We start from the raw sequence: 288,358 nt of genomic DNA on the forward strand, positions 1-288,358 counted from the left end.
GCCACCGAAGCGGTCGATTAAGAAAAAGAAAAAGATCACACAGAATGTAAAAGTGGAACACTATTATAGATATTATAAAGGCTCTGGTGTATCCTATCCTAGCGTAGTGTGGTGCTAACCCAGTGTAGTGGGTGTGGTGCTAACCCAGGGTAGTGGGTATGGTGCCACCCAGGGTAATGGGTGTGATCGTAACCTTGCCTAGTGTGTGTGGTGCTGTCCCAGCGTAGTGTGGTGCTAACCCAGCGTAGCGAGTGTGACGTTAACCCAGCGTAGTGGGTGTGGTGGTAACCCAGGGTAGTGGGTATGGTGCCACCCAGGGTAATGGGTGTGATCGTAATCTTGCCTAGTGGGTGTCGTGCTGTCCCAGCGTAGCGGTGTGGTGTTAACTCAGCGTAGCAAGTGTGGTGCTAACCCAGCGTAGCGGGTGTGGTGCTAACCCAGCGTAGTGGTTGCGGTGCTAACTCAGCATAGCAAGTGTGACGTTAACCCAGCGTAGTGGGTGTGGTGCTAGCCCAGCGTAGCGGGTGTGGTGCTAGCCCAGTGTAGTGGGTGTGGTGCTAGCCCAGCGCAGTGGGTGTGGTACTAACCCGGCCTAGTGGGTGTGGTGCTAGCCCAGCGTAGCGGGTGTGGTGCTAGCCCAGTGTAGTGGGTGTGGTGCTAGACCAGCGCAGTGGGTGTGGTTATAATCTAGCGTAGTGGGTGTGGTGCTAACCGAGGGCAGCGGGTGTGGTGCCAGCCCAGTGTAGTGGGTGTGGTGCTAACCCAACGCAGTGGGTGTGGTTCTAATCTAGCGTAGTGAGTGTGGTGCTAACCCAGGGCAGCGGGTGTGGTGCTAGCCCAGTCTAGCGGGTGTGGTTCTAATCTAGCGTAATGGGTGTGGTGGTAACCCAGCGTAGCGGGTGTGGTGCTAGCCCAATGTAGTGGGTGTGGTGCTAACCCAACGCAGTGGGTGTGGTTCTAATCTAGCGTAGTGAGTGTGGTGCTAACCCAGGGCAGCGGGTGTGGTACTAGCCCAGTCTAGCGGGTGTGGTTCTAATCTAGCGTAATGGGTGTGGTGGTAACCCAGCGTAGCGGGTGTGGTGCTAGCCCAATGTAGTGGGTGTGGTGCTAACCCAGCGCAGTGGGTGTGGTTCTAATCTAGCGTAGTGAGTGTGGTGCTAACCGAGGGCAGCGGGTATGGTGCTAGCCCAGTCTAGCGGGTGTGGTTCTAATCTAGCGTAATGGGTGTGGTGGTAACCCAGCGTAGCGGGTGTGGTGCTAGCCCAATGTAGTGGGTGTGGTGCTAACCCAGCGCAGTGGGTGTGGTTCTAATCTAGCGTAGTGGGTGTGGTGTTAACCCAGCGTAGTGCGTGTGGTGCTAACCCAGGGCAGTGGGTGTGATGCTAACCCTAACCCCAAACCTTTTTGACACAAGCTTAACATATCCATTTTCTGTTCTCTTGAGAGCGAACTATGGAGTTAACGGAAACAGGAATGAACAGCAATCAACCCAATAGTGAAGTAACCTTAATGTGTGTTTTTTTTACTTTTTGGAATTGTGTTCAACTTTTGCATGATTCTATGATGTTCAACTAGTTCTACGATGAAAAAAAAAGAAAACGTAAGCGCGAGCTCAAGTAAGACTATAGGCGCTTTTGAGAAACATTTGGAGAATTTTGGGGAATTTGAGTTGTGTATTATCTGCTAATTTCTGGAGAACGGTTCCTCCCAAACACAGTTATTAAGTTATGTCCTCCTCATCGATTGACAGGCGGTCGATACCAGATTCAATTGACGACAGCAAATCTTCCGATTCCAAGTTGTTTCACTCTGAATTGGTTATTCGGTGAAGTCTTTGATCCGGAAGTGTAAAGTCGTTACTAAGTCTTTCTGTGGAGGAAGCACAATTCACGAGCAATGACTCTGTGATGCTGAATTACGCGGGTAAAGCTCAATCAGTTGTCCGAGGTCATCGGAGCACTGCTGTGATGCCCGAACGCAGAGACAACAAAGTTGTAATTAAGTTTCAATAAATTAATATTTAGACGTAGTCTGAACGTATCGTTGGCCGAATCTGTTCCTGTCTTCGGGTATGATAATCGTTTTACAGTTCAAGTGTTTACCACGCTGAAAGTAGGTGAACGAACTTCTAACGACTGCTGTAAACGGAAAGGTCATATGTAAAAAACTTCCACCTGGAGCGACTGAAGCTAACACAAGTAGGGATGAAGTCATGAGGTTTGCCCTGTAATCTTATTATAACTGCTATCAGTAAGAATGGTCTAAAAATTCTGTTCCTCCTGAAGTAACCACGAATAAACTTAATCGCCTTTGATGTATGTGATTTAATGAGGATGACAAAAAACTTTAATTCTAACAATTGTAATGATGAGTGGCTTTTTGAACGCTTGATTTCATATAATTAAAGACGTACAGCGTAGAGAGTAAGATAGCAAATGGCCTCACGTAGCCACTAAAATACAGACTCTTGTCACTTTACCTCAGTCAGGGATGTAGTAACGATAATCGCTGTCTAAATTTCATGTTAATAAATATATATCTTTATAGAACCTAGGACATGACGTTTTGACGACCTTATATCGTGATAATGATTGTTAATGATCGTGATAGCTAATGCGTGCATCATTATGCTTATGTAAGAGGTGAGGAATGGCGTCATGACAGCAACAGTTGTATTGGATGCCATATGTCATTTTGACGTCGCGATTACGTATACAGAGAGGATGTATTGTGGTACTGATAAGTTGGTTGGCGATATGATAAGGTAGTTAATCGTAAGTATTAGATAACAGGTAGGTTCGAAGGGGTAATTACAGATGTGACCGGTTGCAGCATGAGACCAGGCGTCATTTCGCAAGATCAATTTTTGGGTCAGCAAGAACATCTGCTTGCCTTATAAATTTCATTATTTACCAATATGCCAAGAATTTAATGATAATCCCGAGGCTCAGTTCAGAGACCCATTAGTAGAGTTTTCTTTTTAAAAATGTTTACTGCATATACTTGTACATCTTTTTGTGGGCAACGTAAATTGGACGAGGTAGTTCAGGAAATAAATTGCAAAAATGCAATTTGCCCAAAGGAAGTTAATACTAGCAGAATTATAAACTGTTTAAAGCACTCACAGGCTATATATATGTCAATAGGTTCTTTAAGAGGTCAGCTGGCAGTAAGGCTAAAACATAACGAGAGTTTGGTTTCTATCACAGCACTACAGCTGGTTACTGAAGAACATATTGCTAGCTGTCACGGGGAGCTCGCTCATACAGGTAATATCAGTCGAGGGGAGCGGACTGTGGTCTAGTGGTTAAAGGCGCATGACATGAGGTGCAGATTCGAACCCGACATTGGACAGGGAATTTCTAATCTTCCCTGCTCTCACTACTTGTGGGTCCCTGGTGACATTAAACAGTCCAGTAAGCTCATGTAGCCGTGGCACTATCTAATGTTCTCTGAAGATCAGAAATATCGTGTGCATCTCTACATATGTAATGTGTGGGAATATTTATCAGTAAGCTGACAGATATCAACAGTCTACCCCGACCACTCCGGTTTCCTCTACACATAAAACTGACCGCATTGTACCAGTGAAAAAAAATTGGCATTAAATAACGGTCAAACAAATAAATAATTACCAATGGATGGACTAGCAAATGCACATTTACAAATTATTACTCAAAAACCATATATATATTATATTTATTTATGTTGTATTTTATTATAATAGTTAATATTCTCTACTTCACGCTACACAAACAATCCGGTCCTTATTTGTTAATATAAATGAAAAACGTTCTTCAAGTCCTTAACTTTACAATTTAATTCTCTGGACACTCTAAACACAATTGGCTTCGGGGCGGTAGATCCAGGGTCAATCCTTGGTCAGGTCACACCTAAGACCTTAAAAGAGGAAGTTGTAGCCTCCTCACTTAGCGTTCAGCGTTAAGGGGATGGTGCAACGGCTGGTTGACCCGTATCAGTATAATGACTCGGACGCGGTGGCTTACTTGCCTTCGGTAAGTCGTTTCTGTGAAGCAGTAGATAAAAGAGCGTTGGAAACCCGTCCTATAACAAGGAGGCACATTACACGTGCATGCACTCTAAGGACTCCTTCCTCGTCATATGACTAAAAACTTGTTCAGTACGACGTTAAACCATAAGTACTCACTTACTCACTCTGAACACAATTTCTTATCGAAGGTGAATTATAACGACGACCTTTTCCACGAGACTATCAGGGATGTATCTAAAACAAGGACATCGTATGGGAAGAGCATTAAGCATTAACTTCGTCTTCAATATATTTCTTGAAGGAACCAAACAACTGATCGTTGATAACACAATGTCGGCATAAAAACGGTATACTCCACTGAAGTTCTAGTTGTCTGAACTATCGTATGGCTATACAAATTCGTCAAAAAGAGACCTAGTCTTTATGACGACCTTTGTTTGCTTATTTGTTTTTTGAGGTGGGGGGATGTTATTGATAAGGTGCCATCTCCTAAGGTACAATCTCCTAAGATACAATCTCCTAAGGTGCCATCTCCTTAGGTACAATCTCCTAGGATACAATCTCCTAAGGAACCATCTCCTAAGGTACAATCTCCTAAGGTGCCATCTAATAAGGTACCATCTCCTAAGGTACAATCTCCTAGGATACAATCTCCTAAGAGCATCTCCTAAGGTACAACCTCCTAAGGTACCATCTCCTAAGGTACAACCTCCTAAGGTGCTATCTTCTAGGGTACCATCTCCTAAGGTACAATCTCCTAACGTGCTATCTCCTAAGGTACCATCTCCTAAGGTACAATCTCCTAAGGTACAACCTCCTAAGGTGCCATCTTCTAGGGTACACTCTCCTTAGATACAATCTCCTAAGGTGCCATCTCCTAAGGTACCATCTTCTACGGTACCATCTCCTAACGTGTCATCTCCTAAGTTCCAATCTCCTAAGCTACAATCTCCTAAGGTACAATCTCCTAAGGTATCATCTCCTAAGGTACCATCTCCGTTTTTCATCCATTACCGTATATAAGGAAGGGTCTACAGTCTATGCGTCTTGACCCCTTGGGGCGAGATTAAATAGCACCCTGAGCTGGACCTGGCCTTGCTTATTACATATACATATAGTAGACCAGCCTTCCTTTCGTTCAGATAGTATTAAACTTTTCATGGCCTTAGACAGGATAATTACTAGAAATGGCTATAGAAGAACTAGCTATATATCTAACGCCCAGAGGTTATTGGAAAATAGAAAAAAAAAAAATTCCACTTCGACTGTCTGCCACCATATATACCTATCTTCACTTATTTACATATGTGTTTTCCCTTTTTGTCATTATTTTTGCACTACTTTTTCTTTGGATTGGTATATCCCAGCCCTTATTTTTATGCTATTTCCATATTGTTTGTTCGGAGGACTTGACTGTCTCTATTCCGATATTGTTCGCACATACATGTATATTCTGCATGGTTATTGTGTTTGACAATGGGTAACGATTTTGTGCTTTATCGAGTGACAATTGGTCTTTTTGAGCAAATATTTTTGCGAAGTTTTCATCCAGTTTTGGCATGGAATTCCTGTATGCTTTCCTTAACTATATTAAAGTTAAAGCAGTCAACAGAGCCTATATACTTAGTCTGATACAACGTGAAATAACTGATTCTCTCCACTGTGTCTTGTTGATTTCAGTTATACCATTCATTTGTGGAGATGTGGAACCGAACGTTGGTGCGTCACAATCAACAGAAGAACTATTTATTGTCTTACATATTCACATTTCTGCAATCTAAGTATTGTACATTTGTTTTTCTTTTTATATATCCACCAAACTATGTCTATAAAGCTGCATGCTACACCCTATAGGCCACCAACTTACTATATAGCTTTTTAATAAACCTACGTTTAAAACAAAATAAAAGCGTATTTGCCGTGATGGATATGTGAGGATCTCGGTGTCCATGCAGGTAAAACAACAAATTCCGCCCTCTTGTCTTTATTTTGGACACTCATCATCACATCTGTTGGCAATCATAATGATAACAACCTTACTAGGAAACAACCCTACTGTAATTACATTCAATGGTAATCTCCACAGCAGAAGTGACAAATAACTTGATTGGCAAGGTAAAACTGCAGAACGGCATTTATAATAATAGACACCGTTATGGTGATACAACCATAATTACCTGATTTGTCAAACCTAGATTAAAGACAACTGCAGGCATCACCCTGCAATTCTGCTAAATTCGATACAAGATTGGCTATTACAAAAGACTGAATTTCTCGTATAATTGGCACTTTTTAACTGGGGTATGGCTAGCAATGTTACATTGTATGGAAGTCTTAGGTTTGTCAGGAGGCAACAGGAAACTATTAAACGTTAAACACTTGATGTCCAGGCGAAGAACTGTACACTTTTGTGGATATTGCACTGTTGGGATGAAGATTGCTTAGGTCCCAAGTCAGGAGTGGTTCTCAATTAAACACCTAACTGCCAGCAGCACATTGCCAGCAGCACATTGCCAGCAGCACATTGCCAGCAGCACATTGCCAGCAGCACCAGACCATTAGCCGCTCAACATGAGGACCTTAACCTAAGGGTATAGACGTCCAGTATGTTTCAGATATGACTGAAAACAAATTGTTGTCCTTTTTTAAAAAAGTAATATGCTACATGCTGTATCCCCTACAACCTTTTTATATCAAATAACCACAATACTGTAAATTAATCACAGTCAGAGGTTTGGACTGAAAGGTGAAATTCATGGATATATTACCAAAGTATGCCGTTAATGACGTCACAGCGACATTTCCCTGGCTCTAAAAGAGGTTTTTAATGTCAGATTTGCATTTTCGTGCAAGGGCGCACGTGGCATAAGAGTAGTTGTTTCATAAGGTTATTATTCAGCCTGGTATCAATGATATAGAAAGCTGTGTGTCACCGTTGGTAGCATACTTTGTCAGTATGGCGTTACACTCCACATACTTGACTGTACTTCATTTGTTGACAAAAGCAATACGTAAAAAAGGAGGTAAAGATATTTTCACATACAGTTTATAATGGTTCCTTCTGATGCTTTCTCCCCCATTAAGACAACTACCAGTACTGGCTTATTCAACAAACGCGCGAGACTATTTTGAGCCTATTAGCTCAATATTTGTAGAACACTACAGCTTGTGACAGTATGGCCTTACCAGGCTGACGAAACCTTGACATATCTATCCAAAACTGAGCCTCAAACGAAGACATGAACATGTGCAAGTGAGCGGCACCCTTTCATTGACAATTTTGGTAAAACAGTTGCATAAAAACAGTAACAAAGCAATACAGTAACTTATAGTATATTTTTAGTTTTGTGGGTCAAAAATGATTTCCTTTTGTCGTTCAACCATAAACATGTCGTTTCAATACGTCTGTCTTTGCTAGAGCAGGGAATATGCGTTGAGTGTGATTTTGAGGCATATTTGAGGCAAAATCACCATCGGATGTCATGAGGTTGTTCTTTCTCACGGCCGATATGTTAAGCTTGGCCAGGTAATTTGTAAGACAGCTACAACATCTTAAATCTAATGATCCCTTTTCCAAACAAGTATGTACAAGAAATGTCATTCTAACGCCATTACTCCGGCCCTTGTTGTCAGGTTGTTCCAATTTGTGGTTCAAGCAATGTCTATATTTTTGCCAATGGCTATTATCTAAGGCTTAACCTTTGTTTGTGCATACACTGGCATAGACGTATTAATTCACGTAGAAGTTGCCTCCCTTTTACTATTGCTTTCGAGTGAACCAATGGATCAAATCAGTGTCCAATAACACTGCATATGCCTACCCATGTTATTATGTTCTTTATCCATATCTGGCTACACCTTGAGAGACATTGTGTGTAGTACATCCTGGCGGAAGATGTTTGTAAAGTGACAAGAAATAAGCTAAAGCTGGCATACGCAGATATCAAAAATAAATAAAGCCCAATCTACAAGGCCATTTTTTAAATTGTGACCACATCAAGTTAATTTGTTACAAGAAGCTCCAGTGCTACATAAGTAGAATAGGTTTATTACATATCTGCTAAAGCAGCGAAGGAAGGGGATCAATCTCGTGTTTCCATCCTAAGCAATTGCACTTCCGGTTAATTCAATAGTGTATTTATGCACTGGGAGAAACTTAATTAGAAAGTATACATTTTTCCTGTCCACCAATGTACATGTAGATATTTTGCACAATATGAACTTGCAAATATGCCTAACAGAGTAAATTGGTCGTTAAACATTTTTGAAGTCCTGTATTTATTGATACAGTTTAATGATTTTAGACACACACAAAAGACACATGGTTTTTTCAACGAAGCCAGTTTCAACTAAAACAGTTCGTCGTCACGTAACCTACAAATATGGGAAAATTTGATTTTTTGATCGCACTTTACAACAAAGCCGTAAAGCACAGAAAAGAAATATAACCCCATTTGTGATCAGCATGTCAAACTCCGTCAGGTAGAATATGCATGATATTCAAAATAAAACATTTTTGGCCACGTGACAATATCGGTGACCACTGCATTTCCAAATGTTTCAAGATATAACAGTGGTTTTAGCAAAGTTAATGTGCGGATACAGAACGGACAATTTAAATATCAGCTCATTCAATTGAACTGTTCTGGGGAAAAGCGCTCTGAACGCTTTTTATCTGTGCCAATATGGTGGCAAAAATAGATAATGCATCTTTGCCTTGGCATAATGAATGCTGCTCTTTTTTTGCTCTAGGGTCATATATAAAGGGTATACCATTTCTTCGGTTTCGATGACGTCATTATTGAGTTTCATAACACATTACATTTCCCACACACGTTTCTCACACGTCTCCAAGATTATTTGTAACGGAGATATGAAAAGTTCAGATTTGTTAGAATGGCAGATGAGTTTATATGCGATTATTTAATAATCCATAACGTGTGTAAATTTTTGTGAAATTATCTACTGCTATACCCTTCGATTTTGTTCATTTAAAACTCAAATTCCTTACGAGCCACGTCCGGGCACATTTGCACTGCAGTTTCAATCCAATTAAAATTACGATGCAAATCAAGCCGTCCAATAGATTAAATACTTTTATTTGTCACCCCCATGATCTTCACAAACAATTTGTATGTTATAGTTTTAGTTGTGCTTGCGTATTTTACTAATTTTGGCCTTATATTACATGGCCCCTTATATATTTGTATTCACTACTGGTGTGAAAATTAACGGCGAGTGGATCTGAACCTCCACATATTTATAATAAAACAAAATTTCGGGGTCCAGCAATTCAGCTCTGTAGGCCCTGTATAAATTGCATTGGTAATAGTAATAACAAATACGAAGAAACTAAGAAAAGAACGCAGCAAACAAGAAAAGGAATATATTTGTGACACCCAAAATTTTCACGTGTCATATACAATGGGTCTACAACCAAAGGCCATCACAGAGATAACAAGTCACTGATCCTCTGCTCAAAGCCAAATACAGAAGACAGAAACAATGTATTGTTGAAAGGTTGATCCCGTATCCATGGCGAACTGCTGTAAATAGTTTTATGAAGTCTTACAAGAAGCCCACATATAAAGTAGATTTTGAAATATTTTATTGTTATTTGCATAAACACGACACGTTAGGGCCAAAAACTAAGTGCAGCTTCGTGATCCTGATTTCAAACTTTACCAGACAACGCTTTATTCTGGTTATTTTACTACGGTTATTAAACGGACTTACTTTTGCGCAATTTTCAAAAATTTGAACAAGTGCAAATGTTGCATCAGATTAATTCGTTTAAAGAGCTTTCATTAAAATCCGCGGAGTTGAACACTATGAATTAGAAAAAGCATTCTAACAGCGTTTTCCTTGCAATAATATTGACCTACAACATATCAATGTGTTGAGCTTGTGGTGTTACGTCTCACTAACGAAAGGCAATCTTGGCAGCGAGTATGACTGATTTTACAGACATCTGGAAATAGGCGACTGGCTAAACGAAATAGTAAATGGTTTACTTAAGGCACTCCAGCATCTCCATCCATAAACTTAACCGCCACCATAAAGATCAAAAAGTGGTGAGCACAGCGTTCAATACTAATGAACCAATCAGTCATCATTGATCCCTCGGGCGTATAAGTGAAATATTCTAGAGCAAAACACCAATGAAATCAAATAAATTAAGTCATCATTGAGAACTCTGGACTGATTCTTTTACACGAATCCGACGAAGTTTCGTGTTAATTTAGTATGCTTTGTTAGTCATTTGATGGTTTATCTTGCATGTTGTTTCGGAGATTGATCTTACGATTGTTGGCATAGAATCTCCATTTCTATTGATAATTGCTACGTATACATGTTCACCGATGTCTGTTTCGATGCCTAGATTCAACGTGAAAATAAACCAGAAATTTACTAACATGCGTGGGGTTTTTTCTTGTTCATTTGTCTAAGTATACGAGAGTAGACAGGCGGCTTACCTCTCTTTTATCTACACTCATAATATCAGTGGCCTATTCTTTTCTCGATCACCCACTGATAAATATAGATGCCTTCTCCGTCACAGATCCTTTGCTTCGTGACCTACTTATCAGAGAGCCAAACAAATTGCAGAAATGCCTTGGAGACTGCGAAAATCCATACACAAAATATCATTGGACGGTTTACGTCACGTGATCCAATTGAACGCTGACTGACTTCACGTGAGTCCCGGACAACTAAATAAATTATCAAGGATATTAATAAAGACATGTCAACATTAAAATACTGAACTGAAACGTAAGTTTTTCAGATGGGTGGTCAGGCAAATACCGCAATTTGAAAAAAGATAGGCTTGTATGTTCGCCGGCAGGTTGTAGTGGAAGGTCACTGTGCTTCTGCGTTGTCGATCGACTCCAAGTCAAGACGACACCAACAACAGCCATTCGACCGGTTCGTCCACAAGTGTTAGAAGACTATAATAGTGTTGTTATAATATTCCTATTAGTTAACAAGTGGATAAACTTACTGCCAGTGGGTTTGTAGCAGTTAGTGTGGTGAGTAGTCAGGGACATAATTGCCGCAATCTGGGTAAACATTCTTCGTGCGACAGCTGATGTGTAGCGGCGCTTCAGTGGTTGACGTAACGTTTAAGGATTCATGTCGGGGAAATCCTGAAGTTGACCTGTTCATCAGTGGGTGATAGAGTAAAGAATGACGAGATAGGCCACTGATATTATGATTATATCTTTTAACAGCCTTTGATAATCAACAAACCGTTTTAATACATGTTCCAATGATTTGAAAACGATTCGGATACAGTTAGTACTCTATTCTTGCATTTCCGCTGCGCTGACAACAATTTGAACACAATTAAGAGTAATGTGTGAGAGTTGACCTATCTGAGTAGTTTTATTTAACAGCGGATTTGTATATCTCACCAACACATCTAAAGGTATTTCTTTTCAAACAAGTTTCGTAAGCTTCAGCCTGCAAACATGACGAAAAGTACCACGTATATACACGCTGTAGCCACGATACCGCGATGTTGCTTTTGATTTTCTTTTTTAGATTCTTGAGCACGGTTGGTTTTTTGGGGGGAGCGGGGTATACTTTCCATAATGCCTTCAATATACGTGTGGCACTGTTAGCTGATGATGTTCCCCAGGTGAAGGGTTACCACAAGGGTGTGATCCGACCTACACACATGTAGCTGCATCTCGGGAATGTCAGCCAGTATGGTCAATCCTCATACAATTATCCATAGCCACACATGCATTTTTAACGAAATGTGTATGGTTAATACTACGCCCGAACTTGTTATACCACGAATATTTAGAAGTTTAGTAGGCCCACATGTACTGGATATCGTATGAGGAAGAAACGTAATCTCCCCTTACCCACTCTCTTGGATCGGTTATCTCCCCTTGATACTAATGGTACACCAGCGCCGCCATCCGCCTCCGTTGCGCATGCGTAACGCGTCATCGTGGAAATAGCGCGAAATGGCGACCAAAAGGAGAACGTCAAATGAATCTCCAGTTCTTGCCTCTAAAAAGCCAAGAGAAATGGTCAGAAATACTTGGAGCCCTATTCATCTTATCCTAACATTAGACCGTCGAAGAAGGGACCACAGTTTGCTCACTGCTCGTACTGTAATTATTACATTTCGATAACGCATTCCGGGAAATCTGACCTCACTAGACACGTCCGCAAAAAAAGTCATCTGGCTAACAAACAAACTTCGAAGGTAGACACATCTATAACAGCATTCATGCCTAAACAGAATTTAGGCGCAGAGCGGTCAGTGATAAAAGCAGACACTCTGATGACTGAGTTTATTATTCAAATGAACTTGCCACTTACAACACAGGTACATTAAACCGGGTGGTAAAACAAGCCTTCCCAGATTCTAAAATCGAAAACAAATACAAATGTGGTAGAAGTCCCTTTGGGTTTATTCATGAAATGTGCCCAAATAATGACAAAACAGGCTCTCCCAAAAGTGCCTGGATATGTTCCTGCCTTGTCATCTCCAGTCTTAGTATATGGATTGCGCAGCGTGTTTACCAAAGATTGATCCCGATAAAGTTGTCTGGGGATCCAGGATCAAGAAGGATAAAACTGTGAGGGCAAATACATTTACCGGTGAGTGGCAAGGTCACCAGGGACGTGTGTAAATTCTTGGTTTTCCTCCCACCGACTCTGGAAAAGCCGTCACCAATGAAATAATCATGAGGAGGACGTTAACAACAAATCAGTAAAAAATAAATCCAGCATGGTTGGCTTGATCTGACCAAAAAGCCTTTAGGCTCATTCTGGTGTATGCTTATCCAAGTGTGAAAAGGGGTGTTTATATATTGTAAAAAGAAATACACTCAAACGGTGAATTTTTTACACATAAAAATCAGATTTCATTACACATTTGATTCATCAGAGGTAGGCAGCTCTGCCTTTCCTCCTCTCGTCGTAAATACGTGGACTGCTCTTTGTTGTTACACAACAGGCTACTACAAAAGACTGCCCAATGACATTCCTTTCAGACGGCCATGATAGCCCTAAGATTATACGCTGGGGGTTGCCGGGTAATGCCTATAACAGCCTTTTCAGACAAGGACGTCACACCCTCCGGGGCTTTGAAGACAAACCTCTGCAGCATGGAAGTCAGGAATAGGAACAACTCCATCCTGGCCAAGCTCTCTCCCAAGCACACTCGCTTACCTGTTAAAATAGTACCAATATTCTGTAAAATAATACCCCTTTTCCCACATTTGCGGAGAGATGTTCATCCTTTTTCGTTGGTTCGAAATAAATATTGTTTAAATCAAAAGCCACGCTCTCTTATCCGAAAAGTTAGCTACAGGATAACGCGTTATTTTGGATGAATATAAAGAGAGACAAATTCTTTAAAAGCACATGCACACCTCCAGCAATATTTACCAACTCACCATATTCGCCACCACTCCCATGTCGGGGTACTTCATATGCAAAATACATGATCTTCACATTTCACTTCCATTAATGCCTAAACGTGCCGTCCTCAATCTCACAGAAGACTGTCATTACCACTACATCATCTACATATTTCACTTCCATTAATGTCTAAACGTGCTATCATCATTCTCACAGAGGACTTTCATTATCACTACATCATCTACATATTTCACTTCCATTAATGTCTAAACGTGCCATCCTCATTCTCACAGAAGACTGTCATTATCACTACATCATCTACATATTTCACTTCCATTAATGTCTAAACGTGCCATCCTCATTCTCACAGAAGACTGTCATTACCACTACATCACCTACATATTTCACTTCCATTAATGTCCAAACGTGCCATCCTCATTCTCACAGAAGACTGTCATTACCACTACATCACCTACATATTTCACTTCCATTAATGTCCAAACGTGCCATCCTCATTCTCACAGAAGACTTTCATTATCACTACATCATTTACATATTTCACTTCCATTAATGTCTAAACGTGCCATCCTCATTCTCACAGAAGACTGTCATTACCACTACATCATCTACATATTTCACTTCCATTAATGTCTAAACGTGCCATCCTCATTCTCAGAAGACTGTCATTACCACTACATCATCTACACATTTCACATCCATTAAGAAACAATAAGAAACTTGGAGCGAAGATGTATGCTCGTCATTTTTTGACGTATCAAATCGACATTGTTCTCACACAACCTGTTCCCTATAATCGTATCCACCCCTTTATATCATAGAGCACATGAGAATGATAAATTACATGAGATTCATATACATAAAAATTAATCTGTTAATTTTAACAGAACGTCTGTTGTATGAGTGATGCTAGAATGTATTCTGTTATAACTGTGTCATATTATACAATACTGTGTCATATTCAACATGTTATCTTGTTATTCTATTAGAATCTCTATCTTGAATAAAAAGAATAATTGTGTTCCAGTTAACAGAATAATCTGTAGCTATAGCAGAATACACTCTTGTATTACACAGACAACAGACTTTCTGTAAAATTAACGGATTGATTTTTTTAGTGTAGAGCACGAGAAAATCATCGAGCACATGAGAATCATCAAATGAATTACCTGCGGAAAATGGCAACAAGTTATCAGACTTGACAATATTTCCATCAGAATCCAGGAATCGGCTGGGATCAAAGACTTCGGGATCTTTCCACACCTGTGGGTCCTTGTGTAAGCTGATTAAGGGGGTCATGATGATGGTGCCTTTGGGGATTGCATACCCCGCTAAAGAGGTGTCCTGTGACGCTGCGTGTGGTACGCTTAATGGCGTGATATCTGCACATCGCTGTACCTCCATCAGAGTGGCTTCCATGTAAGGCATGTGTTTGCGGTCGGCCATAGTCGGAAACCTGCCTCTTCCGATAACAGAATGAATCTCCGCCCGAACTTTGGTCTGAACAGCCGGGTAGTTTATCATGTACAACAACGCCCACTGGAGAGTTGTCGATGTAGTTTCAGTGCCAGCAACAAACAAATCACCAATGACCTTGAGAAGTTGTTCATCTGAGATATAAAAAGACGGAAAATGTATCATTATTACATCGTCATAGCCTGGGTCTCTTTCTGAGATGACAGGCACAAACGAAATTTTAAGAATCTTTTATCAAGCTTTATTTATTGACTAATGCGTTTGAAGTATTTCATTCTTCCGGACTAAAAGGACATATGAAACTGTAAGGAATAAAACGAAGACTAGGGTTTTATGGGAAATGAAGAAAGGTATGCCAACCCAATTAAAAATACAACCCTCTATTTTATCCTAAGTCGGGAATGCATGGTCTTCCCGTGAACTTCCTCTGAATGTGTGATCAGTTTACAATACTAGTGTATGTTACAAAATAAAAACCAAATGTTTCATGTATCTTTTAACAATACTCGACAGAGGCATTCTGATATTCGAAGAGTCACAAACGACAAAGTTGACAGAAATTAAACCGGTTTGTAGACACTAGAATGAAAAGATAATCCACTCACCCTCAAATGTCGTGTGTGGGTTTTTTTCTTGAGCTTTATACATCTCAGACAAGTAGGCGTCGATGAAATCCCGAGGCTCATCCGGATTAAATGTGTCTTTGTGGTGTTGGATCTGATCGCTTGTAAAACTTTCCAACACCTCTACGTTATTCATAACCTTTTTAAAATTAAAGAAGTCTCCGGGCAAGTATTTCAACCATGGAATAAAGTTTAGTGGACCTGCAAATCCAACGTCCTCGAAGTTTTTTTCGATTGAGCTCATGTAGGCCACAAACTTGGGGTCATCATGTTGGAAACGATCTCCGAACACCAGAGAGCAGATTACATTTCCCACAGACGTGTGAATCAGTTTACCGATGGGAAATGTGGACTCCTTCGTGCTTGTCAGACATTCCACAAGGACTTCGATTTCCTCAATCACTCTACCCTCCAAACTCACTTTGCCGAAGCCGAAATCCCTTAAAGTTTGCAGGGCGAACCGTCTTTGCTCTTTCCAAGGTTCACCTGACGCACAGCCCACACCTGTGGCAAGAGAGATTTCACGTATGCCTATATATATATATATATATATATATATATTCTTACCAGACATTTTATATACTAGTATAATTATAACCTTATACACATAAAAGGTTTTACTGCTGATCCATCAATGGAGGAACATTAGGCGAACGCTCAATCCACTTAGTGTGGCTAGCATTTCCTATTCGCAAAATGACCCCCTTTTTATTGGAACTTTGATCATTGCTGTTAATCCATACTGACCGATGACTACATACAGAACGGGTATAATAAAGATGAGCGATCAAACACTGTAGGCTTCAGCAGTTCGTTTATATTGACAAAAGGTGGCATGGCTGAGAATAAGGCTTCATTTTATTTTTAAAAATTCAGGTAAGCAAGAAAAAAGTCCACTGACCGCTAAACTTTACTTGTTATGACAAAGCCGTATTCCACATACCCTTTCCTTTAGATAGAGTCTCAGAGAACAGCAGTTTGGGCCGATCTGCAAACTCGTCCCCCCTGGTCACTAGCACCTCCTGCAGGTTTTCGCGGCCATGAACGAAGACTGCCGGCTTACTGCCCATGTACAGGAGGTAGATGTCCCCATACTGAGAACGGAGCTTCTGTAGGGCGGTGAACAGGTCTCCCCGTAGGCTGGGGAAGTTACCGATGACGGGCCAGGGCGTGGGTCCTGGGGGTTGGTGGGCAGGACGGGAAGTGGATCGGAGGAAGAAGACCAGTAGGACGAGCACGACGACGGCCACCGCCGCCACGTTCGTGCACAGGACGTCGTACCACATCACTGCTGTGAACAACAATGACTGAGACTCACATTGAGGTATTGAGGTATATGTAGGCCTTGCAGCGTGTGTACAACGCACAGTGTTTAGTATATAAACACTGTGCATGGGTGCCCTGCAAACAACTTCCATTCTCTGCAGTTAGATGTCCATTACACTATACGATAACAAGGGCATAAGATCAGTAGACCATGACACACTTGCATATTCATAACAATCAGCTTGACATTTATGTATGTTACATGTGATGTAATTGACCGATTGACCTAGTAGCAGGATACTCGATCGATTGTATAGTAATTTGCCTTCGATACACTATTGATTTGTCTATTTGATTTGGGGTTTACGTTGTACTCACCATTAATACAGAAAATCATTTAGTCCTACCTACAACCGGCCGTATATCTCTGGTAATCCTGACACCTGGTTTCAAATTTATCCAGCAAGTAGAACACGATGTGTCCTTCAATAAGGTAATATTAAATATTCAATAAGGTAAATGCACTCTCGATCAAAAATGAAAATTTTGGACTGAAATGGGAGCTGCTTTTTTTTCAAAGTTTATCCAACCTGTGAAGGTTAGAATCAAGGCGTACCTGAGATAAATGTTTTGTTTGTCGACAGCTTGTAAACTAGGCATGATACGTGATGTGAGTACTGATTTCAGTCATTCGCTTAGAGCATTCCTTGCGTCTTTTAAAGGCTGCTGACTGCATCTGTTTGCATGAATCCGTCTTAATTTAATAGTTTTATACTATCTTACAGTTCGTTTGGTAGTTTGTGTGGAACATTGTTTTCTTGGAATTGACCCAGCGATTATTAACCTGAAACCTTCATCTTGGTCGACGGCTGATGTACAGATGGTTATTATCAGCCCTCATAGTATAGTGGGTTAGCTAAGTCATTGTGAAGAACAAGCAGGGCTTTGAGGAAGAGTTCGAATCCTAATGGTACTTTTTCGCATTAGAAGCATACCTTTGTTTGAGTAAAGGTGTGGGCTTACATGTATTAAATAAATCTTACCAGGAATTGTTCAGGTAGTTGTTAGAGCATATGCTAATACGCATTTAACATGCGGCAAACCATATAGGGATCCTACTTGAGAGCAAACGTGGCCATCTATATCATCACTAACTCGCGACGCTAAATGTAATATGTAGTGGACTTATAAGGCTAAAGGTTTTATTTGTTATTTATTTATTTCTGTATTATTACATAGGTTATGTCCATATTTACTTACAAGAGAATTGTACTCAATGTAAAACTTAAGGTGAAGGCGTTTGATGGAATATCTTTGACACGCCAGTTCTTGCAATAATAACTTGTGACGTTGATTGAAATCGTCATATACAACACAGGAGTTAATAAATGCTAGATATGTAAGGTGAGAGACGTTCTTGTCATATATATGATCATGGGGTATATTGCTATCCAAGTAAGGATAATTACATTGTCAAAATTGAAACTACTGCCGTAAAGTCTGCAAGACACGGAATCGCTTTGGTCTTCGTACAAGTGCAGGTCGCGGTAAGATACACAATCTGGAGAGTGTGTGGATTAATCCAGCGGAGGTGGTCATAGGCCTACATCATATATGTAAGGATTGTTTAAAGCCAGTCGATCATCAGTGCATCGTACATCCGATGTGAGAATTAATCATTACAACTATAATATTAATCAAAGATTACACCGGTAAATAAAACCATAAATTCAATTATCATACACCATCCATGGTTGTCTATGTTTTAAAGCTGTGGCGATCTTGCCGCATAGTTCATACTGAGCGCCTTGATAATGGCACGTCGGCGTTAGCAACTTGACGTTATGATACGTCACGCGAGAACTACTTTCTGTTTACAAACAACAGCACGTGCCCTGTAGCAAAACGACTGATGATGCTTTAGTTTTACAGTTAAATTAGCTAACAGGCCCAGATTTTGATCAGCTTTTTGTTAAAGATGAAGAAGAAATTGCAGGAAACTTTTTACTGACAATCACAGGCGTAACCATCCACATCGACGAGAGATACGTAAGTCGACAGGATTTTACTGGCGGTTAAAAGAAGAAAAACATTGCAAGTTCCACAAACTGAGACATTAAGAATATTCAGCGATGATGTGGGAAAACAAGTGGGAGCCACGTCTCATAGAATTTCTGCCTCCAAATCAACTAAATGACTGCCCCGCAGCATTGCTTATTACAGTACGTAAGGCGGGTGGATCGTACTATGGAGCGTCATCACGATAAGGCCTGAACAATTCTGCTGAATTTCTCGTAATTAACGTCTTACGAACAACCGTATTTATTGGTAGTATTTAGTTCAAGTATTTCGTCGCTGCATTTCCAGAAAAGCAGCGTGACACCTTCATTTATAATGCGAAAAAATGCCGGCGCACGAAGTGAGGGTTCAAACCCTGTCTTGAACAGGGAGTTTATAGATTTCCCGCTCTCATTAGTTGTGGGGCCAACAAATGGCGTCTGTACAGTTTAACGTTTGCGAAGGACCACATGAAAAAGTTTTCCAGCCCTCTACGAAGGGGAACAAATCTTACATATTGTAAAACATGCCCTCTACTTACTTGAATAAGTAAGTCTTTCAGCAACCTGCGGATGGGCTTGAGTTGTCCCCATGTACTGCTCGAGCTCCTCCAGCCATAATGCTGGCCGCTGTCGTATGAGTGAAATATTGTTGAGTACGGCGTAAAACACTAATGAAATAAATAAATAAATAGCAGTGCCAGGTATGATTATTCAAGATACTGTCTAGTGCTATCACTGTTTTTTTTTAATTCATGTAGGTAGAAAACACTGCTGTTTGATGAATTAAAAAATTTACTTCCCTCTATTGAAGAGACCCCAAGAAATAGGTCGAGCATGTTCCGACTGACCTCGAAGACGTGACCAATCAAATGCTTAAAAGCTGTTGTGACCTTGACCTGGTGCTAGTTCTTGACAGTGCAGAAGATTTCTTTTGAGCTTGTAAATGGCCAAAAAATCCGTGGAATTCTTCTAGCAGTATATCCCGAAACCGAAGGTACAAGTATGTACATTTGATCTCGTTTCCCACTGCGATTCAATTTGCGGTACAAGCCGAATCGAGATATATGTAGATATTCGCAAGTATTTGTCAGACAGAATGTATGTATGTATATATGCTTGGGGTTTTACGTCGTCCTTAACAATTTTTTAGTCACATGACGACAAGGAGTCATTAGTTGTGTGTACATACACTTTGTCTTCCTGTGCCAGTGCGAATCCATGCAGCCAAAGTGCTGCCGCCACTGTAGTATCATGCCGAAGACACCAGACATTAGTTACACCCCAACCTAGTTACATCATACCAGCTCCGGGCGGCCACAGCGGTCGATAGTACATAGGCTGGCCATGGCTGGGTCATTTTTCTGTGCACTTCTAGGTAGGCTAAAGGTAATTTGGAGCTGTGGCTATTCAATGGTCAATACGTCCCTTTCATTTTTTCAGTTCAGTTTCAATGCGAATTTCAGTTCTGATTTTTTATTATTGTGGTCTTCGTTGTCTAGTTGTCAGCGTGCTAGCGCAACATAATGACCAAGGAGCTTCTCAACACCATGGTGGCGTCCTCTCCGGTCGTACATGGGAGGGTTTGTCCGTAATCTGGTAGTGGGGGTGGGTTTCCCACTAGCTCTGTTCGGTTTCCTCTCACCGCAATACTGGCCGCCGTCGTATACGTGAATTATTCTTGAGTACGAGTAAAACTCTAATCGATGAATACAATAAAATGGCCTTCAAAATGCACTGTGTATGATCGATACATCCGGTAATGTAATCTGACGAACATATTGTATATGTAATATTGTAGTATAAATCATGTGTTGTACAGCAGATATGTTGGAATTAATAAAGAAATCAATGCAAATTCTCAATTTTCTTTAAACAATATTTATTAAATGCAGTACTCTATTTACCACACCTATACTGCCTAATGGGGATACAAATGAGCCATATCACATGACTTGTGTTCCCTTTAGAGACTATCACCATGGTGTCTCCGAAGTTGATTTCTATATTTTGCGGCAAATGAGGTAAGTTTTTAGTTGATTTTATTGAAAAAATTTCAAATGTCTTTCACGCCGAATGTTCCACTTCTTCGACAGTAGTAAGGTTTATAGACATGGGCGTAGAAACTAGTTAACTATATTGGACGTCTCGAGCAATAATCGCAAGATCAATTTCCAAAACAATGTTTCACACAAACCACCCAAGAAATAAGAAAGCATATAAAGTAAAAAATACCGATACATTCATGCAAAGCATTTTATTGCAAGGAAAATACACTTTGAACATTTTTTCTAATACATAATGTTAAACTTCATAAGCATGTTTTCGACACAAAGAACTCCTTTGAGTTCTTATTCAAGGCAAATGTCATCCGATCATGTATAAAAGTGTTATGAAAGACTACTAAAACTCGTCAACATAAATGCATACATTTACACGCACTCACGCACGCAACCACCAACGCATATACACATAATAGTGTTTGTTCAATGCAGTACAGAAATGTTAATATGGAGGAAAACAAAAAATAAAGTCAGTGACGGACACCGAGTTCATTTTTTGTTTTCCTCCACATGTTTTCTTCCACTGTGTTTGAAAAGCTCGTTTTTCTGCACCGGTAATTAAAGACGACTTGGGTGACCTTATCGTTACAGCCTCCGTCTCGCAGTCGGAGTTATTTATAGTATAATGTCCTCGGGTGGGGCACAGTGTGATACAATGTGACTGAGTGGGGTACAATGTGACTAGGTGGGGGTACAATGTGACTGGGTGGGGTACAGCGTGACTGGGTGGGGTATAAGGTGACTGGGTGGGGTATCGTGTTTGGTGTCTTCAGTGGCGGCAGCACTTTGATGGCATGGACTTGCTCTGTGACACGAGGACACAGTATATGTGCACCTCCTCATCATGCGACTGAAAAATTGTCAAGTGCCCCGTAAAACCCAATGCATACATACATACCAGTAATTAACCTAATAATTAAGAATTCCCTCTAACGGAGAAAATGAAAGTATAAATAGTAAAGGATTAGCGCCCTTACATTATCAATATCGTTATCATTATCACTAAAGCCCACAGGTAAGTTCAAGTATTTAGCAAATGTAGTCTTATGATATAGTTATCAACCAGACTGATATGATTTTCACCTTTCACAAAAATCTTTCCATCTATGCTTACGTACTTGTTTGTATCCTTACATTGTATCAAACGACTTCTTTGAAGGTGATAACATTGTGGCTATTTACAGAATACCTACCCGATGGCGTCACTTTCAGGAGGCTGTGACAGCCCTTAGACTATACTTTGGGGGTCGTCGGGTAAGGCCGATAATAGCCTTTTCAGACAATGACGTCACACCTTCCGGGGCTTTGAAGATAAACCTTTGCAGCATGGAAGACAGGTAGAGGAACAACTCCATCCTGGCCAAGCTCTCTCCCAAGCACACTCGCTTACCTGTTAACATAGTACCAATAATCTGTTGAATAACCTCAAAAGCCATGCTCTACTGGACGTCATTCCTTCCAGAAGGTGAGCATGGGAGACGGAGTCCAGATATAAAAGGACTACAGAATGGTTAGAAAAAACATAGTTTAGCAAGCCATAGCACACGTGACCACAACAGATTTTCAAAACATTGACATCCAACTTGACTTGTAATGTAACAAGCTGTTTTAATATTGAATAAATGATGGCTTAACACTGACGACAGTATACAGTTGTATCAAACTTTTATTTATTTATTTACCTATTTGGTGCGTGACGCCAGATAACTGACTTACAGGAGAGAAGCTATCTTTATGGATACGCCTAAAGCGAAAGCAGAATAAATGTGTTATAAAAGGCGAGAGATATAAAAGGACTACAGAATGAGAAAAACCAAATAAGTGAGCTATAGTTGGCAAATGGTCACACGTAACCAGTGAACGCAGAACAGATTTTCTTGTAATGCAGTTAGCGCGCACTACTAAAATGGTCCATTGTAAAGTACCTGCTGACAGAATGTCGCATAACGCTATACCACCACCACCCCCAATGTCACAAATTCCCCAATAATGCTTCCGATTCAGCGTCCATTGTAGACGAATTCCTCGCTTCATCCTGACCATGTTATTCTCACAACAGTTCCATTATCACATTACGTCATCATGGAAACATTTGACGCCAGTAACATCACGTCAACGTTCTGCTGCCGGGCGTTTGACATGTGCCCATTGGTTGAAATATAGTGTATCAGAAGTGAACGGGACTGGCGATCCCAGTTTTCCAGTTGAATGTCAAAGCGTACCTATTATCTGGTGCCAGTGAAGTTACAAGCTACTTTCTTTGTGATATATCCGGTCGAGGTAGACAGCTGTGGATTGACCCAGCGTTTACATATGAAGAAGGGCCTTGTTCAGCTGTCTCCATCACACTAAACAGTATAGTAGTAAAACGATACAGGCCTATTTGTCCAAAGTATTATTTTTGATTTTCCTACATTTTCCTTCATTTGTGTATGGCCGGTATTCCGTGTAACTGCATTTCAATTATTGAATCCAGTGCATAAACGTAACCACTTCGTGGCATAATTTTATTTAACCAGCTGTTCTCCAACTCACTGTATTGTTACGGTATTGAAAACAGCAACAGAAAACAGACTCAGTTACTCAATATTACAATGTAAACAATGCTTTATATATAAAATGAGACCTACAGTTAAATAAACAGAGCATTGAACAAGGTGCTTTCCGTCAGGTCCGCGCTGTACATATATAACAGGGCCTGTTATGCTTTCACAAATGGCACTGGCACTACAATGGATTCTTGAGAACAAACCAAACCGAGTAGCCATACTAAGCGACTCCCTCAGCGGAATAATTTCCATCCAAAACTCCAAATCTGAGAGTAGACCAGACCTCCTACAAGAAATAATCTCGCTAACTGACAAAATACAGAAACAAAAAACCGACCTGACTCTAGCATGGGTTCCAGCGCACGTTAATATTCGAGGAAATGAAATTGCAGATCAGGCAGCAAAATCGAGCCTACGAAAATATGAACAAGATATAGACGTCCCCCTGAGCCAAAATGAAATATATACATTGATCAATACCCAAATTAACAATCAGTGGAAAGAGGAATGGGATAAAGAATCCCGCGGACGGTGGCACTATAAAATATTAAACGGAACGATTACAAAATTAAATTCGTTCCAATTATTGAATAACCAAGATGACAAAAACATATCACGCCTGAGACTAGGGAAAACAGGGCTCAAAGCACATCTAGCAACTATAATCCAAAATTCTTCACCAACTTGCCCAGCCTGTCAAGAGCATGATGAAACCATAGAGCACTATTTGCTACAATGTATTAAACACAGTAAAGAACGAAGACGATTGGCAGAATGCCTGCAAATCTACAAATGTGAACTTGACCTTCAGACTATCCTTAACCCCAAACCACACCTGAGAGCACAAATATTCTCCTTACTAAAAGAATACATCAAATCGACGGGTTACGAAAGCCGAATCTGATAAAACACAATTGACCAACAACGGCGATACCTTGATTCTGAGGGCCGTTTCTGCTCTAGTCAACAATACGTCACCTTCTCTGATTAAAAACGGTGCATTCTCCGTAATTACCAAACACATATACTAACAACGGCGATACCTTGATTTTGAGGGCCGTTTATTCCACAGATACATAATTCCTCCCTACAACTTTATCCCCAACTATATCGGCGATACCTTGATCTTGAGGGCCGATAAAACGTCCATGAAACCAATCTGCAAAAACATAGCACACGAAAACAATGTAACCACAAAAGTTGATAACTGTAGTAATTAATAATATTTCTCCATTAACTAATCTGCCCTCTTATTTGTTGTTATTTATCTATTCTTATTAGTTGATATTTATTTTCTATTTATTTACAAATGTGTATATATCATACGAGGGCAGACCCTCTATCAATTTCTGATTGGTAGGTATACCACTAATTTGCTCCTAAATATCTGTTTTATCAAATATCTTCTTGCTTAAGATATACATTATCTCATAAACAAAACCCCTTCGCAAATCAAAAATACAACTATCTTGTATATTTGTTTTCTCTATTTGTTTTCACAGGGAAAAAAAAAAAAATAAAAAGGATGAAAATCTTTATTATCGGCAGCAGTTACGTTCATAGACTGGAGAATAGTATCCTTCGAAATTCGATCCCAAACTCTAGAATCGACTTTGGAACAGGCCAGGACATTCGGTTTTTTGGCATTGGGGGAGCTAGAGTTGGGACACTTAGATGCTCTGGAAGATTGGAAAGTCTCCTTCAGGAGACAAAACCTGACCTAGTTATCCTTCACATTGGGGGAAACGATGCGGACTCTCACAAATCAGCAGCAGCAATTTGCGCTGATATTTTAGACTATGTTGGTGCACTTAAAACGAAATTCCAAATTCCAAGGATCTACATCAGCCAGCTTCTTTACCGTCAGGTAACTCGGCGAATTTCGGTCCACATTTATAATACAAAAATCCATGAAATTAACAAGAAGCTGACAAACAACCAATTGGCCACCTTCTGGAGACACCGGGGACTGATCCGACCACAAAAACAAATTCTAACCAACGACGGAGTGCACCTAAACACTCTAGGCCAGGAACTGTTCTACCGGTCTATGAAACGTGCTGTCTGCGCCGCCATGGGAGGCCAAAAATAAAAATTGGAAATAGAGAAGGAAATCAATTAAAGAAGAAGACAGGGAAAACAATAAGAAGACCCATGGGACCAAAGAAACTTAACAACCAGGAAACGAAGACCAGAAACATGAAAGACATTATGACAATAGGACTATCTCTTGCTTCAACTAAGTGGATGAGGCCTGACATCCTTGCTCCTCATTTATACTTGTCGCACCTGTTACAGGCACAGGTTTCCAGTACGCTGGTTTTTCCTGGACGGCGTCCGGTATAAGTGGCGGGAGCTCCTTAACTCCACGCCACAGAGGAGGAAGCAAGAGAACAAAACTGTTAACCAATAAATAAAGGCACTAATGTTGTTTTCTCTCTGTGTAAATTTCTGTATAGGCAACTCATTGTAATTTTTTAATGCAGATCTATGTATTTCTAATGTAAAGATAACGTTAATCCCTGTAAATAGCTTACTATTTATCCCCTTTCTGTTAAATGACCATGGCAGCATTTGAACCTATAGAATAAGATGTAACATGCTACCACAAAGAGGTTAATCCCACTAATTGACTCATGTACATATGTAAATAGTATACCAACGCACTGCTGTTATGTAACCAAAATATTCATGTGTTAAAAAAAAAAAATAAAACACTGATTTGATGGGCCACGATATCCGCCAGGAAAGTGGCCCTAAAACCAGTAAATAAACAAACTTTCACAAAGGTACTTACCCTGGGTATTTTATAGGTAGAATGGATAGGAATACAGATGGCCTATCCTTTTCAGAACTAAAGTTACCTCCCTTTAACAGTATTGAAGCACAATGTTTTAATATTGCTACGAGGTCTGGTGCACCCACAAGTGTTGTTAATATATACAATCCTTCTAGTCGTATTGATAGAAAAGATTTTGATACTCTTATGTCTTATATTAATAGCACTTATATATTGTGTGGGGATTTTAACGCTTACGGACCCTTATGGGGTAGCATTACAACGAATTTCAATGGAAGGGTAATGACTGCTCTAGTTAATGATTATGAAATGTGTGTTTTAAATGATGGGACGGGCACTCGTGTAGATCCTCATTCTGGTAATCTGTCTCACTTAGACCTTACCCTTTGCTCAGCAGATATAGGTCTGTCTTTTAATTGGTTCGTTGATACCATAAGCCCTTGTCCTAGCGACCACTTACCAGTTCTAGTCACCTGTAATATAGACCACCATGTGAATCCTGTAGGCCAGCCTCCCAAATGGTGTGTGAAAAGGGCAAACTGGGATATATACAAAGAAGAATGTTTGAGGTCTTTTTCTCAGGATGTGTATAATAATGATGTTGATATTTTTGCAGATAATGTACTTAATGCCATTGATGTGGCTGCACAAAAATGCATTCCAAAATCCTCAGGTAAGGTGTCTAGTAAAATACCTGTTCCTTGGTGGAACGACGATTGTTCTAATGCTATAAAAAATCGGAAACGTTTAAAAAATCGTGCAAAACGCACTCGCCTATACCAAGACATTGTTTTATTTAAACGAGCTAAAGCTGTAGCACAGCGGGTGATTAAAACAGCTGAGAGAGATCACTGGCGACAATACTGTTCGAATTTATCTGAAAATACAAATACCAAAGAAGTCTGGAATAAAATAAACTCGATTAAAGGTAAAAGAAAATCAAATAACACCCCAACTATTGTTCATAATAATAGTAATTATGTTACTAATATTGACAAAGCCAATATTTTGGCAGACAGTTTCTTTTTCGTTTCCAGTTCAAACAATTATTCTCCTGAGTTTATATCCCATAAGGAAAATATTGAAGAAATGCATCCTTTTAATAATATTCTTTTTGATGACATGCCAATTAACAATGATTTTTCTTTACTAGAATTAAAGCAGGCCTTATCCTCATGTTCGGATTCGTCACCGGGTGAGGATACTACTACGTACTCCATGTTGTACAATTTGCCATATCACTGTATGACTATATTACTATTGCCCTACAATGCCGTTTGGTCTAGTATGAAACTCCCTGCTAAATGGAAAACGGCAATTGTTGTGCCCGTTGCTAAACCAGGTAAGGATCCCTCGTTCACATCTTCGCACAGGCCTATAGCCCTCACGTCCTGTCTCTGCAAGGTCATGGAGCGTATGATAAATTCTAGATTGATGTGGTTTTTGGAGAAACACAATATACTTAGTCCAGTACAGAGCGGTTTTAGAAACAAACGTTGTACTACTGACCATGTGGTTAATTTAGAAACCTCCATCAGACACTCTTTTAAATATAAAGATTATCTACTTGCCGTGTTTCTCGATATAGAAAAAGCGTACGATATGGTTTGGAGGACTGGGGTGTTAATTAAGCTGCGTAATATTGGCATTGGTGGGAAAATGTTGGGTTTTTTAAAAGATTTCCTGTCCGGACGTTTTATTAAAGTTCGAGTGGGACAGAGTTATTCTCGCATGGTTCCGGTGGAGAATGGGGTTCCCCAGGGAAGTGTCTTATCTCCCACTTTATTTAATGTAGCCATAAATGACTTACCCAATGCTATATCCCCTAAATTAAATTGCACGCTTTTCGCTGATGATAAGTCCATGTGGTTTTGCTCTAGGTCCCTTGCCTCTTGTGTCAAGCATATTCAGCAAGGTCTAGATGATATAATGAAATGGAGCCGGGACTGGGGGTTTAAGTTTTCTTCTGTTAAAACAGAAGCTGTTGTGTTTACACGGCGCCATACTGGTAATGTTTGTCTAACCCTTAATAACTCGACGATCAAAATCTCCTCTTCTTTTAAGTATCTCGGGGTTATATTCGATAATAGGCTTACTTGGGGTAGACATATTGACTATTTGATAGCAAGATGTGATAAAGTTCTAAATTTAATGAGGTGTGTATCGGGAAAATCTTGGGGGGCTGAGAAAAAATCATTACTACTGCTATATCGCTCTCTCATCCGTACCAAACTTGATTATTGTTGTGAAGCCTATGATTCTGCTTGCATTATGCTTAAAGAAAAATTAGATTCTGTTCAGTGCGCAGCGGTGCGGATATGTACAGGAGGCATGCGCACCACACCACTTAACGTTCTACAGGTATTCTGTAACGAGTGGCCATTGTCTATCCGTCGGCGCCTGCGCACCCTCAAGTTCTTTTTCAGGCTCAAATGTTCGGTTAATAATGCTTCGTCTCGTTTGCTCGAACCTTTCTTTTTTGACAACTTGCATGACTTAAATAGTTATGCTGGGTTACCATTTAGTTTGAGATCAAAGAACATATCTTCGTCTTTAGATTGTGATAATGTTGCTTTGCAGTCATCCCGTGTTCCTGATTTCCCCACATGGAATCTAGAACCTTCCTATATTTCGACTACTCTGAACGATGATAAAAAAAAATCTGATAATCCGAATGTTTCCTTACTATGTGCTACGGAATATATACATACAAGCCTATCCCAGTACTTGCAGGTATACACTGATGCCTCCAAGTGTCCAGGCAGCAACAGAGTTGGTGCAGCTTTTTGTGTTCCAGAGTTAAAATATTCCAAATCCTTTAGATTATCCAATTTTGTCTCAGTATTTACAGCAGAACTTACAGCTATCATCTGTGCTCTTCAGTTTCTCCTCGACCTAAAACCTTCCAGGGCTGTTATACTTACCGATTCTTTATCTTCCTTGCAGGCCATGTCAAATTATGTCTGGTATAATTCTTCATCACTTGTGTTTGAAATACTACATTTATGCACCACTCTTCGTTACCAGGGCGTCTCTGTGAGTTTTGACTGGGTACCAGCTCATGTCGGTATTGTGGGGAACGAAATGGCAGACTCCCTGGCGAAGAGAGCTTTATCCTTTTTAGATATATCCATACACGTGCCCTTAAACATTAATGAAATTATGAGTCATGTCGCACCTAAATTTGTGGATATTTGGCAGCGGCAGTGGGATGAAGCTAATAAGGGGAGGTTTTTTCACGAGTATAATCGTTCTGTCTTGTTAAATTCGCCAATATCATTACGTTCCCGACGAGATGAAACGCTAGTTTTCCGCCTTATTTCTGGACATGTACCTACAAATACCTATTTATTCAGAATGAATCTGCACCCATCTGGGTTATGTGACACATGCCTAGTTAACGATGATATCGCTCATCTCTTATTTACGTGTACCCGGCACTCTAACGCTCGCCGTGTTCTTTACCGGGACTTACACTCCATTGGCCTTCGGCATTTTACGTTAGCATCTGTTTTAAATCCTAAAGCGAACCGAGATAAGACTTTCCAGGCCCTGGCCAATTTTCTTAGCAGATGTCGTCGTTTTTAATAATCCGTTTTTTTTTTAATATTAACATGGTTGGATCGTCCTATCTGTTGCTTTTAAATTGGTTGTTGTCGTTTTTTTACCCGAATAGAACTGATATGAGCTGACGCTTCTACTGTTTTTTTTTCGTCCAGGTATTGTGTATGTATACTGTTCAGCTCTTCCTGTACTATACTCTGTGTCCCGTATATGTTATAACATCTTGAGTGTTCTAACGCCCACCTTTCCCAAAATCTCTCTTTAACCCATGTACCTGCCCATCTTGTACTGTAAATATGGATTGTATGACTACATTAAGAAACGGTCATCATAGTGAATAATGACCCTCTGCAAACAATTTTTTTTCTTTTAGTCATCAAGCCCAAAATTCGTCGGCTATAATGCTACAATGTCCATAGCACTAGTATTCAAACTTCTTCTTCTTGTCCTAAATAATATACTCTCCCTTTATATACTATCCAGCTTAAAAGCATTTTCAATGACGCGCATCGGCCCTTTGGGCCGGAAAAGCGCCAGTGCAAATCAACCCCCCCCCCCCCCCCCCCTTCACAAAGGTCCGCAGACTAACAGTACATGAAGACGTTAAATAGTCATACATAACACCCCCACCCTTCAGGGAAAGAAAGTTTTGCATAAAACTTTCTTTAACATATTCATAATTATGAATAATAATAACGTTTACCACAGTCTATAAAAACAAAGCTGCAGAAAACCAACTAGACACGTGACAAACAATCACCAATCACATTATCTTTCCCTTTTATGTGTCTAATCTCTAGATTAAATTCTTGCAAAAGCAAACTCCACCGTAACAAACTTCGGTTTTTACCTTTTAGTTTGTGCAAGAAGGTCAAGGGATTGTGATCTGTATACACAACAATGTGGTAACTTGACGAAGTCACATATACTTCAAAATGCTGTAATGCTAGAATCAAGGACAGACACTCCTTTTCTATTGTCGAATAATTTCTCTGGCACTTGTCAAATTTGCGAGAGAAAAAGCATACAGGGTGATCAACGTGATCTGTTTCATTTTCTTGTAACAAAACTGCCCCAGCAGATATATCACTAGCATCAACAGCTAGCTTAAATGGTAAATTAAAATCAGGTGCTACAAGTATGGGGCCGCTGCTTAGCATGGCCTTTAATCTATCAAAAGATCTCTGACACTCAATGGACCACAAGAATTTAGCACCTTTCTTTAACAGCCGAGTTAATGGCTCACTAACAAATGAAAAGTTCCTACAGAACTTACGATAATAACCTGCCATGCCCAAAAAAAACGCTTTAATTTCCTCTTACAACTTGGCACTGGAAAACAAGAGATAGCAACTCCACTAGGATGTACAACATTAAGATCAGTGCTATCTCTGTCTACATATGGCTTTAACATGTTAATGTGACAAAGTTGTCTAGATTTGCGCCGATCAGGAGTGAAAATAATATAATTAAGATCACTTAGCCTCTTGTCTACTACATAAGGTCCAAAATAACGAGCTTCAAGTGGCTTACCACTAACTGGAAGTAAGGCCAATACCTTCTGACCAACTTCAAATCTGCGTCTTACTGTCTCTTGTCAATACTTAGTTTTCATAACTCTTCTGAGAAGCTGTAAGATTCTCTCTGGCTAACTCACATACTCTGTTGAGCTTAGTACGAAATCTTGACACATACTGTAATAGGTTAACATTGTCACTATCACCAGACACAAACTTTTCCTTGAACAACTGTAGTGGACCACGCACAGTATCGCCAAACACAAGCTCAAATGGACTAAATCTAAGTGACTCTTGTACAGACTCTCTTACAGCAAACATTAACAAAGGTACACCCTCGTCCCAATCTTTCCTGTCTCAAAGCAGTAAGTTCTTATCATACTTTTCAGTGTCTGATGGAATCTCTCTAGTGCTCCTTGACTTTGTGGGTGATAAGCTGAGGATTTATACTGGCTAATACCTAGCTCATGCATAACTTGTTGGAACACACCAGACATGAAATTTGAACCCTGGTCTGACTGTACTGACTTAGGCAGACCAAACATGGTGAAGAACTTAACTAAAGCCTTAATTACAGTCTTGCAGTAATATTCCTTAATGGAATTGCCTCAGGGAAACGAGTTGAAGTACACATTATAGTTAACATATACTGATTTCCAGACTTTGTCTTAGGTAGCGGACCAACACAATCTATTAAGATTCTACTGAATGGCTCACCAATTGCAGGAATAGGCCTCAAGGCTGCCTTGGGGATTGTCTGGTTAGGTTTCCCCACTAACTGACATTCATGACAAGACCTGCAAAATTCAGTAACATCTTTCCTTATTCCTGGCCAATAAAAATGACTGAGAGTCTTATGATAGGTCTTATTAACACCTAAATGACCTGCTAACGGCGTTTCATGCGCTATGGTCAGTATGTCTTTACGATAAGACTTGGGCACAGCTACCTGATGCTTAATTGCCCATTCATCCTCCAACGAAACATCGGGAGGCCTCCACTGCCGCATCAATATGCCAGACTTGACATAGTAGTAGCATGGGTCAGGTAAAGATTCACCATCTTTAGCTGCATCATTAAACAAGCAAGAAATACTTGGATCACTGTGTTGTTCAGCAATCAACTCAGTCCTACAAAATGACTGATCACCACTAACAGAATTAGTATCTACTTCCTGCTGGCTGTCTAATTTGGAAGAATCTCCACCCAACATGTTGTTGAGAAAAGTCTCACTCAAATCAACAGTACTACCCTGGTCTGTACTGACTTCTCTAGACATAGCTCTTGTAACAACACAGGACGGATATAAACCCGCTATCTCGCTTTCAACTGGCTCTGTGACTGAATTCAGAGAAGGCTTGTCAACCATTAAGGAATCAACAGTAACTTTATCATGTGCTAAGTCATTTCCCAACAACAAATGAATACCCTCAAAAGGTAATGAAGGCTTAATGCCTACCCTGACAGGTCCAGATATCAAATCTGAAGACAAATAAATATCATGAAGGGGAACACTGACAAAGTCACTAGACTCTACTCCTCTAATAAGGGCACGAACCCCAGAGTACGACTCTTCAGAAAAGGGCAGAGTATTCATCAACAACAGAGACTGAGATGCCCCAGTATCCCTTAATATCTTTATAGGGGTAGCACCAGACATGTCGCTTCTAAGCGACACTGAACCAGAATTGATAAACGGAGCAAAGCTATCCATAGAGCATTTGGGAATCTTATCCAATCCCATATCAGCTAACTCAGATCTGCTTTTAACTGCTGATGTAACTTCCGGCAATGTTTTGTGCATAGTAACACAAAGACCTGTGGGCTTAGACTCATTCTGAGCTTCCCGTATCCTTTTCAACTTGTAACATTCACTCATCACGTGACCTACCCGCTTGCAAAAATTACAAGTGACCCTATTTCGAGGACTACCATTCCAATCTGAACTACGTGAACCATGAGCTGTAGAACCACTGGAGCCTGGTGTAGAACTCTTCTGTGCAGAGCTACCTCTACCCATGACTGGGTATTTCTACGTGTAAATGAATTAAATGGCTTACCCGTGTATGTAACCTTATGTGTCAAGGAATAATCATCAGCTAAACTGGCTGCCTCTTCAAGTTTACTCGCCTTCTGCTCATCAACGAACACCTTTACATCACTATGAATACAACGCTTGAACTCTTCTACCAGCACAAGCTGACGCAAACTTTCAAAATCCTTGCCTATTTTCTTGGCTATACACCAGCAATCAAACAACTGCTCCTTAGCTCGACCAAACTCAACGTATGTCTGATCTCTACCTTTTTCACAGTTACGAAATTTCTGGCGGTAAGCTTCAGGCACCAATTCATAACCCTTCAAAATTACCTCTTTCACATAGTCATAATTGGAAGCATTCTCTACACTTAACTGAGTGTAAATTTCCCTGGCCTTTCCAATTAGCACACTCTGTAATAACATAGTCCAGAACTCTTTAGGCCACTTCAAGCTATTTGCAATTTTCTCAAAATGCAGAAAGTACTTCTCCACCTCTTTTTCCTGAAAGGATGGAACTAACCGAATGTATTTGGTCACATCAAATCCTGAATCCTGTCTACCGGAAGGACCCGGTTTCTCATCTCTCTCTACCTCTAACTTTTTCATTTGGAACTCCAATTCTCTTTCCCTCTCTCTTTCTTGCCTCTCCTCTCTCTGCACTTCCCTCTCCCTCTCTCTTTCCTCTCTCTGCATTTTCAACTTTTCTAACTCAAATTACTTAAACTTAAGCTCGGCATCAGACTGACCCTCGAACTCATAATCAGATAATGCAGAACTATCAAACTTACCTATCTCCACTAAATGCTTCAACAAGGTATACTGCATATCTCTTTTCCTCCATGAAGACTTTACGGACAAACCTAAAAATGTCCCTAACTTAACCAAGTCTTCCTTCTTTAAACTCTCAAAAACATCCTGATCGGGCGCATTAACAAACTGTTTAGGATCAAAATCTCCCATTGTAAATATTTAGCCACTGGCTCCCAGTGGATGCAGCAAAAATACCTCCCCTCTGCACAGAAAACACGGCTTATGTACGGTCCAGGTGGATTCAACTATTCTTAGACACAGAATTAACAGCCAATGAACAGCCAGTTAAATAAACAGAGCATTGAACAAGGTGCTTTCCGTCAGGTCCGCGCTGTACTTATATAACAAGGCCTGTTACGCTTTCACAAAGGTCCGCAGACTAACAGTACATGAAGACGTTAAATAGTCATATATAACAGTATAATAATGAAATAATGATTTCATTCGCCTCGTAGGGGCCTCCGTGCCTCTGTCGGTTAGGGCCCTAGCGCAGCGTAATGACACAGGAGTCTCTCACCAATGCGGTCGCTGTGAGTTCAAGTACAGCTCATGCTGGCTTCCTCTCCGGCCATATGTGGGAAGGTCTTCCAGCAACGTGCGGATGGTCGTGGGTTTCCCCCGGGCTGTGCCCGATTTCCACCCACCATAATGCTGGCCGCCGTCGTATAAGTGAAATATCCTTAAGTCCGGCGTAAAACACCGATCAAATAAATCAATCAATCAACATTCGCCACGTGTAGCCTACGATGTGCTAAGTGCAGTAAAGCAGGAAGTGTCCATGCTTTTGGACAAGGCCGCGGGCTAAGCTAAGAGTGAAGCGTTTCACAGAACATCCTTGTAACACGGGTAATAGTACGCCAGTCATTAGGCTCTCATCCTTCTTATTTTCACCAAAGCCTTTGATTATCATTATATCATGCTCAGTTCATTTTCACAATACATTTCCATTATCATCTGACCGTCTCCCTATTCTCCCAAAATCTTTTGATTATCTCTGCTATATGCCCGACTCACATTCCCATAAGCCTTCCGTTATCATCTTACTATGTTCTCGTCGTTCTCACAAAAGCCTAACGTTATGACTTTTTCATACCCGATACATCGGCACATTATAACTCCCACACTATACCTTATTGTCATATTTCCATCATCAGCCATCTATCTTCTCTTGATTGCCATCAAAACATCATCCTTCTAAAACAGCACTATTTCTATCACCCCCACGCCCTTACACCGGAAAATACAAGTGAATCATCAAATGAATTACCTGCGGAAAATGGCAACAAGTTATCAGACTTGACAATATTTCCATCAGAATCCAGGAATCGGCAGGGATCAAAGACTTCGGGATCTTTCCACACCTGTGGGTCCTTGTGTAAGCTGATTAAGGGGGTCATGATGATGGTACCTTTGGGGATTGCATACCCCGCTAAAGAGGTGTCCTGTGACGCTGCGTGAGGTACACTCAATGGTGAAATATCTCCACATCGCAACACCTCCATCAGAGTGGCTTCCATGTAAGGCATGTGTTTGCGGTCGGCCATAGTCGGAAACCTGCCTCTTCCGATAACAGAACGAATCTCCGCCCGAACTTTGGTCTGGACATCCGGGTAGTTTATCATGTAGACCAGCGCCCACTGGAGAGTTGTCGCTGTAGTTTCAGTCCCAGCAACAAACAAATCCTCAATTACTTTTAGAAGTTGTTCATCTGAGATGAAAAAAAAAAAGACGGAAGCAGTGACAGAAAAAAACCATCATAGTAACAAGGGTCTCTTTGAAAAGCAGTTTGAAATATAATTTGTTAATATTAATTCATCAATCCACCCTTCTCCACATGGTGCCTGACAAACGTTTCGACCTTAAGTCAGAGCTGATTCAGAGAGGACGGGATTTTAACACTGGTAACAACCTGACTACTAAGCCGGTGTGACCATTTGCGCTGTCAATCGTTCATTGAAGACCAATATGGTGTGCGCATCTGTATCTCACATGTAGGGATGTTCGCAGGTAACTTACACCTGGCTCCCCGACTCCTCCTCCTTTGAAACTAACCGTCATCTTATAAGTTTAAAATGCTTGATTATGACGTTTCACAACAATAAATATATCGTACGTCCAATTAAACCTGAAATAGCTGTATTTGAGACCCTTCCACAATCGACTGAAACGAATACAGAGATCACTTGAGACCAAAACTTAATTTTGCATGCAGCGAGAACTCGTTATTATCGAACATCATGGCTCCGCAGTGGCCTGTAGGAGTTTAAAAAATGCTGTTTTGTCCCAAATTCTTGGACGTTTGCAAAGGCTAGAAATGAAAAGATAATCCACTCACCTTCAAATGTCGTGTGTGGGTCTTTTTCTTGAGCTTTATACATCTCAGACAAATAAGCGTCGATAAAATCCCGGGGCTCGTCGGGATTAAGCGTCTCCTTGTGCTGTTGTATCTGATCTATCAGAAAACTCTCCACCAGGTCCTTGTTTTTCATAATATTTTTGAACCCGAAGAAATCCCCGGGCAAGTATTTCAACCATGGAACAAAGTTCACTGCACCTGAACCTCCAATTTTATCTAAGGTTTCCTCAATTGACCTCGTGCAGGTCACCATCTTAGGGTCGTCATGCTGGAAGCGATCTCCGAACACCAGAGAATTAATTACATTCCCGACAGATGTGTGGAACAGTTTACCTATGGAAAATGTCGACCCCTTCGTGGCTGTCAGACACCGCAAGAGGATTTTGATTTCCTCAATGACTCTGACCTCAGAACTCATTTTGCCGAACCCGAAATCCCTCAAGGTGTGCAGTGCGAACCGTCTTTGCTCTTTCCACGGTTGACCCGACGCACTGGCCACACCTGTGGCAAGAAAGAACATGACATTATAGACGGTCTACTATCACTAGCTCAGTTATATAAAGCTTCGCTCTCCTTGACTGCCTGTTGAAAAATAAGGTCGAATGTTCCAGTCCAGGTCAGACTGGTTCGGTTGCTACGCCAAGAGCTTTTTGTGGTACCTATGTATTTTGTGCAGAATTGAAAAAGCATATCCATTGTTTTCGTGACTGTCGGTCAGCACAAAGACAAAGCAAGTGCCAGTGAACCATAATATAAGGCTGCAAGAGTGACAATTCAAATACTTAACTACGTATTTTCCTAGTAACAAGTGTACTTTTTGCCGTTATCCGCTATCGCTGAGCAAAAAATCGCAGTGCACAGATTTCTCTGTATCTTTGGCACCACCTTTACTACACGCATGCAGCTAATTCCTTGAATGTGCTCTGATTTCGAAAGGTCGGCTGACTGTAGCAGCCTGGAAATATTTCGTATTTTCGTCGTGCATACGTTACTTCCCTTTATTAACAGTGTGTATCAAGGTAATTATCCAATGCTGTCAGCATTTGGTAGTACTAGGGTGACGGAATTTACTCACGGAATTCCATATTGTCGTAATAAATAGGTTACTTGCCTTTTCAAATATTTATATCATTTGACGGCAGGTATCTGTCCTTTGTTTCAGCATCAAAGCATATGGGTTATTGAAAATATTGCAATATATTTTTGTCAGTTTCTCAATGCACGGAAGCAAATTACAATGATTCAAAAGCAGTTAGCCTTACAAGACATTACACAGGTGGATAAGTCACAGTTAACCACTGTGGTTAATTAAATTCCATCACACGAGTACTCCCAAATGCAAACAGTATTGCATAATTCCTCTCATACCTTCCGTCAAGGGAAGTAACCTATACATTATGAAAATAGGTATCTACCTCTCTCAGCTGTATGGTATGTCAAAACTATCTAACCGCTGGCGTATGCCAATTCGGCATACCGTACAAGAAGATTCGGTAGATTGTGTCCCAGCAGGATTATAACTGTTTGCTTTCCCAGTATTACAATTTTCACACAAGGTAGAAAGAGCTGGCTTCTATTTTTGTTTCATTTTTGATGTTCTCACTACCGTATCGAAAACCTCAACCGCCTCGTGTATTTATCTTGTTCTCGATATGTCTGAAATACTGCCGATGTGGCGTTAAGCCAAATCATTCATACGTTCATTCATTCATGCATTCATTCTAACATTGGTCAAAGGACTCTACACTGAGACTCCTCATTTATTATTCCAAGTAAATTTAATTTTTTCATTCCTAAATTTAATTTTCATTCATTCATTCATTCATTCATTCATTCTAACATTGGTCAAAGGACTCTACACTGAGACTCCTCATTTATTATTACGAGTAAATTTAATTTTTTCACTACTAAATTTAATTTTTCTCATTTATACATTTAGTTTTTCTCATTTATAAATTTAAATTTAATTTTTCTCCTTTATAAATTTAAATTTAATTTTTCTCATTTATACATTTAATTTTTCTTACTCTACATTTAATTTTTCTTATTCCTAACATTAATGTTTCTTATTCCTATATTTTCAGCTGCATATGCTCTTCAGTCTTAAAATTATTATATTTTTGTAAAAGAATACGTTTTTACTAAAAGTGTCAACAGTTTTTGTGTACTCATGTTCCCCCTTTCCTGGACACAAGTTTCGGCACTGTAGCAACTAAAGCCGGGCGTAGATTGACCTTGCGCCAAGGAAATTTACAAAAACCTTAAATTTCGAAGAAAAAAAAACACACAACTTAAAAGTATATTAGACATTATACTAATTACATCCACGCATCGCGGGCCCCGTCATCATGAACAGATCACATAACGTTACAGTCGCCAGTACCTGATCACAGTAGCTACCAGTATACCACGTACCTTTGCCTTTAGACAGGATCTCAGAGAACAGCAGTTTGGGTCGGTCTGCAAACTCGTCACCTCTGGTTACTAGCACCTCCTGCAAGTTTTCGCGGCCATGAACGAAGACTGCCGGCGTACTGCCCATGTACAGGAGGTAGATGTCCCCGTACTGAGACCGAAGCTTATGTAAGGCGGTAAACAGATCTCCCCGGAGGCTAAGGAAGTTACCGATGAGGGGCCAGGGTGTGGGCCCTGGGGGTTGGTGGGCAGGACGGGAGGTGGATCGAAGGAAGAAGAGCAGTAGGACCAGCCCGAAGACGGCCACCGCCGCCACGTTCGTGAACAAGACGCTGTACCACATTGCTGCCCTCAACGGCTTTGGGTTGGAAACTTTCCTATCTGAGCAAAACAAAGGTAGGTCAACGAAGCGTGTTATGTGGCTTAAAGTGTGACACGTATAGCACAGTGCTTGTTGAAGAGGGTTGTAAACAAAGGGAGGCAACTTTGACATGCTGCTGAAGAGTCCCCATTACACGGAGGCCTATATGTAGTAATCCGGAAAAAACTGTTTGCTGCAGCAGATGCATGTATCCCACGAGTGAAGTTGAAACCAGATTTAATAATTTATCTTACCAATCAGATCAGTAGTGACTATACCAATGGGAGCGGAACCAATCAAAGTGAGCGCTGGTGTGGGTTGGGGCTGCATCACTTTAGAGGATTTGTGTTCATATTTGGCTACTGGTTCTAATTATAAAGATCATAACATGTTTAAACATTATGTTACAGGAAGGGCTTCCGAGAAACGTAATAATGACTTTAAATCCACCAAAATCAATAAATTTACTGCCGTAGCCTTTCGCAGTCGGCCGCCCGGTACGACTCAGTGGGTGGCGTCATAGATAACCAATCCAAGTCTAACTAGCCTAAATAACCTAGAAATTCGTATCAAAACGATGTCATTTTCCAGATGAATTTTAGATAAGAAAGTATACTGCCATATCAATTTGAATCCATACTGGACGACGTTAAAGGTCCGTTTTATGAAACTGACATCTCTGGCGAGATTTTAGATTCTGAGTTTTCGGACGTTGAATTTGATCTTAATTTGTCCAGGCATTTCACACTACACTGACAACACGGACTGGTATACTGTAGCTTTATCCTGTGTTACACTGTGTATTTTGGGTGTTTACATTATTTACTATTTATTTACTATTCTCTCCCTCTGCCCGCTTCACAATAAATATCATTCTATTCCCCCAGGGGATTCTAAACCCATACCTAGATGTGATGACTACTGGTACATGTTATGTCAACATTCCAAATTGCCCATCCCACAAGAGGCATATTACAGTCGTGCACAATACAAATAAATGTGCGATGTGGACGACGGCGTTAGTGTACAGATATTTACTATTAGAAGTCGATTACCTAGAAGTATGTAACTGCCCTATAGCTAGTCTCCACGGCACTTTACTCCTTTCTTGAATTTTATCGTAATTAACACATTATATGACGTATCTGCGCAACGATGTATTTTTTTCTCTTTATTGCGCACCAAACATTTGAGAAACGGCTGATGCATGGTGGGAAAAAGGGTCCAAACGCGGTTGTGTTGAAACAGATTTAAGAAATATTACGACAACGGATAGTTTTGTAAAAGGACAACTGTGTCTTTGATAGTCATTGTTTTAGAGTTGCTTGGAAATATAAAAATAGTCAGTGGATTCTTAACTTCATAGCCACAATGATTAGCGAGATCATATTTTGTAAATACGGAATTTCAGTTTCATGGTGTTTCCAGTTCTTGTCGCAACCGTTTGCAAAATTGCTTCGGACACATCAGATTTCCCATGATTCATTTCACAATTTCCATGCAAGAGGTTGGCATATTTCTCCACTGGGTTGCGCGGGCTTCTACAGGTGACGTAACATCCACGCGCAATGTGCCATGGAGACTAGCTATAGCGAAGTTGCATACTTTTAGTTAACAGAATTTTCATACTATCAGTTTTCAGTTCAGTTAATAGTATTTTAACAACTACTGCGCACAGTGCCATTTTGGAATTTCAGCTGTATTCCTCTCATAGCTTTCCGACTTGCGCTGTAAATCCATGCCTTCCTGATGCTCAAATCGTCTGGAAACTTGAAAAAAACTGACTCCTGGGCTCTTCGACGACCTGTTTATACAACGCTGCGCAGAACAGCAAACTCTTCCGAGGAGAAATTCGAAGTGTTTGTTGTCATCCTTGTAGTTTTTTTAACACTGAACTATATGGCGAAGCTCTGACAGCTCGTATATGTATACTTCTCAACAGCACAAGCGCCGCTCTCCTATCTTTCGCTTTACATCATTGTCATTAGTATTTATTTTCTTATGTTGTTGCGTTTTACGCCGTACTCAAGAATATTTCACTTATACGACGGCGGCCAGCATTATGGTGGGTGGGAACCGGGCACAGCCCGGGGGAAAAAACCACGACCATCCGTGGGTTGCTGGCAGACCTTCCCACGTACGGCCGGAGAGGAAGCCAGCATGAGCTGGACTCGAGCTCACAGCGAGCGCATTGGTGAGAGACTCTTGGGTTATTACGCTGCGCTAGCGCGCTAACCAACTGAGCCATGAAGCCCCTCCCCCCCCCCCCCCCCCACCCTTCCATTAGTAGACAAGCTTGATATTCACAGCCTGTTCGACGCATGTAGACATGGTCTCATCACTTGTGTCCTCTCGTGGAACTACTTAATCAGCATCCGTCAATAAAATTGTTTTAGGTTTTGATTAGAATTATATTGCACATACTTTAGATAAAGAGAACGCATAGGTATAAAGTATTGTTAGAGACAAAGGTTGAGACGGAGTGCTTGTGTTTTCTGAAATCACTTCCTGCCTCATCAGGGTGACTTCAGTGACCTCGGCGTTGTTCAAGATTTTTGTACTAGATTTGCTATAGGTGGAAATGATGTAAAACGACAGGTACCGGTATAGAAAGCGGCGCATGCGGTCGAGGAGTATGTCGTAAATGTTGGACCCGTATGACGTAATCCCGCGGAGACTACCGAGTTTTGACGGGAAAAAGCCATAAAATCAGCCTCATTATCTAGTGATTTTAAGTGCCATATTACTGAGACTAATGTACCTTTTTTCAATATTTTTTATACTCTTTTAAACATTATGTGCAGGGGTATCTAATTATGAATAAGCAGTAAATCTGGGCACTAAACCTTTAAGCAGAAATAAGGAAAATGACTGAAGAAGATAAAATTATGACTATTTATATATCTGTTTGGAGTTTAACTTACGTCGTCGGGAATAGGAAAGTTTCAAGTTCGAACTCTTGTATCGCTAAAGGTAAAGTAAATCCAAGTTTACCATGTGACCTGTCAGAAATGTTGAGCAACTATTTTGATTATACTTATAATAACATGGGAGTATGAAAAAACTTTTACAGTAAGGTGTTAGAGTGGATGAACGATGGAGAGAATCAAGGAGGTGAGAGTTAAAGTTAACATTAAAGAACTTAAAGTGTCACTAGTTGGACAGGTGATGGGTCAATTAAATATCTACTGTATCGTTACCGGGTCATCTTCACGTTTCGTTAGTATCCTTGAGCGCATTATTTATTCGCTTACGTAACGCCGTGCTCAAGAATTTTTCACTCATATGACGGTGACTTGGCTTCTGGGCGCAGGAAACCAGAGTAAACCGCTCACGTTCACCAGGCATATGACAAACCTCCTGACTTAAAGCAGCAGCCGAAAAAGCGAGAGTTGGGTTCGAGCACAATCATTTGTGCATAACCTGAGTGAGATAATGTTTAAACCAACTGATCCATCGAGGTCCGTCAATATGAATTGATGTTGGTACTTGTTGCAGTATATTTTATTTAAACGCCAATGCATAAATTTAGTAAGCAGAATGCCTCATCATGTGACGCTAACTTTCTCTCCGTGCTCCTCAGGTAATGAAAGTGATTTGAAAGGGTTGTGGTGAGCAATACGTTTGCCGCCTAGAAGATTTTGTCAAATTTCGGATTTGTGACTTTCTAGCTATTCGTCGGCAATAGCACGTAGTTCGTAAGGCACGGGTCTTTGGGTGACCCCAATGATTCTTTCTTCAGTAAGCGATGTCACACCCTCTGGAGCTTTGAAAACAAACCTCTGCAGCATGGAGGTCAGAAAGAGGAAAAGTTCCATTCTGGCCAAGCTCTCTCCTAGGCACACCCGCTTACCTGTAACAAGATACGCAAATCTTCTGTATTGAAGGGGCCTCCGCGGCCCAGTTGGTTAGCGCGCTCGCGCAGCGTAATGACCCAGGAGTCTCTCACCAATGCGGTCGCTGTGAGTTCGTCCAGCTCTTGCTGGCTTGCTCTCCGGCCGTACGTGGGAAGGTCTGTCAGCAACCTACGGATGGTCGTGGGTTTTCCCCGGGCTCTGCCCGGTTTCCACCCCTTATAATGCTGGCCGCCGTTGTATACGTGAAATATTCTTGAGTACGGCGTAAAACAGCAATCAAATAAATAAATCTATATTGAAACTTATTTAATTTAAACCAACCTATCCGTGCAACCAAAAATCAGTCCATGTAGAAACTGGATCCCTCATATTTTGGTACCTGTTAGGATGGGTTGGTTTCATCTTGGTTTTGTTTTCACTCTTTCCAATAACCAGACTACGGAAGCCCATTAGAGTCACGGTGAAAAAAAAAAATTAAGGAGTAAAAAAGTCGAAATCTTTCCTCGAAATTTCGACATTTTCTCAAAATTTCGACTTTCTTGTATCATGCAACGACCGCGAGTAGGATCACAATTAAGAGCAAACCATGCATACGCACTTTGCGTATTACTGTCTACGATATATCCGTGTGTCATCAGAGTGTGTGACTGACCCATCAGGAAATCAAAATTTCGAGTGAGTGAGTGAGTGCTTGGTGTTTAACGTCGTACTTAAAGCGCTACTTTAGTCCTAAGAGAAGCTACGCGGAAATATTAAGATGATAGGAAGGATACTCTTGGGAACAGACCTAACATCAGGGTTTAAAAAGATTTACGACAAATACAACTTTAACTCGTATAAGTGGAGAGTCCTCAAAAACAAAATCTACGGCAGTTTCCGTAAAAATTTTCCTGATGTGACGTGATAATGTTCCTTATGTGACTATGAGTCAAGTAGATGTGAGGTTGAGTAAGGCAGGTATGCTGGAATGACGTCATGCACGTTTGAAAGTGGGACATCATTTGTTGCTATACGTCAGGGATTGGTGACGTGAAGTGTTCTTGTATGACGTTAGACCAGGCAAAAGGACAGAAAACTTTTGTTTCCATACTATCCTTCGAAACTAGTGACGGCGGTTTTAATACATTGTTGCTTTTAAACGGCTTAGGAAAGGATTTCATACTGTCTCAATCCTTACCATCCTAACCCTCCTTTTAAGACATTCAGATCTTCACACTGCAGTAGCTCTTTAACAATCTTTCAGTTATATGACGACGAAAGAGTCCACAGAGTGCTTGTAATGTGCCTCCTTGTTGCGGGACGGATTTCCAATGCTCTTTTATCTAGTGCTGCTTCACTGAGACGACTACCGAAGGCAAGTAAGCCTCCCCACCCCAGTCATTATAATGATACGGGTCAACCAGTCGTTGCATTATCCCCTTAATGCTGAACGCCAAGCGAAGAAGCTACAAATTCCTCTTTTAAGGCTTAGGTGTGACTCGACCCAGGATTGAATTTCTTAATTTCGAGAAAAAAGTCTAAATTTCGAGAAAAAAGTCGAAATTATGAGAAAAAAGTCGAAATTTAAAGTTTCTTGTGCCATTGTGCTGGTATTGCGATTAGAATCATGCACATATACCTTGCGTATTACTGCTTTGTCATTGGCACCATGTCGAAATTTGGAGACAAGAAAGAAAAAGAGATAAAAGTCGTTATTTCGACCTTTTTACTCCCAATTTTGTTTCACTGTGACACTAATGGGCTTCCGTACCATCATATAAGTGACGTATACTAAGTAAATTACACACTTGAGGCTTAATAGTTTAACTTTGGAATGTGAATATCATATGGGTATGTTTATGAAACTAGATGTTTATCATGCAGCTATCATATGGGTAACTACGTACATATGCAGGGAGGAACATGAAATGGCCTTCTCCGCACTAACCAGATTGAACACATTTGGGATGAGTTCTGAAGACTAGTGGGACACAAAATGAATCCACCCACAGATCTTTCGTGATCATGCGCACCAATGGCCACAAATTCTAGTAGAGTACCTCCAGAATTTTCCCACTCTATTGGGAGACGTCGTGTTGCTGGCAAAATCACTCTATGTGATATCAAACTCGTTACTGACTTCTTGTTTCTAGTCTTACCAGTTGTATACGTTGTTTTGAGGGGTTATTAAACGTCATGTATTTTGTCACAATAAATTGATGTCGTATAATTATTTTTTTTCTCTTTATTTTTACCAGGATAACATGATGATAAACACCTATTTTCATAATTATGAACACAATGCCATTATTTTGTTGAATATAGTAATCAAGTCAAAACGTTCGCCAAACAAATTCTATAAACAACTGTATCGCCAAACCAATTATATAAGAACAAATAGTTTAACAAACCTATAATATAAAGCTAGATCAACAGAGATATCAGGATGGACAACAATTTCCATCTACTGTAATTTCATGGAGGTGATTAAGATTTACCTGCAGAAAATTGTAGTAAATTCTCAGACTTGACCACATTTCCGTCTGAATCCAAAAATCTACTGAGATTGAATACTTTCGGGTTCTTCCAAATGTTAGCGTCGGAATACAAACTGGAGAAAACAGTGGTGACCGTGGTACCTTTAGGGATCACATATCCCGCTAAGGTGGTATTCCTGGTAGCCGCGTGAGGAACACCCAAAGGTACGACATCGCCACACCGTTGTACTTCCATCAGCGTGGCTTCCATGTAAGGCATCTGTTTGCGGTCGGCCATAGTCGGGAACCTTCCTCTTCTGATAACAGCGTGAATCTCCGCCCGAACTTTGGTCTGGACATTTGGGTAGTTTATCATGTACAGCAGAGCCCACTGAAGTGTCGTCTCTGTAGTTTCAGATCTGGCGACAAACAAATCTGCAATAACCATGAGAAGTTGTTCATCTAAGATAACACAATCTGCAAATTGTCACACAGGAAAAATGAAAAACAGCTTTAATAGTACATGTACTCATTGCCTGGAATGAAAAAAAAAAAACATTTGCTGTTTAGGGATATTACTGCTTTATATGAAAAACATTTTTCTAATGTTTTACTCATGTTTAGTTATCTTCTAGCGTGTAGGACCTGGACGGTAGTGTGAAACATACTGCCTCAGTCGTGGGACTGGTTTAGTTTAGGAACTGTTTTCGGAAATGACGTCTAGATGTCACAAGGTGATTTACAAAGCCAAAAGTTTTACACATTAGTCAAGAATATTTATGTAAGTCCAACATCGAATTCAACTCCTGTAATAATTTCGCAGCGGTCTAAAATCAGGAAATTTATCAGGTATATCTGGGGCTGTGCATATAGTTTTCCACCCATAATATAAACTGCAGTCATATACGTGCACTGAGTACGAAAAAAAAAACCCATCTACCGAATAGGGACATTAAAGGAATCAGCTGAATCAATTATATTTGCTTAATATTAACAGTCTGGTTATTTGTGTAATGAAACATTTATTAACAAGTAACAAGAAACAAGTAACGGAAACCTATTACCTCGTAGCCAGGGCAATATCATCAAAAAGACGTTCAGAAACAATGCTTTTAGGACCTTGTCGATGATCTCACCTTCAAACGTTGACTTCCCGTCATCCTGACATCTGGCAATTTCACACAAGTAGGCATCGATGAAATCCGTAGGTTCATCGGGGTCAAGTGTCACTTTGTGCACATATATTTCATCCAACATGAAAGCGTGGCTCAGTTGCTTAGCGCGCTATCGCAGCGTAATGGCCCAAGAGCCTCTCACCAACACGGTCACTGTGAGTTCAGGTCCAGCTTATGCTGGCTTCCTCTCTGGCCCTACGTGGGAAGGTCGTGACTGCAGGCCGCCGTCGTATAAGTGAAATATTCTTGAGTAAGGAGTAAAACATCAGTCAATCAAATCAAATCCAATATGAAAGCCACAGGCGTCTACGTTGATATTAGAAGAAGTCTCCGGGAATACACTAGGTCCGGAAAACCCTGCAACTTTAAAGTTTTCATCTACAGCCTCCATGTACTTGACAAACTTGGGATCTTCGTGTTCAAACCGATTACCAGATAGCGATAGAGCAGATGACATTGGAGACGGACGTATGGAGAAGTTTTCCCATAGGGAAAGTATCCCTGCCACTGTATTAACACCTCCACTTCTTCCATCACCTTCTGCTCAAGACTGGATTTCCCGACGCCAAAGTCTCTCAAAGTGTGCAGGGTGTAGCGTCTCTGCTGCTTCCATACTTCACCGGATGTATTAGCAACTCCTGTACAACGTAAGCAGAAAGATTTTAATTTGAATCTAAATAATGAATATAATAAATAATTCATAAATAATTTTAGTAGTAAAACTGGTTTTAGGGATTTTGACTTTGGATGTACCGGTTGACAGCCTAGACAGTGATATGAATATACTTCGTTTATAATACTATCAAACATTGTTCAGTCAGATTTTCTCTGGACAACAAGCAGTTATGATCATTGTAACGGCCATATGTGGCAGTGGGTTGTTCGCCTATTATTTGCCTGTATATCCCTGATTACAGAAGATGAACATATACATTCTTGGAGTTTGGAGGAGATCATATCATCCATGTAGGAGAGAGTACAACGTTTGTATGAGATAATATCATCCACGTAGGAGAGGGTATAACGTTTGGAGGAGATAATATCATCCAAGCAGCAGAGATTATAACGTTTGTATGAGATGATATCAACCACGTAGGAAACAGTTTAACTTTTGTAAGAGATGATTTAATCCACGTAGGAAACAGTTTAACTTTTGTATGAGATAATATCATTCACGTAGGAGAGAGTATAACGTTTGTAGGAGATAATACCATCTATGTAGGAGAGCGTATAACGTTTGTAGGAGATAATAACAACCATGCTTGATATAACTATCCCCAGTGAGAAAAAATATTTACAACTGGACGAGCCAAACGAAAGAAAAGGAAAGTTGACTCCAAGATTTCGGCAGATTTGCACATATTACGTCCGACTTTCGTCAGCAAGAAGAGATTATAGTTAATCTCAGTACACTCTGGGACACAGTTTGGAGATCGAGGGATTATTGGTATTCATGTGCAGATATCATTCATCTTTTATATACTTTAGTACATGAGCTACGCGTTTGTCTCCCAAAACGCTGAGGGTAATAAATATCATCGATCTACATTTATTTCCTGATGCCAGAAAGGCAGCCAAAAGTAAGAGTGTTCATCATTCAGTATTAGAGCATCAAAGATGGTTTTGTTTCATTTTGGATAAAGATTTTTGCGCAGCGGTCAATATATCAAATGAAAGGATTATGAATCACGCCTGTTGCATGTATGCGTTGTCAATGCAGTGAAGGTAGGGACGATGAACTACAATTTATTTTAACCCAACCATGTGCCTTCTTACCTACAGAAAAGCCATGTAAAGTATCAACAAAGTGGACAATGTATTGCTTTCCAGTAAAGCATAAGATAAATATTTATAATATGTTCAGAGCAACGTTACCCTTCCCTTTAGATATTTTCTCAGCGATCATCAGATTGGGTCGGTCCGCAAACTCGTCACCTCTGGTCACCAGCACCTCCCGCATGTTGTCGAGATCGTGAACGAACACTGTCGGCATACTGCCCATGTAAAGGAGGTAGACGTCTCCGTTCATAGGCCGAAGCCTCTGTAAGGCAGTGAACAAATCTCCCGAGGCTGGGGAAGTTACCGATGAGGGGCCAGGGTGTGGGCCCCGAGGGTAAGTGGGCAGGACGGGAAGTGGACCGCAGGAAAAAGAGCAGCAGGACCAGCACGAAGACGGCCAACGGTGCCACGTTAGTCAACAACACGTCGTACCACATGATAACTGAAATTTCGGGAGCAGTCTGCGTGATCTCCGGTCACATCAATGTAGTTTACTTACAACAGCTGTGTAAAATACAGCCCTTGGTTTCAAACTGAGTCTGTCGACCTTACAAAATAAGTAAGGTCATGATGTACCTTAAGCAAACAGGTTGGTGATTTCTGACCAAATTGTGTTGACACAGGCAGCTGCTGGCTCCTCTCACGACGATCAGTACTTATATCTGAAGAAGTGAAGATGATGACACCGTGTACAAAATTGCATGTCTATATCCACGTATATGCATAGTTCAGTGGAGGCGATAATGAACCAGTCAAACACAGACACTATGCATTACCTGTCAGGTCAATATGTGGGACATCTTCCAGATAACCAAGAAGACATGTGTATAGACGGACATATATTGGGCCTAACCCAGAAATACTTTCTTATACTAGTCTAGCCTCGTTGGAGTCTCAACGCTCACAATGTTACAGTCTCGTGCAAATAAAAGACACCAACCTAAAGATCTGCTTTCCCCACCCACCACACCGCCACCAAACGTCCCTACTCCATCTAGAATATATGTGTTAATACCATGAAGGCTTTTACGTTATACACTTCTGGGCGAATGCCGCCGTCTTCCCACAGCTTCATTAAGAAACAGGATATATGTGTAGCTGCTCAACATGGAGGCAGTCGACGAGGAGCGTATACCGCAGGAGCCTTCATGGCTATCATAAATCTATTCTAAATCGAGTAGGGATGTATGGTGACGGTGCGGGGAGTGGAGAAAGCAGGTCTTTAGGTTTGGCGTCTTTTAGTTGCTTGAGATTTGTTCGATAACAAAGACAATCGCCCTGCACCTTCGTTGAGTATGAAATTAATATTGTGAGTGTGGAGACTCCACCGACGCTAGGCCAGTACAAGAAAAGGAGCTGGAGTTTTTCGGTGCTATACTGGCTACGACAACCCTGGAAACCACATTTTTGAATGTCATTTGAAAGAAACGTGTGAGATCAATTTATACACAATAACGTTCTGCTTTACTACGATGATTACGATTTGTTCACAGAAACGATTTCCTCCGCTGTTGAACAGTTTTGTCATAGTATGGAAAAGTGTATGTAGATTACTACAGACAAACGTTAAAATCACGCCACGCATTATTAAAGTCTTTAAAAATATTCCTTTGGTTATAGACTTTGAAACACTTTGCTATATGTTAGTGTGTAATAGGTTTGTATATGTTTAAAATAAAGTGCTTTATTGTGGTATAAAGTAACGGGCTTACAGAAGTTTTTTTTACAATATTAGAACAAGTATGCGTGGTTAATGGTAAGATTTAAGGTTTTACTAACAATATATTTTTGGCAAGTGTATTTGTGCAGCTTCCGCGCGGGAAGGTCTACCAGCCACCTGAAGAGAGACCTGGATTTCCCTCGGGCCATGTGCGGTTTTCTCCCACCATTATGCCCACCGCCGTCATGTAATTGAAATATTCTTTCCTTCTAGGTAATACACAAATCCAATAAAATAAATAAATAATAAATAAATATATATATATATATATATATATATATATATATATATATATATATATATATATATATAATAAAATTATTTCTTCAAGAAAAGTCAAGAAAACAGCCACAGTGCTTATACAGAAACTTGTCCATCCGCAACAAAATAGCAACAGAAGAGGTTTTAAGAAATTTTACATATCTTCTAACTGTGGAAGGCCTTGGTCTTCTCCAGGCGTGTCCAGTTGTGCATCACACATACACATATGATGGCTCTGGACAAGGGAATATCTGTGATAAAACCACGCCGTTCATGTGCATGGGTCTAAACGACAGCAAAACATGACGATGGTAATCGACTGTTTTAAGGTTGTCGAAAGGAAGGAGTTATCTATAAAACATTGTCTATAAAACATTACACAATGTATTTTAGTCAGATTTCACGTTCTTGTAGCAAATGCCGTCACGTTTACGATATATACGCTTCCCTACTACATGCCTGGACACGACTTGGTATACGCGGTACCATATAATTCCTTAGGCGTAGTTCCGGTTTAAGAAGGGTGAGCGAGTTGTTAATAATGCTATAAGTGTTTGCACATGTAGGTGTGTTTCTGTTCAACACACGCACGAGTGCACACACAAGTCAGTATACAGGACGTTCCCTTATTTCTTCTCATACACAAACATACACGCGCATACACACACTGACTTGAGTTTAATGGTTCATTAGAATAACTTACAGCACAAGTTACTATTTAGGCTATTTATTTCTATAGTTTTTATTATTTTTTTTGTGAGTTTTTTTTTGTATCGGAAGACAAAGGTAAGGTCAAAATCAGATTTCGGCTGTTTATGGAAGGATTTTCCATAATAACAAATATATCATTACGTGAGCCAAAATTATTTGTGTTTAAATGATATCAACTTAGAATATTGTAAATTATTCCAAAGTATCGTTATTGGTTCACGCAATCATACATTCATTAATCAGGGGAGAGAATGACATATTTGCTCGGAACATTACAGCTGCACGGTCACCATAACATTTCACCACGCATTTCAATGCGCTATTTCACATGGCCTCGAAAGGAGCCTACAATCCAGCTGTCATGCCGAAGACATAAGACAGGACATCCCACCCAGTCACATTATACTGACACCTGGCCAGCCAGGCATTTTTCTTGGCTCTAACATCTAAGTGCTGAGAGCAAAGCGAGAGAGCAGCTACAGTTCTATAAGCGAAATATTCTTGAGTGCAACATTAAACCCCAATCAAAACAATCAAAAAGTAAGTAAATAATTGCCCTTTATAGTATACCGCCAACCTAATTTTATCTTCATTCATTAATTCATTCATTGATTCGCCGCTGCCCATCAGGCTACTGAGGACGCTTGCTGTTGTCTGGAGCTTGGTGGTCCCCTTCAGGCTATTCTCGGTTTCCTCCAACCATGAACTAGGCTGCTTTCGTAAAGGTGAAACATTCTTAAAGGATTAGTGACCCGCTTTAGCTACTGGTCGTAATTACAAAGCTTGTAACCTGTTTAAGCAATATATAACTGTTAGTGCATCTGAGAAACGCTGCCGTCAGCCGAAAACGCAGCGGCGCCGTCAGAGCGCTGGCTGAGCTATAGAACTTATTAAGACGATGTCATTTTCGATCTGAGGGATTCTCGGTATACAGAAGGAAATATTCTTCCGAGTCATTTTGAGCAAATAGTGAAAGATGATGCATTTCCGATTTATGGCACTGACATCTCTGACCAGACGTCAGGTTCTGAGTCTTCTTCAGACGATAAAACGACATTTGTTCACGCATTACCATCCCTAGTGGTAATACAGACTGGTATATCAGTTATATGTATATAGCTTTATGGTGTGTTAAAGTTCGCCCGTTTATCATCAAATTTTATATTTTTAAAAATATATTTTGCCTCTGGTCGCTTCACAGATAAATATCATTCATTTTCCTGAGGGATTCTAAACTTAAATCTAAATGTGATGACAACTGTTGCATTGTAAAGAAAAAAAAACAAACACAAGCGCCATTTTGGGTCCAGTGCAACTGTTATCCTGGTACTAGACTTTATGACGGAATAAGGCTCTGCGGTGGACATTCTCCAATCAGGAACCGTATCCATGATGCCAAGTTGTTACAACACTGCATCGTTAAATTGGATAAAAAAATAAAAAGCAGCAAGCTGGTTCGAGTTGGCCTAATCAAGTGGGCTTCTCATTAACATTCGTCAATAAAATTGTTTCCGGTTTTGGTTGGAATCATGTTATACATGCTTTAGACAAAGGGAACGCATGTGTATAAAGTATTATTAGATACAAATGTTGACTGTTTTAGTTTTCTGCCATCACTTCCTGCCTCACCACCGTGACCCCTGTGACCTCGGCGTATTTTAAGATTTCTGTACAATATTTGATGTTCGTGGCAGCGATGTAAAGCAAACGTCAATAGCGACGCATGGGCTGTAAGGAGTATGATCTATCTATTCGTCAAAAAGGGCACGCAGTTCGTAAGGCACGGGTGATTGAGTGAGCCCAAGGAGTCTTTCTTCAGGAAGCGATGTCATGCCTTTCGGAGCTTTGAAGACAAACCTCTGTAGCATGGAGGTCAGGAACAGAAACAACTCCATCCTGGCCAAGCTCTCTCCCAGGCAAACCCGCTTACCTGTAACAAAACAAATGTTCCACAATTAAACTTGTTTCTGCAAGTTAAATAAACTTACTGTGTTCAATTGTCAGTCTATGTTGAAAATAGGTCCTACATATTTAGTTAACTGTCTTCAAAACATTGACTGCTATAGCATCAGCCAACTATACTGCTCGGCACAATATGAAAGACTGTAGCCTAGGGATTAAAACCAGGGCAGCGACAATGGTGTGACAGCTGAAAACTGAGCTCTTTAGCTAAGTCAGGATTTCATTCCACAACTGTTCTCGTAAATGATTAAATAATAACAACTTGAATACCCCTGAGCACCATGGCGTAGACAGAATTAGTCTAACAAAGAACGCATTCAGCTGAATTGCAGTTTAATAGACGTCACTTCTCTGGACTTACTGAAAGTGCTATTTAGCATGTCACATTTAAAGGGGACCACTTCAAATGATATAAAAAAGCCAAATTATTGATGGATTCACAAAAGCACTATGATAAACCACATCTAGGATTAAATCTATTGAAGAGTTTCGTGGAAATAATATTTACCTGCAGAAAACGGTAGTAAACTCTCGCACTTGATTACATTTCCATCTGAGTCCAAAAATCTGCTGGGATCGAACATTTTCGGGTTCTTCCAAATGTTGGGGTCAGAATGCAAACTGGAGAAAACAGTGATGACCGTGGTACCTTTAGGGATCACATATCCCGCTAAAGAGGTATTCCTGGAAGCCGCGTGAGGAACACCTAAAGGCGCGACATCGCCACACCGTTGTACCTCCATCAGAGTGGCTTCCATGTAAGGCATTTGTTTGCGGTCGGCCATAGTCGGGAACCTGCCTCTGCCGATAACAGAATGAATCTCCGCCCGAACTTTGGTCTGGACATCCGGGTAGTTTATCATGTAGAACAGAGCCCACCGGAGTGTCGTCGCTGAAGTTTCAGTGCCAGCAACAAACAAATCTCCAATGACCTTGAGAAGTTGTTCATCTGAGATACAAAAAGACGGAATGCCTCAAAGAAAAGGAATCAATACAACATCGTCATAGCTGGGGTCGTCTTTCCGAGATGACAGGCACAAACGAATTTTTAAGGCACAAACAACAAGAAACCAAAAATAAAACCACATAAAAACTAATACAATGTGAAACGACAGAGAAAAACAAACAAATTTTCATACAGGGTGCAAAGCGGATCTCATGTATCCACTTTCTTGCATCTATTTCCGGAGAGGATCCTGAGTTAATTGAGAAGCCATGAGACGATTCTATTTAAGATAAAAGTGGCCGAGATTTCACAATATTAAACCGCCTTTATACATGTGAACTATTCTTAAGTATTACAAAAACATTAATAAATCACAAGAAACGAATACATTCAATCCTCTTAAATTTAGTCAGTTTTAACCAGTCTGTTACCTGTACAAAGAAACTTTCATTCACGGTTGACAGAAACCGTGTTGTAAACAGACATACATGACTGCATCGTTAAAACGTTATCCAGGTGTTAACGTTCTTGTTGTTCTCACCTTCAAACGTTGAGTTCTCATCATCCTGACATCTTGCAATTTCAGACAAGTAGGCGTCGATAAAATCTCGAGGTTCATCGGGGTCAAGTGTCTCTTTGTGCGATTTTATTTCATCGAGTATGAATGCCTCCACCATATCTACGTTTCTGAGCGTCCTGTGATATTTGAAGAAGTCTCCAGGAATATACTTCAACCAGGGCAAAAAGTTTATAGGTCCGGCAAACCCAACACTTTCTATATTCTCATCTATAGCCTTCATGTACTTGACAAACTTGGGATCTTCGTGTTCAAACCGATTGCCAAAGACGATAGAGCAGATGACATTGGAGACGGACGTATGGAGAAGTTTTCCCATAGGGAAAGTATCCCCGCCTGTGTCTCGGAGACACTGTATTAACACCTCCACTTCTTCCATCACCTTCTGCTCAAGACTGGATTTCCCGACGCCAAAGTCTCTCAAAGTGTGCAGGGTGTAGCGTCTCTGCTGCTTCCATACTTCACCGGATGTATTAGCAACTCCTGTACAACGTAAGCAGAAAGATTTTAATTTGTATCTAATTAACGAATATAATAAATAATTCATGAAGTAATTTTAGTAATAAAACTGGTTTTAGGAATTTTGATTTTGGATGTACCGGTTGACAGCCTAGACAGTGATATGAATATACTTCGTTTATAATACTATCAAACATTGTTCAGTCAGATTTTCTCTGGACAACAAGCACTAACGGGCATTGCAACGGCAATGTGTGGCAGTGGGTTGTTCGCCTATTACTTGCCTGTATATCCCCGGGGACAGAAGATGTAGTGATGAAGATATACATCCTTGGGTTAGCAAATCGTGTTGACATACGAATGTACATTTCCCTCCCGGTTACCGGTTTAAATTAAGATGTATTTGGAGAAGAGTGGTGGATTTCTTCATGTGAAAAAAAGAACAGTTTCCACGACGCATAAATCTGGCTGCTGTCGAAAAAATAAGCTATAGTGAGGAGGAATGATATCATCCATGTAGGAGAGAGTATAACGTTTGGAGTAAATAATATCATCCATGTAGCAGAGAGTATAACGTTTGGAGGAGATAATATCACCCATGTAGCAGAGAGTATAACGTTTGGAGGAGATAATATCATCCATGAAGCAGAGAGTATAACGTTTGTATGAGATAATACCATCCATGCAGGAGAGAGTATAACATTTGCAGGAGATAATATCATCCATGTAGGAGAAAGTATAACGTTTGGATGAGATAATATCTTCCATGTAAGAGAGAGTATAACGTTTGTATGAGAGGATATCATCCACGTAGGAAACAGTATAACGTTCGTATGAGATGATATCATTCACTTAGGAGAGAGTATAACGTTCGTATGAGAGGATATCATCCATGTAAGAGAGAGTATAACGTTTGGAGGAGATAATATCATCCATGTAGGAGTCAGTATAACGTTTGGAGGAGATAATATCATCTATGTAGGAGAGAGTATAACGTTTGTAGGAGATAATATCAACCATGCTTGATATAACTATCCCCAGTGAGAAAAAATATTTACAACTCGACGAGCCAAACGAAAGAAAACGAAAGTTGCTCCAAGAAGACGGCAGATTTGCACATATTACGTCCGACTTTTGTAAGCAAGACGATATTACAGGTCATCTCTTTACGCTCCGGGGCACCATTTTGAGAACGCTGGATTATTGGTATTCATGTGCAGGTATCGTTCATCTTGTGTATACTTCAGTACCTGAGCTACGCGTTTGTCTTCTAACACGCTGAGAGTAATAAATAATAATGAGCAGATGTATCATCGATCTACATTTATTTCTTGATGCGACAAAGGTAACCAAAAGTAAGATTTCTTCATTGTTAAAGCATCAAAGATGGTTTTGTTTCATTTTGTATACAGACTTTTGCAGAGCGGGAAATAAATCAAATTAAAGAATTAACGATCGCGCCTGTTGTCACTGCAGTGAAGGCATGTACGGTGAACTACAATTTAATTTAATCATGAACCTTCTTACCTACAGAAAAGCCATGTAAAGTGTCAACAAAGTGGACAATGTATAGCTTTCCAGTAAAGCAGAAGGCAAAAAATTATAATCTGCTCAGAGCAACGTTACCTTTTCCTTTAGATATTTTCTCAGCGATCATCAGATTGGGTCGGTCCGCAAACTCGTCACCTCTGGTCACCAGCACCTCTCGAATGTTGTCGAGATCGTGAACGAACACTGTCGGCATACTGCCCATGTAGAGGAGGTAGACGTCTCCGTACATAGACCGAAGCTTCTGTAAGGCAGTGAACAGGTCTCCCCGTAGGCTGGGGAAGTTACCGATGAGGGGCCAGGGTGTGGGTCCCGGGGGTAGGTGGGCAGGACGGGATGTGGATCGGAGGACAAAGAGCAGTAGGACGAGCACGAAGACGGCCAACGCCGCCACGTTCGTGAACAACTCGTCGTACGACATTATACCTTTGGGGCTACAAGCTACACACAACAAACAGGGTCTTGGGTTCTTCTAGGAATTTCGCTGCAGTGATACGTGCTGGCGTTGATTATAAGCCTTGTCTCCACTCCCAAATATCTGTACCGTTACCCCCTCAGTATGTGACTGTGGCCGATTAAGCCGACATTAACACTTAGCTCACTTGGCTGAGTTCTCCGTAAAATCATACAGACAAGATTAGTCTCTCTTAAACAGACCGTCCAAAACTACCGGTTGAGTAGGCTTACGGGTACGGTCCTCTGCAGGGAGAGTGAGGCCAACATGTACGCTAATCTGACCTGACCTACACGTTCATACACAGCAGAGTTAAAACGTGTAGGCTATAGCACGAACTGGGTTAAAAGCACCGGCAGAACTGTTGACTAGCCAATGGTACATTGTAACGTGTGGAAGTAGCGTGGATCTGATGAAATAGTTTCTGACATTACATGACTGTTTATGTGCACGGCTCAGTGGAAATGTAGCAAACTATACATACATGTAGTTAATAGAGAAGTTAATAAATAAGACACACTTTGGAGTCGCATTTAAAAAATAAATGAAATAAATAATAATAAAAAAAACATGACAGAGCAATATACATCTATGAGGATTACCCCTACCACGATTCTATATTCTGTGTCTGCTTCACTGTTTATAAAAAACCAATTTGAGTTTTTCTGTGGAGATGTAGACATGTGTAAAGGAATATGTTTAATATATCAGATTACAACATGGAAGGTAAAATCAGAACAGCAGTGACAGTGTGATAGTTAGGAACAGTTCACTGGAAAACGGTTAAATCCGGGCCCTAGTCGGTTTACCGCTTTGTTTTATTCTAGCTGTTCACATAAGCTTATACTTCTGCAGTAGCAACGTATGCCCTACATACACGCTCCTCATAGCACGATGGTGAAATCGAGTCAGGTAAAAAAATGAACTGATGTTAACAGCAATCATTAGACGTTTTCTTCCCGTTTATGGAGTAATACGATGTAAAATTAAGACTACCCTAATTGAGAGTCTGTTATGCAAACGATAAATTAAAGCTGAAACAGAAATTCGTACAAGGACATGTGGATACTAGCTAATCGTCAAACAGCCTAACTAAACGCTCTAGCAATCACAAGACTAGTTATCAAAACAATTTTCAGCACAAACCACCTTCCAAATAATTACAAGAATGTAAATATGAAATTACGACGGGTGTCAGACAAAGATCTAGAGAAGCAGTTTCAGTTAACAGTTTTAAGCATACCGCCGGGGAACTAGATCGACACAAGTTGTGTAAATTTAATCGGTATCCACATCCAATGAAATGTGGTACATATAAAATGACGTTGGTCAAAATTATGTGTCTCGTCTGCCAGCGACGGTAGCATTTTAGAATAGCCCAAATAATTCCTTTTGATAAAATGTCAGCTTCGCATGGGAACGTGTTACCATTCGAAATCGATAGCGGCACTCAAGTTCCTAAAATTTATCAAACTATCCGTATTTAAACTTATTCAAACATTTGAATCATTCCAACACTATAAATAGTACTGGTACGAGTGGGATATTTAGTGAAACGCAATAATTTGAGTTGTTCTAGTTACTTTTTAATAAAGAATTTTTGTTTAATTAGCGGATATGGATTTTTAGACAAAAATCCTTATGTCCAAGCCTGGGATTGAACCATGGCCTCGTGTATCCTAGGGAATGAACCCTTAATATTTAATCAAGCGTTCACTCCACTATGTATACACAAATGTATAAAATATATACCGGTATACGCTGTACAATGGTAAAAACGTCATGACACTGCAGAAGCATTGCTACGGTGTGACAAAATGTTATAAAATATAAAAAAATAAACTTTGACCATGAAGGAACCTGAATTGGCTTATTATTAAATTTAGGAAAATTATCGAAGTTTAAAATTAAATCATCTTTTTAAATTAGACATTTTTTCGAAAACAGCATTAAATCAGGTGAATCTTTTATATAGGAGAGGTAAAAACCAGGACTACAGGCAATCATCAACTGGCCGTCTGCTACTGTAGGCCTATTCATTGATTATATGAATGTACCGGTATTTTAAGTTAAACTCACCAAGAGTGGGCCTCTTGTGATGTGGTCTTGAGACTACGCTATCATCATCTTCAGTTATCTCCCCTTGTCAGACTCGCCTGTCAAATAGACTGACAGCTCGGTGCCCACCGCTGACTTTGTCATTTCACCCTTATGCTGAGCTGTGCGTCTGACATTATCCGGCTCAGCTGAAAGGAACAGGTAAAACAAACAAAGTCTTATACTTGGGTAGATTTATGCAACATCTCGCCAACTGCTTGGTAGGCTCGCACTACACCGTTGTTGTTGTTACCAGTCAGCATCTCTAGTGACAATGTTGTCAGTGTGAAGTCCTGTATTATTTTAATTGTTATTTTCTTCTCTTGAACTTTTAAATTACCTAGTAAGTTAGTTAGCCGTCTCGTGCTACAGCTGTACGAAATATACCAACAGTAAAGTTGAAGAGGATTAATATTACGTGCACGGTACATGTATATATAGATGTATATATACTGAAATAGCAGAGAGGACTTAATTGCATACAGCACTGCATGGGTGACTACGTTCGCTATTTCATGTTTGGAACGGCACTTGTCAAAACATAAAACGCGAAAATAGCGATTATCTGGGGCCACATACGATTCAGGCTCACTTATTCATAAAATTTTACCCACATTGCATGAATATTAAAACATTAAATCAGTGTATTAAAAGTAATAAATCATTTTATGCAAAGTGGACATTGTTCATACCGGTACATGTATACTTGGTGCATGTATACTAGAACTGTATAACTAGAATTGTATGTGACAATACAATGTTAAGTAATTTTGACAACTGTAAGACTTTGTAAGACTATGTAATACAGCAATATAATTTGTGAAAAAAAAAAAAAGCAAGCTCATTATATATAAGTTAACTGTGTACCAGATTTTGTATGGAGGTAGTCAATATAATACAAGTATTTAAATTATGTCCTATCTGGTGACATCTAAAAAGTTGCTATGTGAAAGTTTGAGAAAATTGCACATACAGATATCGTCTGGTGGCTAGAATACTATAACTACTTGTACATGCATACTGTTATGGGTGTGTCTGGCTAGTAGTGCATGACCTTTACATTTCGTCTTTTGCGTGGTTTCGTAATTAAATCAGCAAACTATTATGACCTAGCACATGCATACCAGACTACCCAGTAAGCAAATAGTAGATACATTTGAGGACCATCCTGAATGAAGTGACTAAGTGGCTTAAATGAAGATTGTTTTATATATACAGTACTAAGGTACGGTATAGCAGTGTGTGTAGACCTTCACATAGGCTGACATGTTCCAGTAGTTTAGATCCAAGAATTTCCCAGTTCCTTTTTATCATTCATTCTTTAACAAAAGATCTGTTAATTTCAGTTCACAAGGTACCCTCAGATTTTTTTTATAAAATTGTGCTTTATTGTGCTGTGTGTCATAAACCAGAGGCTTGAGTTCAACCCCACATCAGGTGAAGAGATTTTAAACTGTGTCCATCTAGTGTAGTAATTCCTAACTCAACATGCTTTTATCTCTGTACACTCTTGATCTTCTCCAGGTGTGCATCAGGCTCTACACTGACAATGGCCCAAGCCCCAGTAGTACCTGGGGCATTACTACTTGATGCACAAGGCTTAAACCAGCAGCCGGCTCTTCAGCCAGTTCCCGTTGCCAGTCGAGAGGGAGGGGAGGGCCATGTGGGATCCCGCTTAGCAGCCTCTCCATCTGGCCCCACCCCCTCCCCAACCACACCAGAAGGAATCGATTGTTATGGTAATGAGCGACAGGCCCTGGGCAACATGGCAAAATTCTTCAACACAGCCAAGCTGAGTGACATCATCTTGAAAGTAGGCTCCAGCAGGTTCTTTGCTCATAAACTTGTGCTTGTGCGGGCTAGTGATGTCTTTGAGAGAATGCTCAGTGTTGATTGGTCAGATCCCACTAAAAAGGTAAGCGTGTGTAGATTTGTTTCTTGGGGTATATTAAAGGAAAAGTGACTGATTCTGTTTTATTAATGGAATCGAGGGCATCACAGAATTATTGTCATTAGTGTAACAAATGTATTCAATTGTGGTATTGAGAGCATCTTTTCATTGCCATTAAATTGTATGGCTTACAACCTAGGACAAGTTAGTTTTGATGTGTAAACAACAAATTAAAGCTTTATTTACAGTCAGAGGTTCCACTGAAATATCCAGTTATATGACCATGAATAACTCAGAAATGCATCTATTCTCAGATTCTCCTGTAAGTTTCAGATTAACATGTTTTTCTCCAAAGTAAATGTTTTTCTTCTGTGTCAGGAGTTGGAGTTGGTGGAGGAAGCTGTGTGTGTGGAGGTGTTCCCACGATTCCTGCGCTTCCTTTACAGCTGTCACATCAACCTGACCTTGGACAACACCTTACCCATCCTAATCCTTGCAGACAAGTACAACGTGGAAGACCTCCGACTTGTGTGTATCAACTTTGCTTGTACTTACATCATTCCTAAGCTGCAGCTTAAAGACGTCTTCCACACCTGGTTTCAGTATGCCACCAAGGGCACCTGTCACCAGAAGCTGGTGGTGTCATCGGTTAAGGCACTGTCGGAGCGTATGGACGACATCATGTTGTCTGCGGAATGGGACCAGGAGTGGGTAAGTCTGGACAAGGACCAGCTGATTGAGATTCTCCGTAGCTCAGACCTTATGGTGAAAGACGAGTACGAACTTTGGAAGGCCGTCCTGAAATGGCTCCATTCTCCCTCTCATCACTCCCGCACTGTCCAGCAGATGGCGCTGCTCACTGAACTCATGGTACACATACGCTTTCCTATGATGAGCCCAGACCAGCTGACTGCTATTGAGACAAGCTCACTCGCGCAGCAGTTCCCTGAGCTTTTCCAGCCATACTGTCTCATGGCATACAAGTACCATGCTCTACCGCTCACATCACGCTCTGCTATCCGTGAGTTCTACTCTGCCAGTTTCCTGATGAGGAACTACACGGACCTGCGCTGGGACAAGAGGCTAGCTATTGCTAGTCTGTCAGAGGTGCAGAAGGGCACGGAGGTGAGTCTGCGCTTCTCCACGCGCGCCTCTACATTCCCAGCACAGACCTGGGAGTGGGAACTAAAAGTCCACCCCAAGGGCTTCTCCTCAACAGCAGAAGACTTCCGTGTGAGTCTGTGCTCCAACCTCATCCTTGATCAACCCCGACCTGTAGAGTACTGGCTCTCTGTGGTGGGTCGGGACCGCATCATCCACACAGTCAGTGGTAAGAAGAACTTCTCTAAAACCCGCTACACCATGGACACAGAGATGGACAAGAAGATCTCAGTCTCTGACTTATCTTGCCCAAACAGCACCCTGCTTGTTGATGACGCACTTATCTTCCAGATCGTGATTAAACCTGTGGAGTGAATTTAAGAAAGAGTGATACTTTATCATACAGGTGCTGACTGACTGTTGACATGTTGACATCTTTTCCAGATTCTCACAATCAAGATTTTGTCTTTTTTGCTGGAAAGAGAATATTTCCTGTGTGCATCTGTTAACATGCATGAGAAACCTCTGGCACTGAAGTCACAAATTTGTGTTCTTGTTACCTGCACAAGGGGATTGTGTTGAAATTTGCACACAAGCAACAAAGTATGTTTACATCGACAAAAAAGGCTTATATGGTCTGGGTTTTATTCCAATATATTTATATTATGCTAAACAGTGTACAGTCAGTATAAATTTACATGTTTATCAACTTTGCTTATATTGCCTAAATACCACTTGTCTCATACCAAAGAAAATATGCCAAGTTCTCCTTTAAATGTCCAGGTACCAGTTGCTGTTGTTATGTTCCTCATATTCAGCAACTCGTCAGTGACATGAGCTTCAGCTTTGATCATGGAGAATACAGTGAGGATACAGGTTTATACGGGGTTATTTATGTCAGTCTCCTAATTTTGCGTTGTGCTTCCTGGACACATACACATATGTATGTTTGACAGTTTGTCCATAATTTATCCAACACAGATTTAATAGTCAACTTATAATGTGATATAATGTACTGGTTGAAATTGTTTATTTATTGTGAATTTAGTGTATTCCCAGTAAGGCTAATACTTATGTGATTTTCACATTTCCTGTTTGTTTTACCTATATGTTAATTGCTTTCTTCTGTTTATGGGAGACTTGAGGACAAGGTACACAGAAGGTCCAAATGACATAAAACGCATCGTTTCTTTTCTGTGACGTTGCAGCACGAATGTACTTCATATATGTGTATGTTTTGTGAGCACACATACACCAATAATTGTGACGTAATCAAGGAAAGAACAAATGAGGTCACAGCTTTGGACCATCTTGACACAGGCGGGAAGCAGTTTTGACGAGTTCTCCATTGAGAGCTCATGTTTCATCCAAGTGTACATGTACCAATAAGATAATTTATTACTTGCTTTGTTTTTCTGCTTGCAGATTAAGTACAAATATTTTTGTGATGGATGTTTTTCCATGGTTTTTACCATAACAAGACAAAAACCAATTTAATTTCAGTTTATACACTGTCATTGTGATAAAGAAAATAACATATCACCCTGATATATATGCTTATTCAGATGTGGATTTCAGAGTGTGCATTCCAAATTTTGGAGGAAAAAATGCTTAATATTGTTCTAGTCCTTGACCATACATTGGTACTGTGCATATGGATACATATTGCTGGTTTAAATTATTGTGATATTGATAGGTGTTATAAAAAGATGTGAATTGATTGGTTGTAAGTAAAGTGGTGTTACATGTACAAGGTGTTAGCTTTACATATGTTGATAATTGCCAAACTGCTTTGGTGCTTTCAGTAGATATATAAATTTACACATCTTAGGCATAAGTTTATATTATACTATTTTCCAGACCATTTTCCTGGGTTCCATTGCATGATCATACATAGTACGCTTACACATAGCATGGTGCATTGACATTAGCATAGTGCATGTGACAGTATTATAAATAGAAACATAAAGCAATTCAAAAGCCATGTACAAAAATGTAAATTTTTCAGCCCTGGATTTCTACATGTATCCAGTACATCAGGTGTAGTTTTCCCCTTTTTTTTAGAAAATTCACGTCAGCTATCACATCTGTTGAGTATCTTCTGCTGACCTTATAGTTAGGTTACTATAGTGTGGGTTCAAGGATATGTTTGCTAGAGTTTAGATTTGAGGGCATATTTGCAGGAGTGGATTCCTGGGCATGCCTGGTAGGCAGTGGAAGCATATCAGGTTACAGACTGCAGCACCCATATTCCTGTATGCCTTGTAAATGTAGTTAAATTTTGACATATGCACCATACACACTTAAAAGAAAAGGAAAGAAATCTCCTGAATTGTTGTGCAATTTTGTTTTTTTGATGTACATTTTATTCATCAGGTCTGTTTATAATTAAGAAATTGTTGAAAACATTGTTATAGTGTGATGTATATGTTGCCATTGAGTTCTTATTTTAATTGATGACTTAACTTTGTACGCTACAAGCTGGAAATTACACCAGGCACATGTGACCGCTGCTTCAACAGGCCTCTAGAGTGCGACCTTGTTCTAAACTTGTGTGATGCTTTTCACCATGTAAGTGATGAATCTTTATTATTAGAATTTCATATCAGTGTCTTAAATGAAAGTTTGCATTCCTTAGACATTTAACTCCACAAAGATGTTCCATCTCAATTAAAGTAAAGAAAATAGATAAAAAATACAAAACCTAATTGTCTTTAGGAGCAAAGCATATTTGATGCAAGTCAGTATTTTCTTCCATTTGTCAAGATGCTTGGATATGTTTGTGATTATGTGCTGTGATAGTCAATACAAACTATTCGTACCACCCACAATATGTTTGTTTTTTCATGCGTCTTTCAACAGGCACATTCTTATATGCACTGCTCGTACAGTATATTTAAGGAGGGAAATTTGGAGTCCGCTTGTATCCATCCATCCAAAGTTTTACCTGAGCATAATTTCAACAGTTCTGGATTGTCGGCCCTAGTTTTTAGTTGGCACACACATGTAGGTGTGTAGTGACATAATTGTCCAATTGTGACAAGATGGCCGTTAACCAGATTGTTACAGTTTGATGTGTTTGTTGACGACATTATGTCACTGTGTAGAAATCCCTCTTCCATGACTGTCACTGTGTATACAGTATACAAGTCAAGTGTCTTCTGGACTTCTTATGTTCCCTGAAAATGTCATGAGGCATCATATTTCCTTTGCTTTGTCCATCCATGCCCCAGTGGGTCTATTGCCATCTTATTTTGTGTCTGGCTGAATATTTTCTCAGCCAGTCTCAAGGAGGCAACATGAGTACATGAGTATATAACCTGTTTGTTCTAAATGATAAGAATTTCTGTCCTGTATATATGGGCCATCATTAAATGATTTTCCTAGAAGTTTTCTTGTTTAATTTAGCTCTCAATTTAATTTCTTCAAACTTTCCAAAGTGCAACATGCAAATTCCCTGTCCATGGCAAGGTTTGACAACCCACTTCTTTATTGAGTATATTTTTATGACAGGCTTAAGTTCTATCATGACACTTATTCTTTCTTTATTTGACTGGTGTTTTACTCTGTACTCAAGAATATTTCATTTATACGATGTCGGCCAGCATTATGGTGGAAGGAAAACCGGGCAGAGCCTGGGGAAACCCATGACCATCCACAGGTTGTTGACATGTAAGGCCGGAGAGGAAGCCAGCATGAGCTGGACCTATTGAAATTTATACATCTGCACAAATATATATATATACAACAATTACATTAATCTTCGGAATCATGTTCTCTAGTGACTTTGGATGTATTAATAGGTCAAAATAATGAAGTGGAAGCAACAGCTTCCTAAATCCAAACACAACAGTGTTAAAGTGTAAGGACAAGCAAATCTAAATCGACCATAAAATGTCAACATCACTTCACAAGAGAAATTCTCAAAACACCATACCATAAGAGGTATTCCAAAGCAATGCTCACGGGGTGTTTTAACACAAGAAAGCAATCAGATTGCAAAGATATGTGTCTCCCCTCCCACCCACTAATCTCTTTGACGGAAACCATGCTCCGCAGCAAGCTTCACTGACACAGGCTTACCCAGGAAAGATCAACAGACGAGTACCTTAGATCACTGGGCCACAGAGAGTTCTGTGTAAGTTTGAGACTCCTTCACATACGCCATATCATACTCAAGATAGACAAGTCAACTGCAGGTTGTGGAGGCATCCCACTGCACAGCAGGCAAGGGGCATCACAACATCTGCAGCTTGGGGTCATCTCATTCCTGTAGATGCATTTGTGCATACAAAAACAATCCCAATGATAACCTATCATTTCTCCTTCCACTGCCCTGAAGTCCCATATTCATTACAGCATATTCAATATAACATATTCTGCAGAAAGTAACTTGGTTATTGTAAGGAGTTTTGACAAAACCAACAATTACCAAGTTAATACAGAAATTTTTTTATTAAAACAAACTTAGCAATTACATGTGTCGAGTTACTAGGCAAAAAAGATACAACCCAAACCTTACTTAGAAAACATATTATCTTTATATTAGTATGTATAATAGAGTTCAGTGAAACAACGTGTAAAATTTTCGAGGCTGACAAATGTATGTTTATCAGCTGAGAGGGCGTAAAAGAAACATCAAACTTTTTATCACTTTATCCAATGAAAGCATTCCACAGATATACAGAGTGTACATGTATTTCCAAAATAACTACTCCTGTAAAAACATACCGTCACAAAAAACCACACTTACTTTCATACTAATTACAGCACCAGGACCAATATGACAACAGATTAATGGGTTCATGTACATGTTGTAGCCTAATCAATTTCTTCCTTTACATTTATTACAGTTTTTTGATGTACCAATTAAAAATGCTTGCAGGACTATGACTTAACTTCAGAATTACATATGAGGATATATGATCAAACTATTCACATGGAGCACTAATGAGCTTGGATGTTCTCACAGAAAATCAAATAAAACAATAAGCCATAACACAGACTCAACTGTAGTATTACACACGTATATACAGACTCGTATTTATTTATTACATAAACGTTCATGTACAGGCACGTAGGCCTATAAATTCATATGTACAACTTACAAGCTCTTAACCGTTCTTGTTTTCTATTATCTTCACGATTATTTCATTGAAAATGTATAAAAGAACTGATTTCAACAGAAGTTGCAAAATACAGAATGGGGCCTGATCTACATAAAAAATTTAAGTTCTATCAAAATTTCTGATTACGGTGAAATTTCCAACACAAATTTCACAGGCATAAAACAAATGGCAAAACACTGCTATGCAAAAAAGAAAAACAAACCAAGAAAAAAGTTGACAATACACTGGTAAACTTTAAAAATATAAAGGTGAAATACAATATATAACTGCTAAGGGTGACTAATCACACTTGCTCAGGTTTGACAGCTGTGTGCACTCCCTACACTCCTTGAACGTTACAGAACATTTAGGCATCCACAATAGCTGAAGTACAGGCAGTGTTCAGACCACACACTCCAGCCCCACGGTACACGTAATAGTAACCCTGTCAAACAGAAACACAAGGATGAAACACCTGGCAACTACATGTATACAATGTTCTTAAGATCCGGTCAAATAGGGTCTCTACAACTGGTTACCTCCCTTCTTTCCCCTTGGAATGGGGCAGTAGTATATTTCTTAATCTTTTGAAATGGTGCTGGTGTGATGAAGGACCTTAAGCCATTATTAGGTAAACAATAGTTTGTAATTTAACAATATATCAGTTTCCACTAAACACTGTACTGTCCATGATGTGCTGTCTATCATTACAATGAGAAAAGAAAGGAATGAGGCATAAAAAGAATGAAGAGAAATAAAATGGCATCAAGAGATTCCTGCCACCCATGCGGGTTTAATCATTCTTCTTTCTTCCTTACCTTTTCTCCCCAGTGTGGTCCCCAGCTGTTCTTGATGATCCAATATGGCTTATTTCCCTCTACAAACAAACATATTTATGATGGAACACTTGAACTCTTCTGGACAAATCAAATCCGTTTGGTATTCCACAAGTGAGTAAAACGGTACATGTATAACATGAATGTACAGTATAAGCTGCAGGTAGAGAAGAAATGCTAACAGTTCCGTCTCACACATGTACAAATATTTTCAGAGGCCAGAACTGGGTAGCTTTCTTTCCTCCATATCCTACCAACATTTGAAGTTAAGTGTTTGAAAAAGATGTTTATTAACTTTACACTTTCAACTCCTAAATGTTCTAAAAATTTACACTAAAAACATTTATCTGTTGACAAAAATAATGGTTACTAACAGTAGTTCAGTTCATTTGTTTTAGATTTTTTTTAAAATAGAAGGTAAAAGCTGTTTATTATACAATGTACTTACTCTGGCCATATCCAACAATGAGAACTCCATGGTCTAGTTTAGAGGGATTACACAGGAACTTCCACGGATGAGATATTCCTCCCATGTAAAACTGAAGTGGAGGACAAAAATAGTGTGTTTATGCATTCACACATTCTATGCCAGCCAGGAAACGCATTCTGTAATATACACTGCCCTCTTACATTGTCTTAATTATGCATTCAACGGTAACTTACAGAAAGATTCCAACAAGAAAAGTGTAATGTAACAAAACTACCTAAGATGTGAGTCACTACTTAAGCTGCTTGTGTCTTATGCTAAAAATATGTACTTTGATCTACAAATAATATAACCCTTCAATGACTAAGGTTCAGCAAGCTTATAAAAGAAAACAAATTTTCCCGGAATTAATCTTTGTACAGGAGAACATGTGGTGTGACCAGTTTACCTGCATGGCAAAGGCATTGATGCCAATAGATATCGGTCCATTCTGAGACAACCAGGCTGCCATCTCTGTGAGCAAACAGATATAAAAACCACACATATAAATGTACACATGGGATAATATAAATGTAACATCAGGCATCAACATTCAACTATAATTAGGTCGCTTCAGTGTTCTGGCAGTAACAATTCTCATCACTGTGGATGGTTACAGAGTTGTTGATATGAACTGTTCTTATGGTATAAGTACTTGGGGTTCTTATCACTGGAGAAGGTTCCAGATTTGTTATGAACTGTTCTACTTACAATTCTCATCACTGTGGAGAGCAACTCATATAAACTGTTCTTATGGTACAAGTACTTACGATTAGTTGTTGATATTAACAATCCTTACAGTACATGTACCTACAATTCTCATCACTGGAGATGGCTATAGAGTTTTTGATATGAACTGTTCTACTTACGATTCTCATCACTGGAGATGGCTATAGAGCTGTTGATGTAAACCTTGGCTAGGGATTTGGAGAAATGGCAGGAGCCATCATGGCCAGTGTACTTATACTTAGTCTCAGTCTCCAGACCACCTGACAAAAAGAGCAACAGCAACACAGGTAAATGAGATACACAGAATCAAAAGTATCCTACAGCAGCTGGCATGGCTGTATGGTGTGTATTGCAAAGTCTCAAGAATAGAGTTTACCCAGCATTCCTCTATCGTAAAAGAACAAAGGTCTTAATATTAAGTTCAGAATCCTTGTACCAGTAATAAAAGTGTCAGCAATGTAAATTTTAACATGTGAGACTTGAAAGAGGTCATATTTCGCAGAGTTTTGGTAAAAATCGTTCAGCACTAATCCAAATGAATTTTCACTATTTACATGTAAGAGCAGCCCAAATAAAAATTACCTTTCACAAAACATCAGCCATGTTTGTGCATGTGCATGTTACCTTTCAAAATCGATATTTAAGTCCCTAAAATTTATAAGGCAGGTCTCATTATAGCTCTTTCAAACTTTTGAATCATTTTAACACTAAAAGTACTCTGATACATGTTCCTACTGAAAGGCAATGGTTTGAGCTGTTCTTTGTGAAGAGTGAAACTTTGATAATATTGATTTTGATATAAAAAAAAATATTGATTTTTCTACTATAAATCTCCGAAATAGCCTCTTTAACAAACAAAAGGCATGATAACAAGGAGTAATTTACTAATTAACCATTGCAGGCACCTTTTTGTTGAGCCTCAAGGTAAGTTATGCCAGGTCAGGTTTTGTGTTATGAACACATAATATAAAGGCAGTGTTGATTACAGAAGTTTAGTGTGTGCCTGTTTCATTCAATGTGATGCAATGTGGAATGTAGTGTGAATATAAATCATAGGTTGTTGACAGACAAATTAATCTGAAGAAACTTGCCACCAGGGATTTGCGGCACAACACTACAGTTTAGTCCAGCAAAATGAGCTGCATGTACATGCAGCTTTACTTAGTTTGATGATCTGTTTTCAGATTCTAATTTTAACTCACCTAATATTTGATCTACTCATGGACTAGACTTAGCTTTCAAAGGAGCTTAATAACGAATTGCTTGCTCAATGTATGACATTATACTGTTCACTCACCCAACTTGATTATCTGCTTGTAGGCATTAGCTGGCAGTCCCCCCTCACATCCTTGGTCCACTTTGTCACAGTCCACGAGCTCTGTAGGCACAGTTACGGAATCATGAACAGTACTGTACAGCATTAAGGGAAAAATGGAACATGAAGCATAAAAGTTGTAAACATGAAACTTGCTAATGCTAATCAACTTTCAGTTTTTCTGCCCACTACTGACTATTTTGGCTTTGCAAATAGATTTTTAACTCGAACGGTTTTAAGACTTATGGTGAAAAGTTTAAAGAATAAGATAAGATAATTTGTATTGAAAATACTAGAATACCTTGTTCAGACAAAGAAATCAGATTCCCTTTCTTATTGTGCCACATCCCTTCCACATTGCCAGTCACAGAGAATGCCCAGCAAGAGCCACAAGCTCCCTGTAAAAACCAACATGCATACAGGTATGTGGACAGGAAGAGCTAATTGAGCTCAGTAATTTTAAACTGTCTGATACTTTTGCTTAGGCATATAACCTTGATTCACACAACTTTTGGGTTGTACTGCAGTGTATACTGTACCTTTAATAACCGCATTTAGTCACTGTATACATGATAATTCATCTTAATAAAAACAGGTAACCAAATTAACTTAATTACTGATGTGCATGTATCCAATTTACCTGGTTTTTGACAGGCGTGACAGCTCCATGGTCTCTCCAGTCAAAGCTCTTGGGGAAGCTTCCCTGTAGCGGGGCAGCCATCTTCATGTCAGCCATGGGGGTAAGGTCCCAGGGTTTACTACGATAAGCTTTGAATTCCTCCTCTGTAAAACAAAATCAGTCCTGTGTGCGTGTTGGAGGGTTTTTGTTATCACATACAATGTACAACAATGTCCAATTATTTCTGTGCATTTGTTCATTTGCATAAACTAAAAACTACCATGAAATTCCACAGCAAATCTTGCATGGGAGCATTTCAAAGATCTGCTTTTTTCTTCCTACCAATGTGCCTCAACAGTACTCAGTGAATTTGTGAGTGAAGAACTACCTGTGAGATCTGAGAACTGTGTCACGCCGTAGCGGGCTGTGCCTTGGTCCTGGGCCTGGTACTCTGCTGCTTTTTTCACGTTTGCACAGAAAATCTTATATCTCTGGTCTTCCTCTGCAAGAAAAAATATTTATCAATCAGTATCTGTTAGTGGAATGGTATCACAGATTGTATAACTGACCAAGCAGGTTGTATATCTCAACATCCATGTATTTTTATCCCTGCATGCTATCCATCATCAGAAAAGGACAACATAACTCTTTGCTGAGCATTGTTGCTTCTCAACACTCTCATTTTAAGTCTCATCGCTCTGTTATGAAAGCATTGTTTTCACTGGAGAAGCTTTGATGTGATGGCGGTGCTCAAAAGCGATGAGGCTCAGCAAGGAGATTTGTCATTCTATTCCAATAACGGACAGCCAACAGTGACAAAACATGGATCCTATGCAGAAACGGACCTGGAATGGGGCAGACACATTATTTTGCCATCAGCATTAATATATTGAGGACAACACAGGAATCATAGGTGTTTATGTTAAGTTTATGGAACAAGACAGAGTTGTGATAATATACATGTATGTATCACAGCCCCACAGAGCCACATGTATAACTGAACATGTTTGAGACATGTCCTTGTTCCGCTGCTAAAGATTTCTTAATGCAGCTATATGCATAACTGCACGCGTCATTTTTTCCCTCTTTAAACTTATACGCTTGTGTATCCATACGTGTGTACAGAACCACAACTCAGGATTATTTCCTTGCCACTGACAGATGTCTGCTAAAATTATTTACATTTAAACACATACAACTGTGCTACAACTCATATCCTTTTTCCTATATGATGTACACTAATTTCCTTACCCTGTGGAGAGTCATAGAACTTCCCATGCTTCATCTGAAACTCCTTGAACATGCCCATGTGACAAAGGTCATGGCCATCTCCTCCCAATAGGGGTTTCTTCTGTCCAGCAGCCTGGAGGCAGAACCGGATGAATAATAGAGTACTATGATGGTGCTGGAACCAGTCTAGAGCCAGAACCCAGAACCACACAACCACACAGGCATAGTGTCAGCATTAGCTGGATTTCATAAAGCAATTACACGTATGAACAGAATAATGGTGTCCACACTAGTTGAGTAAAGAATTATCAGTCACATGAACAAAATGACAATGTCCCCACTAGTCAAATACAGAATTATCAGTCAAATGAACAAAATGATGGTTGCACACTAGTTAACAACAGAATAATCAGTCAGATGAACAGAATAATGGTGTCCATACTAGTTGACTAAAGAATTATTAGTCAAATGAACAGAATAATGGTGTCCACACTAGCTGACAACAGAATAATCAGTCAGATGAAAAGAATAATGGTGTCCATACTAGTTGAGTAAAGAATTATCAGTCAACCGAACATAATGATGGCATCCATACTAGTTCACTACAGAACAATCAATCAAAAGAACAGAATGATGGTGTCCACACTAGTTGACTAAAAAATAATCAGTCAGATAAACAGAATGATGGTGCCTACACTAGTTGACCTAAGAATTATCAGTCAAATGAACGGGATGGTGTCCACACTAGTTGACTACAGAATAATCAGTCAGAAGAACAGAATGATAGTGTCCACACTAGTTGACTACAGAGTAATTAGTCAGATGAACAGAATGATGGTGTCCACACTAGTTGAGTAAAGAATTATCAGTCAAAATGAAGAGAATGATGGTGCCCACACTAGTTGATTACAGAATAATGAGTCAAATGAACAGAATGATGGTGTTTAAAATAGTTGATGATGTACCATGTGTTGCAGAGATATGAAAAGTACTCACAGTGTGCATGTACTTAACATTTTAGTGACTTAAACAAAACCAATGAGCAGAATGATGGTGTCACCAGTAGCTGGCTATGTAACCTGTCCAGTAAACAGCTGTGACAAAAACTACATCCAGACTGATGTAATGAATTGATGAAAAAAAAAACCCCAAAAAACAGTAAGTAATAAGATCCATGTAGATTTAATGTTGATATTATGTAAATGACCATGACTTTAGAAAGTGATTTATTTATTTATTTTGACTGGTGTTTTACGCTGTACTCAAGAATATTTCACTTATATGACGGCGCCCAGCATTGTAGTGAGAGGAAACCGGGGGGAGCCCGGTGGAAACCCACCACCATTCGTAGGTTGCTGTAAGACCGTCCCATGAGCGGCTGAAGAGGAAGCCAGCATGAGTTCTTTACAAAGTGAAACCTAAGTATGCCTACATCCAGCATATACTTGTTAGCTTTCTGTTGATGAGATGCAGTGTTGAATAACAACCATCTGACAAAACTAACCATGTTAATCAAGCTCTCTGGTCTGATAGTGTATACAGGTATCTTAAATGACATAAAATTTCACCAACAAAAGTCCATTTTTAGAGGCAAACAAATGTCACATTCTTGGTGCTGAAACGTATAATTTTCAAGTAGAATATCATCACATGTTCCAACCCCAACCCTCAAAACACCTTTCTAAAATCAACAGAACTCTCAAATCAGGAAAAATGGGCAAGTTAGTCATGGATGAAATTTATGGTCATTCAGGGTATTTGTTTCAAAGGAACTATGCCACAGGTATTACACATCATCATACATATAAGTAGGTACATTGTACATGTACATTCAGCAGTAGGCCTATACTGACTACATCATTCACAGAACTGTGGACAAGATGCAGAACTGTGGACAAGATGCAGAAAGAAACAGACCTATAATGTTTACAAAATCAGGAAAGTGGAATATGGACTGAATAGTAGGATATACACAAATATAAAGCTGTGCCTGTTTCTTGTCCATTCCCTGTCAACTTGTATGTCATAATAATGGACATCTTGTGATTACATCTGAATTAGTTCAGCATTATTTCATGCCAACATCGAAACTGGGGCTTCATATAATGCACATGAGACTTCTTGCCAAAGCCAAAACTGCTCTTATAAACAGCTGTATTGTGGGAACACTTTGCAGTGAATTTAATTTGGGGAAATGTGTATAGTATTATAATCACCATTTACCTCTGGGCTGGTGGGACTTTCCCTTTAGCCTAGTGGCAGAAGGTTCAACCCCAGCAGGGTCACCCATGTGACAACTAGCGCTGTCAGCAGGGTGAGATGGGGTAGCTAAAGAGCAGTCTTTGATACTTTGGATAGTATTTGAGAGCTGCCCACTTCCATCATCATGAGGACATGACAGGCTCAAGGAGCATGAAGGGGTGAATGTAACAGAACATAAGAGCTATCTATATCCAAACTGGTGGGAATTTTCCTTTAGTCAAGCAGTAGAACCTACAGGTCTCCGGTTCAAACCCCAACAGAGTCGCCAGGTCACAAACAAGTGGAAATGTGGATTTTTATGAATACAGTATCACGTGTCACACACTGTACACTGCAGCATTGGGCTGAATATACTGTGACCACCCTATCTTATGTCTAGATCTTTGAAACTACAAAAATTACTGATCAAGGATTTTGTTTCGTCTCAGTCACAATGAATCATCTTCATGAATAAATCCAATGATACCAGGGCTTTCGGTTTTTAAATTCCATTATGATCAACAACATCGTTGATGTGCAGGTACATCAATGTAAGTTCACATTTTCTTGAAAATTTACCGTGTTTCCTGTGGTTGTTATTTTTGGAGCTCTTCAAAAAGCTGGCCATATTAATGCACACTTTACCATTGCTATTTCACCATCAAGCCACATGTGTGTTTGGAGAAATTGTTTGCACAAAAAATACCCGCCCACTTTAATACCTGTAACTATTTACATACTACCAGTATCACCAAAGGCTAACAATTACTAGTAATTCATCAAACAAAACAACTGTTAGAACATAAATGAAGCAAATTTTATTACTTTTGAACTGAAATCCATACAAGTTTAATACAGAAGCTGAATGAAGTGTTAAAAGCACACCAAGCATGAGTTAAGCTTTAACCATACACCATGACATCTCCTTTTGATCAGGTTATATCATTCTCAAATGTAAATGTACATGTAATTATATATACAAATATACTGATACTGATACAGACTCATCACTCTTCCTATGTGACCTTGACCCTTGCTCCTCTAACCCATATATCACTGTTTAGACTAGACCTGCTGTCCAGTAAGTACACGTACATGTTAGTATGTGTTTATATTTTGTTATTTAAACATGTGAGGCCATATCTAAATTTCCTATAAAGACTAAAGCAGATAAACACAAGCCGACAACCAACACACATGCGGGGTCAAACTCAACTCACAGGCTCCTAAAGAAAAGAAAACAAATGGGAAAAGTGTGAGAGATAGAAACAGCTACCGTTCATGAGTGATTCCGGTTAATGTTCATATATACATGTAAGTTGGGAATCCATGCTTTTGTTTATGAAGAGCGAGTTGCTACTTAAGAAAAGTTAAACTACAAGCAAATTAGACACCAATCAGCTGTTGCCTTTCTACCATTTTTTTCATTTACTTGGTAGTGTCATACATGTACATGTACACATAGCTGATAGACAAACCCACACCAAACTGCTTGATATGTTTGCAGTTTACAGAACACTAGTGGCAAAACAGCAGGGACAAACAGCAAGACACATGTACCGTAATGCTTCTAATTTTTGGGACAGATATTAGTAGTGCTGAAAGCAGAATATTATGTTGTTCATTAGATGGACTAACCATGTGCGAAAAAAAAAAAAAAATATTCTTTCTACAATTAAATGTATACTGGCTAAAATGAGCAGAGCCAAAAATTAGAAGAAATAGTGTAAGTTTTGGAGAAGACATTAAAGCCATATGATCAGCAGATTTAGCAGGTCAAAGGTGAACAAAATGGACTTTTCCGTCACTAAACACGATATGAAAGGCTTTGCAGTAAATGACAAAGTTTCGCACGTGAGTTAATGTCGTTTTACATTTGCATGATCTGAGTTCGCAGAAAGATGACAGAAGAGAGTGATTAACCCCCACTCCTGTACCTTGCATGGCACTTAGCCCCTCTGGTTGCTAATCCTCACCACATGGGGTCAAGTCACTGACAGTCAGGTGTGAAGGCCTCTCGACTAGCAGGCCTACATGTACATCTCTAAATATACCCATGAATGAAGTCGAAGAAAGTATTAAGACAGGCGATATCTATTACAAACCTTTAAATTCCAAACACTGTCTGAAAGCATGGCTACATCAAAACAAGAAATGTATGTGCACAATGTTCACTGCAGACGAACCTATTATGCGGGTTAGGCCTACGTGGAAGTCACCTCACACCGTTGTCTGATGAATTGTTGTCTGCTCAGTGCTCTCATTAATAAACGAATATGCGTGGGAATGTATTTTAGCTAAAATTGAATTTCACTGAGAAAAATCTGTCATTAGCTTCCTGTGTCCACGTAATTCCAATTTAGTATGTTAATCTATATGCACACTTTGTTTCTTTACAATCAGAACTGTCCTCCTATGGCAGAAGTGTTTTAAACTCATACCGCACACAAGGTTTCCAAAAACTACCACGATTCACTCTCACCACTTTTTAGGGAGAATTGTGCGCGGGCCCGGCCTATCGGGAGACAGGATTTGTTTGAGTTGTTATCATATTAGGAGTTCGCACAACACCATCAATGGCTTTATAAAGAAAAAGTTTTATGATTTCCGGTGTATAGTTTTGCCCAGGCGTGATTTATGCCAGACACTGATCAGATTATTGTTTTACTTCGCCAGAAAAATCACTTGATCGGTGGGTAGACAAATTGAAATTTCGAGTCATGTGATTGTAAGTGGCTTGCATGTACATGTAGATAAAACCAATCTGTATGACTAAAATTTCATTTGAGGCAACTCCATTAAACAGTAAGTAAATTAAGTATTCATGTTTACAAAATTCATGTTTAAAAGCAGATATTTCACATGACACTCCACAAGGTACTGGGTGGTCACCCTTAATCTCCACAGAGTTTTCTCCCATTTATTACAAAATAGCGATAAAACGATTGACCTGTTGCAAAGTCCATGTACTGAAATTATTGTGATTAAAACTGAGGAAAACATGAACAGTTGGTGGTAGGAGCATAGACTAACTGCTCAGTGATACTTTGTTTATTACATTCTTAAAGTGTCAGCATAATCCCCTGACCACATGCGATGCTTTCCCTTGGCGCTCAGTCAGTAACAACCTCAAACAACGCAATAAATCCTGGTTTACACTTTAGGAAACCCAGGGCGAATCTTTAGGTCATGTACTGTATGTTGTAGACTTTATTTTTGCATGTAGCTCTACGTTATGTCTGTAAGCCCACACACAAGTCTGTACAACAATTACTTCCAACAATGAATGACTCACAGAACCCAAGTATGCTACTTATATGGCAGGTACATGTACATTAGCAATTTGGCATTTACAGTTTAGTTAATTTAAGATGATTCTGTTTGGAATTATGCAGCTTTCATATGACTTGGTTTACACTACAGTTTGATCCTGTAGATCTCAGTAGGTTAGTGTGCGCAACTGGAGAACAACATAAAAACCTTCAGAACCTTCAGACTTTAAAATGTCCTCCTTACCTGTTTCAGTTCACACTTAGAATCCAGTAGTTTGTACTGTGGAGTTTCCCAGGCCTTGTACCACACTGTGGCATGGCACACTTGAGTCTGAAAACACATGAACACAATAATATCAAATCTTGACAAATGCCATTAGATTTAAACAAATCTATTGGGGTTTTGTAAATTGTACAACTATCTAGGACTTCAATATATACATGTAAAAATGGTCATACATACATGTGTGTAAGTACAAATCAACACAATGCTTTAGATACATATTCAGAGTCATATCAAGACAAAACTGAAGGTTTTGGTCCAAAATTTTTCAGGTTCCATTGTGACCGTGCAAGAAGAAATATGAATTACAAAATGCAACTTGAAATGATGCAATCTGAAGGATTTTAGATGTGTAGGAAAACTAAACTTTTTAGTTAGTTTTAATACAGGTTGTTTAGTTTAAGCTCTCAACAGTATGGAAGTTCAAACATTATTTGGAACTAGAATGGCTCTGGACATGGACCTGATAATTACATTTGTTACTGTTGTACAATACATTAGTTGTCTTATTGTAATAGAGCCAGAGTTTCGAGACTCCCAATATAGGTCCATGATGGCAAAGTGAATAGAAGAAAATGACACAATACTTGATGTTGATGACTGAAACACTCACTCTATGTGGATCTGAAAGGGGACAAGCCTGGAGATCTGTCCCAGACTTGGATGGGTTATTCCTACATACAGTGTCTCCCAGCAGGAAAGTCAACCTGTACTTCAAACCTGCCACAACCTATAACAAGTACCATACACAAACGTTTCCACATATAGATTACAACAGCATCAACATTTAAAACTTTACAGTATTCATGAAATACCCGGTTTTGAATACTGCATGTGAGATAGTTTCATAATAATTATTACTGGATCCCTTATGTATATCAATATTTTTAAGCATGTACAAATTACTTTACATACATGTATGTCTCCAATAAACATGTGCTTGTTTTAACTGAATATACAATATAATTCTATTTTTGAGGGCATTGAGATATTACTGTTGGTGTAGGAAATGTCAATACACCAACAGGTCACATTTTTATACACGTGTATATGCACGGTTAACAAAGCTCATAACCCAGGGCCACCTCACCTGTTTTTTGGCATGTTGAAGTTCAATCAAATTGGCCCGAAACAAGGAGTTGGACTTCTTGTTCAGCTCTTCCACAGCAAAGTTGACAGCATTTTTCACATCTTCATCCTCGAGATTCTCACTTTCTGAGCCAAGCGGAACAGCTGGATGTGGTGATGGACTCACTGTTTTACACGAGGAATTGACAACTTTCCGTGTCTGAGTCCATTCCTGGTCAAATATGGACACCTCACACTCTTCATACTACCAGAAGAACACAAAAATAACAGGAGTGTTAGACGGTTTTATTAATTTTATCAACAGAACTGTATGTACAATGTACTAAAGAATACAACTAATGCTTCAGATGTGGATAACTTATGTGCTCATGTATGTATTATAAAAAAATCTGAGATCATAACCCTGAGATATCAAATTGTCTTCTGATATCATCAAAATGTGATGTACATGTACGTACAGAATAAAACCAGTACATTAATGACATGTACTTGCATTTATGGTTACAATACCTTGCAGTCAACAGTACACCCAGCAGGTTGAATCTGTATTGTAATGAAATAATTCACACCAGCAACAACCTGAAAGGACAAGAGTGAATACATGAAAATTATAAAAATACCAGGAAATTGATCAGCACATTATGAAACAATCAATGTAATTTTATGTTCTCATAAAATCCAGAGGAGAAACTGGAGTGCATATTTAAGACATCTTTACAGTGGAAAGCCATTCATTTTTTCCCCTCTACAAAAGAACATGCCAAAAGCAAGTTTCAGTCTTGCGACATGCAACATGTGCATTTATTACAACAAGATGGCTGACAAGGCTTATAAATACATGTATCAAATGCTGAAAACTGACCTATCTCACTGTTTACCTTAAATGAAAGTACATGAGCAGTGTGGGCTCGTCACATGAGTCACATATATATATAATTATGATGATTACCAGTAATAATGCAAGCAGTGTACTCCAGTTGTCAGAAACAAAGCTTTAACTTCCTGTTATGAGCTCATCCTGCAAGTAATGCATAGCTATCAACCATCAGACTATTTTACCAGCAGCTAGGGTAATTGTGTCATAGTTATGTTTCACTCTGGGTAAAGTTATTTTCTAACCAATGCCTTGACCTAAAATTAATTTAAAATGTAACACAATGACTCCTCTTATTCTCATCTGCCTGTTATATTAATCAAAGGAGGCTAATACATGGAGTCAACAAGGATCAGAATGGAAAAATGTAAGACATAAATTTGTTAAAATGGAAGACTGCACTTGACTAATGTTGATGTCAACTGAAAGAAAACCCCTCAAAGTATCTTAAACTGGCACTAAATCTTTTTTTAGATTTTATTCAACCCAGATAAAGTTTAGTGAAACTCCGTATCTTCATAGCTTCAGCACGTCTCCATTATCAACAGCACAGTGACGTCACCTTTACTCAAGCTCTCTAAAGTGAAAGGTACTGCCCGTACAACAGCCTAAGCAGTAGCCTATGGCAGATGAAAGCTGTTGACTTTCGCAATGAAGGACCAAGTCATAAATAGCTTTCTCAGAAATTAGACATACTGGAGGGATATTTCTTCCACTGCTTGAACTGTTCATACAGAAGGCCTACCATATCACTTATACAGTTTACAAGTAGCCTGCAAAGGCACGGATGAGGTATTCCTGGTTCAAGTTGTAGCCTACGAAGGGGCAATTCTAGCCCCTATTAAATGTTTACAAACAGACAACAGGACTGTTATACAACTGGATTCGTGCTCAATTCTGACACAAATGGAAATAAATCTAAGCACCACTGAAAAGAAAGAAAAACAATTAAGCCAAGACCACAGGCGCACTAAACTTTTAACAAACCTGCGTTTGGGCCTTGACTACTTTCACCAAGCTAATGGCTGAGTTTTTCTCCATTGACAGGAATGAGGTAGCGAAATCCGCGATTTCTTTCACATCTTTTCTGTTGACATCTGCGTCCATCTTTCCGCCGACCACTTGATCACCTAGTGACAGTTGAACTGGCTCGCCTTGAATCAGTATCTGGGCAGAGCAAGTGGTCAAAACCACTGCCAGTGATACTGGCAAAAGGAGATTCATTTTCGGACAAAATATTAGCCCTCTTTCATGAAGGAATATGGCTTACACTTGTCCCGTGATAAGCGAAAAAAAAAAACCACAACTTCCTTCTAAATGAATGACGTTGTTGATATTTCGAAGCGCCACCTGTCTACGGTTGACAAACGCATACTAAGAGAAGTAACTATGTAAAGTAACCAATCTTTTACTCCCTTGGTTCACAATGCTGATAAATATGTTTCACGATATAAGGACGGTACAGACCTATCTTTAGTGAGGGTGGTAATGGGAAAGGATTTATTGGCTTGAATTTTCTCCAGTCGATATTGTTATTTATTAAGATTTCAACTAGGGCCAACGGAAACGAACTGTAAAGTTTATTCTACTTCTAAAAAGTGTTCGTTCATAACTTTATCAATATTAAGCCCTACCGTATCGGTATTTAAAACACAGCTTCGTTAGTATGGTCTCTACGACTTCTCACTCAAACAAACAATACTTCTGCATGCTTTCCAAAACTTTCTATCATGCCTTTAAATATAATTGCTTTGCAACCGTCCGTTGAGAATAAAATGTATTGGCCTAGTCCAAGATGACGTCAAAGCAGTCTTAGATATGAGCAAGGCGTTGAAAAGAATGACTGTATTTAGGCCTATTCTCTTCATGAGATATTAACAAACTGGTATTAAACAGAATCAGTCATTTCATGATTTAATCCAGAACAGAAATTTCTAGAAATTTGTAGGGAACATAGTCACATAAACAGAAATGTTCAGATTTGGAGCCAATTAGCAGTACCGTACCGGTATATGAAATCTCTAGAAAGTGGAATGTGAAGGCACTAAGTGTTGGCCTATAAATGGTAAAGTGTTAACACTATGCAATCGATGATGTTGACAAATGAATTTCATATTGAAAAAAAAATCCTCTTTTTCCAAAACCATAGATATTGAGGGCTTGTCCGTAGGTCGTACTCTGTTAATCTTTTGCAGCAGCAGTGAAGGCAACTTGAGCTAGCCCAAGACCAGAGCTAGATTAATTAACTGTAATTATGTTAACTTTCTGAAATCGCAATGTACCACACACAAGGTCACATTTCCCATACAGTCTTAATGTTTGAGATGGTAGCCCGTTGGCACAGGAGATAATGAAGGAGCACATACTGCCATTGATGGTAATCTGGCTGAATTCTCATTTTGCCAGGGAAAAGTATGTGTGAATGTTGTGATTTAGAGAAATATGCTGACTTCCTCTCAGGCTGTACGTAGGAAGATCTGGCAGCAACCTGCAGATGGTCGTGGGTTCCCTCGGGTCTCTGTCTGGTTTCTCCCACTATTATGCTGGCTGCCACTGTATAAGTAAAATATTCCAGAGTACGGTGCAAAAACCAATTAAATAAATAAATACAATTCTGTTAGCCACAGAATGGGCACATTTGTTGATGTTGATGGTTGATGTGAGCAACCTGTCCAGGGAAACTGAATGATAAGAGCAAAATACATACACACGGAGATGTGACCTCATAACTGTTGACAGGTTCTGGATGAATATAGACTGTACATATACTGCCTACAATCTAAGTGCTAAAAACAAACTAACCCAAATCCTCATTCATTTTACCAAGTTTTGTTTATTAAAATGGTTAACATCAACACAATATAGCATTTAACTCATCCAAAAATTGTGCTTTCCAGACAAAGTTCAAAGCATGTATCAAAAATCGCTAGTGTAAGGTTCAGAACTTTTTTCATTAAAAGGCAACTTGTTAAGATCTTTTCCTAAAACTACACAATGCAAGAGTCCCATTCTGCAAATTTCTGGTCTAGTTCAGGGTGCTCCAGGATGGCTTCCTCTGTACAAAAGGAATTATTACACATATACATGAAGTTGTGAACTCACTGGGTCATTAGCTGTGTAGTAGCTGTAAATACCAGCAACCCCTATACATGCAGGTGATAAAAGATTTCCACATACTGTTTCTTTCTTTATATCTTATCACAAAACAGTTCACAATATCACAGAAATGTTTTTTGATGAAATGCACCAAGGTTACACAACTATATCCTCTTTACAATCTTGAGGAAGGCACCAGTATGGAGTATATACACATAAAGGTCATCAGCTAACAACTGAGGGTTTTTGGCTGATAATTTACCTACACCAGTTATTAGATTGAGTGATCTTCATCTTATAACTACTCCAGTGAATACTCCAATATAAGGCTGCAAGCCAACCTGAGATGGCCTTCGGTCACCCCCTCCCCACCCTGAGACAATCGCCTTTATTTCACAGGTATGTTGAACATAGCACCATATGTAGATCTCACATCACAAAACATTTTTTTGATATAAAATACATTCAGTCACTCACTTCACATTATTATGATTATTATTATGACCGGTATTATGAAGCACTGGTGATTTAAACTTTCATGTAAAAACATCCAATCCTGATGTTAACTTAGAGGCACTATCTACAAACGCTGATGTCCAATAGCAATGGCATTGACAATGAGAGCAATAATGTAATGTTTCATACAAATCCTTTTACCGTCTTTTGGAAATATTCTCAGGCTGACATTTCACCCGCGTGGTTACCTTATTTATTCACACGTGTATATTAAACTCATATACATTTTATGTCCTAGCCTCTTTCTGTCCAATAACGCGGACAACACCCTGGATAATGGTGAAAATATGACAGGTCAGGAAAGAAACTATGCAGGACCGATCCGAAACTAAGACAGGGTTGAAATCAAATGAAACCCCTGCACCCCAGGAGGTATGAACATTATTGCTCAATGTTACGACAAGGATGGAGTTAAACCTCAGAGGAGGCCTCAGAGGTAACAACAAAAAGAAATAAGTCTGGTCTTGGGTAAATCATGTAATCATATAACAAGTCAGGAAAACTGAAGCCTATCAATCTATTACACTAGAGTATTACAGTGAACCTCACAAGGCTAGGGGAGCCAATATGTATTGTCTCAGTGTTTTTGTAGACTATTTAATGCAGTTATCTTGACATGTGGTATTGTATAAGTTACATAGTCTGGAAAATATATAATAAAAACACAACAATCTAGTTTAAAACAATACATGCTTGAATGTATAGGATCCTTGAGTGTATAGACATGAATCCTTTACATGGAGATTCCTAAAAGTCTATATACAGAGTACCTACAATCTTGATCTTTACACAGTTTTGTACTAGCGTGCATTCTTAACTGTACAGTTGATTGACACTTGCAACGTGGAAACAGTGAATCTGAACTGTTTTCTTTAGATAAAATACTCATGCACACACTTATCTGCCATACATGTTTTCAATACAATGTATATTAACACACCGTAAACACATGGTAAATATACCATTGACACACTTTTGATTGAAGTACATAAAAAACAAAAAACAAATGTATGTTTTATCTACTTTATAACATAGTGTTTATCTATTATAGTGTATTGATCCAGTACATGTCAACAAAGTAATGTTGTTGTTTTACCTCACAATTTCAAAATTTTATTTTTATGAAATCCAAAATTTTCATTTCAGAACCACAACAGAAACTGCTGGTCTGTTTTGATATTAAATGGATATATCCTTTGATACATGCAACAACATACATAAAACATTATATAAAATTTGTTTTATCTGAATATCATACACAGCATTGTACTTGAGCAAGACAGAGTGCAAACATCACTGCAAACATCACTGCAAACATCACTGCAACCTTTTAAATACCACGGTTTCTAGACAAGTTAAACCCACTGGGCTGAACTTTACTGAATGCACATATAAAAGTAATAGTTTGCAATCAGAGATGAACAAAAGAGTAAAGTACATGATCAGTGATTCAGAACAACATGTGTAAAAAGACAAATACATGAACTAGGCAAAACACAACATAAGACAAGATGAATGCAACAAACAAGAATTACAAAATAAATATCAACATGTTTCTTCAATAAATACTTCTGTGTACAAAATGTAAATCACACAATCAGGGAAACAGGTTTATGGCTAAAGCCACTGAAGTAATTTCTACCATAAAGATATCCATGTACAACTGTATTAAAAATGTTTCAAAAAGTTGGCAAATGATGAACACAAAATATAAAAAAGAAACAGGGATGTTAACTTTTCATACTTTCACACACAATCATGATACTGTAAATCTCTGAAGTGAGCTTCCATAGTTGTTTTGTCATAATCTATAACACATAAGCAGTACCATTGGTCTTTCCCACTTTCAAAGAGAATGTCTTTAAGTATGTAAAAAATATAATTCTTACACAAAATATATGAAAACATATAATCATGTTATGTCTCTCTCAGAAACTATTTAGGTGTCTTTAATATGCAATTGGAAATAAATCACAACAACCTACATGTAGGAATGTTGTTTGTATGCATTTAAACGAGGCACTGTGAATTACTGGACATATCTTTCATATTTCAGGCAATAGCTGACGCTGATGATGCTGAGGAAAATCCTATTCATACGCTTCAGTTGAATATGACAGATCCAAAATCACAGGTAGATACAATACGCCTGCGGTGTCTTAACTCTCAGTGAAAGTTCAGACTACACACAATACTTTCATGTATGTAAGGGTTGTATGCATACCTTTAATACATGCTACTTCAGATCAACAACCACACAGTAATTCTAACATGTATATATGTATGTGACACTTAGTGGACGGTTGCATGTATCGCCTTAATACAGTAAGCTTCTTCAGATCAACAACCACACAGTAATTCTAACATGTATACATGTATGTGACACTTAGTGGACGGTTGCATGTATCACCTTAATACATGTAAGCTTCTTCAGATCAACAACCACACAGTAATTCTTACATGTATACATGTATGTGACACTTAGTGGATGGTTGCATGTATCGCCTTAATACATGTAAGCTTCTTCAGATCAATGACCACACATTATGTTACATGTACATGTGGCACTTACTAGGGGGTTGTATGTACCCTTTCCATTATGCTTTCTTGGTATCCACAACAATACTGGTCATGTGGCACATATTGGACAGCTATTTGTATCCCCTCATTTTGCTTTCCCATGTCATTGACCACAGAATATTTCCTGTATGTGGCACGTACTGGAGAGCTATTTGTATCACCTGAGTATACCTCCAAAGTCATCCACGAGAGAACACATGACATGGTGTTGATCTGGACATCCTCGTCCCCTCAAGAGCACCACTTAACATCAGCCTGACACTTGCCTATAAACCACATGACCATCAGTCTATTCCGCGGACTCAACTTGGTCATGTGCTCGTTAAGCCAGGATTTGTGCCACTTAAGCGCCTCAGCCTGACTCTGAAAGTAAAGAACAGGACGTGTCTCAGTCTCAGAACTCGATTCACACTGATATCAAACAATGAATGAATACCAGTCATAAGTTTATATCTTGATACAATGCTCAACTACATGTACAACATCAAACTCATATTTTAAAGTACCTGCCTCTGGCAGCACCAGTAATCAAAGCTGTCTATTTAACAGCTTCTGCATGAAAGCCACAAACCCACACTGTCTGTGTTTCATCAATCTTACCATAGGAAAGGAGTACCCACTCACAGCCTCCTTTATCTGTTTACCTACAGAATCATCATGTGCATTACCAGAAGCACTGGAAATAACTGTTCACAGCATTCCCGACTAACATAAGTGCTCAAAACAACATGCTATAGTTGTCCCTGTTCAGGTATACACATATACTTGTGCACCACAGCCTCCAGATTTCTGCTGATGTACAGAGCCACTGATTCTATTACCATAAGCATGGGCAACACCTGTCTACAGCTTTCCTCAACTGTCTACATATAAACCCACAGTATATCCCCATTGCATATAGTACCATAGCTCTGGGACCATTGTGCATTTTACCATATGCTCTGGGAATGCCCATCCACATCTTCCAATGTTCACATATGAACACATCATGCATTTTACCATATACTCTGGGAACATCAACCCACATCTTCCAATTTTCACATATGATCACATTGTGCATTTTTACCATATGCTCTGGGAACACCCACACACCGTCATCTTCCAATGTTCACATATAAACCTCTTTGTGTATATTACCACGGGCTCTGGGAACACCCACCCACCCACATCTTCCAATGTTCCCATGTAAACCCATTGTGCATTTTTACCATATGCTCTGGGAGCACCAACCCTCATCTTTCAATGTTCACATATAAACACATCGTGCATTTTACCATATGGTCTGGGAACATCCACCCACCCACATCTTCCAATGCTCACATATAAACCTCTTTGTGTATATTACCACAGGCTCTGGAAACACCCACCCACCCACATCTTCCAATGTTCATATATAAACCAATTGTGCATTATTACCGTATGCTCTGGGAACACCCACCTATATCTTCCAATGTTCACGTATAAACCTTACTGTGTATATTACAAAAGGTTCTGGGAACACCCACCCACAAATTCCAATGTTCACATATAAACCCATTGTGTATATTACCACAGGCTCTGGGAACACCCACCTACAAATTCCAATGTTCACATATAAACCCATTGTGTATATTACCACAGGCTCTGGGAACACCCACCTACAAATTCCAATGTTCACATATAAACCCCTTGTGCACATCGCCACAGACTCTGGAAACGCCCGCTCACAGTTTCCAATGTTTACATATTGACCTCCCTCTGTATATTACCATAGGCTCTGGTAACACCCACTGACAGTGTCCAGCATTTTACATGTAAACTTCACCCACCCATAGTTTCCAATGTTCATAGATAAACCCACTGTATACCATATGTTCTGGGAACACCCGGCCACAGCTTCCAATGTTCACATATAAACCCACTGTGTATATTACCATGGGTTCTGGGAAGACGCGCTCACAACTTCCTCTATTCAGGTGCTCCAGATAGGCATCCTTCAGGGTTAGGCGCTCCTCTTCCCCCATACAGTGGCTACACAGCTTGCACACCTGAGAAATCACATGAGCAAACAGGGTTATATCACTTCAGACACAAGGTCAGTTACGTAGAGAATGTGTTAATACTCTCAGATATATAACCTAAATCACGTTCATAACAGTACCACTTGGTAAAAACACCAATGACCAAACAGAGGTAATGGTTTCTTTTAAGTAACTGTGTAACAATTTGCTGGTGACTGAGGAAAATGCTGAGGTAATACCAGGTGTATCAAAGTGATAACTGAAATATTTCTAGGGCCGGCAAGAAATCTTGGCTCCTGGACTGACTCATGATAAACCTTGAGAAGCAAAGATGTATTTGAACACACTGGTTATTTTTATGAAAAAAGTTACAGGTAAACGCTAGTTTTTGTACCTCACTGTTACACTGCTCACACTTGTCACCTGCACAGAGCTCAGGGAATGTCATGATGTCCTTGTCAGCTGCCAGCATGTCAGCCTCATTGTCAGAACTGAAAGGAAAGTGGCAAGAACAGGTAACCACAAGTAAAAAACTAGGCAATGTGACAAGCTAATAAGAGAAAGGTATGTCCACGTTTACATGTATATGTAACAAAGATTTACTGAGAACAGCTCAGAAGTCAGTCTTACCACCATCTTCAGTTTACCAAGACAGCAAAGCCTTAATTAAAATAAAAAACCTCTCAAATTGGTATATCACACTAATTTAACTCAAATCACAAATATACAATCACATATATTTGAAGATACTTTGATGCTGCAGGATGATAGTATTACTACTGTAATAGTTCAGTGTATCTTACTGTCTTTCTCCGTGACAAGTTAATCCCATACTAACCTCTGGTCCAGATTACTGGTGGTTTTCCTGCCAATGCCCACCAGACCTAACATGTTGTATATCACATGCTCGTACAGGATCCTGTTTGGAGGAAAATGACCCGAGGACAAGTTTGGCGACATGTTCACCTGTTATCCAAAACAACAACAACATAGTCTTAGTACTCTCTGCACAACTGTGTATGGACAACCCTGTCTTAATGAGAGTATTAAACAAAACTGCAGGCTTCAAAGGGCCCTGAAAGACACCTTAGTTGTACAGTGAAGATTAGTTCACACTTCAGAAGTCTGGAGTCTTATAATAATCTCTCATTATAACTCATTACATAAAATGCCCTCAGTGTTATGTCAACAGTGAATGTTACATGTTCCAAGAATGGCAGCAAGTCAACTAATATCCAGTCTAACAAAGGTCAGTGGATTACTCCAGGACACATCGTTTCCCTCAACCCATAACCTGAGATTTGTCATATACTTCAGTCAAAAAAAAACAAAAAACACTGATCAAATAAACACATTTAGAGCCAATAAATTTCTATATCACAGCACACATCATTGCAGACTATATATTTCTTCACATTAGAAAGAATCCTCAATCAGCTTTCTTAGTTTTAACAGTGCTTAACCCTCAAGAAAATAGGAACAGAAAATTTGGAATGACACAATTTCCACATTCTTCACTACATGTATGTTTACACTGCTATCATATGAAGGCAGGCATAAATGTCAGAACAAGCTAATAAATCAGGAGTATATAGCCAAATGTTATGTGTAGGTGTATAAGCTTACCTCCATCAAGTACACATTCAGCTCTTCATCCAACACAAAGTCAAACCTCACCATTTCAAAGAAATATCTACAACAACAACGTACCGCTTTGATCAGACGCACACTTACACTTGGGACACTATTGAATGAATGATAATGGCTGTACGCCACATTGGCAATATTTCAGCCATATTGTGGCGAAGGACACTATTTTTTTTTTTTTTTTTTGATTGGTGTTTTACGCCGTACTCAAGAATATTTCACTTATACAACGGCGGCCAGCATTATGGTGGGTGGAAACCGGGCAGAGCCCGGGGGAAACCCACGACCATCCGCAGGTTGCTGGCAGACCTTCCCACGTACGGCCGGAGAGGAAGCCAGCATAAGCTGGTCTTGAACTCACAGCGACCGCATTGGTGAGAGGCTTCTGGGTCACTACGCTGCGCTAGTGCGCTAACCGACTGAGCCACGGAGGCCCCAAGGACACTATTGAACATGTACATGTATGTATACAGACCCTAAAGTACACACATGTAATCATGACATGAATCAAAGCATTGGCATTATCAGCCTACAACGGGAGCTAATGCACCATTACACAGGCAAGTGATTGGGCTGTTGCTCATTTAAATGGTATAAATCTCTATAACAATGCCTTGCCAATAAAACTAAATGTGTGAGAGTTAATATATAGCATTACCCTGTTTCTTCTAAAATTTGGGACACCTAATCTGCTCATTTTAGCCAATATACATGTAATTCTAGCAGGGATATTTAGTTTCTTTTTCTCACATGTTTAGACCATCAAATGAACGACATAATCATGCATGTATCTTTACTTTTTCAAAAGGCTGGTACAAAAATGTGACATTTTACTTTCAACGCTACTAACACCTGTCCCAAATTTTAGAAGAATTACGATATGTGCGCAACACGTCAAAAACAGATCTTCAAATCAGATTGTTTTCAAATTATGAGTCTATGAGTTTGGATAGCATTAAAGTTCATTACTCGGGACCGTGAATTTAAAGAAATGATGTAAAAGTGCTTAAAAAATGAAGATATCATACAAAAACTGATGCATATATTTACTATCACCTGTACTCATGTCTCAAAACAAACTGACCTGCTTGACCTAAATTTTGACTTCATGGAGTTCGCCATCAGTTGCTCCTTCTCCAGGTAGACTTGACGAATACAGCTCTTCAGGTCACTCCACAGCTTGTCCACATCTTTGCCTATCGCATGAAAATATTCAACATTCAATCACGGATTGTCCTCAAATCTTTACATCTGCATTCATGGCATTGGGGGGAAAAATGTCATCATGTGGTATGGGAAAATCAAGTCTGCTGCCACAATGTAATAAGTCAAAAACTGTGTCTCACTGTCACTAAGGCTCATATTTTTTTAAAAATTATGAAATTTCAAAATACAATTTTATTTTTATAACAAAATGCTCCGAAAAAGAAAACTTACCTTGGGAGCGAAGATAAGCATTGAAAGATTCCTTAAACCTGAAGTTTCTTTCATCAAAGAACTTTTTCAATGACGGCATCTGGAATGTAATAAGAGTAAAATACTAGTCATCGGGAGTTATGGAAGTCAATCATCTGTAACTACTTTTAGCTTGCAGTGCGTACAGAAAAACAAATGAACCCTACACTACGTATCGTACAGTCGCATATGTACATCCCTATTGACTGCATAAAGACAAGTATATGAAAAGGTATATTATATGAAATGCATGTAGATTTTTTCAGATAAACTCAAGTGGTATTATTGACTACAATATCATGTACTGGGACACTTCTGGCATGTTTCACTGTTCACTAGAAGATACATGTATTTATTTATTACCTTATACCTGATTGGTGTTTTGCGCCAGACTCTAGAATATTTAACGCATACAAGAGCGGCCAGCATTATGGTAGGAGGAAACCGAGCAGAGCCCTGGGAGAAACCCACGACCATCCTCAGGTTGCTCACAGCCTTAACTAGAATATAGTGTTAGAAATAACTGAAATGTATCATATGCAAAAAAGAGCAGTTTCCAGGGTGTGTGTGTGTGACCCTGAGCATGGTTACCCTCTGCTGTCACACACAATTCCTCAAGTTTCATGTCATTTATGCGACACATGGACTCATGCACAGGTTCCAGTCAATGACAGAAAAACAAACCCACAAACTGAGAACTGAGTTGAATCCTGGGAAATGATCAAAGTCTGCAAAGCCGTGAAGGCAGAAATTGCCATGTGCTGCTGTTGGTAAGTGTGACATGTTTGGTGCATGCGTACTGATGAACACAAGAATAAATCATCTGGCTTATTAAAAAAACAGGTTTATGCTGGGTGTAGTTTTAGTGCTTACCTGCCACATGGGAGTGTAATCATCGCCCACCACGTACTTATCCACATCTTTCGGGTCAAATGGGTAGTAGTCATGTGGACAAAACCTGCAATATTCACAGCACATCCTAATTCTTCAACCTTTTCAATCATCACCAGGACCAATATTTTGAAACATTCTGAGAGAACTACATGTATGGTGTGCAGACAAATAATATGCACAGTTTTATGAGGCTGACATCTTTAGTGACACAAACAAATCAGTTATGGTGTCATTTTCATACAAAAATTGTATGCATAATTTCCAATCAAAAAGTGCCTTACAGGTTGAAAGGGTTGAAAATTTACAGTAAGTATACTTTTATATTTAATATAAATATTACTAACTACTGAAAATGAAAACAGGTACCTAATGATTTCAAAGACTTTCTACTGAATTATTATGTGTTTATTTCACATTTCAAGAACATCAATTTTGAAACATAGTGAGAATTTCCACCTATAAGCATATTAAAAAAGTAAGCAGAGAGACCAATGAGAAAGTGCAAACACAGACGTGACAGCCAAGTGGAGTTCATTCTTTTTAAATAAGCAAAACATACCTGAAGAGAGCATCTCCATCAACGATATAGACCCTAAGAGGGTTTAGCGATGTCATGATGGTATAGATACCTATGTCAAACTTCCTGTAACATCAAATGATTAACATCTAAAACAGTTATGACCGCATAGATATTCTCTAACCTGAATGATCTACTAAATGAGCTTTTAAACCAGGTGGGATCTGGCCCTTTGTAAAGTGTCAAGATGAGTTACCTGCATCAAATGGTTTTTAAAACATATAATCATGTTTATTTAGGATATAGGTTCATTTATAAGGTAAACATGTGACAAGGTCATTCTTAAAATATAAAATCCTTCGATGGCAGCAACCTGACTCAGCACAAGTAAAGTCAGTTCAATGGAAATTTTTAACAATTACCAGTTTGAGAGCTACATGGCATAGTAGGTACAGATGAGGAATTAAACATACCTGTTTATGAGATAATCTCACTCAAATCAGTACATTCAATAACCACAGTCTCATTTTGACTAGGAAACCACACAAATTTTACCTATTCCCCCAAGAAGGTTGTACAGGATTAACATGTTGGGTAAATGTACAGCCACACTTACCTGCCATCAATAAGGAAAGGCTTAGACACATATTCCTGCACAAAGGTGTCTGTAGCCTCAAGGTCTAGTTCTGGTGAAAGATAGAAAACAGGGCAAAGATTAACACACTTACACAAATATATTACTCACACTACGAACAAAATGATTGCCTATGAAAACTAGGAAATGTAAGTTTCTTTTTTCTACTCACCACACATATACATATAGCTGCATTTGTGTAAGAAAAGCAATATTATGGACAGGAAAAAATGTACAGGAAATGTAAGCAGAAAACAATAGACACATTCTGTTAACTTATGGATGACTGGTCAGTTGAACATTTAAGGTAGATTTACATTCTTCCTAATATCGTTCAACTGTACATTTAATATAATGATGTTATACATGTACCTTTGGTGGTCTTGATGCGAATTCCTCTATGATTATTGCTTTTCTGAACCCACATTTTGTCGGGGTGCTTCTTTATCTATTTATAAGAATGGCAACATCTCATATAAAAGTAGTTCTTTATCACACCTATCAATTCTTAACAATTTGGAAAAAAAAGACACAACTCAGTTTATAATTTTCAAGAATGTGTTAAAAAAAAAATACCAACAGTAATTATGAGTGTATGAATCTTCTTAACAGGGATGAAACAAAGGTAAGTACCCAAATTCCCCAAACATTTCGCATATGAAAGAGCAACTTTCAGTGCAATTTATGTACATTTTAAATTTGATATTGGAGACAAAACTACATTGACCGGATTGGTAAGTTTCATGGCTTCACAAAAAGTATAGTTTTGACAGAATAATGCCTTCAGAATATGATGGCTGAATAAAAGCCTTGCAAACATGCGAAAAGGTTGAAGAATGACAGTAAGTTAAGTTTGAACAGCAGCTTCAATGTAAGATACACAAACACTACATAACTCCAAACTTTATCACATGGACCTTCTGCTGAATTCACAAAACAAAGGAATCCTACACACGTATATTAATGGTGAGTGCTATGCTTACATATGTTAGCAGCTTGTTTTTATCTGAAGGCATCTTGAATGCTGTAGGGATGAAGTCTATTTGGGACACGGCTAAGCTCGCCTTCATAGTGATGAAACCTGAGCCAGGGAAATGGTTCACCTGTAAACACAGTAATCAATAATATTTGCTTACTTAATACTAGATTAGCGCTCCATTGAGACTGTCAAGAATGTTTTAGCTATATGAAGGCATACGGTTTTATATCTTTGTTTAGTTGGCCAGTATTATGGCCGTATTGCGAAGACACCATACACTATGTCCCACCCAGTCATATTATACTGACCAGCACTTACATTAAATGACAGAAGTGCAATGAAACTTTTCCTGTTCAAGTTATATGCACTGTACATTTCACACATAAGAATAGAATTCCAATAATGTTTCAAACTGGCGAAAAAAAATAGAATTTCTGTGACAATCAAATTTATTATAGCACTCGAGCCACTCTTGAAAATTAATCCAGAAAGTCAGTAAACATCCAAAATCTGTCAGATCTCATAGACAGTAGAACGCTTATAGAAAAATTAAACCTAAATTATGCAGTATATTCAAACTCTGACCCAAATCATCCAGTACCATTGCATAAGTATTGAAAGTTTTCATATCACAGGTGCAAACTGACACAGGTGTCACTGTTTCACACCCTCAAAAATACTGTTACGGCACACTAAACTTAACTGGAATCAGCCTGCAGAGCTTGAAAGATTACTGACAGGTTGTCTGAAGAATTAGTGTTTAAGCTTTCCTGGCTCTCACAACTACATATGTCTTAGGCTGAAAACCCATCACTATCATGCAGCCACCATGCTGCCTGCAGAACAGATCAAGTACAATTTACCTTCTGATGAGCTCGCAAATTGTTGAGACGTGAGGCCAGCTTGGTGAAGGGATAATCATGTGACCAGAGCACGTCCCAGTCAGACGCAGACCTTCCGCGACGAATCACATAGCCGAGTCTCTCAAACACATTGTACACATGCTGGAGGTAACCAGAGTTCAGCTGCAGTCAAGCAAACAGAATTATAAGTCCTATAGTCATGTTGGCACCAGAGTGATGAAATGTGACAGCCTGATTAAAACAAACAAGTAATAAACACGAAAAGTGAAACTGAGATGAATAAATGTTACTTGATGATCATAAATATGTTCAATATACAAAAAATGAAGAACAAATTATGTTTAATCTGATGAAAAATGACAGGTGAAGTGTACACATATTTTCCAGCATGTTCATGTATACATGTATGTAAAATGTAGACTGGAACATGTCAAGTGAAACTCCTGCACATCAGAGTAATATATAATACATAAAACATACATGTACAGGATGTATTAATAGTCACTGCACTACCTGATTCTTCCAAGTTTTGGGACACCATGTTCCAGGATCACAAAGCGATCTAAGACTAAAAATTTCAAATCACTTTAAATTTTTTATTTCTTATGTAACCAGGTCAAAATTTTGCTTGACAACAGTAAATATAGGGTAAGTTACAGTAAAATAAACCTCACCTAAAATAGCAGAAAGAAACATACCAACTTTAATGATTGAAATGTTGACTTAAGTCTAAGATTTGTTTATGATCCTGGGCCCTGGTCTGCTCTTTTTAGCCTACGTACATGTAATTGTAGTAGGAATATTTAATTCTTTTCGCATAGTTAGTCCATCTAAGGAACAAAATATGCATATCTTTACTTTTCTAAAGTAATGGGAGAAAAATGTACATATAATTCTTTCCTTTCAGCACTACTAATATCTGTCCTGAAAATTAGAAACATTAGGGTACTCAATACAGGTAAATAAGATTATCTTATCTTTACTTTATAGATTTATCTCATTGCTTCTGTACACCATACTCAAGGTTTGATCACTTACATGTACATGTATGTAATGGCTGTCTGATGGGGAAACCAGATCTCATATTTACATATTTACATAATGTGCACAACCCATTAGAATATTTAAACAACAATGCCTTTATTTACCTCTACTCCAACAAAAAGTTTCAGACATAATTTATTCAAATACTTGATGGATTACTTTTTATACAGTGCTTACAAGTACACACAATAACCAGGCTTGTAATACAACAAAAGTATGCAGTGGCAATAACACTGCATAGATCATGGTATAATCCTATAAAACTCAATGAATCACTTTTCTCGTAACATTCAGTGGAAATTGTGCTATCTAACATGTACATGTAAGTACAACACTATAAGATGATCCATAATGTTTCAATAAAAGTTTCCCTAAAATTTCAACAAACAAATTTTAATTTCGATCAACCTGTATACAGACCTTATTACCTAGCTTCATTAGATGAGCATGAATAGTCCACAGGAAAAAACACATATTTATATACAAACAGATAATGACGTGTTCAAATTTCTTAACATGCCTTTATTTTACAAACAGGTTTGACAGCATGCTTATTGAATTTATTTTCTCAAAACCATATTAATCAAGATTCAACTTTTAATCAATTATCCTTAATTTAGAATCATAGACATCGACAGGCCAATGAAATATATCAATCATAAATCAAATTTAAATTCATGTAAAAGTGAACACTTAAAGGCATATTGACTTTACAACATACTTTTTAACAAAATGAGAGCTAATCTAGTGGTTAAACAGCTCAACAACCAAATATACATGAAATGTGTACTGTACAGGTACATACAGTAATGATGGACTGGGACCACAGAGTAATTTTAGCGCTTTGTTCATCTCAAATAACAAGATATATAAATTATGCTGTTCACTACCTACAACAAAGAAATGTAATAAAATTGAAGAGTGCAAATCATCTTAAATATAAAATTTCTTTAGTGTACATGTCTCTTACCTTGTTCCCACTAACCCAGACAACAGGTTGCCTCACCCCTGATACGCCCTTCCCGGACACACCCTCCACAACCGCGATGTCCGCAGTATAGCGTCCACTGTGGATCTCCTGTATCTTCCTCATCTCATAGATATTGACCAGAGTGACCAGTACTCCCACCACTAATATGGCCATCACCACATACACCAGGTTGGTGGGAGCGCGCACGCGCCGTGCCCGCTTAGTCGACTCATTAAACTTGGATAGCAACATTTCCTGGAAAAATCAAAACACATATAGCAAAATTGGCTTCGTTTTTCCCTGCCCACTGAAGACTTATAATATTACCACTACATACGTATAATCCAGATCAAAGTGTTCTTATCATTTAGAAAGTGGTTTAATATCTTATTTAGGAAATACACCATCTAGCTACTATAGAGAATATAGTTTTACAATCTACATGTAGATGTACAGAGAAGACTGAAATTTGGCAAGAACATCATTTACACCCGTCACCCTTCAAGAACGATGGTCTTGAATATATGAGTGTCTCACAATACATGTACATGTAGACCTGCCAACCATTCTAGTCCTAGAAGTGCACAGCCGGAAGAGGACTGATCGAGTAGGCCTCAGTTTGATGGCTTTAACTAACTGGTTACTAGAATGTGTCTAATTATTTAAACACTTGCTGGTCAGTGGTAATGAGCTTTAATTACTCTTGACCATATGTCAATATCAAACTTGTGCAAGTCTTCAGCACATAACAACAGACTGACTCAGCAAGCATTATACATGCAACTGTAACCAATAACTATTGATTTTCCTTACAGACTAACAAGGCAGCCTACCTGACTGCGAGTCCCTTTGCACATAACCTAATCAGCCAAGGTAAATTAAAATGTAAAAAAATCATCCACTAAACCCTAAAATATTTATAATACATGTATAAGACATCCTCCAGAGTGTAGTGCATTTTATCATTGAATAGGCTTTGATATTCAACATGCATCTATGCCTGGGTACCCCCACATGTATACACCTTAACTACCTTTTAGTCTTTACAAGTTATAATTCAACTAACACTGTACATGTAAATATATCCATAATAATATATAATAATCTGCAACATTTATTAGTTTGTTTTAACAAGCTCTATATTTTAGCCTTTACAAGTTAAAATTCAACTAATACTGAACATACAGATATATCCATAATAATATATAGTAATGTGCAACATTTATTTGTTTGTATTAACAAGGTCTGTGAGAAGTCAGAACTATAATACAATATAAGCCATATCGTATAGGTCTACCTTGTTAAAATCCTCAGCTTATAATGTTAAATTCGTACTCAACCCAGATTCAAATATCAATGTTTTCAATAAACTATAAGATACCAACATAATAAGTTAAACCCAAAACATACATACATGTAACAAAGGCAATCAGCCTTACCCCTAGTTCATGATCACAAAGGCCTGTGTACAAAAGGGCACTGGAGTCTGTCGGGGCTACCTGCAACCCTACCTGGATGGTAGTCCCATGCAATATGACAGTCACTGTGAGTGAGTGAGTGCTTGGGGTTTATCGTCGTACTTAACAATTTTCCAGTCATATGACGACGAAGGAGTCCTTATGGTGTATGTAGGTGTAATGTGCCTCCTTGTTGCAGGATGGCTTTCCAACGCTCTTTTATCTAGTGCTGCTTCACTGAGACGATTTACCGAAGGCAAGTAAGCCGCCCCGCCCGGGCCATTATACTGATACGGGTCAACCAGTCGCTGTACTATCCCCTTAATGCTGAATGCCAAGCAAGGAAGCTACAACTTCCCCTTTTTAAGGCCTAGGTGTGACCCGACCGAGGATTGACCCTGGATCTACCGGACAGTCACCGTGTGTTATAGTTCTAACTTGTCATGTTCTATAGGGCTACCTGCAAGGCTGCTAAACAGTCCAGATAAAGGTTTGTTTGCATAGAAATGCAGTTCACTACAAACCACTGTGTATTGATTTTAGAAACATATAAATACATAAAATGATAATGGAATTAATTGTCAATGACGTCTTATATGAATAATATTTTGATCAATCTAGTTTTAAGCTAAATCTGTATATCTGGTATTTCACCTGGTAACAATTAAGGACGGCAAGGAGAATACATCTGCAGTTGTATTTTGCAACTGTTTTAGTGGATATGCTTATAATTAAATTATAAACCATACCACATGTATGTGCGGTACTATGTGGCACATGCTGACACTGCTGTTTTGCTGATGTATTTTGCTTTCCTGTGAATCACATGTAGGTCTACTCAGACAGTCACAGAGTCAGACTACTTATGCTGCAGTCCATCTAGATGGAAAAACTAAAAAGTAACCACTTTTCATGTCAAACGATCCACTGCTATTCGTCGGCCATAGGCATATAGGCCGGCAGTAACATATAGTGCAACCAGCAGTCTGTAAGTAACAGTGCTAACACAGCTAGTATAAGTATATATCTCTCTCAGGAAGTTATGAATCAACAATCTTACCATCCTGGACACACGCTGTCATCAGTTATTACCTTAGTCTGACTTTCCTGATGAATCATGCAAGTTCGTACTCCAACGTCTTCACGGACTGTCACTACATTACATGACACGTGTACGTGCTCGCTTCATGTTTTCATGAGACTTCTTTTCCACAGAACTACAGATCATGATGACTTGGCAAAGCTCATAAGACAACACCTCCCTGTGAACTCGTCATGCCTCACGGATCCTCATCAAAGATGTTATAAAGTTGACACCTTTCAGTCACTTGCCCAACAGCGCCCTCTGCGAGTTGGCCGGATTGTCTTCCCTTAATCGCATTCGCTCACAAATACCGAACTGCAACCACTGATACGCCATAGAACAGTGTTAAGTTTTCTATTAAAATCATTTTAGGAAAACTTAATTAGCCCACGGATTGATATGAATGTGTGAATTCTCTTTCTTTTAATAACATGTCATCTATATTGAGCTCGTGGTCTCAGCCAGAATGGATTTCATTGAAGTCACCATCTCTACACATGAATATTGTGAACATCCATGTATATCTATTATTACAACAAAAATGGTAGGAGACAAAGGAATGCAAAAAGCATGAAGTCGTGAATTTGGTAATTTACAGTAGTTAAGTGCACGCTGCAAATCAGCGATGGAACTCCCCGATGTGACTGAGCTCTAAATCTGTGATCATTAGACGATTGTGAGGGTCTGTTAATCCCAGGGTCAGTACATGCACGGTAGGCCTACTCTTTAAGATACCGCCCCCTACATTTTCTTTAACGTTGATTCTAATACACAGAACATCAAGTGAAGAATTTTCTAAGTTTACAGTACCGGTGTTTAAAATGCACACAGCGAATCAACAATGGAACACGTCTGTGTGCTCTACATGTATAATATCATGCCAAATCTGAAGTCAATAGCCAACATGAATCAGTTTTTAAAAAGGCACGGATAACATTTTGTTTGGCATTGCTTTCCCCGTTATACAACGCCGACGCTCGGGAATGACATACACGAGCCTAAGCCTACCCCAGTAATTAAACTTTACTGGATCAGTTTTCTCTGAATTCAGTACAAAGTACAGAGAGCTAAAAAGGCTGTTGGAATACTTTTTCTAATTTATATAAAAAGTCAAGCGAAGGATTATGTCATAAGGTTGTTCATTTTCAAGACATCATTGCCACAGACTACGTCATAATTGATACATGTTTTCGAAGCAATGCCTTTTGTAGTAGCGAGTTCATCCCAAGCTATGGACTGTATATTTGTTGATTCCACTTTCAGGCAGTAATAACACATTTTAAAAATGACTGGTTTTCCACCAATATTGTGTGCATATCTATTTGTTGGTCATGTGTGGGAAAATTTTGCTATAACTTGCCAAAGGTGAGTGATGCACTTTGCATTCCTCAAATAAAATTGACAGCCATTTTAAAAAAAGGTGAAAATATCTTGAGTATGGCATTAAGCAACAATCAAATACATGTGTAAGATTTTGGATCAACTTACTGGGAATATATTCATGCAGCGGCACTGATGAGTGTTTATTGACATACAGGACAAAAGTAAGCCCTACTGCTGTATTCCACCGAGATAAAACCACCATTCTACTACTCACAGGTACCTCAGATAAACCATCTGATTTAAAGCCAGAGTCTTGCCGCCAAAAGGAGATCAAAGGTCATTTTATTTGGTCATACCCAGTGTTACTTGTAGAAGTATGCAAAGATTTTTTTTCAACAGGAGACAGGAGGGTAATACATACTTTCTCTTTTTTCCATGGCTTGATGATCATTACCCATGTTAAGTACGTTGGTTCTGCAGGTCACTAAGTCACACAGGATAGGTAACAAGCAATTACATGCAGCCTGCTAGTCCATAGAGATATAAAACACACTTTTATATTTTAAACTGCAGTTGCTCAAAAGCTAGTAAAGAGGTGCAACAGTTGATTCATTTATTTGATTGGTGTATTACGTCATATTCAAGAATATTTCATTTCTGCGATGGCCGCCAACAATATGGTGGAAGAAAACCTGGCAGAGCCCTGGAGAAACTCACAAACCATCCGCGGGTTGCTGGCAGGCCTTCCTTCATAAAACAGGAGACTTTGAAGTTAATTCTTATCCATACATGTATATGAGTGGCACGAAATAACACAAACAGTTTCAAAATTTGGTTTATTTCAACCGTAATATTTACAATATACATATGACATCCACGTAGAATCTAAGTTCACAACTAAATTATAACTTCCCAAACAATGTAAGTTACCCATTTTCAAACTGAAACTTGCCATTGCTGTCTAAAATGGCTTTGTAAAATTTAGTAAATATATACAATATAATATTTTAAGGCACAAATTAAAGGTCAGAACACTTATATTAAAGAAAAACCTTTTAAACCATCAAGCCTTTTTCTTTGAGAATGCACACATAATATTTCGAGAAAAAATCATCAATTTCACTGAACATTTCAGCTGGAAACATGATGTTAGATGAATCCTGCAACAAGGTCCCATATTTCTGTTTTACAACCGTGTACATTAATGCATCTCTATACCCATTCCATAAACAAGCTGTATGAAAATGTGTTGGAGAACTAAGTCAATACATGGGGAAAAGACAGCCTGTGCTTCATTTTGAATTATGAAACATTTTCCATGACAAAAACAATTTAACATTAATACTAAGAGCAATTAAGGTATGTGAATGCCTCTCTTCACTGAATACAAACTTGATTCCCTAACCAATTTAATGCCCGACACAAACAACGACTGACACAAAAAAAAAAGTTAACATATGATAATTTTTGAGATGAGAATAAACATTTTCATGAAAAAAATGTGAAAAAAGAAATATACCCTGGCCTGCAAGCTAGATACTTGTTCTTTCTCAAAATAAAGAAGTGAAAATACTGAAAAAGCATACTTTACCCAGTGCTAGTAATTTTTCAATTTGACGTTTACTGAACTAAGTGTATAATCCATTCACACATAACACTGTGTAGAGGTGAAGATGAAAATTTAGGGCAAAGCATATGTGGTAAAAATATAAGTTGTAAAAATATACTAACCTTACACACCCACAGTCCATTGCGTTTACTCTGTTAATTATCAACAGTTTATCAAAAATACTTTAATGGTTAATAAGTTGGTCTGTCAAGGTCTAGGCATCATTCAAGCCTACATAAAGTTGGGGGGGGGGGTTGACACAGGTTGTCTCAAATGTAGGTTGTTACACACGTAAATTGCAGAAAATTTAATATTAAATGAATAAGGTGTTTTTAACAATTGTGGTGCACCAAATCATGTAAATGAACATTAATATCACAGTCTGTAAAGTCCTTTGCAGGTTTAAGCCTTCATAGGGCAGCATTTTATCAAGCAGTTTATCACCTTCTGAGGCAATGCTCCATCTCTGGAGTGATTTTTACAACCAATTTGGTTTGAATTACATGTAAGATGCCATTAAATTGTCCTCTAGCATTTATCATGTCCAAAAGTAAACATATAAGAACATCTTTACTGGATTCATCAGTGTGCCATCAGGCCTATATGGATAGCCCATTTAATGTCTTTGCTTTATTGTAAATCTCAAGGAACAAAGTTCACAAAACTACCACAGAAAACACCCAATTTATGAAAAGAAAAACACTACAGTTTAACCCAATGTCATGTTTTCAAAGAGATAGATGAAAGCCTTTGAAAGGAATCTGTAACATAAATCCAGTCTTTTCAAAGCATTTTCCTCAGCAAATTGTTTACATATTGATAAACAGGGATGCTATTGATTTACCCGAATTTACGACGTCCATATTTAATAAGCATTACAGATTGACATGTTTTAATGTATTTTGCCCAACATATTAAATATGGATGATAATATAATGTCAGAGATCAAAATTTTCTTAAGGAATTGTGCATGTAGATTCTATGGACATAAAAGTTTGTATTATGGGTAATCCCACAAAAGTTTGACATTATTTAAATGGGAATGACGGTCTTGTGCCAAATCGGTCAGAAATGTGGATCACTTCTGGTCCCTTGTAAACGCATTATCATTTGAGCAAACCTTCATTTTTCCTATATTTGGTTACGAATGACGATCACCATAAGAAAATTTCTCCTGATGTTTTGTTTTTTGCCTAAATTGACAACTTTGACCTCTGCACGTAAATATGTAACATAATTCTTGCTCATAAATATTAATGTAAATTAGCCAGATTACAAAAAACATGATCAAGAATCCTCCAGCTCCTTACCATAATATATGACAATTACACAAAAGGTAAATAAGCGCCATATTTCAAGAGCATCAATATTACCTGAACAAACAAACAAATAAAACTGTTTTAGGGGGGAGGGGGATAGACATCATGTAAAGCAAATATTGACTAGTAGGTTCTGTGACAGTGGCCAGAGAGCAAGGACTTCTGAAAGAACAACTGAAGCATGAACTAGTGTTTTCTCAGTAAAATGGGACAGCCATATCAGAGTTTGAATTGTAAGGTAATGCATATTGTTGTACTCTTGTGCATCCAAGATTGCGCATTCATATTTCAATGTGTCCAGATAACCAAAAAATACTTTCATATCTTTTGACAGCTCTAACCCATAAGTTTTCGTCAAAATTTTGCACACAATACGTAAATGCATCCAAGAATGCTTTCTACTGGAGGGAAAAAAAAAATGCACAAGGTACATGAAGCAGCATTTGGTTATCTCTAAACCTTTAACAACCAAAGGAAGGTATGGTCGGAGTCACACAAGTAATCACAGGATAGCACTGGCAACTTTTGCAGTATAAGCATAATGAACCCAAAGTTTGGTCGGAGATTGTAGCCAACTGAAGGCTTTTGCTGGACCTTTTACTCTTTGTTTTCAATATAAAGTTCTATATACAAATGGACAGACAGAAAAGCAACCAGTTCTCATCAGCAACCAAACATTTCCTGTGAAGCATATGTCATGTAGAGAAATCCATCCTCATCCTTTTCGTCTCTGTATATCTCGGCCAGTGTGGTGGACATGCTTGCTATGCTCTTGTTCGCCACCAGTAAATAAAAGGCTTGGTTTGCATTCAGGGACATCCGATTCCTAAGAAACAACAACAGGATTAAATTTATTTTTTTATTTATCTGATTGGTGTTTTACGCCATACTCAAGAACATTTAACTGATACGACGGCCAGCAGTATGGTGGGAGGAAACCGGGCAGAGCCCAGGGGAAACCCACGACCATCTGCAGGTTGCCGGTAGACCTTCCCACTTATGGCCTGAGAGGAAGCCAGCGTATGCTGGAATTGAACTCACAGCATTGGTGAGAGGCTCCTGGGTCATTACGCTGCGCTAGCGCACTAACCAATTGAGCCACTGAGGCCCCCCAGGGTTAAATACACACATGAAAATGCATACATGTACAGGTACATCAAAATCAACATTGTTTGCAAATTAAGAGACTAATATATATATATATATATATATATATATATATATATTTTTTTTTTTCCTTTTATTATGTCTGGTTGTTGGTATATTCCAATCTAGAGTTTTACAGCAGCACCCATACTGCTGACACAACAATGCCCGCCAAAATCACCATGGCAACTTGAGAACATGATACATTCATCTGGTTGGCAAGAGGTTATTAAAACTACATGTTGGTTTAATTTAATGGTCCCCTTTGGGATCCACCCCTCCAGGAGTAATGACTAGGCTCATGTAAGCAAGATGCAGTGTCTTGGTAGCTTAGTATGGGACATCACAAAGGGTTATGGTTTAATTCCATCTCGGTAGTGTTTCAGCCATAATGGATGTTTAGTAAAAAGGATCTCTAAATCCTTACCCTTGGGTACATAATTTACTATACAAGTTACTATATGATTATCAAGAATATTCTTTTGTATACGTGTGTCTTATGTAGCCGCCTTTATTTCACAAGAAATCTCTCACAGGTACTTGAAGGATCCTGCATGTATTTAAATATATGAAAAAAGTTAACCTTAAAAATGTACTATGTTAAACAAGTATTCAGTTCAAAACATGCTCTTCATTCTATATCAAGACCTGATGTTTTCTGACATGTCTGAAAGGTCACCTGGTATTTCCATGGCCTTTGGGATTCTCATGACCCTTAACCCCCTTTCAAGATACACACTCCAGGGCCCCCTCTTGTACTAACCAATGATAAACAAACAATGACCTAAATCCTCACTAACATGTGACCTTGTCAGTGCAGTGATGTGCAAAAGTCTGACCTCCACAGTCCTTTCACTATCTTTCTGTATGTATGAACAAAGTGCCATTATAATTCTACAGCCAGTAATGACTGTCACAATCTATCATGTCTATACAAGGAGTAATATCTTACAAAAGCTAAGGTTTGACACATCGGCATTGTACCTAATGATGGTTCTACATCATCCAGAGGTTAAGCAGCCAAAACAATCCTGAATGTAAACCTTTTAATAATAAGCTGGCTACACGGTACATATCGCCACAAACCGTGTACGCTGGAAAGCTGCCACCTAATAAAGCTGCACATACAATATACCAATAATCTGTGGTCATTTTACATGGTCAGCTGATTATTAAAAGGTCATGTAGCAGACAAATCCCCTTTTTAAGGCCTAGCTCTCAGTTGTGACCCAGATGACCAGATGATCCACTGAACCCTAGGGTTGACCCCTACCAGGAAAGCTACAGTAAACAACTACTACTGCCCTAAGGTATAAATCTACCTTGTGTGCAGTGAAGGATGTTGAGTCAAGGACAACCCAACATTACTCTGATGCAATAGTCTGAGGCCTGTTCTGCAATGCCTGCATGAATATGCGTTGTGCAACATAACTGTATTAGTAACATATGCTCAAGAGATACACTGCCATAACAGTTGTGCCTATCGCAACATTAAGCACGCTTTGTTGAATGGATACCATACACATGTAAATGTACATTCATGTAAAAACCTAGTGTAGCTGACCCATTAACGAAAAATGGCCATGGAACCCAAACTTATAACAAACAGTGATATGATTTTTTCTTGTGCCAAAATTTCCATAATGCGTATCAAACAAGAGTTTAATTATTACAGCAAATGTAACATTATACTATATAGTAATTTCCACAAGGAGCTGAATACAATATCCAGAGTTCTTAGTCCACACAAACCTAGTTCACTGTAGAGGGCTGACCAGACAAAACCAACCAGTGATACCATTTCACATTTCATTGAAGTCAACACTAAATTTATAGGTGAGAAAGTCTACAACATGTACATGTATAATGTACATAACATCATTAATATAAATTAAATTAATCTGTATGTTTTCAAGTCCTGCATTCATACAAGCATGTTCACAACGATATGGCTGAAATATTGCCGATGTGGCGCTCATCCATTCATTCATAAGAATGTGACATTACATATACAGTTTTGAACAGGCCAGACAAGCAAATGCATTTACATTTTCTGATCACATCCACCAGGTCTGGAGTTAAATTTCCTTCATACATGTAATGTCTTTCTTTATATAGTTACTACAAGGAATGTGTTCTAACATTTTGTTACATGTACATGACTAACAGCACATACGTGCAGGTCAGCTATAATTTTGGACAAGTGCATGAATTAAGTACATGTACTGTGCACAGCACCGTAAGTATGTATCTATCTAGGTTTGAACAGTTTTCTCAGATTTTAGGCTGAAATTGGGGAAATCTGTGTTTCTATTTAGCATGTGCGTGTGGAATATTTTTTTGCTTATTTCATGACTTGGAAATGCCAATTATACTTCACATATTTACATCACATGCAAGAAACTCTGACTCAAAACTGCTGTATCATCTGAGATATGACTGCACAGAAGACACCATATGATCACAGTGTTATCTGTGCAGACTGACAGGATTGGGTTCTGACCTGATCTAGTGACCTACTGTGGATCTTGACATATGTACAGATCATGTATATATATAACATGACCTGCTAGGTAAATGGACCTACTAGGCCTTTGCCAAGAACAAGAGGTATTAAGTTTCAAAATTCAATCTCTCATCAGTCTAAAGTTTAATAGATAAGGTAACTTGCATCATGAAAAAGCAGAAGACTCCCCTTTCCTTTCCACATCTTAGGCTGGTCTCAGCCTTACGATCAAGTATGAACAGTTTAATAACAAGGGTTTTTTCAAAAGTTTCTGCAAAGTATTTGTAAACTGCATTAAAAGTAAGTGGAATTGTAAAGAATAAAGAGGTAACAATTGACATTCAATCCCTTTTTTTCAGATCAAAACAAATGTTTTTCCTGTTACAGTCATTAAAAAATTGACATACCTGATAATTGTGACAAACTGTGACATGGAAAGTTCTTGAGGTACCAAAAACTTGGTTTTGTCCAAAATGGGCAACTGCTTTTCTTTGTGATAGCGCTCCACAATCACCTGTAAACAAAACAATCAGATTTTTTAGATGACCTCTAAAATGAAACACACTGTTAGATATGACAGAAAAAATTGAGAACACAACCTCTTCATTAATTAGCAAGAAAAACCTCCTGACTTAATAGATCCAGCTGAAGCAGCGTCCTAGATTTGATCAAGCAATCTCACCTATCAAGGACCGTACAGTTGCAGCTAACAAGCACTTTAACTGTCTGATCTAGCTTCAGCCCTACATATAATTTACCTAACTTGTTGTTTTTACATTGGTGATATCTGCTATGTCCAAACCATTATTCTTCTAAGTGTATCAATCTTTATGAAAACTGTGGCCATTTCTCCTGATGTGTTCACAAAATGACTGTGCTTATGAAATATCCTGAATTTCATTGTTAATAAAATCTAGAATCAAAAAAGATTTAAAAAACTACATGTGACTTCATACATGCTGCATTTTGTAAAATACACTTCTGCTCATATATACTGATATTCTCAGAGTCTCACGATGATATGAACAATTATATAGTATATTACTTGAAAAGAGAATGCTAAAGGGAAGAAACCACATACTGTAAATCTTCAACCTTTTCAACCTCTAAAGTACTTTTTCAGTGAAATTTATGCACCCAATTACAATGAAAATTATGCTAAAATGATTTGTTTGTATCCCTAGAGATGCAAGCTGTATTAAGCTGCCTAAACTATTTGGCTACACCATAGTTTTCTCAGAATGATTCAAAAATAGTGTTTGCTGAGGTGGTTGAAAAAGTTGAAGAATTAAGGTACATGTAGACACATATAAAACTATAGTCCAGAAATTGCAACATATGTGTACATGTATGGAGTTCATAGTTTTTTTCTCAGCGTTTCTCACCACTCTGTTAAATAAAGGCCATTTTAAAGTAAGTCAAATGTGAATCTCATGACCTTTGCAACATGTTGAAATAATGCCAACAACTCATCCAGCACTTGGATGACAGCTTGACCGAAGTCCTAGCAGATTTTAATATCTGTCTGCATGACACATCTACGTGGCTAAATAACAAGACAGATCTCATCTATCAGATAAACTCTCCAGAATCACTGACCTACAGCGCATAGGTACATATTCTATAGGCTCAGCCAGGGAGATGTGCATCTGTTAATATGAGCTCAGCACAGGGATATGTGACCTTAAAGCTGTAGCTTTGTAGCTGCGTTAAGTTATAGAATTGATTTTGTTCGGAAATGCATGCCAATGATTTTTATGCTAATATTTTATATGTACATTGCATATGTGGAGGTGTAAATCTATTTGCTTTACTGGGGAATCCTCACGAATGTAGTCTAAATCTATTAAAACTGCAGTTGTTAAATGAAGGACAAGGTTTTAAAGCATATAGAAGTGAACAGATTTTGTTGATTTCATGTTTGTTACTATTATGATCTGAAACAATGTGTATTTGAGTCTTTTTTTAGTCCAAGAAGATTCGTTAAGTTTTAGGTTAAAGAAGTCATTTCTGGATTCTCATTTAACATGTTTAAAGCAAAGCCCTGTCTATCGCTGCGACGAATTTCAGGAGTGCTGAAACTACATGTACATCAGTAATCCCTGACATCTTAGTTCAGCTTAAAGCATGGCTCCACTCATTATTTTCCAGTGTATGAAATAATTATTTGAAGGTGATCCCCAACAACTTTTATTTTTACACTTAATGTTCCTGGACACAATATTTACAAGTACATGTATGCTATGTTAGTCTGTAAACTGCATTTATAAAAATCTTACATCAACTAGTTACATTTAAAAAAAAAAACATCAAAGCTGGACCATCTGTCCATCTTGTTCACCAGGGTGCCCTGGCCGGATGACGTGTACACCTCTTAATTAGCACCCTGGAAATCACATAAGTAAAACAGTTTTGCAACGTATATTTTGAAAGATAGGCTACCAGCAGATTGTGAGTTACAATGACAACAACAGTCTGTTTCTAAAACTGCGACTGGTAACACAGAAATGCCAGTTTAAATTTTGTCTAGGTTCTTGGTTTTATGGGCTTCAAGGTACGGCATGCACAGCAGCGTGTGGGTTAGATGTGAACTGAGCTGGCAGGCTGCCCTGTAGCCTCGTGGCTGTTGTAGAGCAAAGGCTGGCTAGCTGTAAAAATATAGCAACTGTCTCCTGTTCTCCTGTTATACACATAGCGAAGACTCAGATGCCTGCAGCGAATGTACCGCTGTGACATCATAAGGTCAATCACAGTCGAATAGATTTTCTGATGTGAATAGAAATTTTTCACTGCAATGATAGAGGTCAGGATTATTAATGGCTGAACGGTTTAATTCAACTGAGTGTAGTCCAGTAGAAACCAGTGCCACTGATGGCCCAGCAGGGACCGGATTCAAGCAGGTGACTGAACTAGTATGCAGCTATGTCACACACACCTTTATCTTCTTACTCAATTCTTATGCAACAGCTTTATATAAAACTATGATACACGCACATCTACTGCACTCAAAATGACTAAGTGACCACCAACTGCTGAGGTCAAACTTCTGGGCTAGATCATCATATTGCAACCGAGCCTCTGGATATTAGTCTCTCATAAAAAGACACTACCTGTACTTCACTCTTTGCTGCCCAGGTACAACAGCAAAAGCACACATATATTCTGAGCACTGTAATGGCAGTATATTATTTAAATTCCAAATGATTAAGGTCAAGAAAGGCGAGGAGCTATGTTGCCATTTTGTAATTATGTATGTATTGTTGAATTACACACATACATGTAAATACAAACACTGAATCATAAGAACAAATGTGCCTTCATTTAAACCAATACTGATTCCAGTATGCCCCTAATAGAAACTAACTGCGTAAATATATTCACATGATATCAAATGATAAATACTTTTCTGTCACACTGACAGTGAAAAGTAGGCTGATATACGAGCCAATTGCTACTAACATGTCTTGACAATGACCTACATGCTTTACCACTGGTCATCAAAACATACATCAGTTAACATGAACTAACCAAGGTCAGCCAGATACATGTGCATGTACAAAGAAGAAGCAATGTATATCTGATGGTACAATGTACAAGTTAGCTGTGGGGTTTATGGTAAATTTATCATGATGTGAATAAGCAGGCTAAATGATTGTCTTTCATGCAGCTACATGTACCTGTAAATACTTGTAGAACTAGAAGATTCTGAGAAATGGTGAATCTTGCAGCCTCAAGGGAACGTATACATATTTGTAGGAGATTTTTTATATACGTGAACATACATGTATTTAAGAACTTGAAACAAGATGTGTTCATATCAACAAATATGTATTTATATTTATTTGATCATTTCTTAGAAAGCCATGATCAAGAAATTTTCACCGATACATTCATGGCTTAACTCATACATGTACATCCGATGTTACTTACTGGAACTTTTGTGGGAAATTTGGTTCGAATGCCTGCCACCTCTTCCTTCCGTGTGGCTGAAAAACAGAGCAGAACATGTATCATTCTTATTCATTTAAACAAAATAAGACAAACCCACAAAGTTGCGCTGATACAGGTCAATTAATTTATGTACAGGTCCAATTTAACAGGTGTATCTCATACATGAACAACATGGTTATGTTCTTGCTGAACAGCTCAAATGATTACACATTCATAAGCATGCTACATGAATGATGGGATTCAAAATGGAGATGACTTACATGTATCTTTATTACATGAACACGTATGAAGAGGTTTCTTAATCATAAAACATGTACCATTGGTATATTACAGTTGATTATGTGCATGTAAATTTACACTAGAAACAGTTCTGTTCATGAAGCGCATCATATATTCATCATTTACCACTGCTTATATAACTGGTGTTATAAGATTTGCTACCAAATTTTCCACTCTTATTTTGGCAGTCGGGTTTATGGGCAGAAGAAACCAAAGTGCCTGGAATGAACCATCAATCTTTGGCAGGTACCTGACAAACCTAATCATCAGATGAAAAAAGATGGGTACAGTACATGCACATTTAAAGTATAGCGCATGACAATTTCAAGCATTAAATCAGTCTCAGATTTTCCAGATAAGCAGTAATTACCTGATGATGTACCACTTCAGTTTATTAAAAGACAATTACATGGACAGGAGTTTATTAGAGGATTGTTACTAGCTACCTGCAGCCTTCATTTAATTCTCTGCAAAGGTAGCTGGCTATTTTACCAGGGTACCCCTACTATAAAGATAATGAATACCCCGGTATATCTTCTGTAAAGTCGGCAATCTGGGTGAAGTAACTGAGTTATTTACATTCCTCACTATTAACATTATTCATGTGTTCCTTTTTTGTACTGACAACTATGCACTGAACAACCCAAAGGTATATACACATGTGCATACCATCAGCTGCATCAGCCCATGTAAATGTATATTGTTACAGGTGTTTGTGATGATGAAAACCCTTAACACTGTACACACAACTGACATCAGCAAAGTATAAACATGTACCTGTAATAACCAAAACAGAGCTGACAAGTTTCATTTACATATTATGACTATTAAACAGAATATCCAGACATCTAATAGATGTACAGCATTACAACTGCATCTATATTGTGTTTATCCTCTGTTATTCAGTCCATGTACATGTTTTTGACTTTTATACTCAACAATTCCTTAGGGTCTGTTTCCTGCCATGCCGTCACCACAAGACAACTTGAACATCTGTACCTCCCTTGCTGGCTTCAATACACTACTGTCAAAGAATGTGTCTGTCCATACTCATAGTCGTCTCAGCTATCGATTCCTGTTAGTTGTCCCAATGTATCATCCCTAGTATATCCTCACAAGCATGAAACTTTTGGAAGCTGGATAAAGTGATAAAGCGGGGAAGCAGTGATTCCCTTCACTGTGAGGAGTATGCATTCCAAGACGGCAGTTGGGAGTTTGAGTTTATTCAGTTTCCACCAGTTTCGTACTTGTCACGATTTATGATGGATGACACACTGGGACACCTATCTGGAATTGTTACGATTTGGAGTCTTTCGGGTCTGACGTAATCATAGCCAGAGACCTTGATCTAAGGGTGGCTTATATATATATTAATACGCAGAGACTGCTGGCCACAATTAGCCCTCGTCGTCATATGACTGAAATATTGTTGAGTACGACGTTAAACCCCAAGCACTCACTCACTCACTCACAATTAGCCCAAGAACTATGTGAACCCGATTCCAGGATAATGCTTACAAAGAGCTATGCCTTTGTTGAATTCTGATGCATGCGCATTACATATGTTCTGAACACACATAAAGTATGGCAATTCTGAAAGATAAAATAACATGACTTTCTGTTTGTAAAAACTGACAGCCAGCTGATCCAAACATAGTGACATCGTCAAAGGTCAACAACGCAAGCGCAGGGGGGCAACAACCCGATTTCTTAGGCCATGATGTTCATAAGGCATGTGAGCATTACAAAGTCATCACAAGGCTACAGAATGTAGAAAAAATTGGCAGAGAATGTCTTGGTGAACATAATTTATTGGAGTTTTGCCCAGTAAAGGCATGTATTGGTTCATTTTTCACATACTTTTGTCCCGCGCAACACTGTTCTTAAATACCATTAATTTAATCTGGAAGACTCCTCGGCTGTGATCTACACCTGACCCCATATTAAAAGTTAAGATATGATCAGAGCCGAGAGCCGAGAACCGAGAGCTGAGATCCTTGGCTAACGTAATCACAGCCCCACAGGGCTAACTTTACATGTACCGGTACCATGATATAGCTGGAAAAACCTATTAGCTCACTATCACATCTGAACCATCAACAGCTTGATTTTTTAACAGCTGGTATTGACAAGGTAAGTGCGTCACAGTATAACTCGTTATTTTTTTTTTTTTTCTAACATAAAAATTGCCTAAGTCGTAAATAAGCCACTTAAACTCCAGGTTAGGCTGACCTAGTGATATGGAGAACAACAACAACAGCCAAAGGAATAACAGTTCCCTGCTGGAGTGATGAACTAATCAAGAAGTGCGTGTTGTGATTCGTACACCTACCAAAGCTTTTTCTCTGTTTAAATGTTTTCCCCATATTGTGGTTCTTGTCGGGCATGGTAAGGCTATAAAGCTGTCTCAAGCTAGTCCTGGACGAAGCGGGTAAACAAGCACACTGCAGAGCTTTCAATCTCTGTGCACTTCGTCTCCTCACTGAATCAGGAGGCGATGACGTAGCGAGAAGTTAATGTCATCTCCGTGTCAAAGTTCATAATCCGGTCCTGTCATTGGCTGACGAGTGTGACGTGCCTTAAGGGGTCATAAGGAAATTTGTGTTTCGAAATTAGTTTACCAAACTTTTATCACCTCATAAAAGGCTGTGTAGTTTTATATATTCTTTGTATGGCTAAACGAGAGTGTGTGCACGGTACACGTCGGGGTTATGCATATAGAAATAAGTGAACCATCGGAACGAATTCGCTACCTAACACAAAAACTAGCTCGTTATTTAATTGGACAATGCTTAAAAATGTAAGAGCCTGCCTATCGGACGTCACTGCTTTCGAAGTTAACTTAACATGACAGTACTTAATTGTCCAAAGGGGTCATTGAAACAGATTCACGTGATTTGACCTATATATGGGCGTCATTTTTGCCATATATGGTGAAAATGTATGTCGACGTCACATGTACCCTAGCTTTTAGTCATGATGATGTGGGCTTGTCTTTTGCTTTGTCTTATTAAATTAAGCAGTTGAGAGAACAGCTGTATATGTACATGTACAAAAAAAGATAGTTTCAAAGATTTTAGAATACTTTCAAAGGAATACCCAAACACGTACACGTGGTACGACTCATAGGACTCACCTGGGTTCACTTTTTGAAAATTTAATTTCTCCAGTTGAATTAAACTTTATCAGAATACATGTATTGGATTTTCTGAACCATATTTGTAATTTAGGGTCTAGTGTTGCAGGCTTTCATGTTTTGCCTTTGTGTTCAGTCAGAATAAATATTTAGGCCATACTTTAAAAAAATCTGTGTTGGGTTGCACAACCTGGTCGAATGATGAAACGCATGGAGGCAGTCGGGTCAGGCCCAATGAATAAATTTTAATAATGGCCTAGATAGTGTTAGGGCACATTACAAACCCACCTAAAGACCACCTTATAATTCAAATATTTTAGTTTCTTCTTTTCAAGAAAGTTATGAAAATAAATGAAGTTATTTTAAGATATGACACTCAGCTGGAGTGGTATAGTTTCCAGAGGTGTGTCATATAATGTATAATATTCTTGTATATTAATTACTGTCAGTTTTTAAGTCCAACTTAACATAGATGAAATTCATGTAAATATAATAATATCAGACAAACAGGTCTTAACATATCAATCATATCATTTTTAAGAAAATTCATGTTTAGATGCATGATTTTGCATGACTTGAATTGTATTCCACATTCATGTGAATTTGGAACATCTGAAAACCATCACCTCTTTAAATTGCTTGTAATGTAGTACAATGAACAATCAAAGTTAAATTATGAAATATTAATACATGCTTTATCTACCGTACTCGAAATTTGACCGTAATAATCTCTAATATACTTGCGCTTGCAGTTGTGTTACTGCGCTATGTCAGTTGTCATGAGGAAGGCTATACATTGTACCAAGATCCAAATTCCAGGACAATTCAGCCACAACGCAGAAAGCTGATTCTTAGACAGAAAGATAATTTGGCAGACAAGAGTTTCAATGTTTGACAAGTTGATTTGATTTTCATTTCTAATGCCACATTCAATAACTTTTTACTTGTATACAATGGTGATCATTTCCATGGATGGAAGAAACTAGAGTGCCTGGGGTAAATCAGTTAATCCCAGGTACAAGATACTGGTGAGGACAAGTAATCTTGAACGGACTAAAGCCTGTGCAAATGGGCACACAAGTGAGCTTTACCGCTTATTGACGCCTTATGTACATCAAATGATTTTGGCGAGATTGGCGAAATCTACAAATTCCCTGTTCAAGGCTAGCTTTGAACTCCCACCTCAGGTGTCCTATTAACTCAAAGTAGTTTGCTTTGGCCTGCTCCCTTCCAGTTATTTATCCGCAAATCACAAGAATGTAGCATAATTTGTAGTCTTCTGGTAATTCAAATCATGAATTAGCTAAGCTGGATATTTAATGGCAAAACGTACAAAGAGCTTGCGTCTAGCCTTCAATACATTTGTCTTCTTTATTGCAACATTTTATTTATTTTGGCAAAACACAGCTTAATTTCTGAGTGGAAGATAAAACCTTACTTGTGTATGTTTCAGAGTTGAGTCAAACATAGTTTATTTGCATTCTCATGGCAGTTTATGAGGATATAACTGGCCATCACATCAACTTGAATATAAGCACATGCACATACGAACATGTACTGCTGGAGTGTGCAAAAATTGTAAACGACATAAATTTGCAAATGTCAGTCTTTTGGAAAGTCTTATATACATGTATTTATGTTTTATTCTTGACAGAAGGAATGATTTAATTAAAATGACTGATTTCCTACAGTGGCTCGAATCGTTAGCTCATACAATGTAGATCCCTAGGGCCGCTTTCACCAAAGTTTGTAAGTCTCACATTTCTCGCAACTTTTTTCGTAAAAAAATGTTGTCTGGGATACAGTGCCATAAAGTGACATCATTCGTGAGAAAAGTTACGAAAACATCGATTTACAAAGTTTTGTGGAAGTGGCCCATAGTTTTTCACTCATGTTATGCACGTTAATTTATTTATTTGATTGTTGTGTTATGCCACATTCACTTTCACGATCATTCCTATGGAGGAGGAAAACAGCGCGCCCGAGTAAAACCACAGACCTTTCGTAGGTTACTGACAAGTTATCCTATGTGTGACATACAGATATCCACACCATATTAGTGGAAGACCAGCACTACATTGGGCAAATGGCAACACATGATGTCGACCAGTCAACTCACCATGGCCCCATGTACAGCCAGAGCAGAGGTTTCTACAGACTCATTACAAATCTGCAGTTATGCACTTTAACAGAAAACGTACAACATAGTTTATGATTTTGAGCCTTTATTTACAGAATGTGACAATGTCTTTGGAGCAAAGTGGTAATCTTCAATGTGAATTTCAACAAGGAAGTTCCTCTCACAACTTTTAAATACCTTGATGATTATAAGAGACATTGAGATGACAATAATTTATAACAAAAGGGTTACGATGGAAAGCAGAATAATGACTTTTGAGTTATTTTTATTCATATTAGCACTTTCATTCAACCATTCACTACATTCCCTAAATCGGCTGTAACCTGAACACCCAAAGTCTTTCATGGTTTAAACAGCTTCTCAATGCAGCATCTCAATCAGTTCATTCACAGAAAAGACTGATATTATATGTATGTACATTCACAGAACTGCAATTTTTGTTCCCTTCGAACAAAATCCTTGAAGTCAGAATTTATGATACATCACTCACTATGAGTAATACATGTACTTTTTTTTGCTTCCAAAGATAATCTTGGACTATGGATGAGGTGATCAGTCTTACATAACTAAACTATCATTTCTAATTCTCTGGCATATTCTATCGTTTGTTCAGCAAGTAATTTGGCGGGAATAACATCATCTGCTTCCTTTTCCTCTTGGCGAAAGTGAAAGAAATTGTCTGGTCCAACAGTCCAGCCCTTCTGCAGTAAAAAAGTAAAATCAATCAATGCTGTGCAGTGAAGATTCATGGAATGGTGTAACAATTAATTTGGTTTCTTTGATATCTATTTATTTACTTGATAAGAATTTCATGCTACACTTCATATAAAATATAAACATGTACTCAAGTTGGAATGTCATTTTCAATAATACTGCTACTATAAATCGATGTAGTCAACATGACATGGAAGTTTATCACAACACTCCGATAGCAGGTCAGCTTTTCCTTTGCTAAGGCCTTTTAGCTTCAGAGGCCTGTTTCATAATGGCATTTTAGGTTCAGTCTTTTGGTTTTACAAAAGCAAAAGAAAAAAAATATTTAATTTATTTATTTACTTATTTAGTGCATGGCCCAGGGGAAACCCACAACCATCTGCAGGCTGCTGTCAGACCTTTACGCATACAGCCTGAGAGGAAGCCAGCATGAGCAGATTTGATTTCACAGCGGCAACATTGGTGACAGGCTCCTGGGTCACTACGCTAACCATCTGAGCCACAGAGGCCCCCCAATTTTAGGCAATAGCCTGAAATTGTTTGTGAAATGAGCCCTACACAGCCGCATTCAGCACTGTTATTGTTGATTGGCTTCTTGCTCCACGCTAACCACCCAAAATATTTGAAGCTAGATGCTTAAAATTTGATCAAATTGAACTACTACACTTTACAGCACAAAATCAAAATTTTATTGATTTGATGAATAATTTTAGTTTGGATAAGAATTTTAGGCCATTTTTATTTTATTTATCTGATTGGTGTTTTACGCCTTACTCAAGAATGTTTCACTTATACGGCAGCGGCCAGCATTATGGGGGAGGAAACCAGGCACACCCCAGGGAAAACCCACAGCCATCTGCAGGTTGCTGACAGATCACGTACGACCAGGGTCATTACGCTAACAAACTGAGCCACAGAAGCTCCCCAATTTTAGGCAATAGCCTGAAACTGTTTTGTGAAATGAGCCTTACACAGCCGCATTCAGCATTGTTATTGTTGATCACCTAAAACTAAATGAGAATTCAATAAGGGTGTTTTGACTTTGAAGTCTTACGTTGTTAAAGGTAAAAACAGTCCTACTGTATTGTGGGACTGTAAAAAATGCTACGCAACCTTTGCAGACATTATTTTAATGATCGCCTGTCTCACCATGTTGCAGATGCACAAATGACACCTCTTTCCTTCTGAAACTTCTCAAGTCCACAGATGCTCAGCTTCCAAACTTTCTTCATTGTTCATCCCCTCTAAATTAATTTTTCATGAAACCTTTCCTAAGAGGCCCATGTTACAGTAAATGTGAACAAAAAGAGTTGCCTAACTTTTAAAAACTTTTTAATCTTTAGCAATAATAGAGTTCAAAGCTGAAACCCTATTCAGGCTCTGTTGTTCATAAGGCATGCTTTTGAGTATATAAGTGATAAATCAAAATCATAAAGCTGTAATTTCCATGATTTGCACTTACCTGTAATGCATATTCTTTCATTGGTTTTTGAGATTCAAAAAACAGCATCCTTGCTGCTTCATTAAAAGCTATCTTCTCGTAAGCCTTTTCTATACAACCTGCAATTTCATCTCTGCAAAGAAAAATGCATTAAAATTAGATATATGTTGGAAAGCTAAATTTGTTAACTTTGACTTATTTATGTGTAATGGATAACCCTGCATTTGACACTGCATTTCATAGGTTTATTCATCTTTCAAAAATGTTTGGGAACATATGCACCTGTTCAGTAGGTTAATATGACATGAGAAGCCTGTACACTCAATTCCTGTATGCAGATGGCCTTTTTATAAAAATATTAATGATATACAATACCTAGATGTATTTAAAAACTCTAAACCTTAGTTCATATAACGAAAACCCATTTGTTCTGGGTCTCATTACAATTTAATACCCATCAGTTTTGGCTATGGTGTGTTCACAATAGCTGATGAGATATATATAAATACCACCTAAGGCAAACACACCAGTGGATTACAATCTCATTAAGCACAGATGTGTGTGAGTGCCTGTGGTTTAACATCATACTTAACAATTTTTCAGTCATAGAACGATGAAGGGGTGTATGTAATGTGCCTCCATGTTGCAGGACGCATTTCCACCGCTCTTTTATCTAATGCTGCTTCACTGAGACCACTTCCCGAAGGCAAGTATGACGCCCCACCCAAGCCAATATACTGATACAAGTCAACCAGTCGTTGCACTATCCCTTTAATGCTGAACGTTAAGGGAGGAAGTTACAACTTCCTCTTTTTGTAAGGTCTTAGATGTGACCCGACCCAGGATTGACCCTGGATCTAATGACAAGGACTCTCCAAATGTGTATGAAGAATAATCTTGAAAGACCTGAGTTCACCACAAGGTACATAAAGTGGGCATATTAAGTGTTCAAGACTTTTGGTAAGAAACAGACAGACTGGGAAAATACCCTCTGATTATACCTGGCAGACAGGTAAAACCATCATTGAGTAATACCTGATTGTGTTTAATAATATGTCAATGAAGAAGTTGTAATCTTCTGCTGGCACATTTCCTCTTGCCAGAAAAACCTGAAACACAAAAGAGAAGTAAAATTCTATCTGCTATCCTAATCTAAGATTAAAACTTTTTTTGTTGATACATTTCACTTCATTCAATTTAGGTAATTTATGATACAGCAGTGGGAAGGGTAAGACCATAAGAAAGCTAAACAGAGTGACCTCCCTCTTGAATTAATGCATGCTGTCACACTACACCTGGGTACCGCACTAAGCAATACAAATGCCTCATGAGCTGATTGTCAATGATAGTGGTGAATGTGTGACATAACATTTTAAGGAGTTTTTAGACAGGAGATTGTCCAGTTTTTGATGATGTTTTACAATAGTCCAAATAATTACCAAACATCAGCCTCGTATATGAATGTGTTATTCAAAATCAGTAATAAATTTTGTCACATTTATAGCGCTTCATAACTTTTACAAATTTGAGGATCATTTTAACACTATAAATATTACAGATTGTGACTGATGGTTTCCGAGTCATGCAAACAGTTACCATAAAATAAGCAGCGGGCAACTCACTTTGTTGTAGCTCCCTTCCATTAAATACTGTTCCATTGATACTGGGTGTTTGATATAAATGTTACTTTGCAATTCCTTCACAGGTAACAACTCCAGCTCCTAAAACACAAAATACCAATGATTACCAAAAGTGGATCAATATTCTGATATGCTGTAAGATTGTAGACATTTTCCTGAAATTTTTTTTGCATTTAAGTCGTTACCATTTCTATTTGTTTGGTTAATGTGAGCATGAAAATCTTCCTTATTTGTACCACTGCCGTATGTGGCAACAGATCAAAGCAACATGTCGTAATACAATATATATTTTGGTCCTTACATTGTATGGTTGTATCTCCACAATACAAATATGGCAAGGACACATAAATATACATGTACAGTCTGTCAACCTTTTTTTTTCAATCTTTTCAGGATTATATCCAAGTGTTCATCACATATAGCAAACATAATTAACAGCTCATTCCACAATTCAACAGATAACTTCTTCACAGAGCATGGAAAATTTTGTAAAATAAGTTTGTTGGCATTCACGCAATTAGGAAGATCAACTGTTCTGCAGTAAACCACGGAGTCAAGCAGTGCTACAGATCACAGACAGTGCCATACTCCCTACTTTTCCAAAAGAGGGAAGCCTACCACAGTACACATTTTTTGAAAATACTCAACACTGCACTATTTTGGGTTCCCAGCAATACACCTGGAAAGCGTGAGGTTGATTGAGTCAAGAGGGTTGAGAAAATTGAAAGACATACATGCCCATACATGTACAGGCCCACATAGACCTACCGCTACAAAGTTTCTTGTAGTTACATACGGGACTACAAGTATATGTATGTGCATGTCGATTGCCCAGAATTACGACTTGTCACAACATTCTGAAATAAATTAATTATTTCAGCTCGTCCTCACGCGGAATGAATCTGAATGACACTCACAGGCCTGCATTTATTCATTGCACCTCAACCTGTAGGCCTACTGGGTTTGATTCCAATAACTCGCTCACTGACAACTTTACTCTTTCATTTTGTTTTGATACCAGAGGTTGCACTATTATTTAATGCTATGGTGATTCTCACCAACAGACCCATAAAAAATGTGCTTGCTAAACAGGCTACTTGATGTAGTACTTCTCAGGTTGACAGGCTAAATTTGCAAATTACACTTGTTGATTTCAATTAAATGGAGTGAATGCTTAATTGTTCAGGGTACGTGCAGGTCGACCAATGATAGCATTAGCATTGTGTTGTCTGTTCACAGCCCCATAAATAAATTCCACAAATTGGCATACAAAGGTATGTCAGCAATATAGGTCTGATTGGTAAGTATCAGTTGTCAAGCTCTCATAAAATAGCAGTGGAGTTTGCGACGTCTCACGCACATGCTACTTCGCTACAATCGAAACACTCCTCCCATTTCCCCGCCTTATCAAATAGGGTACATATCAGTTCAACACAGGAAACTCATTTCAGCAAACCTTTTGAAACCAAATGTAACATGTGTTCTAACGTCGTTCTCGCATAGTTGTGACAGTCGATTGCCATGCACTGGACACAGAACTCAGAGTCACGTGCGCATACAGTTAACTGACAGCTTACCTATTTTAACAATGTCCAATTATATGCATTTTATTTCATTAACCCGCTCCTTGGAATAGCCACCATTCTATTAGGTCTATTAATTTACATACAGCCACATGCTCAGTGAAATGCATGTACAGTAACTTTCTTGAGACTGCTTTTGACTTGACCACTAAACCATTTTGGTAAAGCCATGATAAAAGTCATTGATTTACACAACACATGTTTACAATGAGTAGAATTAAAAACAATTGCCAAAACATCAGGTGGTTGAATCAGGTCTATGCTCTGATTGAAAGGTCTCCTAAACTATGATGAAACTTCAAAGACTATAGCCAGAGCAAAGGGTTGGTGTTAGCCATGATATCAATACAACTCACCCGTTTATACCTGAATGCTCAATAGGTTATAGTTTGGACGTCCTTGATCCCCCAAATTTGCATATAATGAATTTTGCTATTGTTAGATCATCAAGGCATACACTGGTAAGGTGTGATCACGAGTTCTGATAAATACCCACTATCCCGTGTTCACACTCCCACTACCCCACTGCCACCCTACTGTGTCCCATTACCAACAATCACAACCAAGACACAAGGAATCATAAAATACACTTTGCAGAAAAATCAGCTAAACCAATTAATAGAGTACTGTTGAGAGCTCTGAAAAACAGTCACTGGAAACGGTCCAGAAGTTTCACATGCACAATCAAATCCAGGTTCACATGTATGTATAAGCTTCGTCAATCAAGAGTTGAGAATAACTTACTGTATGAAACTCAGCCAATCTGTTTTGGGCTAACAAACACAAGAGATTTAACCCTAGCAGCTGGTACTTGTAGGTGGATTCTGGAAGATTGTCTCTGAAATCATAATATAAAAAAAATGATGAGTAAACTGAAACACTTAAATGTACACATGAGTATCACATTACATTTTTGTTGTGATTATGTTACTTCTTATGTAGAGAACACTTAGCACATCTGAAAGCAGTACTCAAGACTGTACATGTACACGTCGGCTTATCACACTGCTCTTCACATAAAAAACTAATAAAACCAAATAGGTCATACATGGTGTAGAGAACACTATCAGATATCTACTGTAACTGGTGTACCTGATCAAATTTACATATAGTGTACCACTATTCACAATTTATTCTTACTTGTAGTCCATGTAGTAGCATTTTAACTGTGCTATATATCTTTCAAAGGCAGGAATATCCTTCTTCGCAATGGCCCACTGAGCTCCAATTTCAAGAATATCTCCTGGAAGAAACAAATGAAAGATGCTGCACGACACTGAAATGGGATACATTTTAGCAATAAAACATATCTAAAAAAGAGAAATTCCAATGACTTTATACATTGCATAAGAAGTTAATACCAGTTGCCATCAGGACGACAAAAAATCCAACAAGTTCAAAGCTGCACAAAACGTCCACTTACTTGCCACTAGCAATTCTTGCTTTGAAGGAGCACTATCTTCTGTTGGTAAAAATGACACGGCCGTCAAAGCAATCTAAAACAATATAAGGTAATATTAAAACCTCTTGTCCATAGAAAACATTACCAGCCTGTGGCATACTGGTAAAAAGACAGAATTCACACCCTGTAAAATAGGCAACATATAACCAATAACTTGATTTCATCACCACTGTCAAATTGCCCTTGTTAGAAAAACCAAGTGATAAAGGGGTATCTTTTCTTCTGCAATGGCAACTAGAGTGCAAGCTGAATTCACCATTGGTCTCTTGCAATGAAAACTTCTTGATTTCACCGTAACCTACAAAGTCATTCATGTCTGTACAAGACGTTTCATCCAATAATTGTCTACTTTGATGATAAATTAATAAAGGGGTGAAAACTTGGTGTCATTTGGTATGTTATTCTTTCCGATTCCAGAATGTATTAAACATGATAGAGAAGAGACGCTACCAAAAATGCTTACAGCCTGTGAAGACAGTTCATTGTTGCTTAGATGCTGTTCTTAAAATTTAAAATTTACAGGGCCAGCCTAAAGACTGGACTGATAAACCAGACAGGTGTAAAGACTGAATATGAAAGGGGCTGGTGACACATAATTAACACTAACAAAGCAACTACCACCTAGATATTTATCAAGGCATACTATAAACAAACATGGACTCAGATTATTGACAGACATATTATTCGGTGGAGTGAAGAGTGAAAAGTACAAAGGTTTTCAAGGTAAGCTTATGGCACAAGACTGGGCTGTGATATTGTACATAAGGCGCTTACAATTATGCGGAAATATGCGGAAAAATCATGTGACGTTACTCGCCATTATTGGTGCTTTTAGACTGGCAACACGGGTGTTTCTGCATATCCGTGAGCGCTCTATATTACAGCCCTGCTAGGCTGCAGTCAAACTAAATCAACTGTTTTGATACTGACAGGCATCATTTGGCAAATGATCAAATGTTAGATGAATATGAACAGCTCAGTGTGGTTACTTCTCGCAACAAAATGGAAGAATAGAAGTGATCTCGTAGTGTTACGACTGATGTTGTTGTTGTTCATCATTTCGTGACTCAGCAATAGATGAACAATTTGATTTTGAAACCTGCACATCTCGATCGCAAACGTCTGTCTTCACTATCTCTAGTTTTACCTTTAAGCGACCCAGTAGCTCCCCACACTTGTCCAGATTTGAAGGTTTCTTGTCCCATTCTCTTTTCAAATTTTGGTACATAGACACGATTTCCTTCAAGCTTGCCATGTTTTTGATACTTCGCTCCGAAGCATCGAAATTGCTCCTCACTGATTGGTTAACAGGTTAGTTCCTCTCATGTACGCATGCCGACAGGAAGTTGGTGGAATTTCGTCTGCACATGGGATTTCGCTGCACCGTTGTAATTTTCTTCGTACATCTGTCCTGCCAACATGGAGAGTGATATTCTGGATTCACTTGAGGATCTCGGGTATGCGGTTTGTTAGAATTCAAGACAGTTGTCACTAACCTGAAAAAGGACATGTCTGAATGTGGTGGTTGACTTTCTAAACACACTTTGTCCATGTGTCACCATGCATGCTGTCAATGTGAATGATTTTGTTGATAACTGAATAGCCTATAGAATAGAGAAATTGATGTGCTCCATCAGCATAGTAAATATAGCAACCATTTAACATAATAACTACGACAGCCATAAAGGCAGTGGGACCATGAGTGAGTTAGTTCTTTGAATTATATACCCTGTCGTGTTGTCTTTTATTTTTGGAGGGGGGTGGGGGGGGGGGGGGGGTGGCATTTGAAGATGCAAACCTAGCACCTTCTCCTCCCAAAACCATTCTGTCAGAGAAGCAAGGGTGGCATGAAGTCAACGTAAGCAAAGAGCAGAGATACAGATTTAACAGATATGGTTAGAAGTAGCTAGGGCACCATGTGAATTTGTGATTTTAAGCCAATTTTTTTTGACATTATTTCCACCGTGACATTTATTAAAATGCCAACAGAGGTTTTGAAGTTGCTTTTTTAAACATTGATGTGAAAGTCAATCATCAGATGGTCAAATATTTCCACAATCTACATTTAATCTAACTGAATCAGTGTAAACCCAATTCAGAATTGCTGTTTGCTCTTATTTTAGGATACTCATGTACTCACTTCTGTTTTGTAGCTATGCGGGTCCATTATTAGAAGCAGAAAACCTATCAAAGGCTGTAGAAGAGGGACCAAAAAGTGTTGATTACACAAATCTTGTAGAATGGCTGACTAAGGCACTACAAGAACTCTGTGGTTTGGAGGAACATGTAAATGCCATATCAAGTAAATACACATATTAAATTTTGTTCAGACATTATCGAAATGTATTGCTGTGTGGTAGTATGAGCAGTTATCTCTCAGTAGATGTGTGGATGGGTTTATGTATCATAATATAATTTAAAATACATATGCCAGTAACCAGCGTGGATGGTCGTGGATTTCACACGGCTCTACCCGGTTTCCTCCCAATATAATGCTGGCCGACATCATAGAAATGAAATATTGTTGAGTACAGAGTAAAACAGTAATCAAATAAATAAGTAAATAGAATTTAAACTACTGAGAGTATAGGCCTTTGTTGATTTCAGAATATGCACGTGTAGCCAGATACAACTTTGTTTTTTGACTGATAAATCAGTCATTTGTAATTTTGCATTCTAATTTCTCCTACATATGCTGATGTAGCAAACTCTTATGCAGGATATTAGTGCAAACCTCTTGGTGTATTATTCACGCATGAGCAAGATGTAACTTATCTTCTTGGAATGCCTCTTGGATTAAATGATAGAAGAATTTTATTTAATGATAGAAGAATTTTGAAATGCTTGATCTGACCTTTATCTTAACAATGATTGAATTTATATACATATGATATATATATATATATATATATATATATATATATATATATATATATATATATATATATATATATGTATATTATTATATATATGACATATTGCTTCAAAGACAGCTGTATTTCTTTTCCTTACAGGTGCAGACGACTCCAGTAATTTTATGCTTGAGCTAAGTGGTTTTCTGAGGGAATTTGGTAAGTCTTGAATTTAAACTGTATATTTTGAAAATTAATGATGTGCATAACTGCAGAACGCATGATAAGCTCTCTTCAAGTGTGTAAACCTCATATTATGGTATTCCTAAAGGTCAAGTTTCAAGTACGTCATGATATTACATGTCTCAGTAACTGTCACCCTTCTAAAAGTTACTAACATTTTGAAGTATATCAGAGATTGCTTTTTCACATGTTTAATTTAATTAGGAGATATACATGTAATTTGCTTGTGATTTTATGGAAGGTAAAATAAGTGTGCTGGCCCTGTCAAAGCAAGGAAATTCTGATCAGCAAATGCAAGAGTTATTTCCCCTTTTATCGTTTAGGTACTGTATTTTTCAAACCACATATTTCGCCTGATTCTAATTTCTTGTCAAAAAGACTTGTATAGCCATCAAAACTGTCATTTTATCCTTTATTGTGCTGCTGAAAGTGCATTTTCACACACCAAACATAAGGTGAAACACAGTAGTTTATTAAGATGCCTTTCATTTCTTCAGGTTGCCCTTACAAAGCTTTGTCAGATGGCCCAATAAGCCAAAGACTGTCGTCTAAAGAAAGCCGTCTTCAACTTTTAGGTTGGTAAAGAAGAGTACTGATAAACAGTAATACATCCGTATGATCAAGGCTGGATACTACACCTCAAATTAGCTTTGGCACTTAGATTGAACACTTGATTACTGGTTTTTATTTTATTTGCATGATGAAGTTAAGGGCTATGATTGGAGGTGGAGGTAACTGCTTGGCTCATGACAAATCTCCAGACATAAAGCTTCAGCTCATCCATGAGGTTTAAGGGAGTAAAAACTACACTTAATTACATCTTAGTTGTGCTCAACATATATGTCTGTACTCTGATTTATTTGATTGGTACTCAAGAATATTTCACTTATATGATGACGGTCAGCATAACAGGAAGAGAAAACTGGGCAGAGCCCGAGTGAAACTTACGACCATCTGCGGGTTTACATATACTCTTGTAGGCCTACAAGTTCGATTACCCATATAATATAAGGCATGCCTTAACTAACGGTACATGTTAGTGATGTATTCACTAAGAGCTAGATATGGGAAAATGGTGTTTTTTTTTTTTATGAATTGCGTTATATTGTAATGTGTTTCTATGAAATGCATGTTTGGTTGATTCTCTTCAGATTATCTGATAACAGAATTGGCTGCTACACGCATGATACTAGTGAACAAACCAGGGGCTCTGAAGCCCACTGAAGTGCCAGCAACCGAACAGAATTCCATGGTATGAGAAAATATTGAAGTTCTGTTAATCTGATTTGATGTTCATAGACTCCTGTGTATAACACATGTGTAGATAATTACACCTGGCTGACATTTACATGTATTGTGTGTGTCTAACATTATAGAAAATAACTCACATCTTCAGAATTTTGAATTATGTTTGTCCGTTTTTTTTTGCACATACAAATGATGCAGTATAATGCAGTGTCATGGCTGTTCTGAAAGCTTTATATGCAAACTTGGACATGTTTTGCCTATATGATTTTTTTTTCTTTTTTTTTTCAGAATGAAAGCGATACAGCGAAACATTTGAAGTTGATGCTGATTGCACTGGGATTCCCCAAACCTCCTACATCAATAACACCCTTTCAGTTGTTCAGTAAACTGGAGGCGAAGGTAAATATTTGTATGCATTGCATATATGGAAGTCGTACATACTGTTGTAGTTGTCATCTTAACCAAACTAAATTTCTGGGTTTTTTTGTTTTTGAAAAACTGGTTATGTAGGACATTACCATGAGAAATTTCATTGTTTTTATTTAAATACAAGTATAATGATGTTCATGTATATCTATATGTAACTGAACAAAAAGAGCTATAAATCATTTCCAGAGTACTGCTCCAGAATGAATTATATCACTTATATCAATTATATACCAATTATATCTCTTACTCTTAAACAATGAAGTAAATTTTTGGGCTTGACCATAATGGCTTTTGGACAAAGAAAACTCATAGGTTCAGGATTCTTCTGACATTAATATAGCTTTAGTGGTATCATGGTTGTATCAACTCGAATGTTGTTGCTTATCTGTTACCAGATACAGGAATGCCTTAGCAAGTGTTCCCCGAGTCACATGGGCAAACCACTGATGAAGGGAAGACTGTCAGAAAAACAGTGGACTCAGGTACTTAAGATTAACGAGGAACTGTCTCAGGAATACCAACTTCGACGTGAAATGTTGCTAAAACGGCTGGATGTCACAATACAGTCGTTTATGTGGTCGGATAAAGCAAAGGTGGGTAATTATGCTTCAAAAAAATATATGCGTATATCATTTAAGAATTTAACCTCTAACATTAAAATGGAAATTGTGATGGGTTCCTGTTGCATTTATCTTATTTCTTCCACCCATGTTCATTTTCTGAAACAAGTTAGCTTACTGATTCACAAGAGATGCACATAATAAACTGCTAAACCATTGTTAATTTCCCATATATTTTTGAAGTAAAAGAAAGGTATGTTGAATACATACCTGCATATCTTTGGAAGGCTGGGTCATGGTTACGACTGATATGCTTTAGGTTTATGGGCGCATGAGAAGTCAGTTCAATCTAAGCTGCAGACCTGGATTCCCTGAATTTGGCTTGCCTACATTGTTTGAGTGGGGGACTTTAAGGACATTAAGCAATGATTGGTTTTCTTAAAATCCTTTATTTTGACTTTCAGAACAAGGATAATGAGATAGCTGAGAAATATCAACCAATTAGAAAATCTCTTTCGCCGAAGTCAACAATTACAATAGCCCAGATTTTAGCAGCAAGAGATGGTATGAATTATATACAGTTTTCATATAATTATTTAATTTGTTATGGTGATTCCGATTTTGTTGCTTGACATAAATCACGACCATTTGAGAGAGAGAAACAAGTTCACACATGCTTTTTTCACAGTGTATATATAATGGTAGATAGATAAAATGTCTGTACAGAATATACATGTACTAGAAGTGTTGTGTGTGTGTACTGACAGAGTAGAAATGTAAACCAATTAAACATGCTGTTCAGACATGTTTATTTTCAGACCTTACCAAACTTCAGAAAACTAGCAGTGGAGCTGCCAGGGAAAGAACAAAATGTGCCATAAACAAAGTGAAAATAGGATATGTGAGTTGCCAGTCTTCAAATTGTCACAATGTCAATACACTAATTCTTCAGCCTTTTCACAGATAAAAAGAGCAATTTTCAGTGTGATTTATGCAGCTTTTCTCTTTGATTTTTGAGTTTGGGTTGGGTTGGGTTGGATTGACCAGTTTCAGGGCTTTACAGAAAGTATAGTTTTATCAGTGTACACGAATAATGGCCTCAGAATATGGTTGAATAAACACCTTGCAAATGTGCAAAAAGGTTGAAGAATTAGAGTAACAAAATGAATTCAGATAAAAAGTATTTTGGGTTCAGCAACTATATGTATTTCACTATATGTAGGAATATCTATAGACTTATTTGATAGTTGTTTAATGCCATACTCAATCTTTTTTCACGCCTACATGGGCAGTCCTGGTTATGAGTGGAAGTCACTAGAGGGCTTGGGGCTAATTGTCAGTAACGAGACAAACCTCTTGACTGGTTACACTTTAAAGTAAATAATTAAAATAAGAGTGTTTTTCTCTGGGAAGCTACATTCACAAAGAGCAATTTTCAATAGTTAACCCATCACATTCAACAATTTGAATAAAAGAAGGATATATGCTATATCATGGGATTGTAGCATTGGACAGATCATCACATTGTCTGAAAGCAGCTTGTGGAGTGGAGTTTTCTGTTTTTCATTCCACTAGTTGAATTAAACGAGTCAACAAATCACGTCATGTGAAGCCAAATTTAACCCTTAAATTCAATTCACTTAGTGCTCTTCTTTTTTTGGCAGCTACCATATGCCATTTATTTGTTAATACATGTAGGTGATATGATCCTAAGCATTTGATTTTACATTCAGTGTATTAATTTGAAGCATGAAATACTTGAATTTGATACGACATAAAACTACTAGTCAAATTTCAAATTATAAGGTTTGGACTAGGTACTCGCAAAAGGTAAAAAAAAGTCCTGTGGTACCATGTCACCTGTGGGGAGTTAAATCTGACTGTATTTGATTTACATTTGCTATAACATCTGATAAAGAGTTTCATAAAAAGTTACCTAGAGTAGATGAACGATGTAGAAATTGAGGAACAGAGCATGGGTGGATTTTCAGAAATTCCTGAAGGATAAAAGGTGTCATTTGTCTCCTCCCTGGAACACGATGGGATAGATGATTAGTAAATTATTATCAACAAAAGCTGCCTAAAATTTTGGACTAGTCACATGATAAAATATGACGTTATTGCCTTTAGCAACAACAGAGTTAACCCTTTTAAACTCCTGTATTGTTACTATGTTTATATGCTTAAGGCTGTGTCATAATCCACCAAGGCCTGTTACTAGCAACTTAAGACTTGAGTCATAAACTGCGAGTCCTTCAAAAGCCAAACTCAGAGCAGGAGGTAACTCAAATTGTAGGTGGAACAGTTTTCTGCAGTAAAGAATCGCCATACAAATTTTCAACTTTCTAGAACAAAACAGTTCATTTGATAAATATGGTCCCAAGTGTTCATCTTTGGTTTTTCTTTATTATGCCTACTTATAGTTGTGCATTGTATGACTGTATGGTTGTGATTCTCAGTGAATGTCACACATCTATGATGGTTGTAGGTCCCTGACAGGGGAGGGCGAGCCTGGGAGCTAGAACCTCCTCCCCCAGAGATGCCGTCTTTTATGAAGAGATCAGATGCACCACAACAGCAAAGGCAATTTGGTAAGTCATCCTTAAAAAAAAAGTACATGTTGTGGAAGATATTAAAATTGAACTATTGTGTTGAATATTCAGCATTCCTGGTCAGTTGTCCTAAGATCGTTAAGTCGAAGATTGAGTTATTATGCACATACATTCATTGTAGTAGAGCTTAACATAGCTCATTTGATAATATGGATATTGTTATAATTGTAATCAGAGGGCCGTTTATCACGTAATGTTACTCCCAGTAACATAGCCAAGTGAAGTATACCTTCGCCACATCGTTAGCCTCTGCATAACTTAAGGCTAGGTACAGAACACCCTTTTAGGTCTTTTGAAATGGTTCTTTATATTCAAATAGAGCGATAAAGGTCACCATGAAATAAACCCCAAGGAATAGAGTGGTGTTACAGTAGTGTTATTTCTGGGAAAGGACCTGATCAAGCAATAAAAGAAAATAATAAAACATGAATTCTTTTGTACATAATCATGCTTTATTGCCTGCAGGTGGACGAGGTGGCAGAGGAGGTGGTGGACAACGCGGAGGTGGTGGAAACCGTGGAGGAGGTGGAAACCGAGTTCAAGGAGGCTGGTCGGACAATAAACAGTCTCAGAACTATGGTGGGAACTGGAACCAGGGAGGAGGAGGTTATGGAGGGGGAGGTGGGGCACATTATAACCAGGGATACAACCAACAAGGTGGTGGAGGGGGATACAGCAACCAAGGAGGCGGCTATAGCAACCAAGGAGGTGGCTATAGCAACCAGGGAGGTGGCTATGCTAACCAAGGAAGTAGTTACCAAGGAGGTGGTTATCGGGGTCGTGGAGGGGGAGGTAGGGGTCGTGGTAGAGGAGGGAGGGGTGGAAGAGGGAGGGGAGGATATTAGGTACATGTACAGCCTTTTGCAAGCTTATGTTAAGTTTGTATCAGCTTGGCAACATCTCTGTTACTTAAGTTTTTGTGCTAGGTATACAATTTTGAAAAGACTTAGCATGCCTGATTTTATAATTTAATGTACTTTTTAGACTCATGAGAGCTGTGCAATTTTATTTCAAGAAGGAAGAAAGCTATGTTCTCTCTCTCTTTTTCTTGCACTGAAGTTAGCATAATATTGAGCAGTCAAGTAACTAAATATATGTAACAGGTAAATAATTTTTGTGAAGTATTCAATACCGGGGATTTAGAGGTTATGGTAGGATGAGAAAAAATGATTAAATAAATTAAAGATGAATAAAACTAATTAATATTTATTAAACTTTAAATTTTAATTTTTACTCATTGAAAAGGAATAAGTTTGGATTGTGAGAAAGAGCTGTCTAGAATTTGTTTCAGACAACTTTGATTCATGTCAAACTAAATCTTAAGTTTTTATTCGAAACTAGCCAATGTACCATGCAGTATTCTAAAAATAAGGTAGCATGTCTGTTGGTTTGATATTTATATACAGTTACTAGTAGTTGATATGCAATAGTTTTGTGCTACCTCCCATTCTTGTATTACTTCTTGTACATGTATTTGGAAAGAATTAGTTCATTTGGATTTGAATACTTAAGTTTAAAGCTTAAAACCCGTAATGTCACAAACTATACAAATATCACAAGACTGTGCTCTAGTTAGAATTATAAGTGTGTAATTGTTAAATGTGGTAGTGTACTTAGAATTCTAATTAGTATTTTACAGTACATGAGCCTTAATTATTGTTATTTCGGCGTTTTAGGAAACAAACATATTAAATTTGTGATAGTTCTGGAATTTATTAACTTTTGGAAGTTACTAAACAAAAAATCGCTTTTAGAATGAGGCCACATTTGGACATGTATCTGTTTACGATCATCTAAGTTACTTTGTAATTATAAAAACTTCATTATGGCTCTGTTACACCAGAAGGTAATGGACTTCTGGTTACACTCAAACATGGTAATGTGAACATAGTGCTAAAGTCAGAAGCACAATCTGTCTGCCTTGTTTTGTGGAGCTGTTCGTTATTGGTAAAGAGGGCCTCTTACCATATAATTGTTTTCATTTGGGTCTTGAAGGTGAACATTTTTCAAGTAACTTACATTTCAGTTTCAATCAAGTCAGCTGAGTTTTGGATGGTGAAATGCACTGATGTCCAACTTTTCTAAAAGCAAGAAATTAAAAAATAGAACTGCCTGTTGTTTTCACTTCATTAATGAACATTATTTAGAGAATGCTGCTGGGTTTCTGGGTACATTGACCATAACGTAAGCAACTATGATGCTACAGGCCTCATGATCGTGAAACTGTCTTAAAATTAGACTTAAGTCAGACTTTGTGTTTATTGTGCGGAAATTGTGACCCACCTTAAGAGTTTTTATTTTAATACTAAGAAATGTCGTAGGCCTTCATGACAAACTTGAAACAAAAAAGAAAACGTTCAAATATAAGTTCAGGAATGATACGACAGAGTCTGGAGCCAGGACTGCAAAGCCTTCACAGCCCCTTGTGTATAAACTTCATGTAACAGACAACAAGAGCTGATCCTGTATATTATGAGTTCCAGACCTTTGTTTCCTCTCCCATGAAAATCTGAACTTACTAGTAAAGTGAAATAATGAAGTCTGTCCACAAACAGCCAGGAGCAGGATTGCTCAGTCATTAGTTTGAATGCAATTATGCTTCATGAAAGCATATTCCCATGATACCCGCGTGAAGGCATTGGTTTGAAGACTATTTCAGACGGGGCATTTCGGATCCATAGTTTCTAAGGACTGGGCTAAACTATACGTGACTGTTTATTGAGCTTTTTGATCGCGGTTATACGCCTGGTAAACGCTTACATACTAGCCCCTCAACTTCTTACCACAGGGCCTCTGTGGCTCAGTTGGTTAGCGTGCTAGCTCTGCGTAATGACCCAGGAGCCTTTGACCAATGCGGTCGCTGTGAGTTCAAGACCTCTCCAGCCGTACATAGGAAGGCCTGCCATCAACCTGCAAATGGTCGTGGGTTTTCCCCGGCTCTGCCCGGTTTCCTCAAACCATAAAGCTGGCCGCCGTCGTATAAGTGAAATATTCTGTGGTACTGCTTAAAACACAGTTTATTACACAAACACAGCTCTAATCATTCATTAGATCTATACATCATTCATTAGATCTATACATACATCATTAATAGTCTAAAAAATATTTTTCGTTACACTTTAAATTTAATCGTAGCGTTGACCAAGAAAAATTGGGTTATAAAACTAGCCTTTTTTGGCCGACAAAACTAAACAATGAAGGTCTAAGGTGGCGGTGACCGGGTTTCTTATGATCGCCATTAACGTCGTCTGCCCCCCCCCCCCCCCTCCCCCCCACCAAATGACTACTTTTTCTTGGTCAAACAGTGGGTTGCCAACATGTATTTAGCCAGAGCGACCACACTCTTCAATGAATTGCGTTAGTAAATAATTATTCAAAGCCACTTTGCCCTATGGTGTCTCTTCTCGGCGCAACAGAGTGACCTTAGAATTTAGCTCTAACCGGTTGTTAACTTAACAGTTGGAATTTCCGTGGGGTTTTTTCCGGTACCTGGCACAGAACAATGGATTCCGCCAACCATACATCTGACCAGTGTCGTATAAGTGAAATATTCTTGAGTATACAGCCTGTGGCAAAGCGCTGAACGCCATTCATATAACTGCAGCCAATGTTCCACACAGGCAAACTGAAAGGACAGTCCCAGAAACAGTAAAACAATCGAGATACTGAAGTGAGAGCTGATTTCGAACATGGGAACTTGTTGTACGAAGGCCCGTTGTCCGCCGAGAAGCTGACGCTATAATTATTCAATTTAATTACTCAATGTAGGAAAATTCCAGGTGTGGAGTATTCTCTGTTGGGTACATGTATGTTCTAAGGTGTATTGGAATATGTATTGCTCTCGGCATAAGTTATCTTGAAGCAAAAAAACATTACAACTTTGGTTACACATCTGAAGATGCGATTTATTGTTTATATTGGTAAATGCCAAATCTTTTGTATCCATGGGCCAACATACTATTAGATCAAACGCTATAATGTCAATGTTAAATAGGTAAGCGTACATGTAATAGGTAAGCGTAGGTAAGCATACTTGTTGAAACACCTCATGTTCCCAGCATATGAATTCTATGTCATATGAAATGCATGTCAGAATGCTTTTATGCTCTTGGCAAACGCTAGAAATTTGCGTGGAAATGGGCGTGAATCAACATTACACTGGGCTCATATTGCGTTTTGAGTCTCCAGATGTTGAGTAAAATGACATTGTGGAAGGACATGTAGGCCTATACAGAGGTTTTCCAAGAATGTAGGCTCTGAAACGCTAATCCAGTCACCATACTGAGCTTTTCAGACAAACCGCTTCAGGGTAGTCTTTAATAAAAAGGGCTTTTCAATGCTTTATGTAAAAAAGTAAACTGGCACACAACTGTAAAATGGAATAATCTCTTCCGGCGAAAATCCCATAGTAGTTGTCATGGTGATATCAGCCGTTATGGATCTGTCGCTATTCTTATCCCATACAATTTACCTCGCGCCTTCAACCTGGATTTTTTTTAAACAAATGAAGAACAGAAACTATCGATTTCTACAATGTATCAGGTTTTCAATGACGAATTTGACGGTTTCACAGAAAGAGTCGTATGTAACGAAATGACATACAGTTTATGCGAATAAAATGCCCTGTCTGAAAAGGTTTCCGTGTTTTTTTTCGTAAGGTTCATGTGATTGAAGTACATGTAAAGTAATGTACATGTACATGTATGAGTGAAGCTTGGTTGCCGTGTTATTAGAAGGTTGGCAGACAGTGATCGTATGAGTGCGAAATAGAGTACATATCATTAAAATGGGTATGTACAAGGACAATTATACAGGCATACGTATAGGTCAAGCATTATAATATGAAGGACCAACATCATGCGGGAGACCCATCAAACCCAATGCGTGTATTGAAATTACTAATAGCCGTAAGTGGGAATCACTTATAGATATTCCTCCACATGGGTTCTTTGCATGGCAAGACTGTCCCATTGCTGAATGAAAACAAGGAAACATGGATTAGTATATTTGAATTTAACTTTAACATTTTAATTTCAAAAGCACATGTAAGTACATTTGAGTGAAAGTTTTTTGAGGATATAATCGTCTGCAAGTCTCATAGGCCTGTTCTTCACATCGGTTATAACCAAGTCCACTACAGTGTGTGGCCCTTTCAACATGGCCCATCTTTGGTCCTAAGTGTCCTCATGATAAATTTTATCTGCGACCTTTAAAGCGCTACTCCTACTGTCTATTCACACGATTACACAGACTGATCGATCTAATCACTAGTCTCGTTGTGGCCCGACCGTCACGACGTTAGGCAGTAAATGTGTTGTGGCGAAGACGGGATAAGATGTGTCATTGCACGGTCTTATTTTTTTCTTGGTTATGTTCGAAACGTTGTCTAAGTTAATGAAATGGAAGAGTTTTAAATGTGAAATGAGACAAAAACCTTGTTCACAGAGCTTTACATTAGAAAATAATAAGATTCCTGGTATATTTCATGTGTTCAAAACAATGCAAGGATTACCGACAATGGTATCTGTCACTAACAATGAATGATTTAACACCCATTTGGCAACATTGTAGTCAGACGTCTAACTGAATAGTTCAACAAATACTTAACCAAAGTAATTAATTCTAGAAACGACCCTCACTGAGTGTTTCTGTTTCGGTTTATGGTTGAAAAAAAAGGAAATGCAGAAATTCCAAACTGGAGTGTAGCATGCAGTGCTGATCGTTTCATGAAGCAAACAAGTAGTTTAGAGAGAATGATTTACCTGGAGAAAATAATGTTTTCAAAGTTGAACGAAGATAACATGGCCAAAGGCAGAAGAGCACTGCTACATGTTTGCAGTAATGCAGTGTATAGATATAGAATTTATTTGTGGAACAAACCGATCACATGACATTGCACAACAATAACCTGTACATAACGGTTATTGTAGTGGTCACATGTTCTTGTGATGGAGACAGTTGCATTGCCGTGGTAGTTTTGAAGATAGGCTACCAGACATGGCAATAGAGCCCTGACACGGATTACATCCACACTCATAACAGCTAGACATGTATAGGCTTGCAGTCTACAGTCCTAAACTCCGAATAAAACTACAAGTACCAAAAGTGTCATTTTAAAAATCTCCAGGCTACAGATTCTGGATACTTCTCATCAACTAGTTGGCGTTCAACTCCAGATCTTGTTGGAACAATAGAGCTTTATGAATGAAAATGCATGATTATGGCTTAACGGCGAACAGCTTTAGGAGACGACCAACTCCCTTATACGTTCAACGTGTTGAGCAACAGACATATCCATTGTGGCGGCCCGTGCACATATAACAAATAGTTAACAGTAGGGCTCTTCATTAGAACAAGTACACAGACAAATGATATCTGTGGTTCAAACTCGTATCACGCCATATATGGTAATCTGTATATTCAGAAAAGCATATGGTTCACCAAAGGATTCGTGCATCCGCCTGCCCGTGCTGTTTGTAAGGGCTTGGTGATAATAAGCTATCGACGACGGCGATATGTTCGTTTGCACTATTTAAAATTCATCGAAGTCCATGGTAGATCCAGGGCCAATCCTGGGTCGAGCCACACCTGAGACCTTCAAAGAGGAAGTTGTAACTTCCTCGCTTGGCGTTCAGCATCAAGTGGATAGTGCAACGACTAATTGTCCCGTATCAGTATAATGGCTCGGACGGGGCGACTTACTTGCCTCCTTTAAGGCGCCTCAGTGAAGCAGCACTGGATAAAAGAGCGGTGGAAATGCGTCCTGCAACAAGGAGGCACATTACATGCACCTTAAGGATTCCTTCGTCGTCATATGGCTGCAAAAATTGTTAAGTACGACGTTAAACCCCGAGCAGTCGCTCACTTGAAGACCACGCACTTGTATACCACTAACACGAGGTTTTTACACAGTATCTGTACGCCATACGTGGTAAAGTTCGTCAGTAACTTACTAAAGGTCAGTGATATACTTGCATCCATAAAACTGATTGCCATCCTACAAGTGACATTTTTGTGAACATTCAAATGAATAAATACAGATAATCATGTAACCTATGTATATAACGAACCCCGTCTACAAGAACGCTTACGGTTCGCTTGAATAGGTCTGAGGTAATTGCTTTTGAAGTGGATCTGCATATTTACTCCACTATGTTTTTCTTTTCACGCCTCAAGCTTGTGTTAAGCCTTTAGGCGTTTAACCGAGTCTCTCCATGCCAGTGCCTTTTATACTTCATTGATTGACGTTGGCCACTTGACATATCTTGACATTTCGGTGTTCAAGTTGCTAATGGAAGGTCGGCGGGGATCTTTAAGGGTTAGCGCTGGAAATGACTAGTCTGTGTTAAATTAGAATGCGTGGGAGCAAAATGGAAAGGCAATCACAGCTGTGGAACAAATTTGAAACACGAGCGCTATAGGTGTCACTGCTTTCCATTTGCTTCCTGTTGGTAAACCGGAGCACAAACCAGCTATTAGTTTGTACTCTTATACTTTACTATGGTGATGGGAGAATCTTGCATCCTAACATGCAAAACATGTTGAAAGAGGAATATGGAACTAATGACTGCAAATGTTAATCAAAATTCATATTAATGACAATCGCTGGAGGAAAAGTCTTGATTTTCTGAATGTATACATTTTCATGTAACATCCATCTCAATGAGATTGTTTAAAAAAAGTAATTCTGTTTTTCTGCCGTACTGATAAATATTTGGTTACATGACAAACCCCGTGACGTAAAGCCAGAGCAGCTGATTTCAGTGTAGTTTGCTACTTGCATGTAGTCTGTAATCGCGATGTGTTGGAAGACGAAGAGAGTTCACACACCACACTGCATGTATAAATATTTCAAAAAGATAAGCTATTTTACTAATAAAAGTTGTCTAAATGATAGATATTTATTCACGTTTGTTCTGGTGCTCTAAGGTCAAAGAGTGTGTCCACTTCTGGTGGTGGAGAGTGAACAGTGGTTTTCTCTGGCCTTGCTCGATCCCGTCATCGTATGTGTGAAATCCGGCGTTAATTCTGGCACAACTGGTATCTTATATTGACAAGTATATATATATATATATATATATATTGAATCGTGTCATATCGATGATAACTATCTACTAGTATATAGTTGTTTTCCATTAAACTGAATAGTGGTACATTTATTAGATGCATTTATAATTTTATGTATCTCTATTTATACTGAACTCAAATGTGAAGCTCGTCTGATGACACAAGGAGATTTTACTGTCGGCTTATTACTCGCCCTGTTATCACAACACTAACTCCCAGATCTCCTTTTGTACCTCAAAGACATGAGTGAATTAACATACATTTTTGAAATATATGAATCAGAATGATTTAATGGACGCTGTCCGATATAACGTCACTTCTCGACCTGAACACAGTGTTCTAAGACATCATGATGTATGCTTGGTCAGTTTGCACAGGATCTTATGTCCTTTTGAATGTGGTGTGTGTTTTTGCCGTTCTAACGAATTTTATATGCCTCTTTTTAGCTTCAGGAAAGTCCGACAATTTCGCAGGTAATACTTATGCATACCGTTATGGTGCTTTGAAACATGTTTGAATTGGGCTTACTTGTCTTCAGTAAGTCGTCTCAGTAAAGCAGCACTACATAAAACGTTAGACCCTAAGTACTCTCTCACTCACTCCATTTTCCAACGCGCCAACACAGATCCTTTAAGTAAGCACGAGAAGCCTCTTTGAATGCCGATATATTGTCTTCATGTCACTTTCCCGTGTCTAAATCAAAATAATAGTAGAAATGGAAGAGGTTTGGATTTGGGTTTTCAGAACGAAGAACTGGCAGGATTCACCGGCACCACGCATCTAACAAAATAAACCCACGGGGTTAACGAAATACACGTAAATCTTAACACATAAATATCTTTTTGAGGAGCCATTTTAAAGCAAAAGTTAATCTATATGAAAACATTCGTCTCTTTTCATGGTTTCACCGCAGTCTAACCAGGAGATAACAGAGATGGACTTTAAGGCCATTGACACAAAATCGCACAATACGTTTCGACAAGATTACAGGCATGATTTGAAGAAGACGGCTGGTGTATCCGGTCTAGCGCGTGGGTTTACCACGAATGATCAAAGGCTTGCTGGAGCCTGAAGTCGTCTGAAAGGCAATAAGAAATTCCGCACGCCGTGGGTAACTATGGCAACACCTAAGATAAATTGGCGACATTTTTATCAAGATCACAAAGACATATTGACTGATTTGGTTCCATTTTTTTACTGGCTTCATATTGTGCGCGCAAAATATTTTGGCAGCGACATTTATAATAACTTATTTATAACACCATTAAACGGGGTGCCCACAAGAATGTTGTGTTCGCCCAAAAGACGTGAAATATAGTTGATACCTGATGCAATGATGCGTTTACCAGATAACATTTTTATTGGAACCATATCTGTAGGTCTATTGATTTTCTTAGCGATCATGTGTGAGGTGGCCACCGTGGCTCAGTTGGTTTAGCGCGATAGCGCAGCGTTTACGACCCAGGAGTCTCTCACCAATGCGCTCGCTGTGAGTTCAAGTCCAGCTCATGCTGGTCGTACGTGGGAAGGTCAGTCAGCAACCTGCGGATGGTCGTGGGTTTCCCCCGGCTCTGCCCGGTTTCCGCCCACCATAATGCTGGCGGCCATCGTATAACTGAAATATTCTTGAGTACGGCGTTAAAACACCAATCAACCATCAAATAACGTAAAGTAAGTACGTAAGGTAAGTAACTAATAAGTACATGTAAGGAGAAGCAGTCAATAGTCTTAAATACTCACGGAATGATGCGAGGAATGTTTTAGACAAATCAAATCATTATCTAAATCATGTACCAGGCTAGTTCATAATCTGTCGTGAATCAGAATATGTAACTGCAACTGTTTTGGGGATTTGTAGATTTCCCCGCTTTCCCTACTCGTGGTGCCTAGGTGACAATAAGCTGCCGACGACGCTTGTGCAGACGTTTGCGCAGTCTAAAGCTCGGCGTCCTCGGGAGACTAAGACCCAACTCAACGCAGCTTGCGTCACGTAGTAAGTGCCCGTGTGTGCAAAACAACGACGCAACTCCACTAGAGTTGTATTGTATGCCGTCCAATCTTATAATCGTCTTGCCATCAGCGACTGTGCGAACAGTTGAGTTGAGTTGCGCCTTATAGTTGAGTTGCGCCCTCATGCATGTATACCGAGCCTTACCTTCGTTCAGCACAGACCCGGACAGCTCAGTTGCTACAGCGTCCCATTTGGCGGAGTGGATGGGGTCTCATTCGTTCAGGACCACACTTCTTCCAGTAATGCATATAGGTAAGTCACATGTAAGAAAGTTCGTCTGTAGCTTATAAACTTGACACTCCAGATTCCTCCATCCACAAAACCGAGCGTCATCGTGTAAGTGAAGTGTAGCAACAATCTGATAAATGAAATAAATAAATGAACACTCCTATAGCGAGGTGTAGAAAGACAGAACGCAACGATTGTAGAAAGAAACAGAGCCCCCATTTGATTTCATAGGATATCATTGTGTTCGGATTATTGAGCACATAACTCATTTCTTATTGTGTAGTCTTCTTTAGATAAACCAGATGACCACGTAAAATTTTACCATCACCGCCTTAAAGAAGCTATGTAGTTGGGTCGAGTGTGTTTTAGAATGTAAAAAGGATTGAGGTAAATTCTTTTGGTTCTGTTGGGTTTGTTCGGAAATAAAAAAGAACCCAAGTAGGAAATCTGACTTAAATGTGACATAACAACCCTCCCCCCCCCCCAAAAAAAACAAACATACAAAAAAAAAACAACAAACGGACGGATGAATGATGTGTGTGCATGCATCTCTGCATGAATGAACTGAGTTCTGAATTCATTCCTTTCATATTCAAACGTCGCCTGCGTCATGAACGCACAGAGGACATAGATGTTTAGACCAATAAACCGCCTTTCATTCATTACTTTGTTTTATTACTTTTGTCAGAATTTTATTAGAGTAGCCCTCGCTTAGACAGACTCTGAATATTGACTGACCTTATTGAATGTTGTAATCCAGCCATACCTTCTTGTTTATAGTACCAGAGCAGGCCGCCTGTAGGATAACTAAAGACTTGGCACAGGTGTAAAACGGGCGATACCGCTGATGGGCTACTGAATATATGTGAGAACGTCTGTGTTTAGAATATGAGTTTATGCTTGTCCAAGTTTTTGTCTAAATGCAAGACTGAATGATCAACTTTGAACATGTTTATGAATGTGAGTGTCCGGCTTCAAATGCTCCCGTTACCAGCCCCGATAGCACAGTTGGTAGAGCGTCCTCTTCGGGACCGGTAGATCCAGGGGATATCCTAGGTCGAGTCACACCTAAGACCTTAAAAGAGGAAGTTGTAACTTCCTCGCTTGGCGTTCAGCATCAAGGGGATAGTGCAACGACTGGTTGACCCGTATCAGTATAATTGCTCTGGCGGGACGGCTTACTTACCTTCGGTAAGGCGTCTCAGTGAAGCAGCACTGGATAAAAGAGCGGTGGAAATCCGTCCTGCAACAAGGAGGCACATTACATGCACCCTAAGGATTCCTTCGTCGTCATATGGCTGAAAAATTGTTAAGTACGACGTTAAACCCCAAGCACTCACTCACTCCAATACTCCCGTCATAAGGAAATGGTTATCACCCGTACTTTTAATGGCTGATCTCGGCCGTGGGAAGGTCTGCCAGCAACCTGGTCGTGGGTTTTCTCCGTTCTGTGCCGCGTTTCTTCCCACTACAATGCTAGTCGCGGTCGTATAAGTGAAATATCATTGAGTACCAATAAAACACCAATCAAGTAAATAAATAAATAAATAAATTTTAATAGCTGCATACTGTTTCACAGCTGTATATTTTTCGAGCGGTATTATCATTCAAGGGAAAAACAGCAAATGTGAAACACAACAAGACCTAGCCGAAATAGTGTGGCGTCTAAAAGAAAAAAGAAATTCGGACGAATTCCTGGAGCTCTGCTCAGTAATACTGCCTAATTTCGCTTATTACGGGCTAGAGTATGTATATGTATCGTGTTGAGCAACATCGCCACGATTGGGTATATGTCTGGTAAACGACAAGCTCTAAATTATGTGCCATGCTGCACAGTTTTAATATACTGACTAAAAGTATGAATCTTAAAGCGTCTTTCAATGATTGTTGAAATCTACTTCGTTTGACATGAACCCGTGCTAATTTCTAAGTAAATTACGCCTGTTTACACAGACACATTGCAACAGTCTGATATAGGTTTGAACCCACTATGCATCACCTTCTCCAATATATGCCACGTAGTTAAAAACTCGCCAGTATTTTGAAACTCGTATTCCTCTTGGACTCGTAGAAAACAACCCTAACTGAGATACATATAAATTGAGAGATGCCAAATTTCACCTATTGCGTGTGCCGGAGCCTCTCACTCGATGTGAGTTGAAGTCCAGCTCTCGCCGGTTTCCTCTCCGTTTGTGCGTGGGAAGGTCCTTTAGCAACCTGCGGATGGTCGGGGGTTTCCCCACATAAATCAGTATTGCAGGTGACCATCTGTAAACTACCACACTGTCGCCGTTGCTGTGGTTTTACTCTATTTTTGTAGAACGTTGTACCACCCGTATACGTGTAAAAAATACTATGCTTCCAAATGCATCGAAATAAAAGTTTAGAATGACCGACAGATGGTTTCCCTATACAGTGTCCACATTTGAAATACCAACCTATTTATAGCAACTGCTGCATCTGGTTGTGATCAGATTGCTTTACTCAATTCCTCAAATGCATGTTGGACACTTTCCCTAAGCAATGGCACTGTAGATAGGTATATCGAATGCGCGTTGGCTGCCGCTGATTTCTAGTAATCCGATTGTTGACTTGGCATTCATTGATCAGCACTTTTAAATGCCATTTCTGTGGGTCTAGCGGAAAGAAGCCTCCTAATCCAGCTACATTCCTCTCTGTTGGAGGAAATGGGTTTGTTGTTGATCTCTAGACACATGAACGCAGATAAGGTAACGTCGGGGCGTGACTGACTTCCAAATGAATGGAATCGTTAGTGACGTTGGGGAATCCCTAGTCTGTGGAGGCTCGTGGCTGTCGCATTGCCTCCGCGATCGAAACCACACGATCGTTCTTTCCAACGGGCCTAATGAGAAAACCTTCGCGGTCAATATTTCGGGCCGAGTGATGGACCTATCACCAACATGAGCTGTTTGTTCTCACGTATACCTTCAGCTTTCACTTTGTACCTGAAAGACTACAGATCTTTTCAGTGGTCCCCGAGCTCCGTCTCTGTGACTCAAAGCGGATTGATAAGAACAAGTATTGATGTTACTGATTCGCATTTCAGTCCATTGGTATGTACAGGAAACAAGACTTGAAATGAAAATGTGTGATATGCCATGAACAGCGAATGTAGGGTTAATTTAGCTGGGATATATTTAGTTCAGGCGATTTTCCTTGAGATCCGAAGTAACCGCTAGCCATGATTGAAGTCAGTGATTAAAATACTGTATTACGAATAATACAAAATAATTATTTTGGTGAAATTGTGGTTTAAGTACTTTATCCTTGTTTTTGTGTTTTGAAACGACGCTTTGCAAAACCGTTCACACCAGAAGATGTAAGAAAACACTGAACTAGTTGTCATGAACACTTCATCTGCTCTCCCAATAAGCACTCACTTAAAATAAAGCGGTGCTAGTCTACTGGATGGTATGCGCGGTTTCCGATATTTTCCAGTCGGAAAACTGCCATATCAACATGGTACCGATTACAAATACACGATGAGTCTGGGGCATGTACCGCTCAGCTTTTGCTAGGTATGAGCACTTTACTTGTTAAACACATTCTGATTGTCACAGACTGGGAGGTGGGGGTGGGGGCGTTTTGTAATGGCGTTTTCCGCCCCAATGGGGAGATGCACACCAGCCAACGCTTGTTCATTACCTTTGATTCAAATAAAAATACAGACGTCACACTGGGTCATATTTCTAGAAAAATACATGACAAAGACTCTTAGTACATATCGTATGCCAGGTCGTTTGAACACGTCCGTGTGTCTTGCCAAAATGATCTAGTGACGTCGAGATTTTAGTCTTACAGTATTTTTTTGTAGTGTGGCAAGCATAAGGGGTATAATTAGCCGAGTCGTCCCAGTAAAACTTGTTCCAAACCAGAACAGAAATACTGGATGAGGCCGCGGTTAGACGCGAGTCTTCAGACGTCAAATAGACAATAGATGTTCTAACACGTACGAATGTCTAACAGACGTGTAATGGTTCATCACCCCTGTACAGCACAGAGGTCGTTTAACGTCTTGAGGTCGTAAGTTCAAACCTTAGTCTTTGCCATTTGTTTTCTTTTCTGACTGACCAGGTCATGGAGTTTTATGGGTGAGTTTCTATCCAAAAGAAGTTGTCACGCCCACGTTTGTCCAGCACACGTGCATAAACTAGACGTACAGGTGAATTATTAGCAAATTGTAATATTTCCACGCTTCTTCTGAACAGCATTAAATTGAAAGACAGCACCTGACTAGTGTTTATGTCCACTGAAAGACTACCACTCAAAATGTCTGAAACCCACAAGTAAATATTTATCTACATTTTCTTAACCTAGCAAAAGTTTAGTGAAATGTCGTCTTGACACAGCTTCAGCACGTCTTTCATTATCGAGGGCAAGGTGACGTCACGTTTACTCAAGCTCTCTAATGTTGAAAGCATTTTCCGTGCAATAGTCTAAACAGTAGTCTATGGCAGATAATAAGTTCTGCACTTTGGCGATGAAGCCTTAGTGATAAATGTAGTTGAAATGGAATGAATATTTCTTCCACTGGTTGAATTGTTGATACCGTAGGGCTACTATATCATTTACAAAGAACTCCAGCGACCCTGTTTACGTAGTCTAGCAGCAGATGCATGGTCAAAACATTCCTGGTTCAGGTCGTAGCCCACCGAGGGGTTGTGCTGATGATTTTGACCCCTATTAAATGTTTACAAAATTGCAGTAAGATTGTTGACTAGATTTACGCTCATTCTGAAATAAACGGAAATAAATCTAAGCAGAACTGAGGCATTCCTGATTCGACTGTCGCTGGATTTTATGCTTCAAATCTGTAGCGGTGTCTTCTAAGATAAAAGCAGTGCTGAAGTGGTTATCGCGGACGTCAAAGAAAGCACCTCGGCTTGAAGACGGCGTTTTCATAAATTTACTGTATTTTATGAAAGAAATTAGAAAAAAGCAGGAAAATTTAAATTCTTCAGCTGTAATAAAAATTCAGAGAAAAAAAATATATCATAACATTTAATTCATTTTAGTCGTTGTCCGGTGAGATGCCGTTTTCTCATTGCCATAAACTTTCGAGCATCCCTAATGAATTTGCACTGACTCTGACATTTGTTATTTCGAAACTGCTCACTAAACGCTAAAATGAACAAAAAACGTGTTTTTGGCGAGATGAATACGCTTTGGACCGAGACGGTAGGCTACCGCTTGAAATAATTTGCTTGAAATAATTTGTTTTCGGCTACACGTACCTAAATTGTTCTAAACGATCTCAAAATGATGCCCTATGCAGTAGTTTAGTGTTAACCTGTGTAACTTCATGGAGTGAATGGGCAAAGGCTACGTCACAGCTTAGGCCGTGCAATCTGATAGCAACGTGTTTGATTGGATAAAATTCTCACGATGGCTGCCTGGACTCCCAAGAGCCATTTGTGTAGTACTGTCATTTTGTTCTACATGTTATTCGGTGAAATCTCATTAAAATAATAAAGTATGATATTGGTATAGAAATCTTGACTATCCGGCTTTCAACTGAAATATGTTTTAGCCAGGTGCTGTCTTGTCCTATAAGTATACAGTTGCACACCACAATTTAACAATACTGTGAAAGGGGAGGGGATGTGGGCACCGAGGCCTTGGTGGTTAGCACGCCATCGCGGCCCAATGACCAAGGAGCCTCTCACCAATGCGGATGCTGTGAGTTCAAGTTCAGCTCATGCTGATTTCCTCTCCGGCCGTGCGTATAAGTGAAATATTCTTGAGTTTTGAGCTTTGAAAGGTTTGGAATAAAATGACCCTTTCGGAAGGGGAACGTGATGGTCTGGCCAAAAAAGCAGTCAAACAGGTCTTTGATATATAGATATGATAGAATAAGAATAAGTCTTGACCACTTCATTCTACACACTTAATTGATCAAAGCCTTAATTCCTTATCTCTGTTTTGCGGTTAATCCATAATCCATGGAGAGGAATATCGGGTGAACACACACTGATATGAAATGTAAGCTTATACGCCGAGACTATGATTTGCAAACATATGGAAACACATACATGTATTGTTTTAAGACTTGGCCAAATGGTTGAGAAGCCGTTCTATTAGTGGGGGCATTCCTGTTTTTCTCAAACATAAATAAAGCAAGTGATTTAAATGCGATAATAAAGACCTGAGCATATGAGCTTGAGTTTCCCCAGGCATGTTCATCTCTGCAGTATGTGTACAAAAAAACAAAAAAAACTCTATGCCTTAATATGACAACTGATGAGGCTGAACGGCTGTCAGCATGTGTGAATCATTGTATTAACAAGACCGATTGCAGACGTGATGGATGAACCTCTGGTGCCGTATTGACCACTGTACACTGTTTAAAGCATGCTTAGAGTATACCTGAGACAGACGTCAGACTGCTGAGACAGGGGAATTGAAGTCAGCCGACATCAAGCACCTGTTAGCTTGTCCGGGGCCGAGGGAGACACAAAACTAGGAATTGAATCAGACGCTGACACTAATAAATAAATTGGGGGTTATGATTAAATCCGCAAATAAATATTAATAAAAAGGAACTCCAAAGCATTGTGGTGGAAATGCGTCCTTAATTCACGTGAAATCCGTTGAGAAGTGAAAAATCAATAAACGGATGGAAATAATTAGGGCAGTTTTTGCGCATCGTCGAGTTTTTTCATTGGATCAAAGAGGAATAGGAGCAGTGTCCACGGCCAGCCTAGCAGTGCTGTGCTGTGGGTTATCGACTATAGGTTCACTGTCACCGTCTCTAGGAATTAACTGGTACCACAGCGGGGCTGGCAACGTCTTGAAAGTGGCCAAAGGAACTAGGAAATCGTCATATAACTGTATGAGGGATGGTTAATGGTTAAGAACACAGATGGACAGATTATAAATAGCCTGGTGACAGCGGGGAACCCCCACAACACCTACTCTACTGGCCCGCGAATTTCACCTGATATATACATATAGGTGTAACAATCGTACGGCGACCACCACACGAACCCGGATGGTATGGCAGTGGCGTGAGCCTGTAGTACGAACTGGGATCACTGTTTCTCTCTCTCACTACATGCTTGTTTAACAGACAGCACTGGTCCGTGCATTTTGCGACTCTATATACTACGGGATATGGAATATCCTCGGTGGCGTGTCACCTGTGGCAATGCCAGTATGAATACCTTGCTCAACATTTCTGTGTCTTTAACATGAGGTAACAGGGGCCTATCCCAACTAATCCATTCAGCCAGCTGTTATTTCCAGAAGAGCTGATCGCTGGCCTGTACGGAATGGTATGAGCTAACCGGCTACATTTATAGTGCTCTTCATATACCGGTACTGGTTTTTACTGAGCAACACACTGACAGCTATTCCTATCTCTCTGTAACAAGTATACGGCGCACACAAGCCCATTGGCGTGCAGGAGGATGCGATCTGCCAGAGAAAGCGTCGGGTATTTTTAGCGAGAAGCCTCATCTCACCTACATGCATTTGCCTACCCTTGTGGCTTATGGGAGTCTGCCTTACCAAGGTGTTGTAGGCGCGACCTGTCACATGGCAACGGATCGCCGGAAAATCAGTTTTCCTGCGGACTCTGTCCTGACGTCCGTCGTCCAGGATGGGGATGCTGTAGAACTGATCAAACTTCTCGGTCCTCCAGGAACGGTGGATGTCAACCAGAGAAACCACGTGGGATTGACGGCTCTTCACCACGGTGTACTGCACAACAACCTGGACGCCGTCAAAGTCCTTCTGTGCCAAGGTGCTGATACGAACGCCCAGGACGTGTATGGCTTCACACCCTTGCATACGGCTGCAGCCTGTGGCTTCCTACACATCGCCAGCCTTCTTATACTGTTTGGGGCTGACGTCCTACTACAGACGAAAGAGGAGGAAATGCCTGTGGATGTTGCCAAGGACATCGAAATTGTGCGCTTGTTAACTGAGGTGATGTATCCCAGACTTCATAAGGAGGTGTACTACAGTTCTCTTGCCAAGACTACACTAATAGAAGTGACCCGAATAATGAAATGCTTTACAGAATACGTGATACGGACGTGTGCTGAACTAGTTCAGAGCGTTCGAAAACAAAACCACAAACCTGTTGACAATGGGGAATCCCCGTGTAAGGAATCGTCTGAAAACCACTCACATCAGGACTGAACTAAACAGAAAACATATGTTTCTATATTTACGTCAACGAGGCTTAAATTTTGTCTACTCTGACGCACAGCTATGCAACCATGTTGTGTTTATCTCAGAACCATACATATCCAACAAATTCACCTGGATAATACTTACGTGGATAGGTAATACTTTAACAAGTGTTAGTGGAATACAAGTGTTGCACTGTTGAATATAAAACGTACTTGGAGAATATTTTTCCCTGGATATTGTGTACAAATGGAAAACAATAGTGGCAAAATTACAACTGGACACAATTTACAAAAATGTCCCTACATTTATGGATATGTTTTATGGTCAGTGTTTTTGTTTTCTGTGCTACAGTTCTGTTTTAGCTATCCAGAACATGGTCACGTCTAAACCGTGTTTTGTGTAAAGTGATATCAGCATGCACATGGCTTACATGAGAGTACATATGGCGCCCCGTGAATGCACTCAGCTCTCTGTAAGTTACTGTCAGTAAACAGGTTGTTCACGCTGCTCTATACCTTACTGCGATAAACGGTTGTATTTTCAGACTGCTGTCCTACATACTCATGTCAGATGTATACACAGACAGCGAAGGTTTTTTAACAAAGCTTATATTGTCTTCAAACGGCTTGAGGTTAACGATGACCATGTCCTATTCACTTTATGTTACCACATCTACATTCATTTAGGTAGCGAAGACGAGACCGGGTTAGGGGCAGCTGTAGTATGTATTTCATCGAGCCTGTAAACATACTTTGAACCATCAGTAAACATGACTCGTCTAATCTCACAAGAACTGCCTTTTCAATGAAAGCAGTGGTAATTCAGTTACATGGATTTGATCCAGTTTAATGTCATATGCTATGTCGTGTTTACGCAGGGTCGTTACCCGAACCTGATATTGATGTGAATGAATCTATACATATCTGTATATTATGTCGAATATTATTCGAACAATTAATTTGAGTTTAATTGCAGGAAAATTATGAAAGACATCTTTGAAGTACTTATAGAGGTATAAGTACTTCATCCACGAAGAAGTGAAAAAAATATCTTTTGCATCAACGAAGGAAAAATTTACAAATCTATACCAATTAATAAACACTGTATTTTACAGTTCTTTATGATACAACAATAGACTACTTTTTGAGGGTTGAAAATTATAAAACGCAAAGACTTATAAAGGCACTGTTTTTAAAACTAGTCAAGAACATAGAGTAAGTTTTGTACGTCCCAAGAACAGCGGCTCTGTTTTAAAAACTAGTCAAGAACATAGAGTAAGTTTTGTACGTCCCAAGAACAGCGGTAATTCGAGATAACTCAAGTAGTATAGCCCTGTTAGCTGGAACGCAATCCCCTTGTGGCTGCCCGAACATCGCATGCCGACAGTATGTCCATCATTAAGCTTAATGTGCCCAAAGCAAATCAGCCTGAGCCAAGTGATTTGGCTATTAAAAAACAATCGCCAGTAAAACGATACGGATTTATTAACTGAGAAGTATGAACCACCTGCGCCGTGGGATCATCTGCAAGCCTTTACCGTTGAATAAGGTACAGATTCATACCGTTATGGCGATACCATGGAGAATATTCCATCACAGGTGCATGAGAGCCTGCAATAACGGCAAATCGCCCGTAATTATTATCTCTCCACCGAATGTCTAAATGACCGCCTCATAGCTCAGTAATATCTTCCATCCCCAGGCCCGTACAAGATCCACGAGCAAGGTCAGTTTGTAGGATTACTGCGCATAGCACAGTCTCGTCATACACAACACGGAATTGTAATATCTTCAGGGAAGGTTAAAGTTAGATTAGGAATGCACCATCAGAAGTACTTTTGTTTGTCTTTTACCCTTGTTGAGAATATATGTATGTAAGGAAAATAATGTATTATTTAGATTTCCATAATGTGAATGAAGTACACGTGAGGTTACGGTAATGAGGAGTAAGAGATAATGTTGATATCTGTTAACCATGTTACTGTATGTTAAGTCCTGATGAGGTCGTTGTGATAGAGTTAAAGTACATGTAATAAAAATCGGTTTGAATCGATCAGTAAATCTATCAATTAGTCATTACATTTTTTTTTCAGTTAGTAGAACTAACTGAAGATTAGTTTACTGTATTTATCACTGAACTCGTTCTACGCGAGTGATCACCGCTCAGTTGGGTTATCATGCAGGTAAGCAGAAGAGCTTAGATTGGAGTGACCTACTTGGATACCATGGTCCAAGGTTGTGAAACTTCGTGAACTGTGAACTGGTTATTGTCTTAAACTCCGTGTTGTGTGCATATATCTCAGGCTTGGGGAACTCCATTTGATTGAGTTGAGATAGCTTCATTTGTTGATACTTTCTTGTGTTAAATATTAACTCTCTTCGGAAGCATATTCAGATCTGAAGACAAACTGATCTCTGTTGGAAGAAAAACAACTGCTATAGGCTTTTAAGTAAATCCACGGTTCTTCACATATTTTTAATGATGTGGATACGTATTCTTATGAATCCTTTGACATCAAGAAGAATCTATGAGAAAGCCAGCGGTCAGTATTGTTTTCTGTGAATCATCGATCGAATCCAAAGTCAGTAGCTGTAGTTTTTGGTATACACGAGATCAATGCAGCAGAATAAATGTGAATGGCTTGAAACGCCAGGTGTTTGATGTGCTGTAAAATGTGATGCTGAGAATCGAACGATCTATTACCAACATGTAACCATATACACAGCGCAGGTTTTTTTGACGCTATTTGTGGCATGTTATTTTTACCTCCCGATAAAGATATTGTTTTTGTAGACCTATGTACACAGTTGCCAGGTCACTGGACTATTTAGTCTGAGATCGAATAGGCCTATCTTACTGATGACCAGCCAAGCAGTAACCCTAAGTCGCACAGTGTTTATAATAATCTGTTTATCTGGTCCTATAGGCCTACACGTACCAACAACTGGTCTTCGTAATGTGCGTGTGTACGTACAGTATGAAGCATTATTGACATGTTTATGGTCGTGGGTTACCTCCGAGCTCTGTCCAGTTTCCCCCTTCCATAAAGCTGACCACCATCATATAAATGAAATATTCTTGAGCTGGTATGGCGTAAAACACCTTTCAAATAAATATTGACTATATTCTAAACAAGTTAAAACTGACAACGCATAAGAAATGATCAGATTTTATTTGCAAAAACTCAACATTCCGAAAAAAAAGATGTTTTTTTTTAATATACAAGTAGTATTAGTCTCCTTTAAACAAACTTTGGGTACACTTAAAGCCATAAACATTCCCACCAGCCTTGTAAAGCAGTCTTATTTCTATAAGTAAAAATAGCATGCATAAATGGTGAGTAGCAAAAAGTATTTTCAAACCGGCTAAGTTGACACTATATTGGTTGAAGTCCGGTTTACTAAGCTTTTTACTTACCATGCAGAATACGGGCATATTTAGAGTGTTTGGAATTTAGAATTTATGAATATCTAGCTGATATGGTGGTTATGCTTCAGGTTTTAATTTGATTTTCAGACACCAATGGATTAAGTAGGAAGTTCGCAATTCTGTCACATATTTTCAAGCCAAGGTGGGAAACGCCCTATGTAAAATAAAACGTGCAAATGCTCTCTGCGAAATAAGGTTGATTTTTTATAGTACCAGCCGTACAGCTGAATGATTATTCTGGAAACTATATGGTAATACTTTTGTTCACGAATGAATTGATTAATGAATGATCGATGGAATCAATCAGTTAGGTGAACATTTGTTTTCGAGGGACAGTGTGTGGTTATCGGAGGTAAACAGAGATTAGACTGTGATGTTTCTACTGACAGCCATGACGGATAGAGCCATTCATGTCGTGGCAAATTCATCTATCAGGGTCCGGTCATAGTATGTATAACAATTGCACCTTACTGTACTGAAGAGCAGATTGCCCGAACATGTCCGTCTTTATAGAAACTAAATGTCTATTCACCGTGAGAACGGAATTGCTGAGTAATTTGATATTTGTTCAACATGTCAACATAATTAGGCTGTTAATAATCAAATTGCTACCATGTAAATGTCTATGCCTATGCTGGATGGTCAGGATGCATGGATGGCAGTGTGGGAATGCCTTAGCGGTAGTCATCCGGATTTGTTATCACAACACCGCTGAGCTGTTCTGGTGCAGTGAAGCTTCCTTCATTCAGCATGTGTGTGTGTCTGTGGAGAGCGTTATTGGTGGTGCTTTTTAACATGCCTTCATGGTCTTATGTCTAAGGATGAGCACACGCATTCTGATAGTTTAGGTGAGTTATTATGGGGGTATCGATTTTCAGATGTTCCCTCTAGAAGTGATTTATCCCCACCTGTCGAGTTACGCGTGGCACTTTTACTGGTGCTTGCTGCTCTCACAGAAACGTTCAAGGAAGTCAAGATTCGACTCCATATATACAGTTGACAGTTTATCCATAAACACTAGAAATAATACTAATCATCTATAATTATATAAGTTTAAATCAATTTATTACATGTTCTATTTAATTTCGAGAGGTCACCTATAAGTGCAGTCTATCATTGTATCTTCCTCGCCACCTTTTTATTTATTTATTTATTTGATTAATGTTTTACGCCGCACTCAAGAATATTTCCCTTATATGACGGCGGCCAGCATTATGGTGGGAGGAAGCCGGGCACAGCCCGAGGGAAACCTACGACCGTCCGCAGGTTGCTGTAGGACCTTCCCACGTACCTCCGCCTTAGACAAAGCATTAGCGGTATCATCTGTAATGTTATGAATGCAGTACCTTATAATAGCTGTGGTTGTGGGATGTTGGTGATCATGGAGAATCGATTACATACGGATCATAATGAATATGGTTTAGCTAAAGCGATGATTCAGTCCCTTGGTGTGGTTTTCCCTAAAGCTTCCCGTTATTGCCATAAAATTGTGGAAACAGCTGTCGGTTATTATTCCTTTGTGGCCAATCAAGGAGCGTGGAACATGTTACTTTCATACTTCCTCTGCCTTTGTTCATCCCGCAGACACCGACATGAAATAACCCCTATGGGAGATAGCCCGTGAGGGCTTTGTCATGATTACCTTGTCGTCTTATCAGCATGTAATAAGAGCACATCAACAACGATGGCTACCACAGCTTTTCGTGCAAGCAAATTCTGACACAGATGAATAAAAAAAGAAAAAAGAGAGACAGAAAACAGAACATTAGTTGACTTTTCAACAATTTCTTAGAAATGCAGTATTCTTTCCATGACTCTAGCTTTATTTGTTGAATATTAGTCATGGTTAGTCAATTATACGTCTTCACTTGATCTAATACCTTTCTGCAACTTCGACTTCTATTTAGCCTTCTATTGAGTTAGGATGTCGTACATCTATCTTTTTGACCAACGTAGTCATGTTCAGCAAAACAAACGGAACCCTATTTCCAAGCTTTCAATGTTCTTTACAAAACAAAATATTGTGACGAACCGTAAATGCGATACATATTTCATCTCTATGGATATAGTTTTATCGTTTAGGGCAACATGACTGAAAACTGTTGACTGTTGGTGTGCACGCAGCTTACCTGTATTTACTTTATTTTTATAGGCCTTTAATTACTTTTTTAAAGAAATATTTCATAGTACAGTATTCTTAAGTTAGGTCAAAAAGGGTATTTACAGACATGAGATCAACATCATTAGAAAATTTGGATTCCTTGTAAAAAAGAATAAAATGTGCTCTTCAGAATGTTATGGTTAAAGCTGAGTATAACTGACCCTATAAAAAGTCGAGAACTTTTTAAGGTGCATCCGATGACTACAAATCGTGAAATTTCATAAAGTTTGTGTACTATGTTAACTTTCTACAGATTACTCTACATCTCAGTTTTCGTTGTTGTCACTGTGGTTCTGCTGCATTTTATCGCATGATTCAATAGAGCAATCCACACGTAAGCACACTGAAAATTTTGATCATTGTCAGCATATTTGCACTTGCGTCATTGTTAAATGGACAGGTTGTGCAGGTTTGGAGTTGAAATTCTGTACTTTGTTGATATAAAATATCTATTACAGCTTAGCTTCCTCAATTGTTTACTGAAATTTTCGATGAGAAGAAATGGCAGTATATATAGCTATTTTGTATATGACATGAAAGCCGTCCGAAATTAAATAAGGGATGCTGAATCTCAGCAGAAAGTCAAGATTATGAATACAATCAAATAAGTACAGGATAGAGAGCAAAACCAGTGCAGAGACGACAGTGATTGTTAACAAATGGTCACACGTAACATACGGTGAAATACCAATTATTAATTTATCTTAGTGTTCACGTCAACGCCTAAACAGTAGCAAATTACAGGCCCCATAGCACCAAGGCATAAGCAGATTTAGGTATGTGATGCAAACTACAGTTACGGAAGTTGCAGACTATTAGACGTCACTTGTCTAGAATAACTCAAAATGCCGTGGGGCCTTAATATTTTAGTGTTACTTTTCATCGAACTACAATGAAAAGTAAGACTTCATAAGCCGATAATCTCAAGTCTCCTATAATCCTGGAAACGGCTAATCCGGTTTATTTCCACCATAATGTTGGCCACCGTCGCAAGAATAATCGAATGTTCTTAAGTACGGCGTCAAACGCCAATCAACAATTAAATAAATAAAACAGACATGGGTTGTTTGTAAATGTAGAAAAAAATATTTATATAAAACATTTTTATTTATTTTCCATCACACTTTTCTGATTTGCAGCGTATAGACTTTAAATCCACGAATTCACCCTGCGTTTTATCATCAATTCTAGAAACCAAGTTTAATATGACCTAATTTTGTGTGATACATGTGTCATCTTTGCCTGATTGGCATGCATTGCAAATACGTATTCAAAATCACGGGATATGCTCTGATCGATGAATAACCCGAAGAACCTTTTCCAATTTATTCACTGAACCAAAGATACTACACGTAACAATGTCATAAAAATGGGATAACAAATCAATGAACAAATGGGTTTTTTAATTCCGTACATTTATGCACCTTTTTAAATGTTTGATCGGATATTTAACATTTTAACGGACAATTTATCACACCATGACATGTCTGTGTCCTTGTTTATTTGATATTTCCCCCGAAGTTAGGATCAAAAGATATCGACCTTGGTGATTGCCGGAAGCCGATTGCTTGGACGTCTTCAACGTGGGCGAGCTTGAGAGGAAGCTGTACAAATAACTGTCTGCAAAGCATTAGCACAAAAAAGAGTAAAGACTGAAGCTAGACAAATGGCGACAAGTCACGATGAGTTCTTCGTTCTTACGGTGTTTCAATGGAAGAAATTGCCCACAGCCATGCTTCGCCCAGCATATGGCAACGTCACAACGTTTCTGCCAAGCACCAGTATCCATGTAAATCAGCGTATGTTCATGGTTATCGACTCAAATCTGGTTATTTCCTCCCACATGGCGGAGATCTAACATAGATATTTTAGCACTCATTACTAGAAATCCCAAATTATACGATAATATGAAAAATGAACCAATGCCAGATTTTCTGTGCCGGGTACAGAATGGCATTACGTGTTAGCAAAGGATAACAAAAGCAATACCAAAACAACAATTCCCTGTGCACTAAAACATACATGTAACTGACTATTAACGTGGGATAATATTTTCTTAAAATTAAACCATCCATAATCTGCAATAATGTTTGCTTTATTGTTCCTTTCCCCCATGTAATGCAAATTCAGTAGTAAGAAGGGGAGGTTTTTATTTCTGTATAGGATACTTGCATTTTGGTGAACATACATATGGTGAAGCTACACCCATTCATACATTAAATATAATGTTCGAGTTAACGTCAGATTCGAGTTAAGCTCTTTACGAGCACTGCTGCATGTTACTGTTTCGACCCTATCTTGCTAGACTCCCACTGTTTGATGATGTCGCCGGATGTTTTTTCGCTGTATGACTGCCAGCTATGCTTTTAGTTTCCGGTGCTGTCTTCATCGCATCCCGTTCTTCTGCAATGTTTTCTAGCCATTCACGCGATGACGGCACGGATGAAGGGATCTTGGTATCTAGCCCTTCACCTACCAGTGCTGTTCTGTTCTTTAAAGAGATTCTACTTGTCGGCAGTTTTAGCGTATTAGCCTCTTCCATTGATTTATCACCACCCATAGCTGCACCTCCAGTTCTATTTGTCGTTTCAGGACTTCCATTTGATGGTTCTACCCTACTTTTTCGAGACCATTTCCGCCTTTTTTTCATTTTTATTTCATTTGAATCCTGAATTACTCGACTCGGATGATGGGAACTTTTATGGTAATTCTCCACGTTCTCTTCATCTTCCAGTTGGAAGTTCCCAATGAACATTTGTGGCCGCTTGATCTCTGGTTGAACTGATCGGCTTTGCGAGCTTCCGCTTACTGGAGAACTGATGGACACACGGATATTTTGTTTACCGGCCTCCGCTGTTGTTTTGTTGCCCATTGTTAGGAATCTGTGCGTCGAAACAATACCTGAAATAAGCGAAAACCAATATTTTCTTTCAATTCCTTTGGTTTTGACGACTTTATCATTTGTACCTCCTAAGTACGCTTACACCATAACCATTTATGTTATGACATATATCTCCAGTACTCTCCATTACCTACAACACACAAGACATCCGGTAGTAATACCGCATCCAGTTTCTGTAGACCCGCACCGGGAAAATCAGTAGTTTTCCTGTCCTCTTGGCCGAGTCCCGAACAGTAGCTAACATGCACCAACGTTCTGGCCCTTAAAGATAAACGACTAAAAAGACTTCTTATGAACTCACTGGCATTGTTTGTCAGCTGCTTGTGTTAAAATTACCACAACAAACGAGCTGTATTGATTATATGATACAATAATGTCCCAGTGGTAATGTGTAATGATACTATTTACGGAAACAGCTTATAAAAAGGGATATTTACGGAAACAGGTTGTAAAAAGGGATATTTTCCTTTCATCACCGAAATAAGCAAAAATCAAGTTGGCAGATTAAAGAGAATAAAGAGAATCAAAATATAGACATACATCACGTATAAGGATAGCATTTAACGCAAATCTTTATAACAAATATTCAAATGTGAAATGGCTTACAACGATCTTGGTCAACACTTTTGTGTTGTCATGAAAATTGCCAATCCGAAATATGATTTAAGTGTCGTCATTTTACATAAAGACATGGAACTGCATACTTCAAAGACAAGTGGTCAACTGCAAATTTATCTATTTATTTTAACGAGGTCAGCATTAGAGTGGGATAAACCGGGCCCGGGGAAACCCACGATTCTATTCGGAAGCTATTATGTACAACTGTAAAAGGCTTCTATCTCATTCAAGCCGTCTCCATAGAATATACCGGTATATCCGAAGTCTGATTCTCTCTATGCAGAGATAGGATTTAGCAGAACACAACTGGTCTGAGCCAGTAAACTCTAAGTCAAAGAGAATGGGTTTGCAATATAATCTGCAGAGAAACATAAACAAAATCAGCAAGCTGGCAAACATAACATGCAGTGAAATAATCTGCAGGGAAACAACATAATCGGCAGGGAGACAATATAATCTATAGGGAAACAAGATAATCTGCAGGGAAACAATATAATCTGCGGGGAAACAATATAATCTACAAGGAAACAACATAATCTGCAGGGAAACAACATAATCGGCAGGGAAACAATATAATCGGCAGGGAAACAATATAATCTGCAGAGAAAGAACATAATCTGCAAGCAGGGAAATATAACCTTTAGGGAAACAATCTGCAGGGAAATAACATAATCTGCAGGGAAACAACGTAATCGTCAGGGAGACAATATAATCTGCAGGGAAACATAAACAACATAATATGCAAGCAGGGAAATATAACCTGTAGGGAAACAATCTGCAGGGAAACAACATAATCTGCAGGGAAACAACATAATCGTCAGGGAAACAACATAATCTGCAGGGAAACAACATAATCTGCAGGGAAACAATATAATCGTCAGGGAAACAATATAATCGGCAGGGAAACAATATAATCTGCAGGGAAACAACATAATCTGCAGGGAAATGACACAATGTGCTGGTAAACAACATAATCTGCAGTGCAGCATACTCTTCAGATCATGGTGCATACAATTCTTTACAGAAAGATAATTTTAGACAGCAATAACTGTGTGAATTAACCGGCATCTGATCTTTTAACATTGACATTTAATGGGAAGGTTCTTTGGAACAATTACTCGATAAGTCTCCTGAAAAAGGAGAGAATGAGTTAAATCAACCGATGTCTTTAAGAGGCAAATGATATACCAACAACGTCAAAGAATCTACATACAAACATCTATTTACTAACCAACCTCTCTATACCGTCATGTAACTGTATAAATAAACGGTAAGCGACCTGGTTATTTTAGAGGCATTTCCAAGAGACTCTCCCAAAATATCAGGGTGGCGATATCCTGGTACATTCACACTTGAGTACACCAATGGGTTTATTGGCCTACAGCTGTCAGTTTGGCGTGCACGTCAACACAAGACATGTTGAGACAGGTTGTATAATTGGCGATAACACACTGATATAGAGGAACATATGGTTGATTGGTTTACCGTGTTCATTGCATGCTGAACTTATGTGCCTAAAGCAGTTATTATCTCAGCACGAGTAGCGTCGAATATGACATGGCGAATTAGCACAGTTCTTTAATGAAAAAGCCTCTGGCAAACCACAGGGTAAATAACTTATACAGTGCAATATAAAACTTGGGTACACCGAACACTTTGCACAATGAGTTGTTTTGCTTAGGAAATAATGTATAGCAATACATATATCCACATGTCTCATATAAGGAATCTGGAGGGGCTATATATTTACCTATTGGTATTGAAGCCGTTTGTGTTCAATGACTCTTCTCTTATAGCGATGCAATTAGGATGATTGGTTTTCAAAGGCTCAGGCTTTTTGCTTTAACACTACTTGAGGCTTTGGTGGTATAACAAACGCTCCAAAAAGGCCACAGCTTGGTCGCTTAGATGGCCTTCGTTATATATCGGGATCACAAACCAAAATGATAGCATACACTATAAGCTCCAAAGATCTGTGCGTCAGATGTAGGCAATTGCATCAAATACTTGCCAGTTTTTATTTGTGTATTACGGACTCATTAATCTCCTTCATCTCCGCAACTTATCGCTATCGAAAAAGTAAAATTTCTTGACTTCGTCCTCAAACTCCAATCAAACATACATTGTGAAAGTGCAATTTCGAACTGAACTGCTGATTCAGCATGTCAAAAGTCAATGTGTCAGAGGGTCAGAGAAGATTTAACTTGTCGAAAATTGTCGATGTTTCCTGCAGTATCAAAATTTCAAATCCGAATTTTGTTGGTCCTTACTTCCAGTTAAAATGGTTGTTTTAATAATTAACAACAAATGAAATACATATGACTAACAAATATCCATAAATAATATCTAAACGGATGTTTAACTAATGTATCTGTGCGAATGGGACAGTCAGGTATACGAATAATTAAATTCCATGCAGAGAGACAATGGGGGATATGCGTATCTCGTCACAGGTGACGATTGGTAAGTAAGCACTCATTTAAATTTAAAATTAAAATCCGCTGATGACTATGGAAACACCGTTATGCTGGTTTGTAATGTTATGAAGTGCCAAGCCCTTTGACTGCACAAAGGCCTATACCGTGCACAACTGCAGGGATCATTTCTCCTCCGAGCAGTGATGGTGACGAAGCCACGCCAAAAGAAAACAATGACAATGTATTTCTAATCCCATAAAGGTAGGATAAAAACTCACCTTGCGCAAAGTCTTGTAGCGTCGCGTCTCGGTGTTACTACGTATACAGGTCTATACGCTGATCAACTTGTTTTGTGCGTGGGTCAACTCTGTGAACCATTACTTATTATAAAGCGACGTAACTTGAGATAGACATTAGATTTTGTTCAAACCTTTGTCGTTATTTCGGAAACTTTGAAGGAATAGGTGTAAAAGAATCCCAACTCTAATGTACCGGTGCTGACGGTTATAATACAAAAGGCGAGCTACGAAAGCATAGTTACGCCAAGTAAATATTGTATTACTTCAAATTGGCGGTCCTTTATATAAGTGGTACTCATTGCGTTGGATCATCGAGGCAAAGCGTTGTTCTTATGACAAATAAGGTCACAGACTCGAATCAATCTTTATTCCTTTATTCATGTGATTATTGCTTAGCGCCATGCACACGAATTTCTCACTTATACGATGGCGGTTTTTTATGTTGAGGAAACCAGAGGGCCCGCCGTAAACTGGCATGTTACTGAAAAGATTTCCCGCCTGTGATATACAGATATGCAAACAACATCCTACACTGCGCAAACGGCCACGCGAGCGTCATGGACCGCTTATTGCCATCACGGAGTCACAAACAGCGAGTTCGAGGGAATCTACAAATTCCCTGTCCTAACTCCTAGAACCGATACTGATTCATTCCAATTTAGAAAAACACAAACAGGTGCTGTTTACTTTTGAGCCAAGAGTAGCCTACTTCACACAACATCTACATGTAGCTTCAGGTATTTACAAATTCTCTATGTTTCACAAAATGGATTGGATAAGCATGCCAGAGCCTGTGTTAGAACTTCTGGGTTTCAAGATTCCAACAAATATCTCTCGTTTCTTTTGTTTGTTGAATGGTAGAAGGCCTTTTTAGACTAGAGGCTTTAGATTTTTGTTTTTTTTTTCTTTTTTTAGTATCCCTGAATAGATTTTGTTTATCCTTCTTACCCCGTTGCCTAATGATCCAAACTTATTAAACGTACCACAAATAGCAGTACTGTCCCCTAGTTTGATAGAAATCGTTAAAGTATGAAGTAAAAAAATATGTCTTTTGGCTGTTGGGTATACACCTAGCGCGAGGATCGTGGATTGGTCAGCCTCATATGTGATACGTGGATTTTTTATTCGTAGCAAACACACATACATTTATCCATATAATACCAAGGGAGACAATCATATCAGTCTTCGACTCATACTCCCGCAAACAAATGCTGATCTCCCTTAGACATACTGTTGTACACAGTCCGCGCGTCCAGCCCTTTGTTAACGAGCCGTCTACCACAATGGACGCTCTATGTTCATAATGGCAAGGTCCAAACCCCCAGATATGACAAAAAAAGAAGAAAGTACATAAAGTAGGAAATCATGCACAGAGAGGCAGTCAACAATTGGTTTAGGCGGATGAATTAAATCAGTGTCTAAATCGTGTACCATTTAAGTTGTCGATGATCAAAATAATCCTCTCAGCTGCGCGTGTATTGCAACATGTTCATACATCCAGCGTGGCGACCTAATTCAACACGATGAAGATACATTACCCTCGCTTGGGTAAGCGGAATTAGGCACAATTAGAATTAGAGTGCCAGAAATTCTGGATGTATGTATACGTGTGTATGATTGGGTTTTACGTTGTACTCAAGAGTTGGTTGGTCAAATGACGACGACGGCTGTTTTGTTGTGTCAGTGCAGCCGCCAAAGACAGCAAACATGACATTGCAATCTCATTATACTGACACCGGACAAATCAGTCTTGCTTCATTACATTCCAGCCATTTTTACAGCCATTGGTATGACCTGGTCAGTTTTTGCTGACAGATCTACCGACTTCGAAGCGGACGCTCTAGTCAGGCCACCTAAGCGTGTAGATATTCTGGATTTATTTATTAAATTCTTGGAAAATGATGGCATTGGGTAGAAAATACTGACTTCTTAAAATTCTCCACCTATCGACACAAATTAAGACACAATACAAGCCTTTTGTATTCCTAGAAGAACATTTTCGGCTCTTCTGGAAAAAATTAGTGTCCAGATAATTACTTTTGATGTCAATCAAATGTTCCAAGCTTAGTAATGTTTTCCAGAAACATAAAATGTAGTGCTCTAGATGCACACGAGGTGTTCTACGTTATAATTCAGACATGTCAGAAATAGAAAGAAACTGACTCGCTTGCACTTGCTATTTCTCGCCGCAACGTGACTGAAACATTGCCGACATCGCCTTTAGCCACTGTCACTCATTGACATTTAGCACATAATTAGGTCATGTATATATTTGCTTTTCATAACGAACATAGCGAACGTTTCAGACATGGTAGAATACAAATTTAGATATGTGGCATTAAGAAACGCTTAAATACGTTGATTTTATGTTTTGTATATACATACATATATTAGTTTACATGGCGACTCCATTCCATGGAATGATTTGCGCCAAAATTTTTTGGATTTGTAGGGTGTGAGGTGATATGCAAATTTCCAGAGCCTGTGGGGCGGGAAAGGGCCATGTCTGTTCTGTATAAAAGGAATAGTTTTTCATGTTTTGTGATAGATGCTAATAAATTAACCTCACTACCTATTACTATGTCCCTTCGTCATACATATTTAAACCCCCCGCAATTCATATCCCAGAGGTAAGATGTGAACTGATATAAAATCACCAGTGTTAAGGGATGTAAGACTACGTTTTACACCACTTATCCTGTCTCGGGACTGGTAGATCCAGGATCAATCGTTGGTCGAGTCACACCTAAGACTTTAAAAGAGGAAGTTGTAACTTCCGCGCTTGGCGTTCAGCATAAAGGGGATAGTGCAACGACTGGTTGACCCGTAATGTAAGGATGTGCCAGGATGTAAGTATTGAAAAGACCTGCAAAGCATTGTCGAATCCATTCTGTAATACCCACTGTGTCTTTTTCCTGAAGCCATCGTATTACTTAATCTATGGTTACCTCTTCAAATACAACTTAAAAACAATTAAGTAAAACAGTTTTACAACAAGTATTTTCATAGATTACCCCGGATGTATTAGACCTTCGAAAAGCGTGTACAGTATAGCGACGGGGATACGATGGCAGATTTTCGCTCACATACTGGTCACCATGGATGACACAAACTCGCTCCCCATTGGCTTTGTCTGTGACTAACTGGAACATGCATAGAATTATGTTAGTACCTGTGGAGAATTTGGCACGGTTTCGCAGCCAACAGACGATAAATTTTGATAACCGAGCATATCGGCTGCGACACGAGGATCCATACAGTCGGGCCAGCGGATTGTGAGTTGCAGTAAGGATGAAAGTAAAACTTTTATAAAAGCTAAACTTTTATATTTCATAAAAGTGTCAAAGGCAAAAGTAAATACGACTTGAATGATACTGAATGGAAACACGGTTTGGTAGCACAAAATAAAGCAAAGGCTAGCGGCTCCCTGCAATTCTTCCTTCTCTTTTAGAAAGTATGGTTGAATTAGCAAGTCTCATAAGTCCACCTAATCATCGGGTGTTTTTGAGAGATGAGATCTGCTTCATACTATCTCAGTCTGTGGCATTTTTAGGCCATGTATGTAACTATACAGTAACCTGCCTTGTTCTACTGCAGTCGCATGGAATAATCTTGAAATTAGTCGTAAAAGTGTAGCTATTTTCTCCTGTGTTGTACACACGAAGAAGCCCCAGATGCTTGCAGCCAATGTTTCATCACCAAATTCTCCCGTTTTTCTTCCCTTTTCGATGTTTTAAACGATCGAAATCGATACAAGGGACATCATATATATCTGCAGTTTGTAAGGCCCAGCTCTGGGGATCTACTTTCAGAAACCCAGATTGAAGGCGCGAAATAACTGCACACCAGTTTTTGCAGTAAACTTCATTTAAATCGTCACATAACACTGGGGATCTGACAAATGCTACCAGATAAGATATGTACATGTATACGTCATTTGCAGGACCCTTCGATATACTGCGATTCAAGTAAGAATAATTTACGATGTTAAAATTGAACTATCCACTTGTCATAAAGTCTCTGAGATAAGAAACCGTTTTGGTCTTAAAACAAATACAGGTCCAGATCAGAAGAATCTTCTGTAGAGTCTGAGGTGTCCTTTAAATCCAGCAAAGGTGCATGTATAGCTTTCACAGCTTTTGTTATATATGAATTGTGTAAAGCTATCAGATTAATATACCGTTTCGTTAAAACAGTAAAGGCATCAAGATTATGAAATTAACATGCAAAAATACTTTTAGGAAGGCGAAAAAAAAAACCTATCGTCTCGGAGTATCAATTTAATTGGTCAATCTCGTCACAGTACTTTGCATTCAGTTATTTAGCGGCGAGAAAGACAGCCTTTTCCTTATTAAGCCCTATTTTGAAATCCGTCTCTCTTCCTGTTATATCAGTGGGCTTTTTTAAAAAAAATGAAATTTCTAAAACATCACAATCGATACATTCTGGTTTTTAAAATTTTTTTTGTATTCAAAGTTATCCTTTTATTTCTTTTTTAAAATAGGTCAGCCTTCGAGAAATTAAGATAGCTTATCCAAAAAACTCGATGTTTTCTGCAGGAAAGCACACTTTTATGGTTCGTTAATATAAGGCTAGGAAGTGAGTCACAAAACTGGATTTCACTGTTACACAAAATGGTCAAATGAACATCACAGTCACCTGATTTATACACAAAACTGACGCATTCCACCCACATAATGCTGGCCACCGTTGTATAAGTGAAATATTCTTGAGTACGGAATAAAACACCAATTATATAAATAAATAAATCAATCAAAACTGAAGCAACGTTATGCTAAAAAGGATCTTTGTACACTTCCTTCAATTTCTCGACATTTTACGAACCATCATGTTTACTCGTATATAAGGAATGCTAGTGAAGTGCAATTTTATGTTCAAATTGCACGATCATATCTGACAGTTATCGGACGTCTGTCGGTTAAAAATTACACACCAATTTGTACCAATTATTTTTTTAGCAATCAGGAAAATTCTCTCTTCTGTGTAGGCCACCGGCCACGCAGCAGAGATTTGACTTCGGCAAAATATCATAGATGTAATAAAGATCCCTGCTCACCTCATTTATTTGAGAAGATCTTCGTCGTATGATTACCTTTCTCACAAGCACTAATTGTAACAAGTCGCTCACCTCCTAGGGCACATCGCACTGTGCTATGTATGGTTTATTGGCCAAATAAAAAACTATTTTATCACCTGAATACAGTCCATACCTTTTCCTCATGTCTGTATTATATTGAAAAGAAACATACATGCCAATTTCTCATAAAACAGTTCTGGTTCTCGTATCCGAAAATATCGTTTTATATATGGATGTTTTAACAAATTAACCACAAAACCTACATCTTGTCACAACTCTGTCTTAAGTAGCACTGGAAAACGCCCAGAAAGACTATGTAATACAAAATCCTATCTCGAACAAGCACAGTTTGGGCCTAAACAACTGCAGATCTTATCGCACACATGTGTTGTGCCGGTTACGCTTCTTACTTTTCAAATTTTCACTTTTGCAAATTTCATTTAGCCGTACTGACGAATATCTAAATCATCTTGGCTGAAAAGAGTTTGCCTCTGTTTAGTTCACATTACAACAATTAACGGGTACAATTTTCAAGTACTAGTAAAACTTACATAACCGCACTTGAAATATACAAACTCTGCATCACCATTATTGCGCACAGTGAAATGTACGTGCATGCCAAACCTCCCTAGTAAAAGCCTTATAGATCTCTCTTCAACTCAATCTGGCTGCACTACGGCGTTGTTCCATTCAACTTGCCTAAGCATATCCGATATTCATTTCTGCGCTGTCTTTTTGTCACAAGTTAGGAAAAGACACCTTGAGAACTGGAGGTGATACTTTTAGCATTATAAACATACTTAATTTAAGAGTCCAATTCGACCGTTTTATGTAATATGCCAAAATATACCTTACAAAGTACATGTATCAGTTTGATTTACTTGTTCATATCAAACATCAAAGACTACCATCCAGCTGCTAAATCATTCTCAGAAAATCTAGTCGAGACAAAGAGAAATTACTTTCATCGTGAAAAAACAGTTGTAACCTATGAATCTAAAGAAATCTACCTGTATAGATTTAAGGACTTAAATAAAGTATAATCTAGTTTGTGACTTCTAGTCTAGCAATACCTCGATCAGGCAGGAGAAAATAATCGTAGTTGTCCCAAATGATGCAACTTGTGACCCTGGCATTTTGCAGCAGACTCTGTTATACATGCCAGAAACTGATTGCACAAAGCCATCTGAATTTATAACCTTAGTTTTGGAGTTTAAATATTAATATGACCATGTTAAAAACGTTATGATAAATGTGTCAAAATGTCAACTTTCGGTACGACACAGGGGACCGGAAGTTGTGATGAACCACAGTAAACAAATACAGTGTGCATCTTGAATAATTTCCTTGCGGTTATTATAAATATGTTATAATTAACAGACTACTGAATTCATATCAGAGTTATTGAGAGGAAACAGTCTACTATCACAAATAACTCGGTGGGATAAGTGTTCGAAAACGCAAAAAACCCGGTACAAATATCTCTCACCCACATTAAGGAAGTTTTTACAGGCTGGGTCGATGGCCTGTTTGATATTTGAGAAACAAGAAAGATTGAATCCGGTATAGATTTGATTAATGCTCCAATCACGTGAGATCTGTCACTTATTCTGTCAACTAATATTTTAGGTAACGCAAAGGTCACGTTGTACACTCGCCTCCATTGTTAGAATAACTCTGGACCACTGATCATAAATGCCGTGTGGAAATTATTGACATTCATGTCATTGATTTTAGAGAACTGCTGACGGTGACTACATCTCAATGTAAATGGTATGACAGAAACCGCAGTAATTAAACGCTAGTTTATTGAATATTTATTGACCCTGTTCTCAAGTTTTATTAATTACGCAGTGGCACGTGATAGTATAGTTTCAGGTGTGGTGAGTCGCCTTTAATACATCGTTTACGGCCTCAAAGTCATTTCAGATCTAGATCAACCGCAGCTAAAGCCCAGTTCAGATTATGCCTTGGTAGTCATATAGAAACTTTTAAAGAATATTTTCTAACTTTATGAGGTTCATGGGGCACATTTGGTGTATACACTTAGAAACGTACCATTGCTCCATTTGGCAGTCTACCTATAGTAGACTCTATAGATAGTATGGTAATCTTCAAACTTGAAATCGGGGTGTCACAGTCATTGTTAACCCAGAAAGCTGACAGCTATAAAAAGGACAACCCAACGGTGATTTGATTTGATTGATTTGATTGGTGTTTTACGCCGTACTCAAGAATATTTCACTTATACGACGGCGGCCAGCATTATGGTGGGTGGAAACCGGGCAGAACCCGGGGGAAACCCACGACCTTCCGTAGGTTGCTGGAAGACCTTTCCACGTACGGCAGGAGAGGAATCCAGCATGACTTGGACTTGAACTCACAGGACCGCGTTGGTGAGAGACTCCAGGGTCATTACGCTGCGCTAACGGTGATTTGAACTACGAAGCGCTCTAGAAAATAAAATGTGTTAGCACGAGTCTTGCGACTGCAAGACTTCACTTACTGATGATTTTTTGCCACAGAATTTCCTCGTAATGGCGCACCATGCCCCACTTCTATGTATTTATGAGGAAGATGATGCAAATTCTAAAAAAAAAAAATGTAATCTTACAAAGCGTGCTGAGGTCAAGGCATATTCTGAAAGAAGATTTTCAGCTGTCGCAATTTATTATAAAAACGTGACATATCAACATAGGCCTATAGAAGTCAGGGTTGGGTATTTACACGTACTGTTATTTTAAAAATAAAACCTGATCAAGCACAAACCACTATCGTTTTGATTTAATAGGCATTATGAAAACAGGTGCAAATAGGCCCTATAAACTGACATGATATCCAGTCATGTTAAACATTAAGCCCAGTTACTAATTTTCCACGACGGCCTTTATTTCTGTAAATGCTGAGTAGAAGTCTCCTTGAGTTTTGCTTCTTTGTCAACATTTTTGTTCTTTTTGTAGTTTTCAGCTGGAACTTTGCAGCCGAGTCCGCTGCGAATATTCCTGAACATTGTCTTCAAATCCCTGAGCAAGCCGGGCAGATCAAGGATGAGGACGCCACCAAAGACCAGAGACAGGAGAGCGATTCCCAGCATGCCCACCTTACGCGCCGATGGTCGTGAGTCTAGAACGCTGATGAATTTTCGTCGCACAGACGAGATTTCGGATATGTTCAAAGTGAGTCTCTCGATGATGTGTATGACGAACTCCTGTTTTTCTTTCGGAGAGAGAGTTGGAGCCGGTACCGTGACTACGTCACTCTCGCAAAAGCACTCACAAATCGCGGCTATTACTCGTCTCTTCGGCGCTTTTGTTGGTGACGATGTTGTTGTCGTTGTGGTTGCGACCGGCGCCATTGATGCCGTTGTTGTTGTCTTGATCGTGACGGCTGCAGACGGACTTGTTTCCAAGGGAACAGTATCGCTGGATACTGTGACAGTTGTTGGGATGGTCGTTTGTGGAGGACAGTCGTTGGGAGTTGGGTCGATCTCATCGGAGGTATAAGTAATGACATCTGTTATTAATGACACTGAAACACAAAGAATTCTTCTGTAAGAAGAAAGCAACTAATATTAACATCTCAGCAAAAGTAACTTTTGCTGAAGTTTTTTAGTTTTCTTTTGCTAAAAAAGTCTGTAGGTCTTGTTTTGTTTTTGACAGATTAACACTTACATGTGCAGGATGCTTTATCATAAAGTAGATATATGCATCTGTCTAGTAGTTGAATGGAATTATTAAAACGCGAAAACTGTGACTAACAACAACACATTCCTTTGTTTGAAGTCGATATATTGAATTTCTGTTGGTTGATAACATTAATAACGTGACTTCCTAGGCATTCTCTCTCCATGAAAGGGCGATGCAGTTTTGTTTGTATACGCATATGCGTGGACATTGCCCTGATACCAGAGTTTGTTCAATAAATCATGAGTAGGGCGTATCATTTGCCCGTGGACATGTTGTTGTCTCAGTGAAATAGGCACAATAGTGGTACTTATCTTCTAAACATTGTTCTACAACATGGTCCGCAAGTCATTCTCTGAATGATACAGAGTTAAGGAAGTATTAAATGTTTCGATATGCTTGTTGGGATCTGCTGTGATCAGACATTCATGATTTATGTGGTACCATGGTCTGCCTGTAAATTTAAATGTTAAGCACAGGTGAATATACTGTGCCTTGAGATTACGAGACAAGGCTGGTAGATTATCGAACCGGTTACAGCGTGAAGTGTTTCATAATATCTGGATGTATACTGCCTGCTCCCTATATATCGCGAAAGTTTCAGAAGTGTGGAGTTTGAACGACTAAGTTTATCACAGCACAATCAAGTAAAAAACGCTGTACGTTGTAATGCCATTGCTTCCAAAAAGTTCTTAAAATTCCAAGGCAAATGCCAAAGACAGTCAGCAATACAGAGGGCTATTCAACGTGATAAATACGTTTTTGAAAAACTCCAGTTTTGTGCTATCCTGAATCTATGCGTCGACTGTCAACTGACAATCGTATACCAGGCTTCAATTAAAATTCCCAAAAGAACGATTAGCACAAACCACTAAAGAACTAAGAAAGTATATTAATTACGAAATTAGGACGGCAACATGAGAGGACATAACTTGCATGGCAGCTGTTGTTGTAGACATTACGCCATGGTGCATATAGTTACAAGTTTGTAACGTTATGCTTGTGTTGTGGAGCGCGACGTCGTCAGGTATGCAGTATATCCTGTTTCTTCTAATTTTTAGGACACCTGGTCTACTCTTTTCAGCCAGTATACATGTGATTGTAGCAGGAGTATTTAGTTTCTGTCCGCTCTTTTCAGCCAGTATACATGTGATTGTAGCAGGAGTATTTAGTTTCTGTCCGCTCTTTTCAGCCAGTATACATGTGATTGTAGCAGGAGTATTTAGTTTCTGTCCGCTCTTTTCAGCCAGTATACATGTGATTGTAGCAGGAGTATTTAGTTTCTGTCCGCTCTTTTCAGCCAGTATACATGCAACTGTAGCAGGAGTATTTAGTTTCTTTTTTTTCGCATGGTTAGACTATCTAATGAACAACATACTCATATCTTTACTTTTCCAAAAAGCTGAGGAAAATGTAATATTCTGCTTTCAGAACTAGTAATATCTGTCCAAAAGTTAATAGAACTAGTGTAGTCTACAATATATATGCGTGCTTCCCTGGAAGTTGCCTTGGCTTTGTCAAATGATTCCATGCTGGTCGAAATGACCCTAACCTGTATGGCAAACTTTGAGAAACACGGTAAAGGTGGCGTTTTCAGCATGATCAAGCAGTATGGTGGCATTAGACAGGTACAGAAGGCAGTAATTGCCGTCAATTCTCCACATCCAACATTCCCGGCTGTCATCAGTGGCGGCAAGGCAGAGTCTATCACAGTATGTATCGTTCAGCAACTCCTTTCTGACCACAACGGACATATTCGGAAACATGGTGTCGTCTGGAGCAGATTCTAGGCCAGCCGAGTCAAACGCACAGTTGTCATCTGCAGGAAAAAAAAAACGTTTTTTTAAAACGACCATTTCCAGTGTTTCTTATTGAATCGTTTTAAGTATCATGTGCCCTATTCGGAGTATGTTTAATGATTGTTTAATGCAATGTCACGTCACCTTAATTCTAGTGGTGTGGAAAACGACTATACTGTACAGGTGGGGAAAAAAGAGTATCCTGGCTCAGATATACATCTACTCTTTTCCTAATGATGAAATGCATTTTGCTTTAAGACATTATAAATGTTGTTGTTGACTAAAACAATGTAGCCCAAAGATAATGTTGTGAAGAAAGAACCTGAATTGTCCATCGACATTCGCCGGATTACAGCGGGACAAAAGCAGGGTGGGAGTCTTAATCAGGTGTCATAGTAAATCTGCTCACCAGTTGGAATTTCGCAAATGAAGGGGGCGTTTTCCACACACTGAGTGAGCCTCCATCTTGAGTCCATGAAGCCCCCTCTTACACAATAAGCTGGTGGTCCCTGGCTCGTGTTAGAAGGCTGCCCATTCCCCCAGTTTGCCCAAGTTCCCAGCTCTGTGCAAACCCCACTCCACATGTACTGGTCTGATTCAGGATCAACATTGTGAAGACCCATCCAGTAATCGCCATTACTAAAAGTAAGGTGGACAGTTTTGGTACGGACAGAGTCAAGTGGTTTCATGATCCAAACGAAATTGTTGATATATGAGTTCTTTATCCATTATATATCAATCAATTAATTATATACATTGTACATGTTTATAAATATGTTGCTTCAGTTTTAGTGCGAAACATTCATCAGTGTGAAATATGAAGCATTTATTGTTTGTGTGAAACTATCAAATCTAAAATCATGCAGAAAAATCCAGGTTAAACAGTAACACAGATTTTCATGGTGACAGATTAATCGCAACTCTTTATAACATAGCTCATCGAGCCGTGCTATACTTACTACGCGCACCTTGGATCGTTTTTGTTTGTCGCACAGCAGGCAAATTTTGTTAACCTTCTACAAGGCCAGTCCATCGTAAAGATTGCTATATGTTCACTGGATGCACAACTTGTCCGGGTTTAGCAGATGCCAGTTCTCTTAAAACGTGCATCGACGAAAAACTCTTCTAATAACAATCGAGCCGTTGAAAATTTTAGATCGAGACGTCAAACCGACATCCGCCGCTTTTAATGTTAAAAGTTCAGGCAAGGTACTTTTTTTCAAACGGGACTTTTCGTAAAGAATTTAATTTCTTTTTTATTTGTTTTTTTTTTTTGGCTCTTTTGCCTTCAAATATAAGGGCACTCATATCAGTTGATGTCGTTATCAACAGATTATCTTACAAACAGCAAATAAAATTAGGATGGACTTGAGCTGTAAAGGTTTGTGAAATTTTCCTGCTGTATATATCAGAACACGAGTCGGGCTACAAGTAACAAGTATAGCACGGTTCGATAGGACTAAGCACCATATGGTTCTAATCAGCTTTACGATTTTGGGAGATATAGATCAGACAATTGTCAAACAGAATGTGACGCACATATGTATATCAATAAAATTGTTAAAAATGCAATCTTTTAAATTCTAAGAAATCTTTTGTATACAGGAGAGGTGAGAAGTTACAAATGACCCCCATTGCCTCTGAAGGAGACCGGAAAGGTGACAAGCTGAAAGATAGGGCCCTGAAATAATCTCTTGATAATGTGCATTAACACGGTTTAATATACGAGTTAGGAAAGGGAGTATCGAATTTTAAGGCATACAAGTTTAAAGAGTGGCAATTTCTTAAAAGGCAGATGCCCCAGTAAGAAAATTTAAAGAAATATAAGAAACGTATTTATTGAATGTTGATAAGTATTTAAAAATAAACAAGGACGTAATCAGCACTTTTTTATTTATTTTTTAAAAATACTTAGAACATTTAATAGACAAGCTTTTGTACCTTTACAAAAGACCATACCGGCACACATTTGTTGGGGAATTGATAAAGAAATGTCAGGTGTTTTCCTTTTGCTATTGCCTGTTAAGTAACTCAGCCAGAAAAAAAAAACTAGTGTTTCGTAAGTATGACGTTAAGTACTGGATCAGCTCGATGTAGCAGCAAAATGAACATTTGTGGTGCCCTTACATTTGTCCTTCCCACGGTGGACGGTATCTGAGCCGCCTGAGGAGATCTGCCTTAGCCGGAGTGTCCACGGTCACCAGCCTGCCCGAGGGGTGAAGGGTACGACATTGGCGACTGGCCGACTTCCACGGGTTCAGACTCGTATGGAATACCAAGTCAGTGTTGTGGACAGTTCGCTTGTACTCTGCAAAGGCTGATATGACACGTAATATATTGTGCAGTAAACACTTTTGTTGGGCAAAGCATGGACATATACATGCACGAATGAAGATAAAATTGTCTTAATGCTCCTTCATATAGAAATATACGGTGGGCAAAGTAAAATAATGAGGTGGAATAATCTACACGTACACGGATTTCCAAATATATATAAGGCCTACTTGCACCAGACACCTTGCTTCGTTTGTAAGCTACCGGCCCCATCTGGTAGAGCGTCGGCGTTGGGGGCGGGAGATTCGGGGTCAATTCTCAGTCGGGTCACACCTAAGACTTTAAGCAAGAGGAAGTTGTAGCTTCCTGACTTGGCGTTCAACTTTAAGGGGAAGTGCAACGACTGGTTCACCCGTATCAGTATCGGGTGGGGCGGCTTACTTGCTTTCGGTAAGTCGTCCCAGTGAAGCAGCACAAGATAAAAGAACGGTGGAAATCCGTCCTGCAAGAAGAAGGCACATTGCATGCACTCTAAGGACTCCTTCGTCGTCATATGACTAAAAAATAGTTAAGTACGACGTTAAACTACGACGTTAAGCACTCACTCACTCACTCATTTGCAGACTTTTGGGATGTAACACGAAATACATAGAGCTATACCACTTTATTCTGTTCTATGTTTTGAGTCAGCAGATGAAAGTTGAGTTACATTTGTAGCAAAATCTACTTTATAACCTACCTGGTAAAAATAAGGTAATGAAGTAAAGCGTTAATCCCATGCCTTTGTAATGGTAACTTGTTTTCTGGGCAAGTGCTTGTATGGATTGCACAGCCTGCAGGAATACTCCGGTGTGTCTTTCTTTAGAGTAGTCTATAGTGTTCCACACACGGTACTTCTCTAGTATTTAAATGCATTACTGTTTTACTATGTCAGGTCCACAGCCACTCTGAGGTATAGAAGTTTTGAATGAGGATCTGTGAATGGGAATTCATGCTTGTAACAAATGTGGTTTCTTAGAAAGTGTACCCATGCTCTGACAACGTGCTTTGGAGAGTTGAATTGGTGTCAGAATATCCCATGAGAATAAAGCCACACGATCAATCACCTCACTGGAAGCAATTGATTGGATTTTGACGGAATTATCGTCAACCTGTACCAACAATCCCGTTAAAGAGAGGCAGACTGAATTCAGCCCTCCACGTAAATTAATTATTAACTACCTTGATTGGAATAATGAAAAGTTCGTGCGTTGATATCATTTCTTGGCGGAGGTAGGGTTGATGGCAGGCATCACCGTCAGCAATAGTCGGAGCCACGCTAGTGACCTATATATCCCATTGTTCGTCTTCAGTACTTATGCCTTCGACATAGCTTGACTGCCAGGATACCATAAGGAAAGAAGCAGATTTGACTATTATTCTAATTAGGAACTGATACAGAAGTAATTCGATTAGAACATGAGGCCGACCAAACAATCCAGCATAACGAATGAGTACATCACGAGGCTCTCCCAACAGTTCTCACAACAACTATATCATCACTATATAAGGTATAGTCTAGCAGTAAACTCTCGTTCTTCCTAGTTTGTAGATGTGCATTTATAAAACAATACCACAAGAGCAATGGCGGTGTATAAACTGTACTGAACCACATGTTATTGAAACAAGGGAGATAACAAGAATCCACTGCGCTTGTTAAGACATGTGACAACACCCCCAACGCAACACACACTCCCTTCCATAAAAAGAACCAACATCGACTGAGCTGTCATGCGTGCAAACTGAATGGATTAATAGCTGTGTACGTCACATATTTTTGTCTGAATAGGTATTAACTTGTGATCTATCTTGCTTTTTCACATTGTGATCTATCTTTATTCACTGAGCGTAGATTACAAAAGATGTTTATTTTCATTTTTCTCTCTTGTGGACACTGGTGGTAACAAAAATTCAAAATAAAAATTCGACTTAAATAAATTGCATTTAATCCAATGAACAGCGTTATCACTTTCAACTGTGAAACAGCTGCAGGCCAGCTGTAGAGTAATCAAATACGAAATATTCTTGCCCAGGATTGAATTACTTCTAGATGTAGATGTCAGTCAGAAAATGACGTTGTACGAATATTGCAAAATCCCGCAATTTTTAATATTTAATAGAACTGTTTGAAAGTGATAGGCCTATACCTTTCCGAAATCATCACAACTGACTGAAGTGATCCTGCAGACAGCAGTCTTAATTCAGGTGAGAATTTTGCTTATTGATTTCTGTATTTAAATCCTCTAAGATTCCAGTTCACTTTGATAGGTCTATCAGTTTTAGAAAAGATCTGTCGTACCCCGTACGCTTTCGGTGTAGTCATTGATATGCATTATATTTCCACGTTATGAATTGAGACCGACGGTATATGTTGGCCAGTATATATGTATCAATTATTGTGTTACTGCAATGAGATGTGAAATGTCGACTACAGAATTACAGTTATAATATGCAGAAGTTATCATATTACTGGATGGTCACATCAATTCCGACAGAAAGATCAAACTCTTCTGAAATAGAGATTTTGCCATTTTCCCGCATTTGTTTGTGGCTTCCTGATTACTCTGCGCATTTGAAAGGAATTTTGATAGCGCAGTTTGTTTGACCTATGGTATGTTTGCTTGACAAATTACATTCGTACAAAGTAGCTTTATACCAAATGAGGTGAGCAAAACTTTTGTAAAAAATCTACACCTGACTGCAAAGGTGAAACATCACATATGAGCATGAGTGGGATCTCATATCCATACAGAGCATACTGTGTCGCTCTCTAAAATCCGATTTACATCCCTGCCACCAATAGCTAATTTTGTACAGAAATCTTGAACAACGCCGAGGACACTTGGAAAATATCCGTCTCCGCCGTCTGCAATAATACTTTATACACATGCGTTCTATATCTATAGAATGTGCAACATGATTCTAAGCAATACCTAAAACAACTTTTATGATAAATTCTGATAAAACAGTTTCGTGGGAGAACACATTCGTGATGAGGCTAATCCTAAACAAGCCTACGAGCGTCTCACAGCCTCCAAAAATCAGGCTTGTCTATTGGTGGCAGTGATGTAAAGCGAAAGGTAGAGAGCCACACATGCGCTGTAAGGAGTATTTTCGGATATGTCTACGCTGGTGAAGAGTTGCTATCCCACGTCATCCGAGAAGTTCATTAGCATCATAGGACAGGGACTAAGATTTTCCAAATTCCATTGTTTTCGGGTGATCGGTGATAAGAAGCATAGAATATTGAAGACCACAGCATAGAGAACAGAGCCAGAGCAGGGACCACAGTGTGTATGGTCACGCGAATGCGGTCTGTTGTCAACTTCCCCAAGTCTGGGTTTTATTCTGACTGCTATCGTAAATGCTAAGATAGCACCAACTGATACATCTCATAGCACAAGGCGCTTTCTTGTGGAATATAAATGTTATCACAGACATGACAGAACTAATGTTTAGTGGTGTTTAGGGAAGAGATGAAGGGCCAGAACAGTCTGTGAGCTCTATGCCAGTGCCTGTTTCGTGTCCACAAATGGAGGCCAGAACTACTGAACAATTTGTGAGTTCTATGCCAGCGCTTGTCTTGTGATGGTGTTATTGTGCCATTTGGTAACGGAACATCTGACTCGAGTGGTCATATAAAAAAAAATTAGGAAACGAATTGAAAATGTTTGAAATATTTTGTGAGTTTTTGAGAGTCACATACGAAAAATAGGTCATATCTTTATGTCACTACATAACCCTGCCACGAGTGTCACGTACTAGTTTTACCTTGTCAGTTTACTTTCAAACTCATATCGACAGCATTGGTGAGATGCTCCGTGAGATGTACACGGTATAGGTGAAATCCGGCATCTCTCAATTTACATGTATCTCACATTGGGTTGTTTTCAATGAGCCCAAGAAGAATACAACTTTAGAAATTCTGGCGAGTTTGTTTTTATTGCTACATGACAAATAACAGCGACCGCAGCGGTCATCTGATTTTGCCTTATATGTAAATTGTTTGTCTTGATAAATCTCGTGTTTTTTTTTTATATTTTTCATATTTCTGTTGTTTTGCAGAAAGCGATGACGACTAAGACGGTAATTTCTGTAATTCTTTTGGTTGGATTTGTCAATGTTTACTGCGCTACGACCACAACTCCTCCCTCCACACCCCCTCCGCCTACAACCCTGCCTCCTCCAACCACCAGTGCCGAGTGTCAAGAAGGGGACTCAAGGGGTGTTTACAGCTGTAGCTTCATCTGTGGCCTCAACAACCAGTGGTATCCTCAGAGCATGGGGGGAAGTACTCCGTCAGGTTCACAGCACTGTGGGACAGCAGGTAGAATCGTAGAAGCCCAATGTCCTGAGATTTGTTGGGGAGGTCGATGGCAAATGGCTCCCTGCTACAGATGCTGCCAGGAGTATCCGGACAACCACTGCGACATCAGTTGTAATAATCCTGGCCTTCAGGTGGAGTGGGGATGTGACCCGTTCAGTCCACCAACAACGGCCCCAACCACAACGCCCGAGACAACAACAATTTCGTAAAAACAGCACTACTGACCTCTATCTTCGACACAACACTTTAACTTGCATATCTCTCTCACGATGATTTTTAATTAAATTTCCTTCCTAAAATATTTATTATTGGGAACTTTACTGAGTGCGAATGTAACCGACATAAACGTGCTTTGGGTAAGAATATGAAATCAGGTACGTGTTATACACATCACAAATATACATATGAAAGAACTGTTTTAAACAGTATTAAAAGTTGATTCGAAAATTCACCGTGTCTGTTGTGTTTGTTAAAAATCACAGAAGATTCGAATAATGGCTCTACATTGAAATCTGGAGAATTGATGAACAGTGAAAAATGTGCTTTCAGGCAAAGGAGTTGATTTTCACACGATGCGATTTGTCATGTCAACTTGTCCAAGTGGAATGGAAATATATACATGCTGCGTTCACACGATGCGATTTGTCGAATGCAACAGTCGTATGAAATAGAGTATGGTCTATTTTCATTCATCTATTTCAATTCGACGCTTCGACTCAACAATCACTCGGTATGAACGCGGTTCTACAAGTGCCACATGTATCAAGGCAAAGGACATGATGTTAGCACATGCGTATTAAAGGGTTTCGATAAGTGTTCAGATAATAATAAAAACGAAGTTGTTAAAAACTACCACGCTTTACTCAGGAATGGTTAAAAATGATCAGTAACACGAGTCCAAAATTTCTCCAACGTAGTTGATGAAACATTCACTCTTTATGCTTTACTCAGGAATGGTTAAAAATGATCAGTAACACGAGTCCAAAATTTCTCCAACGTAGTTGATGAAACATTCACTCTTTATAATAGATTGATTTATCTTTCGTCATATAAAGGCTTGAATATGTCTACATCAAGATCGGATGCTATTGCTTTCTGTTGAATATCATTGTATTGGTTTATAGAAATATCCATGTATACACACTACCTACTGAAATAAAACCCATCCTTCTATATCCAAATATTAAAAAAAGTCACGCCGAATATTTTTTTCACAATTTCAGCATTATCTTTGGATTTTCATTTTTATCAGAACGGAACAACCAGTTAATAATACAATCAATTAAACAAATTTGGAACTATGATCATAGAAAGCATTAATGCTGACAACTGAATTTATTGCACGAGGAGTAAAAAATGTTGTGATTTCGCTATACTGAATTATTTTCATATGTTTAACATTAAAAAATCATTTGCGATAACAGGTAAATGGAGCTAATAAGGTCTCAGTACATATAGCCAGTATTTTGGAAAGTTCTCAAGATACTGCACAACAAAATGTTAAGAAATTCATATACGAATATATCACGATGTTGTATCCAAATAAATCTGTGAATCAAGAGTATGTGGTCTTCCCAATCCGTGTTGATGTTGACTAAACATACACAGGTATAAATCTCACAAATCACAACATTTGACTGAGTTCCATTTGCTGACATCTGTCTAAAATCTAACGTAAACTTTGTTATTATCAGGTAGAAAGTTAACTGATTCTGTTGGAGATACAAACAGAATGTTAAAAACAACAGACATGTCAACTGAGATTACATGGGATATGGCTTAACTTGGCCAGGATTTATTACGAGATGACACTCATCAAGGCTACCAAGGCATGACACGTGACAATCAATGCTCATTCCTGGCTATTGAGTATCACGATGATATACACACAGCAGTAGTTTTCTGCACTTCGTCTCTTACATAGCTGCCAGCTGAGCTCAGTGTAGACCAGATTCAATGTAGTGATCAGCTTTACTTAGGCTCAGGTCACTTACCTGGGATGACGGGATATATCCCTAAGGCCAGGTATCCCCAAAATATGTAAGCTGACCTATTTACAATGCAGCTGACACAGATGGCTGTAAATGATAGCTTGCGAAAAATGGTATAGATATTTGCAAGTCAATAACACAAACCCAGTTAAATGGAGTGCAGTATATAATCGCATTATGACAGTGAATATTTTCCTTTTAATTTCCCTAATTCTTGTGAACAGCTGCAGAGTAACTGTGAATTGGTCAAATACGAATCATTTAATAGCCTGCTTAAACTTGGATTTCATTGGGCTACAGCTGTCCACCAGCATTGTATTGATATTACAGCAGACACACCCTAGAGACATTTTTATCATGTTAGTGCAATATCATTGATATAGGCTTTACTTATAAACCGACAACTTTGGAAAGCAATATATTCGGCTGAATCCCTCTGGATGACACAAATCTCAAATTAGGTAGGCCTAAGATTTATATTTATAATTAACATGAAATTCTCTTGCAAAAATTTTTGAAATGTATAATATTCCGTGATTGTCTTATAACCAGCGTTTATAGTAAACATTTTATGAGGATTTCTCTTTGACCGAATTTACTATTAATGTATGAATACTTGGGGTTTAACGTCGTACTTAACACTTTTTTAGTCATATGACAACGAGGAGTCATTAGGTGTGTGTACATATATTGTGTCTTCTTGTGGCAGAGCGAGTCCATGCCGCAAAAGTGCCAGTGAAGTATCATGCGGAAGATAGCCAACATGACATCCCTCCCAGACATATATTGGCACTGGGCAAAACCAGTCCAATTACCTTGTCCTCTTACCATTAGGCCACCGAAGCGGTCGAATTTTCTTTTTAACCACGACTCTGTTCATAAATATCGGGAAATGACCTAATATAAAGGCGACTATAAACTTTTATTTGTTGAAGAGTGATTCAACTATGTAAATTGAAAAGTGTTTGGTTAATTAGTCAGAAAAGATTATGTGGGTTGTTTTTAGTAGCACACCAAAGGTACTTTTGGTATTGTCTTCTGTTCAAAAGAGAAACTCACGGCGTCTCAATAGATTAGCACCGGGAAATTCAAAGAGTATATTGTACAAATTAAGACGTCAACTCAGAAAAATACCATGTAGAGTATTTATATTTGTGACCTTTTTCATGACCATGTAAAATTCCACCTTATATCAGCTTAAATACTTTTACAATTCATAAAAAGTAAATGTAAGAGATCAAATAGGAATGGGATGGTACCCGTGAAATAAAACGATTTCAACTAGGGAGGGAGGGGGGGGGGGGGGTGATATTTCGAAGCTTTGGATGAGCTGGGTATTCCGAAATCAAACATATTTTTACCATACACAACATGTGGTCACTTTTGTTTTCGAAATTAGTTAATTATATTAATACAGAGTTTTGGGCGTGGACTTTATGTTTATGAAAAAGTGTCTAGGAACAACTGAAACTCAGATGAAATTTGTTCTTCACCTGTTATTTGTGTAATAAGTTTCTTTTTCATTTCATCCTGATTTGTTGACAGAACATGATGAAGGGTACCGCTTGTGCCATATTGTTGGCAGTTGCAGCCTGTGTTTTCAACGCCGCAGTCACACCACATCCTACCACTACCACTGTCACGCCGTCGCTTATGTGCCAGCCAGGTGAGATGCAAGGCGCCCACACATGCACATTCATCTGTGGTCTGAACGATCAGTGGTTCCCCCGAACCCTGTTTGGCGGTGAGGTTCCTGGCTCGCAGAACTGCACTAGTAAAGGCCGAATTGTAGAGGGAGAATGCCCTATGGTTTGCTATGAGGACCAGTGGCTAATGGCACCATGTTACCGATGCTGTGTAGATTACTCCGATAATCACTGTGACCTTGACTGTGCGTATGGGTTTAACATTTGGGACTGTGACCCATTCAGTCCACCCACCACACCGACGCCTTGAGCCAACACCGTCGACAAGACTCAGCGCCCAAAATTCCAATTCAGACCGCCAAAGCGTTATTAAGTCGGGCTCCAGAAATGACTAGCTTTCGTAAGACATATTGAAAGAAATGTATGATAATGTGATAAAATCTTTATTCCTAAACTGTGAATGTGTTTTAACCAAATTTACTTTGTCATAACATTTTACTTTACCGAAAAACTCACATTTACCAGGTAAAAGTTTGAAGAGAAAATAAAAAGTATGGATGCTGCATTTGACATTATTATGTTTGGACAAGAGAATTCTAAACCTGCTTTTTCTTCACGAGGCTTGCTATTTGTTTTACTCAGTAATTACAACTGTTTGCTCATAAAAATACAGTATTTTGATGACGCAAAAATAGGAACTGCGGACGATTTATAAAACAGATTATGTGTTGTGATACTTGACTGATAATATTTACAGCTTTTATACAAGAATGTTTTACTTACAAGATTGTGGTCGGTATTATGGGGGGAGGAAACAGCGGTGCCCGGCGTAAACCACCCACTTTTGGCAAATTATCGATGAACTTTCTCAAATGTTACGTATACATATGCGCAATATGGATGGAATATCAGTGATCTATAAGAATATTAAACTACTGAAACCGGCAGCTTTCTTTCGTCGGCAAAGGACCCCACAAGCATTGAGATTAGGGGAATCTACAATTTCCCTGTTCAAGGACACTTTGAACCCGCACTTCTTGTACAGTCATAGTGATTGAAAGGAAAGCGCCTCTAACCACAGGACTATGTCCCGCTCCGGGCTATCCGGAATAAACCACTGATCCACGGCAAGAAAATTAAGGATTCACCAGGCCCGGTTTCACGAAACTTTCTAGATTTCTGGCTAAAGCAATGTCATTGCCATACTAATGCAGTAATTGATCTGAGATTTTGTAATAGGAACCTTTGATGGACAAGCAAACAACTACAGTCTTTCGTGAAAGAAGAACCAGGTTTTCCGCTGCAGAAGGAGTTCAATATGAAGCTGCACTGAGTGATCTCCAATTATCGTCATGTGAGACGCTTTAAACAATCATACAGGCAAAGTCGACCTTTTATTACGATTTAAAACAATCATACTAGCAACAGCAACCTCTTATTACAATTTTAAACAATAATACTAACAAAGTCGAACTCTTATTATGACTTGAAAAAATCATAAGGGCAACGTCGATCTCTTATTATGATTTAAACAATCATACGATCAACGTCGATCTCTTGTGTTAACTGTAAACAATCATACAAGTAACGTCGCCCTCTTAGTTCAACTGTAAACACTCATACTATCAGCGTTGACCTTTATTACGACTTTAACCAGCCATACGAGAAATGTTGACCTCCAATCACGACTTTAAACAATAATACGAGCAGCGTCGACCCCTTATTACGATTTTAGACAATCATACGAGGGTCGATGACCCCTTATTGCCACCCCAGCAGAGAGTAATGGAAGGGAGGGAATCTCGATAACCAGGTTAACAAAAAGCCACGATTAATGTTTTGGGCCCGCTTGCACAAAGAGATAGCAACCATAATCGATTGTTAGCCCTACAATTGAGTTTACAACTGATTATGGAAATATGTTACACCGTTTGCACAAAGGAATTGTAAAGCGGTTGTAAAAGGTGGCCCAAGTAAATAGACAATATCCCTGTCAATAACTTTTCATCCTTTCATTCTCAAAGAGCTCTACAACATGACGATTCAGCAGTTAACAACAACAACACGTGAAAACATATGTTCATAACATCTCTTTAAGACAATACATTGCACATTCGAGTCGAATTAACAGTATATGTAGAAGCAGAAGTAAAACATCATCCAATGAATTTTGAACACGTCTTTTATTTCAGGACATAGCCGCAGCATTACAGTCCGATTTTCTTCATAAGGTACACATAGACACACTATTTTGTACACTGACAATGACGACGACAACGACGACGACGACGACGACGGTTCAAGCTGTAACACAAACAAATATTCTTTCAGTTACTTTATCTCTTTGCTATATTTTGTCATCTTAGCGAAGTCAGGGCACCGCATAATGCTCATTGTTTATCTCACCATGACGATCGATCTGACAACTATTTTGCTTAAATCTTCATGTAAACAACAATAACAATATCCGACAGCCTTACACAATAAACTACATTGTATATACTCACAAATTTCTTGGCAGTATTCAGGCTTCTACAAGGAGTTGGTTAATGTGAAACTTTTAACCACCGTTTAGTCTCTGATACGTAAGTATTGCATTTTTTCTCGTCACAACACCGCCTCTGACCCGTCCTGGGTTTGGGTGACTCTAAAACCTTAACGTAAACACAAAACCTAACCGATAACATGGTCGAGATGGATTATATCATTTTGAACTCAACAGTATACCCAAAGCAAGTACTTGTACTTAACGTTAATTTTGGGGCGATTGTGTATAATTAACTAGGTCGACCCATTTGTTATTTCTGATTGTAAATTACAACAAACGGTATATCGTAGCTTACAATCCCTTCGTGCAAGAGGGTGTCGATTGTAAGCTACGATAGAGATCTTAGTTATTTATAATCGACTGGTTTAATATGACTGGTTTTTAACGTGCCGTGCTGAGTTTGTTTCACTTAGTGGAGTAAACGACCGGCCAACGTCAGGTACATATACCTGAAGAACATCTCCACATAAGGCCTTTGTCGAAAGAGCGGAATGCTATAGGAACAATCAACAACGACCTCAGTTCATTGAAGAAAATATCGTTCTGTTGTAGTTGTTCAACAATCGCAAGTGTTTCAAGCAAATTAATATCTACACTCGTCCTGTTGCCCATCAGCACTGACGATTTCGCTACATTTAACACATGTAATCCGATGAAGGATTACAAAGGTTTGCGTGGTAAACAGGTGTTTTAAAGTGTCTTGGCCTGCTCAGGCCTGTTTTCAAATCCACCCTCCGTTGGTTTTGTCAGAAGACGAAAGTTTGCTGAGCATATGAACCTGGCTGTTCTCGTGTAACTGATACTCTTGAATATACCATAAAACGTCAAGCAAATGAAGTCATTAGTAAAGAACTGCTTATGCTAGTTGTCACGAGGTATATGCATCTTCGTGTTACGGTGTGCTGTCCGTTAAAAAACGGGAAAAACAGCCTCTGTATTCGTTTTATTTCCTAAGTAGATAGTTATGGTACTGTCTGGTCTGATAAATCTAATAATATTTAGAGACAGTATCTTTTCTTTCGAAATGATGCATTTATCTTCGTCATATGAAGGCCTATTCGTGTCTCCGGCAAGGACATGGTATTGCTATTGCTCTCGGCTGAGGATAATTGCTGTAATCAGATGTATTCGCAATTAAGAAATTAATCAAACACTTGTCAAGTTACCTCAGTCTGGGTTTTATTTTAATTGTTAAAATGAATACTTCAATGGAAGCAGCTTATAAGCCACCTAGCACAATGGCTTGGCCAGAATTAGATGACCAGTTCCATCCTTCTAAACCCAAAGATGAAAAACATGTTCATCGTGTTGAATTAGATCGCCACTTTGAATTTATGAACAGTTGCAATCAAAGTACAACTGAGATACATATTTTGTTACCAACAACTTATAGTCTAGCATTGGTATACTGATTTGCACACTGATTTCAACCAGTGGCGTGGAACATACCTTGCATCTTTCCTTCATCATGGAAAACTGTTGACCGCTTCTCTTTGTATGATCCCGTCCTATTTTCGTACTTCATATACTTTCTTAGTTTTTTGGTAGTTTGTATTAAACGTTGTTTTTGGAACTGGGCTTTTTATTATTAACCCGGAACGTCATTATTGATTGACGGCTAGTATACGAATGTCTGTTTCCATGCATAAGTTATACTGTTATGAAATGATTTAATTCGTGTACATCTATTTGCTGTCACCATCTGGTCGCTTCAAGTCCGTTTTCAATCATATCATAATTGATATACTATCAAAAATATGCAGTAACCAATGAAAAATGTTAGAAATGTGAATAGGGAAGTCAACTTAATTGAATAGTTGAATTTGAATTTGAAATTATTACACGAGGATTATGGAAAATGTAGTTTGACAGTTGAATATGTTTATGGTGATACTATCACCAGCAAAAACAGTTGAATTACGTCACCCCACAACGCCAAAGCACCGATAGCGGAACTTTTGGACATTTATTATACAGTAAATGTCCCATTAGTGAATCTCAGTAACCTTTCTAGGCCTGATTATGAGTTGGACTGGCAGTATTATCTTAACCGTACCTTTGCTTATGTAGTGACGGGAAAGGACTCCAATCACATCGCATGTGCCCATATTCCCATTTGAGCTGATTGACATATTTACCAGTTCATTTTAATGCAATGGAATGGTTTTATTTCAGCATGCAACAGCACATGTTCATAGAAGCCATTTATAATAATTAGCTTCGTTTTCTTTCAGCCAGGCACTCCACTTTGTTTTTCAAATCCACTATAAAGTGAGCATCACATGTGTTTTCGACCAGAAATTAAACAGTGTTTAAGCAGTGGAGGCGATCATGATGCCATCTTTTTGACACTTTCATAATTTTAGTTACTAGAAATATAAAAGGCATGAAAGAGAACAGGACTTGCTTTGGAACGCACATGTATGTAGGTTACACTGTTTTACCGGAGTAGTCTCCCCTGAACTACTTACATCCTCATTATTGGTGTACAAAGCTTGACGGCGTGTCTGATGAGTGCGTCATCTTTATTGCAGTGCCTCATGTCTAATGAAAAGCCTCATGTCTGACGTAGTGCGTCATCAGTGCATCATCTCGGATGTAGCGTGTCATTTCGGATGTAGTACGTCATCAGTGCGTCATGTCTGATGAGTGCGTCATATTTATTATAGTGCGTCATGTCTAATGAAGTGCCACATGTCTGAAGTAGTGGGTCATGTTTGATATAGTGTGTCATGTCTGGTGTAGTGTGTCATGTCTGTTGTAGTGCGTCGTGCCTGATGTAGTGCGTCATGCAGTCATGTCAGAACCCTGTCTTGTGTGAGGCGTAAAGCCTGATGCAGGGTGTTTGCGTGGGACGTCATGCGAGGGGCATAATGTACATGTATAATATGGGGCGTCATATCTGATGAGTGTGTCATATCTGGTGAGGACGTCACGTGTAGTGTGGATCATATCTGATGATGGTATCATATCTGGTGAGGGTATCACATCTGGTGAGGACGCGATGCCTGGTGTGGAACTTCACATCTGACAAGGGCGTGGTACCTGGAGTGGGACTTCACATCTGATGAGGGCATGATGCCTGGTGTTGGACATCACATCTGATGAGGGCATGGTGCCTGGTGTGGGACATCACATCTGATGACGGCATGATGCCTGGTGTGGGACTTCACATCTGATTAGGGCATGATGCCTGGTGTGGGACATCACATCTGACGAGGGCATGATGCCTTGTGTGGGACATCACATCTGACGAGGGCATGATGCCTGGTGAGGAACATCACATCTGATGAAAGCATGATCCCTGGTGCGGGACATCACATCTGATGAGGGCATGATGCCTGGTGTGGGACATCACATCTGATGAGGGCATGATGCCTGGTGTGGGACATCACATCTGATGAGGGCATGATGCCTGGTGTGGGACATCACATCTGACGAGGGCATGATGCCTGGTGAGGAACATCACATCTGATGAAAGCATGATCCCTGGTGCGGGACATCACATCTGATGAGGGCATGATGCCTGGTGTGGGACTTCACATGTGATGTGGGCATGATGCCTGGTGTGGGACTTCACATCTGATGAGGGCATGATGCCTGGTGTGAGACATCACATCTGATGAGGGCATGATGCCTGGTGTGGGACTTCACATCTGATGAGGGCGTGATGTCTGGTGTTGAACATTGCATCTGATAGGGCATGATGCCTGGTGTGCGACATCACATCAGACGAGGGCGTGATGCCTGATGTGGGACATCACGTCTGATGAGGGCGTGATGCCTGATGTGGGACGTCACATCTGAGGAGCGCGGTATGTGTCGTGTGGGACATCACATCTAGCGAGGGTGTCATGCCTGACATCATATGTGTAGAGAAAGTTGGTTTTGCTCTGGTTTTACTCTCTATGCTGTACGCCTTTAATTATATCATGTTTGGTGTGGGATATATCCTATGTTTAGAGGGAGTCATGTTTGTGTAGACCTCACCTGACGCGTGCCGTGAGAGAAGGTTCGGGATCATACATGTATGTGTTAGCTTAACCTGCAGCAGAAGTACTACCTTGACACCCATACTATCCCTAAAATGTAAATTGTCAGACTTCCACCGTTGCCACCACAAAGCCAATGTTTTATGATTTGTACTGAGAAACAGTTCCTAGGGAATCCGAGCTTGTCAACTTACGGAAGTTAAAAGGATTGCGGAAATACTTTAGATCTTGTAAAGTAACATGGTTTAAACTGAAATTTTAGATTTATAATTTATTGTCAAGGGAGTAGAAGAGTATTTCTCAAGCCACAAGTGTACTGACCCGTATCGCCAGGAAACATCAACGTGATTAGCGACGCTCATCTCCTGTTTTGTCTGCTTGAGAAAAATTTATATCGAAATTACGACCTTATTTTCGTCAATATAACATGTGTCATGTATGTGTTCTGAAATTTTAAAATGTTCACCTATAAATATATGTAGATGACTTGGGTCATGATATGTTATCTTCTGTATTTTCTACTTTTGCGTTGTTGCTTAAATAGATTTTGCTTAGTCTCTGTGATATGTATGTAGCATCAATGAACGAAAGGAAAGTAAGCTAGAAATCTTGTGAGGTTCCTTTGCGGTGACGATGATTCAGGACTCTGCACGGCTTCTCCCCATCATAATGTCGGCCCACGTTGTATGAGTGGAATACGGCATAAAATACCAAATAAATAAATAAATAAATAAATTAATAGAAATCGTATTCTCAATAAGTAACTTTTCGTGTTTGAAAGTTACACATTATTTGTCATTATGGTTGAAAATTGTGCATTCTATGTTCAGTGGCAGGGCCTGCTCGTGTATTCTCTTTTTCTCTGATGTTAATGAGATATGAAAGGATAATAGAAAAGTAGATATTTAGGGTTAGAAGTTTTATTTACTATAAAAGACAACTTTTCTCCGTCCTTTACACAAGTGGTACATCTCGCACACCTGCTCGAATGACGTATTTCTAGACAGCTACAGACACAGATTTAAATACTAAACATGGTCTGATGGTCTCGTTTCCATACTATAAGCGATCGTCTTCTCCTAACCGAAGAGTACTCGTGTATAATACTCATAACGGAAGATGTGGTGTTTGCTCTCAGACTTTGAATCAGGATTTGACAATAATCGGTTTCCCCTTGCCACGTCCAATTACAGGCTTTTTTTGGATACGCATGGTGCAAAGCTTTCCTGACAAAATTGTTCTATTTTTACCTTTAATGTTGATAAATGTTAAAAGTATGAAATGTATGAAATCCTCATAGTCCCAGTTTGGCGTATTAAACATACACACTCCACTTGTTATGTTTTGAAGTGCTTTTATGTCTTTCCTGAACCAATTCTAGTGGAAAACAGGAACATTGTCATTTAAAACAGAATATCAGCATGGATGAAAAGAACATAGCGTTATAAAAATGGATCTCTCTTTGGATTAACCCGAAATGAAACCTCATACCAAGAAAGACCATAGAAAGCTTTCTCTTCCACGTTTTCATGGACAGATGTGAAGCAGATATAAAAACTGAAACTTTGCATATTGAACATGTAGCTAAATACCCATAAGTGCGTCTTTAGGACATGCCTATGCTTTAATTCTTTCTCCGTTTTGTGTTTGACTAAATATCATACGTTAAAGTAAAAGAAAGCTAAAATATGAAATAAGGTTCATCACACAGATAACTATGCGAAAAACTACTTTCATTTAGTTTTCCAGATTTTTTAAGAGTGTTAAAAGGCATTCAAATATTTCAATACTATGGTGGGATTTATGAGCCATGCTGACAGTATCTAGGAACTCAGGCATAACATCACCTTTTTTCCTGATATTCAGCAGAAGGAAGGAATTTTCGGGAATATTATTTCAGTAATCGTTTACTCATGGGTAAAAAGAACTATTTCAAAAGTTAGTTTCCTGATTAGAGTTGGAAAAACTTCCCGTGACGTCAGAGTTCCTAAACTCTGACAATATGCTGGATAAAGCCATCTTAGAATTAAAATGTTTGGACGCCTTTAACTCCTTTCACAAAATCTAAAAAAATAAATGATATTTATGCATGGTTTTAAGTGGTCTATTTAGTGATGCTTACTTCGATGTTTAGAGGTCTTTTCCTTAAACCTCAGAAAGGAAAAGAAATCACCATTTTCGCTTGTATATTTTTACAGACATCCACGATTTTTTCACACAAATTTATCTGTAGTAATAATATGGCCATTATTGCGATCAAATCTTTATTATTTATATGTATTATAGAAAAAATAGCACCTCTTCATCTTTGTGCATGCAGTCCTCATACAAAGCATGTACAGTATACGACGCTTTGATTATTCTCCCTCTGGCAATCCAACGTTTAAATACAGTGCTTAAACCTACAAACTGCTCCACACATTAACAAGTTAAGTACGAGGATACTTGTTGGCTCGTGAGGAGAGCTAAGGCGACCGCCCCACACTCACGAATTAATGCACGGGTATTAAAACAGATACATCTTTCACACATGAGTTCCTTACGAAATTCACGGTATTTCCTTGATCTTAGTGAAGATAGGATGGTTTAATTAACCATCTGACCGGTTTATGTCAACAACTTTTTTTTATCATTTTTCTACAAAGACTTACAACATCGTAGCCAAGAGGCATTGACGTACTCTTATATTTACACGGCTGCCTTCTACCCGCCTTTATAACCAGTTGCGATGAGTGTAAAATAACCATTATCAGATGCTTGGGACGGACCACAACAACATACAATGTAAGTATGACTCAGGCTATTAGCGTAAACAAAAACCTATCATATATAGAAGTCTATCAGTCATAGGTGCGTTTATGGTGTTTAATATAGTGACGGATACAGACCTGCAATGTGAGATGATCACCCAAACAACAAAAAAGGATCTATAGTGATCTATATACCAAATGAGGTGAGCAAAACTTTTGTAAAAAATCTACACCTGACTGCAAAGGTGAAACATCACATATGAGTATGAGTGGGATCTCATATCCATACAGAGCATGTGTCGCTCTCTAAAATCCGATTTACATCCCTGCCACCAATAGCTAATTTTGTACAGAAATCTTGAACAACGCCGAGGACACTTGGAAAATATCCGTCTCCGCCGTCTGCAATAATACTTTATACACATGCGTTCTATATCTATAGTATGTGCAACATGATTCTAAGCAATACCTAAAACAACTTTTATGATGAATTCTGATAAAACAGTTTCGTGGGAGAACACATTCGTGATGAGGCTAATCCTAAACAAGCCTACGAGCGTCTCACAGCCTCCAAAAATCAGGCTTGTCTATTGGTGGCAGTGATGTAAAGCGAAAGGTAGAGAGCCACACATGCGCTGTAAGGAGTATTTTCGGATATGTCTACGCTGGTGAAGAGTTGCTATCCCACGTCACCCGAGAAGTTCATTAGCATCATAGGACAGGGACTAAGATTTTCCAAATTCCATTGTTTTCGGGTGATCGGTGATAAGAAGCATAGAATATTGAAGACCACAGCATAGAGAACAGAGCCAGAGCAGGGACCACAGTGTGTATGGTCACGCGAATGCGGTCTGTTGTCAACTTCCCCAAGTCTGGGTTTTATTCTGACTGCTATCGTAAATGCTAAGATAGCACCAACTGATACGTCTCATAGCACAAGGCGCTTTCTTGTGGAATATAAATGTTATCACAGACATGACAGAAGTAATGTTTAGTGGTGTTTAGGGAAGAGATGAAGGGCCAGAACAGTCTGTGAGCTCTATGCCAGTGCCTGTTTCGTGTCCACAAATGGAGGCCAGAACTACTGAACAATTTGTGAGTTCTATGCCAGCGCTTGTCTTGTGATGGTGTTATTGTGCCATTTGGTAACGGAACATCTGACTCGAGTGGTCATATAAAAAAAAATTAGGAAACGAATTGAAAATGTTTGAAATATTTTGTGAGTTTTTGTGAGTCACATACGAAAAATAGGTCATATCTTTATGTCACTACATAACCCTGCCACGAGTGTCACGTACTAGTTTTACCTTGTCAGTTTACTTTCAAACTCATATCGACAGGTGAAATCCGGCATCTCTCAATTTACATGTATCTCACATTGGGTTGTTTTCAATGAGCCCAAGAAGAATACAACTTTAGAAATTCTGGCGAGTTTGTTTTTATTGCTACATGACAAATAACAGCGACCGCACTGGTGAACGGTTCCTGGGTCTTGGCGCCGCGCTGACCTGCTAACCCCCTCGGCGGCGTAAGCCCCCGACTATCACTTCGTCCTTGGTCATCTGATTTTACCTTATATGTAAATTGTTTGTCTTGACAAATCTCGTGTTTTTTTTTAAATATTTTTCATATTCCTGTTGTTTTGCAGAAAGCGATGACGACTAAGACGGTAATTTCTGTAATTCTTTTGGTTGGATTTGTCAATGTTTACTGCGCTACGACCACAACTCCTCCCTCCACACCCCCTCCGCCTACAACCCTGCCTCCTCCAACCACCAGTGCCGAGTGTCAAGAAGGGGACTCAAGGGGTGTTTACAGCTGTAGCTTCATCTGTGGCCTCAACAACCAGTGGTATCCTCAGAGCATGGGGGGAAGTACTCCGTCAGGTTCACAGCACTGTGGGACAGCAGGTAGAATCGTAGAAGCCCAATGTCCTGAGATTTGTTGGGGAGGTCGATGGCAAATGGCTCCCTGCTACAGATGCTGCCAGGAGTATCCGGACAACCACTGCGACATCAGTTGTAATAATCCTGGCCTTCAGGTTGAGTGGGGATGTGACCCGTTCAGTCCACCAACAACGGCCCCAACCACAACGCCCGAGACAACAACAATTTCGTAAAAACAGCACTACTGACATCTATCTTCAACACAACACTTTAACTTGCATATCTCTCTCACGATGATTTTTAATTAAATTTCCTTCCTAAAATATTTATTATTGGGAACTTTACTGAGTGCGAATGTAACCGACATAAACGTGCTTTGGGTAAGAATATGAAATCAGGTACGTGTTATACACATCACAAATATACATATGAAAGAACTGTTTTAAACAGTATTAAAAGTTGATTCGAAAATTCATTGTGTCTGTTGTGTTTGTTAAAAATCACAGAAGATTCGAATAATGGCTCTACATTGAAATCTGGAGAATTGATGAACAGTGAAAAATGTGCTTTCAGGCAAAGGAGTTGATTTTCACACGATGCGATTTGTCATGTCAACTTGTCCAAGTGGAATGGAAATATATATATGCTGCGTTCACACGATGCGATTTGTCGAATGCAACAGTCGTATGAAATAGAGTATGGTCTATTTTCATTCATCTATTTCAATTCGACGCTTCGACTCAACAATCACTCGGTATGAACGCGGTTCTACAAGTGCCACATGTATCAAGGCAAAGGACATGATGTTAGCACATGCGTATTAAAGGGTTTCGATAAGTGTTCAGATAATAATAAAAACGAAGTTGTTAAAAACTACCACGCTTTACTCAGGAATGGTTAAAAATGATCAGTAACACGAGTCCAAAAATTTCTCCAACGTAGTTGATGAAACATTCACTCTTTATAATAGATTGATTTATCTTTCGTCATATAAAGGCTTGAATATGTCTACATCAAGATCGGATGCTATTGCTTTCTGTTGAATATCATTGTATTGGTTTATAGAAATATACATGTATACACATTGCCTTCTGAAATAAAACCCATCCTTCTATATCCAAATATTAAAAAAAGTCACGCCGAATATTTTTTTCACAATTTCAGCATTATCTTTGGATTTTCATTTTTATCAGAACGGAATAACCAGTTAATAATACAATCAATTAAACAAATTTGGAACTATGATCATAGAAAGCATCAATGCTGACAACTGAATTTATTGCACGAGGAGTAAAAAATGCTGTGATTTCGCTATACTGAATTATTTTCAGATGTTTAATGTTATAAAATCATTTGCGATAACAGGTAAATGGAGCTAATAAGGTCTCAATACATATAGCGAGTATTTTGGAAAGTTCTCAAGATACTGCACAACAAACTGTTAAGAAATTCATATACGAATATATGACGATGTTGTATCCAAATAAATCTGTGAATCAAGAGTATGTGGTCTTCCCAATCCGTGTTGATGTTGACTAAATATACACAGGTATAAATCTCACAAATCACAAAATTTGTGTTCCATTTGCTGACATCTGTCTAAAATCTAACGTAAACTTTGTTATTATCAGGTAGAAAGTTAACTGATTCTGTTGGAGATACAAACAGAATGTTAAAAACAACAGACATGTCAACTGAGATTACATGGGATATGGCTTAGCTTGGCCAGGGTTTATTACGAGATGACACTCATCAAGGCTACCAAGACATGACACGTGACAATCAATGCTCATTCCTGGCTATTGAGTGTCACGATGATATACACACAGCAGTAGTTTTCTGCACTTCGTCTCTTACATAGCTGCCAGCTGAGCTCAGCGTAGACCAGATTCAATGTAGTGATCAGCTTTATTTAGGCTCAGGTTCTCGCAACAGGCCATTTGATTCATCACTTACTGGGATGACGGGATATATCCCTAAGGCCAGGTATCCCCAAAATATGTAAGCTGACCTATTTACAATGCAGCTGACACAGATGGCTGTAAACGATAACTTGCGAAAAATGGTATAGATATTTGCAAGTCAATAACACAAACCCAGTTAAATGGAGTGCAGTATATAATCGCATTATGACAGTGAATATTTTCCTTTTAATTTCCCTAATTCTTGTGAACAGCTGCAGAGTAACTGTGAATTGGTCAAGTACGAATCATTTAATAGCCTGTTTAAACTTGGATTTCATTGGGCTACAGCTGTCCACCAGCATTGTATTGGTATTACAGCAGACACACCCTAGAGACATTTTTATCATGTTAGTGCAATATCATTGATATAGGCTTTACTTATAAACCGACAACTTTGGAAAGCAATATATTCGGCTGAATCCCTCTGGATGACACAAATCTCAAATTAGGTAGGCCTAAGATTTATATTTATAATTAACATGAAATTCTCTTGCAAAAATTTTTGAAAATTATGTATAATATTCCGTGATTGTCTGATAACCAGCGTTTATAGTAAACATTTTATGAGGATTTCTCTTTGACCGAATTTACTATTAATGTATGAATACTTGGGGTTTAACGTCGTACTTAACACTTTTTTAGTCATATGACAACGAGGAGTCATTAGGTGTGTGTACACATATTGTGTCTTCTTGTGGCAGAGCGAGTCCATGCCGCAAAAGTGCCAGTGAAGTATCATGCGGAAGACAGCCAACATGACATCCCTCCCAGACATATACTGGCACTGGGCAAACCAGTCCAATTACCTTGTCCTCTTACCATTAGGCCACCGAAGCGGTCGAATTTTCTTTTTAACCACGACTCTGTTCATAAATATCGGGAAATGACCTAATATAAAGGCGACTATAAACTTTTATTTGTTGAAGAGTGATTCAACTATGTAAATTGAAAAGTGTTTGGTTAATTAGTCAGAAAAGATTATGTGAGTTGTTTTTAGTAGCACACCAAAGGTACTTTTGGTATTGTCTTCTGTTCAAAGGAGAAACTCACGGCGTCTCAATAGATTAGCACCGGGAAATTCAAAGAGTATATTGTACTAATTAAGACGTCAACTCAGAAAAATACCATGCAGAGTATTTATATTTGTGACCTTTTTCATGACCATGTAAAATTCCACCTTATATCAGCTTAAATACTTTTACAATTCATAAAAAATAAATGTAAGAGATCAAATAGGAATGGGATGGTACACGTGAAATAAAACGATTTCAACTAGGGAGGGAGGGGGGGGGGTGATATTTCGAAGCTTTGGATGAGCTGGGTATTCCGAAATCAAACATATTTTTACCATACACAACATGTGGTCACTTTTGTTTTCGAAATTAGTTAATTAATCGATTATATTAATACAGTTTTGGGCGTGGAATTTATGTTTATGAAAACGTGTCTAGGAACAACTGAAACTCAGATGAAATTTGTTCTTCACCTGTTATTTGTGTAATAAGTTTCTTTTTCATTTCATCCTGATTTGTTGACAGAACATGATGAAGGGTATCGCTTGTGCCATATTGTTGGCAGTTGCAGCCTGTGTTCTCAACGCCGCAGTCACACCACATCCTACCACTACCACTGTCACGCCGTCGCTTATGTGCCAGCCAGGTGAGATGCAAGGCGCCCACACATGCACATTCATCTGTGGTCTGAACGATCAGTGGTTCCCCCGAACCCTGTTTGGCGGTGAGGTTCCTGGCTCGCAGAACTGCACTAGTAAAGGCCGAATTGTAGAGGGAGAATGCCCTATGGTTTGCTATGAGGACCAGTGGCTAATGGCACCATGTTACCGATGCTGTGTAGATTACTCCGATAATCACTGTGACCTTGACTGTGCGTATGGGTTTAACATTTGGGACTGTGACCCATTCAGTCCACCCACCACACCGACGCCTTGAGCCAACACCGTCGACAACACTCAGCGCCCAAAATTCTAATTCAGAACACCAAAGCGTTATTAAGTCGGGCTCCAGAAATGACTAGCTTTTGTAAAACATATTGAAAGAAATGTATAATAATGTGATAAAATCTTTATTCCTAAACTGTGAATGTGTTTTAACCAAATTTACTTTGTCATAACATTTTACTTTACCGAAAAACTCACATTTACCAGGTAAAAGTTTGAAGAGAAAATAAAAAGTATGGATGCTGCATTTGACATTATTATGTTTAGACAAGAGAATTCTAAACCTGCTTTCATGAACACTATATTTTGTCTAAAGTTTCTTCCACCAGATATTCGCGGGTCTTTTTTCTTCACGAGGCTTACTATTTGTTTTACTCAGTAATTACACCTGTTTGCTCATAAAAATACAGTATTTTGATGACGCAAAAATAGGAACTGCGGACGATTTATAAAACAGATTATGTGTTGTGATACTTGACTGATAATATTTACAGCTTTTATACAAGAATGTTTTACTTACAAGATTGTGGTCGGTATTATGGGTGGAGGAAACAGCGGTGCCCGGCGTAAACCACCCACTTTTGGCAAATTATCGATGATCTTTCCCAAATGTTACGTATACATATGCGCAATATGGGTGGAATATCACTGATCTATAAGAATATTAAACTACTGAAACCCGCAGCTTTCTATCGTCGGCAAAGGACCCCACAAGCATTGAGATTAGGAGAATCTACAATTTCCCTGTTCAAGGACACTTTGAACCCGCACTTCTTGTACAGTCATAGTGATTGAAAGGAAAGCGCCTCTAACCACAGGACTATGTCCCGCTCCGGGCTATCCGGAAAAAACCACTGATCCACGGCAAGAAAATTAAGGAATTCACCAGGCCCGGTTTCACGAAACTTTCTAGATTTCTGGCTTAAGCAATGTCATTGCCATACTAATGCAGTAATTGATCTTAGATTTTGTAATAGGAACCTTTGATGGAAAAGCAAACAGCTACAGTCTTTCGTGAAAGAAGAACCAGGTTTTCAGCTGCAGAAGGAGTTCAATATGAAGCTGCACTGAGTGATCTCCAATTATCGTCATGTGAGACGCTTTAAACAATCATACAGGCAAAGTCGACCTTTTATTACGATTTAAAACAATCATACTAGCAACAGCAACCTCTTATTACAATTTTAAACAATAATACTAACAAAGTCGAACTCTTATTATGACTTGAAAAAATCATAAGGGCAACGTCGATCTCTTATTATGATTTAAACAATCATACGATCAACGTCGATCTCTTGTGTTAACTGTAAACAATCATACAAGTAACGTCGCCCTCTTAGTTCAACTGTAAACACTCATACTATCAGCGTTGACCTTTATTACGACTTTAACCAGCCATACGAGAAATGTTGACCTCCAATCACGACTTTAAACAATAATACGAGCAGCGTCGACCCCTTATTACGATTTTAGACAATCATACGAGGGTCGACGACCCCTTATTGCCACCCCAGCAGAGAGTAATGGAAGGGAGGGAATCTCGATAACCAGGTTAACAAAAAGCCACGATTAATGTTTTGGGCCCGCTTGCACAAAGAGATAGCAACCATAATCGATTGTTAGACCTACAATTGAGTTTACAACTGATTATGGAAATATGTTACACCGCTTGCACAAAGGAATTGTAAAGCGGTTGTAAAAGGTGGCCCAAGTAAATAGACAATATCCCTGTCAATAACTTTTCTTCCTTTCATTCTCAAAGAGCTCTACAACATGACGATTCAGCAGTTAACAACAACAACACGTCAAAACATATGTTCATAACATCTCTTTAAGACAATACATTGCACATTCGAGTCGAATTAACAGTATATGTAGAAGCAGAAGTAAAACATCATCCAATGGATTCTGAACACGTCTTTTATTTCAGGACATAGCCGCAGCATTACAGTCCGATTTTCTTCATAAGGTACACAGACACACTATTTTGTACACTGACAATGACAACGACAACGACGACGGTTCAAGCTGTAACACAAACAAATATTCTTTCAGTTACTTTATCTCTTTGCTATATTTTGTCATCTTAGCGAAGTCAGGGCACCGCATAATGCTCATTGTTTATCTCACCATGACGATCGATCTGACAACTATTTTGCTTAAATCTTCATGTAAACAACAAAAACAATATCCGACAGCCTTACACAATAAACTACATTGTATATACTCACAAATTTCTTGGCAGTATTCAGGCTTCTACAAGGAGTTGGTTAATGTGAAACTTTTAACCACCGTTTAGTCTCTGATACGTAATTATTGCATTTTTTTCTCGTCACAACACCGCCTCTGACCCGTCCTGGGTTTGGGTGACTCTAAAACCTTAACGTAAACACAAAACCTAACCGATAACATGGTCGACATGGATTATATCATTTTGAACTCAACAGTATACCCAAAGCAAGTACTTGTACTTAACGTTGATTTTGGGGCGATTGTGTATAATTAACTAGGTCGACCCATTTGTTATTTCTGATTGTAAATTACAACAAACGGTATATCGTAGCTTACAATCCCTTCGTGCAAGAGGGTGTCGATTGTAAGCTACGATAGAGATCTTAGTTATTTATAATCGACTGGTTTAATATGACTGGTTTTTAACGTGCCGTGCTGAGTTTGTTTCACTTAGTGGAGTAAACGACCGGCCAACGTCAGGTACATATACCTGAAGAACATCTCCACATAAGGCCTTTGTCGAAAGAGCGGAATGCTATAGGAACAATCAACAACGACCTCAGTTCATTGAAGAAAATATCGTTCTGTTGTAGTTGTTCAACAATCGGAAGTGTTTCAAGCAAATTAATATCTACACTCGTCCTGTTGCCCATCAGCACTGACGATTTCGCTACATTTAACACATGTAATCCGATGAAGGATTACAAAGGTTTGCGTGGTAAACAGGTGTTTTAAAGTGTCTTGGCCTGCTCAGGCCTGTTTTCAAATCCACCCTCCGTTGGTTTTGTCAGAAGACGAAAGTTTGCTGAGCATATGAACCTGGCTGTTCTCGTGTAACTGATACTCTTGAAGATACCATAAAACGTCAAGCAAATGAAGTCATTAGTAAAGAACTGCTTATGCTAGTTGTCACGAGGTATATGCATCTTCGTGTTACGGTGTGCTGTCCGTTAAAAAACGGGAAAAACAGCCTCTGTATTCGTTTTATTTCCTAAGTAGATAGTTATGGTACTGTCTGGTCTGATAAATCTAATAATATTTAGAGACAGTATCTTTTCTTTCGAAATGATGCATTTATCTTCGTCATATGAAGGCCTATTCGTGTCTCCGGCAAGGACATGGTATTGCTATTGCTCTCGGCTGAGGATAATTGCTGTAATCAGATGTATTCGCAATTAAGAAATTAATCAAACACTTGTCAAGTTACCTCAGTCTGGGTTTTATTTTAATTGTTAAAATGAATACTTCAATGGAAGCAGCTTATAAGCCACCTAGCACAATGGCTTGGCCAGAATTAGATGACCAGTTCCATCCTTCTAAACCCAAAGATGAAAAACATGTTCATCGTGTTGAATTAGATCGCCACTTTGAATTTATGAACAGTTGCAATCAAAGTACAACTGAGATACATATTTTGTTACCAACAACTTATAGTCTAGCATTGGTATACTGATTTGCACACTGATTTCAACCAGTGGCGTGGAACATACCTTGCATCTTTCCTTCATCATGGAAAACTGTTGACCGCTTCTCTTTGTATGATCCCGTCCTATTTTCGTACTTCATATACTTTCTTAGTTTTTTGGTAGTTTGTATTAAACGTTGTTTTTGGAACTGGGCTTTTTATTATTAACCCGGAACGTCATTATTGATTGACGGCTAGTATACGAATGTCTGTTTCCATGCATAAGTTATGCTGTTATGAAATGATTTAATTCGTGTACATCTATTTGCTGTCACCATCTGGTCGCTTCAAGTCCGTTTTCAATCATATCATAATTGATATACTATCAAAAATATGCAGTAACCAATGAAAAATGTTAGAAATGTGAATAGGGAAGTCAACTTAATTGAATAGTTGAATTTGAATTTGAAATTATTACACGAGGATTATGGAAAATGTAGTTTGACAGTTGAATATGTTTATGGTGATACTATCACCAGCAAAAACAGTTGAATTACGTCACCCCACAACGCCAAAGCACCGATAGCGGAACTTTTGGACATTTATTATACAGTAAATGTCCCATTAGTGAATCTCAGTAACCTTTCTAGGCCTGATTATGAGTTGGACTGGCAGTATTATCTTAACCGTACCTTTGCTTATGTAGTGACGGGAAAGGACTCCAATCACATCGCATGTGCCCATATTCCCATTTGAGCTGATTGACATATTTACCAGTTCATTTTAATGCAATGGAATGGTTTTATTTCAGCATGCAACAGCACATGTTCATAGAAGCCATTTATAATAATTAGCTTCGTTTTCTTTCAGCCAGGCACTCCACTTTGTTTTTCAAATCCACTATAAAGTGAGCATCACATGTGTTTTCGACCAGAAATTAAACAGTGTTTAAGCAGTGGAGGCGATCATGATGCCATCTTTTTGACACTTTCATAATTTTAGTTACTAGAAATATAAAAGGCATGAAAGAGAACAGGACTTGCTTTGGAACGCACATGTATGTAGGTTACACTGTTTTACCGGAGTAGTCTCCCCTGAACTACCCACATCCTCATTATTGGTGTACAAAGCTTGACGGCGTGTCTGATGAGTGCGTCATCTTTATTGCAGTGCCTCATGTCTAATGAAAAGCCTCATGTCTGACGTAGTGCGTCATCAGTGCATCATCTCGGATGTAGCGTGTCATTTCGGATGTAGTACGTCATCAGTGCGTCATGTCTGATGAGTGCGTCATATTTATTATAGTGCGTCATGTCTAATGAAGTGCCACATGTCTGAAGTAGTGGGTCATGTTTGATATAGTGTGTCATGTCTGGTGTAGTGTGTCATGTCTGTTGTAGTGCGTCGTGCCTGATGTAGTGCGTCATGCAGTCATGTCAGAACCCTGTCTTGTGTGAGGCGTAAAGCCTGATGCAGGGTGTTTGTGTGGGACGTCATGCGAGGGGCATAATGTACATGTATAATATGGGGCGTCATATCTGATGAGTGTGTCATATCTGGTGAGGACGTCACGTGTAGTGTGGATCATATCTGATGATGGTATCATATCTGGTGAGGGTATCACATCTGGTGAGGACGCGATGCCTGGTGTGGAACTTCACATCTGACAAGGGCGTGGTACCTGGAGTGGGACTTCACATCTGATGAGGGCATGATGCCTGGTGTTGGACATCACATCTGATGAGGGCATGGTGCCTGGTGTGGGACATCACATCTGATGACGGCATGATGCCTGGTGTGGGACTTCACATCTGATTAGGGCATGATGCCTGGTGTGGGACATCACATCTGACGAGGGCATGATGCCTTGTGTGGGACATCACATCTGACGAGGGCATGATGCCTGGTGAGGAACATCACATCTGATGAAAGCATGATCCCTGGTGCGGGACATCACATCTGATGAGGGCATGATGCCTGGTGTGGGACATCACATCTGATGAGGGCATGATGCCTGGTGTGGGACATCACATCTGATGAGGGCATGATGCCTGGTGTGGGACATCAAATCTAATGAGGGCGTGATGCCGGTTGTGGAACATCACATCTGACGAGGGCATGATGCCTTGTGTGGGACATCACATCTGACGAGGGCATGATGCCTGGTGAGGAACATCACGTCTGATGAAAGCATGATCCCTGGTGCGGGACATCACATCTGATGAGGGCATGATGCCTGGTGTGGGACTTCACATGTGATGTGGGCATGATGCCTGGTGTGGGACTTCACATCTGATGAGGGCATGATGCCTGGTGTGAGACATCACATCTGATGAGGGCATGATGCCTGGTGTGGGACTTCACATCTGATGAGGGCGTGATGTCTGGTGTTGAACATTGCATCTGATAGGGCATGATGCCTGGTGTGCGACATCACATCAGACGAGGGCGTGATGCCTGATGTGGGACATCACGTCTGATGAGGGCGTAATGCCTGATGTGGGACGTCACATCTGAGGAGCGCGGTATGTGTCGTGTGGGACATCACATCTAGCGAGGGTGTCATGCCTGACATCATATGTGTAGAGAAAGTTGGTTTTGCTCTGGTTTTACTCTCTATGCTGTACGTCTTTAATTATATCATGTTTGGTGTGGGATATATCCTATGTTTAGAGGGAGTCATGTTTGTGTAGACCTCACCTGACGCGTGCCGTGAGAGAAGGTTCGGGATCATACATGTATGTGTTAGCTTAACCTGCAGCAGAAGTACTACCTTGACACCCATACTATCCTTAAAATGTAAATTGTCAGACTTCCACCATTGGCACCACAAAGCCAATGTTTTATGATTTGTACTGAGAAACAGTTCCTAGGGAACCCGAGCTTGTTAACTTACGGAAGTTAAAAGGATTGCGGAAATACTTTAGATCTTGTAAATTAACATGGTTTAAACTGAAATTTTAGATGTATAATTTATTGTCAAGGGAGTAGAAGAGTATTTCTCAAGCCACAAGTGTACTGACCCGTATCGCCAGGAAACATCAACGTGATTAGCGACGCTCATCTCCTGTTTTGTTTGCCTGTCTGCTTGAGAAAAATTTATATCGAAATTAAGACCTTATTTTCGTCAATATAACACGTGTCATGTATGTGTTCTGAAATTTTAAAATGTTCACCAATAAATAAATGTAGATGACTTGGGTCATGATATGTTATCTTCTGTATTTTGTACTTTTGCGTTGTTGCTTAAATAGATTTTGCTCAGTCTCTGTGATATGTATGTAGCATCAATGAACGAAAGGAAAGTAAGCAAGAAATCTTGTGAGGTTCCTTTGTGCTGACGATGATTCAGGACTCTGCACGGCTTCTCCCCATCATAATGTCGGCCCACGTTGTATGAGTGGAATACGGCGTAAAATACCAAATAAATAAATAAATAAATTAGTAGAAATCGTATTCTCAATAAGTAACTTTTCGTGTTTGAAAGTTACACATTATTTGTCATTATGGTTGAAAATTGTGCATTCTATGTTCAATAACAGGACCTGCTCGTGTATCCTCTTTTTCTCTGATGTTAATGAGATATGAAAGGATAATAGAAAAGTAGATATTTAGGGTTAGAAGTTTTATTTACTAGAAAAGACAACTTTTCTCCGTCCTTTACACAAGTGGTACATCTCCCACACCTGCTCGAATGACGTATTTCTAGACAGCTACAGACACAGATTTAAATACTAAACATGGTCTGATGGTCTCGTTTCCATACTATAAGCGATCGTCTTCTCCTAACTGAAGAGTACTCGTGTATAATTCTCATAACGGAAGATGTGGTGCTTGCTCTCAGACTTTGAATCAGGATTTGACAATAATCGGTTTCCTCTTGTCACGTCCAATTACAGGCTTTTTTTGGATACGCATGGTGCAAAGCTTTCCTGACAAAGTTGTTCTATTTTTACCTTTAATGTTGATAAATGTTGAAAGTATGAAATGTATGAAATCCTCATAGTCCCAGTTTGGCGTATTAAACATACACACTCCACTTGTTATGTTTTGAAGTGCTTTTATGTCTTTCCTGAACCATTCCTAGTGGGAAACAGGAAAATTGTCATTTAAAACAGAATATCAGCATGAATGAAAAGAACATAGCGTTATAAAAATGGATCTCTCTTTGGATTAACCCGAAATAAAACCTCATACCAAGAAAGACCATAGAAAGCTTTCTGTTCCACGTTTTCATGGACAGATGTGAAGCAGATATAAAAAACTGAAACTTTACATATTGAACATGTAGCTAAATACCCACAAGTGCGTGTTTAGGACATGCCTATGCCTTACTTCTTTCTCCGTTCTGTGTTTGACTAAATATCATACGTTAAAGTAAAAGAAAGCTAAAATATGAAATAAGGTTCATCACACAGGTAACTATGCGTAAAACTACTTTCATTTAGTTTTCCAGATTTTTTAAGAGTGTTAAAAGGCATTCAAATATTTCAATACTATGGTGGGATTTATGAGCCATGCTGACAGTATCTAGGCACTCAGGCATAACATCACCTTTTTTCCTGATATTCAGCAGAAGGAAGGAATTTTCGGGAATATTATTTCAGTAATCGTTTACTCATGGGTAAAAAGAACTATTTCAAAAGTTAGTTTCCTGATTAGAGTTGGAAAAACTTCCTGTGACGTCAGAATTCCTAAACTCTGACAATATGCTGGATAAAGCCATCTTAGAATTAAAATGTTTGAACGCCTTTAACTCCTTTCACAAAATCTAAAAAAATAAATGATAGAATATTTATGCATGGTTTTAAGTGGTCTATTTAGTGATGCTTACGTCGATGTTTAGAGGTCTTTTCCTTAAAGCTCAGAAAGGAAAAGAAATCACCATTTTCGCTTGTATATTTTTAGAGACATCCACGATTTTTTTTCACAAATTTATCTGTAGTAATAATATGGCCATTATTGTGATCAACTCTTTATTATTTATATGTATTATAGAAAAAATAGCACCTCTTCATCTTTGTGCATGCAGTCCTCATACAAAGCATGTACAGTATAAGACGCTTTGATTATTCTCCCTCTGGCAATCCAACGTTTAAATACAGTGCTTAAACCTACAAACTGCTCCACACATTAACAAGTTAAGTACGAGGATACATGTTGGCTAGTGAGGAGAGCTAAGGCGACCGCCCCACACTCACGAATTAATGCACGGGTATTAAAACAGATACATCTTTCACACATGAGTTCCTTACGAAATTCACGGTATTTCCTTGATCTTAGTGAAGATAGGATGGTTTAATTAACCATCTGACCGGTTTATGTCAACAACTTTTTTTTATCATTTTTCTACAAAGACTTACAACATCGTAGCCAAGAGGCATTGACGTATTCTTATATTTACACGGCTGCCTTCTACCCGCCTTTATAACCAGTTGCGATGAGTGTAAAATAACCATTATCAGATGCTTGGGACGGACCACAACAACATACAATGTAAGTATGACTCAGGCTATTAGCGTAAAAAAAAACCTATCATATATAAAAGTCTATCAGTCATAGGTGCGTTTATGGTGTTTAATATAGTGACGGATACAGACCTGCAATGTGAGATGATCACCCAAACAACAGAAACGGATCTATAGTTAAAATTTGTGTCGTTGTTGGAATAAAAATTGTTGAGTCATTTTTATCCGTATTGCCGACAGTAGTGCCCCCTTTTGCTTATAGCTTCGAACTGTGGCCACAGTTTACTGTCACCCAGTGCTTGGATCACAGTTTACTGCCATCCAGTACTTGGATCACAGTTTACTGTCACCCAGTGCTCGGATAACAGTTTACTGCCGTCCAGTACTTGGCTCACAGCTTACTGTCATCCAGTGCTTGGCTCACAGCTTACTGTCACCCAGTGCTTGGACCACAGTTTACAGTCATCCAGTGCTTGGACCACAGTTCACTGTCATCCAGTGCTTGGACCACAGTTTACTGTCACCCAGTGCTTGGATCACAGTTTACTCTCACCGAGTGCTTGGGTCACATTTTACTGTCTCTGGACTGACTAGTACCTGGATCTCAGATTACTGGACCGAATCCTTTTGGGATCAGTCGGACCAGTGCTTGGAGTTCAGGGTGATTTACTGATCATTATCACAAGAAGCAAATATCTTGAGACCATTGTGTTGCGTCTGTTACGATACATAACAACGATGGAGGATAGCCTGTTTTGAGCCTGTCTGTATCAAACCAATGTAAACAGCAATAACCTAAACATTACGAATGATATACTAAGAACCTTTGATACACTATATAGAGCTACGGCTAAGTGTTATTGAGCGAATGGACGATATTGTGCCTCTGTCCATAATGGAGGGCTGATGGACCGACTTGATACGAAGAATTTATCAGTTAGTTCATGAGGCGTTAATCTACCCCAATTGTGCGGCATCCATGAAATGCATTTGTATGGTTGAAACGACCTTTACGTGATGCAAACTGTTTAAGAAAGTTATAAAACAGTTTTCATTTTGTCATCTGCTTTGCACAAATTTTGTTTTTCCCCCTGCTGTTTGTATATTGTATTTCACTTCCTCGATCTGAATTTTAAAGACAGCGAATTAAAAATACTTCGCTTGAACAAGCCATATTATCAGTCCAAACGCCCTCGGACCGCTAGGATCATTTGTATGCTGACGTTTATTGACACCATAGGCAAAGAATATACAAATCAACTGTAAGCAGACCTATAAGACCGAGAAATTTTATTATGCTACGCGTGAGTTCAATCTCTGCCAGAGGGTATCCGTGGTCGAGAGGGGGTTAGCACGCCAGGACACAAGAGCCTCCCACCAATGCGGTCTCTGTGAGTTAAAGTCCAGCTCATGCAGGCTTCCTTTCCGACATTACGTGGGAAGGTCTTTCAGCAACCTCGCAGAACCGCATGGTCGTCACTTTTCCCCCGGGCTCTGTCCTGTTTTTTTCCCCACCGTTATGCTGGCCGCCGTCGTAAAAGCGCAGTATTCTTGAGTACAGCGTAAAACACCAATCAAATAAATTACATAGTTGAAAATCGCTATGTTATGCAGTAACGTTAACTGCTGAAACTATTTTCATTGTTCAGGATAAGATAGGAGTACTCTAAGTATATTAACTAATCCTGTACCACTGGCAGTAATTTATTCAACTGTGTTATTTATTTATTTATTTATGTATTTGGTTGGTGTTAATCAAATAATATTATATTAGAATATTTCAGTTATACGACGGCGGCCAGCATTATGGTGGGAAGCAACTTGGCAGAGCCCTGGGGGAAACCCACGACCATCCGCAGGCTGCTGCCTGACTTTCCCAGGTACGGCCGGAGAGGAAGGCAGCATGAGCTGGACTTGAACTCAAAGCAATCCTCATCTGTATTAGGTATTAGGTTTCAGAAGTGTACAAAAGCTGAATGTTGCTAAAATTGATCTCTTGAAAGTTAAGAATGTGGATTTCATCAATACCGATACATGCTAAGTTTAGGTATTCCAATTTCTCCACGACGAAACGCCACAAAAAAAAAACAAAACAACAAAAAACAAAACAAAACAAAAAACAAAACAAAACAAAAAACACGCACAAAAAAGAACGCTCAAACTTTTCCACTTTAGATGATACATTTGGAAGTCAACTGCGTCAACTGAAATGCCATCAGATTTGATAAAAACACATTCAACCGGGTCAATGGTTTGAGTTTTAATGGTAAATAATAACAAGAATGTATAATCTAGATTTAGCTTAATACGCTGTTTTGATAGATGTTCAAAATTTGGCTTTTACCATATACTAAGTTTAGTGTCATTATTTTTTTTATGACTGCAGGATGTTTCTAGGGTGGACTGTGAAGGAACTACTGATGCCTACCGCCGTCGTTTTATCCACTCTGCTAGAAGTTCAAGTATTCGCCTTTACACATCTTGCCTGTGTCGATGGTCAAGTCCGGGGGTCGAATAGCTGCAGTTTTATTTGCGGGCTTAATGGCCAGTTTTATTCAGGGGCATCCAATGACAGTGAGCGGTGTCAGTCCCCAGGAAAACCAGTTCCTCATCGATGTGCTGAGGTCTGTTTGGACGGAGAATGGGTGTCAACGCCGTGCGCCCCCTGCTGCACTTCTTATCTTGACAACCACTGCGACATAACGTGTGAACGAGGTGTTTATAAAATCGAGACTGGGTGTGACCCTTTGAAACCCCCTACAACTCATTCTCTAACAACAATAACACCGGTGACATGCAGAAGCGGAGATGCTCAAGGTGATGACGCCTGTAGTTTCATTTGTGGGTTATACGATCAGTGGTATCATCGAGATGAATCTGGGCGAGATGTTGGAGAACGCTGCCAAAAGAAAGGGGAGATAATTCCTCCTCTCTGCAATGCGCGGGTCTGCTTTGATGGGAAGTGGTTGCCAATGCCTTGCCGACGATGCTGTCAACAATACCATGAAAACCACTGCACCATAGCATGCACCGGCACTGGTGAACATTCCGTACAAAATGGTTGCGACCCTTTTACCCCACCCTTCAGGCCATCACCTTCCTCAAACACGACGTGCACTGATGGGGATATTCGTGGCCAGGTGACGTGCGGCTACATTTGTGGATTGAACAATCAGTGGTATCCGCAAACTGCATCTGGGGAAATCGTCCACAGCAAACGCTGCAGGAGACAAGGCCATTTTGTACAGGGGACATGTCCAGAGATATGCGGCGCTGGAGAGTGGCGCCCTCTACCGTGTTACCGCTGCTGCCAGGAATACTCACAGTCTACACCAGTTGCCAAACTTTTAAAACTTCTTTGTGACTCACGCATACCTTCGCCCTTCGATATAGTGTGAAAGAACTCGTTCATCAATTGTTAATGAGTGGCTGTGCTTAACTTTTAGTGGCCTCTGTGTTTGATTGATTAGTACATGCGTCTGAAATCGCTGTTCTTGATTTATAATGCAGACAGCTGTGGTCGCTGTGCTTGACTTATTAGTAAAGGCCCATGTGGTCTCTGTGTTTGATTAATTGGTAGATGAGCCTGAAATCACTGTGCTTGATTTATACTGCAGGCAGCTATGGTCGCTGTGCTTGACTTATTAGTGCAGTCCGCTGTGGTAGTAGTGTTTGTCTTATTGGTGAAAGCTGCTGCAGGCGCTTTGCTCGAGTTATTAGTGCATGCAGTCGTCGTCGTCGTACTTGGCTTATTAGTGGTGGCTACTGTTGTAGCTGTGCTTGACCTATTAGCACAGGCCGATGTAGTAGAAGTGTATTACCTATTAGTGCTGTCCGCTGTAGTAGTAGTGTTTTTCCTATTAGTGCGGTCGGTTGTGGTCGCTGTGTTTCACCCATTAGTGCAGTCCGTTGTGGTCGCTGTGTTTTACCTATTAGTGCTGTCCGCTGTAGTAGTAGTGTTTTACCTATTAGTGCTGTCCGTTGTGGTCGCTGTGTTTGACCTATTAGTGCAGTCCGTTGTGGTCGCTGTGTTTTACCTATTAGTGGAGGTCGATGTTGTCCCTGTGTTTTACCTATTAGTGCAGTCTGCTGTAGTTGTGTTTTATCCTATTAGTGCTGTCCGCTGTAGCAGCTGTGTTGTACCTATTAGTGCTGTCAGCTGTAGTAGTAGTGTTTTACCTATTAGTGCAGTCCGTTGTGGTCGCTGTGTTTTACCTATTAGTGCTGTCCGTTGTGGTCGCTGTGTTTGATTATTAGTGGAGGTCGCTGTTGTCCCTGTGTTTTACCTATTAGTGCTGTCAGCTGTAGTAGTAGTGTTTTACCTATTAGTGCTGTCCGCTGTAGTAGCTGTGTTTTACCTATTAGTGCTGTCCGTTGTGGTCCCTGTGTTTGGTTTTTAGTGGAGGTCGCTGTTGTTGCTTTGTTTAGTTATTAGTGGAGTCCGCTGTTGTCGCTGTGCTTGGTTATTAGTGCAGGCCGTTGTTGTCACTGTGCTTGGTTATTAGTGCAGTCAGTTGTGGTCACTGTGCTTGGTTATTAGTGCTGACTGTTTTTGTTGATGTGCTTGGTTACGTGTGCTAGCCGTTGTGGTCGCTGTGCATGGTTATTAGTGCGGGTCGCTGTAGTAGCTGTGCTTGGTTATTAGTGCAGGCCGCTGTTGTCGCTGTGCATGGTTATCAGTGCATGCCGCTGTTGTCGCTGTGCTTGGTTATTAGTGCTGGCCGATGTAGTTGTTGTGCTTGATTTATTAGTGCGGATTGGTACGTGCCTTTGGTGAGTTCCTTGTTACAAAGACGTGGAGGTGACCCGGGTCGGGTCATACCAAAGACTTGTTGCTACGCTCAACACTGAGAAATTAGAGCCAATAAGTGTCAGTATAATGTGACGGGGGAGCGGGGGAGCGGGGGAGTGGGGGGGGGGGTCATGTCTGGTGTTACCTTGGCGGCATGGACTCAACCTGCCACATGAAGACACAGTACATATACACAGTGACCCAAACATACATACAACAGTACAAATAACTTCAAAGGTTCCTTTTACGGAGACTGGACCTCACGCCATGCACCACAAGCCACTACCATACGCCATTTAAAAGGCTAAGATTAACTACGGCTTTTAACTTGTATTTCTAAATTTCGAATTTGCATTCAAACAATTTTCACCCATTTGACATATTAAATCGAGGCTAAAACTTGTCCAGATATCGTTCCCATCACTAGATGTCTCACAGTTGTTGGTAATTTGTTTATAGTATAATTATAAATATTAACTATTAATATCTGCGGCTGTTTTATACAAAATATCTCTTACTTTTCTATACTTTAATCCATGTATTTGCATTATAATCGTATGCCTATCATTCGGTTCACCTATATATCCTATGTGTTTGATAATTTATTTATTGTTTTTTTTGCTCATTTATTTATTTCATTGTTGTTTAAGTGTTTCATTTGTTAAGTGTGAGGAGGCGACTGGAGTGTCATACTGGTGAAGGCCAAGTGGTTGTCAACGAGCAGCAATTGCAAAAGCGACCCCAACTAAGGTCGTCAACAAGTTATTGTATCGCAGGCACCACCAAAAACGAGAGCGAAGGAAACAGAATCGTGGCGGGTACACATCTTATGTAAGGGAGATAACTCATGATCAAGCAAGTCCTTCAATATAAACCAGAACTATAGAAAATACAGCCAGCAAATTTAGGAGCTTGTTCGTACTTAAAAGAACAGCTTTAAAGAACTAAACCAAACATAATTATTTTCACACGTAAACTGGAGAGACGACCCATAAAGCCATTTGAATATTTGATGCCTTAGTTCTGAGTACTCTAGTCTTGTTTGATGTGAGCCTCATAGACGTTTTACCTCTAGGTTAACTAACGGAATTGGTGACATATTCAACATCCAAGATTGAAGGATTAAACAGCCTTAAGGTATGAAAAGACAGTAACTTTCTTCAGTCCCACTAGCAACACACATATTAGGTATTAAGAACAAATGCCATGACAGTTAAATCTGCTTCACGTCAACACGACCACATATCATTCTGCTCTCAGCATAGGCTATAACATCAAACCACGACTAGAATATATTTATTTATTTATTTGATTGGTATTTTGCGTCGTACCCAAGAATATTTCACTTGTACGACGGCGGCCAACATTATGATGGGAGGAAACCGGACAGAGCTCGGGGGGAAACCCACGACCATCCACAGGCTGACTAGAATTTTACCTCTTAACTATTTTCCTATCTCACATTTAGTGCTATACATCTACTTTCCTATCTCACATTTAGTGCTATACATCTATTTTCCTATCTCAAATTAAGTGCTATACATGTATTTTCCTATCTCACATTTAGTGCTATACATGTATTTTCCTATCTCACATTTAGTGCTATACATCGGTTTCGTGAAATTTCAGCAATGACATCATCTTGCGCTGTTGAAGACGAGATTTTCTGTGGGGTATATTTCCACGCTATAAGAGCATGCCCATCGCGACCGTACATTTACAAATGAAGTATCCTTGAGTACGACGTAAAACGCCAATCAGATAAATAAAGTTTTATTTTAATAGCGGGTTTCTCACTCAAGCGCTGACCATCTGCAGTTATTCCCAAGAATTAGTAGAATCGCTATACGTAATAAAGTATGGTGAGTTTTTGCAATGATGGATACACAAGAAACGGGAAAGTCTTGTGATCTTGTGGCCTCAAATTCTCCAGGTTTTACAAAGCAATTTCAACATGCGACAAAAGGCAAAATAAAATATAATTACCCGAACAAGGTCTTGAATGGAGATGAAAATGATCATAATCAAAACTCCAGCTGATGTACCACCTTCGCAAAGATGGAATTGAAGTTTTCGTGATTTTCAACCTTTGCATCGTCTTTCTGACGGGAATGTTCTGACTTGAGAATTACATGGTTTTAAGGGACGTTTTAAACCCCATTTGATGTACTCTGCGTCGCTAAAGTCTGCGTTGCTGTGATCACTCAGTCCATGTAGAACACAGTTGAATCCCATGCTATTCAACTCTGCGTGGTTGGCCTAGGTTGCTGGAGATCGTGTTCTGGATGCTTCTGTTGTTAAATCTCTTGATGCTGGAGTTTGTTGTGCAGAATCCCGCTGTATTAAAGCTCAGCTTGTCGCCATTTCTGTACCCATGTTCTATGTGGTTAAGTTTGGGTGTACATGTAAAGGACATTTTTGTCACACGTGACACAGTTGTCTTGATGTACAGCTCCAGAACTATGTCTTAAGCTCTGACTCTGTTAGGCAGGAAATATAACAGTGTTACAGATGTATTATACGCTCATGTCAGTCACGTTTCTGTACTTGGGACAACTTGAACTAAACAAACCTATAATCTACATTGTCTTTTGGTAGAACGGAAGTATAATAATTAGAACTATTAACGTCAGTGACGTCTAGGAATTGTCATACTATTAACGAATACATCATGCTTACTTCATGGTCATTACGGATAGAAAATCATCGAGTGAAAGCGGTGACCGGATACCTCCCTCCTTGTTTGAAATTTAAAGGGAATATACAAATAATTCAAGGTAACACCTGTTACAAGTTTCATTTATTTTGGAAAATCACCCTAGGGCACTGTATCAAATAGCACTACAACTCTTTTGACTGCAGTTTAATTCCGGCCCTTTGCCTTTTGTCTCGTGTATACATTTGCAACATTATACTTCCGTTTTACGAGAACACAGTGTAGATTATAGGTTTGATAGGTTGTTCCAAGTACGGAAACGTGACTGACATGAGCCTATATCCCCCACTCATCGAATAAAATCATGTGTTCCAGTCTGAAATTATCTGCATTTTCCTAAGGCAAACGTTTCTATCAATACGTATAAAATGTTACACCATAACATAACTACTGGCCATAAATAGTAAGCCTTCTGTGACTATCGCGCTAGCACGTACAGTTGTATACCCTCACAACTAAGTATAGCTGTCCTGTGTGCACACATATCGATGCTATTGATTGCTTTAGATATTAATACAAATGCAAAATATGCACAGAGTAGGCCTAATCTTTGTCCAATTATTGCTTCGTAACCAAATAACAATAATTGGCTTGGGGATCCATTTCAGTGGTTGTCAGATCGACCATGGCGTGATAATGGCTAAAACACGAAGCATATAACACTCTTAAGGAAATGCTTCGCTTTCATGAATAATATCCATATGAACAACATGAAAGAATACATACAACTCCTTGTCCCACGCCATTTAAATTAAACCAACGCGTTACCTAATAAAGAACAGCACCTAAAGCAAGGTATACTGGGTATATAATACAGTTTCTGCACCCATTTGGCACTGGCTATTTCGTAAACGTATATGGGCAACCGCGTACATAGCTATTGGTATCTCACGGATGAACATGTGCTCATTATCGTATTTCTCAGGTAAGAAGATTCATGTGTCTACCACATGTCACACAAGTGTAAGGTCTAGATCCTGAAGATACTGAAATTCAAGTCCCTTGCATGCCACAGTTTGTTCATGTGCACTGCGTGTTGTGAAAGCCAGTTCAGAAGGAACGGTTATTTCTCCGGGGAACAAAAATAAAGGGAGCTACGTGTAGTCAGACAACTGAGGGTACTGTAAACACGTGCGAAATATTCTTTGATAGACAAGGCCCTTGTAATGAAGATTTACGTCGACACTCCAACAGTAGGATACAGTTACCCGGGCATAATCGCGCTTGTAACCTTAAATAAATGCTATTTTTCATATCTTTCGTCGGCTCTCGGCGTTTACAAGTACATATATGTGTAAATGCTTATCATCTGTAGGTATCGGTGTATTCTGTTGCGTCGCAGCGTGTATAAAGCTTACCCGCTCGATGTGTGCGGACTGTCACTAAGTGAGGTTTCATGTATGGTGTCCTCATTTGGTGCTCAGCGTTCATAGGTTTGTATAAAGACGTAATCGCTTGACCCGGTGTCTGTATAAAGTGACTGAGTTTAATATGAGCTTCGGCGCCTTCAACTTGGTACGAGAATGTGAACATACTGGGCCCATTTGTTTGAAAGTTTATTAGCTAATACTGTTATTAAGTCATACTTTGTATTTAAAATTTTACCCAAACTCAGCAACCAATGCAGTTCTCCAAAGTATAACAGCATCAGTTTAAGCTTTTATTTAATGTACTGGTGCACAGATGTTTTTAGACTAAGAACAAAATTAAAGACTTTTCTTAAACCAGTTTTGAACCATCGAACCTTGTAGACTGAAATCCTCAGAGTTTTCTACAAATGATTGCCGATGATTATGCTGTGTTTCAACTGCGCGGTCATTTGCACCAGGATTCCCCAGCATTCGGGTCAATAATGTTTTTTTGTCAGTAGTGTATGTACAAACAAATAACTACCCATCTGTTATCCAATAAACCAATTTGAAACAGACATTCGGTTTAATGGAGTATATGTTTAAGACGAACGCTGTTTTCGCTAGAGTCTGAGTTGTTTTCTGTTACGCAGCATTGAAGCTGGATCATTAATATACTGTACTTGGAAAGGTAAAATGTTGCAGGGGGTATTACTATATTTCTAGCCGTAGACATGAATTGCACGTGGCATGTTGTTCAATATTACCGAGCGAAACAGAGTAGAAAATGAAAAATGCAAGAACTAATCGGCCACGTTTGCCACGAAATGGGTTAATTACTTAAAGTAGATCCCCAGCGAAGCGCCTTCCAAACTGCAGACAGATAGTTTGGTGTCCCCTGAATCGATTCCGATCGTTTTAACGTTCGAAAAGGGAAGAAAAACGGCAGAATTTGGCCATCAAATCTACTCCACTACGATCGAGCCACCGTTGACCTCGTCACGTCACAGCAGTACGTTCACTGCTGGCACCTGAGGCCTCTCTAGGTGTACAACACGCACAGCAGGAAACAACCGCTATACATTTACAGATAATTTCAAGACTATTCCAAGCCAAGTTGTGGCCTGCTACTGCAGCAACACAACGCATATGTGTTTAAATATGTTTAAATTGCCATGGGTCAGATTGAGCACGGACGGAGATGATAATAATACCGACGAAGCCTGTGAATAGCGCACTGTTCAACACTCTTGTATACGTTCGCCATCGCGTGCAGTTGTTTACATTAGGCGAAAGTAGTTATTTCACATCAGGCGACGTAATGCACGAGCCTCGCTTTCGACGTCGCTGTTGTAAAAAATATGGCGCCCAAGTCCATTAGAGATGTAATCTCAACGGAGACAGTAAGTAGATTTCTGTTTCCGAATAAGCTACAGGGCGGCCTTCCAGCTCAGTTCACACCTGGTCTACAGGCCGCTATGCGCGCGTGGTACATCGCAGCATGCCGTACCTTGAAGTCCGTAGTGGGAACTCACAATCGGCTGGCCGGACTGCATGGAACCTCGTGTCACAGCTGGTGTCGTTCAACTTGGCTGTAAAAATTTATAGTCTTCTGACAGCGAAACCGTGCCAAATTCTCCACAGGTACTACCATAGTTTGGCGAATGCCCAGTTCGTGTCAGACAAACCAGACGGGAACGCATTTGTGTCATCTACGTGGCCGATATGCAAGCGAAAATCGAGAAACAAGTGAAAGTCACACGATAGCTTCTGGAAAAGCACACAGTCGGTAGGCTAAATGCACGGATTCGTCTATGCTTTGCAGGGCTTTTCAGTACATGATCCCGGCAGGTATTCACGGCATGACGTCACCCCGTCACAATCTGAAAATAAAGTCGTTGGGGTTCTCCTTTAAGTGAAGTGGTATATCATGGTATTTCATGTGAAATGGAGAATCAATGAATTTCACACTAACTAATGTAGCAGCTGAAAAAGCTGCTGTTTTGTACATACACTGTCTATTGCAAACACCATTTGTCGATATTTCCAGAAATATACTTTGAGTGATACTTTTGCCTTCATTAATAGGTGTAAGTAAATCTTAATATATAGCAGACTGATAAAACAGAATTTGTTTTGAAGCACTAATGTACAAAATACCAAAGTAAAAAAAACATATGAACTGTGGAGTTGACGGCCATATTCGGAGTTGTTGACCAAAACCATGCACGAACAAACTTTCATACTCAACTCCATATGTTACATCACAATAGTTTCTATGTGGCCGTACATTCATTTCTGGTCTGAATACAAAGTTCTGTTCCCAGCTCACAGACTACGTGATTCTGTTAATACGCTTATAGTCAGTTTCCCGAAAGAAAAATCTTTTGATTTTGGATGTGAAACAAGATCTCTCAATCATTATCGCAGAGCTTATCATTTCACTAATGACCGTTTACAAGAGATATCCTATTGATCTCTCTCAACTGTAAATCGAAATCCAGTGATATAGTGATGTCTATTACATAAAGTAGGAGAAAGGAAGATGTTGAAATTTCTTGAAATAAGACCTAAATATTGGCAATCATTTGGTACCATTCAATATCTGACATGAGTGGAGGCTAACTCCGTCATGCGCAGCTCGTTCCCTAAACCTGTTTATCCTTATTTAATTTAATTTTAAACATCTATTGATATCTCCGCTATTTATAAAAGAATAATACTACTTATTTATTAGACTGGAGCTTGTCGCCGTATGGTACCCAAATAAAGGCGTATTTCGTGCGGAGAAAACTGGAAGAAGAAAACCATGCATTATCCTTTCACAGGATATCTGATCAAGTTCTTAACTTAAAGACACGATGTTAGAATCACTTCGAACGACACACTTACTTTCTTAAAAGATTAACGACGTTAGGATTTAATTTCATGATTACATTCACCTGGTGTCGTCAATGATTCCTGGTCTGTCGCAATTCAAACAACACAAACCCTAAATATGCAGAACATACATGTTTCCTGTGAAACCAACCAAGCAATGATATAATTAAATTTGTGGAATCTTTAAGCAGTATCACGTGATCTGAATTTACGGGTCCTCCTGTTTCACGGCGTAGACTCAAAACAAACCAGTCAGGATTCGCTGTTGATGTATTTGAATATGTCAGTAGTATCTTTGGCATAATAAATGTTTGGGATGATAAATTTTTAATGAAATCATTTTATTGAGTGACATTAGAACTGTCCAAGAAATACCCAGTGATTTCGATTCACGTGGCCACGTACATCCTTATTTACACTTTTATCGACAAAGCCTATTCTGTGCCATTGCGGAATGCCATCCTTTCGGAACAGCCAGTGCGATCAGGTACTTTGGAGTCGATGACGGAAGATAAGGCGCGCTGTTCGTGGGCGAATTGTATAAGAACGTGATAAAACCCGAGGCCACATTCGCATACAAAATTCTCCTGAAAGTAGAACCCCAATGCTGGGCTTTCCAAACAGCATTTAGTTAGTTAAATGGCCCCTGAGTCCATTTCGATCGTTTAAAACATCAAGAACGGAAGAACAACGTTAGGACTTAATGATCAAACATCAGAAAATCTACCCACTACGATCGAGTCATACCCGTGACTTTGTGACGGCACGACGGTATATTCGCTGGCAGGCAGACGGGCTTCTCTATGTGTACAACACACACCACTGGAGACAATCGCTATACTTGTACAACTAATTTCGAGATTATTCCATGTCCAAGCGTGACATGCCACAGCAGTAAGACAACGTAGGATATGGTAAAGTTACATACATGGCCTAAAAATGCCACAGATTGGGAAACTATGGACCAGATATCTGGTCATAAACATCCTTTGATTACGGAGGACTCGATCGATCGCAGTCGTATGAGACTTCTAATTCTATCATGCTTACGCTGTAACAAAAAGGTCGAAGGACGATTCTTATACAGCCCCCCCACCAAAAAAAAGAAATAAAGAAATCGGGTTTTTTACACCCAGTAGGCAGAAGTTGTTTAGTAACTTGCTTGTTTTGGCTGTGACACTAGCTGTAGGGACCCGTTATAGCCTTTGCCCTACTAGTTCACGAAATCATAGAGCGGCCCTCTTGTTCACACAGGCGTGTGATACCTCATAGCATGCCGTACCTTGATGCACGTAACGGGACTTACACAACGTTTAAATTGGCATTTAAATGCCTTACCAATCACTTCTTACATTCAATATAATTCAATCCTTATTTATTTTTGTCGGTGATACTTTTTAAAAATTAAAAATATAAGATTAGCTCGATTGTCACTTTAAGCGATTGAGCGACAGACGTTTCTATAGCTCGTCACTACAACTCACACTCCCCTGGCCCGAATAGTTAAATCCTCGTGTCTCAGCTGGTATTGCTCGACTTGGCTGTAAATATGTACAGATTGTGAACTGCGAAATAGTGCCTAATTCTACACGGGTACAGCCATGTCTAATTCGCTCCCAGTCGCTATGCTGCACACGCTATTGAAGGACCTAAAACATCTATCTTGAAAAATATTTGTTGAATAACTGTTTTACTTATATGATTTCCAGGGGCTAATTACGAGGTGTACACGTAGGGGTAATTATATATAACTTTTAATTTGTAAGTGAGTATGACTCAGATAAGAAAAGAAATTGTTTATAACGAGATAAAATATTTCGGTATATGTCCTTTTTACGTGGTAAGATAACAATGATAAACTTGGAAACGTCGAGAAAAATCGAGAAGTTGTGCTGACATAAAGTTACCAATCACTTGTCTTACTGTATTCCGAAGGCATAAATGGAACCTCTTTCTTTTAAGAGCGTCTAAAGTCACAAACGTTCCGTTCTTCAATTTTCTCCTTAGTTCTTCTACTTAAAATAACATTTTGTAAAACCTTTTCCACACGTCCATGTTATATGTATTTATTTATTTATTTATTTGATTGGCATTTACGCCGTACTCAAGAATATTTCCCTTATACAACGGCGGCCAGTATTATGGTGGGCGGAAACCGGACAGAGCCCTGGGGAAACCCACGACCATCCGCAAGTTGCTGGAAGAACTTCTCACGGCCGGAGAGTAAGCCAGCATGAGCTGGGCTTGAGCTGAAAGCAACCGCATTGGTGAGAGCCACCAGGGTCAGTAGGCTGCGCTAGCGCGCTAGCAAGTGAGTCACGGAGGGCGGAAGGGGGGGGGGGGGGGGGGGGTGGAGATTAATTTGTAATGGCGTTTCCCCATCCAAGTTGAATGATGCACGCCAAAAACGGAACGCTGAATAAATTATTTTCCCAAGAGAACTAAGCCTTTACACAGCTGTCGTAAAGAACACCGATGGTATAAGGATACACGCGTGGACAGTAAAGAGGGGGGAATGTTAACACATTGAGTCCACAGAAAATGTTAGGCTTTGACCCTTGACAAATTACGCATGTTCAAACAACGATAGATAACATTTCAAGACATGCTTGGGTACACCGTTAAGTACACATTTTAGATGTTAGAATCTGTAGCTGCGAGTGAGAAAATTGGCAACAGCCTGAAAAACTTCGTTGTGATTTCTCACCAGTTTTAAAACCGTGTCTTCTGACGGGTTCCTAACACCCACACGAGTTAATTCTGCGTAAAATACACGCCTGGCGTCAATATGACGTCTACAACGAAAAAGAACATGCGCAACAGTATCTTCTACAAAACATTCCTCACAATGACCCGTGTCATGGAGATTGATTTTATGCAAATAGCTGTTTGTTTTAATGTGACCAACTGAGCCTGGGAGGCCCCACGTCCATGTTATAGTCCACGAAAAAAAATTAGTAGCCTAACATTTTTGATCGTTCTCATCATACAGACAATCTTTAAAACCTTTAGCGATGGAAGAGTACGAACTCACCTCGTTCCCCGCCATGTCTATTAATAGACTGAGAGTAACTTACATATACGGTGTATGCTATATAGGAGTCCTCTCCGGTCGTATTTGGGAAGGTCTGCCAGCAACATGCAACTGGTAATTAGTTCCCCCGAGCTCTGCCCGATCTCCTATCTCGCCTGCCATCGCATAAGTGAAATACTATTGCATACAACGTACAACACGAATCAAATAAATAAATAAATAAACAAATAAATAAATAAATAAATAAAAATGACTGTCGTCTAAGTGAAAAATCCTCAGTACGGCGTTAATCAACAACCAAATAAAAAACTGAAATAAATGAATAAAATGTGAAATATGAACATAAATCATAAATATTAGCTAAGAGCTCTATAGTGTGTTTGTAATTCTGACATGAAATGTTGCATGTATAGATTATAATATTCTTTATCTGTAGATGTTCTTTATTTAGAATTCAGGTGATCACAGAAACTTAAACACAAGTATTGTCAAGCAGCTCTCATTTTAAGCCGTTTGAGTTCCATTTATACAGAATTTTCCTAATCTCTTGATAGGACTTGAAAAAGAAACAGATAACACGAACAAGATCAAACACCGAAAGGAGAAAAAACACAATGAACAAGAAAGCAGCCCCTACGCAACCCACGTAGCGAGCCGATGGTCTGCTGTCATCAGCGCAAGTGTACTTTCTACGTTTGGACGAAAGTGCTGCTTTGTTAATTTCTAGGCTTTCCAGAACGTTTTGAAATGACTTGTTCTCTTTTTTTGTGCTGTTTTTTTCTGTCCCATAGCCGCACATACACGAACAAGTCTTGGTCGAAGATGTACTAGTTCTAGAAAAGATGGGCATCAAAGTGACAACATTTGGTACATCATGCTCCATTGATGATGAGGCCATTTCAATCCGCGATGTTGAGGTATAAGTTGTTGAGCTTAATTGCCATGAAGATATCATTGATGAAACTGGGGAGCTTTTGACCATTTTCTTTGAGATTTGTGACATCTGAAATGCTGTTGTGAAAGCTTTTGTTACCGGTGCCAATCTTATTGGTGCTACTGTTAAAAGTTGAGTTGACCTAATTGACGCTGCTTGCAGTTTTGAAACCTGTATTGTTGAATAAAATCCCGTTGAAGGATGTATTTTTGAAGTCATAAAGCCCGTTGACTTTAATCTGATCGAAGCTAACGTTGTTGAAGCAAATGTCGAGGGTTTCACAGAAGTCTGCACATTACCTGATAATGAAGCATATGTCGGTGATAGTACTGTGGAAAAGGAGGATGTTGAAGGCGTTTTGGTTGCAGGTGACGTATTAGAAGGCGAAGTAGTTAAAGATGTTATCACTGAAGACGGTGTGGATGAAGGTAGTATGTTTAGAGGGGGTGTGTTTGAAGGCGGTTCGGGCGAAGGCAGCGTGTTTACAGGCGTTGTGGTCGGCGGTGCCGTGATTGAAGACGGCGTTGAAGGCAGTTCAGATGAAAGCAATGTGTTTAGACGCTGTGTGGTTGAAGGCGGTGAGAATGAAGACGGTGTGTTTGAAGGTGATGCCGTTAAAAGTGTTGTTGTTAATGACGATTTTGTTGAAGAATGTATTTTTGAAGACGATGTGAGTGTAGACAGTGTAGGTAAAGACCATATTGTTGAAGACGGAGTTGACGGCGATGTCGTTGAAGGAGATGTCCTTGAAGTTGACGTTGCTGAAGGCGGCGTCGTTGAAGGCGTTATCGTTGAAGATGTCAATGTTGAAATAAAGTTCACTGCCGGTTTAAAGTCGATCCCACAGGCATTTGTCACATGAGAAATATCTGATGTTTTAGCCGTGACAAGAGCAATATCTGCAAGAAAAGATCGAAACACTATATTGGCTGGGTGATTATGTATTGTGTGTGAACCCTAATAAAGCCATAATTTTATAAAACAATTATTCATTTACTTTGTCCAGTTATTTGAATTTACACTGCGACAACCTGTTTGCTTAACAAATATTTGTGTTTCACTTATTTGTAATTCAATACATCATGTGATATCACTCGATGTTGTTTTTTTTTGGACTGACACGACTATTTTATGTAAACCAAATAATCTTTCATTGTATACTCATTATCAAACACATATGAATGAAATTATTTCTCTGATGGCCATATTACTCTCCTAAGAAGACGTTTTTTCAGACGCAAAAATGTTGAAGAGCACTTCATTATTTTCACTCGCTGAAAGACACCAGGCCTTACCTAGAAACTACTCAGTCCATCAAGTGTGACTCATTATTCTGAACATAACATTTAATAAACAATCACATGAAAACAATGCAAAGGGAAGCATTGATGCCTCTTAGTCCACCAGCAGAACTCTGATTTATGCTTGCATACAATATTAGACTACAGCATAAAGAACACACCAGTTATGACTGGCAATGGGTAATCGTCAAACCTGACATCACTTTATTGACTTGAAATGTTCCTTTCCAGTTCATCATGATGACGTCACATCAAAGACACTACGACGTTACAACATAAATGGATACATCGTAACGGTGTAGACGTTACGCTACAATCCATTTTCGACTAAACAATAGCTCGAGGTCTTACTTCACACTGGCGCCACCTCACGGATTAAAAAATATGCCGTCTCCCCATTGTTCAAGAACGTAACGAGTGACATCCAGTCTCATGTCGATTTATCTCAGTTAGGACTTTAAATATACCAAAATGTTTATTGTAAGTCAGGAACATCGTTATGTGAGGTTTGCCTCTAAGTGTGTGTTTGAAAAAAAAAATACTACTTCTGCCATTTTACAGAGGCTGGAGTCAAATCCGATGAAAATTTACACCCAGACAATGTGAAGAGTCATTTCGATCCTAAATTTTAACGACGTTTTTAAAAATCGTTTAACAGATTCAGAAACAAATTAACTGAGCTTCTGGTACCTTCCATCTGTCTTACCGTAACATTTTTCTCTGGAAACTGTACACCGCCCAGGTGATGTCACCTTTGTTAGTTCATCTTTGGTTAATATCAGACACGTGGGTGAGAAACCAGAACAATGTATTGCTCCAGCGCAGGTTTGTTCAGAGGTACATATGTTTTCGCAGTCGTTCACAGTTTTGACAGACTTCATGGCGAACAGATTAAAAGGAAACGGGGGCGCTGCCGATTCCTGCTGAAACACACAGCCTTCCGCTGAAGGCAGTACAAGTAAAGGCAGGTAAAGTAAAAGCTTTTATCAAAATCTATCATATAACTTTTTGTAGCTTTTAAATCTGTATGATTATTAAAGTGCAAGAGTTTTTGTCCACTGTCCAACATTTAATACAGGTGATACAGCCGGAATGATTTGCTGATAAAGATAAACTATACTGGTATCAACCGACAAACAACAATTGGCATGAAAAGTTGAGTATTCATAAACATGACACGGATATGGAGATAGATATTGAAGCTATCTCGTATCATTGAACATTGATGTCGTAGCAGTGCATACACACCATATAACCCTTTGTCACCGTTTACTTTGTCTTTATTTTACATTTATTTATTTATTTATTTGATTGGTGTTTTACGCTGTACTCAAGAATATTTCACTTATACAACGGCGGTCAGCATTATGGTAGGAGGAAACCCACGACCATCCGCAGGTTGCTGGCAGACCTTCCCACGTACGGTCGGAGAGGAAGCCAGCCTGAGCTGGACTTGAACTCACAGCGACTGCATTGGTGAGAGGCTCCTGGGTCATTATGCTGCGCTAACGCGCTAACCAACTGAGCCACGGAGGTCCCCTCTTTATTTTACAACGACCGTTAATATAGTAAAGCGTGGATTTGTAACCTAATGTAATACTTTAACCCTAAGGGGATAAACATGCACACCCACAGTACTCCAATGTTTAATGCTCTTGCAAGTTTGTACAGGTAGTCCAGATCTACTACGAGACAAGTTCCTTTATATTATCGGATTGGATTTAAATAAATTATTTACTGATTTATTTATCGATGATTGCCCGCAGGCAGTGGTCACTAGAGGGGGCTCCTCAATCGTATATATGCCATATAAACTATATACAGAAGCGTAAGAATACAATTTATCACAACTAATTAAAATGCATGTGCGCAAGGGTGGTTATGTGATGGATAGCTTGATCAGTTGTCTAACACAATATAAATGTACTGAATATAATTATACAAGCAACACGCACCTGTTCTTATCTCGCAGATGAACATATGTCTCTTTTCACATAGTTCTGGTCTCAAATAAACAGACATTAGCGTGGACAGAAAACAAGGCGACATCACGGTGGACGACGCGTACCAATCAACTGAAGCTTCTGTCTTAGAAGTACAAGAGTTTGTCCAGATGTAATCTCTCATTGGTGGATTTGTGTCGTATAGGCCAGTCCAAAAGGCATAGTCGTCTTCGCTGTAAGGGGAAAATGAGTTCTGGTATTATGATTAGTTATGTTCACAACAGACAAGAATAGCACATTAAGACATTGGCAAGTAGAATACTATATGTGGTTGTTCAGACATAAAAGTAGCATTTCTTACTTAATCCCAGGAACAAGGAGCTAATGATTTCATTAAATATATGCAATACATCTTTACCTAATATATTTTATATTTGAAATGTATCTATCATTTATAGTATTATTTAACCGCTTCTGCGACCTAATGGTTAGAGCATCCTCCTCGAAGTCTGTAGACCCCAAGATCAAACCCGAATCGAATCATAACAAAGACTTTTAAAATGGTACTCGCTGATACCTCGTTTGGCGCTCAACAGTGAGAGGTTAGAACAAGGAAACATGACTGGTTGGCCCGGTGTCTGACATATAATATGAATGAGTGGAGTGTCATGTCTTGTGTCTTCGTCATGATACTTTAGTGGCGCAAGCACTTTGGCAGCATGGCCTCGCCCTGCCACGAGAAGACACAATTTGCACACACCCAAATGACTCCTCGTCGTCATACGACTTAAGTGCGACGTTAAGCCCCAAGCGTGCATACATACGTTTATAGTATTACGTTATTCGCATTCGCAAATTGCAAATGAAAACAGAGTGCACATCTTAGTCACTAACTCTATTGAATTGTTGATGGGAAATCAAGCTTAAACTACCTATCTGTGAGCTTTCGTGAGGTTTAGAAATAAGTGCAAATCGTTTTGATGGAAATTGCATTATTATCTGATGAATATTAAACCCATGTTATCTTGCTTACTAGAATTTTAAATTACTTATTAGCTCGCAAACTTCTGAACTAAAAGAACTATGATTCGTGAGAGCTGTTCCTTCGTCTCATATTTATGTTATTTGATTCATCAACTGTTTATTGCCAACAATGGCCATGCGCTTAATGTCTCCGAGCTATCGAAACGCAAGCACCTAAACCCATCGGCCGCTGTTTTCTTCCTGCTTCATCAATGTACATACCAAAATACATAACTAATGCATTAAATGGATGTTTCGCAAAATACAGAGTAGGGAGATACATCCTCACCTTACTGGGGTGAACCACGGCTCCACATTCAATAGGTCTTGAATCAGGCTGTTTGTTGAGGAGGTGGTAATCTCCAGGAGAAAGCCGTTCTCCGCAATACAAGCCTCACGCGCTGCAAACCACGTGGCGCGTGCTGTGTGGAGTTTATACGTCGTGTAGTAAGTAGTCTCCTTTTGAGCACCTGCAAACAGTTGAAAAAATAATAGAATTTACAATGTATAAATGGTACTTGGATGACTGAAAATCTTCATCATTTCACTATTGTGTAAACCATGCTATATGTATTGAAATGTATTTTTCAATTACATATAACAAAATCAACTTTTTAAACCGGATTTTACCTAGTTCAAAGCATTTGGTTAATACCAAAACATCGGTAAATTCCGAAATAATACAGAGTTTTCTATGGTAGCAAAATATACACGCTTGCAACAATTGTCCTGGAGGACGCCACAACGCGTCTAAATGATATCTGTAGGCCTACCCTACCTGTATAAGCATTTCAAAATGTCACATTTATTCTTCTCTTACAGTACACATGTAGTGTTTAAATGGCACCTTTTTCATATAACCTACCTGTATTAGAGTAACAGAAGACAACTATCAAAACTGCAACAATTTCCATGAAAACAGATGAGCCCTCCATTATTATTCTGCGTTGTCCAACAGTAAGATCAAACAGAGGAGATTCCTTCTTTTATACCACTATTTGTTTGCTCACAGGATACTGACACTTAAAAATATGTCCAAACCAAACCAAGAGAGTGTACATCTGCGGTACTGGTTTTGTTATACGTATATCTAGTCGAGTGTAAGAAATCATCGATTCTGGTAAGGTTATTGAGATGAAATGAACTTTGCAAAAGTAATATGATTTACGAGAGACCTAATGAATCTTTAATGTTACCATTTATACGGTGCTATATACCAATGAACCAAGTGATTGATCGGGTGGAATGTCTATTTGTATATCTGTTGCCAGACACCCATCATTGGTTCCCATATTTAGTACTAGTGCTTTCGTCTCAAAGTAGTTAATTTACGTCAGCCTGTCATCTATAAGCATACTGGACCAAGGCCATACAATAGATCGAGAAAGAGATAATCGTGGCAGACCGCTTTGTGTAAATATCACAGGTAAACACGGGAAATCATTTAATGTCTCTTAATATAGCAAAGTTTATATAACAGAGTTATGTTCCTTCCTTGGCGCGCCAGACAGTGTAAACTTTGCGGATATATTTCAACCATCGTGTACATACATAACGATCGTGTTCGTGAATAAAGATGTCACACGACGTTATGTACATGGTACTACCTCATGGGACTGCCATATTTCTATTCCTTATAAATAATTGGATAGGAAAGCCAGCCAGCTAAAATAACACGCCGTACTTGTTTTAAATATTGAAAACGTGTTTATATTTTTATGCCAAAAAGAAACATATCATTACGACCACTGAACATTTTAAGGATAGTCACTGGTCACCTGTCCTGAAACATACTCCTGCAGAAAACAGTTACTTGAAGCTAAAATAACTCCACAGTCTTTTTGACCCAAAGTGTTTCTTATGGCTTTAAACGATTTGCTCCAGACCTAAAAAAAATGGGAAGATATTTACATAGGCCTACCTGAGCCAAGGGTGGTTATGTATTTTTTGTTGGATGCTACTAGACACCATAGGCCTTCGTAGCACGACCACCTGTCACATTCTGATTCAAATTCTTTAAAAATGCACGATTCCTACCTGGTTTGTGAGATAAGACAGACATCTTTTTCCTGTAGTGAAACAGGTGTTCACCATTTCAGAAAAATGCATGTGCTACATTACAATGTCGGTGTGTTTGAGTGTAAGCACAACTGAGATACTCATGCTTAATCCAGAATTGAACCCAGGCTCTATTTATATATTTATTTGATTCATTTATTTGGTTGGTGTTTCACACCGTTCTCAAGAATATTTCATTTAAAGGACGGCGGCCAGCATTATGGTGAGAGGAAAATGGGCAGAGCCAGGGGGAAACTCAAGACCATCCGCAGGTTACTGCGACCTATTACTTATTTATTTTATGTTTTACAATGAGCTCACATATACAGGTACGTACAAGGACTGGATGCTTCGTGAGACAACGTGTATCTTTTTTTTGTATCCATCTTTTAAAAAAACTGCTTTACAATGAATGAATCTTTACTCAAGATGATTGAGTAGAACAAAGTATTCTTATCGTGTGCATTTAAGGGAGGTAACTCTAAGCGAACCATTCTCTCTAGGTCCACAGCGTCAAACGTTTGTCCTGATTGATATATATATTTTCTTCATAAACTTCGCTAAAAGAAAATTTAGACTCTCAGAATTGTAAAAAAAGCCGCAAAATACAAAACAAAATATTTAATCAAGCATGAGTTAGACAGCCAAGCAGAGACAAACAAGGGTAAGTAAAAGTAGAAGGGTGAGTTGTATTAAAGATTTAAGCTACAAAATGTTTCTTAGGTTCACAGTAATATATACATATACATATAGTAGCACGTGAGAGACACGGTGTTCATAACGATTTCGGAAGTCGGTGAATAATCGCAGCATGAATTCATTGCTTATCAAATACTTATGTACATGTGCTTCTGTATTAATGAGACGCAGTCCATATTGCATAGGCCGTATTATGCAAATCTCTTAAACTATCCGAATTCATACAAATTGTAAGAGCGAAAAATTACATTATCATTACTTCTAACAGTTCTAAAGTTTTTTTTTTAATTCAAAGGCGCTTCGTTTTCTCAGAGAGCTCTCTAAATGAAGCCCTGCTGAAATAATTCCACTCCAGAGTCCTCCAGTATATGATACCCTTGTCCGTGACAGTAATACTAACACGTAATAATTCCACTCCAGAGTCCTCCAGTATATGATACCCTTGTCCGTGACAGTAATACTAACACGTAATAATTCCACTCCAGAGTCCTCCAGTATATGATACCCTTGTCCGTGACAGTAATACTAACACGTAATAATTCCACTCCAGAGTCCTCCAGTATATGATACCCTTGTCCGTGACAGTAATACTAACACGAAAGGACTTCTTTTGCAAACCATGAAACGCATGTAGTTGACATGTGTAAGTAACTCGTGAACTGTCTACATGATTTTCGAATGCCATAACACCGAAATTATGTGTGTCTATTTTGAGAGAAAAGTTATCATTTGAAAGAAACGTATGCAATAAAAATTTGGGAAATTAAAATTTATCAATCCCGCACATGTGATTCTCCTTTCCTCCTTTTCAGATTCGTGAGACACTTTTTTATTATCCCACGTCGACCTGTGGAGGGCTTGTCCTGGAAGGAAAACGATCTACATAGGTTTATCTAGAAGATTGTCCATGATTAACGGTTTCTAAAGTAATAGCAATTATCTAAAACCGTTTGAATTCCAATAAAATCGGTATTAACCGCTTCTGAGTTTAATCTTACTTTGAGCAATTTGGGATTTGTTTTTAAATACAATGATGTCTTTTTATATTAATAGTGTCATGCAAAAGAGAAAATCTAGTCTTTTAATGATGTTAGAAAACGATCGCCGGTGTTTTAAAACAGATGTATAAGGGGATATATCGCAAACTGATTTTCAGGCGCTTGGCAATATATATCGTACTCAGCTACACCAGCTTAAATTATCACATTTTGCAAATTATCGTCTTATCCCGCCTGTTCGACGACCAAATATACACGGAAAAATTACAGGATATATGTACCAAATGTGTCAAACCAAAAATCGTTCAAAAGAAATGCAAATTTGAAGAGCTACATATAAGTGCTATTAAACGCTGTTTATATGAAACTTTTTATCTATGCTATCTGAGTCACACCTAAGACTTTAAAAGAGGGAGTTGTGGCTTCATCGCTTGGCGTTCAGCATGGAGGGGATAGTGCAATGACTGATTGGCCCGTATCAGTATAAGGGCTCGGGCGGGGCGGCTTACTTGCCTTCGGTAAGTCGTTTCAGTGAAGCAGCACTAGATAAAAGAGCGGTGGAAATCCGTCCTGCAACAAGGAGGTACATTACATACACCCTAAGGATTCCTTCGTCGTCATATGACTGAAAAATTGTTGAGCACGACGTTAAACCCCAATCACTCACTCACTCATTCTATGCTATCTAAGGCGCACACCGGCCCCGATGGCCCGATCAGTTCCTAGAGCGCCCGCTTCGCGGTTATGGATCTAGCTTCAATCCTGGGTCGTGTCACGTCTAAGACCTTACAGGAGGAAGTTGCAGCTTCATCGCTTGGCGTTTAGCATTAAGGAGATAGTGTAATGACTGTTAGATCCGTGGCAGTATAATGGTACGGGTGGGGCGGACTACTTGTCTTTGGTAAGTCGCCTCAGTGAAGAAGCAGCACCAGATAAAAGCGCAGTGGAAATCCGTCCTGCAGCAAGGAGGCACATTACATACACCCTCATGGCCGAAAAAAGTACGACGTTAACCTCAAGCACTCACGTTATCGTTTTACAACATGAGACACTGAATGATATTGCATTGCAACATTTCGCTTGAATTTGCATCAAAACACGTTTTAATTTGCACCAAAACACCTAGAGGTTGAAAGGTGAGCACCTTAACCACTCGACGATGCCCTTCTTCCGGTGTTTTTTTTTTTTTAATTTTTAAAATAATTTACTCATTTGATAGTTGTTTAACATCATAGTCAGGAAATATTTATTTACACGAGGGTGGTCAGTTCTCGGTGGCGGAAACCATGCAAAGTGACCAGTGTAAACCATCGATCTTTGGCAACGTACTGAAGATATTCCCCACGTGTGACGTACAGATGTGCAAAACCATGCATAATGGTGGAAGACGATTTAAGTGGTCATTAATACACGTACTTATAAACGGTCCTGTTAGCCTTGTTGCCCGCTTATATAATGTAACTAAGGCCTCACGAAAAGAGCGGAGAATCTCACTGCTCCTCAACATGTAGTAGACAGTAACATGTGTGCCACAATTTTGTACGAGCGTATCATTTAATCTATTTGAGACATTATTAATCATAACATACAGCAATTTCCACAACAACGTTAAACACAAAACACTAAAAATGTATATATAGTATAGAAAATATGACGGTGTCATAAGTAAGAAATTAGGAGAGAGGCATGCAGTCAAGAGTTTTTATTTATTTATTTATTTATCTATTTGATTGGTGCTTATGACACACTAAAGAATATTTTATCTATATGACGGCTCAAAACTCAAGAGTTTTTAGTGATACCGAAAAAAAGTGCACGAAGAATGCCTAATTTAACCAGTATATTCCAAATCGTGTACTTTGTGCTAGTTTATATGTTGACGTTAATGAAGAATATATATTTTAGTTGTGTTATATGATTGTCACTATTCGTACTCACAACGTCGCGATCTTATTAAACACGACGTTTTTGACGTAAACACAATTTCTGACGTAAACTGAAACCACCATGTTGCTCATCAGTGCTACTAAGACAAAAATGTTCGAGTTAAAATATTACTGTGGTGTAGAAATTAAAGAGAGAAGTTGTTTTGGTGAGAATATAAGACAGAATCAGTCGTCAAGTTGATTCAGGGATGACAGCCGGTATTTAAGGCAAGAAATTCAAGTTTAAAATAGGTATTGCAGATCAAATACAAATAAAGGCATTCCAGTTGTTCAGGTAGTCATATATAGCACTATGTACAAATGTCTTAAACATTAGTATGCTTATTTGCCCCTTAACCCCGTGCAAGCTTAGCGGAATTATATACATCAGTGACAACTATTAACGCTCTCGTTGTATTTGTTGCAACCTGTGGATGGTTGTGGATTTCCCCAGTGCTCTGCCCGGTTTCCTCCCACCATAATGCTGGCTTCCGTCGTATAAGTGAAATAATGTTGTGTTCGGCGCGAAACATTAATTCGTAAATAAATAAATCATTGTACTGATTCTCGATTAATTGAACAAAGACCGAATGATACACTGGATTACTTCCCGAAGACTTTTGAGCACATTTATTTGGTTAACTCACATTAATCATGATGCTTCTGTAATGAATCATTGATACTTCTAATCGATCCTGTGGTTAAGCGGATTGTTCATTTCCCGGCTGATTAATACACGTGTTTGTCTAGTTCGTTTATTTCTTCCTTTCGGAAATATGGAAATTTTAAATCAATGTAACTTACAGGCCCCTCAAATGTTTCACTCTACAGTTGTTAAAGCCAATGCAACAGGACAGTATTTGGTGAGGAAGACTATAGAAAGGTTGGTTGGTGTTTGCGATATTGGCGTGGATGACTCATTTACACCAAAACAACATGGGCGTCAAAGAAATCTGTATATTTCAGGTTATTCTGTAACTAAAATTACAATAAAAAAAATTAAAATCTTCCGGAGGACACAACAACCTCTGAAAGTGCCTGGGGAATTCTGATCCTGCTCTTCTCTGGAACAAGTACACCGTGCATTGCAAGGTACTTATCTTTAAGTGAGGCTTCCCACTGTTGCAGCTTGAAACAAAGCTGGCTGAATGTATTACACCTAAGTAAAAAGTGCTCCAAAGATTCTTCCGCAATGGTCACATAGACCTGTATAGCATATAAATTTGATCTGTACAGACGTGCATGTAATGGACATATTCGGGAAAGAATTCTAAAAGCCTTACGACTTCTTAGTTAAATAAAAAACACTACAGAGAGTGTAGTCTATCAAATATACATGGATATATCCCCCTGACTGGGTAAGGCGTAACAGATGATGTTAACAAGTTAGGTTAGAGTGTGGAATTTGCCATGTCTGAACTTTTTTTGACTATAGCAGAGATATCTTAAAGAATCAATCTTCCGTTGGCGTATGTTCATGTACGAATCTTAGGGTGTGCTGTGGTTTCTCCTTGGGTTTTTTTTCCCGATTTTCTCTACTTTTTTATAGAAAGCTTGCCCCCGTTAGTTATTTCACATAATTTTAAATAAATACATCAAACAAACAAACAACTGAATGAATAAATAAAGAGATCAGACGTCAGTTTTGCCAGACTACGATAGATTAGTTGTTCTAAATGGAGTATTCAGTCTGTCTTACTATTATTAGCGTCTCACTTTGTACCAACTTTTTTTTTCTTTTTTCTGTTGTTACCCCTGCATGTTCAGCTTTCGCTCACCAATATATAGACATGCATACTTCAGCTTTTTATATATTGTGAAAGCTGCATCTCTGCTCAACCAGGTAACTTTTGGATTCATTTCACTACAAATACACATATAACTGAGTAATTGCAATTTTGGGATATATATATAGGGTTTCCTTATGTATATTAACTTCGAGTATATAAAAGATCAACGTCCACATTACTGGCGAGTATCATTTTAGTCGCTTCATTCATAAATTTATTGTACGTGTATATAGGCCTAAGTTTGATATACGTCGCTTGGTCGTAATAAATACTAGACAAAATTTTAATTACTTACGCTGGATGATCAAACACACATTTATTTTGTGGGAATATATACATATATATATATATATATATCAATGAAAAAAGGTTTCTCCGCTGTGCGGTGAAAAACTAAAAAGATTTTCTCAGCGGCCTAAACCTTTTCCTCTCGTTCACAGGGTGTACATCGCGGTGCAAAGCATTGCACATCGGAAAAAGCTTCTCCGCCGCCGAGAAAAGATTTGCACCCCGGTCAAAAAATCTTCTCCGCAACGTACACCTTGTCTTGTCTCCGCTGAGTAAAGCTTTTCTCCGCTGTGGAAAGGTTTTTTCTGCGTTGCTGCCTTTTCCTTCGAAGTGTGAACCTTTTCTCTGCTGTAGAAAGGTATTCTCTACAATGAAACGGCTTAGAAAGCGTGGAAATTCTGAGCACTGCGGAAAACGTTTTTCCATTTTTTATTTTATCAATTAAGTTGATCAATTTTGTCTGGGACATATTCTGTGTCTGTGCTACTTCGCTTTCATTTATAGTGTTTACAATAGTTCAATTATTTAATAGTAAATTCTATCAATCACTGTAAATCAGTATTTATTATTTTATTTATGTATTTGGTAGGTGTTTTAGGCAGTACTGAAGAATATTTCACTTATACGACGGCGGCCATGTAGAAATCGGGCAGAGCTTGGGGAAAACCCAAGAACAGCCGCAAATTGCTGACAGGTCTTCAAACGACCATAGAGGAGTATGAACGCTCCTTTGTCATTGTGCTGCTTTATTATCATTCGGAAACTGGCTGTTTGTAAATCAACACAAAATGTTAAAAAAAATCGAATAACACTAACGGGTTACCCTATCCAAGAGTTGTGCATGCAGAAAATTCGAGGCCTCTATGTTCTGCAGTGCGTTAGCCTTCACAGCTATAATTCTGCTCGCACATTATATGTATTCTATGTATGTAACAATGTTCACAGACTTAGTATTCTAGCAATGGTAATACTGTGCTTTCTTAAATTTTTCTATACGAAAATAATTTGTTTGAATTAACTGTGTATTAGTTCGTGTATGTTTGAAATATTTCACTTACACCACGATGTTAGAGGAGATCGCCATTATTCAGTACGAAAAAATTGGTCGTAAAGTCGCTGTATATTCAACATGAGATCCATATACATACATTAGATTTGAACACGTAATTTCATGGTAATCCATGCATGGCAAAGAGCGAGCTATTTAAATCTCTAGGCCAGGGAAGGTCCTGGGTTAGACTTGCACAACAGTGATATTAAAACCCCACCAGAATTAACCAGAAAGTTCCATATTCTGAACATACATTCTACAGTAACTATAGAATTAGTTAGCATTCTAAGGACCTCGGTACTCAATGCGGTACAACAATATACAGGTTTACTACATCCGTTAGAACGTTCTCGTGATGCCATTGGAAAACAGAATACAACGTTTGCCTTTATCGCTAGTTTTCTGGTGAATTGTTAGTAGTATTTCGGTTTACAGCGCTCGACAGTACAAACTGTATCAGGACACCAGTTGTGTAGCACATGTCTACCCATCACTTTCAGTAGTACATTTTCCCGAGAATTAACTGATTTTACGTCACTGAATTTTATACAGAGGGTCACATAGCGAACAATGAAGATATAACATACATTTTCGATTCTGTGTAGTTTTCTAAAAGTCTAACAGAAAAGGCCTATTTTGTCGTACGTGAATAAGGCATGGATATCGCTGATTCATTATGTAGTGCCAAGAGATCTTCTGCCTATTATTCTCAACCATGTTTTCTCACGCACGCTATCACAGCCTCACGTGAAGAAAACAAAGGTAAATGGCACAGAATTCAGAAGCTATTAAAATGTAATTTTTGGTCTGAATTGTTGGTGCTGTTAGCGGTTACCGTGACAATAGGGAGGGAAATAGACCGACTGGGCGGATGTGTTAGGGTTGACGGAGTGTGTGAGAGGGGGTGGGGGTTGGTGGTGGGTGGTGAGGAGGGGTGGGGGGGAGGGGTGTTCGTGAGTCTAGCTGAATACAGTTGGACAAAACCATGGGCACGGCATAGTTAAGCAAATTTGCAAAGCAACGATTTCATGCCTTTATCATTGGGTTGCTTAAATTTCTCGTTAATAACAGCTATGTGAAATTCAGGGAAACCATAGATCAACAGTGTATAGGTATTCCGATGGGTAAAAAAATTTGCGCCCCCCCCCCCCCCCCCCCCCTCCCCTTCTCTTTTGGCCGATCCGTACCTGTTCTTGAATACGACTGTATGCAGGAAACCATTAAGGAGTTATCCTCACCACGCCCGATCTTTTCCACTCACTAAACGGTATATTGATGATCTGCTGGTTTTAAACAACCCATGCATATATAGCAAAGGCTGTGAAAGACATTTAGTCAGCTTCGCTGGATTTAAAGGAAACCACAGTCACTCCAGATGGCACATCTTATCTTGACCTGCATTTGTGCAAAGACCAAAACGGCTTCCTCTCTCGTAGACATTAAGCCAAGAGTGATAGTTTCAATTTTGACGTTGTAAATTATCCTTCTACTTGGACAGTAATAAACCAGAAGTCCTGCATATGGCGTATACATATCTCGCCTTGCAGCCTTTTGTTAGATCCTGCGTGTTTTGTCACGATTTCAATCAACGTCTCAAGTTATTACTACAAAAACTAGTGTGTCAGTGTTATTTCATCAAACGCTTTCACTCCCTCACTCAGTCTCTTAAGTTTTGCTTTGAGTATAAATCTCTCGTGGGTAAGTATGGACAGAGTCTGCAGAATCTCAGAAGATTTTCTTCATTATTGTGTCTAATTCCGCTTAATTAGGTGACATATATTCATCGTGTTGAAATAGGTCGCCATCTTGGATATATGAACAGTTGCAATCAAAGCGCAACTGACATGCATATTTCTTTATCGAGAATTGATATTCCATTTATTTATTTATTTGATTGGCGTTTACTCAAGAATATTTCACTTATACGACGGCGGCCAGCATTGTGGTAGGAGGAAACCGGGCAGGGCCCGGCGGAAACCCACGACCATCCGCAGGTTGCTGCATGACCTTCCCACTTACGACCGGCGAGGAAGCCAGCATGAGCTGGACTTGAACTCACAGCGACTGCATTGGTGAGAGGCTTCTGGGTCATTACGCTGCGCTAGCGCGCTAACCGACTGAGCCACGGAGGCCCTTAACTGATACTCTAGCATGGTCCACGATTTGAATACAGATTTCACTAGAACATACATTGCGTCTTTCCAACATCACTGAAAACTGTTGACTGCTTCTCTTTGCATGATTCCGTCCTATTTTCGTACTTTATATACTTTCTTTGTTCGTTGGTGGTTTTTGTTATACCGGAAACCTTGAGAACACGCATCATATACCAGAATATTAGAGATCACGCACTACATATTTGAAAAAGTGAGTATTTATGTTTGCTTCAATTATGGTGTTGTAAAATAGTATTGTCAAGATAAGAGTCATGTAGTCAGTGCGCCTCTTTACATCACGACCTGAACGAAATTGGAATTATGTTAAATATACTTTAAAACATAAATATGGAATTCCTAGCTCTTCAGGAAAACTTGCGCACACAGTACGACTAAAGTATACCCATTCACATGACAATGTCGATGTGTGAAAACGAAACCGGGAAAACTTATCTCGATTCGATAAAAAATGCAAGGCCTCATGTGGTGAATTAAGGTGTTAAAACAACAGAGGGTGAATTTATAGTTATCAGAAATCAAGATTGTCTTGCATTTGCAGACTGCAGTTTTGTTTTACTTGAAACAACATTAACTAGTTGTCTGTTTAAATTTGTCTTGGTTTCATGCAAACAGTCTGGTTTATAAAGTAATGAGAAAGCCAGATATATGGTTATGCCCTGGCATAGGATATTAGACAGGTGAGCATTCAGCAACAGTGAAGCATTTCTCACGCATGGACAAGTGTGAAAGACTAATAGATTATTAGAAGAGAAAGGTTAGTTAATAAGAAAATGAACTTAACTTCTTCGTTAATCGATGCCATTCGATACCTTGCGTCTTTCCAACATCACTGAAAACTGTTAGCTGCTTCTCTTGATTCCGTCCTATTTTCGTACTTTATTTACTTTCTTAGTTCGTTGGTGGTTTGTGTCATACCGGAAACCCTGAGAACACGCACCATATACCGGAATATTAGAGACCACGCACTACATATCTGAAAAACTGACAGAATGCGCCATTTAACGGAAACCCCTACTACACACAGCACATCCCAGAAACACTGACGCCACGCACCATATATACCGGAATCCCTGATATCACGCAACAGAAAAACTGACGCCGAGGATCATATATACTGGAATCCCTGATACCACGCACCACATACTAGTACTTGAAATTCTGAGAGTATGCATCATAAAACAAGAACACTGACAACACAGGGATACAGGGAACCCTATAATGCACCTCCACTCTGCAAGACACTGCCGTTCACTTCAGCCATACACGATTAAGCGAAGGGAATAAAGCCTGTTGTGGCATGAAATGTGACAACATAGTCTCATATGAAAACTTTGTTAAGCAATTTTGTAGATACAAGTATGACATCAAAATATCTTCAAAAGTTATGCAGTATGCTCACTGTGAACCGGAATGCAAGTTCTTGATTGTCTATTACTCGAAGAGAGACATAGGCACACGAAGTTATAATCTATTTCTTTTAACGTGTATCCTATATTATCCGTCTGTGAAATCGCCCATAATCACTAGCAAAATTACTCCTAATCAGCATGCTACTGGTGTTTGAATATTCGTATGACGTCACTCAAATTAATAAGTTCTTGCTGTCGAAAACAAGCTTTTTATAAATTAGAAAACATTATAAATTAGAAAAGTATCATAAATGAATTTTTTTCGCAATAATATGGGCGTCCAACAAATTAATATGTACAGCTTGTGGTGTATCACTGGTTAAAGTCAGCTTTGTTAGATTGCTGAATATACATGTTAAAGAAAGACGTTAAATGAAACAGACTATAGTATAAACTGCATACATAAAAACCCTTTTCTCTTGGAAGCAATGAGTTTTCACATTTGGGTCATAACCAAACAAGAGCTTCGTCATTTATTTTGTGGGGGCCTCTGTGACCGAGTGGTTAGCGTGCTAGCGCACCAATGACTCGAGAACCTCTCTCCAATGCATGCAGTCGTGTTAAGTTCAACTAAATCTCATGGTGTCTTCTTCATTTGTACGTGGCACAGTCTGACAGCAACCTGAAGATGCTCGTGGGTTTCCCCCAGGCTCTGCACGGTTTCCCCTCACTATAATGCTGACCGCCGCCGTATAAATGAAATATTCTTGAGTACGGCGTAAAAAACTAAAAAGGTAATATAAATAATTTAGTTTGGTACAAGAAATAAAGAAATTATATTCCTCGGTCGTAAAATTTTCCCACAAAGACACAAAAAAGATGAGCGAGTCATGGCATAGTGAGATCCATGTGCGCGATGATGTAACCACAAACCACACGAGGTTGGGATTCAATCCAAAAACTAGACCTCAGCGAATTTGTACATTCCCTATCATTTTTCGCGGAGCCTTATAATTAGAGACAAAAGAAAATGACTGATGAACTAAAGCAAATTTACTATATGTATATAATGTACACTTTTGTTGCATTGGATTGAATTCATTAAAGTGGTCTTATTAGGACTTTCGCCTATCGTAAGACTTTGTCAGATTGCTGTCATAGAATGTGATGGCGGTAACAGCTAAGAATTCAGTATGAATAATAATTTAGATGAATGGCCTTTCTTTCATATAGCAAATATAAAAACTTGGAATTTAAACTAAGGTGGAAGCACGTTTCTTTGGAGTATTCAAACCGTGTGACTTTATGGATATACAAACCCATATGGTAATTGTAAAAACTGGATATTTTCCAGTATACAGCGCCTTGCCCAATGAAATATGATGGGCATTTATATGATTTCATCTCGAGTTTAAACCGAGATGACCATTGTTCACGTGTAAAGCATGAGTACCAGTCCACAGAAGTCCATCCTAAAGGTAGGAATCAGAAACAGACCCTACACATTTTAGATCCGAAGTGCTTTACGGAGGCAAGGTTCCATATGAGTAAACAAGTCAGTAATGTTTAGGGTAAAACACTTATTCATAAAGCTTACTGGTTTTCCCCGTAACTTTTGAAGGTAAAATACACGGTGTATATCGCGTACATGTACCAACCTTTCATATGTTACTTTCAATTATGGTGTTATTGTAAAATAGTATTTATGTCAAGATAAGACTCATTCAGTCAGTGCTCTTCTTTACATCACAACCTAAAGGGAAATGGAATTATGTTAAATATACATTAAAACATAAATATGGAATTCCTTGCTCTTCAGGAAAACTTGCGCACACAGTAGGGCTAAAGTATACCCATTCTCATGACGATGTCGATGTGTGAATACGAAACCGGTAAAACAAATCTCGATTCGATAAAATCTGGTTTACAAAGTAATGAGAAAGCCAGATATATGGTAATGCTCTGACAGAGGATATTAGACAAGGGAAATTCAGCAGCAGTGAAGCATTTCTCATGCATGGACATGTGTGAGAGATCAAACAGATTATTAGAAGAAAAAAGTTTTTAAATGACAAAATGAATTAAACTTTTTTCCTTAATCGATGACATTTCCCAAATCAGTTTCCTATTACTGTAAAGTCCGAGGAATTTCTCCAAAAAATAGAAACGTATAAAAACGAGCTTGCATTAAAAACAAAATGATGATAGAACGAAAAACACACTCTAATTCAAGGCAAGAAATTCTTGGCCATAGCCGTTAGCTAATGCACTTGAAGAAGTTCTAAGAAATGGAAACAATTTCTTTGTGCAAATTCAGTACTCTTGTCTCCAAATAATGTGTAAATTTTGTCCCCTTGTCTTTAAATAAACTACAGAAGAAACAGAGAGAGTAGGGGGTAATTTTGCCTTAAGTTCAGGGCAAGAGGCTAAGTGATTAGTACCAGACGACAATTGTCACCTCGATAATAGAAAAGGGCGGGAACTTCGCCCGATGTTCTGCCTGATCCAGTAACGAAGTTTCAAGTCTTGTAATTGCCTAGAATTTCTCTGCGACATTTCCACGTTAGCCTCATTTTCTGGCATTTGCTTTCAAATTTGTGGGACAACTGAGTTATGCTCGACGTCGACTCGCTTGTCAGATTATCTTGTCGATTCACGCGCCATTGGAGCGTCGTAACGCTAATAAAGATACTTACGAAATGTCGAGGTATTCTACGAGGCTGTGTGTAGAGCTAACGAGAAGCACCGTGATTTCCCAATTTCCCTTGGACCAAGGTTTTTGGATGGGAAGTAGCCTGAGGCCATCATTTGATGGTACTGTCTACCAAAACTTCGTTTACTCCTAGGTTATCGTAGCTAATCTGGCCGCTTATTTTCCATAAATGATTTTCCTAACGAGAAAAATGCGGTTAGCTCTTTGGTTTCTCTAGTGAGGTAATATCATTGGTCCACTCGTTCGGAAGCCGAGCGGAATGTTAAACTATAAGATTACCAACAACTTTGACGGCTAACCATTCGCCGAGAAGCGATCAAGCTACGGTTCTGACCCCGGTCTTATTTCCTGCAGGCAAGTTTCGGAAACTTTATCAGGCTTTCTTCGCTTCGTCTCAGGTATGTATACATTTTACCCGACTATCTTCTTTATACATGTCTTTGATTTACTCCTACCTTTCAAAATGAAACCGACTATCTTTTCTCATTGTATAGCTATTATCTCGCCATTGAGTGTTATTAATGACCATAGTTTAATTCCTTGCCTGGCGTGGCGCAAATTGACGAGTTTTGCTCTCGCCTCTATAGGAGAATTATTGTTTATTTCATTTCGTTTACTTCATTTTGTCTTGTAACCGTGTTTAGCACGATATATATCTAGGGGTTCAGTCGTGTTTGTGGCTTTATTCTTTAACTAATCTTGTAAGTAACAAAGCGAACGTTTTATTTAGCTCAGAATGGCATAAATTAAATAAAACAAATGTAATTTGAGGCGGGAAAGTTTATTGAGTTTCGTCCTTATGAAGTGTCAGGATTATTTCTTTCGAATATATCCTGCCATTACTGGATCGTACTACGTTTAATCTCTGATGTTTATCCTAAATTGGTTTTCTTTATTAGCCTTCATATTTCTTCAAGTTTTATCCCACGGCAACGCATAGTATATTACTAGATATTAATAATATTTTGCCATCCAGTGGTGCATATATTTAACGACTGTATGGCCTGAACTATTCTGTCTGTTCTCCAGCTTTTACGATGGTCTGTTTTATATAAACATGCATACGCAAAAGTGTATATTTCCGCATGTTTGTGTGAATTTTATTCATAATGAACACTGTCATTTGTCACCCATAGAAATTCATATGAATTGCTGTATCCCAGACATAAGTGTCTCTGTACATAATGGTTACATATTTGTGGTTATCATCCGAGCTTGTCAACGTTGCATACAAGCATAAACAGTGAAAATAACGTCAATCAGAAGGGTGCTTAATATAGTCTAATACCAAAAATGTCTTTTTATTTAAGTTGGATATAAATCTTTGTAGGAATTGATCTATTTATTTATATATAAAATATTTCACTTATACAAAGGCTGCTAGATTTATATAGTGGGAGGAAACTGTGCAGAGCGTAGGGAAAACGTATGACTATCCGCAGGTTGCTTGAAGACATTTCCTCGTACGGATCTTTGTAGGGAAACAAAGCCTTGTGAGACTACATATATAACATTATTACAGATTAATGTGTAAATATAACGTATACAGTGCGCGATTTCTCCCCCGGACTGATCCGATATGATTCTTTCCAGTCTTTTATATTATAGTCAAGCCATTTAAATCGGATAAAATAAAATCTAGCTTATCATTTTAAGCATGCGCATGGTAAATCCAACAATCCATATCAGTTATAAACTTCGCATGAAACATTGTTTCTTCAAAAAACTGAAGCTGTATCATCGTAAAATATTTCAAGTCCAACTCATGCTGGCTTCCTCTCCCTACGTCCCGTGCCAACAACCTGCAGATGGTCGTGGGATTCCCCCGGGCTCTGCCCGGTTTCCACCCACCATAATGCTGGCCGCCGTCGTATAAATGAAATATTCTTGAGTACGGTGTAAAACACCAATCAAATAAATAAATAAATCGTAAAATATTAATAAAAGTAAAGGCTTCCTCTCCCGACGTCCCGTGCCAACAACCTGCAGATGGTCGTGGGATTCCCCCGGGCTCTGCCCGGTTTCCACCCACCATAATGCTGGCCGCCGTCGTATAAGTGAAATATTCTTGAGTACGGTGTAAAACACCAATCAAATAAATAAATAAATCGTAAAATATTAATAAAACTAAACCACAGATACGAATACAAGCCTAGCGACTGAGTTCGTAGTGGTAAATCTGCATGCAGAAAAAGTCTACATTCAGACAAAATATATTAAAGGACAAGACATTAAACATCGTTTCAAAATATTTTTAAAAACCCTCAATTTATACACTTTAAAAGCAATATACAAAAAATCTATAACTTTTTGAAATATATGATGTAACAAAATAATTTATGTAATATTCAACATTACGGAGCAAAGTGTGATGGATATGTGTAAAGACCATTTCTTTAATGCTCATTTAAGAAGATCAACCAGAAAAATACATTTTGTAGAAGCACGTAAATTTAGTATCAAAATGTGTATGTGTCTTCGATTTACAAATGACGCAAAGGGTAAACTCCACTCCACATAAAACATGAAACTAGGACTTAAAGCAGTGCAAAGGTTATGTTCTTAATACGGTATTCCTTCCTGTGAATCAAATAGTAAAACTAATACTCCTATAAATACTTTTAGGAGTAACAATCAAGAAAATGCAAAAATAAGGTAGCTGTTACATCGCTACCTGCATGATTACATTTTTAATGATCTAATAGTTACATAAGACATTCGCGGATAAAAATGTTCAACTATAACAAAAATTCAATTCAATAGTCGTAAGGCAAATTTCCAATTTTCAACATTCCTACATTCCTAAAGTAAGCTTAACTCTGTATATCACGTAACATATTAGGAGAGTAAGGTGAAAACCTAGAGAGAGAGTCTAGGTCTAGGGGTTTGCGGTTCGCGGTTCGCGGTTCGCGGCGCTTTCCTTTGAATTACTAAGATGTGCGGTATACGAGATCAAATCTTGACTTGAACCAGGTAGATTTCCGGATTTCCGGTTTCACCCACCCATGAAAATGACCTCCATAGTATAAATGAAAGATTCTTGAGCATGACATTAAGCAATAACCAAATAAAAACATAAACAATGATATTTTAAATGTCAACTTTTAAATTATAAATTTCAAAATCAACGCTAAAACAAAATCGGCGAATTTCTTCAAAGGTGATGAATTCACCTTCAACATTCGGCGAAATCAAAAAATGGGACAGCAACATTTCTGCGTTTCGTTTTGGGCTTTTGAGACAGTCGACCCGGAGCGAGATAATGACTTTTTATCGATATGTCTTAAAACGAAATGAATGAAAACCCCAATATCTATCCTATTACGTGGTTACTAGAAAGTTTTGACACATGTTATGGGAAACAAATTTTAGTCTGCAATCTTTTTCCTAGAGTACACATCTCAACACTGCTGTTGGCAGAAGAAAATATATGGCGTTGTAAAAATATTGCACGAAGCCACAGGGGCCAGTGTTAAGAGCATTGTGACTTTTCAGCACTTATTCTATTATCGTTTGTTGAAAAAAACATATTTTGTCGAAATATAATGATGCAAAATATTAAAAGGAAGCCGATCGTGGTCTAGTGGTTACAGTCGCTTGCCTTTCAACCAGTAGGACACGTGAGGTGTGGATTCACACCAAACCTTAGGCAGAGAATTGGTAGATTTGCGCACTCCTACTGTTTATAGGGGTTTGGTGACGATAAATGGTGTCGCCTTTACGCATACTAACGTTCGGTGAAAACTACTTGTCTTTTACCATTCGTGTGCATCTTTGTACGTCACATGAGGGAAAGTTTGTCAGTTACTTGCCAAATGTCGATGTTTTACTCCTGCATCCGCGCCATGCATGCGGTCAGGTCCCTGACAAAGTTTGTGAGGAACTTTCCAAAAGTCAATATATTTTACTTCGGATACACCTCCACCCATAAATGACATGGCCATAATATTTAATGAAATTCGACCGAAGGGAGATGAAAATGTTACATGCACCTTTCTACTACAGTGCTGACATTTATTTCCCTATTCCATTTATGAATGAAGTGGGTTGCTTAAAACAACCCGTTTATATTACTGGCATAAATTTGAGATTATTCCTTGTTTCATTTTTCGACAGCTCCCGGCGACTATCCCATTAAAGTTCATCTAACAGCGCATAACAGCTTCACGCCTCTTTTTCGCCATCACGCTGACTAAGTGTTAAGGTGAGTTTGAGTTACGTCCATTCTTCATTAACGCACATGCCCGAAATAGTCTCGATCAGCCGACAGAATACACTGTGCACCTTGTTAGCTAGGTTCTGTGCCATCTGTTCTCTAACACCCAGAACTTCTGGACATTTGCTCCTGTGTCGCTTGGAAATAGCTTCAGGAAGTTCTGTGACCATTGACAGAACCTATCTGTATTATTATTGTCATGCAAAACATAGTATTCCGATTAGGTTTAAAAGAAATTCTGACGGGAAAATATTATATCTATGCTAATATTGTGTGTCAAAGTCATTCATTTTAACTACGAAGTTTTCTGTTTATAACATACAGTCAAGCTGAAATTACCATTAAAACGTTCTACATTAAATATTAATTGTTCCGCATCTTAGTGTGGTGGACCAGGTTCGAATCCGTGGAAGACCTCTCCTTCCAAAACTTTCTAAATACATGGTACTTGTGTCTTCGTTGCTCGACGTTCACTGTAAGTGAGAAAACTTACTGGGTTTGGGTAGACAGTCTCAATATCTGTGTGTGGTAAGATGTTTTGGTGTCATCCTCAACGATGTAACAGCAGGCTTCCCAAGAACATCATCGTAACGTGACGAAAATGGTAGCAAAGTCAGTAACTCCTTTCTGTGACTTTTAGAAGTTTGGTGAGAAAGTACACTAAATTAGATGTTCATGACTTTATAAAGGTGTTAATATCTTCGTCCAAACGTAGTGCTGATAAACCACGGAATTTTATATTCATAAGGAATATCTTCTCAATAATGTACTTAAACACAATTAATGCCTATATAACCTGTCGCCGTCATCTAGAGAATATTTTTCAACTGGATTTTATTTGTCGATATAGCTCAGGAATTCATTCGCTAAGTTGTTAAATTCTCTATATGTATGAGGAAATGTTGACTTCAAGTTAATTCCTAAGAATCACCGGGGATTACGTATTCGGAGACATCTCCATATATAGACACAATGTGCGAAGCCTTTTTCATGGAGAACAAAATATATACAGACAGTAGATGGACGATGCAGTAAAAACACTTTCTTTCTACGAAAAACCACAAAAGTATGCCCAAAAGGTTATATGCCTCACGTTCCTCATGTCCATATGTGCCTTCTAAATATGTTAGGTATATGAAGATGTGTTGACAATTAGGCTTACAGCCAGGCTGTACTTAGCAAAGCGCCCACTTGTGTGTCGCAAGCCTTTCCACATCTCAAACCTATATTGTGCTATGTATAATAAATAAACTCCCTGGGCCATCTGTCGATTTATGAGATGTGGAAGATGTATCATCAGGAGCTTAGACGAAGATATGATCAGATAAATTAACTTCCTGGAGAACTGAATGGATGTTAATATAGAGTTACTTCTCCCCTGCCCCGAAGGGCCCAGTCGCACAGGTCAATACCGCTGGCTATTGGTTTCTCTGCTTCTATGAAAAAAGGTGGAAATTGACAATTTGATCGGTTATATCTGCGATCTGACGACTTCTGCCTGTTAATGCGATACGGGTTGATGCGCTCCCTGACCCGACTTCGGTAGAATATTGAAAAGGCCTGAGCGACTGGGGTGATTATTTCACAATATTGCTCGCAAATTAAATGATTCCCAGCCCTAAGAATGTTCCTTGTTGGACTATTGAGGAGAGGTGCGAAGGCGTTTTTTCTGACTTCAATTCAGCATAATTTCATAACGGCAGATTTAAGTCTCAGGAAACTAAAAGTTCCACCACTGTCTCAAAGTTAAGGTTTCTAGGGATTTTAACCGCTCTCTGTATTCTTGTATCATCTAGAAATGTTAAATTTTAATGATTAATATGAAAATTTAATAAAAGTTGATACATGTGCACATTGTGGGATTTTGTTCAACTGAATGCGTCATGACTTGGAAGAGGAATGTATGGAATCTGTCCAATTTTCTGGAATGTTTATCATGAACTAATTTTGTTACCAGTCACTGCGGTGCTTTATTTCGTCAAATGATTTGAAGTGGAACATCCGTTCTATCTTCAGTGAAAGACACTTCCAGATATATTTTTGTGGAAAAATGTCTTTTTGTAACAAAATTCATTGAATTTATCGCGTGATATCAGAACCAAAACTTTCTTGCCCAAGGCTGACTCACACAAAGTATCACAACCGGGGCACACGGAATGTACAGGTCGAGATTTGGAGATTATCCCCTGTTCTCAGGTGCTAACTTCCGGATCGCTGCTCTCGGAGAATACCGCCGTAATCACGCGAGGTAACGAGAAAGCGACTCTTCCCCAAATTCGATTTCTTGACTCGCCTTTAGCCGTGTGCTGCTCACAAAGATGCCCCTGGACGAATCGAGAGTGGGCTATCTCCACATATTACCCACGGTCAATTGGGCTGCCCCGTAATTTTGCGCTCAAATAGACACATAATTGAAGCATAGTTTCAATTAGAAAGTCTATTATTACGGGAATGAGAGTGAGATGAGCCTGTAGTGGACGCTGCACGTAAAAACCGGAGCGAGGCTAATCCACGCCAGAGCTTTGCCACCCGCTAGCCACGACGACTCACCAAAAATCGAGGGGTAGGAAACTAGAAAGAGCAATCCCCCGGCATTGTTGGCTGATTTGTGAAACACAAAAGATACCGTGCGTCTTGGCGCTGCCGGGGAAGATGTCCGCTGTTCTATCGTTAATAGATTCTCGATTGATTCTTCGTGAATTACTCCCCGGCTATTCATTCTAACATTCGTCCTGCACGTAGTTCAGACACGACACGAGGGAAATTTTGCGAGCGGTGAAAAAATGCTATATTGTTCTGCATGAGCGTGTACCTTAATATGAAAAATGCATTAAATTTTCATTGCAGAAATGCAAATATTGATGTTTGTTTGCATTAAGAATGATTATAGATGCTCAACAAGAAGGTTGGAAACTTCTACATCAACAATTGGAATTGCAAGGGCTCTGTTTGTGTGTGTTTAAATGGGGGCGGGCGGGGGTGGGATAGGATTGACAACCTATTTTATTTCCCGAAACTCATATAACTTTACTTCCGATATGAAAGTTATTCACTATTGTCATGTTGCCAAGTAGGTAATTAAGACATATCTGACAAGAAATTTAACGGCAGCATTAGGGAACACTACTCATAAGCTCATTTCAGACAAGGTTGGAATAAAAAGCACTGGACTTAAATAGTTTCAATATTATGCATGTACTAAAAGCCTTTTTTTAAAAAACTTCTTTAAGAGCATATTGTTGTACTATCTATTTGATCACAGAAGTAAATGTTATTATTTATGTGTGTCTTCGCAGAATACATGTGGATTCAGACGTTAGTTTTTAAATTTGCTTTAATTATCTCTCTGGTGTGCGGACCAGCTTGCTCTGCCACAATTCTTTTGGAAGGGAGACAACTCCTTCAACTGTGATAAATTCGGATGTTGCATTTCACGCCAAGGTGAATTAACCCTCTTTCAAATGAGTTTGTCTTGCATGTGTATAGTGCTGTTACGGTTAAAGGAGGTTGACAAATGCATGTTGCACTAACTTATTTATCATGAATGACAGATTACTATTAAAAGGGCTGACTCTCTTTAATAAAAGAAAGAACAAAAATCATTAACGTCAGTCTGAGTTCAGTGTAACACCACAAGACCTATGTGCCTCATGGAATAATGGAACAGACAAATTACTTTCGAGTTAATTAAATGTTTACTTTAACAATTTACAGCCACGTCATTGTACCATACAATAGTACATCTACTTGTCACAATATCTGAATCTCACGGCATAGATTAAACATTCAATAACATATACATACTCTGAGATATAAGTAAGCAGGCCAAGATTAAAAAACATAGATACATACTCTGAAATATAGGTAAACAGACCAATATTCAATAACATATATACATACCTAGAAATGTAGGTAAACAGGCCAACATTCAAAAACATATATACATACCTAGAAATATAGGTAAGCAGGCCAACATTCAAAAACATATACATACACTGAAATATAGGTAAACAGACCAATATTCAATAACATATATACATACCTAGAAATGTAGGTAAACAGGCCAACATTCAATAACAAATATACATACCCAGAAATATAAGTAAACAGGCCAACATTCAATAACATATATACATACCTAGAAATATAGGTAAACAGGCCAACATTCAATAACATATATACATACCCAGAAATATAGGTAAACAGGCCAACATTCAATAACATATATACATACCCAGAAATATAGGTAAACAGGCCAAAATTCAATAACATAAATACATACCTAGAAATATAGGTAAACAGCCCAACATTCAATAACATATATACACACCCAGAGATATAGGTAAACAGGCCAACATTCAATAACATATATACATACCTAGAAATATAGGTAAACAGGCCAACATTCAATAACATATATGCATACCTAGAAATATAGGTAAACAGGCCAACATTCAATAACATATATACATACCTAGAAATATAGGTAAACAGGCCAACATTCAATTACATACATACATACCTAGAAATATAGGTAAACAGGCCAACATTCAATAACAAATATACATACCCAGAAATATAAGTGAGCAGGCCAACATTCAATAACAAATATACATACCTAGAAATATAGGTAAACAGGCCAACATTCAATAACAAATATACATACCCAGAAATATAAGTAAGCAGGCCAACATTTAATGACATTTAATGCACTGTCCGAAAACGCCACACAAACTTCTGGTATGTTGTCCATTTAAACATAAGTATAGGTAATATATTATCTGGAAAATTGCTGAACCATTCAATGGTCTTCAGCAGAATTCTCACAGTTTGAGGCTTGGTCACACTACTGTGATACAAAAGCTTGCCAAATGTTGTCTTTTAGCGATGTCAAGAAGAGCAAAGCTGTTAGGTAGGTAGCTATAGACTCTTCTGTAATGAGAAAAAGCCTTCACTGAATTTTACATATGGAAACATATATATCATAACTCTCTGTACATGTATGCAGCTATATTCGGGCTAATGGCCTCTTAGACTGATCACAAATAAACTTTAATTATGGACACTCGGTATTAGCAAAAATGCGAAGGAGAATTCGATTCATAAGAGAAGATGACTGAAAAAGACAAATGGCATGCAGCCTAAATAAATATAGACTCTTTGACTGTGATCCTGACTCGAGGTTTGTTTTGATGCGCCAAAAATAGCCCCTGTGTCTTTGTCAGACCATAGCCCGTCACAACTATAATTATAACATTATTTAAATCTGTTTAAATTGTCTCACTCTTTAATATACATGTATAGCAATACCTACAGCATGCATCAGGAATTCTCGTTAAAGTAAACCTAAAAATCATAGGCATGGTCTTTATGGCCTTTTACTCCCCCCCCCCCTTTCCCGTTATCACCCGTCCCAATCCCTCCCTTTAATAAAAACTTAAAGAAGGATCTGTGGATTTCTGACTTTTACAGGTTCTGTAATTTAATTAACTTGTGATTAAGATCAGCGCTTCAGTATTAATCACTGGTGTTTCTTCTGTAACGGAGTTGTACTTTATAACAGAATTAATCGAGTAAGATTTTGAATTGCACAGCCAAGATATTGTACTTAATAATTTTGTCGTAATTATATAGGTAGAGGAACATATAAAAAAAAGCATACAAGCAATTGTTTAGTAGTAGACCCATAAAGCGCATAGAGATCATCATGCAAAGTGTTACAACCCTGCTGTTAAGCACTTAATTTGTTAATCTTAAAATTTAAGGCTGATTTTTATCTGTCGTTATTCCATTCAGTCGATTCGGTAAACTGTCTACAGATGTTGACAAGAAAGGCAATAGCTAAAATTTCAAATAATTGTCAACTCGTGGCTTTTATCGATAAGGGCAGCGTCCAAATATTTGTGAGCGAGGACAGATCGGCCGTGAATAATCACAAAGTCAGCCGAGAAAATGGGCGTTACTACCCAAATATTAACGAGGGCAATTTGCTCTCCAAAAAAGGGAAGGATATTTCCTGTAGAAAGAACCTCAAAGAAAACCCGTCACTTCCTTTATGTATTGTTAACCACGCCCCATTCATTTACAGTCCACTTTGGCTCCTGTCGATCAGAATATGTACATGTAAAAGACAAAAAATGAAAGAGTTACAATTTCCTCTTAGTGTGTATCCTTGCTGACGTTATGATGAAGCGTGCTTTTGATGGTGTATCTATTCGCCGCAGTAATTTACTTTTAATTGCCTGATTAAGGCCTTTTCTGAAGCGGGTGCATATGGCTTAAAACTACTATGTATTCCAGAAATTATCGGCAAATAGGAAACGAACACCGACCATGAGTATACCCGATGGAAACATATATAACCATGTTGTATATCATGACTCACTCATAAAATTGTGGATAATTTGACCATGTCATCTTCATATACAATTAACATTTAAGATCAATTTTAGATTGTATATAACAAGAGGTATTTATAAGCAAAATTGATGTCAACAAAGTCATCTGACCTAATCTGAACCACAAACAATGTGTTTAAGGTAAATATTCTTGTGTATATTGGCATATTAGGCCAGGTTTCGGGTCAGTAGTTAGATGTGAAACGGCCATAATATCAGAGGTGATAAAACGTCATACAAAAGCCAATAAGCCTATAACAATTGTGTCTAACACCTTGTTAACTTGTGTCTGTCAGATTGCCTAGGTGTTATGGTCGTATACCGTGACATATGGCGTGTGGGGCCCCGACAAGCTCGTTCTGCTTTATCCACCCTCGTTAGAGCTCGTCGCGGGGTGTCGGCTGGTTCACCGAGGCTTGCGAAGTCGAGCGCGATCCCGGGCATAACAGCGGCTCAATAAGTGGGGTGACCACTGTGCAAAAATCACCTATCGCGCTTCCACGGCCTCTGCTGAAAGCAAAAACTGTGAGATCGTAAATAAATCTTTATTGTCGTCGTCACCTTTTCAACTGCGATGATATAGGGTCAAGTGTCACATTCTGCCTTGTTTTGTTTTCTGTTTTGTCATCTCAGATTTTTTCGTACCTGTGTCAAGTTTCATTTTTAATGTGACACGTGACCAACCACTGACTGCAGTATTCACAGGAACAATGGTTTAGCACTTATAACAATATACCAACAGTGAGCTACTGAAACGATTGTACAGACCTAATTAAATTAACTATGATGTCGTTAGGTAAAGTAAACACACTTGTTAACCTCAAAATAAGAATTATACTGCTTGAGGATAATCAAGGACATCTGTATTGTTGATATTAAAAGAGACTTACGTTAAGCTAAAATACGTGAACTACATGAAGGAAAATTACATCGCACTTGAACATAATGTTATTGATCGGCTATTTTTCTTACAGATACATTCAAATAAGACAACAGGAGTAAACTTGAAAAGAACATAACTTGAGTTTCTTTGGTCATTAAGCTTTATTATAACTGATATCTATATATAAGAGGGTTATTGAAAAATTTAAAGACTAAATATTTTCTAATTAATACTAGTAACATTAGAAAAAACATTTTACCCCGTGAAGAATCTAGGTCAAATAATTGCCCGATTTTAATGTACAATGGTATATTTCTTAATAGTATGTTTTTTGATGATTTCTCTTTTTTTCACACTTGACTCATTCATTAACGGTTTTTTTCTTGTCGTTTTTATCCCCGCCAGCAAACCGACTGGTCGCCTTTTCCTACTTTATATTAACTAGACCATTATTTAATATAGCGTACCTTCAGTAAACTTGTCCATGTTATGTGGTAATGTACACTGTTTAATCACGTTTGACAGTGTCATTATATCACTATAAAAGTCCATCCTTCCTGATACGAGTCGAGCAAGTTCCTATCCACTCAAGATACTTCAGAGAGAATGCCAGTCTACGACAGAAAGTCGTCGATTTCACAAGAGGTGTAATTACCGCAAAATCCGAGAGAAGACGAGAGCTTGAGGGCAGAGCCATCTGTCGGATAAAATATTACGGTGTGGAAATAAAGCCAACATAGCGTGAGGGCCATGGACTCTAACGCGGGTATGGACGGAGCCACAAAATGTGTACAGCATACATTATATGTAGGAAAGGATCCACTTTCTCTCATGAGCAGTGATGTTTCTTGCGTTCACTGATAAATTTAATTTTCGGTTTCTTTGCATGGTTGTATCAGTGGATCTGTTAAAAAGCGGAGTGTTGACACAGCGGCTGTCAATGATTACCCGGCTAACAATCGTCTTCTATTGTTGTCTTAATTAGGCGCGCGTGTACAGTGATCGTTTCACGATCCGCGATTAGTAGCGCGTGGCTTCCTGTCGATTTCAAAGCAAACCGTTGACATAAGCCCATGATTGCCTCTCATGAAATCGTGGATGTTTTTATTTGTGCACTTGACGTCAAGTATCCTCCGGCTAAACGTTGTATACCCAATAGGCTCTTTTGCTCTCACAGAACGAGGTTTATTCAATAAAGTAGTTAGAAGTAATTCGATTGCATGGTATTGAAGCTAAGAAAACTGATCAATCTTGTACCAATCTTTACCCCATCATTTAATATTACATGGGTATACTTAAACCGTTACCATAAATAATTTGTGTTAATAAAGGGTAAACCTCACCACCTTTTGAATGCTTCCTTAAGGCACTGAGGTTAGAAACTGTTACGTTAAACGGGCGCTTCTGTTTGTAATAATGCAATGAATTGGAATAGATAACCACAAACAAATCTGAATTGCTAATATAGAGAGGCAGGTAAGCAAATATTGTTGCATCAGTACATGTGTACTGATTCAAAATCAATCCATTTTATATTAGCTAAATGTTCAGCTCTCGAATATACGAGTATATGTGGAATGCAATGGCCACACTATAAATACAGCCCTGTCTCCTAGCACTTGAAATAAATGTCTTAAAGCGTCTTGTAAATCTTCTCTAGGAATGGCACAAACTTGTATCTTCTTAAGTAAGATGATCACATATGCAGAATGTATGTCGTCTTGAAGTCAATGCCACTCGGGTTGCTCTCGCTGTGTTTTATAATATCGCTAGATGATAAGGTTGGTCGGATAATAATCATGTTGAATCATATGAAGACAACGTCTGTATTTGTGTGGATTTACATTCCTATATTTAGCCAACGCTGGTTCGGCCATATAGTTATAAATTATGTATACATTTTATTTTCCCGACATAACAACAGATGACTTGCATTCGTTTCTTTACGATACCTGAAAGTTATATCATCAGTTTTATTTGAGAATTTGTACTCATGGTTTTTTTTATTGTTTGCATATATGTTTTTTTTTTCATTGACTTTACGGCTATCTATATGTGTATACACATCCTGTGTGATAATAACTTCTTGAACACAAACGATCTTTTATTGGAGGATTGTGGGTATAAAGTGTAGCACGATTATTCTTGGTAGACCGAGCGCTTGTCATCATAGTAGCTTTGGTTAACACGTGGACAATGAGTATAACGGTTTCAGAGTAGACAGCTGGTCCGTCAAAACCGACTCCCCCTTAATATCAGTAATTTTGTATGGGAAGGAACTCCCATGTAATTTTAAACAGCGGAGAGAGTGATGTCTTGTAGCTGGTAAAATCCCCTTGATGGACCACCGAGTGAGCAGGGGAGTCTTGTGTCTTCGACATTACAACGAGCCAGTCACGCCTCCTCCATCAGCATGCATTGCCCTGGTGCCACGCCGGCCAATCAAATTGCGCCGCTATCGACCACAGGTCAGGCCGCCAGCGATGGAGGCAAACAATTTTGATTGGACGATTACTGGGCAAAAAGTCACGCTTATGTGTAACAACAAACTGCATAAGGGCTATAAATATAAGAGATAGTAAATTTCATTAGTTACTCTAATTTTTCCAGTGCTCTACTGGTCACTGTACACACATACTCTCATATCCACCGCTCCCCTGTTTTTCTTTCACGACAGAGGTTGCAGGTCTTCGTTTCAATCCTCCCCACCGTCACCTCTATTTCGTGAGACTTTTGGAGAAGCATTTTTGCCGAAGTTCTGGATAACATGGCCGAGGAACAGAGACTGGACGACCGAGTAGATAAGAGGAAATGTGATGATTTTACATCGCTGTACAGCCTAGAGCCCACAGTAACCAGCGGAGGTCCTGTATCTCAGAGGGGAATGCCAGATCCGAGCGGTAAGTTCTTGTCTTCACACTCTACCTGGAATCTGCTCCTCAGCCTGCAGAGTTTTCAAAGGAAATGAGAAAATTCTCCACTCGGCGCCCACTTACCAGACCGCCGAAACCCGATCCAAATGCCAAATCATATTTTACCTCGATAATTGATCTAATTTTTCAACGGTTATGTAGTGGAGACGAAATATCCCGAATCGCTCCTGTTAACTCTAATCAAATACCTATAATTTACTTTTCGCCGACTAATTCCATTTCGAAGCTTTCTCCATGACATGCGCCAAAAGAGATCTGCGACGCGAATTCCAGCGGCCAAAAGGACGGTAAAAACCTTTTGCAGTAACGAGCCCAAGCCAAACGTAGTTATGCAACGTGCAATATCCCAGAAAATATCAGCCATAATGGCATTTTCTTGTTACGTTCTTTACCTATGTAACGGCGGAAAGGCAGCTTTTCCATTGAATGCTGTGGCGATTGGCGTCCAGTAGAAAATCGTATCAGACCAGTAATTAATTTTATTAAATGCTCGCCGGTAAGAATTCTAGGTCGAACTAACGAAGCAATGTTCGCCAGCTTTCATCTCCTTACGTTTTGCCAATCCTGTGTAAGACTCCAAACGAAGTTGACTCACTTTACGTCCCGGGATTTCTTTAAAATTTGCCCGTTTGGTTTTTACTTGTTCTGTGGCGTTAAGCCAGCTGAACGTCGCACTGAGGGGATCTCGGCCGACTTACATAGAGCGCATTGGGAATGTGTACACTTACCGTGCTTCTGTATTCTTCGATGTCCAAATTGTTTTCCTCGAAGCAGTCGGCCATAATGCTACATTATAAAGATATGACGATTTACTATGAGGAAACACATTTTCATGGATGTGGGTAAGTACGGCGCTAGATATGCATTTTTTTTTAAACCAAATTTATTCTTTTTATTTCTTATCAAATAGACAACAGTTTATTTTTGTTTCTTCGCAAAATCCTAATATTTTAGGAAAATAATCCAACCCATTTCTACATATTGTCAAGCAGGAATTACGAAAAAAGAAACTATTGATTCACTGTTTTTTTTTCATCATAATATTTTCATACAAACTGTTTTTATTTCGGCATAAATTCCGATGCAAGAAAGAATTTTTCATCCGTTTTATCTTCTCCAAAAGGAGATGAGGTCTTTAACTAAGGCATAGAAAACAGATTGGTGTCGGGTGCAGGTCGCGTGTCACACTGAATACCGCACGTGCTCTGTGGCGAGGTGGTGAGAGAAGGTGTTAAATTCAGACCACCAACATGCGCCCGCTACGGGAAATCGGTGAACGCCAACAGGCCGATGTCAAGCACCCAGAATGTCACAAAACTAACGTTCTGTACAAGTTTGATCACTGTTATGCAAGATCATAGCCAAAATATGCTTGTTATCTGTTAAACGCACCAGTTTGTATGACCATCTGTCCAGGTTGTATCGGGATGGACAAGGTGGGCTGGCGTCAATTAGTGATTACAGTGTTACTGAGGGTATAACAATGTGTAGAAACACTGCACAACTGCTAAGTAATTTATCACTCATTGTTCTCGGTTAACCTGTTCAATTAAGGCGGATTTAAAAGTTTTTGCTGGGAGACGATTACAAACACAATGTAAACATGATTCAGGAACAAAAGATTACGGGCAGAAAAATACAGCTATAGCCGACGATAAAAGGTTTCCATTGAAACCGAAACTGTGTATTTAAGTAACGTTTTGTTTCCTACAGACAGAGCTGATTATAACCGTACGGGCGAATCTCCGGAGATTTACTTTTACTTTATCTTAGAGGTAGATTATAGCCAATCTTTGAGTGATTTACACGGACTTGCTATTGACACCAGAGTATATGCAACACAATTCTCCGTCTTATATACAGCAAATGTTTTTATGCTGACAGAAACATCCTACCTTTATAAAGTTTTTCATTGGAAGCCGGTTTTTTTTATACATTTCTACAGCTAAAGTCCAATGAATATGTTGACCATATTTCGAGGGATTATTTGTAACACTGATGGAACATGTTAACAAGAAGGAAGTTATAATTCTACAAACATCAATTATCCGTATTAACTGTTAGCAAATGAAAACTAGGCATGCTGAGACAATCATGCTCTCCTGGGATAACTGACTTGCATAGAACTATTTCGAACTCACGTCATATATCCCGATGTATGTAGGCATATTTAAATCCAAACACTTGTTTTACTAGTGTCTATTAATATTCTTGCATAATGTCAACATTGAACTATATACAAGTATTTTTATTTTTTAGAACGAATAATTTATGTCCCTCACAGTATGGTTTGAAAAATAAATGTTGTATAATCTTGTATATTAGATTTTGGTTTAAAATCAATTTCCATTTTCAGTATTATGTTAACTTTTTCAAACTTATAGCGAAGGGTGTGATACTCATTGACAATTAATGCTGAAATGACTTTTTGTTTAAATATTTATTGAAAACAATAAACAAAAACACTGGCAAAATGTTTTCTTCTCTTGCTGATATTTCAATTTTTGGGGAATGTGAGAAACATTTAAGTGCACTATGGGTTAACGACTTCATTTATCTATTAATAATATTCAAAACTTGAGATCTGAACCGCGTTAAAATTGAATCCCAGGCCATGTTAAATCTCAGCAGATAAAGCTATAATATTTATTTAGGGTTTGCTAACAATATTAAATATTAAGAGAAAACGTATAATTCGTTTGAAATAACCAAAACTAAACAAAATTAGCGAAGTATATACATGTCCACTGAAGCAAATGCAATTACTAGCATCTTTTAATTCATGTAAAGCTTTCTGGAAACAACAAAACGGAAATTTTTGATAATTTGCCTGTTTTCTTTGTTTAAGAAGGGGCCTTCAAAAAGATCAAAGCAGAGGGAGTGAATTCATCATCATCAATGGGTGGCGGTAGCGGCGTGAATTCGGCTAGCGGGCACACCCCGGGCTCTTGCCCCACCCCCGCCCGCCGGAGACACCGGACTACGTTCACCCAGGAGCAGCTACAGGAGCTGGAGGCCGCCTTTGCTAAGAGTCACTACCCAGACATCTACTGTCGGGAAGAGCTCGCCAGGATCACCAAACTGAACGAAGCCAGAATACAGGTTAGGACTAGCTATTAAATACCAGCTCGGTTGTCTTCACCATGTCTTTGTTTTGGCCCTACGAAACATATCCTTCTCCAGACCTGTGTGGCATTAACAACTATAAAAATTATAGCATTAGATATTTTAACAACCACATGCTCTCAACATTCTTATTCTCAATAATATTTGAAATGTAAAGACATAACATTTTTTTTGTATAAAATAAAACACGTGATTACATTGGTATCACTTTTTGAATGAAAACAGGACTTGGAGTAATGTCACAAAAAACATTTTCAAGAAGATATGCTTAAATGCATAAATGCTTGACATTTCTTAAACAGTGAGACCAGTTCATTTTAGTTTAAAATTTAAAATTTTAAAAGAGCAAAACGGCTGTCCTATTGTAAGGCAAATTCTATCGAAAAGACTATATAACTTCCTAAAATGATTTTAGTTTGTTAGCGATGTGAGTAAAAAAAATCCAACAGAACGAGGAGATCCCATCATATCCTGTAAGAAAATAAATTTTATAAGATATATAACTTAGCTGTGCTGCACTTAATTTTAAACTAGCAAACGTAACACAAAAAGTTGCAAAACAAATGGGGTCACAACCATGCATTTCCCGCGAAACTTAAACTTTAATCTTACAAAATATATACTGATCCAATATATATATTTGGTGAAAACAGAAGACATGAGTTCATAGCCGGTAGTGGGCGATTTGAGATTCGTATCTTATTTATATAGTGGTCTACTTCTTTTGAACCAAAAATGCAAAACCTGTACTTTGTGGATTTATGAGTGTTGCAACGAATAGTGTTTCACAGCTTTCTGATGTTTTTAAATGGTTTAAAAGAACTAAATTAATTAATTTATAGTGTCCCCGTTAAATAGAATTAAAAGTTGTCGTGAAGAGCGAAGAGTCGTGTGTGTTCATATCGAAAAATGTAAACTGAACGCTGTTAACACAATGCAGAAATAACGACACTAACTGTTATAACTGCAGTCTTCAACTGTTTATTTAAAGGCAAAGAACACACTAAAATGAAGTATGTACCAGATGAAAGACCATTAAAAACTGTTCAGAAAAATAGTTCGATTTATTTTTTTTTTCGAATTTTTCCAGCCCAGTGAAATGACTTGAAAATATCTAATTCTGTTGGGATCTGGAGGATCACATGTATATTTTTGGCATGAAATAATTCGATTCAAGGTCCATTCGGTGAACACGTTCATATTTCTGTATGTTTGTGTTTTTTCATTGATTATATCTAGCAGTCTATGTGTGTCAGCTATCAAAAACCTGATGTGACGTCCCTGTTACAAATATGTTCAGGAAGGTCCATCTTAGAATCCAAAATTTCAAATGCAATTAACTAGGACCAAAAAATTCTGAAAAAATAAATCGAACTACTTTCCTAGACAGTGTTGGTTGGACTATAATCTGACATGTACTTCATGTTAGTGTTGTCTGCCTATAAGGTGATGTATTTAACAAAGGCTAAATAGTAGAGGTGGGTGGGGGAGAGGGTGACAGAAGCCATTTAATACTAATATACTATTGACAAATGTTAGGCCATGGAGCTTGAATATAAGAAAAGTATTTTGTGATCCATACACAAAAGGCTTATCAATGTGAATATTTATGTACCCACTATTTTGGTGGGGATGTGCATGTTGCTTTATTCTTATGGCGGCCCTAGTGATAAATACCACATCAATATTTATTTGGGAAGCGCATCACGGAGTCGCATATTTCAAAATGAAATCTTACAATAGTTTTTGTGGAGAATCAACCCCATACGATAAACACATGTCTGTTTGAATGTTTTCATGAAAAAGGCGCAGGAAAATGTATAGGTCTTTTTATTGGTGAAGAACACTAACAAAAACATGTACACATGTACAGTTATGTGACACAGTACGCATTTGTAAGTTTTCGGTGAATGAATATAAATAACGTGCCTGGACTTGAGAAATTTGCGCTTAAGTAAAATTAGACTAGTGCAGAAACACGGCATCTTGTTAATTGATAAATACTGTAAGAGAATATAAACTCAACATCAATATGACGCAGTTACTGTCGCGTATGTTAAATTGCTCGTATAAGTACACGTTTTGTCGAAGCCTAGATATCGTTATCTTCAGTACAGTCTGTGAAGCTCTTTTTAAGTTTCACTATGTACGACTGGCATTTAGAAGATTTCATTTGTTGTGTGCCGACTATTACTGTTATTGGGTGAGCAAATAGAGCCCTGAGGGATACCAGTCCGGATGACTGGGGACATGTTGGCGTAGCAGATGCCAGTAGCTGCTACAGCCACATCAGAGCATTGAATGTCTTGGAAACAACAGAAATTGACTCGGCACTAAGACCTCTTCAAGATTTTAACGTTGCCCATGTTTTTTGTTATTGTGAAGTGAAAATTTTCTCCGCCACAGCCCGCTAAATGAGCCTGTGTATTGCCGTATGTTCAGTCAAAGTATGGTACTCTCATTTCGCCGTCTGTTACAGCCCTTCTACCAAATCCGCCAGCCATTTTCATCATTGACACAGTTCGTATTAGGAACACCGTTCCACATACATGAATCGTATTAACCATTTTTAGGCGTGGAAAATTGCATTTCCTAAACTACTGTTATCTCATGTATCTGTTATATGTAGCATAGTGTTAAATTGCTACACTATTTACCTGAAAACAAAAAAAAAACATAATAAACAGTAGATATTGCCATGACAACAAAGAATTGAGAAAATTATAGAAAGAAGAAGACAAATAAAGGCGACGACAATCTACAGAAACTGGCCACTTTTTAAGTGAAGTTCGACGAAAAAAGGGAGACGAAAATACCCCCTCCCCGGGGAATAGTAAAATGCAGAAAGTGAATGATTGACAAATTTTAAATTATGCTGTGTATATTAAAAATCTGTTTAATCTTAATTGTTTCTTGATTTCCGTAATTATGTTTACATCTCATACATGGTCTGGTTTTTATATATAAATATAAAATATTTAGATAAAACATCTCAAATATTTTCTGATGCTTTCACATATTTAATACATTGAATTTATCCGACGACAAGTAGATATAATAACAAGCCGTGCAGATCTTCCAAACCACACTGTATTATCTGAACGACGAATTAATAAAAAATGAAAAGTTGTAACGCGTTCAATATTATTTTATTAACTAGAATAACAAAAGCAGAACCTCAACGAAATGAAACAGTACACTATCTACTTTTTATCTGGCCTGTATGTTCTCATTTACATATTCATTAGCCCCTCTTTGCTGATTTACAATATGCTATCACTAGCAAATCTTATTTTCGAGGTATATTGGGCGGTGACCGTGAGACTAAAATCATTTTCGTACACACGACCTTCACAATACACGAACATTAATGTTATCATGGTAAGAATAGGCCGAGGCAATTGCAAAATGTTTAAATGTGTTTGGGGGAATAGGTTGGCAAAGCGGAAAGGTCTAGCGAGTCGACAAGAAACTATTTAGCTAGCAGACTGCCAAAAGCAGATTTTAAAATTCAATTCCGTGCATTAGTTGCCGAGGTTTAGGCTAGGGGCAACGCTTCTATGCGCTGCTCTTGATTCGGAGCGACCAAATTCTGCCAGAACCCTCCTCAGCTCCTCGGTGGCGTTCAAAGGATTTGCTTGTTAGGTCGCTTGTCAATATTCATTTACCGTTTCTTTCTCAAGGGACCTCTCTGTGCATTTGCGGCGAATTCATAAAACCCAGAGATCTATCCGTTCCCCGGAGAAAGGTCAGCGAGCAACGTGTCTTCACGTTTGTGTATTCCCAGCGCGTCGTCCAAGCTCGTAACCTTTTGCTCGCGTACACCGTGCTCGGGGACACAACCCAACAGCTTCTTAAAAGCTGACTACTTCTTGCAAATGGGGAATATTCCAAAAACCGGTAAAAGGATGATAACTATTTCAGGAATCTTGAAATCTCCCAACGTTTGGATTAGTCTGGCTGCCTTCCGCCATATTCATAAACGAGGAAAACGTATTCACATGGGAGAGTTTTCGAAAAAGTTTCTTTCATATTTACGTTCTTAGAAATCATGCATATAAGGATGCGAGAGTGACGGGCCTCCGTGTTAGAGTTGATAGCATTTTCCTTATTTTCTACACGTGCCAAAGGGTTATCCATGTTTTTTTCCACGCGCTCAATTGACTGAGAGCAGACGACAGTTTTCATTGGCGACGAGTTAGCATGACAGGTGCAATAGCCTTGTCGTTATCGGTTTCCACGGAGCTATTTACAAAAGTCGTTAATTGGCTCCAATGAATAGACACCCAAATGACCAAGAGTTGGCAATTGAAAAAATAATTCGATTAGAGAGGAATGAACTGGGTGGCGGATTGGCTGGACAGTGTGCCGCCAGAAGAGCTGGCTGGATCCGTTCAGAGACGGCAGGAGATGGCTCCTGATGAATTCTTAAAATTCAGGAAGTATCCACAAAGAGAAGATGATGCGACGCGCTGAGACGCTCTGAGTTCACGCAACAGTTCTGAGAAGGAAATTGCAATTCTACGCTCGTCAATGGGTTTAAGATTTCTCGCCTGTTCAAAAATGGTCGGGGAAATAGCGTGGATGAGAATAGTTAATCGATTTGTATTGAACTGAGAAGAGTCGATACGTGAACAACTGCCTCTCCTCTCGCCCAGGGATGGTGGGGTTTCTCGAAGGATATTAACCAAGTAACACCGATGATGTGGCAGGCGGATACAAGTGCCATGTATCTACGCGCGGCGAAAAAAAAGTTCTATAGCGTGATGGGAAAAAGTTCTTAACAGGGTAACCTTTAACCGGCAGAAATCCCTCAAGGTACAGACAGAAAATGAATTCCACCAAAGGCCTGCAGCTGGAGGGGACGAATATTTTTTAAAGAACAAAATGGTTATTGTATTTTTGGTAGAAATGCTGGGATTGCACAAAAAAGTCAAGAAAACGAAGCAAACAAATATGAAGAATTTCACTGAGTCAAATAAATTTCATTGCAATAAAAACAACCATTACATGTTACAGGAAGTCATATGCAAATCACGTGGTCGTGCCCTTAATCTAATGAGGTCGCCAGCAAACTTCGTTAAGCGTTCGTGTAACCCTGGGACTCATCTAAGCCGTTGGTAGAATTATGTCAAATTCAGTTAGGTAAAGAGACAAGAAATCGAGTAAAGGTTTAACATTAGCGTCAATCGGATGAGCCTAAAGCTTTCTATATCTACTATTGTGTGGTCCTTATTCAGTTCTTTATTTTGGTAACAGCGGCATTATATTTGTGTGATTTTATGCAACCATTAAGTTCAAATACTGATTAAGTCTATAATGAGAACATATAAGAAGACAAGATTGCATGCGAGATATTTTCTCCAAAGCAATATTTCAGCCGTACACGTGGAAGGAAACAGCAATGCAATATAACAGCAGTTGCCTCGGGGATATGACGAAACTGTTGTAAAATAATTTCAATAATATTTCCAATTGTCACCAAATAGATTTAAAAAACTGACACGCATGTACAGAATATTTCTGGATCTTTGAAAATTATATACGTTGCGCTGAAATATAAGGTTAATTTAAGCGTATTCTAAAACAACTGATCTTTTCCATAAGTAGCTTGAAAATATCAGATACTGTATGTGAACGGAATTTTTCCCGAGAGGTATTATAAAACGGATATACAGTTGATGTAGCAATTGTGCATGCTAATATGTTAAATCACCCACAAGACATCTTGCAAACTCAGCAGTATAAATTACAATTAGTTTAAGGGTCAAAAATAAATAAAATAAATTAAAAATCTTTTCAATAAAATAAATCCTAATCGAGACAACAAATATGACTGTTATTGCAATTTGTTTACGTTAACACACTTTACACTGATTAACACTTGCTTCATAGTAACAGTATTGTATTCATTCTATGTCTTTAATAGGTTTGGTTTCCAAAACCGGCGTGCCAAATACCGCAAACAAGAAAAGCAGCTAGCCAAATCCTTGTCACCTGTTATACCCACGTGCAATGGTATGATGCGAAATATATATCCAACGGCTTCCCGAGGATACCCTTACCCCACGGGGAATTCCATGAACAACGTAATGCCCCGGTACCCACAAATGAACACCGCCTACAACCCAGTGGCTCAGTTCTCGGGGATGAGTTCTATGCCCAGTTCTAACATGTCCAGTATGTCTGGGATGTCCACAATGCCCAGGCAGATGCAGCAGTTCCAGATGGCCACTGACTATAACCTGGTCGGCTCTCTGCAGGTGAGAATTCATATGTTGACCTTATCATATAGGCTTACATAAAACCCAAGGTTTACGCAATAACCAAGTGTTTAATATCTAAATGAAAAGTAAAATTATCAAACTGACGTCAAAATAACACATTTTAATTTTTAGAATTTTCACAATTAGTCCATATTTCATTACTTACGTAATTACGTACGTAATTCTACATATAAACGTTATATGTATGCGTGATCGAGGGTTAACGGTTTATTTAATGTCCACGCAGTTATATTTATTATGACCTCACCTTGATGTACCTTGTGGAATTAGCACCTGAAAGTAGAATTACTTCGGTTGCACAATTATGCACATAGTAGACAAACGGTCGTTTGTTCTACCTTGGTATAATTTCGTAAATGTATACGAAATGGTGTAATGTACTCACTTAAAAGTTATTATTGTTTCTTCTAAATGGTTATCAAGGATGAAAAAGATTTAGCTGCAAGGTGATTTATTAAAAAAACTCACTGTGGGTTGGTTTTAATTGGAAATAAATTTATGGCGGCACTTTTGTATTTTGATCCACATTTTATTTATTTCCTTCACTATTTGTAGGACACCCATGAGGATGACTGGTATAACAAGAGTCTGACGGCTCTTAGAATGAACAATACACACCCTGGCCTATCAAATTCCGTGCTACAGTACCAAACGTAAGGATTTGGGGATGGAAACAGAGATTCGTTGCATGGTAAATTACCACGGACCTTTCCAAATGCGTTAAAATTCTAGTGCTGACGTTCGCGAGTAGGTCTATGCCTTGACCGGCTTCCGCTTCGTGCAGGCGGACTGATACTTCACGGGACCATCCCGGAATTAGAAAGGTGGAACGTTCAAGACCAACAACGTGAATAGGTGAAATTCTTATAAAAAAAAAAAAACGTCTACCATGTCGTCACTATTCACCTGATATTCTGGGGGACCTGTAAGACTATTGTAAACATTGAAGAAAGAACCGTCTGCAACATGGCTTATGCCAGTGTCAAACTTTACAAGACAAATGTCGAATTTTTAAATGGATGTGGGAAACAGCCAAACTACAAATGGTGTATGTTGTTTGTCGTAATATGTAATACAGTTTTGACTGTATAGATGGGATATTGTCAAAAATATATTATATATATATAATATGTGTCAATCCAGATCTTCCAGTTGTATAAACGGGTGTATGTTTAGTTATTCTGTATTACTGCATAGTGTCCATAGAGCGACAGTTTCTCTATTTCACACGGAAACCTTATGCAAGAAGTTGCCGACTAAACCTATATATGAAACAGTTTTGGAGTCCAGAAAACTAAAATAAATTCTTTCAATGAATAAGTTTTACATGGTGTCGTTAGAGAAATTAGAGAAAACATCGTGTAACAAGAATCACAATTATTATAAATTATTTTATCAATAATATCCATGCTGGAGAAGGAATACCCTAAAAGTTTGGTGTTGCCTCATTTAGCACTTCAGTATGCATATGCATGTGTTACTCTGAGAAACAATGTCTTGCAGTAATAAATAATTAATTTGCTTTTTACATTCCCATTTGCCAAATATGTCTTCCAGAGATTATTTGTTAAGTTTATGGCAATTTCCTATAGAGATGAAGAAAATGCCCAAATCCCTATATAGCTGCTGACAAGTATGTGCAAAAGTGATCATCAGTAGGTTGTCAAACTATAGCGTGAAATATAAAATATTGTATCATTATTTATTAAAATTATTGGACAATCTCTTCTGTTAGCGTGAACCAGTTTACAATGAAATGGAATAAAAGCACGTATAAATCATGCAAGTGGAATTTTGATATTTATGTGAACATGTATTTATGTATTACGTGTTTTTTGAGTTGTTTCTATAAATATTAAGCCTCACATGAAACTACCATTTCGATGTTTTTGTCCTTCATTCAATACCATTCAATACCAATGGGGTTATCTTTGGCCGGCTCGGTTCATTGTTTGGTGTATGGTGAATTCCGGACTTTTCACCTGTATACTCATATGTGTGTAGTTATATTGATGAGTAAAATGTTCTTGATTATACGTGTCCCTTAAACCAGCAAATTTATACAAACCAATACTACGAATTTGACGTAAGGAAAGGTCCCTACCACCAGAATATCGTGTAAATATATAGAAACCCCGCTCGTAAATTTGCCAAATAAATTACACACAATTCACGTTGAAAGAACACAGTATAATTGGTTGGTTGGTTGGTGTTTGGGATACTGGCGTGTGTCAGTGCCCCGACGGGACTGGTTTACACCACAACCATATGGGCGTCAACCAAAGTCTGTAAATTTCGGATTATTCTGTAAATAAGAACATAGAATGAGATAATTATGCTATATAGCAAAAAGAAATGTGGCTGAATTTTTGTTCAAATTCTGCACTATAAACAATGAATACAATAAATGGTGCAATATTTCGCGACAAAAATCGTCTTATCACTAAACTTAGTACAAATTACTATTCATCTGTACAATCAGAACACAGATACGAAACATAGTAAGAAAATATTTTTTATGTGTGCTATTCACATTTCGATATAAATATTATCTAAGTATATATGCATGGTTTATGATTAAAACGAGTATGTTTTACTTTACAAAATAAACTCTTGTAGGGCCTTTATTGCCTAGAATATAGAAAAACAACACAGCAATGGTTTTGAGAGGCCTTCTTTGTAGCTCCTCTAATCGCCAAAACATCAAGAGCAACGATCGTTTAACAGATGTACCATTTTATCAATATAAAAATGTGTATCATCGGTCATGAAAATTATTTTTGGCCATTGAGTCAAAAGCATTGTCTAAGTATTTCACTGACATGCGATGTCATACGTATAAATAAATAAATAAGTAGATAAATGTTACAGTTCACAACGAAATAATTTCGTGCTTAATGTTTTTACAGCCATTAAAAAGACAAGACATCAGTTCTTCAAAACATCTAATTGTTCGGGATAAACATTTTAGTATTAGATGCATTAATGCTGAAAGGTACGTGGTTATTATTGTTTAAACAGCCTTCAGGATCGGGGCAATATCGCTAGATGTGTAGCCCACATGTGGTTGTTTGTGATATAGAGCCACTTTGTTACTCTCCGGAATCACTCAACTCGCAGGCCCTCTATTCAGCTGGGCCGCGCCAACTGTCGACTTGTCAAATTCGATCTGGCCGAACAGGTTTGCTCCTTGACTCGGCAGCGACAATAATCAACTCTAATTAATTGTTCTTCACATGGAAGGTTTCGGAATCGTCAGATTTCTCCTCCCCAGGGCCTATCTGCTGTCAGCACTGGGGCTATGTAATGAAGATGTTTCTGACGAGATAAAACACAGGCTGTCCAGAATAACTGTCAGAAAGGCTAATCGCTGGGCTATATAACACACACAATTAGCTTCATGATGCTTACACACCCCGATGTAAATCTGTTAGCTTGTTTACACATTATAACTTTACGATCGTGTTACATTTGTACTGTAACAATATACACCGTTATGTAAGCACACGACAGAGGAGTGTTAATGTGCTCTCAAAAAATTATTTAATTTAATATAAAATCTGTTATTTTAATGGTTCCAGAATGCATGTATACTGATATTGCAGCAGATTACTCTGATAAATATTGCACACACATTCTATTAAATCAACATAAAGATTATATTAGACTGACAGGATAATATGCTGAATATAAGACACAATATTACGAAATAATAACAGAACACACTGTAGCATCACGCAGACAGAATATTTTCTGATGTTAATTTTTGCTTGAGTGTCTATTTTCAGGCTTTACTGTTATGTAACCACATTGAGGACGGAGTGTAAATTTGTACTGTGGCCCTAAACCGGTACGTTAGACGATGCTTGAGTGTAAATGTGAAGTGACACACTATACCGTTATGTAAGCACAATGACATTCCCCACCGACAATCGCAACGACAGCGGAGTGTCAATATGCACTGATACACTATTATACTGCTCTGCAACCACAATGACATCGAAGTGTAAATATGTACTTGCCACACCACACGCACCGTTATATAACAACATTGATAGCAAAGTGTAAATGTGCTATGTTACAGTAGGCCGTCTTGTGACCACACAGTACGGCAACATTGTACTGTGGTACAGAGCTCTATGTATACGGGGCCAAGTCTTCCCGCGAAGACGGCCGAAACATGTCATCAAGGCTATCAAATTATTTTCATCATTAATACCAAGACAATTATTGTTTTCCATTACGTGTACAAATGATACAATAGGGCATCACACTTTATATGTACCACACATATATCAGATGGAGGTCTGTCACAATATACATATGGGCCTATATGCTTTAGGCAATATTTCAAAATTAATTACACGATTCACAGTCATTAGACAATATTATTTTATAGTCCATTCTAATGACCATAACAACCATGTGTTTTCAGTATAATACACTGTTTTCAGAACGGTTATCAAACATTGTGGTTTCAGTCTTACAGCTGCGGTGATATTGAAACAAATAATTGAATGTGTGTGGTACAACGGAAACTGTTACCCTATCCCTAAAGACAGGCGTTTAGGTGTTGTGGACTACATTTTGTTTGCTTTACTCACGAACAAATGTGCATTTATGGTCAAAATGTGCAGTACCGGAATTAAATATGCACTACGAATTTTAATAAACGTAAACATTTACGGTTAATGTTCATCATGTTTCCTGTCGTTGGATCGGGTAACTTAGGGATTGAAATAGGAAACACCAACTTGTCGGACGGTGTTCAACACAAGAAATATGAGATCGAGATAAACTGTGGGTGCATTCCGTCTCGTCATAGCGATAAGGCTGTATAAAGAAAGCACGTGTCCGATGCACCATGGGGCATCGCGGACTGCCGACAACATTGACAATGCTTGCACCGTACACGCGACTGGGGCAATCTCGGGCGATTATAACGGCCTTCCTTAAGTGTGATGTTGTGAGCCAAGTGAGCCGAAAAATCGCGAATAGCTTCATTAGACACGGAAAGTGAGCTCGACATCACTACACCGCTTTGTCGAGCTGAAGCACGATCCCTGAACGAGAGCAGCTTCACACGTATAGGCGCCATACACGGTCAATGACAGAAGGTGTCTTTACGGGAACATAGCGGCCACTCAAACAGAATCACTCGGTCAAATAGGAGGTGCTCCGGGAGCATGTCAACCTTAGTTCTGAACACTCAAGGTAGCCTCTCATGGATCGCTTAAGTGGCGAATTGATGCTTTGGTGTCCTGAATAGTGTAACGGTCACATGCCTTTTATCAGTAAAAATGTGAGAAGATACACATCAAATAACATGATCCAAGCTTTTCTTGGTTTGAAAGAGCAGTTTCCAAGTCACACAAAGAAACTTGATACTATAAAGGACAGATCTGGTCATATATGGAAGATATATGGAGGATGGAGATATGCGATATAGGCAGGATGGACAAATGTTATAAGGCAGGATGGAAAGATTTTAAGACGAGTATCGCATAATGCACAGATGTGAAACAGAGAAACGCAAAATGTATTCTATTTACTCTATATACTACATTCTATGTCATTTCCCATACGGTATACCAACTATCTGTTAGCTTTAGATAACCTGTTTTCTGCCACACAGCCTGTGCGACACAAGGAATAGTTTCAGTGTTGACATCGTTAGTTATCCTTTATACTTTGATAATAATTTAAGGAAGCAACCTGTAGTCTATGTGGCGAATGCAGCATTTGTTACATTCCGTGTGGCCATTTCAATCAACGGCGCAAGTTGTTACTGCATGTAACAGTATTGCCCCAAGGATATTCCGTCAAAGTTACGTAACGTTTACAATAGGCGTAGGCTTCAATTCTGTTATGAGTAAACATTTAGTTTAGTTAATTTATTCACCAAAATATTTACAATGTCTATAAATAAAGGCTTGAATAAAATTTAAAGGGCGTGTACTACCCCATAATGAGTTAATATAACAGATGCGGATATTAGGTATAATCCATGGTGAAAAAATGTTGGTATTATTTTTGCTCGTGAATGTAACTCTTTAAAGTGCACGCACAGAAACGTTTTAACCTATATTAAAGGAAATGAAATTAAATCAATTCAAATCACCGAACCAATCAAATAAGATTTTACTTTATTTTAAAGAGCAATATATATCGACATACAGTCCTTACTTTGTGTGATCTAATGCATTCTTTAATAGTTTGAGTTGAACGCGGTTCCCAAGTTTGTACATGAATGCCAGACATGACGCTGGGATAATGGATATGACACAATCATTGACATGGAATGTCCAATATGATTGATACTTGATTAACAAAGCTCTGTTAACTACGCCTATAGACAGTAGTAAAATTGAAAGAAAAGTTACTCAAACTAATACACATTCTTACAATTTCGTTAACGTTTGCCTTCATATGCCTAAAACATAAATACAATGAATTTTAATACTTTTTGTTGTAACAGGCAAGATTACAAATATTTGCATTACGGTGGCACATACGCTTATATTTGTTGTAATTGATCAACCGGATACATATCGGCACATGAACTAATCAATGGTGGACTCTTGCTGTTTTTCGTAGATTTCAAATACAATCAAATCCACGGTAAAATTAACTTGTTAATTAAAGTGTAGCATCACTCTGTTGAGCGTCAAACCCTTGTTTGTATCGGCCATGTATCTGCTCCGTTATTTATCTGTACATGTCCATGCAGGACTGGGTTTCACGGAACATATTCGCCATGCAAAAGCAATTTATATTTCACTTCATTTTTTTCTAGAAACACCCCCATGTCTGACTTTGGCAAAAGCTACCGACTACCGACAATTTTTTCAACTTAGGAAGTTTCGTGAAACCGAATCCAAAAGCATATAAGTATTATGATGTACTTAGAATGGCAACAGCTCTCTTATTCTAAAGAATAATTAAGACATATTTGGTTATTCGGTATACTGATTTTTAACGAAAGCAGCTTCGAAGGAGTACCTCGTATATATTGTCTAAGGTGCATGGTATTGTAAAAGTTTGTTTGTGTGTTTTTTGCAATCCCACTATATCCCTACAAATGTGACATTCAAGTGTCGTGTACACATCACCAGGGCTATTCCTACCTCAAATACTCTCCCACTTGTTTTATACTCCTCACAAGGCTTTCTGCCTATAAAGCTGTATTTTGGTCTACAGTGGCTGAACTCTTCTGCCCAAGAAGGTTGATGTAATTACCGTATACGGAGTGGTAAAAGGTGACCAAGTGCAGTGCACCAGTCTCTATACACATGACCTGTACGTAAGTCCCGAAGATTAGATTTTCTTCGCACAGGTCTACAAACAAGGCCAATATTAATGTAGATGGAAGAGGTAATCACCCATACTGATTATACAATTACTAATGGGGAGGGTGAGAGTGTCAAGAAAATGTCATCGTCATTGATATGACCATTGTCAAACGCTGCATACATATAGGCCTGTATTATGTGTGCGCTCTGTGTAAATAAACCCTTTTGGCATGCACTTTGCGCATTGGTAGTGACTATGCAGGTAGGTTTGCCAAAAGGAGGGTACAATTTGTGCATAGTCGTAATGATGATATCTTCTGTTATTTTCTGACATTCTACAGATGGATTTTGGGTTTCAAACTTCATTCGACTTCGGCCGAGTGTTTTTCACAGGGATTTATTTCTTCAGTGCTGGGATTTAAATAGCAAAAGAAATGACTGTGTAATGATTTACTGGTTGGTGCCTGTCCATCGGGTTAATACTGTCCGTTTTCCGCAACACATAAACCTGGCAGCCGTGAAATACTGCTGAGCTCGGACTAAAAAGTCCAGCCACTAAAATAGTCAAGTATAGCAAAATTTCAGGATACACCACACACACTGAATCGTCAGGCATAGTAGGCCTAAATGCACGTATATCAAAATGTCGGATTCATTCACAACTGCATTTATGGCAATCCCATTGGACTGAACGCATAGCCTTCCAGCCTCTTTCGGGCAAACTCCATAAATGCTTACATGGCGCAACTTTTCAAAACTTATTTACAGCCACGTTATTCCCATCAATGGTCCAGTTAAACACAAATTAGACTTATTGGTAGGTGGAAACCACTTTCTCTCAACAGAACCCTGCTCAAGCTCCAAGACAAACCTTTCACTGGATTTGGTTAACGACACTTAAGTATGGGACGACAATTTTGTACCACTTGACCAAAAAGGTTCTCTTTCACACTTATAAAGATGCATATCGGTCAAATGAAGAATAGAACAGCGATTTAATTGACACAGTCAGAAGAATGGCTGCATCGAATGTGATTCATTACAAAACTAAATAAGTAAACATCACCCGATCTTTGCATTCAACATGCAGAACAGGTATATTTAATGGTATTTCATAGTTTATGAATACATATATATGAAGGGAGAGCAATATACAACCCCGCACCGAGACAGCCAAACCCTTCTACAAATAGAATAACAGTATACATGTAAATGTATTATTCTGACAACATGTAAAATTTAATTGATGTACCTGGTGAATTAAGTTCTTACCAAACTTTCATTACCATTCACCAAAATATACCTTTTAGTTCTCAAAGAATAGATTGTATTAATATAGCGATATACATTATATACAAATATATTTAAAAATATACCTCCACCTTCCATTCAATGAGACTATAAATTGCATAAATTAAGGATGTTAATTACACCATTGTGAACAACAGTGTATATACATTCTGACTTCTGCAAAATATCACGCATTGTTCAGTTTATAAGGACTAGTTTTATTTATCTTGCATTTATAAATGCCACGGTCTAGCCGCAATATTACCAACAGTGGCGTTTAGGTGAGTGGAACACACCTGAATGCAATTGTGTTGTACTTGATCGATGTCATCAGTTTTCAGATAATCAAACGTTCACATGAAGGTAAAAGAATAACAAGCAATAAACCAAATCGCATCCAAATAGCAAATGGTACACCCAATATAAACACAAAATGTAACTAAAATGCGCTACAAACAATTGACTAACAATCCGGAATAGGTCTGTTACCCATTCCCCAGATTACTTTTGGAATGAAGATTTGTTTTCTGCGATAACAACATCTATCTGTACAAACGTATTAGTAAAAGAACTGCGCACGGGTCAATGCGTGTCGTTTTGGATGCAAGAGGATCGCGGATTATCACTTAAAACTTGCAGAGTGTACAGAAAGCAATTACTGGTTGGTCAGACAAGCGGGGATGTTGGCTGTGTGTTAGAATCCCCGGCGGCCTTTTCGTACTGTTCAAACGTAGACCACTCCCTCAACAATAGCCGGGAACACCTATGGCTTTTCCGATATGGAGCCATCGGTCGGAGCTTTGATGGAAGCGCAGAAGGAACATAATTTGGTTGGCACCAGCCCGCAGGCGCTTCACAAACGGATGTTGTTACAAGGTTTTAGGGTGATCTTATTTAGGTGACTAGTGTCGACCATCTCAGACCAGGTCCACGCCGGTGTAATTACTTGGCTTTAGGTCACTCTCCCTGGTTTACGAACACAAGGGCCTGGCGGGAATGGAAGCACACAGTTCCACATCCGTCAAATCATGAACCACGAACATATAACTATTTACTTTACTTTCACGACTACAAATATTTTTTACACCCAGCGTTGCCACTCATGTTTTTACCAATTTTGAGTAAATGTATTCAGTCGCCATGTTGAAGCGAACATGCGATTAAAACCGGAAATTATGTGTAGACATTATATGATGATGACTAAAACAAAAGGGCAGTGAAAAAATATACGTTTCCCGGGAGAATAGAAACGCACAAAAAACTTTGGCGCCCGGCAATTTGCAAGCATTTTACCATGAAATATGTGTTCAAAATCAGACAAAACAGCGCCCATAAAACACTTTCTGTCTTGGGAAAGTTTCTGTACTATATTTCACTTCAGAGAAGTATGGGATTTTTTTTAGAATGGTTATTAGCCTTCTGCTATAGACTGACACTATTTATATCATCTAAATTTGCTACAAAAAGGCCAAGACGAATAAAGGCAATATCAGACCAGACAACCACATTGCAACAAAATGTAACTTACACAACCTTTGAAACTGTCACGATTGGTTGAGCACGTGAATGCTCAAGACACCCAGACTTTCTCTTGAAAGAAAAATTGACAAAATGCATGACATTTTTTTCTGGTAAAGGCCGTCTCTTTGAACTTGTTCTACAACGGATTAAGTAACCAAATACTTTGGAGCGTCTTCAAGTAATGCATTAATTTTCTTTTCGTATTATTTACTCCTCTTGAAGTCAAAATGCGCCGTAAATGCAACATTCATCTACTGCTTCAAAAATTGCATCTGCTGAACACTAGACTAGTCATTGGCAAAATATACATAATGATATTGGGTCACAAAAACAAGAAAATGCAATGTTCCCCTCACTTGTTATGTACAGTTTCAATTCTTCAACTCCACCATTAAAACTTGATATTAGTATTAGATTAGTCTACAGCAGAGGACGACAAAAATGTTGAAAGAAACCATTTTGTTCTCAATAATTGTTTAGTTCAGTATTGACATAATGAATGGCAGGGAGGGGAGGGGGTGGGGGATGGGGGTGGATGGGGGTGCTAGAATGCTGCTGCTGAATATGAAACATGAACAATAATATACACACCCAGTAAATATGACACCATGTGTTGTACATGGTTGGAATGTCCAATTATTTACGGTGAAGGGAAAAAAAACTGACTTCATGTACATTCAAAGAAAATTTGGAGAGCATACCTTTAATCTCCCCTGGTGCCAAATAGAAAGCATTATAACTACACCAAAACACTCTGAATTACATTTATTTATTTATTTATTTGATTTGTGTTTTACGCGATACTCAAGAATATTTTACTTATACGACAGCATTATGGTGGGAGGAAACCGAGCAGAGCCCGGGGTAAACCTACAACCATCCGCAGACCTTCCCACTTATGGCGGGAGAGGAAGCCAGCATTAGCTGGACTTGAACTCACAGCGACCGCATTGGTGAGAGGCTTCTAGGTCATTACGCTTCGCTTAGTGCGCTAACCAACTGAGCCTCAGAGGCTAAATTACATATTTCAAATTATACAAATACATACAGGAATGACAAACCTTCTCAACAAAGGATAAAAATTGATGGAATTTCTTAGCACTCTACAAGTCTTTTCCTGTGAAGCTTCAATTGCACATTACAACCGCTACCCCGTGCCTTTAGCAGGACAGATATTGTCATGTGGAATCATTACTTGTTTCACAGCCTATACATGCATAAGGGTATTTTGATTTCTTCTAATATTTTGATATCTAAAACATGTTGTTGTCAACCTCTTCTGTTTTGCATGGTTCCACTGGTCATGTGCACAATCAGTCTAGTGTGAAACCTGGATTACTCCAGCTTTCTTTCTGATACTAATCTACACCGCAACCAGACAGAACAGATGCCGACACATGAAATGGGATGCTGAAAATTGAATGTATAATCGATTTGCTGTACACACACCATGTACATTTTGATTGTTTGATTTAGCACACTTTGATATAGGGCCTAGTTCAGCCATAGACTAGTTTTACTTCAGTAGACAAATCCCACAGAACTGAAGTCATCCTAAACCTCTGCAAAAGCTAACAACTTATTTGCACATAGACAATGTATGTATACATTCAATTGCTGTGACACTGGATAAAAAATGATCTACAACACAAAGTGCTCTGCACATAAATGTAGCACAAGTGAGCAATAAAAAAAGTGTACAGTGCAATGGAACACCCTTCTTTAAATTTGAAAAATTCTCTTTGATTTTGTTAGGTGAGTTTTGATTGTGTATAACATACATCCAAGTAGTCTTAAATACATACACAAATGTAATCTTGACATACATGTGAAAACATGAAACAAAAAAAACAAAAAAACCTTTCTGCTTTCAGTTTTAGCTACGAATTGCTGCACACATGGATATATAGATCACATGTAACTAACGTTGATGCTTCAACTCCCAAGGCACATAATTTTACAGTAACATTGATGGACTTACAAATATACTGCCATAAACACAATGCTTTGATTGTGGAGCCAAAATACCCTCACCAAGTTCAGGATACATTTGCTGTTATCTCAACCTTCCCATCTCAAACAACCACTGTAAATAATAAAATAATAATTACACCAATAAAACCAAATATTACAAAAAAGTACACCTACTCTTAAGACATCTATTACCAAAACCTCAAAAATGGAAACCAACAAAGCAATATTACTATACTACAATCAGACTAAATATCGAACAACGTTTAACGCCTTCAAAAACAAGAGAAGCGAAAGAGCTTAAATGAGACAGCACCTGGTTCACATGTAAAGCTTTCTCTGATCTTTCTTAACCTATTAAAATTGTAACCGTTAAACTTACGAAACAGGCATGATAAAGTATTGAGCTACTGTCAATGGAAGGCCTAGTGGATGTAACCTATTAAAGTCCAATGTCCATGGTTATATAAACCTATTAAACAGTGCTGTAATCATGTACTAAAATACAGGAAAAATTGGGAAGGTGAATATTTTTTTACGAATGTTAATATATTTTAGATGAACCAATGAGTAATGCTGACCAAAATGTTGACCAAACATGAAATCTTCATGGTCTGCTGCCAAACCTGATCTACTTGCTATGTTTGGAATGATCACACTGTTCAGATGCCTGCTCATATGGGTGCAGCAATTTGAAGTCTTCTCAACTTAAAGCCTAGTTAAAGTCAAGTGAAAAAAAATTAAGCCAAACCTTATACTTCAGTGAACTTTCTTTTTTTAACTTAAGCTCACAACTACAATGTGTAATCCATTTCATTTGCTGAGATAGTCTGCTAAAATAAAAAAAAAACAAAAAAAAAAACAAAACAAACAAACAAAAGATAACAGATCAGATAACATGCTTATCTATGTTACTTTTCCTCTTCCTATGTCTGACCACCTTGACCACGATTAGCCTTCTGTCGTTCTTGTGCAGTCACAAATTCCACGTATTCTATTAATCCATCGTCATTCAGATCATCATCTTTGAGAATAACATCAACAATTCCGGTGATGTCAGCATCTGTGAATGGTTTTACCTGATGAACAACATTTGGGTCCTCATCATCTGAAATTACAAAGAGATAAAACATCAGAAACGATGGAGGAATATATTTTGAATATTACACATGCACTCATTTAGCTTTATTTATTCATTCATTTATTTACTGGTTGTTTTAAGGCCATACATCAGAAGTGTTCACATATATGACAGTCAGTTTTACAGGTGGAAGAAACTGGAGTGTCAGGGACAAATCACTGACCTTGGAGTGTCAGGGACAAATCACTGACCTAGGAAGTTAGGTCACACAAGCCAGTTTTGAACCCACACCTTATGTATCCTAGACACTGAACTATGTACATGTATGTATATATGCCTGGGTTTTTACGTCATATTTTCATTACAATTTTTCAGCTATATGGCCCCTGAAAGAAGAAGAAAACATAAAAATGATGCCAAAATCAGATGAAAGAGCATCAAAACTTATTTGCAAATATGATCTTTATTATTTCTTTGGATTTTGTTTTTCAGGAGAAAAGGGTATTTGAAAAGATTTTTGTATGGTGGGTATTTGAGACCAAATTTTGGTATTTATCGTTGTTGCATAATAATTTTCTAAATAAGGACGTGATGCTTGACTAATAAATTTATTTGAATGTAAATTTGTTGTTTATATCGAAACATATGCATTTAACCTGAATAGTGATAATATTTATGGTAATATGAAAAATATAAATATGATCCAAATTGAGGTTTAATACATTTGTTAGCTGAAATTAATAAATTCTAGTGCAAAAACATTTATTAAACCTGTGTTACATCCTCATTTATGGCATTATTAAACAAAGACTATAAATACAAAAAGGTGGTCCCAAATTTCAACCATACACAAATTATTTTCAAGTGTCGTTTTCTCCTTAGGAAAAATCGGAAAAAATATTGAAGACCACATTTAGGAATAATTTTTCACAATCTTTCATCTGAACTTTATGTCATTTTTATGTTTTCTCCACCTTTCAGCGTAGGCACTGTAACACATTTATTCTGCTTCCATTACATAAACTATATTAATGTGAACATGAAGGTTGTGGTAGTGTCATTCAAAGTGCAGTGTTAATGTGTATCCATTTTGCAAATACATATCTTCTGCAAAATCGTCTCTAATGAACTATGTCAGGATCATTTGAAAAAGTTTTAGTGGATTTTTAGGCACTCAAAATATGATGAATGAAATATGGTCTCAAAAAGTTACTTCAGAGAATAACGGATTTTTGTGGAATTTCTACATTTTAACTCATTTATATGTACAGTACCTAAATATAAATATGGCCAATGAAATTAAATGTGAGTAGCTCTCAAGATAACATAACCACAAACAATCCTTAGGCACTAGTTACATGTACTGGTGTAATAGAAGAGACAGAAACAACAAATTAGACAATTCTCAGACAATGCGAGAAAATCTCTGAGCCATCTTTGACAAGGGGTGCCATTTTCAAATCTTTGTAGCGTACTAGTTACATGTACCCATAATTACTGATACAACGGGAGACACATGCACAACAATTCAGACAAAAAGCAGTATGCAATACATGAGAAAAAATACTCCCCATAACCTTCTGATATAAAGCTGTGCATACACAAAGCAGCTGGATGATAATTACAACATGCAACAATGAGTTGTGGTCTTTAGGATGGACACATTATAGCAGTGGACCAGAAAGGGCTTTGCCTTAAACTTGGTGTAGTATACTGAGCAAAGCTGTGAATTAAAAAACTCAACATATAAACATAAAGGAACATGGAAAATATGAAAAAGTGGAACTATTTGTCACTGTTTCTGGTCTGATGACACAGAAATGCACAAAAAGAGGAATGAGAGAGAGGGAGATGTGGAGGACAGCAAGAGAGAAATCCGACAGAGAATGGATGACCACACCTGAGTCAACCTCAATGTCAGCGTTACCATAGTTACAAATAGAAAAACCCATCTTGTAGTGCGCCAGGGAACATCTGTCAGCCTTTTAAGGGCCTGGCGTTCGGTGAAGCATGCTGGCGAGAAGAGCGAGGGCAACTTGGTGGCCCGTTATCTGTTCTAATTCAATTACTAGCCAGGTTGGGCCCGAGCTCGAGTTCTCATCCACCTCAGCTTTCATGTCACTGCTTTGACGTGTTAACGTCATAGGACTGTCAGACAAGTTTTCAGAAAACACGAGAACATCTCCCAACCATCTTTGATCAAGGCTGTCCTTTCCAAATCTTCCTCCAGGAAAGTGCAACAACTCTCTCAACAAGCTGACAATGGTAGACAATTCAATTGGCTGGAATTGGTTGAGCTACAATTACTACAGCCATTGAGAAAGAGAGAGAGAGAGAGAATTCCAGTGCACGACAGTATGAGTCGTCATGGGCCACGACTTCACGCTTACAATTCCCTACACAGTTAATCTAGCTTTAATTATTTCTCCTTGAGATTTGTCCTCGCTAAATAATTAACATTCATGAGGCTGTGGTGGTGTAACAGCCTGGGCGGGGCCCTCACGTCCCACGAGGGGGAGTTCGCGGGAGATCAAGGCCCAACTCACTCGGGGATTATCTCACAAATTACCAACGCTTCACACTACAAGAGGCTGGGCTATTTGGCTGAACAGCCATCAAGCCGTAATGAACTGCTGACAGAAGCCAGGGGAGGAAGTCCCCATCCTGGGCTATACAGGGAGAGAGCACCCACGTGGGGTCTTTTCAATCATGGAACAATTAACACAAATAGTTATTCAGCCAATTCAAAGCCAAACAGATTCACTGTTGACAGTATGAATAACCCAGTGTATCAGCACGGTAGAGTTCCATTCATGCATGTCACACAGGGTATCAAACACAAGATTACAGAGAGCACCGAACAAATACACATGTAATTCACAAAAAGAGATTTTAACAGCATTATTAGCGTACTCTCATCAGACAAAAATACCAAAATGTGCTTGTTACATGGACTAAGGGTTAGATTAATCAACAGTCCATCACCCAACAGAGAGAGAGATGGACTATAAATTATCTTAAACTTGATTCCTAAAAAAAAAAAAAAAACGTACCCTGTCAGAAAGAATTGGGCTTTTAAGCAAAGAAAGACAGAAAGAAAACTAACAAAAATTCTGTCAAAATCCCAATAAAAACTTAGAGAAGGCCTTAGTTTTAGAGGGCTGGTGTGATGAGGTCATACGAACATATCTTTAGTGAAGGCTCAATGTATTTTAATGTATCAATCAGGTTAATGCGTGCACAAGAAAGCAAATCATAAAGCAGAATTACTGAATCAACTGAAAGAAATGACAATGTGCAACATGGGATTTCAGTGTTACAAAAATCTGCACAAAATTTCTCAGCATCCACTTCTTAAAAAAATGCCCTGAAGGTCTCCTTCATTGCCATTCATTACTCTCAAGGTTGATCTCCAGACTGTGCAAAACTATTATGAATACTACTATATAACACCTGTACTGGTGATCAAGTATAACACAAAATGTTACGTGTATATTGTTTATCCACAGTTCTGCTAAAATATAAGAATATATAATAGGACAATTTACAACCCAGGATGGCACACTCCCCACCCCTAAAAAAAAACAGCATTCTGGAAGTATTGCTACCACAATGGAGTGAATCAGTGCGTGGGGTTCAACAACGTACTTAACAATTTTTCAGTCATATGACGATGAAGTAGTCCTTAAAGTGCAAGGTTAAATGATAAGGATCGAGATAGTCGAAACTGCTTTCTTAAATTGTAGAAAAAATGCATTGTATTAAAGTTGTTGTTGTTAGTTTGGGTGGATAATACACAAACAAAAGTTTTCTGCCGTTTCCAATTTTGCCTGGTGTGATGTCATGCAAGAACAGTTGACATCACCCATCACTGACTTAGAGCAACAAATGACGTCATTCCAGCGTAACTGACTTACGCGAAGTCATATCAGCCTGATTCATCGTCACATAAGGAATACTACTACGTCAGATTAGGAAAATGTTGTGGAAATTGCCGCAGATTTTATTTTTCAGGACTCTTCATTTATAGGGGTTAAATAGCGTTATTCAGCGTAAATTTTTTTGAACGGTGGGGCTAGCTACATTCCATAGGGTATACTTCATATCAGTTTAATATTTCAACCTGGTGTCTCTTAGGACTGAAGTGGCAAGCTAGGAATCTACAACTTCCTCTTTTTAAAGTCTTAGGTGTGCGCTGACCCAGGACTGACGGAAAAACTGTAGAGAAATCAACAAACAATTGCTTACCATAAAATTTTAAATTAAATATCACAAAGCCTTTTACGTAGAGTGTACATGTGCCTGACATGTGGTATCTGACAAGTCTAATGTTACCTTATACCACACTACATGGACATATTGCCTTAGAATTATTATACACCTTCCACGTTGGCCTATCTGTTAACGTTGTGCTAATGTGCTGTATGTACATGTGCCTGATGTGGCATCTGACAAGTCTAATGTTACCTTATACCACACTACATGGACATATTGCCTTAGAATTATTATACACCTTCCAAGTCTGCCTATCGTTGTGCTGATGTGCTGTATGTACATGTGCCTGACATGTGGTATCTGACAAGTCTAATGTTACCTTATACCACACTACATGGACATATTGCCTTAGAATTATTATACACCTTCCATGTCGGCCTATCTGTTAACGTTGTGCTGATGTGCTGTATGTACATGTGCCTGACATGTGGTATCTGACAAGTCTAATGTTACCTTATACCACACTACATGGACATATTGCCTTAGAATTATTATACACCTCCCATGTTGGCCTATCTGTTAACGTTGTGCTGATGTGCTGTATGTACATGTGCCTGACATGTGGTATCTGACAAGTCTAATGTTACCTTATACCACACTACATGGACATATTGCCTTAGAATTATTATACACCTTCCATGTCGGCCTATCTGTTAACGTTGTGCTGATGTGCTGTATGTACATGTGCCTGACATGTGGTATCTGACAAGTCTAATGTTACCTTATACCACACTACATGGACATATTGCCTTAGAATTATTATACACCTTCCACGTCAGCCTATCTGTTAACGTTGTGCTGATGTGCTGTATGTACATGTGCCTGACAAGTGGTATCTGACAAGTCTAATGTTACCTTGTACCACACTACATGGACATATTGCATTAAAATTATTATACACCTTCCACGTCGGCGTGTCGCCATTTTTAAACAATGTTCGGCTTTAGCAATGAGATTTTCAATTTTAACTTTTCAGTTTCACTGAAAAATTTTGCTAGCTACTTAAATGATCGAAGTTTGTTGCATAATAAGTTGAACTGAATAAATACATGCTGATTGGATCTTTTTTCGCCCTTCAACGCCAAGCAAAACTAAAACTCGTCCACATCAGCCTGTATTTATTTAATACCTTATAAATGTGATATTATCTGTATCAGGCTCCACAGAAATGTTATACATGTACTTGTACATTCAGAGTCTATTTATTCATTCATTTGATTGGTGTTGTATATGGTACTCAATATTTCACTTATGCAACGACAGCCAGCATTATGGTGGAAGAAAAACCACGACCATCTGCATGTTGTTGGAAGGTCTTTCCACTTATGACTTCAGAGGAAGCCAGCATTAGCTAGACTTGAACTCAAATCGACCGTATTGGTGAGAGTCATTGATCTGCCACTGTCTAATTAAACACCTGGCAAAGCGATCTTAGATTTAGTTTAAATTTCAATCATCAAATTTGGTATGTTCCTTTCCATTATTTTAGCTGCAATTTGTTGTACAATAACTTACCCAAAATTTATGTTGTCAAGCAATATTTTGATCTTGTTACATAAGAAATAACAATTTTAATGTGATTTGAAATTTTGACTTAAGTCTAAAATTGTTTCTGATCCTGAGGGCCTGAACACTATCAACGGGAACCTCACAGGACATAAGGTCAGTAAGACACTATCATGTAAGGCCACATGTACCCAGTAATTATTTGTTCTTTACACAATCATTTTTTTCCAACTTTATGTATTATCATAATGTTGATATGTCATGTTTAAATTGTGAGTGTACCATAAAGCCATACTGAAACCTATGTTCTGGGGTATTTTCAAAAGTATTCTGAACTATGTATTTACCTAGAAAAAAGCTTTAGAAAAACAGTAAAAAAAATTCAGTTCATATGGAGTAGTGTTGTAGTAATACAGTTTATAGTTACATTATAAGCTGAATGTAGTTCACATTACTGCTTAATATAGGGTCGTGCATGACAGGTGAAGACAAGTTTAGTCCACCATGAGTTAACTCCCTTATCATGCTAGCATGTTTCATGCAGCGAGAATGTTAAATATGCTGAAAACTTCTCAGTTATATCACTGCAAAAATTAACATGATCAATTTACATGCATGTGCACTGACAAACTCATAGTTTATATATTTTTGAACAAATCGTATCATACATGTACAATAATTACTGTTTTTATACAGTTAACATGAAGATAGCTCCTGGGATGAATATTTATGAATTACTGCAAATTCTTATCCCTACATGGACATGCTACCACACAATATACTTTGTGTATAGTCATCCTCATTAGAGGCACATGTGCATGCATGTATATGCATGAATGTTGGGGTACCAATATGACAAAGGGCTGCAGAAGACCTGAAAAGATTGTTTCTTTTAAATGGCTTTTAAACCAATAATCTAAACTAGTCATTACACTGAAAAGCTTAAATACAAAAACCCTGAAACAAACAATGCTAATTATCAATTTATGTATAAAAGTGGTCTAAACGGCATTTTCAAAAGACCTGAAAACGAATTAAACACAATGTTCATGGACACAATGTCTTCAGCATTTTTTAAAACATTTCGACACAAACATGATTAAAAAATACATTGTAATTCTCTTGTATGGTGTGTAAACTATTGCATCAAGCAAATCAAGCAGCATTATAATGGTACCTATTCATTATGGTCTATAGAGCTTCAATCACGATAATGAACAAAATATTTCATGTTTGATATTCTTTGTTGATATGTAGCCAGAATTTATTAATTTGGGAAAGACCCACCAACCTTCCTCTACCCCCACCACTATGCTCCTTACATGCTTTCAGCGAATACACTTTTTTTTCTCTGAATTCTTTCCAACCTGATCGACCCTCAATACCATATTTGTTCACAATCTCTACATTTTTCATTACCCTGAAAAAAAAAAACAGAAAAAGGGACAAAAGGAATTATCTACCATACTATCTCACAAAAGTTTCTTTAAGGATGGCCTTACACACTGACACATACTCCACCTCTGTAACTTGATCAATGATCAAAATGGATGGCACCACGATCATAATCATTCATTCAAAAGGACAAATATACAACTGGTTGCACCAACTCACCTGCATGAAAATGCGTAATGGCCTTAGTTAGCTCCAAACCATCTAATTTATTATCGTTATTGTAATCATGAAGTTTGAAGTAGTAAAACTGCAGCTCTTGTTCAGACATATCCGCTGTGGACTTGTTCATGATACCATCTAAATGTTCCATAATGTGTCTGTAAGAAAATGTAGATGAATAAGAAAAAAATTTAGCAGCCTATGTTTAGACCCACAAGATGAAGTTATTCATATTCACAGGCTTGGTGGATAACCATAAAGTACACATAAAATGCTGCACAGTTTGTGCACTCTCATCAGCTGTCAGGAAAGAGTAAGGGAGATAACTCATTTGTAATGTTCATTTTGTAATTTCTCAATGTCAAAATGGTCCGGGGTTCATTCACTGACCGTGAACAGTGTAAAGAAAACAAAAGCTACATTTTCTGTATAATGTTATACTGGACAATTACAAAAATGTATTAAACACACATAATGAATTATTTTCACCAAAAAAATCCACTATAAAATTCTGTCATTGCCTTTTAAGTTTAAGCCATATGTATCAGTATTATAAGTGGGTGCGAGGGGTGGGCCGATTTATCCACACAGCAGTAGTTCTGTCTCTTCAATAAACGTTTGAAAATGAGCTCACTCTGCATTTTGTGCAGCCTCTCTCCAGCCTGGACTTCCCTGGGCCTGGTGTGCATTGTTATGGTGACCTGGGGCAGGTGGGCTGCCTCCTTGTGGGGGAATTCCAGGTGGTTGACTGTAAACTAGCGGCACAAGGCCTATACTACATATACACACAAAACACAAGTACTCCATCACCCTGTTGAAATGACCCTAATCTGAAAACAAAGAAAACAGTTTGCAAAGATATTAAACTCAAGGTTTTTGTATGCAAATAGAATTTTTAGTAAAACACCACAAATAGTCACATATAACCTCCTTGCATCTATACCGCTCAAGTGAAAGCTAAAATAAACATATGGCTGATCTTATAGTAGCATACTCTTTTGAGGCAAATTCCAATTAAGTTAACTGGGCAGGTTTATTAGTTCTCAGTGTTTCTTGTTGCAAACTTACTTTGAAATCTGAGTTTGCTCACTGTGAGTACACACAACCATGCTGTTTTGACTAGTCCTGCAGCCTTTTAAAAGATGGTATATACTCTTCATCGTATTATTTAGCAATTTCTACATTATTTATTATTAGCAATGATCTGGACCTTTGCTGAGTATGAAATTAACACTGTAAGCATAGAGACTCCAACGCTGCCAGGCCAGTATAAGAAAAGGCGTCTTTCAGGCCTA

At 38.7% G+C, this 288,358-nt stretch overlaps 12 protein-coding genes across 13 annotated transcripts in view; 4 read left to right on the forward strand and 8 right to left on the reverse strand.

Moving 5' to 3' along the window:
• Nucleotides 1-12,511: 12,511 nt before the first annotated feature.
• LOC135466982 (cytochrome P450 2J6-like) lies at nt 12,512-16,802 on the reverse strand. The gene is made up of 4 exons (XM_064744735.1): nt 16,460-16,802; nt 15,499-16,020; nt 14,587-15,027; nt 12,512-13,207 (listed from the first exon to the last, which is right to left on the reverse strand). Exons 1-4 carry the CDS (start codon nt 16,800-16,802, stop codon nt 13,026-13,028), a joined length of 1,488 nt encoding a protein of 495 aa, XP_064600805.1. The 3' UTR covers nt 12,512-13,025.
• A 4,029-nt stretch (nt 16,803-20,831) lies between these two features.
• LOC135466983 (cytochrome P450 2J4-like) lies at nt 20,832-49,488 on the reverse strand. The gene is made up of 7 exons (XM_064744736.1): nt 46,764-49,488; nt 45,649-46,062; nt 38,954-39,334; nt 36,518-37,039; nt 35,450-35,890; nt 22,096-22,292; nt 20,832-21,752 (listed from the first exon to the last, which is right to left on the reverse strand). Exons 1-6 carry the CDS (start codon nt 46,882-46,884, stop codon nt 22,111-22,113), a joined length of 2,061 nt encoding a protein of 686 aa, XP_064600806.1. The 5' UTR covers nt 46,885-49,488; the 3' UTR covers nt 20,832-21,752; nt 22,096-22,110.
• A 3,081-nt stretch (nt 49,489-52,569) lies between these two features.
• On the reverse strand, nt 52,570-57,514 carry LOC135468275 (cytochrome P450 2C26-like). The gene is made up of 4 exons (XM_064746431.1): nt 56,844-57,514; nt 54,723-55,241; nt 53,744-54,184; nt 52,570-53,203 (listed from the first exon to the last, which is right to left on the reverse strand). Exons 1-4 carry the CDS (start codon nt 57,184-57,186, stop codon nt 53,022-53,024), a joined length of 1,485 nt encoding a protein of 494 aa, XP_064602501.1. The 5' UTR covers nt 57,187-57,514; the 3' UTR covers nt 52,570-53,021.
• A 3,351-nt stretch (nt 57,515-60,865) lies between these two features.
• Nucleotides 60,866-63,521, forward strand: LOC135466984 (BTB/POZ domain-containing protein 17-like). Its single transcript, XM_064744737.1, has 2 exons — nt 60,866-61,231; nt 61,586-63,521. Exons 1-2 carry the CDS (start codon nt 60,866-60,868, stop codon nt 62,681-62,683), a joined length of 1,464 nt encoding a protein of 487 aa, XP_064600807.1. The 3' UTR covers nt 62,684-63,521.
• Nucleotides 63,522-66,744: 3,223 nt separating this feature from the next.
• On the reverse strand, nt 66,745-81,697 carry LOC135468274 (cathepsin L-like). The gene is made up of 15 exons (XM_064746430.1): nt 81,358-81,697; nt 80,007-80,075; nt 79,498-79,740; nt 79,021-79,137; nt 78,369-78,455; nt 72,633-72,744; nt 71,770-71,883; nt 71,403-71,545; nt 71,064-71,160; nt 70,745-70,825; nt 69,588-69,707; nt 69,128-69,192; nt 68,701-68,791; nt 68,235-68,293; nt 66,745-67,861 (listed from the first exon to the last, which is right to left on the reverse strand). The coding sequence occupies exons 1-15, from the start codon at nt 81,592-81,594 to the stop codon at nt 67,784-67,786; spliced, it is 1,713 nt and encodes a 570-aa protein (XP_064602500.1). The 5' UTR covers nt 81,595-81,697; the 3' UTR covers nt 66,745-67,783.
• Nucleotides 81,698-85,534: 3,837 nt separating this feature from the next.
• On the reverse strand, nt 85,535-100,309 carry LOC135466444 (probable tubulin polyglutamylase ttll-15). The gene is made up of 15 exons (XM_064743917.1): nt 100,115-100,309; nt 97,566-97,820; nt 95,552-95,713; nt 94,693-94,812; nt 94,082-94,157; nt 93,692-93,761; nt 93,118-93,201; nt 92,538-92,622; nt 91,647-91,725; nt 91,294-91,405; nt 90,189-90,255; nt 89,401-89,528; nt 88,957-89,053; nt 88,476-88,589; nt 85,535-86,925 (listed from the first exon to the last, which is right to left on the reverse strand). The coding sequence occupies exons 1-15, from the start codon at nt 100,139-100,141 to the stop codon at nt 86,794-86,796; spliced, it is 1,608 nt and encodes a 535-aa protein (XP_064599987.1). The 5' UTR covers nt 100,142-100,309; the 3' UTR covers nt 85,535-86,793.
• Nucleotides 100,310-102,232: 1,923 nt separating this feature from the next.
• Nucleotides 102,233-114,716, reverse strand: LOC135466768 (microtubule-associated proteins 1A/1B light chain 3C-like). The gene is made up of 4 exons (XM_064744435.1): nt 114,572-114,716; nt 111,940-111,995; nt 108,417-108,523; nt 102,233-105,183 (listed from the first exon to the last, which is right to left on the reverse strand). The coding sequence occupies exons 1-4, from the start codon at nt 114,624-114,626 to the stop codon at nt 105,021-105,023; spliced, it is 381 nt and encodes a 126-aa protein (XP_064600505.1). The 5' UTR covers nt 114,627-114,716; the 3' UTR covers nt 102,233-105,020.
• A 2,867-nt stretch (nt 114,717-117,583) lies between these two features.
• On the reverse strand, nt 117,584-125,652 carry LOC135466280 (26S proteasome non-ATPase regulatory subunit 8-like). Its single transcript, XM_064743693.1, has 8 exons — nt 125,503-125,652; nt 124,317-124,389; nt 124,034-124,136; nt 123,638-123,731; nt 121,293-121,391; nt 120,706-120,779; nt 119,692-119,803; nt 117,584-118,216 (listed from the first exon to the last, which is right to left on the reverse strand). Exons 1-8 carry the CDS (start codon nt 125,608-125,610, stop codon nt 118,082-118,084), a joined length of 798 nt encoding a protein of 265 aa, XP_064599763.1. The 5' UTR covers nt 125,611-125,652; the 3' UTR covers nt 117,584-118,081.
• A 44-nt stretch (nt 125,653-125,696) lies between these two features.
• On the forward strand, nt 125,697-134,406 carry LOC135466279 (protein FAM98A-like). Its single transcript, XM_064743692.1, has 11 exons — nt 125,697-125,812; nt 126,509-126,657; nt 127,370-127,426; nt 127,948-128,025; nt 128,602-128,702; nt 128,987-129,097; nt 129,523-129,720; nt 130,152-130,251; nt 130,506-130,588; nt 132,176-132,278; nt 132,765-134,406. The coding sequence occupies exons 1-11, from the start codon at nt 125,775-125,777 to the stop codon at nt 133,142-133,144; spliced, it is 1,398 nt and encodes a 465-aa protein (XP_064599762.1). The 5' UTR covers nt 125,697-125,774; the 3' UTR covers nt 133,145-134,406.
• A 15,687-nt stretch (nt 134,407-150,093) lies between these two features.
• Nucleotides 150,094-150,771, forward strand: LOC135466985 (protein phosphatase 1 regulatory subunit 12B-like). Its single transcript, XM_064744739.1, has one exon. The coding sequence runs from the start codon at nt 150,094-150,096 to the stop codon at nt 150,769-150,771; it is 678 nt and encodes a 225-aa protein (XP_064600809.1).
• Nucleotides 150,772-256,934: 106,163 nt separating this feature from the next.
• Nucleotides 256,935-267,170, forward strand: LOC135466986 (homeobox protein unc-42-like). The gene is given in 5 exon segments (XM_064744740.1): nt 256,935-257,067; nt 259,949-260,202; nt 266,156-266,161; nt 266,163-266,474; nt 267,069-267,170. Coding segments are annotated over 5 exon segments (807 nt in total).
• A 12,341-nt stretch (nt 267,171-279,511) lies between these two features.
• The window catches only part of LOC135469133 (multiple coagulation factor deficiency protein 2 homolog), a 9,363-nt gene continuing 516 nt past the window's right edge, over nt 279,512-288,358 (reverse strand). For both annotated transcript variants that reach the window (XM_064747667.1, XM_064747668.1), the window contains exons 2-4: nt 287,698-287,893; nt 287,064-287,221; nt 279,512-279,695 (exon numbers count right to left, since the gene is read on the reverse strand). In XM_064747667.1, coding sequence (XP_064603737.1) covers nt 279,514-279,695; nt 287,064-287,221; nt 287,698-287,870 — 513 coding nt within the window. In that variant the 5' untranslated portion in view covers nt 287,871-287,893 and the 3' untranslated portion in view covers nt 279,512-279,513. The remainder of the gene's footprint in view (nt 279,696-287,063; nt 287,222-287,697; nt 287,894-288,358) is intronic.

The sequence above is a fragment of the Liolophura sinensis genome, chromosome 6, assembly GCF_032854445.1.
Source record: "Liolophura sinensis isolate JHLJ2023 chromosome 6, CUHK_Ljap_v2, whole genome shotgun sequence".
NCBI classification, from domain to species: Eukaryota; Metazoa; Mollusca; class Polyplacophora; order Chitonida; family Chitonidae; genus Liolophura; species Liolophura sinensis.

What these genes read in the sequence shown, in the direction of transcription:
- LOC135466982 (XM_064744735.1), bottom strand. Translation starts at nt 16,802, where the DNA reads ATGTGGTACGACGTCCTGTGCACGAACGTGGCGGCGGTGGCCGTCGTC. An exon ending in CCCACACACGACATTTGAGG is followed by an intron (nt 15,028 to 15,498) that starts GTGAGTGGATTA and finishes TTTATATCTCAG; the next exon opens with ATGAACAACTTCTCAAGGTC. An exon ending in CTTGTTGCCATTTTCCGCAG is followed by an intron (nt 13,208 to 14,586) that starts GTAATTCATTTG and finishes CTATTTTAACAG; the next exon opens with GTAAGCGAGTGTGCTTGGGA.
- LOC135466983 (XM_064744736.1), bottom strand. Translation starts at nt 46,884, where the DNA reads ATGTTGGATGAAATATATGTGCACAAAGTGACACTTGACCCCGATGAA. An exon ending in CGGGAAGTCAACGTTTGAAG is followed by an intron (nt 46,063 to 46,763) that starts GTGAGATCATCG and finishes TGGTTATTGCAG; the next exon opens with ATTTGTTTGTCGCCAGATCT. An exon ending in CTTGTTGCCATTTTCCGCAG is followed by an intron (nt 22,293 to 35,449) that starts GTAATTCATTTG and finishes CTATGTTAACAG; the next exon opens with GTAAGCGAGTGTGCTTGGGA.
- LOC135468275 (XM_064746431.1), bottom strand. Translation starts at nt 57,186, where the DNA reads ATGTCGTACGACGAGTTGTTCACGAACGTGGCGGCGTTGGCCGTCTTC. An exon ending in TGAGAACTCAACGTTTGAAG is followed by an intron (nt 54,185 to 54,722) that starts GTGAGAACAACA and finishes TTTGTATCTCAG; the next exon opens with ATGAACAACTTCTCAAGGTC. An exon ending in TTTACTACCGTTTTCTGCAG is followed by an intron (nt 53,204 to 53,743) that starts GTAAATATTATT and finishes GTTTTGTTACAG; the next exon opens with GTAAGCGGGTTTGCCTGGGA.
- LOC135466984 (XM_064744737.1), top strand. Translation starts at nt 60,866, where the DNA reads ATGGCCCAAGCCCCAGTAGTACCTGGGGCATTACTACTTGATGCACAA. An exon ending in GGTCAGATCCCACTAAAAAG is followed by an intron (nt 61,232 to 61,585) that starts GTAAGCGTGTGT and finishes CTTCTGTGTCAG; the next exon opens with GAGTTGGAGTTGGTGGAGGA.
- LOC135468274 (XM_064746430.1), bottom strand. Translation starts at nt 81,594, where the DNA reads ATGAATCTCCTTTTGCCAGTATCACTGGCAGTGGTTTTGACCACTTGC. An exon ending in GGTGTACTGTTGACTGCAAG is followed by an intron (nt 79,741 to 80,006) that starts GTATTGTAACCA and finishes TTCTTCTGGTAG; the next exon opens with TATGAAGAGTGTGAGGTGTC. An exon ending in TTCAACATGCCAAAAAACAG is followed by an intron (nt 79,138 to 79,497) that starts GTGAGGTGGCCC and finishes TACTTGTTATAG; the next exon opens with GTTGTGGCAGGTTTGAAGTA.
- LOC135466444 (XM_064743917.1), bottom strand. Translation starts at nt 100,141, where the DNA reads ATGATTCATCAGGAAAGTCAGACTAAG. An exon ending in TGCTTATCTTCGCTCCCAAG is followed by an intron (nt 91,406 to 91,646) that starts GTAAGTTTTCTT and finishes TTCATGCGATAG; the next exon opens with GCAAAGATGTGGACAAGCTG. An exon ending in GCGTCTTCCCAGAACCCATG is followed by an intron (nt 86,926 to 88,475) that starts GTAATATACACA and finishes CTTTACTTTCAG; the next exon opens with AGTCAGGCTGAGGCGCTTAA.
- LOC135466768 (XM_064744435.1), bottom strand. Translation starts at nt 114,626, where the DNA reads ATGCCCGACAAGAACCACAATATGGGGAAAACATTTAAACAGAGAAAA. An exon ending in TAAACAGAGAAAAAGCTTTG is followed by an intron (nt 111,996 to 114,571) that starts GTAGGTGTACGA and finishes TCTGTTTTTCAG; the next exon opens with CCACACGGAAGGAAGAGGTG. An exon ending in CAGTTTGTCACAATTATCAG is followed by an intron (nt 105,184 to 108,416) that starts GTATGTCAATTT and finishes GTTGTTTCTTAG; the next exon opens with GAATCGGATGTCCCTGAATG.
- LOC135466280 (XM_064743693.1), bottom strand. Translation starts at nt 125,610, where the DNA reads ATGGCAAGCTTGAAGGAAATCGTGTCTATGTACCAAAATTTGAAAAGA. An exon ending in TGCTACTACATGGACTACAA is followed by an intron (nt 123,732 to 124,033) that starts GTAAGAATAAAT and finishes TTATGATTTCAG; the next exon opens with AGACAATCTTCCAGAATCCA. An exon ending in TGAAAGAATATGCATTACAG is followed by an intron (nt 118,217 to 119,691) that starts GTAAGTGCAAAT and finishes TTTTTACTGCAG; the next exon opens with AAGGGCTGGACTGTTGGACC.
- LOC135466279 (XM_064743692.1), top strand. Translation starts at nt 125,775, where the DNA reads ATGGAGAGTGATATTCTGGATTCACTTGAGGATCTCGG. An exon ending in GATTTTAGCAGCAAGAGATG is followed by an intron (nt 130,252 to 130,505) that starts GTATGAATTATA and finishes GTTTATTTTCAG; the next exon opens with ACCTTACCAAACTTCAGAAA. An exon ending in ACAACAGCAAAGGCAATTTG is followed by an intron (nt 132,279 to 132,764) that starts GTAAGTCATCCT and finishes TATTGCCTGCAG; the next exon opens with GTGGACGAGGTGGCAGAGGA.
- LOC135466985 (XM_064744739.1), top strand. Translation starts at nt 150,094, where the DNA reads ATGCATTTGCCTACCCTTGTGGCTTATGGGAGTCTGCCTTACCAAGGT.